The following is a 288,358-nucleotide window of genomic DNA, read 5'->3' as shown; positions in this document are numbered from 1 at the left end:
CACTGCTAACCACCCACACGCGCAAGCCTTGAACGCCAACATCGCTAAACTGCTGGCCCAGGAGATGTTGGCGTTCCGGCTTGTTGAAACTCCCGCCTTCCTGGACCTGATGGCAACTGCGGCACCTCGCTATGCCGTCCCTAGCCGTCACTACTTCTCCCGGTGTGCCGTCCCCGCCTTGCACCAGCACGTGTCACTCAACATCAGGCGGGCCCTTAGTTCCGCGCTTTGCACAAAGGTCCACTTGACCACCGACGCGTGGACAAGTGCATGCGGACAGGGACGCTACATTTCACTGACGGCACACTGGGTGAATGTAGTTGAGGCTGGGACTGCTTCCCAAACTGGCCCGGTGTACCTCGTCTCCCCGCCTAACATTCCTGGCAGGGACACGAGAAGAACACCCCCCTCCTCCTCCTCCTCTACCGCCTCCTCCTCCGCCACCGCCTCCTCCTCCGCCACCGCCTCCTCCTCCGCTGTTAGATTGACCCCAGCTACGAGTTGGAAACGTTGCAGCACTGGCGTTGGTAGACGTCAGCAGGCTGTGCTGAAGCTGATCAGCTTGGGGGACAGACAGCACACTGCCTCCGAGGTGAGGGATGCCCTCCTCGATGAGACGGCAATATGGTTTGAGCCGCTGCACCTGGGCCCAGGCATGGTCGTTTGTGATAACGGCCGGAACCTGGTAGCAGCTCTGGAGCTTGCCGGACTCCAACATGTTCCATGCCTGGCCCACGTCTTCAACCTAGTGGTGCAACGTTTCCTAAAGAGCTACCCCAATGTTCCAGAGCTACTGGTGAAAGTGCGGCGCATGTGCGCCCACTTTTGCAAGTCGACAGTAGCCGCTGCTAGCTTAAAATCTCTCCAGCAACGCCTGCATGTGCCACAACACCGGCTTTTGTGCGACGTCCCCACACGCTGGAACTCAACGTTTCAGATGTTGAATAGAGTGGTTGAGCAGCAGAGACCTTTGATGGAATACCAGCTACAAAACCCTAGGGTGCCACAAAGTCAGCTGCCTCAGTTTCACATCCATGAGTGGCCATGGATGAGAGACCTTTGTGACATCCTACGGGTCTTTGAGGAGTCCACAAGGAGGGTGAGCTCTGAGGATGCGATGGTGAGCCTTACAATCCCGCTCTTGTGTGTTCTGAGAGAATCCCTGATTGACATCAGGGATAACTCAGATCACACAGAGGAGTTAGGGATAGCATCCGATCCGTCACAGCTGGAGAGTAGGTCCACACATCTGTCCGCTTCACTGCGTTTAATGGAGGAGGAGGAGGAGGAGGAGGAGGAAGAAGAGTTGTCCGATGATGTGATGGTGATACAGGAGGCTTCCGGGCAACTTCGAATCGTCCCATTGTTGCAGCGCGGATGGGTAGACATGGAGGATGAGGAGGAAATGGAGATTGAACTTTCCGGTGGGGCCAGAGGAGTCATGCCAACTAACACTGTGGCAGACATGGCTGAGTTCATGTTGGGGTGCTTTACAACCGACAAGCGTATTGTCAAAATCATGGAGGACAACCAGTACTGGATCTTTGCTATCCTTGACCCCCGGTATAAAAACAACATCTCGTCTTTTATTCCGGTAGAGGGGAGGGCCAATCGCATCAATGCTTGCCACAGGCAATTGGTGCAGAATATGATGGAGATGTTTCCAGCATGTGACGTTGGCGGCAGGGAGGGCAGTTCCTCCAGTAGGCAACCAAGTTCTCACCGGTCCACACAAACGAGGGGCACACTGTCTAAGGTCTGGGACACCTTGATGGCACCCCCTCGCCAAAGTGCCGCCACGGAGGGTCCTAGTGTCACCAGGCGTGAGAAGTATAGGCGCATGTTGCGGGAATACCTTTCCGACCACAGCCCTGTCCTCTCCGACCCCTCTGCGCCCTACACGTATTGGGTGTCGAAGTTGGACCTGTGGCTTGAACTTGCCCTATATGCCTTGGAGGTGCTGTCCTGTCCTGCCGCCAGCGTCCTATCTGAGAGGGTGTTCAGTGCAGCCGGTGGCATCATCACTGACAAGCGCACCCGTCTGTCAGCTGAGAGTGCCGACCGGCTCACTTTGATAAAAATGAACCACCACTGGGTAGAGCCGTCATTTTTGTGCCCACCTGTGTAAAGCACCCCAACATGAAACTCCATGTCTGTACTCAACCTCTCCAATTCCTCCGCATCCTCATACTCATCCACCATAAGCGTTGCACAATTCTGCTAATACTAGGCTCCCTCCACCCTGATTTCCACCAACTCTGCTGGTTAGAGGCTCCCTCCACCATGAATTTGCCCAAACTGGGCTGTTTAGAGGCTCCCTCCACCATGAATTGGTCCAAACTGGGCTGGTTAGAGGCTCCCTCCACCATGAATTTCCCAAAACTTGGCTGTTTAGAGGCTCCCTCCACCATTAATTGGTCCAAACTGGGCTGGTTAGAGGCTCCCTCCACCATGAATTGGTCCAAACTTGGCTGTTTAGAGGCTCCCTCCACCATTAATTGGTCCAAACTGGGCTGGTTAGAGGCTCCCTCCACCATGAATTTGCCCAAACTGGGCTGTTTAGAGGCTCCCTCCACCATGAATTGGTCCAAACTGGGGTTTTTAGAGGCTCCCTCCACCATGAATTGGTCCAAACTTGGCTGTTTAGAGGCTCCCTCCACCATTAATTGGTCCAAACTGGGCTGGTTAGAGGCTCCCTCCACCATGAATTTGCCCACACTGGGCTGGTTAGAGGCTCCCTCCACCATGAATTTCCCAAAACTTGGCTGTTTAGAGGCTCCCTCCACCATTAATTGGTCCAAACTGGGCTGGTTAGAGGCTCCCTCCACCATGAATTGGTCCAAACTTGGCTGTTTAGAGGCTCCCTCCACCATTAATTGGTCCAAACTGGGCTGGTTAGAGGCTCCCTCCACCATGAATTTGCCCAAACTGGGCTGTTTAGAGGCTCCCTCCACCATGAATTGGTCCAAACTGGGTTTTTTAGAGGTTCCCTCCACCATGAATTTGCCCACACTGGGCTGGTTAGAGGCTCCCTCCACCATGAATTGGTCCAAACTGGGCTGGTTAGAGGCTCCCTCCACTATGAATGTGCCCAAACTGGGCTGTTTAGAGGCTCCCTCCACCATGAATTTGCCCAAACTGGGCTGGTTAGAGGCTCCCTCCACCATGAATTGGTCCAAACTGGGGTTTTTAGAGGCTCCCTCCACCATGAATTGGTCCAAACTTGGCTGTTTAGAGGCTCCCTCCACCATTAATTGGTCCAAACTGGGCTGGTTAGAGGCTCCCTCCACCATGAATTGGTCCAAACTTGGCTGTTTAGAGGCTCCCTCCACCATTAATTGGTCCAAACTGGGCTGGTTAGAGGCTCCCTCCACCATGAATTTGCCCAAACTGGGCTGTTTAGAGGCTCCCTCCACCATGAATTGGTCCAAACTGGGTTTTTTAGAGGCTCCCTCCACCATGAATTTGCCCAAACTGGGCTGGTTAGAGGCTCCCTCCACCATGAATTGGTCCAAACTGGGGTTTTTAGAGGCTCCCTCCACCATGAATTGGTCCAAACTTGGCTGTTTAGAGGCTCCCTCCACCATTAATTGGTCCAAACTGGGCTGGTTAGAGGCTCCCTCCACCATGAATTTGCCCACACTGGGCTGGTTAGAGGCTCCCTCCACCATGAATTTCCCAAAACTTGGCTGTTTAGAGGCTCCCTCCACCATTAATTGATCCAAACTGGGCTGGTTAGAGGCTCCCTCCACCATGAATTGGTCCAAACTTGGCTGTTTAGAGGCTCCCTCCACCATTAATTGGTCCAAACTGGGCTGTTTAGAGGCTCCCTCCACCATGAATTTGCCCAAACTGGGCTGTTTAGAGGCTCCCTCCACCATGAATTGGTCCAAACTGGGTTTTTTAGAGGCTCCCTCCACCATGAATTTGCCCACACTGGGCTGGTTAGAGGCTCCCTCCACCATGAATTGGTCCAAACTGGGTTTTTTAGAGGCTCCCTCCACCATGAATTTGCCCACACTGGGCTGGTTAGAGGCTCCCTCCACCATGAATTTCCCAAAACTTGGCTGTTTAGAGGCTCCCTCCACCATTAATTGGTCCAAACTGGGCTGGTTAGAGGCTCCCTCCACCATGAATTGGTCCAAACTTGGCTGTTTAGAGGCTCCCTCCACCATTAATTGGTCCAAACTGGGCTGGTTAGAGGCTCCCTCCACCATGAATTTGCCCAAACTGGGCTGTTTAGAGGCTCCCTCCACCATGAATTGGTCCAAACTGGGTTTTTTAGAGGCTCCCTCCACCATGAATTGGTCCAAACTGGGCTGTTTAGAGGCTCCCTCCACCATGAATTTGCCCAAACTGGGCTGGTTAGAGGCTCCCTCCACCATGAATTGGTCCAAACTGGGCTGGTTAGAGGCTCCCTCCACCATGAATTTGCCCAAACTGGGCTGTTTAGAGGCTCCCTCCACCATGAATTGGTCCAAACTGGGTTTTTTAGAGGCTCCCTCCACCATGAATTGGTCCAAACTGGGCTGTTTAGAGGCTCCCTCCACCATGAATTTGCCCAAACTGGGCTGGTTAGAGGCTCCCTCCACCATTAATTGGTCCAAACTGGGCTGGTTAGAGGCTCCCTCCACCATGAATTTGCCCAAACTGGGCTGTTTAGAGGCTCCCTCCACCATGAATTGGTCCAAACTGGGGTTTTTAGAGGCTCCCTCCACCATGAATTGGTCCAAACTTGGCTGTTTAGAGGCTCCCTCCACCATTAATTGGTCCAAACTTGGCTGGTTAGAGGCTCCCTCCACCATGAATTTGCCCACACTGGGCTGGTTAGAGGCTCCCTCCACCATGAATTTCCCAAAACTTGGCTGTTTAGAGGCTCCCTCCACCATTAATTGGTCCAAACTGGGCTGGTTAGAGGCTCCCTCCACCATGAATTGGTCCAAACTTGGCTGTTTAGAGGCTCCCTCCACCATTAATTGGTCCAAACTGGGCTGGTTAGAGGCTCCCTCCACCATGAATTTGCCCAAACTGGGCTGTTTAGAGGCTCCCTCCACCATGAATTGGTCCAAACTGGGTTTTTTAGAGGCTCCCTCCACCATGAATTTGCCCACACTGGGCTGGTTAGAGGCTCCCTCCACCATGAATTGGTCCAAACTGGGGTTTTTAGAGGCTCCCTCCACCATGAATTGGTCCAAACTTGGCTGTTTAGAGGCTCCCTCCACCATTAATTGGTCCAAACTGGGCTGGTTAGAGGCTCCCTCCACCATGAATTTGCCCACACTGGGCTGGTTAGAGGCTCCCTCCACCATGAATTTCCCAAAACTTGGCTGTTTAGAGGCTCCCTCCACCATTAATTGGTCCAAACTGGGCTGGTTAGAGGCTCCCTCCACCATGAATTGGTCCAAACTTGGCTGTTTAGAGGCTCCCTCCACCATTAATTGGTCCAAACTGGGCTGGTTAGAGGCTCCCTCCACCATGAATTTGCCCAAACTGGGCTGTTTAGAGGCTCCCTCCACCATGAATTGGTCCAAACTGGGTTTTTTAGAGGCTCCCTCCACCATGAATTTGCCCAAACTGGGCTGGTTAGAGGCTCCCTCCACCATGAATTGGTCCAAACTGGGGTTTTTAGAGGCTCCCTCCACCATGAATTGGTCCAAACTTGGCTGTTTAGAGGCTCCCTCCACCATTAATTGGTCCAAACTGGGCTGGTTAGAGGCTCCCTCCACCATGAATTTGCCCACACTGGGCTGGTTAGAGGCTCCCTCCACCATGAATTTCCCAAAACTTGGCTGTTTAGAGGCTCCCTCCACCATTAATTGGTCCAAACTGGGCTGGTTAGAGGCTCCCTCCACCATGAATTGGTCCAAACTTGGCTGTTTAGAGGCTCCCTCCACCATTAATTGGTCCAAACTGGGCTGGTTAGAGGCTCCCTCCACCATGAATTTGCCCAAACTGGGCTGTTTAGAGGCTCCCTCCACCATGAATTGGTCCAAACTGGGTTTTTTAGAGGCTCCCTCCACCATGAATTTGCCCACACTGGGCTGGTTAGAGGCTCCCTCCACCATGAATTGGTCCAAACTGGGTTTTTTAGAGGCTCCCTCCACCATGAATTGGTCCAAACTGGGTTTTTTAGAGGCTCCCTCCACCATGAATTTGCCCACACTGGGCTGGTTAGAGGCTCCCTCCACCATGAATTGGTCCAAACTGGGTTTTTTAGAGGCTCCCTCCACCATGAATTTGCCCACACTGGGCTGGTTAGAGGCTCCCTCCACCATGAATTTCCCAAAACTTGGCTGTTTAGAGGCTCCCTCCACCATTAATTGGTCCAAACTGGGCTGGTTAGAGGCTCCCTCCACCATGAATTGGTCCAAACTTGGCTGTTTAGAGGCTCCCTCCACCATTAATTGGTCCAAACTGGGCTGGTTAGAGGCTCCCTCCACCATGAATTTGCCCAAACTGGGCTGTTTAGAGGCTCCCTCCACCATGAATTGGTCCAAACTGGGTTTTTTAGAGGCTCCCTCCACCATGAATTGGTCCAAACTGGGCTGTTTAGAGGCTCCCTCCACCATGAATTTGCCCAAACTGGGCTGGTTAGAGGCTCCCTCCACCATGAATTGGTCCAAACTGGGCTGGTTAGAGGCTCCCTCCACCATGAATTTGCCCAAACTGGGCTGTTTAGAGGCTCCCTCCACCATGAATTGGTCCAAACTGGGTTTTTTAGAGGCTCCCTCCACCATGAATTGGTCCAAACTGGGCTGTTTAGAGGCTCCCTCCACCATGAATTTGCCCAAACTGGGCTGGTTAGAGGCTCCCTCCACCATTAATTGGTCCAAACTGGGCTGGTTAGAGGCTCCCTCCACCATGAATTTGCCCAAACTGGGCTGTTTAGAGGCTCCCTCCACCATGAATTGGTCCAAACTGGGGTTTTTAGAGGCTCCCTCCACCATGAATTGGTCCAAACTTGGCTGTTTAGAGGCTCCCTCCACCATTAATTGGTCCAAACTGGGCTGGTTAGAGGCTCCCTCCACCATGAATTTGCCCACACTGGGCTGGTTAGAGGCTCCCTCCACCATGAATTTCCCAAAACTTGGCTGTTTAGAGGCTCCCTCCACCATTAATTGGTCCAAACTGGGCTGGTTAGAGGCTCCCTCCACCATGAATTGGTCCAAACTTGGCTGTTTAGAGGCTCCCTCCACCATTAATTGGTCCAAACTGGGCTGGTTAGAGGCTCCCTCCACCATGAATTTGCCCAAACTGGGCTGTTTAGAGGCTCCCTCCACCATGAATTGGTCCAAACTGGGTTTTTTAGAGGCTCCCTCCACCATGAATTTGCCCACACTGGGCTGGTTAGAGGCTCCCTCCACCATGAATTGGTCCAAACTGGGGTTTTTAGAGGCTCCCTCCACCATGAATTGGTCCAAACTTGGCTGTTTAGAGGCTCCCTCCACCATTAATTGGTCCAAACTGGGCTGGTTAGAGGCTCCCTCCACCATGAATTGGTCCAAACTGGGGTTTTTAGAGGCTCCCTCCACCATGAATTGGTCCAAACTTGGCTGTTTAGAGGCTCCCTCCACCATTAATTGGTCCAAACTGGGCTGGTTAGAGGCTCCCTCCACCATGAATTTGCCCACACTGGGCTGGTTAGAGGCTCCCTCCACCATGAATTTCCCAAAACTTGGCTGTTTAGAGGCTCCCTCCACCATTAATTGGTCCAAACTGGGCTGGTTAGAGGCTCCCTCCACCATGAATTGGTCCAAACTTGGCTGTTTAGAGGCTCCCTCCACCATTAATTGGTCCAAACTGGGCTGGTTAGAGGCTCCCTCCACCATGAATTTGCCCAAACTGGGCTGTTTAGAGGCTCCCTCCACCATGAATTGGTCCAAACTTGGCTGTTTAGAGGCTCCCTCCACCATTAATTGGTCCAAACTGGGCTGGTTAGAGGCTCCCTCCACCATGAATTTGCCCAAACTGGGCTGTTTAGAGGCTCCCTCCACCATGAATTGGTCCAAACTGGGTTTTTTAGAGGCTCCCTCCACCATGAATTTGCCCAAACTGGGCTGGTTAGAGGCTCCCTCCACCATGAATTTGCCCAAACTGGGGTGTTTAGAGGCTCCCTCCACCATGAATTTGCCCAAACTCTGCTGGTTAGAGGCTCAATCCACCCTGATTTTCAAAACAAATGTTGGTGCCAACCTCAACTTACTACAAGGGCCAAATTCACTGCTGGTGACAAGCTCTCCTCACTGCAAGTGCCAAATACACATGTTTCAAGGTGTTTTCCTACTGTCAGAGAGGTGGTATTGAGTGTGTAAAGTGTGTAGTTGTTAGGCAGTGATGTTGGGGTAATAGAGGGTCTTTGGTGTGTTAGATGCCCCCAGACATGCTTCCCCTGCTGTCCCAGTGTCATTCCAGAGGTGTTGGCATCATTTCCTGGGGTGTCATAGTGGACTTGGTGACCCTCCAGACACGGATTTGGGTTTCCCCCTTAACGAGTATCTGTTCCCCATAGACTATAATGGGGTTCGAAACCCGTTCGAACACACGAACATTGAGCGGCTGTTCGAATCGAATTTCGAACCTCGAACATTTTAGTGTTCGCTCATCTCTAATTATTATCCCTATACTATGACATCACTGGGTAAACCCAGGGATAACTCATAGCCAGACTACTGCCGCTATTAGAGACCACGGTCCTGTTATGATGCAACCTAGACATTGGGTTCCACCATAGTGGGGCCAATAGGGGCGCGCTTTTGCCATGACTCTTTCAGTTTTTGACCACTGCCCTATCAATGTAATTATTATCTCTGAATTGTGAGTGTGTCCCACTATAGGGATAAATCACTGTATATATATATATATATATATATATATATATACTGTTGCTGCCATATATATATATATATATATATATATATATATATCCTATTACGGTAATATTATAAATGTGAAAGTTTGTGTGTTTGGATGTTCGGATGTTTGTTCCTGTTTGTTCCTCAATCACAGCCAAACATCCGACATATTGCTCAGGAAGGAAGAATAGAATACTTTAAATGTGGGTCACTCACCCCAAATCGCCACCGCGACCCTCCAAAGTTCTCTCCTGCTCTGCTGTAGGAGCTGGCATTACGCCAGCCCAGGTCTTTCCACACACCTCCTATTGGTGCATGGCAGGGTGTGGGCAGGCTATGGAGCCAGCGCTGCAGCACCATACGTTGCCGGCAAAGTGTGGGCGGGCTGATTGACCGGGAAGACCGTAGTCAACATGGCGGCAGCCCACATGCTCCAGCCGCCGCTGCCATCCCAGGCTGCCTACACTGCCTTGCTGGTTTGGGGGAGGTGCTGGTGGTAGGGGTTAGAGAGGGGGGGAGGGTCGGGTTTCACACCAGAGGGCAGAAGGCAAGTAGGGGGGGGGGGCCAGATTGAACATGTGGAAAGGGGGGAGAGGGTAACCTAGGTCATGGGTGGGTGGTGCTGGGGGGAAGAGGTAGATGAAGGAGGTGACTGTAACTCTAAAGGGGGAAAGGGGGCCGGGGACGCGGGTGGGGGGGTAAGGGGAGAGCCAGAGGTGCAGCAGCGGGGCCGTGGGGTCCTGGCCCACGACGCTGTGGGAGGTGACCACGCTGGCCGCAAGGAAAGGGCCATGGGGGGCCACGGGCCGCGCTGCAGGTGGATCGCGCAAGGGTGAGGGTACAGCGGACGAAGTCGCGGGCTATAGCTAGCATATATATATATATATATATATATATATATATATATATATATATATATATATATATATATATTTCTAGTTATATTTAAGTGTATGACATACAATACATAATTGAAATATTTTTTGGAGTAGTTGTAGCTTAGATAGTATATAAGATAAGTATATATACAAAAAAAGACGAAACATGATGAAAAATAAATCAAATAACCAAAAAATAAATAAAAAGATAATAAAACAAATGAAAAATTTATAAAAATTTTTTTAGCAATAATTAAGATAAAATAAAACTATAAAATAATAAAGGAAAGAAAATGAAGGCACAAAATAATAATAAAAAAAATTAAATAAGTAAAAATAAAAAATGAAAAGTAATAAAATATAATGAAAAACAAAAATGACAAAAAAAGACGAAACATGATGGAAAAAAACAAAAAAAAAAACAAAAAATAAATAAAAAGATAATAAAACAAATGAAAAATTTATAAAAATTTTTTAAGCAATAATTAAGATAAAACTATAAAATAATAAAGGAAAGAAAATGAAGGAACAAAATAATAATAAAAAAAATTAACTAAAAGTAAGAATAAAAAATGAAAATTAAAAAATATAATGAAAAACAAAAATTTCAAAAATAGTGTTGTGTAAAATGTAATAAATGCGGTACCATACGTCGCAGGATTAGACACACGACTGAGATTGCAGTACAACATGTCGCAGTATTGGACACGTGGCTGAACACGCGGTACCACAGGTCCCAGTATTGGACATGTGGCTGAGCTTGCGGTACAACACATTGCAGTATTGGACACGTGGCTGAACACACAGTACCACAGGTCACAGTATTGGACACGTGGCTGAGCATGCGGTACCACGCGGTGCAGGATTGGACACGCGGCTGAGTACATGGTACAACACACTGCAGGATTGAACACGCGGCTGAGCACGAGGTACGACATGTCGCAGGATTGGACACGTGGCTGAGCACGCGGTACCACATGTCGCAGGATTGGACACTTGGCTGAGCATGTGGTACCACACGTCACAGAATTAGACACGCGGCTGAGCATGCGGTAGTATTGGAAGCGCAGCTGAGCATGCAAAACCAAACGTCGCAGGATTGGAAATGCAGCTGAGCACACGGTACCACACGTTGCAGGATTGGACACACAGCTGAGCACGTTGTACCACACGTCACAGGATTGGACACGCGGATGACTACGCAGGATTGGACATTCAGTACCACATGTCGCAGGATTGGAAACGCGGCTGAGCACATGGTACCACACATCACAGAAATGGACACGCAGCTGAGCACACGGTACCACACGTCGCAGGATTGGATACGCGGCTGAGCATGCGGTACCACACATCACAGGATTGGAAACACAGCTGAGCACGCAGAACCACATGTCGCAGGATTGGACACGCGGCTGAGTACGCGGTACCACAGGTCTCAGGTTTGGACACGCGGCTGAGCACACGGTACCACTCATCGCAGGATTGGACAAGCGGCTGAGCACGCGATACCACATGTTGCAGGATTGGACACACTGCTGAGCATGCGGTACCGCAGGTCGCAGGATTGGATATGGAGCTGAGCATGCGATACAACACGTTGCAGGATGAGACATGCGGTACCACATTTCGCAGGATTGGAAACGTGGCTGAGCACGCGGTACCGCACGTCGCAGGATTGGTCACGCGGCTGAGCACACAGTATTGGAAACGCGGGTACCACACGTCGCAGGATGGGACACGTGGCTGAGCACACGGTACCACATGTCACAGAATCCTGGCTTGAGAAAGGCTCCAGGCATTGGAGCTGAAATGTCGCATACGCAGTACGTTATTGAACTGTTTTTGCAGTGTTGCCTATTTCTCTTTATTGATATATATATATATATATATATATATATATATATACAGTCCTATGAAAAAGTTTGGGCACCCCTATTAATCTTAATCATTTTTTGTTCTAAATATTTTGGTGTTTGCAACAGCCATTTCAGTTTGATATATCTAATAACTGATGGACACAGTAATATTTCAGGATTGAAATGAGGTTTATTGTACTAACAGAAAATGTGCAATATGCATTAAACCAAATTTGACCGGTGCAAAAGTATGGGCACCCTTATCATTTTATTGATTTGAATTCCCCTAACTACTTTTTACTGACTTACTGAAGCACAGAAGTGGTTTTGTAACCTCAGTGAGCTTTGAACTTCATAGCCAGATGTATCCAATCATAAGAAAAGGTATTTAAGGTGGCCAATTGCAAGTTGATCTCCTATTTGAATCTCCTCTGAAGAGTGGCATCATGGGCTACTCAAAACAACTCTCAAATGATCTGAAAACAAAGATTGTTCAACATAGTTGTTCAGGGGAAGGATACAAAAAGTTGTCTCAGAGATTTAACCTGTCAGTTTCCACTGTGAGGAACATAGTAAGGAAATGGAAGACCACAGGGACAGTTCTTGTTAAGCCCAGAAGTGGCAGGCCAAGAAAAATATCAGAAAGGCAGAGAAGAAGAATGGTGAGAACAGTCAAGGACAATCCACAGACCACCTCCAAAGAGCTGCAGCATCATCTTGCTGCAGATGGTGTCACTGTGCATCGGTCAACTATACAGCGCACTTTGCACAAATAGAAGCTGTATGGGAGAGTGATGAGAAAGAAGCCGTTTCTGCACGTACGCCACAAATAGAGTTGCCTGAGGTATGAAAAAGCACATTTGGACAAGGCAGCTTCATTTTGGAAACAAAAATTGAGTTGTTTGGTTATAAAAAAAAGGCGTTATGCATGGCGTCCAAAAAGAAACAGCATTCCAAGAAAAACACATGCTACCCACTGTAAAATTTGGTGGAGGTTCCATCATGCTTTGGGGCTGTGTGGCCAATGCCGGCATCGGGAATCTTGTTAAAGTTGAGGGTCGCATGGATTTCACTCAGTATCAGCAGATTCTTGAGAATAATGTTCAAGAATCAGTGACGAAGTTGAAGTTACGCCGGGGATGGATATTTCAGCAAGACAATGATCCAAAACACCGCTCCAAATCCTCAGGCATTCATGCAGAGGAACAATTACAATGTTCTGGAATGGCCATCCCAGTCCCCAGACCTGAATATCATTGAACATCTGTGGGATGATTTGAAGCGGGCTGTCCATGCTCGGCGACCATCTAACTTAACTGAACTTGAATTGTTTGTCCAAAATACCTTTATCCAGGATCCAGGAACTGATTAAAAGCTACAGGAAGCGACTAGAGGCTGTTATCTTTGCAAAAGGAGGATGTACTAAATATTAATGTCACTTTTCTGTTGAGGTGCCCATACTTTTGCACCGGTCAAATTTTGGTTTAATGCATATTGCGCATTTTCTGTTAGTACAATAAACCTCATTTCAATCCTGAAATATTACTGTGTCCATCAGTTATTAGATATATCAAACTGAAATGGCTGTTGCAAATACCAAAATATTTAGAACTAAAAATGATTAAGATTAATAGGGGTGCCCAAACTTTTTCATAGGACTGTATATATATATATATATGTGTGTGTGTGTGTGTGTGTGTGTGTGTACAAGAAGTGTCAATGATGCAATAAGAATTTCTATATACAGTATATGTTTATAGAGCCCATCAACCACTTAGTGGCCTTATTACGATGGGTCCCTAGACTAACACTTTATATATAAGACAGGAGATAAACTTTTTATATTCTCACTGTTACAGTGCAGTCTATAAGAACTTGATCTCTGAGGGGTCTTGTCTACAGGGGAAATGCAGCATTTAAAAAAAAATAAAACTAAAGTCTTAGAGTAGGGACCCATCTGAATGAGGTCACCGTGACGTGGCAGATGGGCTCGCACAATTTATCAAACTGTGCACTAAGAACCTCACATTTATAACTGTAGTCAGTGACACATGAAAGTGTAGTTGAAGATTTTCACGAGAAGTAGATACTCACTTGTCAGAACTCTGAATGGCTAAAAACTATTCTAGGTGCATCTGTCCTCATCTAATTTACCTCGTCTTTTAATCTTACACATTTAATTTACTTGTTAGATTGACTCAAAGGGGCATTCCAGCAAGAAATATTTCTTAACTACCCACTGAGTAGAGGGCAAATATTAAATTGGTCCGGTCCAAGTCCAGAGGCTGGTACTGGTATTTCATGTCAACGAGCCATATTAAGTGCTGGTAATTTTTATAAAATGTGGCTTCAATTTATTACAATACATCTTGCTGCTGTTACATAGGATAGGTTGTAAAAGAAGTGTTACTGCAGCTTCTTGTAGTATAAAAGTTTCGGGATTGCAAATAGCAATTTCATTGTTTATCATAGGGGTCACTATTGGGGCATCATAATGTGTCGGTGACACTATGAGGGCATTATAGTGTGTGGGAGACACTAAGGGGGCATTATCAAGAAAGAAGGGACTATAAGTATGTGGGAGTACAAAGGGACTGAGGAGGAATGGGCAAGGTCATAGGGGGCATGGCAGGGGCGGATCCAGGGCCGGGCGAGCCGGGCAACCGCCCGGGGCCCCGCGCTTAGCGGGGCCCCGCGGCGCGGCCGGGACCTAACAAAATGGTCCCGGTCGGCATGTCCCGACTCCAACTGAGCTCAGCTTTAAAGCAGGAGCTGAGCTCACAGCTCCTGCTTTAAACGCCTATGTATTTCAGCTCATCGGCGGTAGGACGCCGATGAGCTGAATGCATAGGCGTTTAAAGCCGGAGCTGTCACAGCTCAGCTCCTGCTTTAACGCTGAGCTCCGGCATTTGTAGCCGCGATGTGATGACGTCATCACATCGCGGCTACAATATGTGTATGAGGGAGAGAGCTGCGAGGGAACGAGGAATGGTGAGTGTGTGTGTGAGAGAGAACGTGAGAACGGCATGACACTGGGGCAGATGGAGGGGGAGAACGGCATGACACTGGGGCAGATGGAGGGGGAGAACGGCATGACACTGGGGCAGATGGAGGGGGAGAACGGCATGACACTGGGGCAGATGGAGGGGGAGAACGGCATGACACTGGGGCAGATGAAGGGGGAGAACGGCATGACACTGGGGCAGATGAAGGGGGAGAACGGCATGACACTGGGGCAGATGAAGGGGGAAGAACAGCATGACACTAGGGCAGATGAAGGGGGGAGAATGGCATGGCACTGGGGCAGATTAAGGGGGGAAGAACAGCATGACACTGGGGCAGATGGAGGGGGGAGAATGGCATGACACTGGGGCAGATAAAGGGGGGAAGAACAGCATGACACTGGGGCAGATGGAGGGGGGAGAATGGCATGACACTGGGGCAGATGGAGGGGGGAGAATGGCATGACACTGGGGCAGATGGAGGGGGGAGAATGGCATGACACTGGGGCAGATGGAGGGGGGAGAATGGCATGGCACTGGGGCAGATGAAGGGGGGAAGAACGGCATGACACTGGGGCAGATGGAGGGGGGAGAATGGCATGACACTGGGGCAGATGGAGAGGGGAGAATGGCATGACACTGGGGCAGATGGAGGGGGGAGAATGGCATGACACTGGGGCAGATAGAGGGGGAGAGAACGGCATGACACTGGGGCAGATGGAGGGGGGAGAATGGCATGACACTGGGGCAGATGAAGGGGGGAAGAACAGAATGACACTAGGGCAGATGGAGAGGGGAGAATGGCATGACACTGGGGCAGATGGAGGGGGGAGAATGGCATGACACTGGGGCAGATGGAGGGGGGAGAATGGAATGACACTGGGGCAGATGGAGGGGGGAGAATGGCATGACACTGGGGCAGGTAGAGGGGGAGAGAACAGCATGACACTGGGGCAGATGGAGGGGGGAGAACGGCATGACACTAGGGCAGATGGAGGGGGGAGAACAGCATGACACTGGGGTAGATGGAGGGGGGAGAACGGCATGACACTGGGGCAGATGGAGGGGGGGAGAACAGCATGACACTGGGGCAGATGGAGGGGGGGAGAACAGCATGACACTGGGGCAGATGAAGGGGGGAGAACAGCATGACACTGGGGCAGATGGAGGGGGAGAACGGCATGACACTAGGGCAGATGAAGGGGGGGAATGGCATGACATTGGGGCAGATGAAGGGGGGAGAACGGCATGACACTGGGGCAGATGAAGAGGGGAGAACGGCATGACACTGGGGCAGAGACGGGGAGGAAATGAAACTGTGGACAGATAAAGGGGGAGAATGGCATGAAACTGGGGACAGAGATAGAGGGGGGACATGAAACTAGGGGTAGATGAAGGGTGTATATGAAAATGGGGGGAGATATAATATACGGGTGACTGTAGGAGGATTATACTGTGTGGAATCACATGAAAATTGAATGAGAATGGGTGGAGTCAACATAAAAGTGGGCGCGCCGCACGTTTTGTTCCCTCTTTCTAGTCTTCAACAGTTGGGAAGTACAGGTTAGAAGTGCGAGACCCCCAGTAAGTAGGGCCCCGCCAAAGTCAATTGCCCAGGGCCCCGCAAACCCTGGATCCGCCACTGGGGCATGGGCAGGATTTAAGGCATGGCTTAACCCTTTCGCTGCCAGGCACGTACACTGTACGTGCTCCCAAGGTGGCACTTCAGTAGCGGAGGACGTACTTAGTACGTCCTCCCTACTAATGCCGATATCTCTGGACTGCATCAACATATCTTGATGCTTTAAAATGCATTTTAAAGAAGAGACTCTCATCTTTAAAATGATACCAGGGACTTGATGATTTTACTTACAGTCTTGGAGCCATTCACTGTTGAAAACACTATTTGGCATTAAGATCCAACTGCAGATCTCAATTCCCGACAGCGTTTCAACAGTGAATTTCTCCAAAACTGTACATCCAATCATCGAGTTCTTGATATTATTTTAAAGATGAGATTCTCCTCTTTAAAATGCAATTGAAAGCATCAAGATATGTTGATGCAGTCCAAAGATATAGAGCTCCAAAATGTCCACCCCCCCCCTCCTGTCTAAGCAAGCAATTTGCGATCTCTAACAAGATAGGGAGAGGGACACGGAGCAGCCCAGCAGAGAGAAAGAGACACAGAAACGATCTCTCTCTCTGCATAACTTGTATGTGACAGCAGGAGGGGGGTGGCAGGGACTCTATTGTTCCTATTAACCCTTCTCCTGCCAATCAGAGCGTATACTATACATTTGTCTCTGATTGTCACATACAGTTATAATGTAATTCCCCCCTGAGCTTTTCTAGTGGGGTATTCTTATGTTATACCTCATGAACATAACCAGGAAGTTTATTGGCGCTGTGACCCAGACGTTTACCATTGTCCAGGTCGCAAGCCAAAAAAAAAAAAGTCGCACCAAACACACAACATATACCTAAAGTCGCAAATAAAGTTTACATTTCACCCAATCCCTGTCCTGTCTATACCTGAGCTTTCCACAGTAAAATACGTCTCTAGTGATATACGTTATACACTAAAATAATAGTAATAACGATTATCACTAGAGATGAACGTATAGATTGCTAAAATTATTATAGGGGGATGGAAAATAACATTTTTATGTAAAGTCCTATTTAATTTGCATGCACAAAATGGGATGGCGCATTTCTGCGATTTTGGCAATTCTTTAACACCCGCCCCCGTAAATATATACATGTGTGGTATGTATGAACTCTTCACATATTGCAGTTTTATGGACAGTACATTATGTTTGCAGAAAGGGATTTCTTGAGCCACACTTTAGTGGCAAATTTGAATTTTTGCGCAATTTTTGCTAGCAATCTCTGTTTGCGGCAAAGTTGAATGAAGGTGGTTGTATACATAAACTATTAAATTGTGTTTTTATATACGGTATGCTGTGTACTCTGAAAAAAGTTAGATTTTGGTATCACAGTCACAGTTTGGTAGGTGCAGTATAGCTTTTTAACATATTAGTGAACAACAGCAAAATCCTGCTTGTCTTCTGTATTCGTGTTTTTGGGAGTCCGAGCTCTTGTTGTAGTTGATGTTTGCGGTACATATAGTATATATACATATTGCCGTCCTCTGCTTCCCTGAAGTCTGCTGCGCGGCTCATCACAGAATCCCTCGCTGCCCTTCAGCCCTCTGCTGCCCACCGAATGTGCTCCCAAACAGGTCCCTTGCCTTTGGACCCAGCGATGCCTGCTACTGAGCTCCTTGCAGCGGCAACCCAGGATTCCAAGATGGCGCCAGCGGCAGAACCTTTCCCTTCTGCTCTTCCAGCGCTGCAGGAACACAGTGCTAGCACCTCCAAGTTACCTCTTAGCCTCCTGCCAGTTCAAATAGCCTCTCCTGCCCTCCAGTGCTGTGGACATTACATTAGCTGCCTCTCGCTCTCTCCTCCTCCCGGGTACAGCACCTGCAATAAGGGGCTCCTTCTCCTGTACATTCATGGAGACCTGATGTAGACATTGGGGCTAACCCTTACATGTCTCCCTATGCTGCTATGTCTCCTCAATCTCCACCTTCAGTCTCCCAGCTTCAGCATTTGCAAACGAATGCACTTTCGCCCTTCTTCCCCCCGCCACAATGGCTGTAATTTCTCACCCAATCCTTAGTAGCTGAGGTCACTGCGGCCTGTCGTAAAGATATTCATACAGAGATTCGGGCTGACATTTCGGCGCTGCGGCGGGATCTTCATCACATTGCATCCGGGTGGAGACACTGGAGGACGACCATGACCAGACCTGTGCTTATATGTCCCACCTTCAGGACTCAGTCCTGTCTCAGTTTCATCTGCCACTTGACTTACAGTGCCATGTGCAAGACTTGAACAATAGAGGTAGGATGAATAACATACGTATTAAGGTGACAAAGGGACTTCCTGAGGCTACGCATGAGGAAGACTTGCCCGCTACTCTGGAGGCGATCTTTATCTCCATTCTTCAAGAGCCCCCCACCCATAAGATTAAGCTTGACTGTGCACACAGAGCTCTGTGACCTAAGGGCTCTGGGTCCACTCCGTGGGACGTCATTTGCTGTGTCCACGACTTTACTTTGAAAAATGCAATCTTGTCCAAGGCCAGAGCTGTGAAGGACATTGACTTCAATAGAGTGAAGATACAACTCTACCAAAACCTGTCTTGGATAACCCTGCAGAAATGGCGACACCTCTGTCCTCTCCTTCGATTGTGGCAGGAACTTCAGATTCCATATCAATGGGGCTTCCACTTTGCCTTGATTGCTAGGCTCAATGGCTGTACGGCTACCTTGTGCTCCCACTTAGATCTCCAGCAGTTTTTTTTCAGTTATGGACATTTCTCCCCCTTTGGATATGCCTGTGGACCATATGGCTCTCCCACATATGGTCCACTATTACTGGGCATCCCACTTAAGGTGTATCCCATTTTCAACCTGCTTTTACCAAGTGGATGGAAATGAAGAACCTGTGGCTTGCTCCTATGTATCCTCTACTGTGGGTCGACCTCCCCTTCCCCCCTTTTTTAGGCACCATGCATTTCACCTGAGCAGTTTGGACCACGTGGAGCAAGCGTTAAGAACCTCACATTTATAACTGTAGTCAGTGACACATGAAAGTGTAGTTGAAGATTTTCACAAGAAGTAGAAACTCACTTGTCAGAACTCTGAATGGCTAAAAACTATTCTAGGTGCATCTGTCCTCATCTAATTTACCTCGTCTTTTAATCTTCCACATTTAATTTACTTGTTAGATTGACTCCCCTTGCTTTTCAGTGCTCCTCAATGGTCTCCTTCTCGTTTAATCCTCTCCTCCCCGAGGGATTAACAACCATTATGGTCTGCAAGTGGCCGATGGCAGGATTGTTTCAGATAGCTCTGCGGAATTTCTGTAAAAAGTGCTGTGGGGAAAAAACGCAATGCGTTATCATCACATTTTTTCCCACAGTGCTTTTCATGCTACATGGGACCTTAGCCTAACAGTTTTTGGAGTATATGTCTGCTGAAAAAAGCTGGCACTGAAATGCCATATCTCTGGAAAAATTGCAATTTTCATTATTCAGCAGTTTTATTTCGGTGCTATTTCATTTCATTATTCAGCACATTCATTTCTGGAAACTAAACTAATACAACACTCAAGGGTTAAAAATGCTTTGTACACCGCTTGATAAATCCCTTTAGATGTCTAATTTCAAAATTGGGTGACGTGTCTGAGGATTCCACTTTAACGTCAAATCAAGGGCTCTTCAATTTTCACATCAATTTTTGGGAAGCACCCTTGAGCTCAAAATGATAATAGCATCTCTGGAGAAATTAATTGAATGGTGTAGTTTCCAAAATGTCATATTTTGGGGTGGAATTATTTATTTTATGTCAGGGCATAGTATTTGGAAAGCTGACATTTCACAGTGCCACAAGTTGGGTATGACATATCAGTAGGGGCTTAACTTGAGGTGGTGTAGATGGTGCAGTCGCACCAGTCCCAGGAACCTTAGAGGGACATAAGCACTGGCATCAGTATTGAGATTGTAGCTTCCATCTGGCACATAAGTCAAGGAGACCCACAGATTACCCTGACCATAATATGGTTGATTAAAATCCTTATTCCCCGTAATTATCACTATCAAGAATTTGATCTAGGGATGAGATAGGGGGCCCTGGACAAAAGATTGCATTGGTGCCCACAAGACTTTATTTACTCCATTGCATATTGGGCACGGAAAAGGGGAAAATTTAAATTTTCATTTTGCAGCATCTATTGCACATTTATTTCTGGAAACTATTTCTTGAGTCAAAATGCTATTAAACCCCTTGATAAATCCTTGATAGATTTTGTGAGGGGTGTAGTTTCCAAAATGGAGTCACTTTTTGAGGGTTTCTATTGTACTGGTACTGTAGGGGCTCTGCAAATGCGATATGGCACCTGAAAAATATTCCAGCAAAATTTACCCTCTAGAAGCCAAATAGCACAGTTTCTATTCTAAGCCCTTCTTTGTACACATACAGCACATATGGTGTATTGCCATGTTCATGAGATATTGTTAAACAAACTTTAGGGTGCTTTTTCTCCTTCCCACCATTGACAATTTTCGATATTTGACTCTCTCCCCCCCCCCCCCCCCTCCAAATCCCATAACATTTTTCTTTTTCTTTTCTCAGAGCTATATGAGGGCTTAGTGTTTGTGGGACACATTGTTCTTCATGATGCTACCATTAATTACAATATACTGGGAAACTGTAAAAAAAAATCAGAATGGATTGAATTTGAAGAAAAAGTGCATATGTGCGACGTTCTTACGGGCTTTGTTTTTTATGGCATTCAATCTGCAACCAAAATGGCATGTTACCTGTTTTCTATGTTTCGTTATGATTCCAAAGAGAGCAAATTTATATGATTTTATATATATATATATATTCTAACCCCTTAACGAAAATCTAAAACTTTGCAAAAAATTTTTTTTCTAAAAGTCTCCATATTCTGAGCTAAGCTAATGCCATATCTGCATGGTCTTTTCTGTATAATACTGCAATAGTTCCATAGTAGTACAGCAGATTTCGGGAAAGAGTTAAAGGGGTGGTCCAGGAAATGAAGCAACCTGTCGGAGAAGTTGTAAAACTAAAAACAAAATATGCTTGCCCGCCTTAGTGCGCCATTGCCTGCCACTGTTTCTGCACAGTCTTTTATCGGTGACACATTGCGGTAAGTCCTAAGCCTCACTTGACCACTTATAACAATTAGTGGTCTAGTGGTTATATAGAGGGATCAGTGATGTCACTCACGTACATCATTGGTTTCTTACCAATTTCTTCTGAGGCCAGTAGCTAACACAGAGCTGTGAATACAATTCTCAGAGGCAGTGGCGTAACTAGGAATGGCGGGGCCCCGTGGCGAACTTTTGACATGGGGCCCCCCCTCCCCAAACCGATGCCGAAGACCTCGACTGACCCCCTCCTCCGCACTCTATTATGTCCCTTAGTAAGCCCTGCACACAGTATTATCCCCAATAGTGTCCCCTGCACACACAGTATTAACCCCTATAGTGTCCAATGCACACAGTATTAACCCCTATAGTGTCCAATGCACACAGTATTATCCCCCATAGTGTCCCCTGCGCACACAGTATTTACCCCTAGTGTCCCCTGCACACACAGTATTATTAACCCCTATAGTGTCCAATGCACACACAGTATTAACCCCTATAGTGTCCCCTGCACACACAGTATTATTAACCCCTATAGTGTCCAATGCACACACAGTATTAACCCCTATAGTGTCCAATGCACACACAGTATTAACCCCTATAGTGTCCAATGCACACAGTATTATTAACCCCTATAGTGTCCAATGCACACAGTATTATTAACCCCTATAGTGTCCAATGTACACACAGTATTAACCCCTATAGTGCCTCTGCACACACAGTATTATCCCCCATAGTGTCCCCATATGTCCCACTGTGGACACCTATAAACATTTATTATACTCTGGGGTCTGAAAAGACCCCAGAGTATAATAATCGGAGACCCGGGGGATTAAAACCATTAAAAGAACAGAGACAGTTGCTTACCTGTTCCTGTCGGCTGTCCTGTCCGCTCTTGTCCAGCTTTAATGACGTCAGACGTCACATGACCCTGGAAGCTGGCCTGGGTCATGTGACGTCAGACACGAATGACGGAGGCCTGGCAGGATCACGGAGAGGTAAGTAACACTGTTTTTTATGTTACCTTACCCCTCCCGGTGCGCCGATCATTATACTCGGGGGTCTGCAAAGACCCCCGAGTATAATGATAGCCTCTGTGGGCCCCGCAGTGTCACTTGCCGATCCCGGCCCAGCCAGGATCGGCAAGTGAATGGGGCCCGTAGCAGACTTTTAAAAAAAACAAAAAAAAACGCAGCGGTAGCGGCTGTCACCGGGCCCCCTAATGGCCCGGGCACTGTGGCAGCTGCTACTGCTGCTACCACGGTAGTTACGCCCCTGCTCAGAGGGTTCCTTCTCTCCAAGTGCATTCCAAGTTACATTTGGAAATGTTGAACTTCAGTTTACACAATTGTTTGAATCATTCATCCTGTAGAGCTAGATCTTTTTCCATGATACAAAGCTCTGAATTTTGTGCTGTAATAGAGTCTAGAAATGGGCTGCTAAAGCAAGCGGCTAGAGATGCCTGGGCAGCAATCTTTACCATTACCTGGAAAAAGTTGTCCTGATGATCTAGGCCAGTTGGGGAAGAAAAGGAAAGCAAGTACTGTATTCTCTTGTATAGAATTCAGCGCACTGACAGCTTTCCCGATCTGTGCCCCGGGTAAAGCGCTATCGGTCCCGGTACCGTAGCTCTTTACAGTCAGAAGGGCGTTCCTAACAGTCAGGTACGTCCTTTTTCAAAGCAGCACCTATTGCGCTGTACAGTGTGAGCGGGGAGGAACGCCCCCTCCCCTCCTGATAATACTCGTTTATGGACGAACACTGTGAGCAGAGGGAGGGGGCGTTCCTCCCCGCTCACACTTTACAGCACGATAGGCTCTGCTGTGGAGAAGGACGTTCCTGACAGACTGTCTTGAACGCCCTTCTGACTGTAAAGAGCTACAGTACCGGGACTGATAGCTCTTCACCGCACTGTCGGCTTTACAGCAGTATATAGAACTGCCTGTGCCCAAATCTATGAAAGGTCCTCTTTAAAAGTACTAGCATACACTTGTCCCAGACTAAAATAATGAGTGTACGCTTGTCTCCGACTGTATGATCATATGCTTATTAGAGATGAGCGAACAGTGTTCTATCGAACACATGTTCGATCGGATATCAGGGTGTTCGCCATGTTCGAATCGAATCGAACACCACGTGGTAAAGTGCGCCAAAATTCGATTCCCCTCCCACCTTCCCTGGCGCCTTTTTTGCACCAATAACAGCGCAGGGGAGGTGGGACAGGAACTACGACACCGGGGGCATTGAAAAAAATTGGAAAAAGTCATTGGCTGCCGAAATCAGGTGACCTCCATTTTAGACGAATAGTGGATTTCAAATCCGGGTCATATGAGAATGTGAACTTTGTGACTATGAGACAGGGATAGCTGTACAGGCAGGGATAGCTAGGGATAACCTTTATTTAGGGGGGAATGTTATTAAAAATAACTTTTTGGGGCTCTATCGGGTGTGTAATTGTGATTTTTGTGAGATAAACTTTTTCCCATAGGGATGCATTGGCCAGCGCTGATTGGCCGAATTCCGTACTCTGGCCAATCAGTGCTGGCCAATGCATTCTATTAGCTTGATGAAGCAGAGTGTGCACAAGGGTTCAAGCGCACCCTCGGCTCTGATGTAGCAGAGCCGAGGCTGCACAAGGGTTCAAGCGCACCCTCGGCTCTGATGTAGGAGAGCCGAGGGTGCACTTGAACCCTTGTGCACCCTCAGCTCTGCTACATCAGAGCCGAGGGTGCGCTTGAACCCTTGTGCGCACTCTGCTTCATCAAGCTAATAGAATGCATTGGCCAGCGCTGATTGGCCAATGTATTCTATTAGCCTGATGAAGTAGAGCTGAATGTGTGTGCTAAGCACACACATTCAGCTCTACTTCATCGGGCTAATAGAATGCATTGGCCAGCGCTGATTGGCCAGAGTACGGAACTCGACCAATCAGCGCTGGCTCTGCTGGAGGAGGCGGAGTCTAAGATCGCTCCACACCAGTCTCCATTCAGGTCCGACCTTAGACTCCGCCTCCTCCGGCAGAGCCAGCGCTGATTGGCCGAAGGCTGGCCAATGCATTCCTATGCGAATGCAGACTTAGCAGTGCTGAGTCAGTTTTGCTCAACTACACATCTGATGCACACTCGGCACTGCTACATCAGATGTAGCAATCTGATGTAGCAGAGCCGAGGGTGCACTAGAACCCCTGTGCAAACTCAGTTCACGCTAATAGAATGCATTGGCCAGCGCTGATTGGCCAATGCATTCTATTAGCCCGATGAAGTAGAGCTGAATGTGTGTGCTAAGCACACACATTCAGCACTGCTTCATCACGCCAATACAATGCATTAGCCAGTGCTGATTGGCCAGAGTACGGAATTCGGCCAATCAGCGCTGGCTCTGCTGGAGGAGGCGGAGTCTAAGGTCGGACCTGAATGGAGACTGGTGTGGAGCGATCTTAGACCCCGCCTCCTCCAGCAGAGCCAGCGCTGATTGGTCGAGTTCCGTACTCTGGCCAATCAGCGCTGGCCAATGCATTCTATTAGCCCGATGAAGTAGAGCTGAATGTGTGTGCTTAGCACACACATTCAGCTCTACTTCATCAGGCTAATAGAATACATTGGCCAATCAGCGCTGGCCAATGCATTCTATTAGCTTGATGAAGCAGAGTGTGCACAAGGGTTCAAGCGCACCCTCAGCTCTGATGTAGCAGAGCCGAGGCTGCACAAGGGTTCAAGTGCACCCTCGGCTCTCCTACATCAGAGCCGAGGGTGCGCTTGAACCCTTGTGCAGCCTCGGCTCTGCTACATCAGAGCCGAGGGTGCGCTTGAACCCTTGTGCACACTCTGCTTCATCAAGCTAATAGAATGCATTGGCCAGCACTGATTGGCCAGAGTACGGAATTCGGCCAATCAGCGCTGGCCAATGCATTCTATTAGCCCGATGAAGTAGAGCTGAATGTGTGTGCTAAGCACACACATTCAGCACTGCTTCATCACGCCAATACAATGCATTAGCCAGTGCTGATTGGCCAGAGTACGGAATTCGGCCAATCAGCGCTGGCTCTGCTGGAGGAGGCGGAGTCTAAGATCGCTCCACACCAGTCTCCATTCAGGTCCGACCTTAGACTCCGCCTCCTCCAGCAGAGCCAGCGCTGATTGGCCGAATTCCGTACTCTGGCCAATCAGCACTGGCTAATGCATTGTATTGGCTTGATGAAGCAGTGCTGAATGTGTGTGCTTAGCACACACATTCAGCTCTACTTCATCGGGCTAATAGAATGCATTGGCCAGCGCTGATTGGCCGAATTCCGTACTCTGGCCAATCAGCACTGGCTAATGCATTGTATTGGCTTGATGAAGCAGTGCTGAATGTGTGTGCTTAGCACACACATTCAGCTCTACTTCATCGGGCTAATAGAATGCATTGGCCAATCAGCGCTGGCCAATGCATTCTATTAGCGTGAACTGAGTTTGCACAGGGGTTCTAGTGCACCCTCGGCTCTGCTACATCAGATTGCTACATCTGATGTAGCAGTGCCGAGTGTGCATCAGATGTGTAGTTGAGCAAAACTGACTCAGCACTGCTAAGTCTGCATTCGCATAGGAATGCATTGGCCAGCCTTCGGCCAATCAGCGCTGGCTCTGCCGGAGGAGGCGGAGTCTAAGGTCGGACCTGAATGGAGACTGGTGTGGAGCGATCTTAGACTCCGCCTCCTCCAGCAGAGCCAGCGCTGATTGGCCGAATTCCGTACTCTGGCCAATCAGCACTGGCTAATGCATTGTATTGGCTTGATGAAGCAGTGCTGAATGTGTGTGCTTAGCACACACATTCAGCTCTACTTCATCGGGCTAATAGAATGCATTGGCCAGCGCTGATTGGCCGAATTCCGTACTCTGGCCAATCAGCACTGGCTAATGCATTGTATTGGCTTGATGAAGCAGTGCTGAATGTGTGTGCTTAGCACACACATTCAGCTCTACTTCATCGGGCTAATAGAATGCATTGGCCAATCAGCGCTGGCCAATGCATTCTATTAGCGTGAACTGAGTTTGCACAGGGGTTCTAGTGCACCCTCGGCTCTGCTACATCAGATTGCTACATCTGATGTAGCAGTGCCGAGTGTGCATCAGATGTGTAGTTGAGCAAAACTGACTCAGCACTGCTAAGTCTGCATTCGCATAGGAATGCATTGGCCAGCCTTCGGCCAATCAGCGCTGGCTCTGCCGGAGGAGGCGGAGTCTAAGGTCGGACCTGAATGGAGACTGGTGTGGAGCTATCTTAGACTCCGCCTCCTCCAGCAGAGCCAGCGCTGATTGGTCGAGTTCCGTACTCTGGCCAATCAGCACTGGCCAATGCATTTCTATGGGGAAAAGTTAGCTTGCGAAAATCGCAAACTGACAGGGATTTCCATGAAATAAAGTGACTTTTATGCCCCCAGACATGCTTCCCCTGCTGTCCCAGTGTCATTCCAGGGTGTTGGTATCATTTCCTGGGGTGTCATAGTGGACTTGGTGACCCTCCAGACACGAATTTGGGTTTCCCCCTTAACGAGTTTATGTTCCCCATAGACTATAATGGGGTTCGAAACCCATTCGAACACTCGAACAGTGAGCGGCTGTTCGAATCGAATTTCGAACCTCGAACATTTTAGTGTTTGCTCATCTCTAATGCTTATATGTTCTAGCCTTTCCTATATTATGGCTCACTGTTTGCACATTCAAGAGGGTGATGCTAATTTGGCATTTATTTATATTTATATATTTTATTTAAATTTTATGAAATTTACTCTTTCCTCTTAGATATGTATGGCATATCATATAATACTTTTTATCTGGAACCTGTCAGAGCTATCTAGGGAACTAAACCACCCACAGGTCCTTATGTATTGGTGGTTTAGTGTCCCTATGCTAATGCTGTCCTTGACCGTGATAATAAAAAAATGTATACTTATTCAGCTCCTGCACTCCTTGTCCCTGCCTACCTCTTCCTCATTAGCAATGAAAGTGAACCGTTGGCACATGCACAGTGAAGTGCTGAAGCCATGGCGGACTTCCCCATCTTGAGTGAAGAAACTGCCAAGTAGCCGTGACAAGTTCCTTCAAGTGAAACAACTACAGGTAAAAAAAAGTAATATGAAAGGGATTTTAGACATCCATATAAAACAGAAATTTGCAAGTCCTATGTTCTCTATACTCTCTCCAAACAAATCTCAAGACATAAATCAAATAACTGTAAAGTGTTCTGTATTTGAAGAATGTATGATTCTTTTGATGTCCTACTACTGCAATCTGTTATGCAGTTTCTTTCTTGCTGTCAGATTAATCAATACTTTCTGATTCCTATATCAATTTATCTTTTATGTACTAAGCAAGAAAATCGCTCCCTGTGTGTTTTTCTCACTGCTGTATATTTAGAGATACATTTCTGTAATACATTTGCAATAACTAACAATGGTACTTTATGACTGAATAGCCTGATTGACTGAAGATGTTGACTTGTCCCTATTATATTTATAGAGACCTGAAGATGATGTATTGATTTCTCTTTTGTAAGCATCAGGAGATTTTACTACTAGATATACTGTTAAAATGATATCTTTCACTTGTAGCATGAAGTACAAAAGATCATCAACTGTATCAAAAATAATTTGTAATACAAAGGACATGCAATTTAACTAGCCCATGAGAATTCACTGTATTATGTGTATAGTCATTGTATTATGATGGCTGCATATAACCTTGTGTGCTAGATTGTAAAGTGGAGAAACTATTAAAAGCTGTGGCAGAACAAAAATATATTCAGCAACCTGTGACTTATGAATGTTTTTATTGTATATTACTTTGCTGTCAAATGTCATTGGAAACTGAATAATTGGCAATTTGTCTCGGGCAAAATAAAACGACCACCTCCACATGTATTGTACAGTAAAGATACCAAAGACATGCATGTCTGTGAGTCACTGTGATGTTCTTGTATAACCTGACAGCCTCTCAGCCGATAGTGGATACCAAATAGTGCTGATGTCATATACAGTTTATAAGATGCTGTGGGGGATGGCACACCAGACATTTCAGTGATGGAAGAAGTAGAGGATGGATGTGTTACTGATCACTGCATGATCAAAAGCAATTGCTGCATTTTCTTCAGCAATACTCAAGACTAAGTACAGCAAAGCTTGTAATACAGCTAGAGCATTTTAGTAGTAGGAGAAGTATAACAAAGTTTAGTCAGATTTAATCAATTATAGGCAGATTAGTGATAGAGATCGTAGATAGGAGTGATGAAGAATATCTGTGCTGTGTGAGTCAGACTGTTCCAGTAATACAGAAGACTGTTTAGACTTTCATTACCAATAATCATATTTTGTTTGCTGTAAGTCTGTTTTACACTAGAGTAGTTTGATCGGTGACTGTCCACAGAGTGTTTTACATCATTTTAACTGACAAAGTCAGTCCTGTTAGTGAAAAGTCATTTCTTAAGAGTTTTTTTGAGCCAAGTTTAATTATTTTTTTTATTAAATACGTACAAACTGCTCTTCTAACAGCAAAATACTGATTCCATCTGTGTTAATATAAAAAAAAAATCTTCTTTTCGTAGGTTTTTTTTTTGGCTCACCCAATAAAAAGTCTTGCAGGATGCGCTATTCTGAAAAAATCTCTGTTTTTGGTATTGTTTTGGGTTTTTTTTTGCTCACCAGTAAACAGTGTGACACAGCTAATCTGATAAATCTCTGTTTATTAAAGTGTAACTAAACTTTCAGACAACTTTTGATTTTCTGCCAGTATTTGTGTCATTAATAATACATTTTGTAATATACTTTATTAACAAATTTTGTGAAATCCTATATTTTTTCACTCTGCCCCTTCTATATTGAGACCTGTTTCTGCCTCTCATGGAATGTTACTGTGTATGGAGTACAGTACAATCTTGGAGTATGGGATTGTGTAAAATGTAGAGAAACTGAGGGTAGTGGAGAGTTATATCTTGGACATTATAAAATGTACAAATTTGCTTTTAGTGTCATATGAAAGAGGAGTGTATAATTAAGCAGTGTACAGTAAAATAACCGGAAAAATAAGGACGGGGACAGGCAGAAAAAAAAGGGACTAGGAAAAACTTGTGCATGTACTAACAGTAGCAACACTACGTCTAGTTTTGGTGGCACCAACAGCAGCCACAGGATTGTTGTACTTCCTGAGAAACATCGTCTCCATGCCGTACTGCCACTCATGTTTCCACAGCTACCACTGCCACCACCCTGCCAGACTTGTCCTGCATCCTGGTCCATCAAATTAATCCTTACTGTACTGCCTGAAACTTATGTTACCACAGCTACCAGTACTACCACCCCTCATGTCCTGCAGCCTTGTCCATCACTATACCAGACTGCTTCTGCCACAGTGTTGGCAACAAAATAAACCAAAACCATTTTGATTTCACATCTGTTCCCATGAAGCTTTTTGTTTTGGAACGCCACTTCTTCATCACTTTTTGATTATGTACACAGCCACAAATTTTTGTCCTAAATAAGATGCCCATAGCACTAACAAGTCATCAAAATGGGATAATTTTTCAAATAAAACCATTGCTTTTTGCAATATAACCTCCACGTGTGTCTAAAAAACATGGGCAAATACTAAAGATAATTTTTGGAGTGTCTTAAATGTTAAATGCAAAAAAGCGAGTAGTGCAGTATATGGTTAAAATAGGAGTCTATATCCTCTTCTTACCATCCATTTTTCCATAGACATACAGGTCACTTTTTTTTATATATATAACTATGGCTGTGTTTTCCTTACCCTAGGTTCAGAATAGTGCTGGATTTTTTGTTGTTGAGGTCTCTCCAAGGAGCAGAATAACGGATAGGTGGAAGACTACAACATCGGTCACATATGGAATCTGACAGCTATAATGGGATCAATTAGGTATCTGTTCTTTAAAAGTAAAATCGTTGGACCAAAAAGTCGGATGTTTTCATCAAATGATTTTGGACACTCACTATGATGGAGTCTTCAAACGTCTCCAATGCAGATGCGAGCATAGCCTTCAAGAGCTAGAAATTGAATAAATTGGTTCCTAGGAGCCTTGGCAATGTTATACATTATGTTTTAAGCCAATTTAAGTTGTTTGTACCAAACTTTTGTGACCTGAAACAAATCTTGTACCAGAGCAAATCAAAACAAAAGTAATCTTGAGAAGGTATCCCAACACTACTTCAGAAATACAGCACATAGATGTTATTTTCCTTTTGACCACAAGATGGCAAGGTGACAGATTTTGTACAGGAAAATGTATGTTGTTTGAACCCATCCAGAAGTAATGCAAAAAGAAAACCAGTAAACTAAGAACATATATATATACACTCACCGGCCACTTTATTAGGTACACCATGCTAGTAACAGGTTGGACCCCCTTTTGCCTTCAGAACTGCCTCAATTCTTCGTGGCATAGATACAACAAGGTGCTGGAAGCATTCCTCAGAGATTTTGGTCCATATTGACATGATGACATCACACAGTTGCCGCAGATTTGTCGGCTGCACATCCATGATGCGAATCTCCCGTTCCACCACATCCCAAAGATGCTCTATTGGATTGAGATCTGGTGACTGTGGAGGCCATTGGAGTACAGTGAACTCATTGTCATGTTCAAGAAACCAGTCTGAGATGATTCCAGCTTTATGACATGGCATTGCATTATCCTGCTGAAAGTAGCCATCAGATGTTGGGTACATTGTGGTCATAAAGGGATGGACATGGTCAGCAACAATACTCAGGTAGGCTTTGGCGTTGCAACGATGCTCAATTGGTACCAAGGGGCCCAAAGAGTGCCAAGAAAATATTCCCCACACCATGACACCACCACCACCAGCCTGAACCGTTGATACAAGGCAGGATGGATCCATGCTTTCATGTTGTTGACGCCAAATTCTGACCCTACCATCCGAATGTCGCAGCAGAAATCGAGACTCATCAGACCAGGCAACGTTTTTCCAATCTTCAATTGTCCAATTTCGATGAGCTTGTGCAAATTGTAGCCTCAGTTTCCTGTTCTTAGCTGAAAGGAGTGGCACCCGGTGTGGTCTTCTGCTGCTGTAGCCCATCTGCCTCAAAGTTCAACGTACTGTGCGTTCAGAGATGCTCTTCTGGCTACCTTGGTTGTAACGGGTGGCTATTTGAGTCACTGTTGCCTTTCTATCAGCTCGAACCAGTCTGGCCATTCTCCTCTGACCTCTGGCATCAACAATGCATTTCCGCCCACAGAACTGCCGCTCACTGGATGTTTTTTCTTTTTCGGACCATTCTCTGTAAACCCTAGAGATGGTTGTGCGTGAAAATCCCAGTAGATCAGCAGTTTCTGAAATACTCAGACCAGCCCTTCTGGCACCAACAACCATGCCACGTTCAAAGGCACTCAAATCACCTTTCTTCCCCATACTGATGCTCGGTTTGAACTGCAGGAGATTGTCTTGACCATGTCTACATGCCTAAATGCACTGAGTTGCCGCCATGTGATTGGCTGATTAGAAATTAAGTGTTAACGAGCAGTTGGACAGGTGTACCTAATAAAGTGGCCGGTGAGTGTATATATATATATATATATATATATATATATATATATATATATATATGTATACACTCACCGGCCACTTTATTAGGTACACCATGCTAGTAACGGGTTGGACCCCCTTTTGCCTTCAGAACTGCCTCAATTCTTCGTGGCATAGATTCAACAAGGTGCTGGAAGCATTCCTCAGAGATTTTGGTCCATATTGACATGATGGCATCACACAGTTGCCGCAGATTTGTCGGCTGCACATCCATGATGTGAATCTCCCGTTCCACCACATCCCAAAGATGCTCTATTGGATTGAGATCTGGTGACTGTGGAGGCCATTGGAGTACAGTGAACTCATTGTCATGTTCAAGAAACCAGTCTGAGATGATTCCAGCTTTATGACATGGCGACATTATCCTGCTGAAAGTAGCCATCAGATGTTGGGTACATTGTGGTCAAAAAGGGATGGACATGGTCAGCAACAATACTCAGGTAGGCTTTGGTGTTGCAACGATGCTCAATTGGTACCAAGGGGCCCAAAGAGTGCCAAGAAAATATTCCCCACACCATGACACCACCACCACCAGCCTGAACCGTTGATACAAGGCAGGATGGATCCATGCTTTCATGTTGTTGACGCCAAATTCTGACCCTACCATCCGAATGTCGCAGCAGAAATCGAGTCTCATCAGACCAGGCAACGTTTTTCCAATCTTCAATTGTCCAATTTCGATGAGCTTGTGCAAATTGTAGCCTCAGTTTCCTGTTCTTAGCTGAAAGGAGTGGCACCCGGTGTGGTCTTCTGCTGCTGTAGCCCATCTGCCTCAAAGTTCGACGTACTGTGCGTTCAGAGATGCTCTTCTGGCTACCTTGGTTGTAACGGGTGGCTATTTGAGTCACTGTTGCCTTTCTATCAGCTCGAACCAGTCTGGCCATTCTCCTCTGACCTCTGGCATCAACAACGCATTTCCGCCCACAGAACTGCCGCTCACTGGATGTTTTATCTTTTTCGGACCATTCTCTGTAAACCCTAGAGATGGTTGTGCGTGAAAATCCCAGTAGATCAGCAGTTTCTGAAATACTCAGACCAGCCCTTCTGGCACCAACAACCATGCCACGTTCAAAGGCACTCAAATCACCTTTCTTCCCCATACTGATGCTCGGTTTGAACTGCAGGAGATTGTCTTGACCATGTCTACATGCCTAAATGCACTGAGTTGCCGCCATGTGATTGGCTGATTAGAAATTAAGTGTTAACGAGCAGTTGGACAGGTGTACCTAATAAAGTGGCCGGTGAGTGTGTATATATATATATATATATATATATATATATATATATATATATATATATATATAGTAGTTTGCAAAAGTTTTAGGCAGGTGTGAAGAAATACAAAGTAGGAAAGCTTTCAAAGATGGAAGTGTTAATAGTTTATTTAACAGACAAAATAAAAATTGAATGAACAAAAAGAGGAATCTAAAACATATATACTTGATGTGAATAGCCAATGCCTTTGAACAACATCAGTTTGTTGACTGTAGGTACTTTTGCACATAGTTATTGAAGGAAAGCAGCAGGAAGGTCTCTCAAATCCCTATTTCTTTATGAATTCCCAGACAGACATGATGATGTTGAGATCGGGGATCGTTGATGGCCATATCATCAGCTCCAGAACTCCTTGTGTTTACACCACAGATAGTACTTAAAAGGGTAGTATAGCTGAAATGAGACATTATAGAGTAATAAGTCAATTCACACAATTTGACTGAATCACAAGAGTTTACAATCCATGAGGAGGAAGGGTGATGCAACAGGTAGCAGGCATAGGAGGTAGCATTACTTATATAGTGGGTCCAGCCATTTTTGTGGTAAAGGTTATTTTAATTATCAATAAAGTTTTATAGGCCTTCACTAGCTGATGGTGCCTGGACATACAGTAGAAGATTACAGTCTGATACAATATCATATCCTTTGGAATAACATGGCAACGTAAATAGTGGAGGGTAACTTTTAGGGATTCTAATTGCAGAAGGATTTACATTAGGAATTGTGATAGGCCTGTCTGAAAAGATGTGGGTTTAGGATGTGCTTGAAGCTGGTGAAATTAGGAGTTAATCTTATTGTTTGGGACAGAGCATTCCATAGAAGTGGTGCAAATTGTGAGAAGTCTTGGATATGCAAGTGGGATATTTTGTTAATAGAGGATCTTAGTCCTGGGTCTTTTATTTTTTTTTTTTTTAAATGTAGATTGTGAACCCCACATAGGGCTCACAATGTACATTTTTCCCTATCAGTATGTCTTTTTTGGAATATGGGATGGAAATCCATGCAAACACAGGGAGAACATACAAACTCCTTGCAGATGATTTTTTGCCCTTGGTGGGATTTGAACACCTGGACCCAGCGCTGCAAGGCTGCAGTGCTAACCACTGAGCCACTGTGTGGCCCCTAGTCCTGGGTCATTGAGTAATCTGAGAGCACAGTTTAGGCAATAGACAGAGATGAGGTAGGAAATGTAGGAAGGTGCAGCATTATGGAGAGCCTTGTGGATGAGGGTGATAAGTTTATATTGTATTTTGTATTGAATAGGCAGCCAATGTAGTGACTGGTACAGACCAGAGCCATCAGTGTAGCATTTATATTGATAGATGAGCCTGGCCGCTGCATTCAGAACAGTAAGGGGAAGACCAATTAGTAAGGAGTTACAGCAGTCAAGTCGAGAGTGAATCATGGTGACAATAAGGGTTTTTAATGTTACTGTGGTAAGGAATGGGCAGATTCTGGAGATATTTTTGAGATGGAGATGACATGAATGTGCGAGTGATTGGATATGGGGGGGTGAGTGAAGGAAAGGTCTGGGTCAAATATAACCACGAGGAAACAGCATATTGCTTCAAATTTATGGCAAAATCTAAGACTGAAATGGAGATATCAGGGTTAGGTGTGTTAGATGGTGAAAACAGCAGTCATTCAGTCTTTGAAAGATTCAGTTTTAGATAAAGCGAAGACATGATATTTGAGACAGCAGAGATACAGCATAAAGATGGTACCGGAAGCCAAATTTGCTGATGGTTTGTCCAATAGCAACTGTGTAGAGAGAGAAGAGCAGGGGCCTAACCCTGAGTAACCCCAACAACAAGGGGAAGAGACAGAGCCTGCCAATAATACACTGAAAGTATGGTCTAAGAAACATGACGAAAACCAAGAGAGTACAGTGTCTGCAAGTTGGTGGTCAATAGGATAGTCACCATTAGATTTAGTGTCAAGAGATTATTGGAGACTTTTTTAAGGGCCGTTTCAGTAGAATGCAGAATGCGAAAACCAGATTGTAAGGGGTCAAAAAGGGAGTTTATCAAAAAGATAGTGGATTAAACGCGAATAGACCAAGTGTTCCAAGATTTTGGAGATAAAGGGAACAGAGACGGGTCGATAGCAGCACAAGATGGGTCGAGGGAGGATTTCTTCAGTGTTGAGATTATGACATGTTTGAAAGAGGATGTAAAAATTCCAGAAGACAGAGAGAGGTTAAATATTTTAGTAAGGTAAGTCGTGACAGCAGGCAACAGAGACTGGAGAAGGTGTGAGTGGAAAAGGGTCACTACTACAGGTTGTAGGGTGAGAAGAAGAGAGGATCTGGGAGATTTATTTTTCTGTAACTGGTTCAAAACTTGAGAATGAACAGGATGAAGTGCCATGGAAATAAGGGGCCAGGTCCTGCACAGAGTCCTGTGAATAGTGCCTGCCTACACATTGGGAGTACCGTATATACTCGAGTATAAGCCAAATTTTTCAGCCCAGTTTTTGGGCCGAAAAAGCCCCCCTCAGCTAATACTCGAGTCAGCAAAAAAAAAAATAAAAAAATCAATGTATAGAATCTCCCATAAAATAGTGCAAAGAAAAGGTTTAAAAAAAATAAAAAAACAAAAGTTCTAAATCCCTCCTTTCCCTAGAATACATACAAAAGTAGAAAATGACTGTGATACACATTAGGTATCCCTGTGTCTGAAAGTGCCCGGTCTACTGAACATAGGGTATCTGCAGGAGCACTGCAGATCCCCTATATTCAGCCAGGCTGAATTCCAAGTAGGGGAAGAAAAAACAGTCCTCAAGCTCAGGGAAGGGGCAGACAGACAACCAAAACACCCCCTCCCCTTCCCCAGCACCTACTGCACCCAAAAACTCTGACCATTTTAATTTTCCAGTAGCTGCTGCATTCCCCCCCCCCCCCCCCGCCCCAGGCTTATACTCGAGTCAATAAGTTTTCCAAGTTTTTTGTGGTAAAATTAGGGGCCTCGGCTTATATTCGGGTCGGCTTATATTCGAGTATATACGGTAAGTAAAGTGTGAAATGTGTCAAAGAGTCTTTTAGGGCTACTGGAGAGAGAAGAGATGAGAGAGGTGAAATAGGTGAAAGGTGAAATAGGCTTGATCGACAAGGTGAAGGTCGCAACTATAGGTTTTGAGCATAAACCTATGCCTCCTGTTTCTTTTAAGTGGAGGGAGCAGTTGATTCATCCAGTGCACTTTTATTGGTTTCATTATAGTGATTGGTGGCCAGTAAACTGCTGTTTGGGCACATAGCAGGGCTCAGAAGGGAAGTTAACTTTTAGAGTATAGAGTTAGAGGGACTTTTTGGACGCCATGTTTTTGCAGAACCCTGGAGGTGTCAGTAAATTGGAATTACCCATGAACTGACCCCCATTTTGTAGGGACAATGTTAGGGTCTTTGGAAATGTGACAAGGTGTCCAAAAACCAACAATCTAAATCTGCGCTCCAGAAGCACACAGTGCAATAATCGAGGGTTAAAAGTGCTTGCTACACTGTTTGATAAATCCCTTGCAGGGTATATTTTTCAAAATGGGGTATTTGTGGATTCCACTTTACTGGCAATTCAGTGTCTTTGCAAAAGTGGCATGACGTCCAAAAATCTAAATAGTGCTCCTTCCCTTTTTGCGCCTGGCTATTATTAACGTTATGTTGGATGCAACAGTGTCATACATGTGGGCATCAACTCCTTTTTGGTCACACAGGATGGTGCAGATGTGAAATCTGGAAAATCCCATGAAAACATCCTATCTATACTGCTAGTTTATGTGGATTTAAGACTTTCCCTAAATACATTGCTTTATCAAAACTGCTTTGTTTGGCCGCAATCTTACTTTATTCACTTCATTGTTGACACTGCGTTTCTCTGGCCACTGGGCTCATCTGCTCATTTCCCAAGTGACATAGCTGCCTGCTCTCAGGGGGGGAGTGAGGGGCTGACAAGCAACAGAGCTCCTCGGATAGGGGAGGGGGGAGGGGAGAGCTCCGGGATTACTATGCTGTCTATCTTCATCTTTTCCACTTGTCAGCCGGTTTAATTGAATTTGGCTGATAAGGGCTGAGATAAGGAGTTCGTTACCTCTGTATGTAATGCAAGCTAACTCAAGTCCAGCTCTGCTACATCAGTTTCCACATCAGCTTTATACTGTAGTAATGAATTTAAAACCAATCCCTCATTACTACTGCAAACATAGCAGATAGCAAAGCAAGTGAAACCCCACCCACCAATGTGCCGAGAAATCCAGGAAGTGAAGAGAGCACAGAGCCTGCAGGCTGCAGAACAAGAGTTATGGGAATACCCCTTTAATGCACACTTACTACTTAGCATACTCTTTAATGCTTTTTTATTTGCTTTCCAGGCCTGAACCATCTTTTCACACTGCCATCGCTGTCCACCCAGGGTTTCTGTCCTAAACCCTGAAGAAACTGGACAGGCGACGGCTTGCTGGCGGTCTGATTTACAACCCATTCATTTGGGCGTCTGATCGCTAATACAATGCATTACAATGCTAATGCATTGCAAAATATCGGCTCTTCTATTGCAGGCTACGTAGCGTAGCCTGCAATAGAAAAAATAAAATTACAGGCTGGGGAGCCTTCACAAGGCTCCCGGCTGTCATAGCGTCACGCCAGCCCAGGAGCTTACTCCAGGTGCCGGTGATCACAGGGAAAATGGCAGCGCCCACGCGCCATCAAGAAAATGGCGCCTCAGTCAGCTTTGGGTTAATGCGTGTGATCGGTGAGAGCAGGGAGGCTGATGAGTCATCATCAGCAGCAGCTGCCTCCCTGCTCTCACCTCCACCTGTGTACACATATCACACAGTGCTCAGTGAACTTCCGGTGCTCTGTGCTGGCTAATTAGTATATCAATAAAATCGGGCTAATTCAAAAACAGTTGAGAGGATTAACAAATTAAAGGTATGTGTGGAATAGCCTTTCTAATGGCTATGCAAATATACGCTTAGTTAAAAATGAGTTTTCCAAATGATAGAATCCCTTTAAGTAATTTAGGTCCATTGTTTATAGTAATATATCAATATATCTATAAAGTTTTTTAACAAAAGTGTTTTACAGCTTTAATATTTTAATATAAAAAGGCCATTCAAAGCCTAGCAGGTAGAGAATAACAGGGGTAATATAACAAGTTAATAACATACTCAGCATCATAGATCATAACAGGAGTCTTTCAGTGCTTCCCGCCTCAACTGTTTTTTGACTTTCTATTTTCGCTTTTGACTCGCAGCCTTCCAAGCGAGTTAAATTATTTATTTTTCCTCTAATAGTCATATGAGCACTTAATTTTTGCAGGACAAACTGACAAATTGTTATTGTACTGGGAAGTTGGCAAAAAACTCAGAATGAGATGGAATTTGACAAAAACTGCATTTGTGTGACTTTTTTTTAATTTTTTATACAGGTTTTGCTTTGCAGCCAAAATCACGTGATCTATATTTTGTGGGTTGTTACAATTATGGCAATACCAAATTTAGACTGAGGCCCCATGTTGAGGAAACACAGCATTTTTTGTTGTAGATGGTGCTGCGGTTTTAGAGCCAAAGCCAAAAATGGTTACTAAAGGAATCGGAAATATATTGTAAGTACTTCTCTCTTCTGCACAATCCACTCCTGGTTTTGGCTACAAAAATCAGACAACTTTTTTTCAGAATTTTCTTTATATTTCCATATATGGGGATGCATAAGGTATCTTTTTGCGGGGCCAGATGTAGTTCTTATTTCTACCATTTTGGGGAATGTTTATTGTTTTGATTGCTTTTTATCAAAAAAGAGCGAAAAAAATTGGCAATTTGGCTGTTTTGATATTTTTGAAGTTTTTATGAAGTTTGCAGACTGAGCGTATTGGACACAGGAATATTTAATGTGTAAGGGTAAGTTCACACGGGGTTTTTTGGTCAGGATTTTGAGGCCGTGTCCGCCTCAAAATCCTGACCAAAAAGATTTCAATGGGAGCCGGTCAGTTCTTCTTTCCTGGATCCATTTGTTCCGGCTCCCGGAAAAATAAGCGAGATGCTCATTCTTTCAGGTGGATTTGCCTCACAACATCCGCCTGAAGACACTCCCTCCCAACTAGGCCCTTTCATTTGGGCCTAATCTGGAGCAGAGTGCGCGACTGGATGACGGTGCACTGTACCGGCATTCAGTCACAGCTACCTGTTTTTTGGTCTGGAACCTGAGGCAACCAAAAAAAACCCCGTGTGAACTTAACCTTAAATGGCCAGTATATATATAGACAGTATATATATATATATATATATATATATATATATATATATAGATATCACCGGAACCGTACCGAAATATACAATACAGGTACAATACAGGTGATATGTCATTTTGGCCGCAGACAGAATGCCGTAAAAATGAAGCTGGTACAAAAGTCGCACAAATTCACTTTTTCTCCAATTCTACCCAATTCTGAATTTTTTTCCAGCTTCCTAGTACATTGTACAGAATAATTAATGGTACCATTATGAAGAACAATTTGTCCCGCAAACATTAAACCCTCGTATGGCTCTGTGAATGGAAACATAAAGAAGTTATGGGGTTTGGGAGGCAGGGACTCAAAAACAAAATTGAAAATGTCACCAGTGTGAAGGGGTTAAAAAATTCTGATATTGATGAAATGGCATACACTGTCACCACATCCTTATTACCAATTGAGAGCTCGTGGAATGATCTTCACTGAAAAGGCAGGGAATAATGCCATGTATGCCAAATACACTGCTATGAAGAGCTTTCAAAAACTACCATCTACAATGCCAACAGTAACATGTCATTTGCACTAGCATATCATAGAGACATGTCATATTCAAGTTGTTGGGACACCCACCTGTCGCTGTAATGCAATGGCAGAAGTGTTAGGGTGCATTCACACTGAGTAAACGCTAGCTTATTTTGTAGAGTAAAATTACACTTGTAAATTTTGCTATCCCATTGACTTCAATGACATTTTACAGGCGTATTTTTACAGGCGTATTTTTTACAGGCGTATTTTTTACAGGCGTATTTTTACACTTGTAAAAAAATATCATTGAAGTCAATGGGATAGCAAAATTTACAAGTGTAATTTTACTCTACAAAATAAGCTAGCGTTTACTCAGTGTGAATGCACCCTTAATCTCTGTGCTTTGTTGACTGACTAGCTAAAGACGGGTTCATAGACCTTCATTTTTGTACATGAACTGCAGAGCATATGAAATTTAGCCAACCTGATAGGTATATGTCACTTTGCCAGATGGCAAAGAAATGAGATGAAGCAATAGAGGGTAAGTGCCTAGAAGGAAAAGAGCCGAGCGGAGCAAATGATGATATGAATTGTTTATTTATTAGCATTACAATACAAATAATTCATTTTTAAATTGATGTAATGCATAGTCATTGCACGCTGCTAAATGTACATTATATAATGCATGCTTTCCAGTACTGCGTACAACTGCTGAAATGCTGACACTCATTGGCCTGCTTAGAAATCCATTATGCTCTGTGCTTATGCTCCCACTTTTGTGCAATGTTTAGGAAACAAGTCTTTCTGTGCCATATGTCTCATGAAACAAAACCTCCAGGTCACTGTCATTTTGGGGTCATTTCATTTGTTAGACCAAATTAATAGACCAGAGAGAATTTGGAACCAAGGAATTTGCCTGATGAGTAGAAATCCTTACAAACATGATTGCTTCTGGTAGGCAATGACGTGGTGTGCTACTTGGATATAGTCCAATAATTCATTATTAGATCCTAAATACACTGGATGAAATCTGCTAAGATCTCGTATGTTGTACATAGAGCCAATTTCATGAAATACTCTAAGCAAAGCAGTCATGTCGGGTCAGTGGCGTAACTAAGAATTGGGTGGCCCCGTGGCGAACTTTTGACATGGCTCCCACCCACCTGACCAAGGCACTCCAGCAGGTAACGGCTTATTTAAAAAACAAGAAACAAAACAAAAAAAACAAACTCTGCAGCAGTAGCAGCTGCCGCCGGGCCCCCTAACGTCCCAGGCCTTGTGGCAGCTTCCTTCCTTACACATTGTAAAGGTTTGTGAGGCCTATAGTTTGTTACTGATAAAACACGTTATTGCTTTGTACAACATGTAGTCATAGACATGATAAATATGTCCCCATGCTAGTAAATATTTCATGCTTCACCTTCTATGTTATTTCCCTTCTACACAGGCAGGGGCTCACCTGGAAATAAGATGACCTGAGGTGATGGCCTCAAGTGGTGCTCATGGAATAAACTGGGGGGCAGCATTTTTTTTTTTTAAATCGGCAGCTACATATTGGGTTATTACTCACCTTTCCACACTCCTGTCCTGGCTGCCCTCTGCTCCCGCCTCTAAACTACATTTACGTCATAACACTGAAGAACGTCAGGATGCGACATACAGCATCCCAGGGTTTGTCAGTGTCGGTTACAGTGCACCCTGGAGGCTGTAGCAGAGGGTGGCCGGGACAGGAGCACGGACAAAATTATTAAGCAAAAATTATTGTTCGCTACTCTATGTGGGTGTGTGGGCAAAGAGGTGTCCTAAACTTTTTGGTGGTAGGGTGTGTGTAAAAACTGCCACTGACAATGGATTTAAAAAAAAAAAAAAAAAAAACCTCATATACTGTGTGTGTGTGTGTGTGTGTGTGTGTGAGGTATAAAAGGGGTGGGGGCCACTAATAGGGGATTTTATGCTGTGTGTGTGGGGGTAAAAAAAAGGGTCATATACTGTGTAGGGGCCATAAAAAGGGGTCAAATACTGTGTGAAAGGGCAAAAATGGGGCATATATTGTGGGGGTGGTATAAGAAAGGAGTCATATACTGGAGGGGGCATAAAAAGTAGGGTCATATAGCATGTGAGTGGTAGCAAAAAAAGGGTCATCTACCACTTGGGGGGCTTATAAAAGGGGGTAGGTAGATATTAGAGATGAGCGAACACTAAAATGTTCGAGGTTCGAAATTCGATTCGAACAGCCGCTCAATGTTCGTGTGTTCGAATAGGTTTCGAACCCCATTATAGTCTATGGGGAACAGATACTCGTTAAGGGGGAAACCCAAATCTGTGTCTGGAGGGTCACCAAGTCCACTATGACACCCCAGGAAATGATGCCAACACCTCTGGAATGACACTGGGACAGCAGGGGAAGCATGTCTGGGGGCATCTAACACACCAAAGACCCTCTATTACCCCAACATCACTGCCTAACAACTACACACTTTACACACTCAATACCACATCTCTGACAGTAGGAAAACACCTTGAAACATGTGTATTTGGCACTTGCAGTGAGGAGAGCTTGTCACCAGCAGTGAATTTGGCCCTTGTAGTAAGTTGAGGTTGGCACCAACATTTGTTTTGAAAATCAGGGTGGATTGAGCCTCTAACCAGCAGAGTTTGGGCAAATTCATGGTGGAGGGAGCCTCTAAACACCCCAGTTTGGGCAAATTCATGGTGGAGGGAGCCTCTAAAAACCCCAGTTTGGACCAATTCATGGTGGAGGGAGCCTCTAACCAGCCCAGTTTGGGCAAATTCATGGTGGAGGGAGCCTCTAACCAGCCCAGTTTGGGCAAATTCATGGTGGAGGGAGCCTCTAAAAAACCCAGTTTGGACCAATTCATGGTGGAGGGAGCCTCTAACCAGCCCAGTTTGGGCAAATTCATGGTGGAGGGAGCCTCTAAAAAACCCAGTTTGGACCAATTCATGGTGGAGGGAGCCTCTAACCAGCCCAGTTTGGGCAAATTCATGGTGGAGGGAGCCTCTAAACAGCCCAGTTTGGGCAAATTCATGGTGGAGGGAGCCTCTAACCAGCCCAGTTTGGACCAATTAATGGTGGAGGGAGCCTCTAACCAGCCCAGTTTGGACCAATTAATGGTGGAGGGAGCCTCTAACCAGCCCAGTTTGGACCAATTAATGGTGGAGGGAACCTCTAACCAGCCCAGTTTGGACCAATTAATGGTGGAGGGAGCCTCTAACTACCCCAGTTTGGACCAATTCATGGTGGAGGGAGCCTCTAAACAGCCAAGTTTGGACCAATTCATGGTGGAGGGAGCCTCTAAAAACCCCAGTTTGGACCAATTCATGGTGGAGGGAGCCTCTAACCAGCCCAGTTTGGGCAAATTCATGGTGGAGGGAGCCTCTAAACAGCCCAGTTTGGGCAAATTCATGGTGGAGGGAGCCTCTAACCAGCCCAGTTTGGACCAATTAATGGTGGAGGGAGCCGCTAAACAGCCCAGTTTGGACCAATTCATGGTGGAGGGAGCCTCTAAAAACCCCAGTTTGGACCAATTCATGGTGGAGGGAGCCTCTAAAAAACCCAGTTTGGACCAATTCATGGTGGAGGGAGCCTCTAACCAGCCCAGTTTGGTCCAATTAATGGTGGAGGGAGCCTCTAAACAGCCAAGTTTGGACCAATTCATGGTGGAGGGAGCCTCTAAAAACCCCAGTTTGGACCAATTCATGGTGGAGGGAGCCTCTAACCAGCCCAGTTTGGGCAAATTCATGGTGGAGGGAGCCTCTAAACAGCCCAGTTTGGGCAAATTCATGGTGGAGGGAGCCTCTAAACAGCCCAGTTTGGGCAAATTCATGGTGGAGGGAGCCTCTAAAAACCCCAGTTTGGACCAATTCATGGTGGAGGGAGCCTCTAAAAACCCCAGTTTGGACCAATTCATGGTGGAGGGAGCCTTTAAAAAACCCAGTTTGGACCAATTCATGGTGGAGGGAGCCTCTAAACAGCCCAGTTTGGGCAAATTCATGGTGGAGGGAGCCTCTAAAAACCCCAGTTTGGACCAATTCATGGTGGAGGGAGCCTCTAAAAACCCCAGTTTGGACCAATTCATGGTGGAGGGAGCCTCTAAAAACCCCAGTTTGGACCAATTCATGGTGGAGGGAGCCTCTAAAAAACCCAGTTTGGACCAATTCATGGTGGAGGGAGCCTCTAACCAGCCCAGTTTGGACCAATTCATGGTGGAGGGAGCCTCTAAAAACCCCAGTTTGGACCAATTCATGGTGGAGGGAGCCTCTAAACAGCCCAGTTTGGACCAATTCATGGTGGAGGGAGCCTCTAAAAACCCCAATTTGGACCAATTCATGGTGGAGGGAGCCTCTAACCAGCCCAGTTTGGACCAATTCATGGTGGAGGGAGCCTCTAACCAGCCCAGTTTGGGCAAATTCATGGTGGAGGGAGCCTCTAAAAACCCCAATTTGGACCAATTCATGGTGGAGGGAGCCTCTAAACAGCCCAGTTTTGGCAAATTCATGGTGGAGGGAGCCTCTAAAAACCCCAGTTTGGACCAATTCATGGTGGAGGGAGCCTCTAACCAGCCCAGTTTGGGCAAATTCATGGTGGAGGGAGCCTCTAACCAGCAGAGTTGTGGGAAAGCAGGGTGGAGGGAGCCTCTAACCAGCAGAGTTGGTGGAAATCAGGGTGGAGGGAGCCTCTAACCAGCAGAGTTGGGGGAAATCATGTTGGAGGGAGCCTAGTATTAGCAGAATTGTGCAACGCTTATGGTGGATGAGTATGAGGATGCGGAGGAATTGGAGAGGTTGAGTACAGACATGGAGTTTCATGTTGGGGTGCTTTACACAGGTGGGCACAAAAATGAAGGCTCTATCCAGTGGTGGTTCATTTTTATCAAAGTGAGCCGGTCGGCACTCTCAGCTGACAGACGGGTGCGCTTGTCAGTGATGATGCCACCGGCTGCACTGAACACCCTCTCAGATAGGACGCTGGCGGCAGGACAGGACAGCACCTCCAAGGCATATAGGGCAAGTTCAAGCCACAGGTCCAACTTCGACACCCAATACGTGTAGGGCGCAGAGGGGTCGGAGAGGACAGGGCTGTGGTCGGAAAGGTATTCCCGCAACATGCGCCTATACTTCTCACGCCTGGTGACACTAGGACCCTCCGTGGCGGCACTTTGGCGAGGGGGTTCCATCAAGGTGTCCCAGACCTTAGACAGTGTGCCCCTCGTTTGTGTGGACCGGTGAGAACTTGGTTGCCTACTGGAGGAACTGCCCTCCCTGCCGCCAACGTCACATGCTGGAAACATCTCCATCATATTCTGCACCAATTGCCTGTGGCAAGCATTGATGCGATTGGCCCTCCCCTCTACCGGAATAAAAGACGAGATGTTGTTTTTATACCGGGGGTCAAGGATAGCAAAGATCCAGTACTGGTTGTCCTCCATGATTTTGACAATACGCTTGTCGGTTGTAAAGCACCCCAACATGAACTCAGCCATGTCTGCCACAGTGTTAGTTGGCATGACTCCTCTGGCCCCACCGGAAAGTTCAATCTCCATTTCCTCCTCATCCTCCATGTCTACCCATCCGCGCTGCAACAATGGGACGATTCGAAGTTGCCCGGAAGCCTCCTGTATCACCATCACATCATCGGACAACTCTTCTTCCTCCTCCTCCTCCTCCTCCATTAAACGCAGTGAAGCGGACAGATGTGTGGACCTACTCTCCAGCTGTGACGGATCGGATGCTATCCCTAACTCCTCTGTGTGATCTGAGTTATCCCTGATGTCAATCAGGGATTCTCTCAGAACACACAAGAGCGGGATTGTAAGGCTCACCATCGCATCCTCAGAGCTCACCCTCCTTGTGGACTCCTCAAAGACCCGTAGGATGTCACAAAGGTCTCTCATCCATGGCCACTCATGGATGTGAAACTGAGGCAGCTGACTTTGTGGCACCCTAGGGTTTTGTAGCTGGTATTCCATCAAAGGTCTCTGCTGCTCAACCACTCTATTCAACATCTGAAACGTTGAGTTCCAGCGTGTGGGGACGTCGCACAAAAGCCGGTGTTGTGGCACATGCAGGCGTTGCTGGAGAGATTTTAAGCTAGCAGCGGCTACTGTCGACTTGCGAAAGTGGGCGCACATGCGCCGCACTTTCACCAGTAGCTCTGGAACATTGGGGTAGCTCTTTAGGAAACGTTGCACCACTAGGTTGAAGACGTGGGCCAGGCATGGAACATGTTGGAGTCCGGCAAGCTCCAGAGCTGCTACCAGGTTCCGGCCGTTATCACAAACGACCATGCCTGGGCCCAGGTGCAGCGGCTCAAACCATATTGCCGTCTCATCGAGGAGGGCATCCCTCACCTCGGAGGCAGTGTGCTGTCTGTCCCCCAAGCTGATCAGCTTCAGCACAGCCTGCTGACGTCTACCAACGCCAGTGCTGCAACGTTTCCAACTCGTAGCTGGGGTCAATCTAACAGCGGAGGAGGAGGCGGTGGCGGAGGAGGAGGCGGTGGCGGAGGAGGAGGCGGTAGAGGAGGAGGAGGAGGGGGGTGTTCTTCTCGTGTCCCTGCCAGGAATGTTAGGCGGGGAGACGAGGTACACCGGGCCAGTTTGGGAAGCAGTCCCAGCCTCAACTACATTCACCCAGTGTGCCGTCAGTGAAATGTAGCGTCCCTGTCCGCATGCACTTGTCCACGCGTCGGTGGTCAAGTGGACCTTTGTGCAAAGCGCGGAACTAAGGGCCCGCCTGATGTTGAGTGACACGTGCTGGTGCAAGGCGGGGACGGCACACCGGGAGAAGTAGTGACGGCTAGGGACGGCATAGCGAGGTGCCGCAGTTGCCATCAGGTCCAGGAAGGCGGGAGTTTCAACAAGCCGGAACGCCAACATCTCCTGGGCCAGCAGTTTAGCGATGTTGGCGTTCAAGGCTTGCGCGTGTGGGTGGTTAGCAGTGTATTTCTGCCGCCGCTCCAATGTCTGAGAGATGGTGGGTTGTTGTAAAGAAACGCCTGATGGTGCCTTTGATGGTGCAGGAGAAGGAGATAAGACAGGACCAGGGGAGGATGAGGTAGAAGTCAACAAAGTGGCGGAGGCAGATGAAGTGGTGTCCTGGCTCGTCCTCTGGAGTGCATCGCCAGCACAGTCAGCAGTGGCAGTGGCAGAGGCAGAGGCAGTGGCAGAGGCAGTGGCAGTGGCGTGAACGGCAGGCGGCCTTTGTCCTGCCGTTGCTGCCTGCCACTGATTCCAGTGCTTGGATTCCAAATGACGGCGCATTGAAGTGGTGGACAGGTTGCTCTTCTCAGAGCCCCTAATCAATTTCGAGAGGCAAATTGTGCAGACAACACTATATCTGTCCTCGGCGCATTCCTTGAAAAAACTCCACACCTTCGAGAAACGTGCCCTCGAGGTGGGAGTTTTTCGGGGCTGGGTACGAACTGGAACATCTTGGGAGATTCCGGGTGTGGCCTGGCTTCGCCTAAGCTGCTGACCTCTGCCTCTGCCTCTAGCTACCCTTTTTGGTGCTGCACCTGCCTCAACATCCACACTACTTTCCCCGCTTGACATCCCCCCTGTCCAGGTCGGGTCAGTGTCCTCATCATCCACCACTTCCTCTTCCAACTCCTGTCTCATCTCCTCCTCCCGCACAATGCGCCGGTCAACTGGATGCCCTGACGGCAACTGCGTCACATCATCGTCGATGAGGGTGGGTTGCTGGTCATCCACCACCAAATCGAACGGAGATGGAGGAGACTCTAGTGTTTGAGCATCTGGACACAGATGCTCCTCTGTTAGGTTCGTGGAATCGTGACATGGAGAGGCAGGTTGAGGGACAATGAAAGGAGCGGAGAACAGCTCTGGGGAGCAGGGACAGTTTGGGTTATTGTTCTGTAAAGCTTCGGAATTTTGGGAGGAAGGAAGACAAGACTGTTGGGTAATAGGAGGAGAGGAGGCAGAGTCTGACTGGCTGCTGGACAATGTGCTGTAAGCATTCTCTGACAGCCATTGCAAGACCTGTTCCTGGTTCTCGGGCCTACTAAGGTTTGTACCCTGCAGTTTAGTTAATGTGGCAAGCAACCCTGGCACTGTGGAGTGGCGCAATGCTTGCTGCCCCACAGGAGTAGGCACGGGACGCCCTGTGGCTTCACTGCTACCTTGCTCCCCAGAACCATTCCCCCGACCTCGCCCACGGCCTCGTCCACGTCCCTTTCCGGGAGCCTTGCGCATTTTGAATTCCTAGTTAGAAATTGGCACTGTATACCAGTAGTAAAAATTGTGGGTGCACGTAACCCCAATATATTCTTTGAATTACCAGTCAGAAACTGGCACTATATGGCAGTAGCAAGAAATGAGGGTATTTGTATTCCCAATATATTCTTTGAATTCCCAGTCAGACACTGGCACTATATGGCAGTAGCAAGAAATGAGGGTATTTGTATTCCCAATATATTCTTTGAATTCCCAGTCAGACAATGGCACTGTATACCAGTAGTAAAAATTGTGGGTGCACGTAACCCCAATATATTCTTTGAATTCCCAGTCAGACACTGGCACTATATGGCAGTAGCAAGAAATGAGGGTATTTGTATTCCCAATATATTCTTTGAATTCCCAGTCAGACAATGGCACTGTATACCAGTAGTAAAAATTGTGGGTGCACGTAACCCCAATATATTCTTTGAATTACCAGTCAGAAACTGGCACTATATGGCAGTAGCAAGAAATGAGGGTATTTGTATTCCCAATATATTCTTTGAATTCCCAGTCAGACAATGGCACTGTATACCAGTAGTAAAAATTGTGGGTGCACGTAACCCCAATATATTCTTTGAATTACCAGTCAGAAACTGGCACTATATGGCAGTAGCAAGAAATGAGGGTATTTGTATTCCCAATATATTCTTTGAATTCCCAGTCAGACAATGGCACTGTATACCAGTAGTAAAAATTGTGGGTGCACGTAACCCCAATATATTCTTTGAATTCCCAGTCAGACACTGGCACTATATGGCAGTAGCAAGAAATGAGGGTATTTGTATTCCCAATATATTCTTTGAATTCCCAGTCAGACAATGGCACTGTATACCAGTAGTAAAAATTGTGGGTGCACGTAACCACAATATATTCTTTGAATTACCAGTCAGAAACTGGCACTATATGGCAGTAGCAAGAAATGAGGGTATTTATAACCCCAATATATTCTTTGAATTCCCAGTCAGACAATGGCACTGTATACCAGTAGTAAAAATTGTGGGTGCACGTAACCCCAATATATTCTTTGAATTCCCAGTCAGACACTGGCACTATATGGCAGTAGCAAGAAATGAGGGTATTTGTATTCCCAATATATTCTTTGAATTCCCAGTCAGACAATGGCACTGTATACCAGTAGTAAAAATTGTGGGTGCACGTAACCCCAATATATTCTTTGAATTCCCAGTCAGACACTGGCACTATATGGCAGTAGCAAGAAATGAGGGTATTTGTATTCCCAATATATTCTTTGAATTCCCAGTCAGACAATGGCACTGTATACCAGTAGTAAAAATTGTGGGTGCACGTAACCCCAATATATTCTTTGAATTACCAGTCAGAAACTGGCACTATATGGCAGTAGCAAGAAATGAGGGTATTTGTATTCCCAATATATTCTTTGAATTCCCAGTCAGACAATGGCACTGTATACCAGTAGTAAAAATTGTGGGTGCACGTAACCCCAATATATTCTTTGAATTACCAGTCAGAAACTGGCACTATATGGCAGTAGCAAGAAATGAGGGTATTTGTATTCCCAATATATTCTTTGAATTCCCAGTCAGACAATGGCACTGTATACCAGTAGTAAAAATTGTGGGTGCACGTAACCCCAATATATTCTTTGAATTCCCAGTCAGACACTGGCACTATATGGCAGTAGCAAGAAATGAGGGTATTTGTATTCCCAATATATTCTTTGAATTCCCAGTCAGACAATGGCACTGTATACCAGTAGTAAAAATTGTGGGTGCACGTAACCACAATATATTCTTTGAATTACCAGTCAGAAACTGGCACTATATGGCAGTAGCAAGAAATGAGGGTATTTATAACCCCAATATATTCTTTGAATTCCCAGTCAGACAATGGCACTGTATACCAGTAGTAAAAATTGTGGGTGCACGTAACCCCAATATATTCTTTGAATTCCCAGTCAGACACTGGCACTATATGGCAGTAGCAAGAAATGAGGGTATTTGTATTCCCAATATATTCTTTGAATTCCCAGTCAGACAATGGCACTGTATACCAGTAGTAAAAATTGTGGGTGCACGTAACCCCAATATATTCTTTGAATTACCAGTCAGAAACTGGCACTATATGGCAGTAGCAAGAAATGAGGGTATTTGTATTCCCAATATATTCTTTGAATTCCCAGTCAGACAATGGCACTGTATACCAGTAGTAAAAATTGTGGGTGCACGTAACCCCAATATATTCTTTGAATTCCCAGTCAGACACTGGCACTATATGGCAGTAGCAAGAAATGAGGGTATTTGTATTCCCAATATATTCTTTGAATTCCCAGTCAGACAATGGCACTGTATACCAGTAGTAAAAATTGTGGGTGCATGTAACCACAATATATTCTTTGAATTACCAGTCAGAAACTGGCACTATATGGCAGTAGCAAGAAATGAGGGTATTTATAACCCCAATATATTCTTTGAATTCCCAGTCAGACAATGGCACTGTATACCAGTAGTAAAAATTGTGGGTGCACGTAACCCCAATATATTCTTTGAATTCCCAGTCAGACACTGGCACTATATGGCAGTAGCAAGAAATGAGGGTATTTGTATTCCCAATATATTCTTTGAATTCCCAGTCAGACAATGGCACTGTATACCAGTAGTAAAAATTGTGGGTGCACGTAACCCCAATATATTCTTTGAATTCCCAGTCAGACACTGGCACTATATGGCAGTAGCAAGAAATGAGGGTATTTGTATTCCCAATATATTCTTTGAATTCCCAGTCAGACAATGGCACTGTATACCAGTAGTAAAAATTGTGGGTGCACGTAACCCCAATATATTCTTTGAATTACCAGTCAGAAACTGGCACTATATGGCAGTAGCAAGAAATGAGGGTATTTGTATTCCCAATATATTCTTTGAATTCCCAGTCAGACAATGGCACTGTATACCAGTAGTAAAAATTGTGGGTGCACGTAACCCCAATATATTCTTTGAATTACCAGTCAGAAACTGGCACTATATGGCAGTAGCAAGAAATGAGGGTATTTGTATTCCCAATATATTCTTTGAATTCCCAGTCAGACAATGGCGCTGTATACCAGTAGTAAAAATTGTGGGTGCACGTAACCCCAATATATTCTTTGAATTCCCAGTCAGACACTGGCACTATATGGCAGTAGCAAGAAATGAGGGTATTTGTATTCCCAATATATTCTTTGAATTCCCAGTCAGACAATGGCACTGTATACCAGTAGTAAAAATTGTGGGTGCACGTAACCACAATATATTCTTTGAATTACCAGTCAGAAACTGGCACTATATGGCAGTAGCAAGAAATGAGGGTATTTATAACCCCAATATATTCTTTGAATTCCCAGTCAGACAATGGCACTGTATACCAGTAGTAAAAATTGTGGGTGCACGTAACCCCAATATATTCTTTGAATTCCCAGTCAGACACTGGCACTATATGGCAGTAGCAAGAAATGAGGGTATTTGTATTCCCAATATATTCTTTGAATTCCCAGTCAGACAATGGCACTGTATACCAGTAGTAAAAATTGTGGGTGCACGTAACCCCAATATATTCTTTGAATTACCAGTCAGAAACTGGCACTATATGGCAGTAGCAAGAAATGAGGGTATTTGTATTCCCAATATATTCTTTGAATTCCCAGTCAGACAATGGCACTGTATACCAGTAGTAAAAATTGTGGGTGCACGTAACCACAATATATTCTTTGAATTACCAGTCAGAAACTGGCACTATATGGCAGTAGCAAGAAATGAGGGTATTTGTATTCCCAATATATTCTTTGAATTCCCAGTCAGACAATGGCACTGTATACCAGTAGTAAAAATTGTGGGTGCACGTAACCCCAATATATTCTTTGAATTACCAGTCAGAAACTGGCACTATATGGCAGTAGCAAGAAATGAGGGTATTTGTATTCCCAATATATTCTTTGAATTCCCAGTCAGACAATGGCACTGTATACCAGTAGTAAAAATTGTGGGTGCACGTAACCCCAATATATTCTTTGAATTCCCAGTCAGACACTGGCACTATATGGCAGTAGCAAGAAATGAGGGTATTTATAACCCCAATATATTCTTTGAATTCCCAGTCAGACAATGGCACTGTATACCAGTAGTAAAAATTGTGGGTGCACGTAACCCCAATATATTCTTTGAATTCCCAGTCAGACACTGGCACTATATGGCAGTAGCAAGAAATGAGGGTATTTGTATTCCCAATATATTCTTTGAATTCCCAGTCAGACAATGGCACTGTATACCAGTAGTAAAAATTGTGGGTGCACGTAACCCCAATATATTCTTTGAATTACCAGTCAGAAACTGGCACTATATGGCAGTAGCAAGAAATGAGGGTATTTGTATTCCCAATATATTCTTTGAATTCCCAGTCAGACAATGGCACTGTATACCAGTAGTAAAAATTGTGGGTGCACGTAACCCCAATATATTCTTTGAATTCCCAGTCAGACACTGGCACTATATGGCAGTAGCAAGAAATGAGGGTATTTGTATTCCCAATATATTCTTTGAATTCCCAGTCAGACAATGGCACTGTATACCAGTAGTAAAAATTGTGGGTGCACGTAACCCCAATATATTCTTTGAATTACCAGTCAGACACTGGCACTATATGGCAGTAGCAAGAAATGAGGGTATTTATAACCCCAATATATTCTTTGAATTCCCAGTCAGACAATGGCACTGTATACCAGTAGTAAAAATTGTGGGTGCACGTAACCCCAATATATTCTTTGAATTACCAGTCAGAAACTGGCACTATATGGCAGTAGCAAGAAATGAGGGTATTTGTATTCCCAATATATTCTTTGAATTCCCAGTCAGACAATGGCACTGTATACCAGTAGTAAAAATTGTGGGTGCACGTAACCCCAATATATTCTTTGAATTCCCAGTCAGACACTGGCACTATATGGCAGTAGCAAGAAATGAGGGTATTTGTATTCCCAATATATTCTTTGAATTCCCAGTCAGACAATGGCACTGTATACCAGTAGTAAAAATTGTGGGTGCACGTAACCCCAATATATTCTTTGAATTACCAGTCAGAAACTGGCACTATATGGCAGTAGCAAGAAATGAGGGTATTTGTATTCCCAATATATTCTTTGAATTCCCAGTCAGACAATGGCACTGTATACCAGTAGTAAAAATTGTGGGTGCACGTAACCCCAATATATTCTTTGAATTCCCAGTCAGACACTGGCACTATATGGCAGTAGCAAGAAATGAGGGTATTTGTATTCCCAATATATTCTTTGAATTCCCAGTCAGACAATGGCACTGTATACCAGTAGTAAAAATTGTGGGTGCACGTAACCACAATATATTCTTTGAATTACCAGTCAGAAACTGGCACTATATGGCAGTAGCAAGAAATGAGGGTATTTGTATTCCCAATATATTCTTTGAATTCCCAGTCAGACAATGGCACTGTATACCAGTAGTAAAAATTGTGGGTGTATATAGCCCCAATTCTATTGCTAGGGGACTTGCAGGGTATTTCTGGGGTGAAGGTGGGGGGGCACACCGTTGGAACGGGTATCGGGGTATATATCGGGTATACGGGAATACACTGACAGTGTATTCCATTCAGGATCCTGGGAAAGCTGGGTTGCGGCGATTGAGCCCGTCAGTGCCACGTTACACTGACAAGCTTCTCCCTGGAATTTAGCTCTTACAAGAGCTGTTGTGGTTGTCTTCTCCTTCCTATCCTAGCCTGTCCCTGCCTACCCAGAATCTAAGCCCTAGCTAGCTGGACGGAAACCTCCGTCCTCGGTGAATTGCAAGCTCAGAATGACGCGAACCTGGGCGGCGCTGTTCTTTTAAATTAGAGGTCACATGTTTTCGGCAGCCAATGGGTTTTGCCTACTTTTCTCAACGTCACCGGTGTCGTAGTTCCTGTCCCACCTACCCTGCGCTGTTATTGGAGCAAAAAAGGCGCCAGGGAAGGTGGGAGGGGAATCGAGTAATGGCGCACTTTACCACGCGGTGTTCGATTCGATTCGAACATGCCGAACAGCCTAATATCCGATCGAACATGAGTTCGATAGAACACTGTTCGCTCATCTCTAGTAGATATCCCTAAGAGGACTCCATACATGGTATTCACTTCATCATAATTGCTTTTAGCCATGTGTTGGGATCTTATATACAGATAATTGTAACCTATTACTATATGTTATCTCAGCTGTTCCTGATAGATGTGGCTCATTTTGGGAACTAACCAATTCCTACATTTTTCTTCTCCTGATTTTTAGTCTCATTTTATTTGGGCCATTTAATAATATAAAACTTGAGTTTTTATTTTTGCTTCACCACCACCTTTTCTACTCCTTTTCTTTGATTCCTGATTGGTTTATAACCATGCTATGAAACCCTCAGTCAGCCGATCAAAATGCAGTAAAGAAAGGTCATCGGGTGGTGTTTTATTAATAGAGGATAACCTTTGGGGACCCTGTGGTTCTTTTGTCACTATCATAACTTCTGAATAGAGCAACAGCACGCATGAACCACCACTGCTCCATTCAATCTTTTCGCCAAGGTAATAGAGTTTGAGGAATGGGCTCATAAATGATTGCGGCACAATATCTATGACAGGAGCGATAACTTAACATCTTACCATGTTATGTATACAGCAGTTAGTAATTCCTTCCTTAATCCTGAACTCAATCTGCTCATGTAGGTGTTGGGAACAGATTGCTGAGTGGCAAAGCTAGGGAGCTCATGAGCGAGCAGATGTCACAGAAAATGGATTTCTGAAGTGAATCAGGGGTCGAAGTGCAATTTTAGCCCAGAGCCAGAAATGATGTTAATGCTTCAGTCTACATATGATGATATTGCTTTGTGATTCATTTTAAACATACTGTATACTGTAACTCTACTCTGTACAAACATCTGCAAAATATCCACGTTTTTGAATTTGCATATGTGTATTAGTATTCTTGATAATGTTCTTTCTAAGCACAATTGTGCATATACTTTTCAGCTAGATGACACATTATTATAATATTATTGTTTTATACACTTTGTTACACTTTTGCATGTTTATATTTTACTGTTCATTGTTGCCTGCCACTCACCGTATTTTTGGTGTGTTGGTTCTCCCAGTATTTTTGATATTTATATGAACTACAATTTTGGTGTTTTTTTTATATTTGATTATTAATAAATACAATATTTTTATGGTGATCCTGTCTTTTGACAATTTTTCCTTAATTTCCAAAACCAGCATGGTTTTGGAAATTGCAGCATGTCAATTATATATACGGAAACACCGGCGGCTTTCCCAAAGATATAATCGTAACAGAAAGTTATAATCGTAACAGAAAGCTTCTGCAATTTTTGTGCAGTCAAGGTTTAATTTGACCTTTGCAAAGTTTTCAAGTAAAAGATTAGAAACAAAGTTTTAGGAAAGTAAATATGTGAAAATAGTGGTAAAAGCTAAAATAAAGGCGGTAAAGCATCACGATAACTTATCTTATTTAACATTAATATTGCACCTTTATATAATATTATTTGGCACCTATATACAGGTATATCTTGTAGCTCACAAAAGGAAAACTCCTCTAATTCTTCTATTAAGGCATTATTATTATTATTATTATTATTATATCATGCTATGGGAGAAAATCAATGCTGATGTCCATATAGAAGTAGTGTAACATATTGTGGGGAAACAATAGGGTGGAATTGGAGGAATAACTGTGTTTGCGTGACTTTATTATAGGATTTGTTATGTATAATTCCAGTGTTACCAAATCTATACAGTTGTTTTTTTTTTAAAAACATTTTAACCCCTTTAAAAAATCCAAAACAAGTCACCATAATTTCCAATACACCCATAACTTCCATATTTCTATGTATAAAGTTTCTTTTTTTTTTTTTTTTTTGCAGGGCCTGAAGTACTTTTTAGATATACCATTTTGGGGAATGTCTGGGAATGTCTAGATAATATGTACCTTAGTTAGGGTACACTGTATTTTGACAGTGATACAGTATACTGTAACTCAACATTTTCTCCTTGTCAGACTTGATGCCTATTAAAGGTTCTTACAGTATCTTACGGGCTTTTTTTGCCTTGGGAATTGTATATTGACTATGTACATATATTTCTATGCCTAAGCATTTAAATGCTATACACTAATGTAAAGCTCCTCATAATTCCTGTCATGTTTTGCTTTCAAGATCACTTGGACAATACAATTAGCTACAGTAACATATCTGAAATAAGTGATAGGACAGCAGAAGTCTGAATAGGATCCATGATTTAGGTCATCTGACTTTAATAACTATATACTTATGGCAAAATTGGAAAGTCACTGGACCTAGAGACGGAGGAATACTATTGCAGCATCTCAGCTTAGACAGGTTATTATTTTATTGTTTGTGCCACTATTTAAAAATGTTGTAAATATTTCCTATTGGTTTTTTATATGTATGTTCCACTGTATGCAGCTTCCCTGCATGTTAATGTCTCCTGCATATCAGGAGTATACCATTATTGCTGGACACCTTGTCTCATATCCTGTCTCATATTCTGGGCATCCCTCATAGCAAGTCATAAGCCACCACCGTGGAACTCCATTACTACAACTTCCATCGGAAAGCTGCAGGTGTTATCAGTTACCTCAGTAAAGTTCATCTTGGTTCAACTGCACCACTGCCGCCTGAGTCATTCCTACACTTACATCAGGGCCCTTTCGAACACCACCACCTTGTATTTTATATATACGTACTACAGGGGATTAGAGAGGTATTGTGTGGAGTAGTGTTGTTCATGCTCTTACACCAGACCCATATATTATACAATACATTTACTATACTATATAACTATATAATTATAGGGAACATAGTACTGTCAGTGTATAATACAGGGGTTTGATGTGGCAGCATGCACAGTACTACTTCATATACAGTACCTCCCTAATCCTCTATAGTATGTCTAAACTCATAGATTTTAAGCTCTTCTCATAGATTGTAAGCTCTTGCGAGCAGGGTCCTCAGTCCCATTGTGTGAAATGACGTTCTTTGTTATGTATCTGTCTGTATTTGAACCCTACAAATTGTACAGCGCTGCAGAATATGTTGGCCGTCATATACCGACCGCCAGGACCTACCGCTGCCTTCATCGACCACTTCACTACCTGGCTCACACACTTCCTATCCACAGACACCCCCACCATCATCATGGGGGATTTCAACATCCCCATTAACACAAACCACCCTTCCGCCTCCAGTCTCCTGTCCCTCACCACCCCCTTTGGTCTCTCCCTTTGGTCCTCTTCTGCCACCCACACAAAGGGAGGCACACTAGACCTCATATTCACCCACCTCTGCTCCATATGCAGTCTCTCTAACTCTCTGTCCACACTCTCTGACCATAACCTGCTGACATTCTCTGCCCTCTCTTCTCCATCAGACCCCCCACTCTCTAAACCACCACACCCCTGCAGGAACCTCAACCGCCTTGACACCTGCACCCTCTCAGACTCTCTCCTACCACTCGCTGACATATCCTCAATCCAGGACACAGAAGCCGCTGCTGCCTTCTATAATACTACCATTACCTCAGCCCTTGACTCTGTGGCCCCCTACACAAACTCCAGAGCCCGACCAACCAATAGACAACCCTGGCACACCGACCTGACTAAAAAACTGAGACGTGCCTCGCGGGTTGCAGAGCGCCTCTGGAAGGAAAGCCACTCCCAGGAGGATTTCCTCAGGTACAAAGAGGCATTTCTCGCATTTAAGAATGCACTCACCACCGCCAAGCAGGTCTACTTTACCACACTCATATCCGTACTCTCTCGCAACCCCAAACAACTATTCTCCACCTTCAACTCCCTCCTCCATCCTCCCGCCCCCCCTCTGACATCACTTATCTCAACTGACGACTTTGCCTCTTACTTTAAAACTAAAATTGACACCATCAGAGACAGCCTCACGCTACTCCCCCGACAACCCCTCTACCCAACTACTCGCTTCTCCCCATCCCTGACCTGTTTCTCCTCCATCACTGATGAAAAACTCTCCTCCCTAATCTCCAAATCCCACCTCACCTCCTGCGTGCTCGACCCGATTCAGTCACATCTCATCCCCAAGCTCACTGAAGTTATTACTCCAGCCCTAATCCATCTCTTCAATCTATCCCTAACCAGTGGATCCTTCCCCTCTGCCTTCAAACACGCCACTGTCACTCCTATACTTAAGAAACCCTCCCTCGACCCATCCTCTCCTGCCAACTATCGTCCCATCTCACTTCTCCCATACGCCTCAAAACTTCTTGAGCAACACGTCCACTCAGAACTCTCCTCCTATCTCTCGTCCAACCTGCTCTTTGACAGACTACAGTCAGGCTTCAGACCCCGGCATTCCACTGAAACCACCCTAACAGAAGTCACCAATGACCTGCTAACCGCCAAAGCCAAGCACCATTACTCTGTCCTCCTCCTTCTTGACCTCTCCTCTGCCTTTGACACAGTTGACCACTCCCTCCTGTTAGAAATTCTCTCATCCCTTGGTATTTCAGACTTGGCTCTTTCTTGGATCTCCTCATACCTCACCGACCGCACATTCAGCGTCTCCCACTCGCACACCACCTCCTCACCTCGCCCTCTCTCTGTAGGTGTCCCCCAAGGCTCCGTCCTAGGTCCCCTCCTGTTCTCCATCTACACCCTTGGCCTGGGCCAACTCATAGAATCTCATGGTTTCCAGTACCATTGCTATGCCGACGACACCCAAATATACATCTGTGGACCTGACATTACCTCCTTGCTGGCCAGAGTTCCAGATTGCTTAGCCGTAGCCTCCTTCCTCTTCTCCCGCTTTCTCAAACCCAACATGGAAAAAACAGAGTTTATCATCTTCAGCCCTTCCTGTATGGCCCCTCCACCCGACCCATCTATCAAAGTTAATGGAACCGCTCTTACCCCTGTCCCACAGGCCCGATGCCTTGGGGTAACCCTGGACTCTGACTTATCCTTCAAGCCACATATTCAAACCCTCAACACCTCCTGTTGCCTCCAGCTCAAGAACATCCACCGAATCCGCTCCTTCCTCACCCCGGAAACTACCAAGATGCTCGTCCAGGCCCTCATAATCTCCCGCCTAGACTACTGCAACACCCTTCTGCATGGACTCCCAGCTAACACCCTCGCCCCCCTCCAGTCCACGTTAAACTGCGCTGCTTGCTTAATCCACCTCACCCCCCCCCGATCCTCATCAGCTGCTCCCCTCTGCCAGTCCCTCCACTGGTTACCCATAGCCCAGCGAATCGAGTTCAAGCTACTAACGCTAACATACAAAGCCATCCACAACCTGTCCCCCCCATATATCTCTGACCTAATCTCCCGCTACCTGCCCACACGTAACCTCAGATCCTCCAATGACCTCCTACTCCGCTCTGCCCACATCCGCTCCTCACACAACCGTCTCCAAGATTTCTCCCGTGCATCCCCCATACTCTGGAACGCCTTACCAAGACACATAAGACTGATCCCCACAATCACAGGCTTCAAAAAGGCCCTGAAGACTCACCTATTCAGGAAGGCCTACAACCTCCAATAACACTGTCACCTCACTGCCATCTGTACAGTCTCCCCCCTCTCCTTCTGTCTCTACCCCCCTTCCCTCATAGATTGTAAGCCCTCGCGGGCAGGGCCCTCTACCCCACTGTGCCAGCCGATCACTGTCAGTATTATATCTACCTGTATATTTTGTGTACTGTATGTATCCCCCAAATGTAAAGCACCATGGAATTAATGGTGCTATATAAATAAATAATAATAATAATAATAATATATAAATAAAATTTCTTCTTCTTATTATTATTATTATTAAGGTCTAGGTGTAAAATGCTTAATACTACTGCTTGTATAGTACTACTCTTAGGATGCATTCACACTACGTATACGCTGAGCTGATTCTGAACGTAAAGCACATTCAGAATCAGCACGTACAAAGCAGATCCCATTCATTTCAATGAGAGCTGGCATACGAGCGCTCCCCATTGAAATGAATGGGCTGCTTTTTTCCCTATTGGTTTAAATGTGATATGCGCGTATCACATTGAAACCAATAGGGAAAAAAGCAGCCCATTCATTTCAATGGGGAGCGCTCGTATGCCGGCTCTCATTGAAATGAATGGGATCTGCTTTGTACGCGCTGATTCTGAACGTGCTTTACGTTCAGAATCAGCTCAGCGTATACTTAGGTTGTGGCGGTCGCTGTGCAGCGCTGCGCCCAGGAGAGTAGGAACCCACTATAAAGAGATCGCCGTGAAGTGGCTAGTGGGCTTATGCACATTGATCAATATGTATACTAAGAACCTCATGTTCGGTATTGTAAAATTTGCTGAGAAGTGCTAGATCAATGTATAAGGTTGGGATGTGCGGGCCATGTTTTTCTCTTTTTCTACATATATATTTATAAGAGTCGTGAAGCCATGTCAATTACCGGGATATAAAGTAGCCTATGGTTCAATCGAAGTTCCAAACTATCTATGTGCCAAATTTCATTCAAATCCGTTCAGCAGTTTCTGCGTGATTGAGGAACAAACACACAAACACACTGTATATATAAGGGGGCCACACGGTGGCTCAGTGGTTAGCACTGCAGCCTTGCAGCGCTGGAGTCCTGGTGTTCAAATCCCGCCATGGGCAAAAAACCATCTGCAAGGAGTTTGTATGTTCTCCCCGTGTTTGCATGGATTTCCATCCCATATTCCAAAAAAAAAAGACATACTGATAGGGAAAAAATGTACATTGTGAGCTCTATGTGGGGCTCACAATCTACATTAAAAAAAGAAAAAAACAAAACAAAAAAAAACAAACACACTGTATATATATATATATATATATATATATATATATATATATTGTAAGCCGATGGCTGGTCAAGTAATGGAGGGGGTGTACATCTCACCCAGACTACTAAGGTGGGTGAGATGAGAAAACTCCAGAAGGAATGTTTGTTCTCAGCAGGCAATTTTCATCTGCTGAGGATTTTGATAAATGCTCAGTATTGGGCTGGATTTTTAGGAATGGCAGGTAGGTTGGTAGTTGGACCTGTCATTCCACCCCCCTCCAGTCCACACTTTGGGGATGTTCCGGCAGCGACTCAGCTGCAGACAGTCTCCTCTTCAAGGAGGCTTAAGAAGTCAGCTCTAGCAGCAGACTTTGGACAGAGCTTGGCTGGAGAGCCAAAGAAAGAGGTCATATTTTTGGAGCTGTGTCCTCAGTGATTCAACTGGCTTTTGATTTTTGCTATTCTAGTTGAGGTAACCTATTCTATGTTTAGTTAGAGCCTAGCCGGGCAGGTATTTATTTTTGTATTGTTTTCTTTGTTTCTGCACTATATTTTTGAGTGAAAATAAAAATCTACCTATGTTTTGGACTAAAGAAACTAGACTTGTGTGTCTACACCACCCCACCTAGCAACCCCAGACCCTGACTCTCTCTCTCTCTCTATATATATATATATATATATACACATATATACTTGCTGTTGGCTACAGCATCCAAGATTTCCTCTTCTCTCGTCCTGCTTTTGCACGACTTCGGGCGTAGTTCAAGATGTAAGCGCCATCTTGTTAAGCTGATATCTAGTTATGTGTCACAAAGGTCAGAAGACAATTACAACATCAAACACTTGTCAAGGAAAACAGATACTTGGTTAATAACAATATCAGACCACTGCAGATCTACCAAGACTCGGCCATCCCTCTAAACCAGTCTTTCTCAAAGTGGGCGATAACGCCCCCTTGTGGGCGCTGGAGGCCTATAGGGGGGCAGTAAAGGGCACAGAGAAGATTGGGGGGCGTTGAAGCGGTTTAGGGGGGCGATGGCTAATTTAAAGGGGTGGTATCATAACAATGATTCTATCTATACTGCTTGTTAATGTGGATTTAAGACTTTTCCTAAATACACTGCTTCAGCAAAACTGCTTTATTTGTCCACTATCTTACTTTATTCACTTCATTATGGACACTAGCACCTGGCCCCCTGCTCATTGCTGAGGGAGCCACATGACGTAGCTCCCTGCTGTGTGGGGGGAGAGAGGGGGGGGGGCTGAGTGTACGGAGCCAGCCTGTGTCTGCACCACACATACACATCACATACACATCACCTAGTCCCTGCTGTGAGATAGAGGGGGGGGTGTGTGGAATAAGTGCTGCTTTCTTATATAAAGCAGTCTAAATCCTACTGGGCTAAAGGACCTGGTCTCTCTGTTCACTAGGATAAAGCTTTATTATATAGAGCAGGCTGCTAGTGGGCAGAGGAGCCAGGTCCTTTAGGAAACTCCGTACAAGGTAAATCCAAGTCTACAGCACCTTTTGATGACATCACAGGCCCTTCAGTCATCCCATAGGATCACGCTATGTGGTGGGCGGAGCTACACGCTAAATTGGGGGCAGGGCTAATTGACGCGAGCAAACAGGAAGAAAGAAGATTTTTAGGCAGCTTAGAAGGCAGATCAAGCTTCATGAGGCTACCCCTTTAAAATTGTTTATTTGCTTTTAACACAAACTTTACCGCTCCTTTACACTTAACGCGCGTTTCCTCGTGTAACGCCATCTAGGGGACTAGACAGTAACTATTTCCTGTCCAAAAGTTGTCAAACTGTACCATAGATGGCGGTAAGCTCCAATGCGAAGCGAGAAGTTTCTAGTCCATTCTCGAAAGTACTAGGCCCGCCCGCTGCCTCATATAAAAGCGCACGCGCCATCATGTCACAGCCAGTCATGTCATTCGACGATATTACGAAAACAAGTGAATTTAGCCGCTAAAAAGATTGGGGGGGCGCTAGAAAATAATTAATTCTCGAAGTGGGCGGTAGACAAAATAAGTTTGAGAACCTCTGCTCTAAACTTTCATCTCAAACAAGGAGAAGACTGATCAGAGATGCAGCAAATAGGCCCATGATCACTCTGGATGAACTGCAGAGATCTACAGCTGAGGTGGGAGAGTCTGTCCATAGGACAACAATCAGTCATACACTGCACAAATCTGGCCTTTATGGAAGAGTGGCAAGAAGAATGGAAGATTATGTAGATAATCTGTTTTCCCATAGTCCAAACAGCAGTGCAACAACTGGGGTATTCCTGCCCCTGCGAGCAATTAGGACAGGTGGAACTTTTACTTAATCAAAGTGGAACCTCCCCTATAAGAGGCCAACTGACCCCCTCCCCCCCGCGTAATTATAAAGTATAATATTCCGAAAATATCTTCAGAACAGGAAGGGAGGGAAGCTTGCGCTGCTGTTTGGACTATGGGAAAACAGATTATCTACATAATCTTCCATTCCCCATACGTCAAACAGTAGCGCAACAACTGGGGAGGTAGCAAGTAAATCCCCCCTAGGGTGGGACTTCCTGGCAGACTGATGAAAGGACTGAGTGGCCAAAAGCCACTGCCTCTGCCGCGAACCGCTCCAATCTGTAATGTCTTACGAATGTCAAGTGCGAACTCCATGTTGCCGCTGAGCAGATTTGATCCAAAGAGACGGACTGTCTTTCCGCACAGGAGGTGGCCACCGCACGGGTGGAATGTGCCCGGACGAAGTCCAGAGGTGGCAGTCCCTGATTCTGTAAGGCCTGAAAAATGGCCCCCTTGATCCAACGTGAAAGGGTACCCTTGGATACTTTCTCCCCTCTATTCCTACCTGCCGCATTCACAAACAGGTTCTCGGCCCTCCTGAACGCGCTAGTCCGTTCCAGGTAGATACTTAGACATCTCCTTAGGTCCAGGGTATGCCACCTTTCCTCCTCCCGGCTCCCTGGGGAAGGAAAGAAGGTGGACAGTGAGATAACGTGGTTTATATTCTGCCCAGAAGGCACCTTGGGTAGGAACCCCGGCAGGTACCTCAACTGGACCCTGTCTGGGAAAAATAATAAGTAAGGCTCTGTAGCAGCCAAAGCCTGCAGCTCCCCAGCTCGTTTTGCTGAGGTAACCGCCAACAAAAATGCCACCTTATAAGACACCCATTTCAAATCTGTCTCCTGCAGCGGCTCAAAGGGGGGCTCACAAAGTCCCTGCAGTACCGTACCCAGATCCCATTGAGGGACCGGGCTGTGAACCGAGGGGCGGAGCCTAGAGGCTCCTTTCAAGAACTGACTCACCAGGGGATTCTGGGACAACCTGATCCCCAAGACCGCAGACAAAGCTGCCATGTGTACTCTTAGTGTCGCCGGAGCAAGCCCCTTGTCCAGGCCATTCTGCATAAACTCCAACACCGACTCAATCTCCGAACCGGATCGCCGGTTCTCCTCGCACCATTGTTGGTAGATTCTACCAATCCTTACATAAGCTCTGTTAGTTGACAGTGCCCTAGAACAAGCTAAGGTCGCTCGAACAGCTTGGGATAGTCCTCCGTGTCCATATAAGGTGCGGTCAACCTCCAGGCTGTCAGGTTGAACGTCTCCAGGTCCTGGCATAGCCGATTGTTCTGGGTTACCAGGTTGTGAAGAAGCGGAAGTCTCCAATAGTTCCCTCGACTCATCTGCATGAGGTGGGTAAACCATGCCCTCTTTGGCCAGAATGGTATGATCGCGATGACCGATTCCTGGTCTTGTTTGATCTTGGCCAATACCTTCGAAACCATGGGAAGTGGAGGGAAGATGTATGCCAGCCTGAACCTCCAAGGTATTGATAGGGCATCCACTGCCAAGGGGTTGTCCTCCTGGTAGAGGGAACAAAACCTCTCCACCTTGGCATTGTACTGGGTGGCCATCAGGTCCACCTCGGGGAGACCCCACATCTGGGTAAGTTGATGGAAAACTCCCTGGTTCAGCGACCATTCGCCCGCCACAGTCAGGCCTCTGCTTAGCTGATCCGCCAACGTGTTTAGATGTCCTCTTATGTGCACCGCCGTGAGATGACTTACGTTGTCTTCCGCCCAGGCGAAGATCTGGCCTACTAACCTGAGCAGAGATGGGGACCTCGTCCCTCCTTGTTTGTTCAGATACAGGACCGCCGTGACATTGTCTGTCCTGACCCTGACTGCCTTGCCGCGGAGCGTTCGGGCGAAATAACGTAGTGCCTTGAGGATTGCGCATAGTTCGCGCCAATTTGATGACTGGGACTTCTCCTCCGGCCCCCATGTTCCGCTTGTTAGGGTCTCCCCCAGATGCGCTCCCCATCCATAGAGGGAGGCATCTGTCGTCAACAGGGTCCAGACAGGCTGGACCGTGGACTTCCCGTTCTTCAGATGGGACCACCACCGTAGTGACCGATGGGTTTCGACAGACAACTGGATGAGTCTTTGCAGCCCTGTCTGGCTGCGGTTCCATAACCTGAGAGTCTCGCACTGTAATGGCCGCATGTGCCATAGTGCCCATGGTACTGCATCTGCAGCTGCCGCCATCAATCCCAGGACCTTCATGGATGTTCTCACCTGAACTCTCCGCGTCACCGTTAAATGATGTACTGCCCGGTGAATTTTCTCCTCCCGCCCGGGAGGTAGGGAAACTCGCATTTTGAGGGAATCCAGGATGAATCCTAGGAATTGGATCCGAGTGGACGGAATAACCACGGATTTTTGCCAATTTATGAGCCAACCCAGTTCGCCTAGAAAGGCGATGGTGGTGTTTAGGTGGGCAGTGAGGACCTCTGCTGACTGGGCTTTCAACAGCCAGTCGTCCAGGTAGGGTACTATGAAGATACCCTGAAGCCGAAGAGCCGCAACGACCGGAGCCACAACCTTTGTAAAGGTGTGGGGGGCCGATGAAATCCCAAACGGCAGGGCTGCGAACTGCAAATGGCGCAGCGTACCGTTCAACACAACCGCAATTCTCAAAAACCTCCTGTGCGGTGGAAATATTCTGACGTGTAGATATGCATCTCTCAGATCTAACGTGACGAACATGTCTCCGTGCTGCAGGAACGGCAATACTGACCTGATAGTTTCCATTCGGAAATGAGTCTTGACAATGTAACGATTGAGACCTCTTAGATCCACAACCATTCTCCAGCCCCCTGAGCTTTTTGGTACCAAAAAAACTGGAGAATACACGCCGGTTGACTGCTCTACCTGAGGCACCGGTTCTAGGGCGCCCTTGTCCAGGTACTCCTGGACGGCCCTCTCTAGGAGGATTTGCTTGAGATCCAATAAAACACGGGTTCTGACAAATTTGTCGGGGGGTTTCGAAATAAACTTTATTCTGAATCCTGCAGCTACCAGCTGCAGAACCCACGGATCCTGAATACAGCGAACCCAAGCTGGAAGAAAAAGAGACAAACGCCCTCCTACCGGAATTGGGGAAATGGGAACGGGCGGTAGAGGAGGGGAGGATTGAATGTCAGAAACTTGGCTTCTTCTTCTCTGCCTCACGGGTGAGACGCCGACCAAAGCCTCTGCCCCGGGCCCCGGGGCGCCTTTGATATGTTCCCCTAGAGGGGAAGGGTCTAAATCCTCGGCCCCGAAATGAAGGGCCTGCTCTACCCAGAGCTCCTTGGGGAAGATTCTTCCCCTTGCTGTCGGCTAACCCCTCCATAATGGCATCCAGCTCCTTACCGAAGAGCTTACCAGGCTCGAAGGGGAGAGCGCAAAGGTTGTACTTCGATGTATTGTCAGCCCTCCAGGGCTTCAACCAAAGGGGCCGTCTAGCCGCTGTGGCTAATGCCATAGCCCTCGCCTCGATCTTCACTTGGTATGACGCCGCTTCCGCCAGGTAGTCCACCGCCAATGAAGTGGATGACAGGAACGCCAGCAATTCGTCCTGGTGCTGATGGCACCACCGTTCGTTTCGAAAGTTTTGAAACGGCCATATCGACCCTCGGGGGCGGACCCCAGCGATCAAACTGGTCCTCCTCCACCGGAAAGAGGGTCCGAAACTTCTTGGAGAGTTGAAACGACCTCTCCGGGCGCTTCCACTCCGCCTCCATGTTTCTCACCACTGCCGGCTCCACCTTGAAGGACCTCTGTCCCTTCTGGTCCGGGTCCCCGTCACGCTCTGGACGCACCATTTTCATCAGCCTTGGCATTTTCTCCAAGGGAAAAGACGGACCCGTATCCACCGACTCTTCATCTGAAGAGACTTCATCCACAATCTGAAATTCCTCATTCAGAGGAAACGGACAGGAAGTGGACTCCAGACGAGGTCTCTTCGTGAGATGGGCGATAGAGTCCTTCATTTCACGCATAGACTCCTCCACAAAACCTTTCACCCAGGAGATGACCTCGTGAACCTGGGTTTCTTCCGCCCGTGGAGCCCTACATTGACGACATCGTGAATTTTCATATCCGTCAGGTAACGGAATATTGCAATCCTTGCATGGTGCGTGTCTGCGTACCGCTGCGGATTTCCTGCGTCTTCCCTCGTCGGAACTTGACGACGAGGATGAAGAAGCCATCTAAAAAAGAGACCAAATTCATAAAGATATCTCCCCCCATACCTGACAGGGATCCCAGGTCACTTCCCTAAACCAAGAAAAAAATACCTTACAATCCAGTCCAGAAAGTTCAAATGCTGAGTTGAAGACTCTCTGTACACCACCAAGCTGAGCAAGCTTCAGAGCCTGAACCAGTCCCTGCAACACCTGAGCAGCGACTGACAGGCAGAAGCTGCCATACTAATATACCTCCCAAAGGGGGAGGGCACAATAAACCCCGCCCCTCCCGAGGGGGGTGGGGGGCGGGGGGTGTAAAGGTGAGGGACCCAGGGGCTTCATACTGTCCCCCCCCCGAGGGGGAGCTCCGTGCCCCGTCACAGTGTCCCCATACTCCCCCCGGCTCAGTTTCTAAGAGCCGGGAGAGCAGAGAAAGCCGCCGGACAGGCGCGAGCTACTGCGCATGCCCGGCGGCACGGGAGTGCATAACACAGCCGGGCCCAGCGCGCACGCGCGCGAACCCGTCCTGCGCATGCGCCGAACTCCGAAGCTCCGTACAGGAGCCCGGGAAAGCCGGCGCCGAACGCCGAAGTGCGCGGGTCCCTGCCCGCGCCTCCAACGCTCCAGGTAGGCTGCAGTCGAGCTCTCCCCCCCCTCAATCTTGGGGAGGGGGGCGCCCAACCCACAGCAAAATATAAAAGGGAAAAAAAGGGAAAGTGGGAGAGAGGAACTCTGCCCCCCCTCCCAACCTTCCCCTGCCACCTGTCCTGCCCAGCAGGACAGAAAAAAACGCGGGGGGGGAGGGTATCAGTTGGCCTCTTATAGGGGAGGTTCCACTTTGATTAAGTAAAAGTTCCACCTGTCCTAATTGCTCGCAGGGGCAGGAATACCCCAGTTGTTGCGCTGCTGTTTGACGTATGGGGAAAGCCAGTTCTCAAAGATATCCATAAAAAGTCTTGTTTAAAGTTTGCCACAAGCCACCTGGGAGACACCAAACATGTGGAAGAGGGTGCTCTGGTCAGATGAAACCAAAATCAAAATTTTGGCCACAATGCAAAACAATATGTTTGGCGTAAAAGAAACACAGCTCATCACCCTGAACACACCATCCCCACTGTCAAACCTGGTGGTGGCAGCAAGCAGAGAAATCAGTGGGAACAGTTGCAGCTTTCTGTCCTACTTGGAGCAGCTTTAAAAAAGCTAAGTATAAAGCGAGTGTGTGAGCATGTGAGTGTGGTTTGTTCCTAAGTGTGGTTTGGTCTAAGTGTGATTTAAGATTAAGTGACTTTAGATTCAGGGACTTTAGCAGGAAAACCCTTTTACTCTTTATTTGAATTTGTGTGTTTTGCTGTAATATTCCCCATCAGGTAAGATGAACTCCATACTTACCAATGCTGTCCGGTGTGCATCTTGCAACATGTATGATCTGCTTGAGCAGCCGCTTGAGGGGGCATAATGTTGTGAAAGATGCAAGCACATTGCACATTTGGAAGCCTAGATCATGGATCTAAATGGGCAAATTGAAACACTGAGAACCATTGATAACTTGGAAAGGAGTTTGTTGCTCACAGAACAGCAGCTCATTGGGGCAAGTGCAGAGGGGGATGGTAGCATGGAGGTGCAGGAACTTGAGGCAGCTAGCTGGGTGACAGAAAGCAGCGGGGTAGAGGGAAGAGTGCCAGAGAAGTTAGTCCTGAACTGGCACACCCCAACAAGTTTGCTAAATTGGCAGATGAGGGGGATGTTAGTACAGGGGTAACACTGCTGCAGCATGACACTTCCTCTGAAAGCCAGGAGAATGTCTGCTCCAGTAAGAAAGGGGATAGGAGTGCAGAGAAGACTAGACAGGTGCTGGTAGTGGAAGATTCAATTATTAGGGGAACAGATAGGGCAATCTGTCACAAAGACCGGGATCGTTGTACGGTGTGTTGCCTTCCTGGCGCTTGAGTTGGACACAGTTGGAAAAAGCACAAGTTTTAAATGCCTTCTTCTCTACAGTGTTTACACAAGAAAATCCATTGACCAGCAACATGATTAGGGGTAATGTTAACTCTCAATTAAATGTCACCTGCTTAACCCAAGAAGAAGTGCGGCGCCGCCTGCAAAACACTAAAATAGAGAAATTGCTTGGTCCAGATGGAATACACACCTGAGTTCTGAGGGAATTAAGCATGGTCATAGATAGACCCTTGTATCTAATATTTAAGGATTCAATAGCAAATGTGGTGCCAATTTTGAAAAAGGGGTGTAAAAGTGAACCTGGAAACTATAGGCCAGTAAGTTTAACTTCTGTGGTGGGAAATATATTTGAGGGCTTTCTAATGCTATCATGGAGTATCTCAATGTAAATAACCTCATAAAACCCAATCAGCATGGGTTTATGAGGAATCGGTCCTGTCAGACTAATCTGATCAGCTTCTATGAGGAGGTAAGTTTAGGACTGGACATGGGTAATGCAGTAGACGTGGTGTATCTGGACATGGGTAATGCAGTAGACGTGGTGTATCTGGACATGGGTAATGCAGTAGACGTGGTGTACCTGGACTTTTCAAAGGCTTTTAATACTGTTCCACATAAACGGTTGGTAAGCAAAATGAGAATGTTGGGACTGGGGGAAAACATATGCATTAGGGTTAGCAACTGGCTCACTGATAGGAAACAGAGGGTACTTGTTAATGGTAAATATACAGACTGGGTCACAGTCACCAGTGGAGTGCCACAGGGGTCAGTATTAGGTCCTCTCTTGTTTAATATCTTTATTAACGACCTGGTAGAGGGTTTACAAAGCAGGGTGTCCATATTTGCAGATGATACTAAATTTTGTAAGGTAATCAATAATGAGGAGGATAGTAGAATATTACAGGGGGATCTAGGGAAACTGGAAGCATGGGCAGAGACTTGGCAAATGAAGTTTAATGTTGACAAATGTAAAGTAATGCACTTTGGGCGACGTAATAAAATGTATGACTATGTACTTAATAGTAAATTACTGGGTAAGACTGGCAATGAAAAAGACTTAGGGATTTTGGTGGACAGCAAGCTTACCTTTAATGACCAGTGTCGGGCAGCTGCTGCCAAGGCAAATAAAATTATGGGATGCATCAAAAGATGTATAGATTCTCATGACAAGGACATAGTTATGCCTCTATACAAATCACTGGTACAGCCACACTTAGAATATTGTGCACAATTTTGGGCCCCGATATACAAGAAAGACATACAGTGTTGGCCAAAAGTATTGGCACCTCTGCAATTCTGTCAGATAATACTCATTTTCTTCCAGAAAATGATTGCAATCACAAATTCTTTGGTATTATTATTTTCATTTAATTTGTCTACAATGGAAAACCACAAAAAGAATTGTCAAAATGCCAAATTGGATATAATTCCACAGCAAACATAAAAAAGGGGGTGGACAAAAGTATTGGCACTGTTTGAAAAATCATGCGATGCTTCTCTAATTTGTGTAATTAACAGCACCTGTTACTTACCTGAGGCACCTAACAGGTGGTGGCAATAACTAAATCACGCTTGCAGCCAGTTGAAATGGATTAAAGTTGACTCAACCTCTGTCCTGTGTCCTTGTGTGTACCACATTGAGCATGGAGAAAAGAAAGAAGAGCAAAGAACTGTCTGAGGACTTGAGAAGCAAAATTGTGAGGAAGCATGAGCAATCTCAAGGCTACAAGTTCATCTCCAAAGACCTGAATGTTCCTGTGTCTACTGTGCGCATTGTGATCAAGAAGTTTAACGCCCATGGCACTATGGCTAACCTTCCTAGATGTGGACAGAAAAGAAAAATTGACAAGAAATTTCAACGCAAGATTGTGCGGATGGTGGATAAAGAACCTCGACTAACATCCAAACAAGTTCAAGCTGCCCTGCAGTCTGAGGGTACAACAGTGTCAACCCGTACTATCCGTCGGCGTCTGAATGAAAAGGGACTGTATGATAAGATACCCAGGAAGACCCCACTTCTTACCCAGAGACATAAAAAAGCCAGGCTGGAGTTTGCCAAAACTTACCCGAGAAAGCCAAATACGTTTTGGAAGAATGTTTTCTGGTCAGATGAGACAAAAGTAGAGCTTTTTGGGAAAAGGCATCAACATAGAGTTTACAGGGGAAAAAAAGAGGCCTTCAAAGAAAAGAACACGGTCCCTACAGTCAAACATGGCGGAGGTTCCCTGATGATTTGGGGTTGCTTTGCTGCCTCTGGCACTGGATTGCTTGACTGTGTGCATGGCATTATGAAGTCTGAAGACTACCAACAAATTTTGCAGCATAATGTAGGGCCCAGTGTGAGAAAGCTGGGTCTCCCTCAGAGGTCATGGGTCTTCCAGCAGGACAATGACCCAAAACACACTTCAAAAAGCACTAGAAAATGGTTTGAGAGAAAGCACTGGAGACTTCTAAAGTGGACAGCAATGAGTCCAGACCTGAATCCCATAGAACACCTGTGGAGAGATCTCTTGATGGCAGTTTGGAGAAGGCACCCTTCAAATCTCAGGGACCTGGAGCAGTTTGCCAAAGAAGAATGGTCTAAAATTCCAGCAGAGCATTGTAAGAAACTCATTGATGGTTACCGGAAGCGGTTGTTCGCAGTTATTTTGTCTAAAGGTTGTGTTACCAAGTATTAGGCTGAGGGTGCCAATACTTTTGTCTGGTCCATTTTTGGATTTTTGTGTAAAATGATCAATGATTTGACTCTTTTTTTCATTCTTTTTTTGTGTTTTTTCATTGTAAGCAAAATAAACCAAAATTATTAGGGTAATGGGTGGACTGGAGTACAACGATAGATTACCAAACTTGGGGTTATTCAGTTTAGAGAAAAGACATCTACAGGGAGATCTAATAACAATGTACAAATACATGAAGGGTGTAACATCTCTGCCTGTTCGGGTCTCTGCGCGTGTGCAGTTTGATAATTTGCTTAGAGTTTTTAATTGCACTGTGTCAACACGGCTCTAGTTTTGTAATTGAATTTGCACCACACCCATCTTCTGCCCTTGTTGCCTCTGTCCATTAAGTGGTTAATTTTTGCCTTGCCCTGTGATTGACAGCCTGCCTTCCTATCAGGTTCTCCCTATTTAGTCTTGGCTCACATTCACACCGGTGCTTGCTATTGCCTTGTGCGTACTTGCTTTTTTTTGTCGCTGTTATTACTTGTATTCTATTCCTTGACCTCTGGCTTTGCCTATTGACTATTCTTTGGACTCTGATTTGGCACTGCATTGCTCATCTGTTACCGAACCCTGGCTAGCTGACCTCCCTTTGTTGTTATTTGTCTTGTCTGCGTTTTGTTTATCACATATTTAGGAAGGGATCGTCTTCGAGTTGCTGCTTATTATGTAGGATAGGGCCTGGCAATAGGAAGGGACAGTGGGGGGCTTCAGCTTAGGGCTCAGTGTCTCTTGTGCCCCATCCCAGGGTTTCCAGCAGCTACTGGGGAATTGCTATCCTAGAAATTCTATAACAAAGGGACAATACAAAGAACTTTCTAAGGATATTTTTACTCCTAGGCCAGTGACAGTAACAAGAGGACATCCTCTACGTCTGGAGGAGAGAAATTTTCACCAGAAACATAGAAGGGGATTCTTCACAGTAAGAACAGCAAGGCTCTGGAACTCTCTGCCCCAGGAAGTGGTGATGGTGGATTCATTAAACAAGTTCAAAGAGGGCCTGGATGCCTTTCTTGAAGAGAAAAATATAACAGGTTATGGACTCTAGATTTTAAGGACATGTTGATCCAGGGTTTTTATATTGACTGCCAGATTTGGAGTCGGGAAGGAATTTTTTCCCCTGAAATGGGAAAATTGGCATGAGCCTCATGAGGATTTTTGCCTTCCCCTGGATCAACACTGTAAGGATTGTAGGGTTATAGGTTGGACTTGATGGACTAATGTCTTTATCCAACCTCATCTACTATGTAACTATGTACTATGTAACTGTGGTTTGGGCCTGCTTTTCTTCAGCAGGGACAGGGAAGATGGTTAAAAGTGATGGGAAGATGGATGGAGCCAAATACAGGACCATTCTGGAAGAAAACCTGTTGGAGTCTACAAAAGACCTGACACTGGGACGCAGCTTTATCTTCCAGCAAGACAATGATCCAAAACATAAAGCAAAATCTACAATGAAATGGTTCACAAATAAATGTATCCAGGTGTTAGAATGGCCAAGTCAAAGTCCAGACCTGAATCCAATCGAGAATCTGTGGAAAGAGCTGAAAACTGCTGTTCACAAACGCTCTCCATCCAACCTCACCGAGTTCAAGCTGTTTTGCAAAGAAGAATGGGCAAGAATTTCAGTCTCTCGATGTGCAAAACTGATAGAGACATACCTCAAGCGACTTGCAGCTGTAATTGCAGCAAAAGGTGGCACTACAAAATATTAATGCAAGGGGGCCGAATAATTTTGCACGCTCAATTTTTCAGTTTTTTCCCTGTTAAAAAAGTTTAAAATATCCAATAAATTTTGTTGCACTTCACAATTGTGTCCCACTTATTGTTGATTCTTCCCCCCAAAAAATTAAAATTTTATTACCTTTATGTTTGAAGCCTGAAATGTGGCAAAAGGTTGAAAAGTTCAAGAGGGTCGAATACTTTTGCAAGGCACTGTATGTGTTATGTAACATAGTACTATCAGTATATAATACAAAGGTTTGATGTATCAGCATGCACAGTATTACTTCATACACAGTAACTCAAATCCTCTGTAGTATGTGTAAATTACAAGATTTTGGTTTAGAATTCTCAGTACTACTTCTTGCACAGTACCCCAGTTTCTCAAAATTAGAGATGCAATGTACTGTGCATGAAGTATTAATCGGCATATTCCACTAAGACCTTGCAGTTTTCATATACATACTACAAGGGATTGCAGAGGTACTGTGCATGAAGTAGTACTGTGCATGTTACTAAAGAACTACAGAATACAGCAACCTCTGGCTCTGAAGAGCAGTCAGCAGCTGCTACTGTGTGCCTACCCTGTGCTGCTGACTACCTACTACCAGAATGCTGAGTTACTCACTGTATAGACTTTTGCGATGCAAAAAGATAAGAACATCCTTAGCAGGAGACACATAAGCGGTAGTGTCCAACTATCTCGTAGCTATCTGGCAGTGCAGAGCTCCACACAGAAGGTCCTATCAATAGGCTGATCCAGGACCTTGTGCGCGCTGGTATGTAGCATGGGCCGAACTAGCAAGAGACGGCTGACAGGGGAGCCTGTTGCGATAGGGCACAATGCAGATGCACCATTCACCCTATGGTTAAAGTGCCCTGGGATAGGAGGGATATCCTCTGCCCCCACAAAAATGGCAAAAGCCACCAGAAAAGAGTCATCTTTGCAGAAAAAAGTAATGGCTAAGTATCACATTGAAATGGAGATTTAACCAGCCAGTAAATTGGTTAGTATTATGGTGTGCATTATATAACTTTCATGTAGACGTCGACATCCTTACAATTAGGGTGCACTGACTACTTCATCCTTGACTTCTAAAAAATCGGCACATGAAAGAAAAAAGTGTCGAAAAGAGCCACATGGCTTGAACAATATTTAGATTCCTCTGTAGGACCTGGTATATGACTATATTTTACTCATGATACCTTGCCCTCACTTATGTAATCTAGAATTTTTTTGTGAATATTAGAGAGTGTATCCTGCACCAGGGAGACAATGACTGTTGTAGCCTGTCTATGTGATATGGGAGCATTGCTCTGTACTGATGGCTATGACTACCATGAACACTTACCTCTATACAAATACATCGTGCTTATTAAACTTTGATGAAACTTCCAGGGCTGATTTAAGTATTTTACAGCACAATCTACCCTGACCTGACATTGCAGAATCTGTCTTAATAGCTGTTGGTTGTGAGTGAAAGGGAAGAAAAGAATGGATAAGTGTTGGACTTGGTAATGGTCTTTATGTATCAGCTTTACAGAAGAGACACTTCATACTCCTTAGCAAAAATGATTTTCATCATTAACATTATATTGGATATTTCTATAGTCTTTAAAGTTAAAGGGATTCTATCATTAGAATCCCTTTTTTAACTAAGAACACTTCAGAATAGCCTTAAGAAAGACTATTCTTCTCTTACCTTTCTTTTTCTGATCTGCGCCGCCGTTCCTGAGAAATTTCTTATTTATTTCATATGTAAATGAGTTTTCAGACAGCACAGAGGGCGTTCCCCTGCACTCAAACAGCACAGGGGGTGTCCCCTGTGCTGTCAGAAAACTCTCCAGCGACAACTCCATCTTTTTCTGCCGGCTGCCTCTTTGCCGCGTCACCGGACACATCTTCATCCAAAAGCGCCAACTACGCATGTCCGTCAGCCATTTTCCTGTGGCCTCTTAGACGAGCACCCATTCAGCCACAGGAAAATGGCTGACGGACATGTGCAGTTGGCATTTTCGGATGAAGATGTGACGTGGCGAAGAGGAAGCTGTAGAAGAAGATGGAGGCATCGCTGGAGAGTATGTCAGTACAATACTGTGGCAGCTCGGTATAAGAAAAAAAAACAACTCCTATTGAAACAAAGAGCTTGTGTAGAATAACAGCTTTACTTACTTTGGTTCATGATTTTCAAATATTTAAATTGCTAAAATTCTGTATGCTGGTCACTTATGGGTTAATAATACTGTTTTAAATTTTAAACAGTACACAGCAAGACTTGATGCACCAAATTTAGAATATTAACTCATCTTTCATGATAACTTTTGTGCATCTTTACACTTTTGTCTAATCATGTTTCAGGCCCCCATACAGTGAGGGCCCACATTACAGGCCCCATACAGTAAAGTTCTTACTTAGGACTGTAACAGGGGCCCTTGCTGTATGAGTGTCTGTAACATGGGCACTTACTTTAAGGTGGCCTGTAATAGGGACAGTATATTGTAGGGGGTCCAATAAAAGAATCAATATATTGTATGAAGGACAATAAAGGGGCAATACACTGTGTGAATGTAACTGTAAAAGGGAGTTTTACTGTGTGGGGGCCAGTAAAGGGAGCATTATACGCTGTAAGGGCCAGTGACAGGGGTGTTATACCGTGTTGGAAGCAGGGCTGCCCCAGTCAAATGCTTGCAATGGGGTCCCGTCTTTCATAGTTATTTAATTGTTGTACATTCCCTTTAATCAAGTAAAGGTTTGCAAAACCGTTCTATTTTTCAGTACAAGACAGGAAATTAGACATTATAGAAATACTTAGGCATAAATGCAATTAATTCAAGGTTTTCAGTTGAAACTCAATACTATGTATAACTGAGAAGCAATTATCTTGCTACCAATAAATGTAAGTCATAAAATAAAATATCGGTCTAGACTTTTTTTTTTTTTTTAAATGTAGATTGTGAGCCCCACATAGAGCTCACAATGTATATTTTTTTTCCCTATCAGTATGTCTTTTGAAATATGGGATGGAAATCCATGCAAACACGGGGAGAACATACAAACTCCTTGCAGATGGTTTTCTGCCCTTGGCAGGATTTGAACAACAGGACTCCAGCGCTGCAAGGCTGCAGTACTAACCACTGAGCCACCGTGTGGCCCCGGTCTGGACTTTGTTTCTGTGACATGATATGCAGGCACATACTCATGTGTCAAAGTGCAATTACATTTATAGACTAATATATCTAGCAACATAATTATTCTTTGCTTGATACATGCAATATAACAGTAAACCTTTAAAGGGGATCCTGAGTTGTACCATGTCTTGCAAAAGTATTCATACCCCTTGAACTTTGTCACTTTACAACCACAAATTTAAATGAGATTTTAAGTGATAGACTAACACAAAGTAACAGATAATTGTGAAGTGGAATGAAAATGAAACATGGTTTTCCAAATCTGAATCAAATAAAATCTGAAAAGTGTGCAAAAGTATTCAGCCCCGTGTACTCTGATACCCCGAAATAAAATCCAGTGCATTCAATTGTCTTCAGAAGTCACTTTATTAGTTAATTGTCCAGCTGTGTTTAATTTAGTCTCAGTATAAATACACCTGTTCAGTGAAGGCCTCAGTGGTTTGTTAGAGAACACTAGTGAACAAACAGCATCATGAAGACCAAGGAATTCACCAGACAGGTCAGAGATGAAGTTGTAGAGAAGTTTAAAGCAGGGTTAGGTTATAAAAACATATTCCAAGCTTTGATCATCCCAAGGAGCACTGTTCAATCCATCATTCAAAAATGGAAGAAGTATTCTACAACTGCAAACCTATCAAGACATGGTTGTCCACTTAAACTGAAAGACTGAAAAGGAGCGCACTGATCAGAGAAGCAGCCAAGATGAGCACACCATCCCTACTGTGAAAAATGATGGTGGCAGCATCATGCCGTGGTGATGCTTTTCTTCACCAGAGACAGGGAAGTTGGACAGAGTTTATGGGAAGATGGATAAGATAAGATTATCCTTTAATAGTCCCACCATGGGGAAATTTAGTGTGTTACAGCAGCATAGATAATACAGTAAAATTACAAGAAAAAAATACATACAAAGCTCAGAATAGCAGATAGAAAAGATACTAGGAGTCATAACGACTAAAAAGAAAAACTTCAGGATCATGAATGGTGTTCATTGTACAGTCTGAACGCGGTTGGGAGGAAGGACCTTTGATAGCGCTCTGTCAGGATCCAGGTGTATTGCTTTGCCCATTTTGTTTTTATCTGCCCTGTTCCAAGATGAAGAAGACAGCTTCTTTCGGCACACCCAGTTCCTGCTTGGACTTTGCTTAAAAAGCCTCACCTGCTGCTGCTTAGTGCCTCAGTATCAGCACTGGTTTCTGGACTTTGGCTGCTGAATCTACCTCTTCTGGCTTTGGGACCTTGACTGCGGAACCCCTCTCCCTCCTGGCTCCTGGACTCTGGCAGTGGAACTCTCTCTCCTGGCTTTTGGACTCTGGCAGTTGAACTCTCCCTCTCTTGGCCCCTGGAATCCATGACATCGCTACAACACCTGCATGGACTTGGATAAGTTGTCTGCACTCTGTTCCTATATACCATTTGAGCATTGTCTGAACTCTGTTCTTGCATATCGTGTGAGCCTGTGTCTAAACTCTGTACCTGCACAAGATAAAGAACATTATTGACTGTATATTGTTGTGCTAGTCTGCTTGCGGGCCGGTGGATCAAGGTATCCCTAGATTAAGGAGTATCATTACAAGATACTGAGGCCATTATGGATACCGCTGCCGTGCAGGCGTTTGACATCCGCATTAAAAAGCTCAATGGACAGGTGCAGACAACCAGCGATAGTGTGCACGCACTGGGATTAAAGATTGAATCAGTGGATAATCGGTCCACTAGTGATCTGCAAGCAGTCAGTCAGATGCTACAGGAGGTGAGCACATCCCAGCAAGGACTACAAGCAGCTCTGCAAATCTCCCAGCAGGAATTGCACACCTTTCGGCTTGAGATAAATGAGGCTGTGCTTGCTTTGGCAGACCGCTGCACCCAACTCGAGACTGCAGGGTCGACTCCACTCTCCCAGAGTACACCAAGGCTGCCGCCTTTTCGTTTTGGAGGTGAACGGGATAAGTTCCGGGGATTCGTCAATCAATGTCGTCTGTTTTTTCGGGCCCACGCCGCCCATTACTTCACGGATACAACGAAAATAAATTGTGTGCTTATGCTGCTTACCCATAAGGCACTGGCCTGGGCAAATCCTTTAATAGAGACTGATGATCCCTGCTTACATAACTTTGACAGTTTCATCGCAGCTATGGCCCAACTGTTCGATGACCCAAACCGGTCCTTTACCGCAGAAAACGCCCTGTTGGCACTACGACAGGGTAAACGCTCAGTCGCAGAGTATGTTACGGAGTTCCGGCAATGGGCGGTTGATACTGCCTGGTCTGAAGAGGGTCTGCTCCCCTTGTTTCGCCGAGGTTTGTCCAGCCCTATTAAAGATGAACTGGCCCGAATTGAACCTCCTACGGATCTCTCCGCTTTCATTAACCTCTGCATCCGTATGGATGTCCATCTCTCGGAACGCAAGCTAGAGAGATGGACTTCATTAAACCGAGTTAATAACCCCTTACCTTTTTCTTCCAGCCGGGGGTCCCAAAATCAGGCGATGCAGGAACCGATAGCAGAACCCATGCAAGTGGATTCGCTCCGCAAGAGAGAAAATGCAGAACGACGCGAGCAGAGACTTCGGGAAGGAACTTGCCTGTATTGCGGAGCTAAAAACCATTTTTTGATGAATTGCCCCAGGAGACCCCCCAGGACTATCGCAGCATTAGCTGAGGATGAGGAGCCCAATTCAGACATGGAGTCTTATACATCAGAACTTGCTCCTTCGCTGAATATGGTTGTCCAATCCCTAACATCAGTCGCTCCACACATAGAACTCAAGGATAAGAATTCACACTTCTTCCTGCCCATTAAGATCTGGAAGGGGACTCAGTGGCTCCAGTGTCTGGCCATGGTGGATTCGGGAGCGGGGGGTAACTTCATGGACGGTGCGTTTGCAGAGCGTCACGACATCACTGTCAGGAAGAAAGATTCCCCCATAATTATGGAAACCGTTGATGGCTCTCCGTTGACATCGGGTCCCGTGGATCATGAAACTGAGACCCTGAAGATCCGCATCGAACCTCAGCATGAAGAAGTCATCACATTCATGATCATTTCATCCCCGCACTTCCCACTCATCCTTGGCCTACTTTGGCTTCAAGCACAGAACCCAACCATCAATTGGGAGACTAAAGACATTGTTTTCCCAAAAAGGGCCGCTGCTTCTTGCCATTCCCTGAAAGATTTCCCTCCTGCACATAAGCAGGAGCCTGGACCCTCCTCTGCTTCGGGTGTCGGGTTGTCGGAAACTGGGCTTCCTGTGGTATATAAAGAATTTGCAGATGTGTGCGACAAGAAGAATGCGCATGTACTTCCCCCTCATCGTCCATATGATTGTCCGATAGAATTATTATCTGGGGCCCCGATACCATTTGGACATATTTACCCCCTGGCCGGTCCGGAACTCAAAGCACTAAAAGAATACATAGATGAAAACCGAGCCAAAGGATTCATTCGTCCCTCTTCCTCCCCAGCCGGAGCCCCGATATTTTTTGTAAAGAAGAAGGACGGTTCTCGGAGGCCCTGCATTGACTATCGAGAGCTCAACAAAGTGACGGTGAGAAATCGTTACCCATTACCGTTGATCCCCGAGCTATTGGAAAGAGTTCGACAGGCGTCCATTTTTACTAAGCTGGATCTACGAGGGGCTTACAACCTGGTTCGGATACGGCGAGGGGATGAGTGGAAGACGGCTTTTCGCTCCAGGTATGGTCATTTTGAATACCTTGTCATGCCTTTCGGACTCACCAATGCCCCTGCCACTTTCCAGCATCTAATCAATGATATATTTCGAGACTACCTGGACAGGTTTGTGGTAATCTACTTGGACGACATCCTGATCTACTCGAACAATATGCAAGAACACCAGGATCAGGTGAAAGCAGTATTACAGCGTCTAAGAGAAAATCACCTATACATCAAACTGGAGAAGTGTGAGTTCCATAAATCCAAAATACAATTCTTGGGTTATGTCATTTCTCCCCAGGGACTGAGCATGGACACCAGCAAGGTGAAAGCTGTCCAGGAATGGCCGACCCCAAAAAACAGCAAGGAGGTACAACGATTCATAGGTTTTGCAAACTTCTACCGGCGCTTCATAAAGAATTTTTCTGCAATTGTGTCGCCTATTACCTCACTGACAAAAAAGACTGCAGTTTTTCACTGGTCCCCACAAGCCCAGAGCGCATTCGATCAACTGAAGCAGGAATTTACTACCGCTCCACTCCTGGTACACCCTGACCCCGAATCTGCTTTTATTGTGGAAGCAGATGCCTCAGACTGTGCTATAGGGGCTGTTCTTTCGCAGCGAAGCGGGATAAGGGGGTTGCTCCACCCCTGTGCCTTCTTCTCCTGAAAGATGTCTACCGCAGAGAGGAACTATGATATAGGCAATAAGGAGTTATTAGCTATTGTTTCTGCTTTTAAGGAATGGAGACATCATCTTCAGGGGGCAGTGCAGCAAATTGTTGTTCTTACAGATCATCAAAACCTGGAATTCTTCCGGTCCGCGAAAAATATGACTACCCGACAAGCCCGATGGACTTTATTTCTCAATCAATTCAATTTTATCATTTCTTACCGACCAGGTTCCTGCAATGGCAAGGCAGACGCTCTTTCCCGAATGTATTCCTCCAAACCAAGTTCTGCCCCTTCGCCAGAGCCTATTCTTCCTAATTCTTGTTTTTTAGGTGTCATACACAACAAGGACCTGATTGCCGATATTAAGGATGCGTATGAATCGGATGCCTTTCTGTCTTCACCCCCGGAGGACGTCTCCTTGACTTTCCATGGTGTGTGGGTTCGCGACGGTCGCCTCTACGTCCCGGAAGCTGCAAGGCTTAAGGTACTCAAGCTAATCCATGATTCTAAACTCGCAGGTCACAGGGGGATCCAGAAGTCTCAAGAGTTCCTGTCTCGTTTCTACTGGTGGCCCGGTTTTCAAAAGGATGTCAAGAACTATGTTCGCTCCTGTGAAGTCTGTGCCAGGTGTAAGGTACCTAGGGCCTTGCCCACCGGTCTCCTGCAGCCCCTGCCTGTTCCATCTCGGCCTTGGGGCTCAATCTCCATGGACTTCATTGTAGACTTGCCGCCCTCTCAGGGGCAAACCACAGTTCTGGTTGTGGTAGACCGTTTAACTAAAGCAGCCCATTTCATCCCGTGCGCAGGTCTCCCATCGGCTACCACCACCGCCACTTTGATCATACGGGAAGTCTTCCGGCTACACGGTGTTCCTGACGAGATCATCTCAGATCGGGGGGTGCAGTTTACCTCCCGATTCTGGAGAGCGTTCTGTGCTGCAGTAGGCATCACAGTTCGGTTGTCCTCCGCTTATCATCCCCAGACAAATGGCCAGACGGAACAGACAAATCAGACCTTGGAACAATATTTACGGTGCTACATCAGTCATCAGCAGGACGATTGGGTTGAGCTGCTTCCCCTGGCTGAGTTCTGCTTTAACAACTCTCAGAGCGTGACCACTAAACTTTCTCCATTTTATGCCAACCTAGGCTACCATCCGCAGATCCAACCGCAGCTCCCTGTGGACACTTCGGTTCCTGCCGTTGCGGAGAGAATAATAGCCTTGCAAGGTATCCTGGTAACTTTAAAGGAGACCCTGGCCACGGCCCAGACCCGCTATAAGAAGGCGGCTGATCGGTTCCGGAAGCCGGCTCCCATTTACAAGCTCGGAGATTCGGTATGGCTCTCTACTAAGAACTTAAGATTGAAGCTGCCTTCGCCCAAGTTGGGCCAGAAATACATCGGTCCTTTCAAGGTTTGCGGTATTGTAAGCTCCGTGGCCTGCAAACTTCAACTTCCCAAGACCCTTAGGATACACCCGGTATTCCATGTCTCTTTGCTGAAACCCACTGTTCCTAATTCCTTTTTAGGTCGGTCTTCCCCACCCCCCGATCCCATCATGGTTGATGGCCAGGAACATTATGTGGTGGAGGACATCTTGGATTCCCGATTCTATCGAAAGCACCTACAGTACCTGGTCAAGTGGAAGGGGTACCCTGCTGAAGACAACTCTTGGGAGCCGGTGAGTAACCTTTGCGCTCCACAGCTGGTCCAACGTTTCCACCTAAAGCACCCCAGCAAACCGGCTCCAGGGATCGTCCAGAGGCCACTCCTAGGGAGGGAGTAGTGTCAGGATCCAGGTGTATTGCTTTGCCCATTTTGTTTTTATCTGCCCTGTTCCAAGATGGAGAAGACAGCTTCTTTCGGCACACCCAGTTCCTGCTTGGACTTTGCTTAAAAAGCCTCACCTGCTGCTGCTTAGTGCCTCAGTATCAGCACTGGTTTCTGGACTTTGGCTGCTGAATCTACCTCTTCTGGCTTTGGGACCTTGACTGCGGAACCCCTCTCCCTCCTGGCTCCTGGACTCTGGCAGTGGAACTCTCTCTCCTGGCTTTTGGACTCTGGCAGTTGAACTCTCCCTCTCTTGGCCCCTGGAATCCATGACATCGCTACAACACCTGCATGGACTTGGATAAGTTGTCTGCACTCTGTTCCTATATACCATTTGAGCATTGTCTGAACTCTGTTCTTGCATATCATGTGAGCCTGTGTCTAAACTCTGTACCTGCACAAGATAAAGAACATTATTGACTGTATATTGTTGTGCTAGTCTGCTTGCGGGCCGGTGGCTCAAGGTATCCCTAGATTAAGGAGTATCATTACAGGCTCCTTCTCACACTTGGGGTGAAGTAGTTGGCCACTGACAGTACTGCCAAGTGCTGTCAAGGTCTCATACATAGGATGGGAGTTGTTCTTCAGCATGGAGCTCACCATGGACTGTATCCTTCTGTCATCCACCACCTGTACTGTGTCCAGTGGGCTCCCCAGGACAGGTGGTTCTTCTGATCAGTCTGTCAAGTATATTTCTGTCTCTGGCTGGTATGCTACTTCCCCAGCAGGCCACTCTGAAGAAGATGGCAGATGCTACTACAGAGTTGAAAAAGGCCCTAAAAAGTGCCCCCTGGACTCCAAAGGCCCTCAGTCTCCTGAACATTTTAGAGCCTGCTGTGACCCTTTCTGTGCAGCGCATCCATGTAATCAGCCCAGTTCAGCTTATTATTTCGTGGTCTTTTGGCAAGTCTATATATCAGCATGTGTAGCAAACACGCTGTGCAAACATTCTAGAACTCCTAAATATCTGATGAAGGGGTGGTACTTGTGAGGTACCGGAGAACCCCGAAACGCTTCATCTTAAATAAATCTTTTTTATTTTGATACATCAGTGTACCAGAACTTATTTTTACTGAAGGGAGTGCGCTATTGGTGTTTCTTGGGGGTATATCCCTCAATCACTGTCCTGTTATTATTGAGGAGCACACCCAGGTACTTATAGGTCTTGACTATCTCAATGCCTGTCCCCTGGATGTCCACCAGATTTGGAGTACGTCTTTGCTTACTAAAGCCCACCAATCTCCTTGGTCTTCCCAGCATTAATCCTGAGGTGGTTCCACTGGCACAGTGCAACCCTGGGAGAAAACCTGTTGGAGGCCGCAAAATATTTGAAACTGGTAAGGAGATTCACCTTTCAGCAAGACAATGACCCTAAACACACATCCAGTGCTACAGCATAATGGTTTATATTAAGGGATATTCATGTGTTAGAATGGCCCAGTTAAAGTACAGACATAAATCCCATTGAGCATTTGTGGCAAAACATGAAAATTGTTGTTCAGACACTCTCCATCCAGCCTGGCTGAGCTTGAGCTATTTTGCAAGGGGAATGTGCAAAAATCTTAGTCTATAGATGCGCAAAGGTGGTAGAGACATACCCCAGAAGACTTGCAGCGAAAGAGGTCTCTACAAAGTACTGATATAGGAAGGCTGAATACTTCTGCATGTCACACTTTTCAGATTTTTATTTCATTAAAATTTTGTAAACCATGTATCATTTTCCTTCCACTTCACAATTATATGCTACTTTATGTTGGTCAATCTCTTAAAGGGGTTCTATCATTGTCAAAATGTGTTTTGAGATACTGATATGTCTGAATAGCCTTTAAAAAGGCTATTCAGGTGCTGCCACTAGTTTTTCAAAAGACCCCCCCCCCCCCATTTTTCTTAAATATTGGTAAAACCAATATGCTAATGATGCTCACAGTGCACCCTGGGCCTTCCCCAGGGCCAGCGAGCACCCCCTGCGTCATACTTCTTTCACGCCCCCTCTGTGGCTTGTGCTGCGTTATGCCCTCCTCCTCGTTTGCTGTAACCACATCCATCCTCCATCCAGTCTCGCTCCTATGCTTTCAAATCCGGGGCATGCGCAGTAACACTCCATTCTGAGCGCTACTGCGCATGCCCGAGCGCCATTTTCTTGTGGCTCACTATAGAACAGCATACTGAGCAGTCTGTCCTACATAGCAAAGAGACCATACTTAAATATAATCAGTAAATACCTTATTGGATTGATGAGTGCCATAGTTGTTTCTCTACACGCTGAGTCATATTCCGAATTTTTATTTTTCAATGAGAAGAAACACTTGAAAAAAAACAAAAAAAGGTATAGTACTCATAGTATCCTTCGTTTTTCCCCTATTTAGGATATACTCTTTATTTATGGGAACAACTCCCCCTTCTATCCAATAGCAGAGTCAGGCTGAGAGGGAATTTAGTAATATGTAAAGTGTTGGTCAAAAGTATTGGCCCCCCCTGCAATTCTGTCAGATAATACTCAGTTTCTTCCAGTAAATGATTGCAAGCACAAACTCTTTGGTATTAATATCTTCATTTATTTTGCTTGCAATGAAAAAACACAAAAGAGAATGAAAAAAAGTCAAATCATTTTACATTTTACACAAAACTCCAAAAATGGGCTGGACAAAAGTATTGGCCCCCTCAGCCTAATACTTGGTAGCACAACCTTTAGACAAAATAACTGCGAACAACCACTTCCGGTAACCAGCAATGAGTTTCTTACAATGCTCTGCTGGAATTTTAGACCATTCTTCTTTGGCAAACTGCTCCAGGTCCCTGAGATGTGAAGGGGGCCTTCTCCAAACTGCCATTTTGAGATCTCTCCACAGGTGTTCTATGGGATTCAGCTCTGGACTCACTGCTGGCCACTTTAGAAGTCTCCAGTGCTTTCTCTCAAACCATTTTCTAGTGGTTTTTGAAGTGTGTTTTGGGTCATTGTCTTGCTGGAAGACCCATGACCTCTGAGGGAGACCCAGCTTTCTCACACTGGGCCCTACATTATGCTGCAAAATTTGTTGGTAGTCTTCAGACTTCATAATGCCATACACACGGTCAAGCAGTCCAGTGCCAAAGGCAGCAAAGCAACCCCAAAACATCAGGGAACCTCCGCCATGTTTGATTGTAGGGACCGTGTTATTTTCTTTGAAAGCCTTTTTTTTCCCCTGTAAACTCTACAGTATGTTGATGCCTTTTCCCAAAAAGCTCTACTTTTGTCTCATCTGACCAGAGAACATTCTTCCAAAACGTTTTTGGCTTTCTCAGGTAAGTTTTGGCAAACTCCAGCCTGGCTTTTTTATGTCTCTGAGTAAGAAGTGGAGTCTTCCTGGGTATTCTACCATACAGTCCCTTTTCATTCAGACGCCGACGGATAGTACGGGTTGACACTGTTGTACCCTCGGACTGCAGGGCAGCTTGAATTTGTTTGGATGTTAGTTGAGGTTCTTCATCCACCATCCGCACAATCTTGAGTTGAAATCTCTCGTCAATTTTTCTTTTCCGTCCACATCTAGGGAGGTTAGCCACAGTGCCATGGGCTTTAAACTTCTTGATCACACTGCGCACGGTAGACACAGGAACATTCAGGTCTTTGGAGATGGACTTGTAGCCTTGAGATTGCTCATGCTTCCTCACAATTTTGCTTCTCAAGTCATCAGACAGTTCTTTGGTCTTCTTTCTTTTCTCCATGCTCAATGTGGTTCACACAAGGACACAGGACAGAAGTTGAGTCAACTTTAATCCATTTCAACTGGCTGCAAGTGTGATTTAGTTATTGCCACCACCTGTTAGGTGCCTCAGGTAAGTAACAGGTGCTGTTAATTACACAAATTAGAGAAGCATCACATGATTTTTCAAACAGTGCCAATACTTTTGTCCACCCCCTTTTTTATGTTTGCTGTGGAATTATATCCAATTTGACTTTTTGACAATTCTTTTTGTGGTTTTCCATTGAAGACAAATTAAATGAAGATAATAACAAAGAATTTGTGATTGCCATCATTTTCTGGAAGAAAATGAGTATTATCTGACAGAATTGCAGGGGTGCCAATACTTTTGGCCAACACTGTACATTTAGAAGTCCTACAATGTCATAAGTAAAATACAAAACACCAATGATCTCAAGTTTGTTTTTCATTTCTGACAATATATTTTTATTGAGTGTTCGAGTACAGAAGCCTTCCTGCTAGAATTGACTTTTGCTTCTATAATTGACAATGATGGCTCCAGAAATGTAACTGCCTGGCTCAATAAAGAAAACATTACCTGTTTGTCTAACCTTGCCTGTACATAGCTTCTTTGTAATTTGCTGCATGTGAGCTGTATTCAGAAGTGTAATGGTGGTTACATCATTGTGTCTTTTTTATTGTAAGCATTGGGTAATTTTTGGGTTGCATGTATTAATCCATAAACGATATCTCAAATAAAACAAAAAGTTGAATGGGTATAGTGCTAAAGCAAATTCATACACAGTCATCCATATACCACATCAATACAAAAAGAGTCATGAAAAACAAAATAAACCGCTGAAAGCAAAATTGTTTGTATAAAGAATAACGGAAGTAATGAAAACTGTAAGTGTCTCTTAGTCCTAGCATTGACAGTCTAGATTTAAAACATATACAGTGGGTACGTAAAATATTTAGACCCCTTTAAATTTTTCTCTTTGTTTCATTGCAGCCACCTGCTAAAAGTGAAAAAGTTCATTTTATTTCTCATTAATGTACACTGAGCACCCCGTCTTGACAGAAAAAAACAGAAATGTGAATATTTTTGCAAATTTATTAAAAAAGAAAAACTGAAATATCACATGGTCATATTCAAACCCTTTGCTGTGACACTCATATTTAACTCACATACTTCCCATCTCCTTCTGATTCTCCTTGAGATGGTTCTGCTCTTTCATTGGAGTCCAACTGAGTTTAATTAAACTGATTGGACCTGATTAGGAAAGGCACACACCTATCTATATAAGACCTCACAGCTGCAGGGACCCAGCTTCCGGCTATGTACTCTATTGTTTTAGCCTCCGCTAGTTTCCCAGCTCTCTGGCTCGGTATGCTTCGGGGTCCTGGTTTTTGCTTTTGAAAGTATCCTAGCCGGCAGATACCTTGTCCCGTTGGAGTCACATGGGATTTACTCATTTTTCACATGGGAGCTTTTCGTCTGTTCTCTTGGAGTATGCCAGATTGTATAATGTTTGAGAGGGAGTCCTGAGGGTGCTTAGCTAAGTTATCCAAGGTTCTCCTTCACTCTTACTGGCCTTCTCCCTGCTTCACCCCTAGGACCTCCCTCGTCGTTCCTCTTGTAAATCTTCCCTCCGCCATATGTTCAACGTTGTCAGGTCCTCTGTCCCAGCGCTGTTGCATTCTTCTAACCCCCCCCCCCCCCATTTCTCAATTTTTTTAGATTTGTGGAGTGGAGGATGTCGGAGTCGTGGAGGATGCCGACGGTTCCTTATGGGAGCGTCCCCCCCTTACGCGTCCCCCCTCCCTTCCCCTTTTTTTTTCTGTTTTTTTTTTTTCTTTCTCCTCCTTCTTTCTCTCTCTTCCCCTCCTTCTTTCCTTTTGCTCTGCTTCCCCTCCCTTTCTTGCTATGAGTTTCATATTTTGGTCTTTGTTTGTCCCTGATTTGTTCTGTCTCGCCCGTATGGACGAATTTCACTTGTCCACTGTTTGCTTATTTGTAATTGCATGTTTATAAATAAAGAATTTCTTAAAAAAAAAAAAAAAAAAAAAGACCTCACAGCTCACAGTGCATGTCAGAGAAATGAGAATCATGAGGTCAAAGGAACTGCCCATGGAGCTCAGAGACAGAATTGTGGCACCCCCTGTATGTGGGTGGAGCAGCTCGCAGTGAAGGGACGCTCCGTCTACATTTACAAGTACACGAACGTCGGGGACTGGCTGCTGTGCCAGCAAAATAGGTCTCCCCAATCTTGGCACGTGTTTGGGGAACTTTCCCCGCGGCACACTGGTTGAAAATCACTGGTTTAATACACCGCTAGAAAGCCAACAGTGCGCTGAATTCAGCTTTCAAGTTATGTGCCCCTGGTGAAGAGCTATCATTGCCGGTACCGTAGCTCTTCACTGTCAGAAGGGCATTTCTAACAGTCAGTCAGGAACGCCCTTCCTTACAGCAGCGTCAGGTGGCAGGTAAGATCCTGAAAGGTCCCTATATCTCCCTAGGTTACAATTTACGTAACACCTTAGCTGTGTGATGGCTTCTTCTGTTAACCTCTTCTTGTCCTATCAGGGAGGAGCCTTCAAGCACAGGTTGGACCTGGGCCTCATTAAAAGCCTATAAAAGGTTGGCAAGTTTTCACTTCTGAGCAGTTCCTGGAGAGAGAGAGGAAGAGCTGGATTCTATCCTAACTGCAAACTGGTGAAAGTCCAATCTAAACTGTTGCCTTTATTATGCTCTGTGTTGACTGTGTGGCTGAAACAAACCACAAGTACAGTTAGGGTATTCGCTGTATAGTTAGTAGCTCAGACGAGCAGGATTTCTGTTATTGTTTTGCCTGAAGTTAAAGCTTATTTTGTTTTGCCATTTTTGTCAGTCCTGTTTCTGACTGTTTGGGTCCGCTACTGCTACCACTGAGCCTATCCTCCCACACTACCGTATATGTACCGTAAATATATTTCTTATCTACATTTGGTATTGCTTTGATATAACAACCTTTCCCTCCTGCCTCCCTGCTTTGACCCAGTAAGTGGAATGAATTATAAGTCTGTCTTACAAAATGAAGCTGATACATAACCTTATTTAATTCCATCCATATTTATATACAGCTATAGGTGGGAAATATTAGACTCCTAGTCATTAAAATACATGTAACTAGATGTGGAAAGGACAGTACATTTGGGAAGGTGTGTCTGCCCTCAGCTCCTACAGACAGGACATGCTCAGAGGGATGTCAGCTGGGTGGAGTTACCGGGACGTTCCCTTTCAAGCATCTTTGCTCAGCAGCTGCGAGAGCTCAGTAGAAAACAGCAGTCACTTGTACTGTATCTGTATACCTTCTATTACTTAGGGGGACCTGGAGACCTCTGTGGCTACTGCTCTCCTACATATCGGTGTCTCCTGTATGTGGACACAAGGCAGTCAGTGGTAACACTGCTCAGAGTAGAGCATGCTCTGCATCGTGTACTGGGGAGCTCTCCAGCAAGGTAACATGCTAATTCTTCTTTATTACATATTTACTGTACATAAGTATATGAGATCTAAAGCGTCACTATATGTACTTCATCTACAGGCATAGAAATTGTCATTTGGTACAACTTATCACAATATCAAAATGTAGAATATGCAGACTGTAGGGAAACCTTCTGCAAGAAGACTGTTATTACAATGCTGGAGGAATACAGAACCAAAGAGTTAAATGACAAATTCAGTTCTGCTACATCTGCTCTTGAGGTTTTCTCTGTTGTGTCATGTTTCAAGGCTTCGTAGGTTTAGTGCTGAGCCCTTTCCCAGCTTCAGTGCTAATTGAAGTCAGTAGTTTGACAATGGCTGATGATGAAATCATGCATGTATATAGAGTGCTCATCCACATAGGACTGTCTAGTGGAATTAATGTAAGGCTGGCCTCCCACTGTGATGTGCAAGCATAGTCTCATAATAAGCTAAACAACGAAAAGTCTAATTATTACTAAATATACTATATTAATAGAGCCAAACGTCTGGTGTGCAGATGTCCTCTTATTCCATGGTTGATCCATTAACCCTTTTAGTTATAGGGAAGCGGACCATCATACGTCTCGTGGGAATCCTACAGTAAACATCATATTCTTCTTAATCACTTTATTACAGTTTAGGAAATGTAATAGGTAGTTGAACACAGTTTATCCTAGATCTTGTGATTCTTCCTCCTGTAGTGCCATATATATGTGTTTAGTTCCTTAGAATGCATACTAGCTTTTTGTGGCAATTCATAAAGATGTATGTTCCCTTATGCTGGAGGGCGAATGAATAAAATGTAGCAGGAAGAGATGGACAAAAATTATTAGAATAAAATCACATAACTTTAGATCTACTGTTAACCTGACTTGAGGAACAATTTGCATAAAGAGGCCCTCAACAAGGCTGTATACATTGTGTTATATGTGTAAATTAATAATGTCAGTATTTTTATTGATGCGTATGACAGGAAAAAGCTAAGGTGGTTGATACATGGCATATATCTCATACACCATGTAAATACATTGTGCATGTTGGTACAGTATTGTGACATTCTGCAAGTTTAATAGAAACTACACACTTTATATAGTATATATATTGTCTTGCACATAAGTGGAGTTGACAGTAAGTTGAAATTTTTGTATGCCATGTATTGCAATGCCAGGCTTTATACTTATCTACTCTGTAAGCAATATTTACTTATCATATATTATTAGACAAAGTTATGGGCAGAATAATACCAGCATTACAATGAACAACATGAGACAGATACAAGACCACTCTGACATGGTGATAGGTAACATTTATTAATGCAGTTACGTCAGTCTGTACTGCAAAGAATGGGATCGGAACTAAATCCTATATGTGATGGCCCAAAGACAAAGAATTACAGCCTAGCAGTGAATAGCCGACACCATATACCGTGCCCATAGGTGTTTGTTAGGGCACATGTTAGCTGAGGAATTCTGACTAGCCCACCAGTGTGCCAATATTAAGAAATTTCCTTCAAGGTATCTGACTAATTCCGTGGTTTCTGTAACTCATATTCAGTTCAGTGATGAGTGATCTCTACTTGTTCTTCAAGACTACAAAATAAACCATTCTTGAGACCAATGGAGTTCTAGTATTTTGACCTTACTGTTATATGGTGTAATACCGACCAGTTATGTGAAGCTGGATGAAGAAGGAAAAGGCACTTTAAATGAATCATTGTACATATTGTAATACAAAGGCAGCGTGTAGTTTATTAGCATAGAAGTGCAGGTCTCTACTATAGCCATATGAATACTGCAGTAGATCTGCTGAAGGGGTAAGGCTCACAGTTTATACAAGTAAAGAACAAGTCACAATAAGATGCCCCAATTATTATCTTTCTTGGATAGAACTTGTAAAGTTTCTGACTCTCCAGTAGTTTAGAAGAGGTGGCGACGTGTCAGATATCTGTGCTATTACGTATTAACACCTCTGAGCTGTCATCGGACACTTGTGTGTTTTATCTGTTAACCATTTCATAGCAGAGCACAATAACGTATCTGTCAATAACACATAATTCTATATACGTAACTTTATATATCAGAATGGTGAATGGCTTCTTATTAGTGACATGCACAAAATGTGTTTGCCACATATTTTTTCTAGAGCACAGTATTTGTTTAATGGTAGGAGGGTACAACCCAGTATACAAATATCCTGTGGTTGACCTTGTATTTACTGTAGTGTAGGTTCATGTCTAAACTTCATTGTGTCATCATTACAATCAAACAGTTGACACTAGTTACAATGGTTTTGTTAAGCAGAGGAGTATTTCACAGCCCGAAATAAGAACATTTTCACCTCTAGGAAAACCGCAATGGAAAATGGCTATGTATCAAACTAGTGGTTGCATAATATATGCCTTACTATAACCATTAATTGTACATGTGAGAATGCAATGGTACCAGCATATAATCTATATTAAATATTGAGTAACTTTGCAATTGCGTAGTCTTTTACATTATATTTTACTGTAGGTATTAGGCAGTAATGCTACAGATTATATTGCTGTGACTGCAAGGTAAACCTGGTAATGCTCACGCCCCTATCTAAAGTACATATCTTAGTAAAATCCTCATTGGTTTATAAGTGGCTGAATTTTCAGGAACGTCTTTTACTGATCACAAAAAATAGAACATTATATTACAATAATTCTAATAATTTATAAATTGTTAATATAAAATCATACATATACTAAGAATCCTAATAATAAGTAAGTTTGTTGCAATTTCGGCTAGTGATATTTTGGCATTTCCTACATATGCAGACATGAATTATGAAACAGGAGTAAAGCTTTTCACTTGTCATTAAAAGGAATATAGATAACACATGTTTAATAAGTGATATGATCATTAACCCCTTACCGCCGAAGACTTTCTTACGGGCTTTGTTTTCACGGAGTTTACTCTGCAGCCAAAATGATATGTCACCTGTAGTCTATGGCTTTGGTATTCCAAGGACACCAAATTTACATAGTATTCTTTTACATTTTAACCCCTTAAAAAATCCAAAACTTAATTTGTACTTTTTCGTTATACAATTTTGGGGATAGTCTCATGTTTTTATCCCTTTTTGTTAAAAATTTTGTTGAAAGTGAAACCGACCCAGTCCCATTGGCTATTTTTCTTTTACTTTGGAGGCCACAGCATAGTGGGTATTGTAGATATAGGATACAAAAAATGCCATGAAAAAGTTCCACAGAACATAATGCTTCCTCCACCAGACTGTGTTCTTCCAACAATGATTGCATGGTGTTTGTTGATATTCCTCGCTGATCTGTTGTGTTAGACACATGTCTGATAGTCTACTGGTTCATTTACTGGTTTTCAGAATGGGAGGCTTTTTTTCAGCCCTGAAATTTCACACCAAATTCTTCACCATTTTCCTCTGTATGAATGGACCCTTATATGGTGATCTGCTCCAGTGTAGAATGATGGTCAGTCCTTGCACAGCTTCATAGCCAACTTTCCCCTCTCAAATCAATGTGGTGAGCATCATGGGGTGGAAGTGATGATATGGCTCCCATTTCCTTGATCTCTACATCATTGAGTCTGTCTGAGATTACATGAAGTGACAAAAGCAAGCTTATAGCCACAGAAGATGTATGGCTAGTTTTCCAAGATGTTTGAAACAATCTTCAAAAACTGTGTACAAGTGTATCTAGAAGAACGCATGCTGTTTTGAAGGCAAAAGAGGGTCACACATCCAAATATTTCTTTTTTGTTCATTCACTTAGTTTTGTTAATTGACAAAAGTAAAAGTAAACATTACTATTTTTAGAAGCATTTGTACTCCTTCTAATATTTTTTTGCGCATTGCTGTATATGTTTTAATTGACAAACGTTGCATAAGACCATGAAATTGTAGTACATGTGACTGTAAAATAAGAATATAAGCAACTTTGTAATATATGTTATCAGACAAACTGCCTTCACTTGTCATACTTCATTTCCCCTCCAATACTTCCTAAACTGTACAGCAAATGTTCTGTCTAATTAGAGAGAAGGCCTCTCACCGCAGCTTGATATAGGCAGAGTCTCTCAAAGTCAATGGGGGAAATCTCAGTATTCAATGGGGCAAGAGAATAAAGACAATGGAAGACCTGTGCAGTTCAAAATGCCTTTGAGAGGGTAGATTTATATTCTTGGCATCCAGATGTCACGCCTTTAATATGAGGGGGAGAGCCAATCATCAGGAGTTCTATGGCAAGCGCTAACAGGGCAGGTGACAAAGGACAGCCTTGCCATATGTGGCAGCGGATGTAGATATGAGTCGGGGAATCTGTAGGGAGTTTTATTTTTCTCCCAAATTTATTTTTATTGAAATTTTTAGTATAGACAAGAAATTTACAGCAACAACTTGAACTTATAGAACTAATCTGTAGGGAGTTTTAGAAATGTTATAGGGTCACAGTAGAGGGTATGTATGGCTCTTTGAAAGTGACTGTTCAAGCCCATAAATTTTAAACCATGAGCAAAGTAGCCTTTGAGAGGCTGTCACGTTCGTGTCTAAGTCCAGACCCAGATTCCGGACTGCAGATTGCACCGCTAAGGAAACAGGGGAAGGAGACTATCTCTGACACTACGGTGGCTAGCTAGGCCCTGCCTATGGGTGGTGGTCAGCTGCCCCCAAGCTAGCCTTGGCCCCGACAACTCCTGGCTCTCTAGCACGAAGACCTAGCCGACAGATAGGGCAAGAGCTACAAGAGAGATAGGGACTGGGGATTCTAAGGTGGTCACCCCTGCAGAAACCAAGGTGCAGCTGCAGACAAGCAAACAGGATGGGAAGTGCTGGACAACAGACACGCAGCACAACACAATACAAAACAAGAGAATGAGGAGAGGGACAGTGGAGAGGTGAGGAAAGGGACAGTGGAGAGGTGAGGAAAGGGTTAACACAGGACTGGGGCAAAATAAACTGGAACCCACCTCAAACAACCAGAAAGTGCCAAGCAAACAGAAGTGAAAGACAGGGCAGAGTAGAATTGTGGAGGGACAAAACCAAACTCACACACAAACAACACTCAAACTCCTTCCTAGACCGTTGCAGCACAAGCAAAACACTCCTCCTCCCAGGGCCACAAATTTTAGGTTGGGACCACAAAAACCAGCAATTAGTGGAGCCAGCCCTCTTCCTTATAAAGGCCCCAGAATCCTCCCATAGGTTGATGGCAATAATTAACACCTGTGGTTCGATTCCTGAAACCTCAAGTATGCTCAGAGGACTGACACCAAATACCAAAACCGATGGTCCAGTGGCAAAGAAACCACCAGCAGAACACAGGAGCCCGGATCAAATCCCCAACTGAAACACACACCAACATATACAGTACAAATAATAAGGTCATGACGCTATCAAAGGCCTTCTCAATATCTAAGGCCAACAATGAGAGGGGTTTAGGAGTGGTGCACTTTAAAAGAAGTTTGTCACTCAAACCCAGCATATCAACCTAGCACTGCTGATAGATAGATAGATTAGGATCATCTGAATCAAACTGTGTTTAACCCTTGTGAATTAGCGCCTCCATTGTCAATATATTGCTGCTTTTGTCAATATGCGTATGAGATCTTTGGAGCAACGATGGCATTACGGGATACCTTTTTGGAGCTGTGGTACTGGGCAAGGAATCAGTATGCATATTGACAAAAAACAGCCTTATCTCGGCAACGCACACACCGATTCACGAGATCAAAAAACTGTTTGGTTCTGGTGACCCTTATCTATCTATCTATCTATCTATGGTTTGATATGCTGGTTTCTGGTGGCTGATCTCCTTTAAAGAATCACTGTCATTTCTTTACACTTTGGTTCTGTTGAGATGGAATTTGGGGCTTTTATTGGTTTTAGTGTTTGAAGAAAACATTTTACATAGAATATATGTGTCATTGAATAAATAAGTAGATGAAATTCACATATAATAATGTTTATGTAGAAGACAAATTTTAAGGTTTAGAACACCAATTGGGCTTCTGATGCTAGAAGCAAGATGTCTTGTATCCTTTAATTTTTGCAAAGTGCTTGTGAACGGTGAGCTCTGGCTCCCTGGCAACAGTCAGTGTGGTTTCAGCTGTTACCAGGAGAGGAGGAATTCTGGTGACATCACCTTTATGCCAGCAAGGCTTCGTTTTTGTTTTGCTCTTTTTGTTGGTCAGTGGCTGTGCTGACTCTTTGCTTCGATGTTGGCTGTCGTATAATTTGTACTAACAACACATATTAAACAGTTACTTTATGTTGTAAGTTGAGCTCAATAATGTTAGAATTTATCACTAAACTGGTAAATATAGATTTCAGCTATCCTGTCATATTTTTTATAGCTCCTTTTAGCAGTTTGCATTAAAAAAATCAAAGCTGTTATTTTTTCACCTTCATCACACATAAATTCTCAAATTCTTCATGAATAGTTATCTCACATGTATTAGATTCAGTCTCTTTGAAATACCAGTCCGTTTCAATTATACTTATAGGGGAATTGTTGGTGTTTCCTTAGGTATATTATTATATTATATACTGTATATGTATTGACATGCTTTCCAAAAATGTGATGGTTTTGGAAATTGTGGATGGGATTCACTTTATATTTCCCATTCCTTTTGTAGCCACTCCAGGCTTTGGCTCAAAAAAACTGCAGCAAAAAATACTGCATTTCTGAAAGTTTTGGCTATGGTGGTAAAAATGCTGCACTTTACAGTACTTGCATAGTGGATGGGATTCTGGGTAATCCTAGCCACACATTGCAGAACAAAAACTGTGTTTTCAAAAAAGGAAGTGTTTTTGAAAATCACAGCATGTCCATTATACCTGGCATTGGCATTTTCCATGTAGATATAATAGGGGCAGAAAGTCTGCACAGAAAAACTCTCTGGACTTTCTGTGAAAAGACTTTGGAAAAAAACGTGATTATGTCATTAAGGCCAAGAACACTTGTAGCAGGCCACTGTTAAAAAAAAAATGTGTGGGAAAAGCCATGGTGGAAACGCATCACTATTATTTCCCACATCGATTTTCCCAGAAAGACCGAAGTGAACTCCTCTGTGGACTTTCTGCTTCCATTATACCTATAATGAAACTGACGGCATTGTCGTAGGTATAATTGACATGCTGCAATTTACAAAAACACAATGGTTTTGGAGATTGCAGTTTTTCCGCAGTGCGTATTTTTCTGCAATGTGTGGATGGGATTCGCTAGACTATACAACGCTGCTGTCAAACCTTGACGCCACGTGAGGCCCCGGCCTTAATCTCATTTTTACATTGTGTAAAAACAGGCTTAGGGAGCCTTCACACGGAGTTTACGCTCCGCTCATTCTGAACGTAAACTCGTTCAGAATGAACAGCGTTATAACAGATCCCATTGACTTCAATAGATGCCGGCATACGGGCACTACCCATTGAAATCAATGGGAGGATTTTTTACCTATTGCTTTCAATGTGATACGCGCGTATCACATTGAAAGCAATAGGTAAAAAGCCTCCCATTGATTTCAATGGGGAGCGTGCATATGCCGGCACCCATTCAAGTTAATGGGATCATGGGATCTGTTTTTTACGCCGCTCACTCTGAACAAGTTTTACGTTCCGAATGGGCGAGCGTAAACTCCGTGTGAAGGCTCCCTTAAAACAGCTGATGAAAAATGCAGTAAAAAAAAAACACAGCTGAATTTCTACAGTGTAAAATGGTAAAATGCATTTAAAAACGCAGGTACAAAGGTGTGTTTTTGCATTTTGTTATCTGCTACATCTTTGCTACAATTTTGCAGTTTTAGCTGTGCTTCCACAATATGTCACCTTTGGTTTTAATTGTTTTCCAATACCTACAGCATGAGAATCTCATGCCACTGTCCCATCCAATTCATGAGCCATGAGCAGTGGACATCAATTATATATATATTTTTAAAATCTTGGGTGGCAGTTTAATAATGAAAGTAAGGCCAGTGCCCCATGGGCCATAAACACCGCGCTTTGCCCGTGGTGGAAATGCCGCTGGAAAAATCACGGCATTTTACAGTCAAGGCACAGTGGATGGGATTCTAGCGAATCCCATGCTCACTTTGTGGTAAAAACCGCAGTGCAGACATGCCGCGATTTCCAAGCCTGGCGCGATATTGGAAATCTCAGCATGTCATTTATACCTACGGAAACACCGGTGGTTTCCCCATAGGTATAGTTGAAACAAAAAGTCTGCAGAGGAAACCTAGAGTGCTGTGGGAAAAGCTGCGATGCGTTGCTACCGTGGTTTTTGCAACAGTGTCTTTTTGTTGCCTCGTGGGGTTTAACCTAAATGACCTCAAACAAAATCTTGAGCTTGTAAAATTTCACTAGTTCCTATTATCTCACATCATATCTTGAGCATAATCTATAGCTGAGCACATCAAATAAAATATTATATAGCCCTAGTTTTTTGTTCCTGTAATTGATTGAGAGTTTTTTTCACTGTTTTTTTTCGCTGGTAGAAAATAGAAGAATGCTCTTAAGCAAAAGTTTTCTTCTTTGTTTAGCATTGTGCAATCTCATACTCTTTGGATATGACTTTATTTTTAATGGAATGCTCTAGAAATTCCTTTAAAAGTTACATTACATCTGGTGTCCTCCAAGTATGTTCTATCAAAGTAAGCAAGGACAAACACTCGGCGTGCCTGGCAAATAATGTGATTAATAGCCAAAAGAACAAATTGTCAGATTGTATCAGTAAAATGGATTTAGCTTTTAGTATTAAAATAATATGAAATTGAGGTCATTGTTGGACGAAGATGTAAGCAATACAACTACATCTATCTTCATAAATGAGTGCTATGTGCTGTGCTTTGAAACCTCCAAAGCACCAAAATCTTGTCTGACTGTGAGATGGCGATAGAAACCCTAATTTCTGCAAATATAAAGAATATGTATAATGCAGAATAACAATGTTAACGCCAACTGAAAGCGTCCGTCTTCATTTACATGAGAATATATAACCCCATAGGGAATAATATTTAATAATCACAAGTAATAATCTTAAAGTGAATTTGTTACATGAAAAATGCAGTGCAGTCGCCAGCCAGCATATTGTGTCTGCCTTCAATAGACCTCCATGTTATAAAAAAAAAATAATAAAAAAAAATTGTTGCTGTCGGTCTGGAATCCCGGATGGAGAAAAAGTCCGGCAAGTCCGACTTTTTTCTCTGCTTGTAAGGGTCAGTGCACACTGAGTTTTATGGCGCTGATTTTGACTCTGAATCTGCCTCAAAATCAGCCTCCAAAAAAAGCCTCCCAATAGAATCCAGCCTTACTTCGAGCTTCTCTTATATGTTTTTCAAACCTTGTCTCTTATACCTGATAATTTCTGTTGTTCATCCCACCAATTCCGCTTGTAAAATTACATTTCCCAGGAACACCAAGTGTCTAAAATATGGTAAACTATTAACATGCATGACCAATATTTATTTTTAATGTTTATTTGTTGTTGTAATGGATTTGTGTTGATGCACACTAAGCTGTAGCCATGATGCAGTCATGTAACACTTGCTGAATGCAGGAGAGAGCAAGAAAGCATTAACACATTGGGTTTCCTCTGCCACATTCTGGCCCACCATACTAAAGATGGGGAACCTGCTAATGTACGGTTTCTCTGCACATGGAGTGACCAAGATTACATAGCAATAAAGGGTGAACATACTGTAGTGTGCATGGTCATCCACCAAGCAAAGAATTATTGGTGGACGTGTTCAGTAAAAACTAAAGATAAATGGGCAGTTAGGGTGATATTGTTACAGGGTTTGGTGATTAACAATAATAATAATATTAATAATGCATTTTATTTATATCGTGAACGTGAGTGTGAACAGAGGAGGGTTCGTTATACGGCTTCTAGTTATGTACAGAGGGGTTTACATTAGGAATTGTGCTAGGCCTGTCTGAAAAGATGTGTCTTTAGTTTGCGCTTAAAGTTGTAGAAATTGGGGGTTAATCTGATTGTCCGGGGTAGAGCATTCCAGAGAAGTGGTGCAGCTTGGGAGAAGTCTTGTATACGAGCATGGGAGGTTCTGATAATAGAGGATGTAAGTGTTAGGTCATTGAATGAGCAGAGAGCACGGGTTGGGCGGTAGACAGAGATGAGGGAAGAATTGTATGGAGGTGCGGCATTATGGAGAGCCTTGTGGATGAGAGTGATAACTTTATATTTTATTCTATAATGAATAGGCAGCCAATGTAGTGACTGACACAAACTTGAGGCATCGCTGTAGCATCTAGATTGATAGATGAGCCTGGCCGCTGCATTCAGAATAGATTAAACCACATTTGGCCAGCAGGCCAAACTACCACATACACGACAGAATAGTTATAAAAATATATAAATTTTATTTAGAAAAGTACATAAATAATAATAATAGATTGGAGGTAAACAATGCATCAGCTATGGATGCAATGACATACAACTAGGCTTTCATAAGGAAATATGCTTTGCATTTATAGTCAATACAATATTCAGTGAAAAGAGTTCCTCACCACATAAGAATGGGCATCATTAGCTATATACAGATGGATGAAGATCCAAATCATTAGCACTTCTTACTAGAGGGCCAATACATTTATATTTGATATTGTAGACAAAAGAAAACATATGAGCAACATTGAGCTTTTACCTGTAAGTATGTCATGCATCAGAACGCGCGTAAGTATGTCATGCATCAGGGGCGCGTTCTGATGCATGACATACTTACAGGTAAAAGCTCAATGTTGCTCATATGTTTTCTTTTGTCTACAATATCAAATATAAATGTATTGGCCCTCTAGTAAGAAGTGCTAATGATTTGGATCTTCATCCATCTGTATATAGCTAATGATGCCCATTCTTATGTGGTGAGGAACTCTTTTCACTGAATATTGTATTGACTATAAATGCAAAGCATATTTCCTTATGAAAGCCTAGTTGTATGTCATTGCATCCATAGCTGATGCATTGTTTACCTCCAATCTATTATTATTATTTATGTACTTTTCTAAATAAAATTTATATATTTTTATAACTATTCTGTCGTGTATGTGGTAGTTTGGCCTGCTGGCCAAATGTGGTTTATTCAATAGTACTACCCAGCATTGCCCTATATTTTTTGTGCTACGTATTCAGAATAGATTGTAGAGGGGAGAGTTTAGTGAGAGAAAGATTGTGTCTGTTAATATTGATTATTTAAATTATAGAAGACATTGAGGCCCGGTTCAAATCTGTGCATGGGTTTCCGTTCGGGAAGTCCACTTGAGGACCTTCCGAATAAAAACCTAATCAGCATAAATAAGGCGGTTAACTAAGGAAACCCTCAGACCCCATAGCCTATAATGGGGTTTGTGTGGTTTCTGACGCACGAAAAATACGGAGAGAAAAGTGTGGTTTGCAGGACTTTTCTCTTGCATTTTTCAATCGGAGAGGGGAACAGAATGGCCTGAACACAGATATGAACCGGGCCTGAGACACCAAAGTGATCTCTAGAATACTCCTTGACGGTATTACCTTAGCACAGGCCCTAGAAACTGCTCTACTTCTTTGCCATAATTTGAATACCAGCTCTGACACTTAAAAGAGTTTTCAGGGATTACAATATTGATGACATATTGTTATGTTAGAAGCAGGATCTGGCTGATAACAGAAAGCAGTAAAACTTACTGCTTAAATCTAATAAAGTGCTGCGATATGAGCCCGGACTGCCAAATGCCTTCACCAGTGCCAGCTGCAAAGTCAGATGGACTTTAGAATCCAAGTTATCACTACCCAAAACCGAACAAGAATTAAATGCTCCACTAACTAAAACCAGAATCTACAATTAACTTACAGGGCAGATCTGAAACAGGAGAATAAATGTCCAGACAAATGGTCAGTACCAGAAAGTAGAATTAGAAGACAAAATGTATATCCAATCTAAATCCAAAGTTCATTCCTGAGGGGTCATGTCAGAGGCCGCATCAAGAGACAAATAACTAGAAACAAGCCAAGATTTTGAATAAAGATGTCCAATATACAAACGATCAGGGTTCAGAGCCAAACTAGAGTACTAAATTAGCAGGCACTTGATTTTTTAAGGGTTTTTCTATGCCTCCTCATCTGCTAATTGGACTAGTCCAGGGAACTTCTGATGCTGCAGTCGCATGATAACCTTAAAGGAATAGCAGCTGAATTGAGATTCCTGACATGTATCCTCAGGATAGACCATCAATATTAGCTCGGTAAAGTTCGACACCTGAGTTGTTTTTTTTAAAAATGTCTGTTAGAGCTACTGATGGAGTAATAAATGCACCCATATACTTTTTAGCGTACTTTGAGTGATTTCTGGGTGTCTCTGGGGACTGCTGGTATTCTCTGCTTATGTTTATCTGCTGCTGCTTCCTGCAATGTAATTTTCTCACAAATCCTCTCACCTTACTCCCCCTCTTTCCTTTTTCCCCACTCCTTCCTCTCTCCTCCCCTCCCATACACTCCCTCCCTGTCTCTCTAGTTATCCCACCCTTCCCTACCTACTCAGCCCAACCCCTGACCCATATTATATACTTACCCTTCCACACTTCCTCCGGTATGATGTCCCCTCCTTTTGTACTGCTCCTTCTCAACAGCAATGATCAATCTCTTCTATATGTGGAAGTGCAATAGAGGTGAATTACTGGTGGTGGCGCACACAGTGTAAAAGAGCGCGCACAGACAGCATCATTACAGAAGGAGGAGCCTAAATTAAGTGAATGAGGGGGGAGTAGTAGTGCCGATCTGTTTCCGGAAATGGGGAAATGGATTGTCACTGGACAATCAGAAAATGTCCCTGTGGTGGACACATGACTGCCCCAGGGATATGAGTAAATATAATTTTTTTTTTTATGATTGATGTTATTTAGAAAGTAGGAGGGTGTTTAGAGTAGTGTAGAGATTTCAAGTTATTCCAGACAACCCCTTTAATTACTGCTGTGGATAATCCTGTATCCTTCAATCTTGACCTTGGCTGAAAGATGTAATTTTCTCAGATCCGGACAAAAAAAACTTCTCTGAATTAACAGGTCTGGATATTGAGGAAGAGGCCAATGCTCGTTTGAACTTTGAAACTATAGAGGAAGCCAGGTCCTCTGGGCCAGAAAGGTGATTATAGCATCACTAATGGACCTTCCAACAAGATCTTTTAAAGGTATTTCTGAATGATCTGGAAAGACATAGAAAAACTTGTGTCTTGATCTCATGGAGAACGCATCCACTGCATACAGGTGATCGTGAGGATTCAGGGAATGAAACCATTATTGTATTTGGTTGCCTTCAAATCTATTCGTGGCATTCCACACCTATCTGTTAGGAGATGAAAGTAATTGCGATTTAGCTCCAATTCCGATGGCCTGAGTGTTGTCTGACTCAGAAGATCCGCTCTGGTATTCAGAGATCCTCTTATATGCAGAGCTTTTAAATCCAGCAGGGCAGATTCTGCCAGTTGAGAAATCTTTCTGTACTCTGTCATCAGTACCCTGCTTAATGTTCCACACTTCTTGTTGAAATAGTAGGCCACAAACTAGGTTGTCTGTCTGAATTTGCCCTGACTTAGTCTGAAAAATAGGAGCACCATTCTGACCGCTTCCATCTCTCAAAAATACGCACCATACTCCTTGTGCACAGGAGGTTAGTAAATGGGTACTCCAGCCTCTCATGGAAGCAGCTGTAAATAAGAATATTGACTTCTTGAAATGAAGACTTTTTCTTTTTTCCAAGTTCTGCGAATTGAGCCCAAGTCTGTTCTTGTTGTCTGATCAATACTTATTTTTCTACGCATCCTCCTCAAATCTCTGTTCCAATGGCAGAGCATATAACTAGATAAGTTTCTGGAAGTAAGTTGGATTTCTCCCAGTTTATCTGGAATCCAAATTTCCTTAGTAGGGTGGTAAATACTTGAAGGTGATTCTGCAAAAGAGGTGATGATAGAGGGACTATTAGCCCATCGTCAAGATATGGAAAAACTTGAATGGCCTGCAAACATAGGGCTGCTACTGCTACTACTGCCACTTTGGTGAAGACTCTTGGAGAAGAAGTCAGTCCAAAAGGGAAAGCCTTGAATTGGTAGTGTCTGACTGGTCCTAGATACTCTACTGCTATTCTTAAGAATTGTCTTGAATCTGGATGGATCAGTTTGTGCAAATCAGCATCTTTTAGATCCAAATATGCTAGAACTTGGCTTCTTTGTAAGGCTGCTGTGGCTGTCCTTATTTTTTCCATCCTGAAGTGAATCTTCTTCACATACCGATTGAAGGATCTGAGATCTATGATCACCCTCCAAGATCCTCCTGCTTTTGGCACTGGAAAGATTCTCAAGTAAGTCTTGCAATCTTCTTCTTCCTTTGGAACTTCTTCTATAGCTCCTTTTGCCAGAAACTTCTGTATAAGGGTAAAACGTGAGGATTCTGTCAATTAGTTAGAAGAAAATAATCTCTTGGTCTGCGATGGATCTCTATGACACAGCCCTTCTCTATGAGGTCCAGGACCCACTTACCTGAATTGATCCTTTACTAGGCTGGGAAGAATTTCTGCAAAGATCCTCTATCTTGATGACTCCTGTTTGCCCACCTACCCAAGCAGGAATCTTCTTGCTTCTTCTTAGTAGTTCTGAAGTAGTAGTTCTGAACCTCTGATAGGGTCTGTCAGAGACTTAAAGGGGCTCTGTCAGCAAAATTATGCTGATAGAGCCCCACGTATGCGTGAAAGGCCATTCAGTCATTGCTAATGTTATATTAAACTACCCCCCCCCCCCCCCGTTTTAAAATAATACCCTAAAAAAGAATATGATAATCATAACTTATTGTGCACACTGGGCGGGCATGCACGGTCCGACATCATCTTTAGCCACGCCTACATCTTCTTTCTTCTTGCAGCAATGTCCTCGGGTCCCATCTTCCTCGTCTTCTTCTTCCGGCGTCATTGCTTGTAATCCGGTGCCGGCGCAGTAGCAGGGGAACAGTAGCAGGGGAACTGAGCATATTGATCATGCTCAGTTCCTCTGCTACTGTTCCCCTGCTACTCCTCGGGTCCCGTCTTCCTCATCTTCTTCTTCGGGCGTCATTGCTTGTAATCCCGTGCCGGCTACTGTTCCCCTGCTACTGCGCTGGCGCGAGATTACAAGCAATGATGCCGGAAGAAGAAGACAAGGAAAAGGGACCTGAGGACATCGCTGCAAGAAGAATGAAGATGTAGGCGTGGCTAAAGATGACGTCGGACTGTGCATGCCCGCCCAGCGTGCACGATAAGGTATGATTATCGTATTCTTTTTTAGGGTATTATTTTAAAATGGGGGGTAGTTTAATATAACATTAGCAATGCCTGAATGGCCTTTATAAAGGCTATTCACGCATATGTGGGGCTCTATCAGCATAATTTTGCTGATAAAGCCCCTTTAAAACTCCTGTTAGCTTGAGGAAAAAAGAGATTTTGCCTTCTTATGGGCTTCTAAAAACTGATCTAGCTTATCACCAAAAAGTCTTCCAGGTTCAAAAGGAATTGAGAACAAATTATACTTAGAAGTTGCTTCTTCCGCCCAGAGCTTCATCCAGATGTCCTGTCAAGCTGTGTTGGTGACCGCTAAATGTTTTGCAGGAATTCTTAAGGTATCTAAGGAAAGTCTGCAGCCAGTTTAAGACTAAGGCTCCATGTTGCGGAAAAGCTGCTTTTTTTGTTGCAGATTTTGCTGTTTTTTTGAGTCAAAACTAGGAGTGAATTGAGAAGAAGGGAGCACTATAAGTACTTTATATATATTTCCCATTCCTTTTATATCCATTCTTGGCTTTGACTCAAAAAACCACAGTAAAATCTGCAACAAAAAAAGCTGTTTTTCAGCAACGTGGGCGTTAGCCTAAGGGAGCTTTCACACGGAGTTTATGCTCCGCTCATTCTTAACGGAAACTCGTTCAGAGTGAGCGGCATAAAAAACAGATCCCATTGACTTAAATGGGTGCCGGCATACGAGCGTATCACATTGAAGGCAATAGGTAAAAAAGCCTCCCATTGATTTCAATGGGTAGCGCACATATGCCAGCACCCATTCAAGTCAATGGGATCTGTTTTTTACGCCGCTCACTCTGAACGAGTTTACGTTCAGAATGAGTGGAGCGTAACCTCCGTGTGAAGGTTCCCTAAGAGAGTAAAGTTGCTCGAACAATTCTGGGAATTCCGTCTTAGATATCCCTTCCCAGCTGGTTTAACCACAAGCTTAAAAGCTCTTGAGACAGGAACTGCTTCCATATCAGCTTTAAATAAAGCTGTTAGGGATATATAAGATTTTTTTCAAGAAATTATCAGCTTTGAGATCCATCCAGTCTTTAAGATGATATGTATTGTTTGCTGTAAAAAAATAATTTTCCAGATAGGTGTGCCACTGCCATTTATACACTGACTGGCTCTTCCCAGGGCTCACACTCCCCAGGGTCTAATTTATACACAGTTTTAAATCTGGAATCAAGCTCATATTTTCTGGCTATAAACTTCCATCCCTTCTCCATAATAGATTTCATTATTGGATGCCATGGAAGGACTGCAGCCTTTTTCTTAAGGAAATGAAACAACTCTCCCAGTCCCAAGATCCCAATATATTTTGCCCTTTTTCCATATTTTAACATTTTTTAATTAACTTATCTGCATTTTCTTTTTTAAATAAATAATTACCCTTAGATATAGTCATGGCTAAGTTGGACTCAGATATCTGAAGCTCCTCATCACACGAATCAGAGGATTTAAACAAATGTATATCTCATAAGACATAAGAGATCTCATCCAGGAGAAAAAATCTTTAGCTTCCCTGTCAGTCATCTGTTAATAGACCAGCACCATGAGTCCAGATACTACAAATGCAGCAACCCAGTGGAGGGGAACGGAGAGTGTGGAATAAGACGACACGGGCTGTGCCACCTGCTAAGCCTGATACGCTATTCACACACTCCGAACCCTCCACCTGGCTGTGCAGACAAGGTCCTACAGAACTACCTGTTGGATGTGGTAGAGTCCTTGTTTTTCTCCCCCGGGGAACCTTGTTGAGCCATGTGGATGTTGTTCAGTAGATGCCCTGATGGTGATGCAGGCAACGACTCAGGAGTCCAGAGTTGCAGGGTAAACCAAAGAACTTTTATTGAACAATGCCAACAGATGCTCCAGCAGTTTTGCAAGATGGATACAGCATACAGATCAATATGAAAGGTCCACGACTTAAGAGTTTAGCCAAGGCAATATAGACACCGTAGTACTTGACGTACTTTTCTCCTCTCCTCCTCTCGTACCACTCCCTAGATTACCTAGGGGATGAAGCAGGGCTAAGAGTCCTGTTATGGAAACCGGGTTCCTGGAAGGCAGGCCCGTATTCAATACTCCTGTCGGGTACCTTTAAGACAAGACAAACAGGACAACCCTGGGGTACATGTAACAAACACAAAACATATAGCAGCTCCCTGTAGGATTCTGCACAAATATTAGAAGAGTAATCTTCTGGAAGGTACTGGAGACATATAATGCATCGCTCCATTTTAGTTTTTTATTTAGGTTTAGAAGATGAATGTAGACTAGCAGGAGAGGCTTGACTTTGAGTACATATTATACTGTACATACGTCAGACACATGATCATCGGGTAACAACTACTGACATTGGACACAGGCTCTAGATAGCCCCTCAGGGACAAATACCTTAAAACTCTGAGGGTCCAGCTTGCCAGGCACAGCACATCGGTCTTCGTGACAGTTTTTTAAATAGGTAAGCCCGCCATTGAAGCCATGCCCCTTGTGACTTACACCTAACTGCACAATCTAGAATTCCCCTGCTTGTGTCTTGTACAAGTTCCAACACAGAGGATTCATCTATGCCATCTTGCGTGTCAACACTGTGCATAAGATGACACTATGCCGCTGGAGTCTGGGACAAATGGTTGCTATAGCCTCATGCAGCCTCCAGGCTCTTTAACCAGCTAGCTGAGAGCCTCTGAGACTTAGCCTGGGCAGATATGTAAAAAAAAAATAACATAACCTGTAAAAGTTTGTAGTGTTCTCCCATGTGTATTGTTGTGGCGCGTGTAGTTGCGCTTCACGCATGTGCGAGTGACGTCACTAATCGTGTCACTGTACATGCCCAGTTCTCTTTTACTCATAAGGTTATAGGTTTCCTGTATATGTCAGGAATTCCAATTTGTGCATGTGCAAGTGACATCACCGCTACGTCACAGTATTGTGTTTCTCATTGAGACTGAATTCCCTATTTGTAAAGGGAATACTGGTTTGCACATGCACCTATCATGTGTGCTGTACAGCCTAGTGGCATTTGTTTGGCGATCTTTGGTACTATTTTTTATCAGATGAAACCCTGGCATCACAACAGATTGACTGGCAAATACGTTGAGAAGTTGTGTCCTATGGGGCAACTTATCTGCCAGTGTAAAAAGATCCTTTGTTCTATTTTTATGTACAGTAAATTATTTAAATGGTAATTTATTGCACAGCAAAATCACCAAAATGTACCGTACTCTGATACGCCTAAACCCTTCAGTGCCTTGTTGAGCTTTCATTGACTACTAAGTGATGCAGGTAGAAATGCTTTTTTGGAGCAAATTAAAAATAGATGTTTCCTTGCTGTCGACAACACACAGAAGTGCTAAGGCTGCACTGTTGATCCTGTAAAATGTCTCATCTGCTTTTGTCCTAGCAATTAGCACACAGCGAAAACCACAGTGAACTGCTTGCATTTCACTGACAATGTGAACTGGTTCTAATAGTTTCCAAGCATAATTAGCAGTTCAGCCTGAGGTCCAAGGTTGTAATTAGGCAATAGAAATGTGGTTAGAATTTGCTGCACGCTGCAATATTTATTACATTGGATGGATTTATTACCGGTAATCATTTTACAAATCATAACAAATAATTACAATATTATGAGTATGAATAATCATACCAACGCTAAAAAGTACTATGTGTTTGTGCTTGTATAATGTTCACATTCTCTGCTTGACTAGACCTACAAGCTTTTGGAAAAACAATTTTGGGACCTTTAGGCTGAAGCCTTTGGATGCCTTTGTCTTGGACATACAAGAGCAGCTTGTATAGGGACCAGGTCATTAGGTGGCCCAGCGACAGCCACTACCGCTGTGTTTTTTTTTAATATGTTGTTACCGGCCGGAGTAACTTCAGCCGGTAATGGGCCCTATTTACTTACTGATCCTGTTTCCTGCCCATGGCTGCCTGCACTTCTCCTCCTTCTGTGGAGGTTGCTGTGAGCAGGAGCCAGGACCGGTAAGTGAGGCTGCGGGCCCCACAAACACTATTATTATACTCGGGGGTCTTTTTCAGGGAGTATAAAAAAACCTCTCCTGGCTCCAGGTAGGCTCAGGCCTACTTATGTGACATCCCTGACATCACATGCCCTTATGCAATGCAGGCCTGAGTCCAGTGACGTCCCATACGTCATTAAAGATGGCTGACATCAGCAGGGATCACACCAGAGCCAGGGAAAGGTAAGTAACAGTGTTTTTTATGTTTAAATCCTCCCCTGGGGTCTGAAAAAACTATTTTGGGGCATAATACTGTGTGCAAGGGCCACTAGGGGAAATAATACTGTGTGCAGGGGCCACTATGGGGCATAATAGTGCGTGCAGGAATGCGGGAGGGGGGTAAGTCAGTTGGGGTCTTCGAGTTGGTCGGGAGGGGGGCCTCACTGGCCCCCACCATTCCTAGTTACGCCACTATGATGAAAGTGTCATGAATAAAACAAAGTCATAGGTGAACTCATTCCAGCCACCTAGTCTTTGTATTGCCCTTACCCAAAGAGTTCTCCCATCAGCCCAGGAAGTGATTTGTGTACGAGGGCACACAAGGTCTTAATGTGAACAGAGGCAATATTTCACCAACATGCCATATAAAATACTCTATGTGATCAAAAGTATCCGGACACCTGGCTGAAAATGACTTACAAGTTTGTGGCGTCCTCGATCGGTAATGCTGGAATTCAACATGGTGTTGGCCTACCCTTAGCCTTGATGACAGCTTCCACTCTCGCAGACATACGTTCAGTCAGGTGCTGGAAGGTTTCTTGGGGAATGGCAGCCCATTCTTCATGGAGTGCTGCACTGAGGAGAGGTATCGATGTAGGTCGGTGAGGCCTGGCACGAAGTCGGCGTTCCAAAACATCCCAAAGGTGTTCTATAGGATTCAAGTCAGGACTCTGTGCAGGCCAGTCCATTACAGAGATGTTATTGTCGTGTAACCACTCCGCCACAGGCCGTGCAGTATGTACAGGTGCTCGATCGTGTTGAAAGATGCAATCGCCATCCCCGAATTGCTCTTCAACAGTGGGAAGCAAGAAGGTGTTTAAAACATCAATGTAGGCCTGTACTGTGATAGTGCCACACAAAACAACAAGGGGTGCAAGCCTCCTCCATGAAAAACACGACCACACCATAACATCGGATCGCCACATTGTGTACCGTGATTCGTCACTTCAGACAACGTTTTTCCACTGTTCAATCGTCCGATGTTTACGCTCCTTACAACAAGCGAGGCGTTGTTTGGCATTGACCTGTGTGATGTGTGGCACCCAATCACCTGACCACGTTCGAAGTCCGTGAGTTCCGCAGGGCGCCCCATTCTGCTCTCTCACGATGTCTAATGTCTACTGAGGTCGCTGATATGGAGTACCTGGCAGTAGGTGGCAGCAAAATGCACCTAATATGAAAAACTTATGTTTTTGGGGGTGTCTGGATACTTTTGATCACATAGTATATAACTTTTACTAAATCATGCTAAAATAATACAAACATGGATCCATAATAAAAAAAATCAACAGAAAAGCTTATGCGTTTCGGGCAATCCTACCGATCCCTTACTCATAGCTGTGAGGAGGGTCCCCTATAACTAGGGTTGAACCGATCTTGACTTTTCAGGATCGATTTTAAAATCCGACGGCGTGCAGGGGGTTAAGGCTGTGTGTCGGCTGCTTCCATTCATTCCTATGGAACTGCAGCGGAGCCTTCACACTCAATATACAGCGTATACTCAGTGTGAAGGCTAAGCAAAGCATTGTGGGAAAAATCACCGATCTCGATCCCACATAAAAAGATCGTGTTCAGAATTCCGATGGCGATCGTGAAATTTTCTCGATCGCCGATCGGAATCCGATCTTTTCCGAACACGATCACTCAACCCTAGCCATAACACATCCCTAAATGTGACATAAAGGTGCACAACAATAAACTCACCATGGGCTCTAAAATAATAACCTCTGATATCCAAGATTGATTTAGCAACTACTAAACCATGATGATGGGGGAATAGAAGAATATAAAGTTATAACATCAATAAAAGCCAATAAACAGCCCTTACCTACATATATCCCTTTCAACCTCTTAAGGAGGTCGATTGTATCCCTCGTATATGAAGAGAGAGAACATACAAATGGAATGAGCATCTGATCAATGTTGAGACTTATGTTATGACACAAGGAGCCTATTCCTTATACAGTGAGTCTCCCTTTTAAGAGGGAGAACTCCTTAGGAATTATAGGTAGGCTGCAAAAGTAGCTTTTTTCTCAGGTGCATAAGTAACAGATATTGGAATTCCTCTTTACTGATGAGTTGATCTTTCAGTAGAAAGAATAGACTTCATTTAATTGAATATCTACTCAATATTTCCCAACAAGAGGAATAATTTATTATGGTTTTACTCATAGATGGAGACTTGTAACTCTGTTAGAGTACACCCAGTTAGATAAATTATTTGGGATACTCCTTGACATGTAATTTACCATGCTGTCTTTCTGTACTGTCAAGCATGTCTTCTACTTTATCTTCACTAAAACAGATCTCATTCTCTAGTAGTCATGTGGCATCTACGGAGAGATATATTCCTCATAGCCCACGACTTAGGGGGCGTTCACACTGCCGTCGGTGTCCGACAGGTAGTATCCGCTCCTAATGTCCGCTCAAAATCTGGCACGGACATTAGGAGCGGACACCTGTCATTTATTTAAATGGGCATCGGGTGCGTTCTTTTGCACTCCGTGCCCTTCCTTCCCTGTCCGCAAGTGAAGATGTCCGACTTCTCAAGCGGACAGAAAAACCTGATATACCCAACATTTCCCGTAGGGTATGAATATCGGTTATTTTAAGGTAGCTCACAGATTTCAAGAAAAGGAAGTCTAGCCTCTTCATAAGGAGGGACCACCAGGGCCAAGTATCCACCTGTGGCACAGTAGCAAAAGTATTTAGTACTGTTGCCTTGCAGTGTTGGGGTCTTGGCTTCAAATCCAAAGTTCTCCCTGTGTTTTCGTGGGTTTCCTCTAGGTACTCTGGTTTCCTCCCACATACAAAAAAAAAAAATCACTGATAGGTAAATCAGCTTCCTTTAAAACAACTGACACTTGTGGATGTTAAGGATTGTCACATAATCGGCAGCCATTGACGCCACAACTCTACCTGTGCTTTAATCCCTTGTGTGAGAAAATTACAAATGTTTGTCTAAGATGTAGAACTCTATGGGGAAGCTTTTTTACCGCACGGACTCTGCCGCCGATCCCGTGCGGGAAAGCGCCATAATACGTGCGGTATCCATGCCATTTTTTTCCGTGTGAATGGCCCCTAAGAGTATTGGAAATCTGAGCTGAGCCCAAATCCCAGACAAGCTAAGGTGAACCCTCAAAGCAATTTTCCCTTAATTTGAAAATAAATAGAACAGTGATTTATAGAAAAATAAGGCTAAAGTCAAATAACAGATATACTTGGGAATTGTAAAATCACCTCTACAAGGTACCGGGATTAGGTTTCTAATGGATTTACTGGTGATAGACTCCCTGTAATATTTTTGCTTGCTACAATATTGGCTAACCCTATATCCATGTTCAGCATTTTCCAGCAGAAAGTAGATTCATTCATTCTTTGACCTAATATTGAAAATACATACCACAGTTATTCAACATGAACAGAAGTCTGGAAAGACATGACTATGTCCACTGAATAAGTGCTTGCTGTGCGCCAATGTAGAAAGCAGTCTAAAACCACTTATTTTTTTCTCTCGGACTCTCATGGGACATGATTGTAGTAATAGAAATGCTTTTTCCTCCCTATGCCCTGCACCTTCCATTGACATTAAGTGTAATGGAAAGAAGCAATGTACTGCTGTTTCCTAATTGTCTGACTGTATAGCATTCATCAATATGTGTACAGCCATAAATGTAACATTGCATTTCTTGCTTGAAAGAAGTCATGCATTTGGTTTTAGAAGAAGGTACAGCCAGTACAACCAGCAACAATATCTGGTTGCATTGTTGGTAGTCAACGCTTTATATTATAGTAACTTAAAATGCCAACAAAGGGACAGATTAACTGTCTACAAGCAAAGCGCTCCTTGCTGCTCATAGCAGCCAATCTCCGCACATCTTCAATTTTTTGAGAGCATGATAAGAAATGAAGACTGTGCTGCCATTGGTTGGTATGGGCAATAAAGACAGCTTTCTCTTATAAAGTTTCATAAATCTCCCCAGTGATTCCATATTGATTAGAGTAAGGTGCTTGTATACAATAGGCACACCTATGTACATGGTCATATTTTCGTATCTATGACCTTGTATAAGAATGAGCTAGACTATTATCACACAAGCCTGCACGATTACCTCTGTAAAAGCCATACCCAGTGCCCCTAAGTGTGCCATGACAGTGCCAATGTAGAAACTGTACATTACTAAATGATATGGTAAAAAATATAAGAGAGGTAAAAGTGTACCTGTCAATTTATTTGATCTTTAGGATAAGCTGCTTGTGTTTGTACATGAGGAGTAACACTATTTATTGTCTGTATGACCTATATTCTGAGGTTTTAGCAGATTCCCCCTCTGCATGCTATATCTGGAGATTGTAGTTCATTCTGAGCTTGTGGGTGAAGACTTACTGCCATATACAGTACACTGTAAATATAGAATCTAGGAAAACTTCCGGTTCATGCGTATAGAGAGAACTACTGACATGTAATGCTGCGATGGCTGTGATGTTTAGCTCCGGTATCAGCCCAAGCCTGTCTCTTTTCTGTTAACTCTTGCACTTCCTGATCATTCCTCCCCCTTTCTATAGACTTGTTGTAGGGAACTACCAGGTTTCTCCCTCCAGTAAACCCAGTGTAAGTGGTTACTGACCCAAAGGCTAGAGAGATGCACAGCACCAGAGGGTCAGAAAAGAGAGTGGTTGAGTCTGGAACGAAGGTCAAGAGCAGGTACAGTATCAGAAGCAGAGTCAGAAATCAAGTCAAAGTCACAAAAGAAGATCAATCAGAAACAAGAAACCCTTGCAGAAACTAAAAAAGCAAGAACCCATGCATAGCTCCCAACTGTCCCACATTTAGCGGGACAGTCACGATTTTAAGCTCCAGTCCTGCAGTCCCGCACAGCATACCGCATATCCTGCTATGTCCCTGAAGTGTTTTACTTATTAACAATCTTTGCCCCATTTACCATCTGCTCTTATAACAGATAAAAGCCCAGTTACAGAGAGGGTGGTGATCAGGGGAAAGCTTCACTACTGTACAAGGACCTGTGCGACATCACACGGTCACATGACTAGGTGGGCATGTCAGTGTAGTGCAGTAAAGAGATGGAGAGATGTGTAGTCTAAGGTACTGAAGGGGGGGGGGGATGTGACATGCAGGGTGGAGAGTGTGTGTGTGTGTGTGTGTTGTACTCTGTGTTTGGTGTACTGTGCAGAAGGGGAACATTATACTGGGGGCAGAGATGGAGGGGAGCACATGAAACTGGGGGCAGACATGAAGGGGAGCATGAAACTGGGGGCAGATGGAGGGGGGACATGAAACTGGGGGAAGAGATGAGGGGGGACATGAAACTGAGGGCAGATGGAAGGGCAGATGAAACTAGGGGCAGATGAAAAGGGATATGAAACTGTGTGAAAAATGGAGGGGGGCGATTAAACTGGGGGCAGAGATGGAGGGGGGACATGAAACTGGGGGTAGATGAAGGGGGGCGCTTAAACTGGGGGGTATTAATGGGGGACTGGGGGAAACTGGAGGGGGGCATTAAACCGTGGGAGTAGCTGAAGGGGGACCTGTCTGCCTCTAGTTGCCCCCAGTTTAATATCACCCTCCAGATACCCCTACGGTTTGATGTCTGCTTCTAGCTGCCCAAGTTTTATGTCCCCCTCTAGTTGCCCTCAGTTTAATGTCCCACTTCAGCTGTGATTAATTTACTGCCTCCCTCCAACTACCCCCACTGTTTAATGTCCCCCTCCAGCTGCTCCAGTTTCATGTCCCCTCTAGTTTCCCCCAGTTTAAACTGGAGAACCAGGAGAGGGACTTAATACTGTGGGGCAGTTGGAAGGGAACATTATAATGTGGGGACATATAATGTGTGGGTGACTGTAGGAGGATTATACTGTGTGGGGGCACATGAAAAATGAATGAGAATGGGTGGAGTAAACACAAAATTGGGCGGAGCTAAACTTGCTGAGGCGCTATGCGCACCGCACATTTTGTCCCTCTTTATGTTCTTCAAAAGTTGTGAGCTATGCCAATGTTGCTCAGATGCTGAACAGAGGACTGAGCAGGTATAAGAACATCAGAGTATTCTGGGATTGGCTGGGAGGTACACAGATGTACCTGTTAACCCTCAAGTTGCAGAGAGGGAGGGGCACCTGCGCTATCAGCTAAAGCACCAGCAGAAGAATATACACAGCAGCATGGAAATTCAGGAACCACACAGTGTGAACCAGTGGTATGTCAGTGTCTAAATATGCTGGGGAAGATGGTATGATAAGATAATCCTTTAATAGTCCCACCATGGGGAAATTCAGTGTGTTACAGCAGCATGGATAATACAATAATAATACAAAACACAAATACAAAAGCTCTATGGCAGAGACCTTGCAGAGACAGTAGATACAGATGAAAAGATAACAGTAAAAAATAGTAGAAGGGATAAAAGGAAAAGGCAAAGCAGAGAAAGCTCGAGGTGAGTTGGAGCTACAGTAACAGGCTGTCACTCCAGCGGTGCCATCTTGGGAAAAAAAAAAAAAGCTGGTGATTACAAAACGTCAGCATTACACTTGTATGGACATGAGTCAGGTGACCTGTAGTATGTCTCCAGTGATTTTCACAGTGAAAGGTATTTTAGCAGAAGGAGGAGGCAAAGAAACAGCCTCATGAAAGCATAAAGAGGCATTTCTCTCTGATAAGAGATATTATAAAGTACCTGTACTGTATTGTATCTGTACTATTGAAGTCTTACTTGTACTGCCTTGCCTGGTCTATTCATTTATGCAGATTTTGTTGAATGAAATGACAGTGTTTATGTCATCGGTTGTTTTTTTATTTGATTTTATTCACATTAAATGACCTATCTGCAGCCATATGTATACATTGTATGCTTTGCTACATAATACATAATGGAATAGATGGAGGCAGGGGCTTGATGGTAACATATAAACCACCAATAATCAATATTCTTGTAACTAATATCCTTTGAAGAAAGAATCCTCAGGAGATGTTTCTTCTGTATTATTCAGCATTAAGATTAAAGCTCTGACTGTAGCAAAGGATCAGAAAACAAGCTGATTCAAGCACAAAGGACCTTTCCAGAGGAGAGAGGATGTATTTACTGTGGATGACTGTGTTGACATTTACTAGATGAGAAAAGTTTTAAAAATTATATATTATAGGAAATGTGTATGCATATTGAAGTATAAGTTTTGGGGCTATTGAGAAAAAAAAATGAAACCTTTCTGGGCCTACATTTTGTTAAAATCGTTATTGGTGCATATTATAAGGATACTGAAGTTTGTATATAGTATGTATGTATAGTTAATTTCTTCACAAATAACCCTGGAGCTATCCTGTGATACTGTTACTCGGATGTAGCAAATAAAAAGCCTTCTGCAACTATAGTTCTGCATATACAAATATGTCAGTATATCATCAGAATTGACGTCAGAATCTGGCTCAAAAAACTGCCTCCCATTGAATTCAATGGGTTCCTTTTTCCGTGAGCGGTTTGTTCCCGCTCGCAGTAAAAAGGAGCGATATGCCCTTTCTTCAGGCGGATTCCACAGCTGATTCACCCACGGACGTCCGTGGCGCAAAACTCCCTGATGACTAGGCCATTCATTTGGGCCTAATCCAGAGCGGAATGCTGCGACTGGATGCTGGTGCACTGCACTGGCATCCAGTTGTGGCTATTAGTTTTTTGGACTGGATTCTGAGGCGGCCTCCGCCTCAAAGTCTGGTCCAAAAAGCCCCCGTGTGAACCCAGCTTTTGTCTCCCAAACAGTCAGGCTCTTCAGCCCCTTTCCTGGCTAACTGACAGCTTGGAAAGGGGACAAAGCACAAAAATGGTTTTCTCGGTGGCAAGGAGATGCCTGGGGGGCATCATACTCTTAATTAGCCTAAAGAATAAAAGATTATTAAAGATTTTGAATTGAGCTTCAAGATGCTCTTCTGGTTGCCTCATGAGAAAGGCTAGAAATCCACCCACATAAACCAATCTTTTCGCTTGCAAATATACTGGGATCAACCATTGGTCAACAGATTCCATGGTTTAATTTTAGCATTTGACTAATCTACCCACAGATATTATGTTTCTATGGTCAGTCTTAGGCAAAAAATTAAAATATCCTTTATAACTGCATCATAAGTATAATGCTCTTATCAAGAATAGTTGTCTTCTAAACCTAAATGGTTGTCCAGGAAGCACTTACTTCTTGAATTCCTGCTTTGGCACTTAGCATCCATTGCTCCCTATCAATGTCTATTGCTGGACTGCAGCTGTGACATCAGTGCAATGGCACATGTCCTGTACAGCCACTCATGGGTTTTACAGGGTTGCATACCTCCCAACCGTCCCGATTTCCGCGGGACATTCACGATTTTGGTGACGTGTCCCGCGGTCCCGGTTGGAGGGAGATATGTCCTGATATCAACTAAGATCTGCGTCCAGAGGACGCAGACCTGAGTTGAACACATACGCGCCTAAAGCAAGGAGCTATCACAGCTCAGCTCCTTGCTTCATCACTGTACTCCCGTCTACTGGCTGTGTAGGCGCAATGTGATGACGTCACATCGCGCCTACAACTGTATGTGAGAGAGAGAGGCGCGTAGAGAGCAGCGAGGGAGCGAGGAGAAGGTACACTGGGGTGGAACGTGAAACTGGGGGCAGATGAAGGAGAGGACGGCATGATACTGGGGGTTGAGTGGGGGTACATGAATCTGGGGGCAGAGATGGGGGGACATGAATCTGGGGGCAGAGATGGGGGGAAATGAAACTGGGGCAGAGATGTGACTGAAGAATCAGCTGAACGTACGTACAAATTTATAGAGCCTTAAATAATATGTAAGCTTACAGCAAATATATGCTGAGAAACCAGACAGATGCATTTCATTGTCACTAATCATTCTAAAAGGGGGGCACTCTACAAGAAAGGAGGAACAGTGGGATTAGAATTTAGCAGTTTCCTGTACATTGACATCAAGTTGTACAGTTAGTATTAAAAATGTTTTTTTTTGGCTGCGTGCAAAAGCAGATATACATGCCAAAACCTTGTAACAGAGTGTCAGACAGGCATTACTTCCACAGTGTTCTGCAGTCATCAGTATGACATCTATCTTGTAAGCCTTTACAAATCACCCGCTGGAGTATTTTTAAAAAATGCACTAAAAAACATTAATGTAAAGAATGAGCATGTGAAATTTTGGAAGTTAGAATTTTTCAGTTGCTTGAACTCTGAATACTAATGGAAAATATCATAACCCATACAGCATTATAAAGTAAGAGTGAAAAATGAAGTTGGAGTGAGGAGTGACCTCATAGAACAAGACTGAGCTATGTAGTTGATAAAGTGAAGGAATACATTGCACTTTACGCCACTTCTGGCAGCTTAACAGTTATTCCATCAGGAGGGTGAGAAGTTACAGCTTGTGACAGGAGCACTGGAGAATGAACACCATGGTCACTAGCCATATCAATGCTTTAGTCTGCAGCCAAGTTCTGAGTTTAATGTGCTCGTAGCTAGCTAAGACACCTAGCACAATCTAGCTAGCACATGCCATGCACTTATACAATCATTTCATCGTCAGTCATTTAGTCTTCGCTGTGTACTTCTTTACTACTTCTATACTACTTTTTTTAAAAAAATTTTGCTCATATAGTATATGATCATACTATATAGATCAAGTGGAAAAGGGTTATCTATATGGATGACCACTCTTTGTATTGATTGTCCCTAGAATAAAGGTTCATGCACACAGCAGAACCTTGTGTATGAAGCCTATACAGTCTCCATATAGACGCCATACACGGCTATACATGACTCAAAGTATAAGGAATCAGTGTCCTCTAGAAGCTTCTAAAGAATACAGATATATGCATGGAGAATTCATTTGTGAGAAATTCAACAGAAAAAACACTATGTGCCTTTGCGTGAAATTAGAGGCATAAAGATTTATAGTATAATAGAAGGCTAAACCAGCTTTAAGGCAAACCTACTACAAAACAGTGACACAATAGGTTCCCTTCAAGTCTAGGTCCTGCTACTGGAGTGGCCTCAATCTCCTATACTGAATAGGAAAGGATCATCTCAGTTATTATAGGACTTTTGTACCTATAACATGCTCCAAGACATAAGTTCATTGATTGAGTCTACTGGCTACTATCTATATTCCCCTGTTATTCTGCAATTCAGTGACACCACTTTCTTTGTTGCTGCCGCACAATATACTGGAAGCCACTATAGCCACGTTCAGTGCTGGGGTCACCTGTTCTTTCATTGATTAATTTCAGCTACATCTCCTTACTGGCCACACAGTAATATAATAGGCACCAGCAAGCAATTGTCGGCATGGGGATGGTGGCAATATGGTGCTCATCCAAGACTGTAATTGATCTTTTCATAAGAACAGCACAGTACTTCTTCATCTGACAGACAATCTGATCATTAAAGAGGATCTTTCATGTCCTCAGGCACATGCAGTTTTACAGTCCTATGAAAAAGTTTGGGCACCCCTATTAATCTTAATCATTTTTAGTTCTAAATATTTTGGTGTTTGCAACAGCCATTTCAGTTTGATATATCTAATAACTGATGGACACAGTAATATTTCAGGATTGAAATGAGGTTTATTGTACTAACAGAAAATGCACAATATGCATTAAACCAAAATTTGACCGGTGCAAAAGTATGGGCACCCTTATCATTTTATTGATTTGAATACTCCTAACTACTTTTTACTGACTTACTGAAGCACAAAATTGGTTTTGTAACCTCAGTGAGCTTTGAACTTCATAGCCAGGTGTATCCAATCATGAGAAAAGGTATTTAAGGTGGCCAATTGCAAGTTGTTCTACTATTTGAATCTCCTCTGAAGAGTGGCATCATGGGCTACTCAAAACAACTCTTAAATGATCTGAAAACAAAGATTGTTCAACATAGTTGTTCAGCGGAAGGATACAAAAAGCTGTCTCAGAGATTTAACCTGTCAGTTTCCACTGTGAGGAACATAGTAAGGAAATGGAAGACCACAGGGACAGTTCTTGTTAAGCCCAGAAGTGGCAGGCCAAGAAAAATATCAGAAAGGCAGAGAAGAAGAATGGTGAGAACAGTCAAGGACAATCCACAGACCACCTCCAAAGAGCTGCAGCATCATCTTGCTGCAGATGGTGTCACTGTGCATCGGTCAACAATACAGCGCACTTTGCACAAATAGAAGCTGTATGGGAGAGTGATGAGAAAGAAGCCGTTTCTGCACGTACGCCACAAATAGAGTTGCCTGAGGTATGAAAAAGCACATTTGGACAAGGCAGCTTCATTTTGGAAACAAAAATTGAGTTGTTTGGTTATAAAAAAAAAGGCGTTATGCATGGCGTCCAAAAAGAAACAGCATTCCAAGAAAAACACATGCTACCCACTGTAAAATTTGGTGGAGGTTCCATCATGCTTTGGGGCTGTGTGGCCAATGCCGGCATCGGGAATCTTGTTAAAATTGAGGGTCGCATGGATTCCACTCAGTATCAGCAGATTCTTGAGAATAATGTTCAAGAATCAGTGACGAAGTTGAAGTTACGCCGGGGATGGATATTTCAGCAAGACAATGATCCAAAACACCGCTCCAAATCCTCAGGCATTTATGCAGAGGAACAATTACAATGTTCTGGAATGGCCATCCCAGTCCCCAGACCTGAATATCATTGAACATCTGTGGGATGATTTGAAGCGGGCTGTCCATGCTCGGCGACCATCTAACTTAACTGAACTTGAATTGTTTGTCCAAAATACCTTTATCCAGGATCCAGGAACTGATTAAAAGCTACAGGAAGCGACTAGAGGTTGTTATCTTTGCAAAAGGAGGATGTACTAAATATTAATGTCACTTTTCTGTTGAGGTGCCCATACTTTTGCACCGGTCAAATTTTGGTTTAATGCATATTGCGCATTTTCTGTTAGTACAATAAACCTCATTTCAATCCTGAAATATTACTGTGTCCATCAGTTATTAGATATATCAAACTGAAATGGCTGTTGCAAATACCAAAATATTTAGAACTAAAAATGATTAAGATTAATAGGGGTGCCCAAACTTTTTCATAGGACTGTATATATCGCTAGAAAGCTGACAGTGCGCTGAATTCAGCATATTGTTGGTTTTCCCACTATCTGCCCCGGGGCTGGAGATATTGGTGCTGTTAGCTGTGCGGAACACCCCCTGACTGTACTCATCCATAGACTAGTACTAGGGGATGTTCCTCACAGCTTAGCGTCATCGCTAAGCCCTCTACAAGGCTATGGACAAGTACTGCCAGGAGGGGCGTTCCTCACAGCCCAGCTAGACTGTCAGAAATGCCCTTCTGATGGTGGGAAGAGATGGGTAACAGCACCGATATCTCCAGCCCCAGGGCTCATAACAAGAAAACCAACAGTGCGCTGAATTCAGAGCACTGTCGGCTTTCTAGTAGTATATAAAACTGCATATGCCTGAGGACACAAAGGTATAAGTATTTCAGCTGTTTGGGAGCTGATCATGTATTATACAGTGGATACCCAACAGCAATAACCCTTCTGATTCCTTGGTTAAAGCTTAAAGCAGCACATAGATATCACCAGTTTTGCGTGGATCGCCATCCCTTGGAACACGATGCAGGATTGGCGATCTGTTACCATGATTGCCAAGAACCTAGTGAAAGTGCACTATATAGACCTCTGCAGTATAGACATGGGGGATCTTTTATCTCTCTTTGTAATATATACAATGCAAGTGGGACTACATTAGTCACTGGTATGGACCCTCTCTATAGATACTGATGAACAGGGTAGATTGCAGTGATACATTGTTTCTTTGTAGATATTGAGGAAAATCACTATTGGCTACAGAGACTAACCTATTTGTTATCCTCTGCATCTTTTTTATGACATGAGTACCATATTTTTCGGACTATAAGATGCATCAGGCCATAAGACGCACTAAGGTTTTAGAGGAGGAAAATAGGGAAAAAATTTTTTGAAGCAAAAACATTTGTAAAAATTTGTACAATATTTAATAACATATTAATATAATATTACCCCCCCCTGCACTGGTGTCTGCTTATCTGCACAGCTGCAGCTCCCAGATCTTCTTGGTTCGGTCCAGTCCTCTGTCCTTCACATGTCTTCAAAGCGCCCTGCGCCCCCCCCCCCCCCCCGCCTCCCTAGACTAGTATTGTGCGGCTGGAGAGTGTGGGCGGGGAGACGTGAGTGCATCACTCACATCTCCCCTCCCAGTACTCGCCCACACTCTCCTAAGCCCTGCCTTCTCTATAACACTGGTCTAGGGAGGCGGGGGTGGGGCGCAGGGCGCTCTGAAGCCACATGAAGGACAGAGGACTGGACCAGCAGAGGGCAGCGGCAGCATTTCTGAGCAGGTAAGTTGAGCGAAGTTCACGAGTAGATAGATATTACTGTACATTGACTTGTCTAGTAGATAGTCAATGTACAGTAGTATCTATCTACTTGTGAACTTGCCTCGTCGTCCTCACAGATGTCAGGAAGGGGCATGATAAATAAGTACAGGCGCCGCAGGCTTTCTTCTAACTTGCCTGCGCCGCCTGTACCCTCTATCTGTAGCCATTCTCTGCTTCGCACAGACGGGATAGGGACGGGACACAGACGCACAATATTTCCACCGCTGCATTCGGACTATAAGGCACACCCCCATTTTCCTGCCATATTTGGAGGAAAAAAAGTGCGTCTTATAGTCCGAAAAATACGGTATTTTACAAATCTTTATCTTTCAATAGTAGTTAATAAAGGTTATATATTATTATTATTATTATTATTGTGGTTGATATCATTATTGTTATTATTAGTAGTATTTTTTTTTTCTTTTACTCCTTATTTTTTGTGAGAACCATATGACAGCAGTCTTAGGACTTATAAATATGCTGGACTCATAGCTTGGAGTCCGCTCAAGCTTTGTATAACAATTAGAATTACCATTGATATTGCTAATTATTAATCTCTTTTTTAATTACAAATGAACTAATAAAAGCTCTTTCCTTCCTTTCCCTCCATCTATTCTATCATTCTTGTATCTTTTCAGCATTATGTGGCTTTCCTTGCTTAAGAGTATTTTATCATATTACTGTAGGTTATAGAGGAACTTCAGTCACGTGGCAGTAATTTAAGTCACATATTGATTCTTTTACAAGAAGGGACAAGTAAGGTAGTATTGGAGCAGGGCCAGGTTATTTATAAATGTGGATAGCCCCGTTTCTCAGGCTCTGGCCAATCTTTCTCATATTTCCATCAATATTTTAAAAATACCAACTGTAAATTGCTATATACACAGTACTGGAAAGCCTACAGCACAGTGTGAAAACATGGCAATAGAAGAGACATAGTGCAGTGCACTGAAGGAACAAAATAAATCATATTCTGCAGACTCATCTTTGGCAAAACTATGGAAATCATGATAGTGAAATAAAGATTATCATTATACAAGCTGGAAAAACAGTTATCATATAAATTATATTTAGGTAGGCAGTACTTGTCAAATTAACATCCACAGGAATGTCTGGACCCAAGGTTTTCAGTAAACCATTAAGGCCGGGTTCATACAGGAGTTTTTTGGACCGGATTTTGATGCGGTGGCTGCCTCAGAATCCGGTCCAAAAAATGGCTAGCTGAGACTGTATGCCAGGGCAGTGCATACAGTGCACCGGCATCCAGTCGCGGCATTTCGCTCCGGATTAGGTCCAAACAAATGGGTCTAATTGGGAGGGAGTGTCGCGAGGTGGACGTCCACAGCTGAATCAGCTGCTGGAATCCACCTGAAGAAAGGGCAGCTTGCTTCTTTTTTCCGCAATTGGGAACAAACCGCTGACGGAAAAAGGAAATGACTGAATGAACCGGATTCTGATGCTGATTGCGCATCAAAGTTTGGCCCAAAAAATCCTGTGTGAACCCAGCATAACTAATGCATCACACTGGCCCATAGTTCATCCTAGTGTAATTTATTCAGAATGTAATACATATCCACACATACCTGGTGTCAGGGTCTGGAGTTGCTATTTGGGGTGGCATAGACACACAAGTCCAGTTTCTTTAGTCCAAAACAAAGGTAGAGTTTATTTTCACTCAAAAAAGTAGTGCAGCAACAAAGGAAACAATACAAAAATAAATACCTGCCCGGCTAGGCTCTAACTAAACATAGAATAGGTTACCTCACCTACAATAACAGTAATGAAAAGCCAGTAGAATCATTCAGGACACAACTCCAAAAATATGAACTCTGTTTGATCTCCAGCCAAGCTCTGCCAAAGTGTTGCTGCTGGAGCTGGCTTCTTAAGCCTCCTTGATGAGGAGACTCTCTGCAGCTGAGTTGCTGCCGGAACATCCCCAAAGTGTGGACTGGAGGGGAGTGGAATGACAGGTCCCACTACCAATCCTACCTGTCATTCCTAAAAATCCAGCCCAGTATTGAGCATTTACCAAAATGCTCAACAGACGAAAGTTGTCTGCTGAGAACAAACATTCCTGGAGTTTTCTCATCTCACCCACCTGAGTAGTCTGGGTGAGATGTACACCCCCTGCATTACCTGAAAAGCCATTGGCTTACATTGGTCATTGTATTGCTCCATAGCTCAGTTCTGATCTTAACCTTCCCACTGTACTGTAGGCACTTCTGGTGGCAGACAGGTGTTCAAAATGCGCACTTTGAATAGTCTGCAGCAATGCCCCCCTGCCCCAGCATACAGCAAACTACAACTGTCTATCCTGATACCTGTATGTCATAGCCAGCATTGCTAGAGTTTTATGGACTTATATACAAACGACCTACCCTTACATAGTTATAGTGGTGGTACATGGTTTTGCAGCTCAGTCCTATTCGATTGAGTACAAACAGGACATATGGCCGATGAACATGATGTCACATGGCCTGTGAATAGGAAGAGACATTCACCAGCTAATTGTGGCATTTTGGCTTTCTACCTTAGGCCAATCTGCTATTAATGAGCTATCCTAAGGATATAGTATTTCAGTTCTGGAGAACTTGGTACCTACTAGAGATGAGCGAACAGTGTTCTATCGAACACATGTTCGATCGGATATCAGGGTGTTCGCTATGTTCGAATCGAACACCGCGTGGTAAAGTGCGCCAAAATTCGATTCCCCTCCCACCTTCCCTGGCGCCTTTTTTGCACCAATAACAGCGCAGGGGAGGTGGGACAGGAACTACGACACCGGGGGCATTGAAAAAAATTGGAAAAAGTCATTGGCTGCCGAAATCAGGTGACCTCCATTTTAGACGAATAGTGGATTTCAAATCCGGGTCATATGAGAATGTGAACTTTGTGACTATGAGACAGGGATAGCTGTACAGGCAGGGATAGCTAGGGATAACCTTTATTTAGGGGGGAATGTTATTAAAAATAACTTTTTGGGGCTCTATCGGGTGTGTAATTGTGATTTTTGTGAGAAACTTTTTCCCATAGGGATGCATTGGCCAGCGCTGATTGGCCGAATTCCGTACTCTGGCCAATCAGTGCTGGCCAATGCATTCTATTAGCTTGATGAAGCAGAGTGTGCACAAGGGTTCAAGCGCACCCTCGGCTCTGATGTAGCAGAGCCGAGGCTGCACAAGGGTTCAAGCGCACCCTCGGCTCTGATGTAGGAGAGCCGAGGGTGCACTTGAACCCTTGTGCACCCTCAGCTCTGCTACATCAGAGCCGAGGGTGCGCTTGAACCCTTGTGCACACTCTGCTTCATCAAGCTAATAGAATGCATTGGCCAGCGCTGATTGGCCAGAGTACGGAACTCGACCAATCAGCGCTGGCTCTGCTGGAGGAGGCGGAGTCTAAGATCGCTCCACACCAGTCTCCATTCAGGTCCGACCTTAGACTCCACCTCCTCCAGCAGAGCCAGCGCTGATTGGCCGAATTCCGTACTCTGGCCAATCAGCACTGGCTAATGCATTGTATTGGCGTGATGAAGCAGTGCTGAATGTGTGTGCTTAGCACACACATTCAGCTCTACTTCATCGGGCTAATAGAATGCATTGGCCAGCGCTGATTGGCCGAATTCCGTACTCTGGCCAATCAGCACTGGCTAATGCATTGTATTGGCGTGATGAAGCAGTGCTGAATGTGTGTGCTTAGCACACACATTCAGCTCTACTTCATCGGGCTAATAGAATGCATTGGCCAATCAGCGCTGGCCAATGCATTCTATTAGCGTGAACTGAGTTTGCACAGGGGTTCTAGTGCACCCTCGGCTCTGCTACATCAGATTGCTACATCTGATGTAGCAGTGCCGAGTGTGCATCAGATGTGTAGTTGAGCAAAACTGACTCAGCACTGCTAAGTCTCTGCATTCGCATAGGAATGCATTGGCCAGCCTTCGGCCAATCAGCGCTGGCTCTGCCGGAGGAGGCGGAGTCTAAGGTCGGACCTGAATGGAGACTGGTGTGGAGCGATCTTAGACTCCGCCTCCTCCAGCAGAGCCAGCGCTGATTGGTCGAGTTCCGTACTCTGGCCAATCAGCACTGGCCAATGCATTTCTATGGGGAAAAGTTAGCTTGCGAAAATCGCAAACTGACAGGGATTTCCATGAAATAAAGTGACTTTTATGCCCCCAGACATGCTTCCCCTGCTGTCCCAGTGTCATTCCAGGGTGTTGGTATCATTTCCTGGGGTGTCATAGTGGACTTGGTGACCCTCCAGACACGAATTTGGGTTTCCCCCTTAACGAGTTTATGTTCCCCATAGACTATAATGGGGTTCGAAACCCATTCGAACACTCGAACAGTGAGCGGCTGTTCGAATCGAATTTCGAACCTCGAACATTTTAGTGTTCGCTCATCTCTAGTACCTACCTATTTCAGCAGTTTGTCGTACCATAGCTCTCCTGTCTAAGCTGTTAAGAGTCTTAGGATAAGTTTACGCAGTAGAATTTAGAGAGGAATGTGAGGTTGTCTTCTGCCTCAAAATGATATTCCAAAAATTGGTCTGGTGGAACCAACGGTGGAAAGCAGAAGCTGAGCCTTGGCGTTCTGTCACCGGTTTTGATATGTGATTAAACTCATATAGAACGAAGCTGCTCAGTTGCAAGCCTCACGCTTCATGGGATCTACTCAGGCTGTGATCTAGCGCTATATGTTCATATAACCAGTGCTTGGTTCTTGTCGGAGAAAACTGTATTTTGGTCTATGGTTGTTTCATATACTTTCTCAGTGCCTTGAGCAAAGTTGTATAGCTGAACACCACGGAGAGCCATAGATTGAGACCTGAAGATTGAGGGAGTATTTACAGATATGTCCAGTCAGGGCTCGTTCACATCTGCGCCTTGGTCTCCGTTTTACAGGTTTCCGTTTGCTGCCCGAAACTGGACAGGAGATGGAAACCTGCAGTCATTTTTCAATCCCATTCATTTGAATGGGTTTGGAAAGTCTCCGGCCGTGAGCACCGGTGAGTGTTTTGTGCTCTCCGCAGCGAAACCATTTTTCTTTAACCAGACACAAAGTCAGACATGCAGGACTTTGTGTCCTGTTTAAAAAAAAAAAAAAAAAAACAGTTTCACCGCAGAAAGCACAAAACGCTCACAGGCGCTCACGGCCGGACATGGCCTGCCAGGTTTCTGTCTCCTGTCGGCAGAAAACGGAAACCTGGAAATGGACATCGGTGCTGGTGTGAACCCAGTGTCAGCAGGAGTGCTGGTTGTTTGTTTTGCATATGTGTATAAAAACATCATTGTATATGAATTACAAAATGTTGCAAAGATCACAATATGGCGACAAATAAATTGTAGTTTTTTCCAACGCCTTAATTTTTTTTTAAAAAGTCGCTTTTGGAAGGTGGAACAAACAGCAAAAATGGAAAATAAGTAGGTTAAAAAAATTGTGTATCCGTATATTGATTATTTCACTTTCATCATAAATTGCAGAACAAAAGTACATGTAAGTTCTGCTGAAATTTAATATTACCTTTTTCTCAAATGCTGAAATAACTTTATGTTTACTTATGAAGTGTAATATACAGGAGCAAGATGAATGACAGTACATTATAACATGCATTTTTAATGATTCTTCACCCATTTGAATTACCACAGTGCATTAGCTACTGCTCAAGTAGCAAAACAGTGTTTCTAAATGGCTTCAATAGCCTGCTGGCTTCTCTGATTTCGATATCTGTAGTGCTATGTTGTCGATGCTCTGGCTGAGCCTTTAGAGAAGGCTAGATTTTCATGATGAACTTATTGGGGCAGACTTATTAAGAATGATGTATTGTACACTGTTCAAATGAAAAAGGACCTGGACTGGCACTGGGAACAAGCTATTTAGGTAGAGGCTCCGACCTCTTCATAAATCAGCTGGACATCACTGAGCCAGATTGGAAATCTACTTATTGCCATGTAACACTTGCAAGAAAGTCTTCCTGGTGTCATGTCTTATCTGGATTTGTTTTATTAAAGTTGAGGTTCCTTGCCCCAGTCTGCCTGCCCCTCATCTCACTCTGCCCGCATTTGAACAATGGGGAACTTGGGTTGTGGTGCATGTTTGGTGGAAGAAAGAGTGGCTCAGTAGTCAGCACTGTTGTCTTGCAGTGCTGGGGTCCTGAGTTATAATCTACATGGCGTTTGTGTGTTCTTCCTGTCTTGGCATAAACTTCCTCCCACACTCCAAAGACATAGTTATAGGGAATTTGGATTGTGAGACCTATTTGGGACATGAAATGTAAAGATTGAGAGTCCTCAGTAGTTGATACCTTTTTTAGTGGCTAACAAAAATGATGATGCAAGCTTTCGAGACTACTAGGTCTCTTCCTCAGGCATGATATGACACAATATCTGAAGGCAAGCACATTTATACAGGAATAGAGTGCTGGTGCACAATTGATGGAAAGCAGTACAAGCAAATAAACAGATAAGGGAGCGTTCACACTACCGTGATTGTCCGACAGGTAGTGTCCGCTGCTAGTGTCCGTTCAAAATCTTGCACGGACATTATCAGCGGACACTGGCTGTGTCCGTGACATTTTTCATTCATTTAAATGGCAATCGGGTGCGTTGTTTTGCACTCCGTGCCTGTCCTTAACTGTCTGTTCGTAAAGATGTCCGACTTTTCAAGCGGACAGCAAAACCCGACATGTAGGTTTTTTCTGTCCGCTTGAAAAGTCGGACATCTTTACGAACGGACACTTAAGGACAGGCACGGAGTGCAAAAGAACGCACCCGATTGCCATTTAAATGAATGAAAAATGTCACGGACACAGCTAGTGTCCGCTGCTAATGTCCGTGCAAGATTTTGAACGGACACTAGCAGCGGACACTACCTATCGGACCTATCAGTTGACAAGAAGGCTCTCTGAGTTTATGGTCCCTTTGATTAGTGATATGGTGTCTGGTTGTTGTAAAAGGACATATAACCATGTTACAGTTTTAACCCCCCTTGGAGTGTGTCAAAGCTTGTCAAGAGTTTATATTCCCATACCCTTCTGTCTTTTTTGCTTTTGAAATTTCCTCTTAAAACCAATGTTTTGGTTAAATCTGTCACATGGTTTTATGTCCTTTTACAGGAAACAGCGCAGGAAAAATTGCGGCATTATACAGTAACTGCAAAGTGGATGGGATTCATGCGAATCCCATGACCACTTTGCGTTTCAAACCGCAGTGTGGACACGCTGCGATTTCCAAAACAGGCCCGTTTTTGGAAATCGCAGTATGCCAATTATATCTACGGAAATGCCGGCTGCTTTCTCATAGATTTAATGGTAACAGAAAGTCAGCAGAGGAAAACTCTGAACTTTCTGTTCAAAACGCAGCGGGAAGAACCGCGATGTGTTCCCGCTGCAATTTTTTCCCACAGCGCTTCAGATCATCCTGTGAGGCTTTAACTTAAGGCCACTTTCACATGGTGAGCATTTAGTCATTATTTTGCATCAATATTTGTAAGGTAAAACCAGCAGTGGGTCTGAAACCAAGAAGTACAAAAATTTCCATTGCACTTTTACTAATAATAGATTCCACTTCTATTTTTGACTTAAAAATACTGATGCAAAATCCTGACCAAATACTGACCTGCGTGAAAGTCACCTGAGCGTTATTATGATTATTATATATATTTTTTGACCATGTTTATACAATGTTTGAGTATAAACCTGTATTTGACCCAAAAAGAGATTATTTGTTGGGGGAGTTTTATGAAAAATGATGCAAAACAAAAGTAGAGAAGCAATAAATTAGGTTGATACCGGAATCAGTTTGATTGATATTCGCTTCATGTCTGCTGTTCTCAACCTTATTTTACCGTATTCTGTAAGACATTGAGGCGAAGGCCGCACATACTGGGCCATAGCAAAAAAAAAAAAAAAAAAAAACTAAGGTGGCAATGCAGCACTGTTTTTCCCGCATCGCTTTTCACAGAAAGTCTGCAGATCTTTCTTTTGCAGATTTTCTGCTTCCATTATACCTATAGGGAAACCACTAGGTCAACAAGGTCGACGCTATCTGGGAATGGCCTCGACCTCTGAGGACTAAACAAGTTAAGTCATTCCTGGGCATAGTTGGGTATTACATGTGGTTTATACCTAACTTTGCCACGGTATCTGCTCCCCTGACGGACCTTCTAAAGGGTAAGAAGTCCGTTATGGTGCAGTGGAAAGACCAGGCCGAAAGTGCCTTTCAGGCGCTAAAGGTGGCCCTTTGTGGATCTCCTGTCCTCATTACGCCCAACTTTAGGAGGGAGTTTGTGGTCCAGACGGATGCATCAGATGTAGGGCTGGGAGCTGTCCTGTCTCAGGAGGTGAATGGAGAAGAACATCCGGTCACCTACCTGAGCAGGAAACTCACGGCAGCAGAAAAGAACTACAGCATAGTGGAGAAAAAGTGTCTGGCCATAAAATGGGCATTAGAGTCCCTGAGGTACTACTTGCTAGGGAGGCAGTTCCGCCTAGTGACCGACCACTCACCTCTCTCTTGGATGAGCAGGACCAAGGACAAGAATGCCAGGGTGACTAGGTGGTTCTTGTCACTTCAGAATTTTAAGTTCACTGTGGAGCACAGAGTCAGGAAACTGCAAGGCAATGCGGATGCCTTGTCCCGAACTTATTGTTTGGTGGCTGGAGTTTGCCCCGAGGGGTCAGAACTGAGGGGGGGGGGGGGTGTTGTATGTGAGAGAGTGAAGGGTGTGGTCTGGGAAGACGGGTACATTCTAGCCAGGCACCTAAAGGGTGTATGGTACGGATTCACACCAGGGAGGTCAGCTGACTAATCAGGCCCTAATAACAGTCTGAGTGTGAAGACTAGCAGGGTGGCACCACACTGACAGAGTTGAACTGTCCAGACCAGACCTCCAAAGCAGGTACTGTGGTGCCACCTGTTGTTATTGCCAAGGTGGGAGACTGGTAGCCAGTCTCCTGTATAGTCAGGGAAAAGTTTCCTTACGTTTAAGTTAGTTTTCTCAGCCTAGAAAGGTTTTGTTTTGTTTATCCTGTGGCTTTGCAAAAGCAGTGTATGTGCTACAAGTGAATAAAGCCTGAACTTGTGTGCAATCCAGTGTCTGTGTCCCTGTTTCCTGCACTGCTACAAACATCTACCTGAGCGATTCACCACAATAGGTACATTTGCCATGCTACAACTTCCAAAACCGCAACGGCTTTGAAAATTGGGATGGGGTGCCGGCCTTATATTGCCTTTTTTCCTGATCACTGCAAGGCATAATAATTCACAAACTCAAAAAAATAAATGGGTAAAAACTCACATGAACATTGTATATGCATTTTCATGCGAAAAAATAGGAGCATTATGCAGACAATCACAACAAAACAAAAGTGGAAAAAGCCTGAATACATTGTACCTATGCATAACAAAGGCTAATAATAGTGTTCGGCCTTTTCATGTTACATCGATCTCCACTTTCATTGGCTATTTGTGAGATGTACTAAGCCCAGGTACAATATTCATGGCCATTAATGGCTCATGTGTATTATAATTTCACAGGATACTTCAGTGCATTACAAATGAGATTTTAATTGCATGTCATGAAAATCAGAAGTGGAACAGTAATACAGGGCCAACCATTGTTCCGGATTTCTTCCTTTGATAAGATTATGCGAAATATTCTATGTAATTAAGTGGAAAGCAGGAGAGCATTAGCGTACCCATCGCCTCCTCCTCCTTCCTTCCATCTAGTGCTCACACTGAACCTTTTTATCTGTGGTTGAAATGACCATGCATTGGATCTGGCTTTGTGAATACAGTAGATAACAGCGAACAGATCATCACAAGACTTTATTTTGGTGGTAAAAAAATTAAAAAGGCGAACTTTATTTTGTTTTGCGTAGCCAAGCATTTGAAAAGAGGCCATCTGTAGTGATCCAGATAAGTGGTTGATGCAATATAGAGTATTTAAATAGATTATAATCCTATTAGAGAGATTTGAAGATGTTGTACCATATGTTCCCCTGGGATTGTATTTCTCATACCAATGTGTCACTTGAAAAAGTGGAGTAAGTCAATATAAGAAGATTCACATTCCACCATAACATATAAATACTATAATATATTGTAACTGACTGTGATCGTAATATATTAAACAGTTAAAAAGTCTGTTACATGGTGCATTGTTATTATTGTCTTTCTCACGCACCCAGCAACAAAATACAAATGACACTTCTGTTCCTTTTGGCCTCAAGGAAGATACATTTTTGTGTAGGACAAAAGATAATTCTTTTGTAACTTATATAGAAATGTATACATTTTAGAGTTTGGTAAATAATGTCAACCAGTCTTGGTTCAAGGGCCTTGTACAGAATTAAATAAAACTGGGCTGTTTGTTTTTTGTTTGTTTTTTTAAACCATGCCACATCTGTGCATGGAGGTTTGTGGCACTGCAGCAGCCTAGATCTACTGAAAGGAATGGTTTGAGTTGCAACTCCAAACACTACCCATGAACAAGAATGGCATTGTTTCTGGAAGTGACTTATTTTTCTAAACTTGTTGAACCCCCTTTGAGGCTAATGGCTAAAGGCTTCAATGGGTTCCTTTTAAGCCCTTATATTTTCTATATTGTTCAGCGGTGTCTGTATTGACTGTGGCATCTGAGGGGTTAAATGGCTGCAATTGTTGTCTCAGCCATTAGAGCAGGCACTATCACTGCTAAATACGGTACAGTGGCTGGCAAGAATAAAACTACAATTTTCAGCAGGTCCTGTGGATCTAGTATTGCTGGGGGATGTAGTTTTCAGAGGGTAAGGGAAAAGTAAGGGCCTGTTCAGATGGCAGAAAATGAAGAGGAATTGAGGCAGACTTCATTTTCTGGCCTGTCATCTCCCTGTTGCAAAAAGCGGAAGCAGCGCTTCACCTGCTGATTAGTCTTTTCCTGGCCCCTACATAGTATGAAGCCCCCTTTCCTGGCCCCTGCATAGTATAAAGCCCCCTTTCCTGACTCCCACACGGCATAACAACCCTCTTTAACACCTTAACTCAAAAATCACATACGGATGCTGTTGGCACCCACCGCTAACAGCAGCAATTGATTCCGACAACGATTGTGGCTGTTAACGCTTTAGATGCTGTGCGAAACATGACTGCAGCATCTAAAATGCACAGGCACCATGGGCACAGCCATTTTTAATGATCGCCACCCTCCAGACCATCATCAGAATTGTTAACATTACCGACAGCCTCACATTCTCAGAAAAGCTGATCTACTCAGAAAAGCTGGAGTAACTCCAGCCGGTAACGGCCTATTAAGAAAAGAGAAACGCAGTGGTAGCAGCTGTTGCCGGGCCAAATGGCGCAAATGTTAATGTGTTAAGAATATACCATTTTTGTACCATACTGTCATTACACAAACATAAAACTTTATGAGCCATCACCAGTCGTTTAACATGTAGATGGTGCTTGGACATATAAAGTTAGCCTGAAATGGCATCATGTCCTGTGGGGTAATGTGGGAGCGGGAACAAAGAAGGGTTAATTTTAGGGATTCTAATTATGGTACGGAAGGGTTTACGTTAGGAATTGTGATAGACCTGTCTGAAAAGATGTGTCTTTAGTTTGTGCTTGAAGCTGTAGAAATTGGGAGTTAATCTGATTGTCCGGGGTAGAGCATTCCAGAGAAGTGGTGCAGGAGAAGTCTTGTATACGAGCGTGGGAGGTTCTGATAATAGAGGATGTAAGTGTTAGGTCATTGAGTGAGCGGAGAGCACGGGTTGGGTGGTAGACAGAGATGAGGGAAGAAATGTAGGGAGGTGCGGCATTATGGAGAGCCTTGTGGATGAGAGTGATAACTTTATATTGTATTCTGTAATGAATAGGCAGCCAATGTAGCAACTGGCAGAGACTGGAGGCATCGCTGAGATCTAGAAAACCTTGAGGAATTGATACAGAAAGTATATTGGAAAATTGTATAACTTTTCATATACAAACAGTAACATTTATTTGCTGAAACTAGACAACCCCTTTAATTTTTTTTTAAATGTAGATTGTGAGCCCCATATACTTTTAATATACTTTTTTTTTTCCTGACAGTATGTCTTTGTAGAATGGGAGGAAATCCACACAAACACGGGGAGAATGTACAAACTCCTTGCAGATGTTTCTGGTGGGTTTTAAACCAGGACTCCAGCGCTGCAAGGCTGCAGTGCTAACCACTGAGCCACCATGTTGCCCCACAAATTTGACTGATATGCCAGAGGCCACAATGAACATCTGGTACAAAAAGAAAATCCCTCAGAAGTCAATAAGAAGTGTAAACCCAGCAGAGGTGGGACAGAATGTTATGCTGAAACTGCTGTTTTGGCAAAATGGGAATACTGGTATAAGTGCATTGAGACAATTAATTGCCCTCGACTAATACTTAGGTGTTCCAAATGGAAATCTCTAATCCAGGCGGCAATGCTGGTACAATTCAGGGGCATTACCAGACTTTGGTACCACGCCTGCGATTTAGCTTTGTTGTGATAAGCATTCTGCACCTGTGTCTATATCTTTTTACATTGTTCTGTTCTTTTAAGGTAAAAGCAAGATAAATCCTGAAACATAAGGCAAGAGCAGGATGACGAAAGTCCTGAAAAATACAAAGCTCTGGGCAGTGGTGTGTATCATCTCGTGGCTGATCTGATTAACATTTATTAATACCGATTAACTGCTAGTTTTATTTTATATCTTTGTTGTGCCTGAGGTTCCTTCCGGATACCTTGTCACTAATTCTTTACAGATGGATTCTTTTATAGGATTTCAGTCTATGTCTTGAGATAAAAAAAACAGATGCAAATTATTGAACCACCTTATAACAATCCAAAGCCTGGCACTTTTGATTCTTTAGAATAAGATGAACTCCAATGATAAAAAAAAAAAAAAAAAAAAAAAAGGTGACAGTGCAAAAGTCTACTTATACATGTGGGAGATTTATTAATGCTGGTACAGGCTCGGACTGGCCCACAGATGAACAGGTAAATTCCTGGTAGGCCCATGATCCAGGTGGACCGCCAGCTCACCCTGACATGTCATATTATACTTCTTTACTTTATACAGATCTTCATATAGCATTTCAATAATATACTGGGTAGATTGCTTAAGAAGCTACCGTTTATTGTTCTATACTGTAGACCAGGGGTGCTCACACTTTCTCAGCATGTGAGCTACATTATAAACTGGCAAGGCAAAAGATCTACTACCCACTTCTTGTGGGCGGGGCCAGCGCGGGCATGTGGGCGGGGCGGGCCTCTGGGTGGGGCAGGGCGTGTCTGTGGGTGGGGCCTGGCATGTGGGCAGGGTCGGATGGAACGTGAGAGCAGGAGACAGCGGCGTTCTGTGGCTGCCCAGGGATCCCTGGTGTCTGCTTCTTCACAGCGCTGGCTGAGAGTTATCTCTGGACACTGGCAGGCTGGGGCTGCGGCAGCCCCACCTGCCAGTGTCCGGAGATGACTCTCAGCCTGCGCTGTGAAGAAGCAGCCCCCCGGCTCCCTCCATCCCTAAGAGCGGCCAGCGTGTCATCCTCCGGAGCTGCTGCTGCCTGGCCTGCAAGTGTCCCGAGTGCTTGTTCACAGCGCAGGCTGAGAGTCGACTCTCAGCCTGCACTGTGAACAAGCAACACTGGGGATCCCTGGCTGCATCCCACGATCGACCCATACGTCCTTTGCAATCGACCGGTAGATCGCAGTCGACGTATTGGGCACCCCTGCTGTAGACACACTGGATGGCTGATATGTCATCTAGGTGCAGAGTCAGGCCGTCCAGTATTCTTCATCCCTGGGCCCAATCTTCTTAATGACAATGTAGGGTCCCCAATTACCAATAATCATGTAGCATCTTTCTGTTGCCTGAGGTCTACTGCTGTTTGTCATATATACTTCATTTTCCACTGCCATATATTCACCTGCAGTCTAACCGCGACGGGCTGTTGCCATCTCTGCCTCCCATTCGAATACACCGCCAAATCTGAGGTAAATTCCATCATGTGAACATACCCTAAGAGGGCTCTAGGTCAAGGTTAGAGCCAGATGGAATACTAAGAAGACCCCAGTATAGAGGAAAGGACTAGGCCGTAAGCTACTACTGAAAAATAAATTTATGTTGGTGACATTTTAGGAATTTGTGAATTAGTATCCGGTGCTCTGGTCCATAGTGTTCCCGTGTTAATATTGTAAGTGCTGGTGGCAGATGCGCAAGAATTTTGGCACAACAGTTTTTTGGCATGATTTATAGTAAATCTGTTGGGACACAGATCAAACTGGGCAAAGAAGCACATTGTTGGCGCAAATGTTAATGTGTTAAGAATATACCATTTTTGTACCATATATATGGTAACTTATACATTTCCCCTCATTATATCTAAATTTTTCAACCTTGAGTCACACAGGATTCATTGAATTATCTGTATCATTTTTCTGCACTTAGTAATTAATGAAATTGTATATTGGTATACCACAAAAGTAAAAAAAAAATGGTATGGATTGGCATATTAGTCTACCCTGTGCCATATAATTGTATATACCTTGTAGTATGTCTATTTTTACATTAGGACCCTATGGGCAACATATCCAACTATACTTTGTGGGCTGTATCACAGGTTTCTATTTTACGTATTTGATGAGAGGATCTCTCTGTGCATACATCTGTTCAGATGTCCACTGTTCCATCCACGTGCAGTCTCTTTCTCATAGCCCATTGCTGAAATGACATTCTGAAATGGCATCTGTGTCAACTATGGGTTGGGCCAAAATAGGCTTCCTTCCTTTCTTTTTTACTTACATGAAAAAATAGATGACATACGGGAAAATCTAGTGGACAAATAGACAGCAAAAGATTTATGGAAAAGTAGCATTTTATAACTGTATATTTCATAGATAGTTGCAGAGCCAATATTATCACCTTGACATAACATACTGTACTATGTTAAGGTGCCTTAAGCAGTTATTTGTAGGATAGGTAATCAATGTATGATTTCTGGAGGCATCACTACTAGGTCCCCAATAAGCAGTAGAAAGGGGCCCCAAGATTATTAAAATAACAGATGGCTCGGAGCAAGCACAAAGCAGTGACATCATTATGCTTGTAATAGCAAGTCATAAACAGCATAGACAGGAGAAGATCTTCAAACTGCTCTGTTTATTGTGGGAACAGGGCTGGATGAGTATTACTTTATTATTTTTGGGGCAGTATTTTTATATCAAAAGGGTGCTTTATACTACATTGTCTACCAATATGTATTTGGACACCCATGCAAATGAAGATATCTGCGGTCATGATGTACGTAACGCCTTCCGCCATTAAATAGGAAATTGGCTTTAGTCACAAACAAGATGACACGAAGTGCAGAGTTGTCCGATTTCGAGAAAGGGGTAATGGAAATGGTCAGGGACATTGCAAGCAAACTGAATTACCCAAAATCGACACTGACCTATGTGATTACAAAGGCGAAGGTGAACGTTGATTGTTGGAATGTGCCCCGAGTTGGCAGACCAACTCGGGGCACAAATCAAGGAGTATTGTGTCAATCAATACCATCCATAAGGAAGCATCTGCTGAGCTCTACCAACTATTGGATATGAATAATTGTTGTTTTTCTATTCTACCACCGGTGTCCAAATACTTATTGGTAGACAGTGTATGAGGGAATGGGCATTATACTGTGTAAGAGGGACTAAAGGTCATAAAACTGTGTAGCGGAAACAAAGGGGGCATTATAGTATGTCTGGGATACTAAGGGAGCATGGCCATAACGCTAAAGAAATGTCTTGAAGGCTGCCAACCACCCTCTAAACTGTGTGTTTTTATGAATGTTCAAAAAAGTTGAAGAATTCTGGTTTTGAATGAGAGAACTCCAGTATATCATTATGTAGATGTGCTAAAGGCACATTAATTTGTGAGGGGGCACTAAGGGACCATTATATTGTACTGTATATCTGTATTACTCTGTGGGGGGCACTACAGGCAAAATATGCAGTGTGGGAGACATTAAGAGAACATCATATTATGTGGAGCCACTAAGTAGACATTATTCTGTGTGGGAAACCATAAGGGGGTCTTTGAGGGAGCAATGAAGGCAATATGAAAATATGTGGGGGCACTAACTGGGCACCATTACTGTGTATTACATAAAGAAGATTGGATAAAGAGGACTGGATGGGGTTAGAAGACTAGCTTAATGTTTCACATACAAGTGATGTGTATCCACTGTAAGTGAACAGCATTAACTGAAAACAGATCTACTCACCTTTTTGATAGCTGAAGGCAACATCAAACCGTAATAATTAACCCCAAATCCCCGAGGATTTTCAAAAGCTTTTACCAGAAGAATGACAAGAGTGAATTGGCTTAATCGCTTACTGTCAGATCTGGTGTGCTAGAAAATATATTGTTAATGACTGTAAATAAGTAATCTTTATGTGAAACATCCTTATTTTGTATTGATTTCCAGTTTACTTCAACACATATCTCAAGGGTTATCAAAAAGGATTACTGTGCAGGCATTAACATATCAGAAGTCGGAACAGTTATGCAATGTAAACTAAGTAGTTAAAGGGGCTCTATCATTGGAAAAAGTCATTTTTAAATAATCACAGTCTTAGGCTATTCCACACCTACCTTTAGTATATAAATTGCCTCAGTGTTTTTTTAAACGGCAGTTTTTATTTATATGCTAATTAGACTCTTGGTGCACCATCGTGCACTCCTCTTTGCTATTGTTTCCTATGGGTGTATACAGAACAGGCTGATGATGATGATGATGACTTCCTGTTTGCACATGCACATAGGAGATAATAGCAGAGACGAGTGCTGCTGGGAACTTCCTGTGCTGGCTGGAAGCTAATTTGTATATGAATAAAAACGGACTTATTCAGAAACCACTGAGGCAATCTACATACAAAAGGTAAATATACCAAAAGTATAGCACGTCTATTGGAGGAATAGGTATAACCCATCATAATTCAATCCTACCTCCCTCCCTAAGTCCTTCAAACCTAGCATGTCTTAAACCACAAACATAGATATACAAACACAAAACTGGAACAGGCCAGATGGTTATCGACACTCAACATATCCAACTACAAGTTCAAATATAAAAAATATATACCTTTATTAACACAATGTTAAAAATTATAAACATCAATATAGAGAAATACACATATACTGGACAGATGCAAAACACCGTATAAAACAGTACACATAGATGAATCTTAGTGAAATAGTATTGCACATTATATATATATATATATATATATATATATATATATATATATATATATATGATAAGATAAGATATTCCTTTAATAGTCCCACAATGGGGAAATTTCAGTGATACAGTTTCATAGATGGTACAGTAGTATATAACAAGAGAGAAAACACATACAAGCTCATGGCAGATAGAGAAATCCTAGGAATCATGGCAACTAAAAAAAGAAAGAAACACAGACACACGGCAGGATCATTTAGTTCTCTGTGCGGAGTGATGTTAATAATAATAATAATACAGCCGACTTGGTTGGAGGACACGAGGAGGAGGGGGGTCACAGCATGTGGATATAACAAGCAGAATTTTTTGCAGAGGTGGGGGACATATGCAGCTATCATGATAACATGTGGTAGTTCTTGGTAGGTGGTGAGATCTCCTGCTCACAGCTGATAGTTCGGTATCTTGTATCAGCACTATTGTCCTTTTAACCACAAAAGAAAATGCCCCAAATGTCCATCACAAGCCCTCCTCCTCCTCCTCCTCCTCCTTCCTCCTTACCACTGTGTTCTACTTCCCCAAAGAAGTCTGAAGCCATCTAGGTAGACAGGGTGCTGCTCTCTTGCCAAGCTTCCATAACTCCTGGGGTAGGTGGGTGATGGTAGGTTTCCAGGCTGTAACAGTGTCCCACGTGTCCACAGTAATAGAAAGAAATACCAGTCAGCTGTAGCATCTTCACACATCAGCAATAGACGCCAGAAATCATCTCCTTGAAGAAGAAGTCCACACTTCCATGTAGGTTTTCCTCCATGCCGCATGGTGAGCCATGCTGTCCTGGGGGGATGGTAACAGGCACATGTGGAAACCAGCTGAACCAGGTCTTGAGTCCATGCTTTACAATGGAAACAAAAGGAACAAAAAACTCCACAGGGTCATCCATTCGATTTATAGTTGCTAAATTCATAGTGCTAGATTGCTTGGTTACCGGATTCTTGAAGATATAGAGGAAAAGAGTGAGAAAAGAAAGATATATATATATAGTAAGATGAACTACACCTGATGCAACCTCCACAAACAATTTATTAAATAATCACACTACCCGAATGCAGCTAAACTACTCTCCTAGTATTGACTAAGCATGTATATAGTCATAATATCCTGATTGCAGAAAGAACACTCTCCTTAATTCCACATAAAGTCAGAAAATGACCAATAATATGTATTTCTGAAGCAGGAACAGGGATAAACCCATGTTTACAACATATTGTCATCAGGGAGGCAGAGCCGCAGGTATAATGCACACATAATGTAAAATACAATAAGGATAGGTCTACATCAAGAGGAAATATGCCATCTTACCCATATAGAATCACTGTGATGTAAAGCAAGAACACCTAGTGTCTGTTTGTCAGCCCGACGTACGTTTCGGCACGCTAAGCCTTCTTCCGGGGGTGGAGTTTATGTGGGACATAGAGGGTTTAAATATCCTAGAAATAATTAACCCAACCAATCAAAGACTCCTGATCTCAACACATGGTGTATACAAGGATGCACACCTGTGCACCATTCAAAATGGTACGAGTAGTGCCGATAAGGAAAGAGACGTATGAGTGGTATAGGTAGTCATCGCTATCCCAGCCAATTTGTGGTACCGGACAAATGCATTGAGCATGTACCAGGGAGATGTTGAAGACTCAGGTTCAAATGATGAAAAAAGTGCAAAAAGAAATGTGAACTAGACAAAGAGGTAAATTACAAACTAGTGATTTGTATGTATACATGTGAAGAAATTTTACACAAAAGCTGCATATATAAAGTGTCAACAATTGACAATTGTGAATATGGACAACAAAGTGAATGAAAAGTGAAAGTGTCATAGTGAATATATTAAATCATCATTGGACTGTGATAAATAAAAAAAGGGGGGGGGATCCCGAACAAGTGAAAATATCAAAACAACCCTATAAAATATGTATTAAGTTATAAATAAATATAGAAGCTCAATATAAATATATATCCCAAAAACCCCAATGTATGCAAAAAACTATCATACAATAAAATAATGTTTGCAAATGAAAACACAAATAGTCCGTTCATCTACAAATCTCAGTATATGGAACCGCTGGTGTCACTGATTCCATTTTCACGTCGTCAGCATTAGCATGTCAATATGGTACGAGTAGTGCCGATAAGAAAAGAGACGTACGAATGGTATAGGTAGTCATGTGACACTGACTGCGGCGCATGCCCACTGTTCAATGCTTGGGACAGCCACGCAAGTGAAAGACCGAAAGCGAGGCGTGGTAGGAAAACCAAGCCTTGCTTTCATCCCCACCACGTGACTGCAACCAGCCAGCAGGAGTATGCGCACTCATATGCACATTCTACCAGCGCGGACCAAATGTAGGAATATAAGGATGCCTCATCACATCACTATCCTAGCCAATTTGTGGTACCGGACAAATGCATTGAGCATGTACCAGGGAAATGTTAAAGACTCAGGTTCAAATGATGAAAAAAGTGCAAAAAGAAATGTGAACTAGACAAAGAGGTAAATTGCAAACTAGTGATTTGTATATATAAATGTGAAGAAATTTTACACAAAAGCTGCATATATAAAGTGTCAACAATTGACAATTGTGAATATAAACAACAAGGTGAATGAAAAGTGACATAGTGTCATAGTGAATATATTAAATCATCATTGGACTGTGATAAATAAAAAAGGGGGGACCCCAAACAAGTGAAAATATCAAAACAAACCTATAAAATATTTATTAAGTTATAAATAAATATAAAAACTCAATATAAATATATATCCCAAAAACCCCAATGTATGCAAAAAAATATCATCCAATAAAATAATGTTTTCAAATGAAAACACAAATAGTCCGTTCATCCACAAATCTCAGTATATGGAACCGCTGGTGTCACTGATTCCATTTTCACATCGTCAGCATCAGCTGTATACACCATGTGTTGAGATCAGGAGTCTTTGATTGGTTGGGTTAATTATTTCTAGGATATTTAAACCCTCTATGTCCCACATAAACTCCACCCCCGGAAGAAGGCTTAGCGTGCCGAAACGTACGTCGGGCTGACAAACAGACACTAGGTATTCTTGCTTTACATCACAGTGATTCTATATGGGTAAGATGGCATATTTCCTCTTGATGTAGACCTATCCTTATTGTATTTTACATTATGTGTGCATTATACCTGCGGCTCTGCCTCCCTGATGACAATATGTTGTAAACATGGGTTTATCCCTGTTCCTGCTTCGGAAATACATATTATTGGTCATTTTCTGACTTTATGTGGAATTAAGGAGAGTGTTCTTTCTGCAATCAGGATATTATGACTATATACATGCTTAGTCAATACTAGGAGAGTAGTTTAGCTGCATTCGGGTAGTGTGATTATTTAATAAATTGTTTGTGGAGGTTGCATCAGGTGTAGTTCATCTTACTATATATATATATATATGTGCAATACTATTTCACTAAGATTCATCTATGTGTACTGTTTTATACGGTGTTTTGCATCTGTCCAGTATATGTGTATTTCTCTATATTGATGTTTATAAATATAATTTTTAACATTGTGTTAATAAAGGTATATATTTTTTATATTTGAACTTGTAGTTGGATATGTTGAGTGTCGATAACCATCTGGCCTGTTCCAGTTTTGTGTTTGTATACAAAAGGTAAGTGTGAAGTAGCATTTCTAAAGCCTATGCAAGGATGTGATTAGTTAAAAATGACTTTTCCAATGATAGAGCGCCTTTAATATATCCACCACAAATACAGATTTATCAAACTGTCCATAAGAAAATCTGTCATTGTTTCCTATAGCAACAGCTATTATTTCTTTTAGTGCTCTTGAAAGATAAGCATTCTTATTATTACATATATGTATTATTACATATTACATGCTTGCTATTATAGCTGCACAAAAACATTTGTATTTATGCAAATGCGTTCACATCTATGTTATTAGAATGAGAGAGCTGCTCAGCAACTTCATTGACAACTTTTCCTCTTCCAGTATTGGTGAGTATGGGCTATTCTAGTCATACATGCATATATACAAAGTGGACTACAACCCCAACATATCATGTAATACTATATACAGGAAACTAGCTTTGTCTCTGCTTTATTGACTTGTGGTTTATGCATTTTTTCCCCTTTGTTTTCAGCTACTTTGTTGCCACATAATGTGCTATTCCTTATTGTGTGTACTTTGCGTGTTGTGGAGGGTTGTTTGAATAAATAATAATGCTAATGTATATAATGTGTCGTATGATGTAATAGATGCACATTACATTATACAGTGTTGGCCAAAAGTATTGGCACCCCTGCAATTCTGTCAGATAATACTCAGTTTCTTCCAGAAAATGATTGCAAGCACAAACTCTTTGGTATTAATATCTTCATTTATTTTGCTTGCAATGAAAAAACACAAAAGAGAATGAAAAAAAAAAAGTCAAATCATTGATCATTTTACACAAAACTCCAAAAATGGGCCGGACAAAAGTATTGGCACCCTCAGCCTAATACTTGGTAGCACAACCTTTAGACAAAATAACTGCGAACAACCACTTCCGGTAACCATCAATAAGTTTCTTACAATACTCTGCTGGAATTTTAGACCATTCTTCTTTGGCAAACTGCTCTAGGTCCCTGAGATTTGAAGGGTGCCTTCTCCAAACTGCCATTTTGAGATCTCTCCACAGGTGTTCTATGGGATTCAGGTCTGGACTCATTACTGGCCACTTTAGAAGTCTCCAGTGCTTTCTCTCAAACCATTTTCTAGTGCTTTTTGAGGTGTGTTTTGGGTCATTGTCCTGCTGGAAGACCCATGACCTCTGAGGGAGACCCAGCTTTCTCACACTGGGCCCTACATTATGCTGCAAAATTTGTTGGTAGTCTTCAGACTTCATAATGCCATGCACACGGTCAAGCAGTCCAGTACCAGAGGCAACAAAGGAACCCCAAAACATCAGGGAACCTCCGCCATGTTTGACTGTAGGGACCGTGTTCTTTTCTTTGAAGGCCTCTTTTTTTTCCCTGTAAACTTTATGTTGATGCCTTTTCCCAAAAAGCTCTACTTTTCTCTCATCTGACCAGAGAACATTCTTCCAAAACCTTTTTGGCTTTCTCAGGTAAGTTTTGGCAAACTCCAGCCTGGCTTTTTTATGTCTCTGAGTAAAAAGTGGGGTCTTCCTGGGTATCCTACCATACAGTCCCTTTTCATTCAGACGCCGACGGATAGTACGGGTTGACACTGTTGTACCCTCGGACTGCAGGGCAGCTTGAACTTCTTTGGATGTTAGTCGAGGTTCTTTATCCACCATCCGCACAATCTTGCGATGAAATCTCTCGTCAATTTTTCTTTTCCGTCCACATCTAGGGAGGTTAGCCACAGTGCCATGGGCTTTAAACTTCTTGATCACACTGCGCACGGTAGACACAGGAACATTCAGGTCTTTGGAGATGGACTTGTAGCCTTGAGATTGCTCATGCTTCCTCACAATTTTGCTTCTCAAGTCCTCAGGCAGTTCTTTGGTCTTCTTTCTTTTCTCCATGCTCAATGTGGTACACACAAGGAAACAGGACAGAGGTTGAGTCAACTTTAATCCATTTCAACTGGCTACAAGTGTGATTTAGTTATTGCCACCACCTGTTAGGTGCCTCAGGTAAGTAACAGGTGCTGTTAATTACACAAATTAGAGAAGCATCACATGATTTTTCAAACAGTGCCAATACTTTTGTCCACCCCCTTTTTTATGTTTGGTGTGGAATTATATCCAGGTAAATTCTTGAATTAAGATAAGCTAACAGTCTAGATAAGATACTTGAGGTGGGAATACCCCTTAAGTGCATATATTTCACCAACTTTAGTTTGCAAATAATTATCTTCATTGTATGGCCAACTTAAAAGTATGTTCACATGACGGAACTTTGAGCTGATTCTGAGGTGAAATTGATATTGCTGTAAATTCCACAGCTCATTAACCATGAAACCAATGGCGTGATACAGAAGTTTGCTTCAAATCCTCTTCATTTTCTAATTAGGTATCTTTAAATATATAAATACGATCAATTAATGTTTAATTTTTATAGTTTTGTGGTTCCCAACAAATGCTTGGTGTAATAGCAGATAAATATATTATCAGTATATTTAGCTGCTGAGCTTTCCCTTATGCAAAGCACTGTGAAGCAGCTAATATATTACAAAGATTCTTATACTTAAATGCTCTAGTCATTTATGAGAAGTATTATATAACTGGAGTCACACTTTAAGTAGGACCTTTTTGCATTGGACAGGCTACGCCATTTTATTTTTTTCATAATGAGAATTTTTGGTATTCTGTTGGGAATGGAATCTTGCCTCCATATACACATTAAACAATAGATGGGACCAGTTAGAAGCCACCAGAGATAAGGATTGTGAGACCTATCGCTATTAATTTCTGCGTGGACAGCACGGTACCAACTAGAAAGGTGAGGTGTTTCTCCAATAACAAACCATGGATCAACTCTGAGATTAAAACTCTTCTCAAGGAAAAAAAAGAGAATTTTTTTTTTTTTTTTTTTTTAAGGTCTGGGGACAAAAATGGCCTGGGGGCGATTCAGAAACAGCTAAGACAATTGATCAGAGAAGGGAAAGCCAACTACAGGCGGAAGATGGAACTACAGATGGGGGAGGGTAGAATCTCTGAGGTGTGGGACAGCCTTAAGGCAATTTCAGGACACAAGGAAAAGACAGGGCATCGAACAGTAGGGGACAGGAAGTGGCTTAACAAGCTTAATCTATTCTTCAATAGATTCGACTCCAAGCAAATGCTCCCTCCACCAGCATGTCAGCCAACCCCCCTCCCCTCACACACCAAGACCTAACCCCCACTGAACTGCGGTCAACTGCAATCTGACTATCTGATCCTGCAGGAGTCTCAAGTGGGTAAGGAAATCAAGAAGATTAGAGAAAACAAAGCGGGAGGACCTGATAGGATAAGTGCAAGAGTTCTTAAAATGTGCAGTGACCAGCTGTGTGGAATTATTACGCACATGTACAATATGAGTCTAAAGCTGGGAGTGGTACCTCAACTGTGGAAAACATCTTGCGTGGTACCAGTCCCAAAGAAACCCAACCCGATGGGCTACAATGACTACCGACCAGTAGCACTGACATTTCACCTGATGAAGGTCCTAGAGAGACTGGTCCTGACACACCTACGCCCCCTAGTGAGCTCCGCTCTGGACCCCCTCCAGTTTGCCTATCGGCCGGGCATTGGGGTAGATGATGCCATCATCCACCTTCTTCACAGAGCTCTCTTTCACCTGGAGAAACCCGGGAACACTGTGAGAATAATGTTCTTTGATTTCTCCAGTGCGTTCAACACCATTCAGCCAGGGCTACTGAGGGAGAAGCTGAACCTTGGTAGTGTGGACAACCACCTGTCCAACTGGATACTAGACTACCTGACAAACCGCCCTCAGTATGTGAGAGCCCAAGACGGTGTGTCTGACACTGTGATCTGTAGTACGGGGGCACCACAAGGTACAGTTCTTGCCCCATTCCTCTTCACACTGTACACTTCTGACTTTAGGCACAACTCATCCAGCTGTTACTTACAGAAGTACTCCGATGACTCTGCTATAGTCGGCCTTATCACTGATGGCGACGATAGGGAATACAGAGACTTAAACCGGGATTTTGTTGAATGGTGCCAGCAGAACCAGCTCAGGATTAATGCTGGGAAGACCAAGGAGATGGTGGTGGACTTTAGTAAACGGAGAGGTGCTCCGACCCTGGTGGAGATCTAAGGAACATGTATTGAGATAGTCAGGACCTATAAGTATCTGGGCGTGCTCCTCAATAATAAACTAGACTGGGCTGATCACCTGGAGGCGCTGCACAGAAAGGGCCACAGCAGACTCTACCTGCTCAGGAGGCTGAGGGCCTTCGGAGTCCAGGGGCCACTTCTTAGGGCCTTCTTCAACTCTGTGGTTGGTTCAGCCATCTTTTTCGGTGTTGCCTGCTGGGGGAGCAGTATATCAACCAGGGACAGAAATAGACTTGACAGGCTGATCAGGAGGGCCAGCTCCGTCCTGGGGAGCCCCTTGGACCCAGTACAGGTGGTGGGTGACAGAAGGATACTGTCTGTGGTGACCTCCATGCGGGAGAACAAATCCCACCCCATGTATGGGACCCTGATGGGACTTGGCAGCACTGTAAGCGACCGTCTGCTTCACCCCAAGTGTGAGAAGGAGCGCTATCGCAGGTCCTTCCTTCCAACCGCGACCAGGCTGTATAATCTACATCAGACCAAACGAAGATCACTCCGCACACAGAACTAATGATCATGACCATGAGGTCTTCCTCTTTCTCTTCCATTTTTCCTTTACTGCTATGGACTCCTAGTATTTCTTCTCTTCTCAGCTTATGTGTGTCTACGTCTGTAATATATTGCTCTGTATTATCCTGTACCTGTATTACTATGCTGCTGTAACATGCTGAAATTTCCCCAATGTGGGACTATTAAAGGATTATCTTATCTTATTAAGAAAATGAGTCATTTTATTGTTTTAGCTTTTGGTCAGAGAATGACCTTATAACCGGTGGCTTCTTAACAATTAGGTAGATTAATATAATGAAATGCATATAGATAATAGTTTGGTTTGTATAATTACCTTCCTCACCAGTAAGACGTCCTACACTCTATCCAAGGACAATAAGCTGGAAAAAAACCATTGGTTGAAAGAATCAAAGAACAAACCGTTCTTAATATTACTTATAGTGACAATTCTTCTCAAGCCACAACCCATAAAGATCTCCACAAGATGACATCTGCACACATTGCCAGATCCTGTTCCTAAGTTAGTATTAAATTATTCATGTGCATTACACACAAGTGCTGCTATTTCTGTCTGTTGAAATTAAAATATGAATTTTGCCTTGGAGTGAAAAGCTGTTGAGTTTCTCTGTTTTGGCTTTATTATTTTGACAATTCGCAGATCATATTTTAATAAAGAAATCTGCAATATGTGAGTTACCTTTTTAGTTGCTGCTATTTCTGTAAGCAGAATAACTAAACATATTTATTTTACAGTTTTAATATATCAATATATTTTCTTATAATTTTTAATCAATTGTCTTATTGTATGCCTCAATAAACCAGTAAGGTCTACTTATAGCTTGGCTTGGGAGCATGGCTTGGCTTGACTATGGTGTCAAATAGACACTAGCAAGCTCATCTCTGCTTCCAACCTCTTTCTGGGTGGGACTTAAAGAATACCAAAACTTTAAACCAATTAGATTTTTTTTTTTAGCATTATTGTCTTTAATAAATATTATAATAAACTTTATGAACCTCCTTTCTGAGAAGTTCTGTGCTAAAATCTCCTTTTAGGCTGGGGCCCCAAATTGCAAAAATGCTACGTATCACATTACCTGCAAAATGGATGGGATTCTGGCTAATCCCATCCACACATTGCAGTAAAAAAATCTGCAGCAGAAAAGCTCATTGTCAATCATACCTACAGAAGCAATGGTGTTTTCCCTATAGATATCATAGGTACAGAAAGTCCACTGGAGAAAACTCTGTGATGTGTTTTCGCCACACTCTTTTCGTCAGCATTTTTTTGGCCGTAAGTAGGGCATTAGCCTTAGTCTGTTTCTCTATTTTCAGCTGGAATCTACAAGATTCTTGTATGTTCTCCCTGTGTTTGCATGGGTTTCTTCCTGGTACTCTGGGGTCCTCTCCAAAACATAGACATACTTGTAGTAAATTTAGATTGTGAGCCCTATTTGGGACAGTCGGGACAATATCTTTAAAGCGCTCTGGTATATTATGATGCTATATAAGTTGCCAGAAATGTTATATCTGTTGATGCTACTATAAGGTTGCCGTGTCAACATAAGAAAGTTTTCTGTTAGGATTGGTTGTTGCTGCTTTAAGGTTGTCATGACAACTTAGGGAAGCTTCCTGATCAGGCCTTTATAAACCACTCCCTCATCAACCAGCTTTGTTGGCTAATTAGTTTGGAACGTCCTGCTTGGCTCCTGACATTGATTTGACTGCTCTAATACTGAATATTTGGCTGTGTTCTTGGATTCCTCTCTGTCTTGCGATTTTGTTCTGGCATTCCGGATCTGTTTCTATTGGCTTCATTTTCTGGATTTGTCTTTGTCGCATGATTTGGTTCCTTGTTGCCCTCTTCAGCTACTGACCCATGATTAATGACCTTTCTGTTATCTCTGTCCCTGTGAATAGTGTGTCCTCACATGCTGCGGCGCAGAATTCATGTTCAATTTTCATTCTTTGCTTTGGGTTCTTCTTGTGTTGTCTGAACACTAACCTATTCTCTCACCTTGGTAATTGATTTACCACCACACCCATCTCCTTCACCTTGGTTTCCCTCTGCCCCTCTAATAGTTAATCTTAGCCTTACCTGTTACAGCCTATCTTCCTATCAGGTCTTGGGCAGGTTCTTCCTTCCTATTTATTGTTTGCTCACGTTCACATTGGTGCTTGCTATTGCCTTCTGCGTGCTGGCGTTTCTCTTGCTGTTTGTTACTGGTATTCTTATTCTTGACCTCTGGCTTTCCCTCTGACTATTCTCTTCGATTTTGATTCTGTAATATGTTGCTCAACTGTTACCGGACCCTTGGCTAGTTGACCTCCTTTTGTTGTTGTTTGTCTTGTCTGTGTTCTGTGTTTTCATGTATATAGGAAGGGCCTGTTGACCAGTTGTCACCTATTACTTAGGATAGGACTGGCAAGCTGGATGAGACAGCAGGGGGCACTGTCTCTTGTGCGCTTCCCCCCAGGGTTCACCAGCAGCTACTTGGGAATTGCTCTCCTTGCAATTCCCTTACAGTGGATTTATTTGTGGTACACTTTCTGTTCTGGTGACAATTCCGATCTTCAGATTCAATAAAAGTCCATCTCTTCTTGCGAGGAGCTCTGATGAAGGCGCCTGAGGCCGGTCTTAGCTCACAGTAGTGTATTACCTTTAAGTAGCATTTTCTACTGCTTGCAGATGTCAGCCCATTTCTGCTGCTGCTTTCCTGAAGCCTTTTACATTTCTTAACTTGCATCTGAATCCTACTATTTTACTTGTTATTTTTTTCTTTAGAGTATAATGAGCGAATGTCCAGAGAAGGTGAAAAAAATAAAAAGCAGTCTTCCATCTCCTAGGCTCTTTGCTGTGTTCGGTACTTCTCACTGATGTAACAGACATAGCTTACATCCATGTCATTATACGTAGTAATGCCAACCATGACCCATGACACCTGTAACATCAATGCAGAGGCTTGAAGACAGCAGGGAGTCAGCCAGAGCCCAGGAAAGGAGACTAAGACTGTTTTTTAGTTTTTCACCTCCCCTGGGCTGAAGAGACCCCAAATTATGTTAATAGCAGTTTTGGTTTGGGCGTGTTTGGTTCAAACCAAACAACCAGGAATTATGTTTGACCAACAAATACAAAGTAACACAGCACTACTTACTGATCCCTGCTCCTGCCACAGCTGCATCCTCTTCCCCTTTAGCCCTCCAGAGGAATTGTGCATTCCATATCCTGTCCCTGTCATTGGCATCCTGATGCTGTTCAGTGTCAGCGATATGATACGACATACATGGAGCCCCTTGGAGGACATAAAGAGAAGCGGAGGCAGCCATGGCAGAAGCAGGGTAAATAAATAGGGCCTTTTACCTCCAGGCAGATAACAGTCTATTTAATCCCTTAACGACCGTCCCATAGTAAAATTAAGTTGGCACTGACAGGTCTTTCCTGACTGCCCTATAGTAAAATTAGAAGGATTCCCTGTCAGTGCTGACGTAATTGAAGCGGGTCTTAGCTTTATCTGACATCTACACTATGTGATCAAAAGTAACCTGGCTGAAAATGACTTACAAATTCGTGGCGCCCTCCATCGGTAATGCTGGAATTCAATATGGTGTTGGCCTACCCTTAGCCTTGATAACAGCTTCCACTCTCGCAGGCATACGTTCAATCAGGTGCTGGAAGGCTTCTTGGGGAATGGAAGCCCATTCTTCACGGAGTGCTGCATTGAGGAGAGGTATCTATGTAAGTCGGTGATGCCTGGCACGAAGTCGGCGTTCCAAAACATCCCAAAGGTGTTCTATAGGATTCAAGTCAGGACTCTGTGCAGGCCAGTCCATTACAGAGATGTTATTGTCGTGTAACCACTCCGCCACAGATTGTGCAGTATGAACAGGTGCTCGATCGTTTTGAAAGATGCAATCGCCATCCCCGAATTGCTCTTCAACAGTGGGAAGCAAGAAGGTGTTTAAAACATCAATGTAGGCCTGTGCTATGATAGTGCCACGCAAAACAACAAGGGGTGCAAACCCCCTCCATGAAAAACACGACCACACCATAACAGCACCGCCTCCGAATTTTACTGTTGGCACTACACACGCGGGCAGATGATGTTCACCGGGCATTCGCCATACCCACACCCTGCCATCGGATCGTCACATTGTGTATCGTGATTCGTCACTCCACACAACGTTTTTCCACTGTTCAATCGTCCAATATTTACGCTCCTTACAACAAGCGAGGCGTCGTTTGGCTTTGACCTGCGTGAAGTGTGGCACCCAATCATCTTACCAAGTTCGAAGTCCATGAGTTCCGCGGAGTGCCCCATTCTGCTCTCTCACGATGTCTAATGTCTCCTGAGGTCACTGATATGGAGTACCTGGCAGCACAATGCACCTAATATGAAAAACATATGTTTTGGGGATGTCTGGATATTTTTGATCACATAGTGTAAGTGTATGTAATGTACATGGTGAACGTCTGAAAAAAAAAATGGAAAAAAAAAACGCCAGAAAGTGATTTTTCGCCATCTCACCTTACAAAATATGCTATAAAAAGTGATCAAAAAGTCATATGCACTCCACAACAGTACCAATAAAAAGCACAGGTTCTTCAGCAAAAAATAATCCCTCAACCAACACTGTCAAACAAAAAATAAAAATGTTACACCTCTCAGAATATGGTGATGCAAAAAACATTGGTTTATGTCCCCAAAAGTGTTTTTATTAAGTGTTTTTATTCTACAGAATTAGTATCACATAAAAAATATAAATGAGGTATCGCCGTAACTGTACCAACCCGCAGAATAAAGGTCACATGTTGCTTATACTGTACACTGCATGGTGAAAAATTAAAAAGGTAAAAACGCAATGCCAGAATTGATTTTTTTTTTTTTTAAATCCAGCAAAAAAAGGTTAATAAAATGTATTCAATAAGATGTAGACACCCAAAAATTGTGTCATTACAAAATGCATCGCATCCCGCAAACAACAAGTCCTTATATGGCCACTTCACCAGAAAAATAAAGAAAATATAGCATCTAGCAATGTGAAGACAAAAACCCAAAAAATCGCCAAATTATTAGAATACAACTGGCTGCGGCAGGAAGGGAATGTATAAGCTGTGCTAGCGAATATCAGCGGACACCCCATATTTAGAGCTTATGAGGGAAAAGACACCAGAAGTGACCCCCAAAGTGACCCCCAGAGTGACTCCCCCGAGTGACTCCCCCAATCATAGGAGCTGCTGGGACATAATAGGGAATTTGGTGTTTGCAATGTTCTCCGCACAGCTTACATATTCCCTCTTCGCCATCCGCTGTGCAGTCACGTCTGGGATACTAATACTCACTAACCCCCCTGATAAATTCTTTGAGGGGAGCAGTTTTCAAAATGGGGTTACTCCTTTGGGGAATCCACTTTTCCGGTACCTTACAGGCTCTACAAACATGACATGGCATTCAGATACCAAACTTCTGAATCTGTAGTCTAAAAGCCGCGCTCCTTCCCTTCTGCGCCCTGCTATGCGCCCAAACTGCAGTTTATGCCTCATGTATGACACTGGTGTAGCCATTGTAATGTTATATATAGGTATAAACTGATATTAGCATATAGCCGGACACAGAAGGGAAGAAGGGTTATTTGTTTTTTGGAGCACACACTTAGACGGTTTGGTTTATGGATGCCATGACACTTTTGCAGAGCTGAAACGCCAGTAAAGTGGAATTCCTTGATATGTGACCTTATTTTGGAAACTACACCCCTGAAGGATTTATCCAGGGGTAAAGAGAGCATTTTTAACCCTCAAGTGTTGCTATAACTTATTATCCATGAATGAATACGAAGCTGATTGTGAAAGGTGAAAATGACAATTGTTCCAGGAATCCATCATTTCAGTGCGTAATATGTTGTGCCCGACTTGTATCAGAGATGAACGCTCTATAAGCTGTTGTGCCCGGGATACCCGCTTAACAGTTTTTGCAGTGTACAGTACAGACCAAAAGTTTGAACACACCTTCTCATTCAAAGAGTTTTCTGTATTTCCATGACTATGAAAATTGTAGATTCGCACTGAAGGCATCAAAACTATGAATTAACACGTGGAATTATATACTTAACAAAAAAGTGTGAAACAACTGAAAATATGTCTTATATTGTAGGTTCTTCAAGTAGCCACCTTTTGCTTTGATTACTGCTTTGCACACTCTTGGCATTCTCTTGATGAGCTTCAAGAGGTAGTCACCGGAAATGGCTTTCACTTCACAGGTGTGCCCTGTCAGGTTTAATAAGTGGGATTTCTTGCCTTATAAATGGGGTTGGGACCATCAGCTGTGTTGTGCAGAAGTCAGGTGGAAAAAAGAAAAAAGAAAAAAGCAGCTATGTAAAGAAAAACGAGTGGCCATCATTACTTTAAGAAATGAAGGTCAGTCATTTGGGCACAACATATCAGGCACTGAAATGGCGAATCTCTGGAAAGATTTAATTTTTAATTTCTCATTATCAGCTGCTCATTCATTTCTGGAAACTAAATAAATGCAACACTTAAGGGTTAAAAATGCTCGCTACGCCACTTGATAAATCCTATCAGTGGGGTAGTATCCAAAATGGGGTGACATGTCTGCGGATTCCCCTTTATTGGCAATTCAGGGGCTTTTCAAAAGTGGCATGATGTCCAAAAACCAAACTCTGCTCCAAAAACCAAAATAGCGCTTCTACCCTTCTGTTTCTGTTTGTGCCCAAATAGCCGATTCTACCCACATATGGCATTAAGTACGTTATCTGGAGTACACCAGTGTCATACATGTGGGCATATACCGCCATTTCGGCACACAGCAGGGCGTAGATGTGAAGGAGCGATATGTGCTTTTGGAGTGCGGATTTAGATTGTTGGTTTTTGGACTCCATGTCACATTTGCAGAGACCCTAAAATTGCTCCTACAAAATGGAGTCACTTCTTGGGGAATTCCAGTTTACTGTTACCCCCAGGGCTCTGCAAAAACAACATGGCGCCTAGAAAGTCCCTCTAAATCTGCACCCCCAAAGCTAAAAAGCGCAGTGCTCCTTCCCTTCTGAGCCCTGCTGTGTGCCCAAGCAGCAGTGTACACCTACATATATAATTTTTTTTCCCCTCGGATGGCCCCTTAATAGTTTTAGGAGTGGAGGTCTCTGACAATACAAAGTGGGTGCAACATACTGGGCACTGAAATGGCATATTTCTTTAAAAATTTCAATTTTCATTTTGTACATTAATTTTTGGGAAGCATTTTTAGGCTCAAAATGATAATACCCCTTGATTCATTCCTTGATGGGTGTAGTTTTTAAAATGGGGTCACTTTTGAGGGGTTTTCATTATATTGACACTTTAGGGGCTCTGCAAATGCGACATGGCACCTGAAAACTATTCCAGCAAAATCTGCCCTCCAAAACCCAAATAGAGCTCTTTCCATTCTGAGCCCCGCCATGTTCCTATACAGCAGATTATGATCACATATGGGGTATTGCCGTGTTCATGAGCCATTGTTTAACAAACTGTGGGGGGCTTTTTCTCTTTTAACCCCTTGTGAAAATGAAAACTTTGGGGATAAAGGGACATTTTAGTAATTTTTAACCTACACATCCCAAGGTTAGTAAAATCTGTGAAACGGCTATAGGGTCAAAATGCTCACTATACCCCTCAATGAATACCTTAAGGGGTCTAGTTTATAAAATGGTGTCATTTGTGGGGGGTTTCAATTGCTTTGGTAACTGAAATCTTGTTTGAATGTGTAATGGGCCTAAAATATCTGCATGCAAAATTTGTGTTTTGAAATCCATTTGGCCCTCCCTACCTCTTGGGCCCTCCTGTATGTGCGTACATAGGACTAAGGCCACAAAGTGAACATTTTTTTTAACACACGAGAAATGGGGTGATATATTTTTGGGAGTGTTTCTTCTTTTTGATATGGTGTGTGCAAAAAAACAGCCTTTAAAATGACACATATTTGAAGAAAATATTTAATTATTATTTAACATTTAATTATTAACAATTTATTAACATTTAATTATTTTCGTAATTTGTAATAATTCTTGCAAAACAATATTTGTTTTGTCAAAATGCTCACTATACCCCTCAAAGAATAACTGAAGGGATCTAGTTTTCCAAATTGGGTCATTTAATTGGAGGTTCTATCATTATGCCACCTATTCCTGTCTGCAAACATAGCTTGGTACAGGAAAAAATCACATACTCAAAATTTTCAAATTTGCTTATAAACTTGTAAATTGTCTAAATTACTCAAATATGCTAAAATTATTTCAAATATGCTTGAAACACAAAAGGAACATTTGGAAATATATAACTACTAACTTTTTTTTGCCCTGTATTATTGTTTATATGTGAGATCGCAGCTGTCAGGATTTGAACCTGTGACCTGCTGTTTTACCCGGTGTCTCCGTGCTATCAGGCTTGTGGAATAATGGCCTGTTGGACGTCTGTGTGGAGCCTACTGCTGAGGCTCATCAGCTGCTGCTAAGAATTGGAACCCGCCCTGTATTAACCTTGATTGGACTGGCTATATATAGGTGACTCTGACACTTCCTGTTTGTGTTGGTATTGTGTTCAGTTTATTCCGGATACAGCCTGAACACCCAGGAGACCTCCTTGCTGGAGATCTTCTTCAGTTCTTTGGAACTTCACCTGCAAGCTCACCGTAGCTTGACTACAGCCCTTGAAAGACTACAGACTTCTACCTGGTCTTTACTCAGCTGATCTTGGACTACTACCTCAGCCCCTGTGGGCCATCCACCTGCTGTCTCCAGCCTCCTCTGTGTTTCCCGACGACTGGACTCCTGATCCCGTACCACCAGTAGCGTGACAGCAGCTGAAAATGGAAAAAATTGAAACATTTTCAGCATTTGCGAGTTTTTTAATAAATTTACGCAAGTTATATCAGTCTAATTTTACCTTCTCAGTAAAGTACAACATGTCGCAAAAAAAAAATATATCAGAATCGCTTGGATGTGATATACTATTACAGAATTATTCACTGATAAAGTCACACATGGCAAATCTCTCAAATTTGGCTTGGTCATTAAGGTCCAAAACAGGATGGTCACTAAAGGGTTAAACAAAAAACCCAGCAGGGTCATGTCCTCATATCAGACACTATCGCTACTGTAGTAGTTCCGCCACTGTCCCTTGCAGATAATGGATTATTTCACCATTATTTAGAGACTCTTTAGACTTTGCATTGTCCCCTGCATGTCATGCCACTTGGCAGACTTCATTGTGTAGAATAGAAGAATATGTCTCTCATACATCTTCCCTTACAGAAATATCCAAAAAATTGGAAGTTTCCCTTCTCTGAGGGAGAGACCAGAATAATCAAAGACTTCCTATTAGGAAAAAGCCCTTGGCTTGACAGATTCAACAATACATTTTATAAGTTGTTTGTAGATGAGCTGATGCCTTTTATGATGAAAACATTTAAGAGCAGGGAATTTTGTCTAGAATTTCATTGTACTGTGTTTCCTAAGACAGAAAAAGGTATTGTTCCATCTTTCTCATCTACTCAAAATATAATGTACATCGCTGTTCAATTATCTTTCCTATACAGCTTGAACTACTTGGTATCGCTATCTAAACTGACCACTGACCTTGGAAGTTGGGGCATGGATGCAATTTTCTGATTTAGACATAAAATTGTTATTAAAGGGGTTTTCTCGAGTTTTTTTATGACCTATCCTTAGGTCACTTATAGTCAATGCAAGTGTATTTTTAATAATTTGTTAAAAGCAAAATGTTTTATAGTAGGCAAAATGTTTCTGATTAGCATTCTTCCAATTCCTGCAGTTCAAAATGTATTCTTCTTTCGATGCACCTTTCTTACCATAGGTACAGTGACCATCCATCCATCTGCTTCAAAGCTCCATATGCAGTAGCATTCACTGAACTGTTGTTTTAGACAGTTGTCTTGTATCCCTCGGTTCATTTTCACAGTGAGCTCCTCCTCTGTACCATGCCATCGTAGCCAACGTTCACCTCTTATAACAATGGCACACGGTGCTGTGAAGTTTCCATATGAGTTCTTTCCAATGGTGCCATTTGTTTGCTCACAATACTTTTTCACCACAACAACTTTTAGAAAGGCTCCTTATACTCAACACTGAGTGAAGTATTTAGACCACCTGAAGTACTTAGACCACCTATCGCACAACGTACCTACCAATACAGACCACAAAATGTCACTTCTTTCATGGGCCAATGTTGAAAGTAGGATGTGGTTATATTATTGTGACTTAATTGTGTATATAAAAATTAATTTCTATCATCTGTTGTCTGTACTTTATGCCCAACGATATGATTGGACCAATTTGCACCAAATTTGGCTCATAGATAAATCATGCACTTCCAGTTTTTAGATGGTTTTTAGATGTCTAGCATTGACATATTCAGCGTTGACATATTCAGAAAAACAAATATGGCAACCCTGGCTTCCACAACATCAGATGACTCATATTAGACAATAAAAACGAGTAGGTCCTTCATTTTTAGCCTCACTGGCATTCACACAGTTTTACACCAAGTTTCCATAGCAGCCCAGCGATGTAGTCACAAAAGCAATTATATCAACACTGGCTTCTACATCAAAGTCCTTTGTTTATATCACATGACCTGTATTAGCCAATAAAAGCTCACAGGGCCTTTATTTGTAGCCTCACTGACATACACAGTTTTAAACAACACTGCCACTGTTTTACATAGGGTTTCCATAACCCCCCAGTTCACAGATCCTTCATTCTTAGCTTCCCTGAAAACACACATTCTTAGACGAGGTTTCCATAACAACCCAGCCAAAATTATTTAACTGTTTAATAGTTTAATCTCTAACGCATAATTAAATAAAAAAAAATTTACAATAAAACATGAACTTTGTAGCAAAAGCTTTAATATATTGGATATGCTGACTTCATTAGTGGAAAATTACGTTTTATCCACACACATAGAGAAATAAAATAGACCCATGTGAAGCCAGGTAATCTTGCTAGTACAGAATATAAATGGCGGCAGGCCTTTATTAAAGAGGACCTTTCATCAGATTGGGCACAGGCAGTTTTATATACTGCTGGAAAGATGACAGTGCGCTGAATTCAGCGCACTGTCGGCTTTCCCGATCTGTGCCCTGGGTAAAGCGCTATCGGTCCCGGTACCGTAGCTCTTTACAGTCAGAAGGGCGTTTCTGACAGTTAGCCAAGGACGCCCTCCTGCCCAGCAGAGCCTATTGCGCTGTACTGTGGGGAGGAACGCCCTCTCCCTCTGCTCACAGTGCTCGTCCATAGACGAGTATTATCAGGAGCGGGAGGGGGGAGTTCCTCCCCGCTCACACTGTACAGCGCCATAGGCGTTGCTGGGCAGAAGGGCGTCCCTAGCTAAGTGTCAGAAACGCCCTTCTGACTGTAAAGAGCTACGGTACCGGGACCAATAGCGCTTTACACCGGGCACAGATCAGGAAAGCCGACAGTGCCCTGAATTCAGCGCACTGTCAGCTTTCCAGCAGTATATAAAACTGCATGTGCCCAAACTGATGAAAGGTCCTCTTTAAGCAATATACACCACACTAAATTGATTGTTGCAAGTGTGGTTAAGATACATAGAAAAGAAAGGCTTGAAATTGCTAACAAGTTGTAATTGTTTGAATGCTGAGAACTTGCCATGGCATAATATCTTTATAGACAAACTCATACATAACATACAGTAGGCATTACCTTTATGTTTTACCATATACCATATACCATATACGTATACATTTTATTTTTTTACCTGTTTTTAGTCTTGTAGATATTCTAAATTTTATTTGCAATAAATGATTATGGAGGGCAGCCATCATTTCAGTGCTTCTGTTAATAGCAATTAGACATATGCTTTACAGCTTACAGTAGTCACCCAGACCATAGAAACCTTTAGCCTGGAGATGTCCATTCATTTCTATGGGATGAGATTTCTGGAAATGCTCTTTGAATTCTGCAGAAATCATTGTGCAGGAAGGCGGCTCTGTATGTTATCAATGTATAGGTGATACAATTAATTGTAATTCTTTATTTGATGATAAATTTGATAAACACTATAATGTGATCTCTACAGAACAGTAAGTGTTGTTCTATTAAGAGCCTCTATGGCTACAGTGAAATGCATGATTTTTTTTTTCTTTAATATAGAAACTGAAATTAAAATTTTAAAAACATGTTTACCATAATTTAACATTTTATGGTGACACGTTCCTTTTAATAGGCAGTCTCAAAAGATAGTCATAGGGGCCTTACTAAACTTTTGGAAGGTTATTATTAAACTGTCAGGGAATGCAATGTTGTGGCTCACAATGGATTTTAAACTGTTCCGGACCACCCATAGACTATATATGTCAGGGCTGTCCCTATCTTGTCCTGCAAGGACTTGCAGTTTTCACCAGCTGTATAAAATTGTACAGCTGCTGAAACGGGGAGCCAGCTGTAACTAGAGCCGGAGCTGTTTGTGGAGGAAATCAGTGTGTTATGACTTGGGAGGGAAAGAAAGAAAAGAAAAGAAAGACCCCACCTGGCAAGGGTCCCTAGTAGCCATAATTAACCCCCCCCCCCCCCATGTAACTTACCTGAACCATGATCAGGAGCTGCTGTGTCGAATGGCTCCTCAGCTGCCGTCTTCTTCACTACCCTGCGCACTGATGTAGTTCCAGCAGTGTCCAGTCTTGACATCCGCAATTACGGATGCACACTGAACATGTGTTGTGTGTATCCACAAAAATGCATGCGCCCATAGACTTGTATTGGACCTGCCGTGCCGTGCTGTAAAAGCACGGCCATTACGGACATGCGGTATACTGTCCACACCACGGTTGCGGCGCGCCACAGCACTGTCAAAATCTACGGTCGTGTAAGAGGCCTCATAGACAACTATGGTACCGTAAATAGTCCGCAATTTTAAACCCGCAATTGCGGACCATTTGCGGTGGAAAACTGCGGTCGTGTAAGACCAGCCTAAGTTTGCTGTGTGTTTGTTTTAACATGATTGTTTCTAGTAAAAGTATTATAAAATACAGCTTCTTCTCTATTCTCTTATACAAATTATTCTGATAGAGTGAGAAATATATTGTTTCTGTTTTATTAATTGTATTATTTGATCTTTGTATTATAGTTTAAGCTGAATTACAGTGAATACACTTTAAGATAACGGTTTATGCAAAACATCTTTGACAGTGATTCATAGACAGATTTAACCCCTTAAGGACCAGGCCATTTTTTGGTTTCGCATTTTCGTTTTTCCCTCCTCACATTTCAAGAGCCATAACTTTTTCATTTTTCAGTTCACAGAGTCACATGATGGCTTATTGTTTGCGGGACAAATTGTACTTTGTAATGGCATCATTCAATATGCTGTGCAATGTACTGGGAAGCTGGAAAAAAATTCAGAATGAGGTGCAATTGGAGAAAAAATGCATTTGCGCCATTTTCTTATGGGTTTAATTTTTACAGCGTTCACTGTTTGGTACAAATGACATGTTACCTGTGTTCTACGTGTCAGTACGAACGCGGTGATACCAAATTTATATAGTATTTGAAATGTTTTGATACTTTTAAAAAAATGATAAACTTTGCAAAATAGAAAAAAAATTTTGTGTCATCATGTTCTAACACCTGTAACTTTTTCATATTTCCATGTATGGAGCTGGTTGTGGTGTCTTTTTATGCGGGACAAGATGACGTTTCTATTGATACCATTTGGGGAAAGATCTGATGGTTTGATCACTTTTTATTCAATTTTTTATAGGAGGCAAAGTGTTGAAAAAAACGCTTTTTGGCTGTTTTTATTTTTTTTGCCGCTACGCCGTTCGCAGTACGGGATAAATGTTTTAATATTCTAATAGTTCGGGCATTTTGGAGCGCGGAATGTTCTTTAATTACTTTTATAGCTAATCTAGGGAAAGGGGGGTGATTTGAACTTTTATATTTTTTTTATTTTTTTAATACTTTTAAAAACTTTTTTTTTTCTTCTGTTACATTTATGATCAGACCCCTTAGGTACCTCTGGCATCGTCTAATAGATCTCGGGCAGAGACAAGCCTGGAAGCCTTCAATAGGCTTCCGGCTGTCATAGCAACCGATCACCGCCCTCATGTGACGTTCAGGAGGGCGGCGATCGGGGAAACATGGCGGCGCCCATGCCGCCTGCGCTGTTTACACGCTGCGGTCGCGTTTGACCGCAGTGTGTAAAGGGTTAACAGCAGCGATCGGCTCGGGCACCGACCGCTGCTGTTATTGGCAGGTCCTGGCTGTATTATACAGCCGGCATCTGCCGTGTATGGAGCGAGCTCAGCGTGTGAGCTCGCTCCATACATCCCCATGCGACCCATGACGTACAGTTACGTCAAGGGTCGCTAAGGGGTTAATTTCAACAATCTCAGGATGACGTTTTTTTTCGAGAGTGTATCAGTACACAAGATAGCCAAATTGCTTTTAACAATCTTCATCAGCAATTTAATCTCCAGTAGAGACTTAGAAGGGTTAATACCATTCAAACTAAAACCTCATGATGAAGGGGCATAATGAAGGAGCATCTGCTTCTGGAATCCAAGTATTATGGGAGTTTTCCATCTTCAGTATAGAAAGACACCTGTCCATATTCAATAACATGTAGCAACAATCCTTTGCTTAGATTAAAAAAGAAATAGAGGATCAAGTGCATGTAAGGTTATAGTTGGCTGCATTTAAAGGATATCATGTAAACTTGATGTAAATCTTTAGAAGAAAATATGTTTGTTCTTTTTTATTTAAAGGAAACCTGCCACCATGAAAATGCTGTATAAACTTTCCACAGCATGTTATATAGCTGGAAGAGGTGATACTAATGCATATTAATAAATTAGTATATAATCACAAAGTTATTTTTTTTTAGTAATTCAATAGTGAAAGTGAAACCCATATATTATATTGAGTCATTACAGAGTGAACTTTTCCAAGTGTTTCTTTCTTTTAATGTTGATGATTATGGCTTAAAGCCAAGGAAAATCCAAAAAGTCATTATCTCAGAAAATGAGAATATTATATAAGACCAACTGTAAAAAAATTATTTAACACAGAAATGTTGGCCAAATGAAAAGTCTGTCCTGTAAATGCCCTCAATACTTGGTGGGGGCTCCTTTTGCATGAATGATCAATGTGGCATGGAGAGATCAGTCTGTGGCACTGCAGAGGTGTTATGGAAGCCCAAGTTGTATGATAGCAGCCTTCAGCTTGTCTGCATTGTTGGGTCTGGGGTCTCTCATCTTCCTCTTGACACTACTCCATAGATTCTCTATGGGGTTAAGGTCAGGTGAGTTTGCTGGCCAATCAAGCCCAGTGATACTGGGGTTATTAAACCAGGTACTGGTACTTTTGGCAGGTGCCAAGTCCTGTTGGAAAATGAAAATTCCATCTCCAAAAACCTTGTCGGAGGGGGGAAGCATGAAGTGCTCTGGAATTTCCTGGTAGACGGCTGCAATGAATTTGGTCTTGATAAAGCACATTCGACCTTCACCAGCAGATGACATGGCTCCCCAAACCATCACAGATTGTGGAAACTTCACACTAGACCTCCAGCAGCTTGGATTGTGTACAGCCTCTCCACTCTTCCTCCAGAATCTGGGACCTTGATTTCCAAATTAAATGCAACATTTAATTTAATCTGAAAACACCTTTGACCACTGAGCAACAATCCAGTTCTTTCTCTCCTTGTCCCAAGTAAGACGCTTCTTGTGTTGTCTTTTGGTCATGAGTGGCTTGACACATGGAATGCGACACTTGTAGCCCATGTCCTGGATACGTCTGTGTGTGGTGGCTATTGAAGCCCTGACTCCAGCAGTAATCCACTCCTTGTGAATCTCCTCCAAATTGTTAAATGTCCTTTTCTTAACAATCCTATCAATTCTGCGTTTATACCAATTGATTTTGCAACTTTTTCTACCACACTTTTTCCTTCCACTCAACTTTCCATTAATATGCTTTGATACATCACTCTGTGAACTGCCAGCTTCTTTAGCAATGACCTTTTGTGGCTTACCCTCCTTTTGGAGTGTGTTAGTGACTGCCATCTGGACATCTGTCAAGTCAGCAGTCTTCCCCATGATTGTGTCGCCTATTGAACCAGGCTAAGGGACCTTTTTATATGCTTAGGAAGCCTTTGCAGCTGTTTTGGGTTAATTATTCAAATTTTCTTAGATAATGAATTTTGGGGTTTCCTTGGCTGTAAGCCATAATCATCAACATTAACTGAAAGAAACACTTGAAAAAATTCACTTTGCAATGACTCAATATAATATGTGGGTTTCACTTTTTCAATTGAATTACTAAAAACCAAAAGATAACTTTTTGATGATATTGTACTTTATCGAGATGCACTTGTATATAGTTTGAGGGAGAAGACTGAATATAACTTGTCATTTATATCTCTTATTTTCTATAAGGAATAAGCAAATAAGACCTCATTGGTGAAAAAGAGGAACTTGCTCCTTGCGCCACCTTTTGGAAGGTAGATTCCTATGGATTAATGCATGTGCCTCGAATCAGTCTAATACAAGATACAGTCCTATGAAAAAGTTTGGGCACCCCTATTAATCTTAATCATTTTTAGTTCTAAATATTTTGGTGTTTATAACAGCCATTTCAGTTTGATATATCTAATAACTGATGGACACAGTAATATTTCAGGATTGAAATGAGGTTTATTGTACTAACAGAAAATGTGCAATATGCATTAAACCAAAATTTGACCGGTGCAAAAGTATGGGCACCTCAACAGAAAAGTGACATTAATATTTAGTAGATCCTCCTTTTGCAAAGATAACAGCCTCTAGCCGCTTCCTGTAGCTTTTAATCAGTTCCTGGATCCTGGATAAAGGTATTTTGGACAAACAATTCAAGTTCAGTTAAGTTAGATGGTCGCCGAGCATGGACAGCCCGCTTCAAATCATCCCACAGATGTTCAATGATATTCAGGTCTGGGGACTGGGATGGCCATTCCAGAACATTGTCATTGTTCCTCTGCATGAATGCCTGAGGATTTGGAGCGGTGTTTTGGATCATTGTCTTGCTGAAATATCCATCCCCAGCGTAACTTCAACTTCGTCACTGATTCTTGAACATTATTCTCAAGAATCTGCTGATACTGAGTGGAATCCATGCGACTCTCAACTTTAACAAGATTCCCGATGCCGGCATTGGCCACACAGCCCCAAAGCATGATGGAACCTCCACCAAATTTTACAGTGGGTAGCATGTGTTTTTCTTGAAATGCTGTTTCTTTTTGGACGCCATGCATAACGCCTTTTTTTATAACCAAACAACTCAATTTTTGTTTCCAAAATGAAGCTGCCTTGTCCAAATGTGCTTTTTCATACCTCAGGCAACTCTATTTGTGGCGTACGTGCAGAAACGGCTTCTTTCTCATCACTCTCCCATACAGCTTCTATTTGTGCAAAGTGCGCTGTATAGTTGACCGATGCACAGTGACACCATCTGCAGCAAGATGATGCTGCAGCTCTTTGGAGGTGGTCTGTGGATTGTCCTTGACTGTTCTCACCATTCTTCTTCTCTGCCTTTCTGATATTTTTCTTGGCCTGCCACTTCTGGGCTTAACAAGAACTGTCCCTGTGGTCTTCCATTTCCTTACTATGTTCCTCACAGTGGAAACTGACAGGTTAAATCTCTGAGACAACTTTTTGTATCCTTCCCCTGAACAACTATGTTGAACAATCTTTGTTTTCAGATCATTTGAGAGTTGTTTTGAGTAGCCCATGATGCCACTCTTCAGAGGAGATTCAAATAGGAGATCAACTTGCAATTGGCCACCTTAAATACCTTTTCTTATGATTGGATACATCTGGCTATGAAGTTCAAAGCTCACTGAGGTTACAAAACCAATTTTGTGCTTCAGTAAGTCAGTAAAAAGTAGTTAGGGGAATTCAAATCAATAAAATGATAAGGGTGCCCATACTTTTGCACCGGTCAAATTTTGGTTTAATGCATATTGCACATTTTCTGTTAGTACAATAAACCTCATTTCAATCCTGAAATATTACTGTGTCCATCAGTTATTAGATATATCAAACTGAAATGGCTGTTGCAAACACCAAAATATTTAGAACAAAAAATGATTAAGATTAATAGGGGTGCCCAAACTTTTTCATAGGACTGTATATCCGGCTTACTGTATATCAATGCTGTCAAGGATTCATACACCCTATTCATGTGTGCCTGCGTATGACCATAAAAGGGGGACTCCACTTCCACATTCCCTTTAAACTCACCTAACACACAGGAGTGAAACAGCCTTCTACAATTGCACATCCACACCAATATCTGCCACAAACCCGACACATGAAGGCAGTCAACACACCAATACTGTATATTTAAGAAAAATGTACTCTCTTTTGGAATTGCGGGGACATTTAGAGCCAAAGACAATATTATTGAATTTTAGATTAAATATGCACAAAACAAAAAAGATGTAATTAAAAAGACAAATATGCAAACAATATAAAATATAAAAGGAATAAAAAGGAACAGACCTTTTTGTAAGCCTGGCTGGAAGCACAGAAGGAAATAGATGGGTAGATGTACAAGTGATTTATCTCAGCTTCATCAGAGATGGGAGAACCTCTCATGATTCATTTAGTTTCAAGTACATGTTAAGTAAGATTTGTTTTGGGTCGAACAAGTTCAGTACAAACCATAACTTAAATTCAGGCTAATACGAATCTATCTATCCAATTTCTTGCTCTCTAAGGGTTCATTCAGACGAAGTAAACGCGCGCTCATTTTGGCAAAATACACGTGTAAAGAATACACGTGTAAAAATAAGACTCCCATTGACTTCAATTAAATTTTTTTACACGTGTATTCTTTACACGTGTATTTTGCCAAAATGAGTGCGCGTTTACTCCGTGTGAATGGACCCTTAGGCAAACACAGTAGTTATGTCAAAGTAAAAGTGCCATGTATGACTATGGAAAAATGGATGGTAAGCAGTGGATACAAACTCAGAGTTTAACCATACACTGTGCTATCACTTGTTTTTATACATTTTAACATCAATGACCATGCCTGTGGTTTTTAGACACAGATGGCGATTATATTGCAATGAACAATGGTTTTATAGAAAAATTAGCCAGTTTTTATGACTTGTAAGTGCTACAGACTTGTTGTTGTTATTTTTGAGACAAATTTTTAGCTGTGAGCCTAGTCATAAACTAGCACCTGACCTGGTTGCATTTTTGGACTGTTGCCACTGCCGCTCAAAATATTAACCCAATAGGCCATGAAAGTCATGTATTGCGTACAACTTTCCTCAGACTGACATATCCATTGAAAGGCCCACATATTCAACACATGGTAATATAAAGCAGGGACAGCATTCCTAAAGAAATAATGGTGGCTAGGTATCCTCCATCAGGGTTGAACGCATGCCATCAGTTGGTGAAACGCAGTGAAATTCACTAACTGGTACATCAGTGACTGCATCTCCAGCAGCTTGACCTGGTGCAAATTAGCTTGTAGAACCGCTGGATGACTGGGCACATATTGCTGTTTCCCGGACACACACCCCTTACAGATGACTGATGTTGATGTGGGAGAGAAGGAGGAGGAATAGGAGAAACAGTTGGTGATGATCATGTTAATGATGACCATGTGTTAGGTATAGATATGGCCTGCCTACAAGGAAGATCACGAGGAGAAGGAGGAGGATGGTCTTGCTCACTTTCCCTGCCAGAGCCACTGCCAAGTTCATTTTGCCAAATAAGATTGTGATGTCTTCATTTGAGTATGTAGAGAAGTAGTTCTTACTTTTCTTCCTACACGGCCAGAGCTAAGTGTGTACTTGCAGTCACTGATTGCAGGTATTAGGGCTCGGTATCTCTGCTGTATAGTAGCTCTTGAGTGGCCACCATATTTAAAAATGCGACATCTGCCGTAAAAGTATGACAATGTCGGGAAGTGTTTAAATGTAATAAAACATTAAGCAAAACTAAATAATATTCAGTGTGGTTATACTGACCTACAAATTATAGTTGGTAAAGATGTATGCTGCACTTTGGATAGAGGTAAGGTGCTTTGGTGAGGTCCATGCCCGAATTTGAAAAAAAAAAAAAAAATCAGCACACCTCTTGAATACTTAAACAGTGAATTAGCTTAGTTGAAGTGATCCATACTATGGAGGTAATAGTCATGTTTTGGCCTGTTGGGCCTTTCTCAGACTGTGTACAATATAATCAAACAACATATTATTAACCCCTTCCCGACATGCGCCGTAATAGTACGGCGCGTGTCGGGTCTGTAACTATGGCGACCGCCCGGGAGCCGGGCGGCCGTCATAGCCGCCGGGTGTCTACTGCTTTAAGCTGCTGTCAAAGGCGCCGGAGGCGCCATCTTCCCGGCGGCGTGTGGGCGCCGCCATTTTGGCAGGGATCACCGGCTCCTGGAGCATGCTCCAGGGCCGACCCCCCGTTGCCATGAAAGCCGGGAGCCTTGTTAAGGGCTCCCAGCCAGTCTGCAAATTCTCTCTTTTGCAGGCTGGTGTATACAGCCTGCAAAAGAGATGATGATTTTTTGCAATGCATTGCAATGCATTAGCATTGTAATGCATTGCATTAGTGATCAGACCCCCTGGGGTTCAGCACCCCTAGGGGGTCTAATAAATGCAAAAAAAAAATAAAAAAAAAAAGTAAAAAAAAAATATAAAAAAATATAAAAAGTATTAAAAGTTCAAATCACCCCCCTTTCCCTAGAACAAATATAAAAGTAGTTAAAAACTGTGAAACATATACATTTTAGGTATCCCCGCGTCCGAAATCGCCCGCTCTACAAATCTATAAAAATATTTTTCCTGTTCGGTAAACGCCGTAGCAGGAAAAATAGTCAAAAATGCCAAACCGCCGTTTTTTCACTGTTTTAATTCTGATAAAAATTTGAATAAAAAGTGATCAAAGCAATAACATTTCCCGAAAATGGTAGAACTACAAAGTACACCCGACCCCGCAAAAAAAGACGCCCTATGCATCCTCGTACACCTATGTATAAAAAAGTTACGGCCGTCGGAATATGGCGACTTTTAGAAAAAAAAAATTTTAACACCGTTTTGGAATTTTTTTTAGGGGTCAAAATGTAAATAAAACCATATAAATTTGGTATCCCTGGAACCATACCGAAACACAGAATACAGGGGACATGTCATTTTGGCTGCACAGTGAACGCCGTAAAACCAAAGCCCGTAAGAAAGTCGCAGAAATGCATTTTTTCTTCAAATCCACCCCATTCTGAATTTTTTTCCTGCTTCCCAGTACATTATATAGAATAATTAATGGTGGCATCATGAAGAAAAAATTGTCCCGCAAAAATTAAGACCTCATATGACTCTGGGAGCGGAGAAATAAAAAAGTTATGGGGTTTAGAAGGAGGGGAGTCAAAAACGAAAAACGAAAATCAAAAAATGCCATCGGCGGGAAGGGGTTAATGCATGATTACAATGTCAGCAATATGACGTGGATTGTAGGTAATCTCAAATGCATTTTTTTTAGGATGTGGCTATTTATAGGTACCGTACCTATAAACAACTGGCTACTTATAGGTACCGTACCTATGAACTATTGGCTATTTTTAGGTCGTACCTATGAACTATTGGCTATTTTTAGGTGTCGTCCGTACCTTTAAACTACTGGCTATCTACAGGTAGTACCGTGCCTATAAACTTAAATGAACGGCAGATGTATCATATTTATCCCAGTAAATTTTCACTTTATTAAGACATTTATGTTACAATGAATATGGCTAGTCTTCCTCGCATTGCGGACATCCATCCACTCTATAACAATCTTCATGTAGTGTGGAGCAACAAGAACACCAAGTTGTCAATTTTTTAGACTTTTTCCCCACTTCCTCGCATTGCGGACATCCATCCACTCTATAACAATCTTAACAACTATAACAACTAGCTATTTTTAGGTACCGTCCATACCTTTAAACTACTGGCTATCTATAGGTAGTACCATGCCTATAAACTTAAGACATTTATGTTACAATGAATATGGCTAGTCTTCCTTGCATTGCGGACATCCATCCACTCTATAACAATCTTCATGTAGTGTGGAACTACAAGAAAACCAAGTTGTCAATTTTTTAGACTTTTTCCCCAAATCAAAGTGGCAAATCAGACATTTCTCCATTTCCTTGCACACACACAGCTCTGCACTACTGCCAACAATCTCTCCAGCTACTCCTCCTGTCACACACACAGCTTTTCTCTACTGCACTACTTCCAACCATCCCTCCAGCTACTCCTCCTGTCACACACACAGCTCTGCGCTACTGCCAACCATCCCTCCAGCTACTCCTCCTGTCACACACACAGCTCTGCGCTACTGCCAACCATCCCTCCAGCTACTCCTCCTGTCACACACACAGCTCTGCGCTACAGCCAACCATCCCTCCAGCTACTCCTCCTGTCACACACACAGCTCTGCTCTACTGCCAACCATCCCTCCAGCTACTCCTCCTGTCACACACACAGCTCTGCGCTACTGCCAACCATCCCTCCAGCTACTCCTCCTGTCACACACACAGCTCTGCTCTACTGCCAACCATCCCTCCAGCTACTCCTCCTGTCACACACACAGCTCTGCGCTACTGCCAACCATCCATCCAGCTACTCCTCCTGTCACACACACAGCTCTGCTCTACTGCCAACCATCCCTCCAGCTACTCCTCCTGTCACACACACAGCTCTGCACTACTGCCAACCATCCCTCCAGCTACTCCTCCTGTCACACACACAGCTCTGCTCTACTGCCAACCATCCCTCCAGCTACTCCTCCTGTCACACACACAGCTCTGCGCTACTGCCAACCATCCCTCCAGCTACTCCTCCTGTCACACACACAGCTCTGCTCTACTGCCAACCATCCCTCCAGCTACTCCTCCTGTCACACACACAGCTCTGCGCTACTGCCAACCATCCATCCAGCTACTCCTCCTGTCACACACACAGCTCTGCGCTGTCACACACACAGCTCTGCGCTACTGACAACCATCCCTCCAGCTACTCCTCCTACACTGGCCAATCAACGCTGGTCAATGCATTCCTATGGGAAAAAGTCAGCTCGCGCATATCGCAAGCTGACAGAGATCCCAACAAGATAGAGCCCCAAAGAGCTAGGTGAGTGACATTCCCCCCTAAATAAAGGTAATCCCTAGTTAACCCTGCCTGTAGATCTATCCCTGTCTCACAGTCACATAGTTCACAGTCTCAAATTAACCGAATGTTAAATCCACCATTCGTCTAAATTGGAGGTCACCTGATTTCGGCAGCCAATGTACTGCCTCCATTGTCGCAGTTCCTGTCCCACCTCCCCTGAGCTGTTATTGGTGCAAAAAACGCGCCAGGGAAGGTGGGAGGGGATACAAATTTTTACTGTGTTTGCGGCCTTGTATTCGATTGTAATCGAATACCTCGAACGGCCTGATATTCGATCGAATCTGTATTCGACCGAACGGTGGTCACTCATCTTTAGTAACTATAAATAGCCAGTTGTTTATAGGTACAGTACCTATAAATAGCCACATCCTTTTTTTTAATATAAAATATATACACACACTATTGACTCCACTTTCCTGTTGGCTACCTGCACAAGGTTATAATGTACTGGGTGTAATAATAAAAACTGTGGGATGGTGGCTGTGGCCTACCAGGCAACAGAAGGTAGTCTGTGTGCCGATGCTCTTCATGCAGGATCCCCTGCTGGTAAAGGTTCAGCATGTGGGAGTTTTATCTCACTATAAGCGCTGTTCTGATTTGTGCTCGACTACATAGTCTGCCCACTTCCGCTTCAGTAAGATGTGGAAATGTGACACAAATGTTGCTTGAATAACACTTGGTAATCTTTCTTTATCTGAAGAGTGTGTCGTTTTTTGACATTTTTGTCAAAATAGGAACCTTTTACACCCAGCTTTGGTGGCTTGCACAGCCCCACGCTACAATCACTGCTTCACGCTCCAAGCAGGGGATTTTGTCTTAGGGAGATAGATGTGAGCTGTGATATTCAGTGGCATTTGAAAGTTTGTGAACCCTTCAGAATTGTCTATACCTCTGCATATATGGTGGGTTTCTTCTTATGAACTGCTTTCTTCAGTTCCTTTCACAACATTTGTATTGGATTAAGGTCAGGGCTTGGCCATTTCAAAACTTTAACTTTACTCTTTTTTAACCATTCTTTTGCTGGACGACTTCTATGTTTAGGGTCAATATCTCGCTACATGACCCACATGCTCTTAAGATTCGATTTATGGATATTTTCCTTTAGTAATTGCTGGTATAACACAGAAGCTATTGTTCTATCAGTGATGGCAAACCATCCTAGCTGAGATACAACAAAAACAGGCCCATACTATGATATTACCACCACCATGTTATTCAGATGGTATGAGGTTTTTATGTTAGATTGCAGTGTTTTCCTTTCTCCAAATACAGTATAACTTTCCTCACCAAAAAGTTTTGTTTTGGCCTTTTATGTCCTCAATCCATTGTTCCAATAGCCTTCTGGCTTGTACAGTTGGTCTTCAGCAAACTTCAGATGGGCAGCATGGTCCTTTTTGAAGATCAGAGGCCTTCTCCTCAGACTTCCATATATTGCTATTCTTTAGCAACATCCGGACCACCTGTTGATCTTATATGTCTGAATAGTCCACTCTTAACATTGCAAGGACAGAAGGAAAATTATTTTTTTTTTAGTAGAAAAAAAACAAGAAAAATTTTAAAAATAGACATGCTTGCTCTCCTTTTTGTTCACAATTTCTCAGATATTAAAATACATAAATAGCATGAAAAATAAAACCCTCTTTATCACCGAATAAATATAATAAATAAAAATTATTTAAATAAAAATGGTAAAAAAAAAAGGGTTGACCTCCTTAACTCTTGGAAGAGCTGGCAAATCTCCCAGGCCCAGTGGAATGACCCTGCACCCGTCGGACTAGCAATCATTTTATATGTGACATGGGCACTTTATGTTCTGGTCACACCTGAAACAAATGTGTGACTAGCACACTTTATATCCTCATCACAAGAAAGGGGGTGCGGCGATGTCCAGATAGTATGAGATATACTGTAAGCAAGATGAGGGAATAATCCAGCACACCCCCTCACACTCCTACAGCAATACATAACAATAGATAACATAGTACCTACTTCCTTTAGCTGCCTATGGGTAAGTTAAGTTCACACAGGGATTTTTGCACCAGATTTTGACGCAGATACCTCTTCAGAATCCGGTCCAAAAAATGGCTAGCCGCGACTGGATGACAGTGCAATGCACCAGCATTCAGTTGCAGCATTCCACTCTGGATTAGACCCAAATGAATGGGCCTAATCAGGAGGGGGGTGCCGCGCTGTGGAGGCCATGGCGGATTCAGCCGCAGAATCCGCGGCAAGAATGGTCATGTCTAGAGATGAGCGAGTACTATTCGAAACGGCTGTTTCAAATCACACGCTCCCATAAGAATGAATGGACGCAGCGTCCAGCCGCTTAACCCTATGCGCGCCAGCCACTCCCATTCATTCCTACGAGAGTGTGCTATTTGAAACTGCCGTTTTGAATAGTACTCGCTCATCTCTAGTCAAGTCGCTTCTTTTTTTCCGTTACTAGGTAGCAGAAAAAAGAAGCGAGCGGCTGCCATTGAAGTCAATGGGAGCTGGTTTTGACAACGGATTTTGAGGCAGATTCTGTGTTCAAATCTGCTGCCAAAAAACTCTATGTGAACTTACCCTAAAGATTTCTACTAGAATTATTATTATTATTATTATTATTATTATTGTTTATTTATATAGCACCATTAATTCCATGGTGTTTTACATTTGGGGATTACATACAGTACACAAAATATACAGGCAGATATAAAACTAAGAGTGACCAACTGGCACGGTGGGGTAGAGGGCCCTGCCCGCGAGGGCTTACAATCTGTGAGGAGAAGGGGGGTAGAGACAGAAGGAGAGGGTGAGACTGTACAGATGGCAGTGCGGTGATAGTGTTATTGGAGGTTGTAGGCCTTCCTGAATAGGTGAGTCTTCAGGGCCTTCTTGAAGCCTGTGATTGTGGGGGTCAGTCTTATGTGTCTTGGTAAGGAGTTCCAGAGTATGGAGGATGCACGGGAGAGATCTTGGAGAAGGTTGTGTGAGGAACAGATGAGAGCAGAGCAGAGTAGGAGGTCATTGGAGGATCTGAGGTTATGTGTGGGCAGGTAGCAGGAGATTAGGTCAGAGATATATGGAGGGGACAGGTTGTGGATCGCTTTGTATGTTAATGTTAGTAGCTTGAACTCAATTCGCTGGGCTATGGGTAGCCAGTGGAGGGACTGGCAGAGGGGAGCAGCCGATGAAGATCGGGGGGAGAGGTGAATTAAGCGAGCAGCGCAGTTTAAGGTGGACTGGAGGGGGGCGAGGGTGTTAGCTGGGAGTCCATGGAGAAGGGTGTTGCAATAATCTAGGCGGGAGATTATGAGGGCCTGGATGAGCATCTTAGTCTTTCAGGGGTGAGGAAGGAGCAGATTCGGTGGATGTTCTTGAGTTGAAGGTGGCAGGAAGTATTGAGGGTTTAAACGTGTGACTTGAAGGATAGGTTGGGGTCCAGTGTTACTCCAAGGCATCGGGCCTGTGGGACAGGGGTAAGTGTGGTTTCGTTGACTTTGATAGATGGGTCAGGTGGAGGGGCCATACAGGGTGGGGCGAAGATGATGGACTCCATTTTCTCCATATTGAGTTTGAGAAAGCGGGAGGGAAGGAGGCTACAGCCATTAAACAATCTGGAATTCTGGCCAGCAGAGAGGTAATGTCAGGTCCAGAGATGTATATTTGGGTGTCATCAGCATAGCAATGGTACTGGAAACCATGAGATTCTATGAGTTGGCCCAGGCCAAGGGTGTAGATGGAGAACAGGAGGGGTCCTAGGACAGTGTGCGAGTGGGAGACGCTGAATGTGCGGTCGGTGAGGTATGAGGAGATCCAGGAATGGGCCAGGTCTGAGATACCAAGGGATGAGAGAATTTCTAACAGGAGGGAGTGGTCAACTGTGTCAAAGGCAGAGGAGAGGTCAAGGAGGAGGAGGACAGAGTAATGGCACTTGGCCTTGGTGGTTAGCAGGTCATTACTGACTTTTGTTAGGGGAGTTTCAATGGAGTGACAGGGTCTGAAGCCTGACTGTAGTCTGTCAAAGAGCAGGTTGGATGAGAGATAGGAGGAGAGCTCTGAGTGGACGTGCTGCTCAAGCAGTTTTGAGGCTATGGGAGAAGTGAGATGGGACGATAGTTGGCAGGAGAGGACGGGTCGAGGGACGGTTTCTTAAGTATAGGTGTGACTGTGGCGTGTTTGAAGGCTGAGGGGAAGGATCCATTGGCTAGGGATAGATTGAAGAGATGGGTTAGGGCTGGAGTAATGACTTCAGTGAGTTTGGGGATGAGATGTGACTGGATCGGATCAAATGCGCAGGAGGTGAGGTGGGATTTAGAGATTAGGGAAGAGAGTTTTTTTGTCAGTGATGGAGGAGAAACAGGTCAGGGATGAGGAGCAGCAAGTGGTTGGGTAGAGGGGTTGTCGGGGGAGTAGGGTGAGACTGTCTCTGATGGTGTCGATTTTAGTTTTGAAGTAAGGGGCAAAGTTGTCAGCTGGGATAAGTGATTGTATTGGTGTGGTTGCTACTGGAGTAGTTGGGGTAAAGTAGAAGTAATCACCCAGGTGGTGGAGAACATGTTGCTCGAGCAATGACATAGGATCCTAGCATCTAGTCATCCCTTCATCATACTATATGAGGAATGATTGATATGTCCCAAGATTATTTTCATTGTAATTTTTGGGTGTTTTTTTCTCAAATAATTTCAGTGTAGTAACAAAAATGCCTGTAGCAAAGAATCACTTATGATGATTCGGCCTTGTCGTGTATGGAATAGAAGCAGTTGTCTTTATCACATAATGTACTCTGTAGTGTTTATACCAATACATTTTACTAATAAATGCCCCATCAGCTCATGAGTTCATATCAATTTAATAACAGGGTTATGGATTTGTTTTTCCACACAAAAACGAGACAGACAGCCTTCAGTCTAGTCAAAGCAAAACATATAACATCTGCAAAACATATGTATCATTATCTTCAACATTAATTATAGTCCTGCTCCCAAACCACTATTATTGACATGGAAGAACACCATATAATGCTGAGAAAGATGTAATGAAGTACAATGTAGTGTTTAATGCAAAAACTCAGCCTTGAGCATTAAATTATTTGCAGGCTGTGACATTTAGACAATAATGTGTAGTGACAATTGTTACGACATCTCTTACTGCTGATATTTATTAAAGCCCAAATATAAAACAATAAATTAAAGCTCATGGTTTCTGCTAAAGCTCTTTTTGCATAAATAGCAATTTTACTAATTAAAGGGGTTTCCTACAAACCTAACTATATTTATATGTGGAGACAAATAAAAATTATTTTTTTGCAAATATAAGTAATTAAAAATGTAGCAATTTTAAGCTGAGTACATACACTGCAGAAAGAAATGCTGCATTTTACAGTCCCAGCAAACTGACTGAGATTTTATTTAATCTCATCCCCACATTCACTTTGTGTAAAACAATGCTGAGGAACACATAGTTAGAATCTTAACATATTGGGTTTGTATAATACATGTTAATACATATCAATACTAAAATCTAATCAATAAAAATTAAAGCTAGAAATAGTACTAATAGCCACTGGACTGGATTAGTAGGAGAGTATTGAAATATGAGTGACATTAAAAGCTGTATCATTGACTGTTAGTATCCTGGTTACTCTAGTAGTTTAGAAGCTTTAGTAACTGCTTACCTCTGAAAAATCAGTTCAACTAATTGCAGTTGATAAAGGCTTAGACAGTGTCTCTTATCTCTCTATGTTAACAGAAAGATAATTTTAAGTTAACTGCAAGTCTATTGTCAGTCCTCAGAGCATGTATAATATATTTTTCTCTCCAAACTTGTGTAATAAAATATATACTTACTGTGCATATTGTTTGATCTACATTATTATATTTTTTATAGTAATCAAAATAAAAAAATCTCTCATGGTAAAGCCACAGTCTATGTTTACTGAAGTTCTTCATAGTGTCCTGCCCATCAAACAGTCAAAGCCTGCCCAGCAGCTTGTTAGGGGAGTACAGGAAGCAAGAAGAAGAGACAGCAGGCAAACTGAAAAACCCAAGATTTTAAAACCTCTTTAGCTCTCTAACTGTTAAATATTGGAACTTAAAGTACAGACTATAGGTCCTTAGTCCTGTTAATAAACATGTTCATAATACTCCAGCTTACTCATTCATTTATTTAAACCCTCTTTAGGTAAATGGAGGACTCAGAATCTCATCCCTTCCAGACACGCAAAGGACGTAGAATAGAGCAGATGGTAGTAAGATGGCTACGTCGGTCACGAGACAGTTCATCTCGGTAAGTTTAGTTCAATTGATGTGCTCTGCATTTTGGTATAAGATATTCCTACCACCACAGATGTATGGCATTTCTTTATATGTTTTTTTTCAGCAACCAGCATGTACAGTTTGTAAAGGGGATGTCTTACTGATTATATGTTTTAATTTTATAACAAGGGGTCAGAATGACTTAAAAGCAAAAGAAAGTCATAGCTCACTCATTTCCTGATGTTCCTATTCTGGTGCTCAACAGTCTCCACTTCCTGGTAGCTCTGGACATGGAAATCTGACCACACAGTGGTTGGCTGAGAAGTCACATTGCCACACCAAGAAAAGGCAGGATCTAGAGCAGGAGACCTGAGGACTTGGAACATGGGTGGAGGGTGGATTGGTGAGGTGGGAACACCTTTTTCATTTTTTTTTTAAGCCATTGTAACCATTTTTATAAAAAAAATATTACTGGCCAAATAACCTCTCTAGGTCTATGAATCAATGGTCAGTTAATAAAATCAGAGTCTTTTAAAACTTATTAAACTGAGCTTGTTCAGAATTTACTAAGCTTTGCAAAAGGGTAACATTCAAATGACATATTCAGTTCAAATGAACTTCCATATGTACATGTGAAAAAATTACATCTGAGCCTGTGATCACCAAAATCCCTTTGACACAGCTCAAAGATGTCTGTTAGTAGAAGACTTACACAATAGCAAAAAGTTAATCAAATCAATGCAGTTGGCTCAGAAGGTTATGGTAGATTGTCAGTAACAGAAATCTTTAAGCAGTGCCTAAGACAATGAATACAGTACTTGGCTATCTTCATCAATCCCACAGACTTGGAATGGAATGGCAGTGTATGATCTAATCCGGGGTAGGGAACCTTCGGCACTCCAGCTGTTGTAAAACTACAACTCCCAGCATGAATACTTCTCTGCTGTTCTTGGAAGTCCCATGAAAGTGAATGGAGCATGTTGGGAGTTGTAATTTCATAGCAGTTGGAGTGCCGAAGATTGCTGACCCCTGTTCTATTCAAACTCCTCGTGACTGCACAACTGAGAAGCTTAGGACTCTATTCTAATGATCATGAGAATCCAGTGGTGAGGTCCCCAACAACAGACATTTGTCACTTATCCTGTTGAGATGTGATAATTAATTATAAGTTTGTGAGAATACCCCTTTAACAACTTAAACCTCTACAACATAACTCGGAATTGACAGGGCGATCGCTTAGTGCTTAGATAAGTTTTTAATCAAATATTTTGGGAGGCCAAAAAGAAAAATAATAGCGATTCATACATTCCAATTTTTTTCCTGCTGCGGAATTCACCATATGGGATAAATAATTTTATATTTAAATAGTCCTGGAATTTGGTGATGCAGGGATGCCTAACATGTTCATTTTGTGGATTTATTTTTATATTTATCTAGGGAAAGGGGTTTTTTACAGTCTTTATTTTTTCATAGCAAAAATATTTGTAAAATTTTTTTAAATATAAGTTTTACAACTTTTTAAAGCCCCCTTCCCAAGGACTTAAATCTATGATCATTATATCATTATACCATAAACTGCAATACTGGTGTAAAATTACTATACTGTTATTAAAGTGGATGTTTCATGTCCTCTGACATCAGTGGTATTATATTCCACTAGAAAGTTGACAGTACACTGAATTCAGCTCACTGGTAGCTTTGCTGGTATGCACCCTGGTGTCAGAGATATTGGTAACATTAGTTTTGGCACCCATATCCTTCCACTGTCAGAAGCGCGGGCCTTATAGCCTAGCATTCTCTTCTATAGTCTTGTTGTGTCAGGGGAGCCTTTCCTCACAGCAGAGTGATGCGGTGCCAAAACTAACAGCATCCATATCTTTTGCACTGGGGTGCATACCGGCAAAGATACTATAACCCTCTAGTGGAATATAATACCGTTGATGTCAGAGAACTTGGAAGGTTTTCTTTAAGATCTACCACAGGCAAGGTTCATTAGCAATATTAATAAGGCAGGGCTTGAAGCTTTCAGAAGCCTTCTCTCTGCCATAACAACCAAATGGCTTCTACCATCTTGCCGCACAGGAGCTGTTGGAGCACTACGAGAATTGGGAAAGTGAAACTGACCCCTTAGTTGCCGCATCTGAGTGGTTAAGTGCCCATGATCAGAGTCTCTGATTGCCGTTATTGCTGCCTAGCCCTACTGTATGGTGCCTGATAGGTATTTAAACAAGGAGCCTGAGTGGGCACCATATTTAAATACCTGTTCACAGTAATGTTATTAAGGAATATGTCAAGAAGGGGCTCCAGAAGGAATGATCTTTTGCTATGCTAGCATGAGAAGGAAGGCTGGGGAGTCTCCTCCAGGAAACAGGAAGGGGGACTGTTGAGAAAGGGAGAGAGTCAGTGAGCTAGAGAAGGAGAAGTGAGGCAACATGGAACATATAAGAAAGAAACTTAAGGAAGTTAGGGATGTAAACAAATGCAGAGGATGTCAGGATCTCACCGAGAACCTGATAAATCACTGAAAACACTGCTAAAAGGTATTTGGTTGCACTTATTAACCCATTAATAGCACTAACATACCTTATTTTGAAAAAAATTCATAATCATATTTTATACACCATGGAACATAGAACACATCAGCAGTTAAAAATTAGAAATTCCTCCATTTTATTTGAAACATTAATTTATTAAAGGGGCTCTATCAGCAAAATCATGCTGATAGAGCCCCACATATGCGTGAATAGCCTTTAAAAAGGCTATTCAGGCACCATAAAAGTTATATTAAACTACCCCCCCTCCGTTTTAAAATAAAACCCTAAAACAGAATGTGATAAACTTACCGAACGTGCACGGTGGGTGGGCATTCAGGGTCCGCCGTCTTCTTCATCCACGCCTCCTCTTCCTGCGATGTCCTCGGGTCCCGTCTTCCTCCGGCGCGCGCGAACTGACATTGCTTAAAAAAAATGGCCTGGGTGCATGTGCAGTAGCATGCTGCTTCTACTATGGCTACTGCGCATGCTCCCAGGCCATTTTTTTTAAGCAATGTCAGTTTGTGAACGCCGGAGGAAGACGGGACCCGAGGACATCGCAGGAAGAGGAGGCGTGGATGAAGAAGACGGCGGACCCTGAATGCCCGCCCACCGTGCACGTTCAGTAAGTTTATCACATTCTGTTTTAGGGTTTTATTTTAAAACTGGGGTGTAGCTTAACCCCTTCCCGCCGATGGCATTTTTTGAATTTCGTTTTTCATTTTTGACTCCCCTCCTTCTAAACCCCATAACTTTTTTATTTCTCCGCTCCCAGAGCCATATGAGGTCTTAATTTTTGCGGGACAAATTTTTCTTCATGATGCCACCATTAATTATTCTATATAATGTACTGGGAAGCAGGAAAAAAATTCAGAATGGGGTGGATTTGAAGAAAAAATGCATTTCTGCGACTTTCTTACGGGCTTTGGTTTTACGGAGTTCACTGTGCAGCCAAAATGACATGTCCCCTATATTCTGTGTTTCGGTACGGTTCCAGGGATACCAAATTTATATGGTTTTATTTACATTTTGACCCCTAAAAAAAATTCCAAGACTGTGTTAAAAAATTTTTTTTCTAAAAGTTGCCATATTCCGACGGCCGTAACTTTTTTATACCTAAGTGTACGGGGATGCATAGGGCGTCTTTTTTTGCGGGGTCGGGTGTACTTTTTAGTTCTACCATTTTCGGGAAATGTTATTGCTTTGATCACTTTTTATTCAAATTCTTATCAGAATCAAAACAGTGAAAAAACGGCGGTTTGGCACTTTCGACTATTTTTCCCGCTACGGCGTTTACCGAACAGGAAAAATATTTTTATAGATTTGTAGAGCGGGCGATTTGGGACGTGGGGATAGCTAACATGTATATGTTTCACAGTTTTTAACTTTTTTTATATGTGTTCTAGGGAAAGGGGGGTGATTTGAACTTTTAATACTTTTTATATTTTTTTATATTTTTTTTTACTTTTTTTTAAAATTTTTTTTTGCATTTATTAGACCCCATAGGGGTATTGAACCCCAGGGGGTCTGATCAATAATGCAATGCATTACAATGCTAATGCATTGCAATGCATTGCAAAAAATCATCCTTTCTTTTGCAGGCTGCATAGACCAGCCTGCAAAAGAGAGGATTTGCAGACAAGCCTGGGAGCCTAATACAGGCTCCCGGCTGTCATGGCAACGGGACGTCAGCCCTGGAGCATGGTCCAGGAGCCGGCGATCCCGGGCAAGATGGCGGCGCCCATGCGCCACCGAGAAAATGGCGCCTCCGGCGCCTTTGACAGCGGAGCCGGAGGGGTTAATGCCTCCGATCAGTCCGGGGACCGATCGGAGGCATGAGAGCCGGTTGTCTACTGCTTAAAGCAGTAGACACCCGGCAGCTATGGCGGCCACCCGGCTCCCAGGCGGTCGCCATAGTTACAGACCCGACATGCGCCGTACTATTACGGCGCATGTCGGGAAGGGGTTAATATAACTTTTGCGATGTCTGAATAGCCTTTTTAAAGGCTATTCACGCATACGTGGGGCTCTATCAGCATGATTTTGCTGATAGAGCCCCTTTAATGGCCATAACACAGCTCAAAAATGTAGGGACAGGGTCAGGTCTACCATTGTGTAGCATCCCCTAGTCTTTTTCCAACAGTCTGCAAATATCTGCATTGCAATTCTGGATTACACTACAAACTGATGGACAATAATTTCTGAAATCATTTGATATGTCCGCACCCGTTCAAAATTCTGCGCCATGCTCTAACCGCATTGTACATCACAGGAGGTGTGTCTGGCTATGATTCCATGCTCAAGGTTGTTCTTCTATTCTCTGAACACTATTTTATCCCCTCACCTCTGTAATTGATTTTCCACCACACCTATCTCCTTCACCTTAGTTTCCCTCTGCTCCTCTAATGGGTAAGGCTAAGGCCTTACCTGTGTGATTTACAGCCTATCTACCAATCAAGCCTGGGGCGGGTTCTGAACTTTCTATACTCAGGTCATCAGCTCACTCGTGTTTGCTGGCTATTGTGACTCTGTCCATGCTAAGCGATTCTCTTGCTATTGTATTGTATTTACTGACTTCTGACCTTTGGCTTTCCTTGTTATTACTCTTTTGGATTTTGATTTGGTATTGTTTGTCTCTCTGGGTTGATGTTAGGGAATAGCCAGATGATAATTCCCCAGAAGCTGCTGGTGAACCCTGGAGGGAGGGGCACAAGGGACAGTGAGCCCTAAACTGAAGCCCCCCGCTTTCCCTTCCTATTGCCAGACCCTATCCTAGGTGATAGGCGACAACCACGAGGACAATCCCTCCCTGAATACGTGAAACACAAAACGCAGACAAGACGTACAACAACAAAGGGAGGTCAGGTAGCCAGGGTTCGGTAACAAGAGAGCGATGCAGTGCCAAATCGGAGTCAAGAGAATAGTCAGTAGGAAAGCCAGAGGTCAAGGATAAGCATACAAGTAAATAACAGCAAGCGATACCAGAAAGCAAGGGCAATAACCGGCACCAGTGTGACTGTGAGCCAAGACTAAATAGGGAAGGAAGAACCCGCCCAGAACCTGACAGGAAGAAAAGCTGTCAATCACAGGCAAGACAGATTAACCACTTAATGAACAGAGGCAACCTTGGCAGAAGACGGGTGTGGTGCAAATCCAATTAAGGACTAGAGCCGTGTTCACACAGTGCAACTAAAAACCTTAAGCAGATTGTCAAACTGCCCACGCCTCCGGCGCCGCAGCATGCGAGCAGAGGGTGGCGCAGAGGCCCGAACAGGCAGAGATGTTACAGTACCCCCCCTTTTATGAGGGGCCACCGGACCCTCACCAGACAAACCAGTTCTAGAGGGATTCTGAGTTTTCCCTGCCTTGTATTTTGGTTCTGCTTGAACCACAGATGCTTGAGAACCAGGCAAACATTTTTTATTCACCTGGCGCTTCTGATACCACCAGGTTTTAATACCAGAGGAGCGTTCCCAACTTTTAGTAGCTGAGACCTTCTCCTCACTGACACAATCAACAGAATGTAAAGCAATACAGTGGGATGAGCACTGACCTCCCCACTTTATCAACTCCTTTTTACCCCAATCCAAAATAGGGTTATGGAGCTTCAGCCAGGGGAACCCCAAAATAACATCAGCAGAGAGATTCTCCATAACAAAAAGGCTTATGACCTCTGAATGTGAAGAACCCACTTGCAAAGAGATCAAGGGGGTTTTAAAACTGACTTTACCCCTGGCCAGTGGAGTAGAATCCGCTCCAGCAACAGACATAGTTGTGTCAAGTGGCAAAAGCTCAGCTACCAGGCCTGTCAATCCCTCCAACTTTGCTGCAAGGCACTGGATAGGATCCATGCTTATCTGTAGGGAAGCAATGGATGTAGGTTTTAGGCCGGTTATTCTGTTAAGGAATAGCCAGATGATAATTCCCCAGAAGCTGCTGGTGAACCCTGGAGGGAGGGGCACAAGGGACAGTGAGCCCTAAACTGAAGCCCCCCGCTTTCCCTTCCTATTGCCAGACCCTATCCTAGGTGATAGGCGACAACCACGAGGACAATCCCTCCCTGAATACGTGAAACACAAAACGCAGACAAGACGTACAACAACAAAGGGAGGTCAGGTAGCCAGGGTTCGGTAACAAGAGAGCGATGCAGTGCCAAATCGGAGTCAAGAGAATAGTCAGTAGGAAAGCCAGAGGTCAAGGATAAGCATACAAGTAAATAACAGCAAGCGATACCAGAAAGCAAGGGCAATAACCGGCACCAGTGTGACTGTGAGCCAAGACTAAATAGGGAAGGAAGAACCCGCCCAGAACCTGACAGGAAGAAAAGCTGTCAATCACAGGCAAGACAGATTAACCACTTAATGAACAGAGGCAACCTTGGCAGAAGACGGGTGTGGTGCAAATCCAATTAAGGACTAGAGCCGTGTTCACACAGTGCAACTAAAAACCTTAAGCAGATTGTCAAACTGCCCACGCCTCCGGCGCCGCAGCATGCGAGCAGAGGCCCGAACAGGCAGAGATGTTACAGTTGATCTCGGCTTGCTGACTCTGCTTCTGTGTTGTTTTGTCTTGTCCTGTTCTGTGTAACAATTATCCAGAGAAGGGACTTTCACCCAGCTGTCCGATTACCGCCTAGGTGTTATGGTTCTGTGTATATAAATAAAATAATTTTTAAACAACAGAACCTCTGGGGCTGCAAAGGCACTGCAGCGAGGTCCACAGGCCCTATGGGCGGCTGTATGTCTGTATGCAACAGTAGGGCGGAACAGCACAGTGTGAACTGGGAGTAACACACGTTCACCAGTTAATCTCACTGAGTGAATGACAGTGCAGCTCCCAATGTAAACAGGCAAAAACAAACAAAAGACAGCTGCCCAGGGTTAACACTCACCCCAGGTCAGCGACAAACATAATCCCCTGCAGTAGCTAGGGGTGCTCCTGCACACAGCTAGGAGTGGGCAAACACCTAGGTCCTTGCAGTAGCTAGGAGAGCTCCTGCACACAGCTAGGAACTTCCAAAGATTTTAGACAGGGCAAGCACGGCTATCTGGGAAACCAAACCTGCTGCAGCTCCACAGGCAGGAACAATGTCTATTGCTCCAGGCCTTGGTGTAGAGCTGTCAGTACATTCAGGATTTACAGGTCTAACTAATAGCACCCTATACTGCAACCTGCCTGAACAATAGAGACTCTCCCTGGGACTACTGTCATCAGGACTAGAAATTTCAGATAAAGTGTGAGCGCCGGGCGGGCGTCGACTCACTCTTTTTAAATGGAAGTCCCCGCCCAATAGGGGCGGTGGCCATGACCTCACCGCTCATGCTCAGTCGGGGAGAACTGGCACTTAGGCTGTGAGCGGCTCCAAAAGGTCCGAGCATGTTCAGTTGGGGAGAAATGGCACTTAGACTCCAGTCGCCTCACTGCATGAGGCCGAGGGCAAGAGTCGGATTGACCTGCAGGTGGCGCTGTGCGCCATGATGGAACCCTGCGAGACCCGATCCTAACACTAGGGTAGTTGAGGCAAGTAGACAGGGACAGTGCCTGGGTCAAGTTTAAAACTCACTTCTCTGATTACTTATTAAAAGTTGTTTATAACTGAAGGTAGACTAGTGAGTCTCATCCTTTTCAAGCTAAGTGCAACCTAGTGAGAAAAAATCCTAACCAAGTACTGCCAAACTAGCGATCTCTTAAATAAGGCCTTGTTTGGAGCCTATGTTAATTATATAAAGGTCCCCTCAGTGCCCCTACATGTAGTATAATGGTCCAGTTAGTTCCACTACATGTAGTATAATGCCCCTTGTCAATGACATCACACTCCGCAGAATGTACACATCAGTGCCTTCATACTCAGTATAACAGCCCCGTCAGTACCCCCATATATTATGGGCCTCACACTTCAGTACTCCATATGTAATATAATGGCCTCGACAGTGTCCCCACATGTAATATAATGGCCTCCACATGTAAAATGATGACCCCCACAATGCCCCCTCATACAGTATAAGAAATGACCCTCAAATACAAAAGTCCCCATAGTCATTGAAGGGGCAAATGGTAAGCTGCATTCATTACTTACTACCTGGGCAGATTAAAGGTACCATGGGCCTGAAGCTGTTAAGAAAGCGTCCCACAATCCATGCCTGTAACAGATGAATGTACCATAGCAGCTTCCAGACAGTATAACATACCATATTGTCCCTCTACACAGCATAATGTTCCATATTGTCCCTACACATGGTATAATGTCCCAAAGCTGCCCTCCATGCATTATAATGTCCTATAGTAGCCCCCAACAGTATAATGTCCAATAGTGCTCCTAAACAGTATAATAGTGGACCATAGTGGTCCTCCATACATTATAATGTACCATAGTGGCCCTCCATACAGTATAATATCTCATAGTGGCCCTCCACACACTGTAACGTTACATAATGGCCCCCATAAAGTATAATGACCCATAGTGGCCCCTACATACAGTATAATGTTCCATAGTGGCTGTCTATACCAGGGGTCCTCAAACTGCGGCCCGCGGGCCACATGCGGCCCACCAAGCACTTCTGTCTGGCCCTGCCAACAACGCCGGCAGGCGTGCATTTATAATGAAGCTCCTGGGGAGCTCGGGCCAGGCCATGGAGCACACTTCACTTTACCTATTGGAGGGCACCGCTCCCGATGTCTGTGCGACCTGCTCTGCCTCCGGCCCACTGTTTAAAAAGTTTGAGGACCCCTGGTCTACACAGTATAATGTCACAAGTGACCCCCTACATTAATAAAATTAATCCAACATAAATAGGAAACCTGCATCTTCTTGTGTTCAGATGAATCTGAAATTTTGCGGTTTTGTCACCCACAAACTACAATACTACACTTTGGGGTCTCTTAGACTAAGATTAGTGAAGGCCCAAGGTAGATGAAATAAACATAACAAACATTGTTACTCACCTTCTCTGAGCTCCAGCCCTGCTCCCCGTTCTCTTCCGCCCTCTAGAGATGACATATGCCCTCATAGCACCATTATTCTATGACGAGGCCCAATCACAGGCCTTGGTGGTCACATAGATCATGTGGCGTAATGACACTATGATGCCTGGAATCAATGACACTATGCTTCTTTACGCCACATGACTTCAATTGGACCTCAGCGAACCCTGACATCATCTTTCGAGGCACAAAGAGCACGAGGAGCCCAAAGGAGTAACACTGTTTGTTATGTTTATTCACCTCCCATGGACCTCCGCTAATCATACTCTGAGGCTCTGAAGAGACCTCATAGTATAATAATGTTTGTTGGTTGGGAACCCCACAAACTACCATTAGGGTCAGGGGGCTCTCGCCACGACACATACCCTTGGGAGTAGATGGACATAACCACAGCACCTTGAGAACCACTGCTTTAGACTCTGCTACACCTACTAAGACATCTTTTTTTATTCTACTGTGTCTAGTCAGAAAATATCACTGTAGAATAAGTCAATACATCAATCAATAGATGTCACCAGTACTCCTCCCCATAGATTTCTATGTTGGATCCAGATAAGGGTTCAATTAGATATGAGTGGCATGAAGGGAAAGAGGAGGAAACAGCCTGATAAGTGGAGAATGACCATGTTCATCAAAGTATTTTAATTATTATTATTTTCTTTTATACAGATAGTGAGCCCCAGATAGGGATCACAATGTACAATTTATTTTTTTCCCTATCAGTATGTCTTTGTAGAATGGGAGGAAATCCACACAAACACGGGGAGAACATACAAAGATGGTTAAATTGTGTAACAGATAAGATGGCTAATGTCTATTCAAAACTGAGCTGCTCTATTGTTATTAATGTAATCATATCATTTTGTTCTTATCTTGTTTTGTAAAGGGGAAGATCCTCAACTGGGGACAACCCATGCATTGGTCCAAATCAATATGCATGTTCATTAAAGATCACATTAGATATAAGAAAAGACCCACACCTTGGCAGCTATGGCTTTGACATATCTCCCAACCTCCCTCTTATGGTCACAGCTGTTACTGCAGGTAGGTGGACATTAACCAGAAAGCATACAGCGGAGTATGTGAATCAATACTTTCATGGCATACGAAGAAGAACCTTATGATATTTCACTTTTCATTCTGCTTTTGTTTTGTCTGTATTTATATTTACTTAGGTTTATCAATAAGGAGGTCATATATGAATCATAAATAAGAGCAGCATCCAAAGTTTGGTCATTTTTTTACATATAGTGATATTGCCACTTTTTTTGTTTTGATTCTTTTGTGGGTTATTCTTGCTTCTGTGAACGCAATTTCTGTTGTCACATTTGCAAAAAGTTGTTACATCAGAAGTCAAATACAAATATCTTGTAAATAAAACAAACATCATTATTAAAAACTTTATTTCTCAAACTCAACTTAATTAATATATGGCCAAATATAGGCGGGGGGTTGGGGGGTTGGGGTTGTCTATGACTGGAGAAACTTAGGTAGCTTGGAAGAAAATACATAATATTTATAGTGTTTGTTATAGAAGGTCTTGGAGGAACCTGTATTTTGATATATCTACATTTGCTAGCTTTGTGGAATTTTTTTGCTGTAGCAGCATATGTGAGTAAACCTCAGACAGTTTGGTTAGTTGAAGTGTGTGCTATAGCTAAATCTAAATTGAAGGAGAACCCCGAGGCCTTCATAAAGAAGGATATAGAGTTTGGACAGAGCATTTAAAATAACATTAACTGGACATCAGTCATTCTACTGTTTGGGATTTCATCTACAAGTGGTGAAGATTTAACACATTGCATCAAATTTAGCCTAAGAACAGAATATAATATTCTGCAGCTATTTATATCAATGTACATGAGTATAACATTAGAAGGAAGCTGCATTATACAGAGGAGTGCTTGAAAAAATGTATACCATCTGTCAAAAGATCGAAAGAATTATTTAAAAAATGGAATGCATTGTTTATTCTTGAATGGCCAAGACAATGCTTAGGTGTAAAGGCCATTGATGTGCTGTAGGGGGCTTAAAATTTGTGTCTTTTTGTGTGCTTGTTATTCAGTCTAGAAACAGCACTTCAAAGAGCCAAACATATACCGTATATTATGTAGGCTCTGTTGACAAGATCCAGGTGTCCTATATGACAACGCACATCTCTATAATTATTTAGCTCACAAAATAGCCTAATATAAATAGGGGAAAATATGTCTCTGTAACTGGCCAGGTGTGACATTTATTTCTGACCCAGAACTGAATACACAGACCCCTCTATAGTAATTACCTTTCAGCGGCTATTATGCATCACTCCAAGGGTAGACTATATAGTTCACCCACCTGTCTAAACTCTCTGTCTCTATTGAATGATGTCAGAATTGAGAAATAGGCAAATATGACAGCTAATGCAAGCCTTAAAGTTAGAGCCACCCTTAGTTTTGCTGATCAGTACAGAGAAGGGCGCAGATCACATCACTCCTCTGCTGCCAGTATATCAGATGCCTAAAGAATCTATTACCTCAATGTGTTTCTATAATTTAATATCATCAGGAGATAGTTGAAGAATGAATAGTACAGCAAAAAAAATGTAGAAATGTATAATGCAGTAAAGACTACACTTCCACCAGAGTCCTGAGAATGGACTCCGGTACTTCTGAGTGCTGGCGCGGCTGACGCTATGGCTCAGTGTTATACAGGGCCGTTGGGACTGCACACATGAAACAGGTCTTGCCCCACTCTCAGCTGATGTGAGGGGCGACGCTTTGTAATGACGACACTGCTGGGCGGGAGAGTCATCGAGGAACTATTTTCCACCCCGATGCAAGCCTACAGTAGGACATGGGCCAAATTATCTAGCCTAACATGGCAGTGGAGTGAGAAGCTAATTGGGCTATGTGAACATAACAGGAGCTGAATATTGAGCACCCGCAGAAACATAGATGTAGCAAAAATATATAGGATAATATCCCCAGTAGAAAACACATACACAGGTGCATCTCAATAAATTAGAATATCATCAAAAAGTTATTTTTTTTCATAATTCAATTGAAAAAGTGAAACACTTATATTATATTGAGTCATTACCAACAGAATGAACTTTTTCAAGTGTTAATTTATGTTAATGTTAATGATTGGTTATGGTTTACCGGGATTTTGTGGATTGGTGCCAGCGGAACCAGCTCAGGATTAATGCTGGGAAGACCAAGGAAATGGTGGTGGATTTTCACCAGAGGAGATAATCAAATCAAATCAAATAAAATCAAATAGGCTTTATTGGCACGTCCGAATGGATATTTGGCATTGCCAAAGCTAGTAAAGTGTGTGTGTGGGGGGGGGGGGGGGGAGTTGGAGTCAAGGGGGAGAGTATGGGGGGGTGGGGTGGATATACTCCAAAACCAGTGGTCATCCGGGGATCAAGCATTGAGATAGCCAAGACCTATAAGTACCTGGGTGTGCTCCTCAATAATAAGCTGGATTGGGCTGATCACCTGGTTGTGCTGTACAGAAAGGGTCACAGCAGGCTCTACCTACTCAGGAGGCTGAGGGCCTTTGGAGTCCAGGAGGCACTTCTTAGGGCCTTTGTCAACTCTGCAGTGGCATCAGCCATCTTCTTTGGAGTTGCTTCGGGCCGCTGAGAGTCAAGCGGCGGTCCTGCTAGCGGTCAGACCACCTACTGCTTATCTTTCTTGCACTAATCGTTGTAGATAGGATCCGATGTTCAGGACCCAGTAGAGAGACCCCTGATGAATCACTTTTAGTGAAGAAACGCGTAGGGTCAGACAAAGCAGTTATAGATGTAGCACCCACACGCAGATAATCTGAACAGTGACCAAGCCTGTGGTACCTTTCCTCCTCTGTTGGTGTGGCGTTAGGCCATCCTTGGAGGGGTGGAGGAGCATCCCATTGAGCTTTTGCAATATTTTTGGTCATGTTCATATTTCAATCTGTGAGGTCTATTGGTGCACATCGTATATTGGATTAGGGAGGTAGAGAAAGTGTTTGTGTAGGGCATACTGGACATAGCGCTACTATCTCTCCTCCTTATTCATTAACTAGTCGTTGCACAGCGGGCAATGGTGTAGGACATGTTTTTAATACTTGTTTACATGTTTTAAGATTATCTAATAAAAGTAAAGTTTTATACATTATATTCCTTTGGTGGATAAGTCAATCCCCTTTCAGTGACACTTGATAATAGGAATCAGTTTATCTAAGTTACAGTGACTCTGAGTCGTTTGATTGTAGTGATTGCCTCAAAAGATTGTGCAACAAAATATTAAGTTAACGGAACTGTCATTTCTGTCCAGGCCTGTTTCATTAGTGTGATTTTTCAATAACTAATGTTGAAGCATGGCTGAAAAGTAATGTCTGAATTTTGTTTGTTCATTTTCATAGAATTTTTATTTATTATTACTTTTGTCAGAATCAAGTTATTTCTGTGACCATTGTGGGTTTTTCTTTCATTAAACGAAAGGTGCCAACAATTTTGCCCACGTGTGTATGGCCATCGGATCCGATCATGATATCCAGGCCAAGAAAAGTAATTTTAGAGGGATGGATACTAGCCTTCAACCTCAGGTTCATGTCATTTGTGTTTAAGACATTGACAAATTGGTCTGTGATAACCAGCCAACAAATGAGAACGTTGTCTATATATCTCAACCATAATAGGATAGACAAAGCGATTCCTCTTTTTCCTCCACGAACATCAGATGCTCCATCCACCAATCAAATATAAATTTGAGTAAGTGGGTGCAGCGGGGCTCCTCATCACAGCGCCCCGCTGCTGGTGGAAGAAGTGTCCATCAAATCAAAATAAATTATACTTCAAAATAAAGTGCAAAAGATTGAAAGTGAATTAATTATGGGCCTGAAACTGAGTGCCTGATTTATTAAAAAAATAGTGTCCTGTATTACAGCCATACATAGAAGGGATTAAACTGTACAGTGATTCGACATCTAAGCTAGCCAGAAATGTATGCGGTGGTAGTTGAATGTCCTCAAGGTGTCTGTGGCCATCCATCACATCATAGACATAGGAAGGTAGAGTAAGCATGAAGGGACGTAGGATGAGATCTACGTATTTGCTTTCCCCTTGGATCAAACTGCCTATGCTGGACACGATGGGATGTCCTTTGAGGGGGTCCACCCTTTTATGAATTTTAGGGAGGCAGTAGATGGTCGCTATAGTTGAAAAGGATGATTTCATATATATATTTTGTATCTTTTTCTGCCATGCCATTAGAAGGAGCTTGTTCTAAAATCTGTATTAGCTTTTGAGAGTACTCCTCTGTTGGGTCAGAAGGTAGAACTGTATAGTTTTCTGCATCAGTTAGAATATCCTGACACATGGACGTAATACGCAGGTCTATCCATCACAATGTTTCCTCGTTTGTTGGATGCTTTTCTGACCATTAATTGCTCCTTTTTAAGATCAAGGAGGGCCTTTATTTGGTTAGGGTGGAGATTCTTACTGCCTACACCCCTCTTGGAGAACATCAATGTGGATAGTTTGTCAGTTACCAGTTTTTCAAAGATGTCAATGAGGCTTGGATCACATACAGGAGGGGATGAGGAGCATTTAAGGCATAGATCTGTAAAAGATGTGGCGACTGTATTTACTAGAGATGAGTGAACGGCGTTCGATTGAATTGATATTCGATCAAATATCAGGCTGCTCGAGATATTCGATTCCAATCGAATGCCACGCAGCAAATGCACTAAAAATTCGTATCCCCTCCCACCTTCCCTGGCACTATTTTTGCACCAATAACTGTGCTGGAGAGGTGGGACATGACAACGTAGGCATCGAAAAAAAATCGGAAAAAGTAATTGGCTGTTTAAATCAGGTGACCTCCAATTTATACGAATAGTTTCAGATCCGGTTCATATGAGACTGTGAACTATGTGACTGTGAGACAGGGATAGAGGTACTGGCAGGGTTAGCTAGGGATTACCTTTATTTACATGGGAATGTCACTCACACAGCTCTTTGGGGCTCATCGGGATCCCTGTCAGCTTGCATCATACGGGAGCTGACTTTTTCCCATAGGAATGCATTGACCAGCATTGATTGGCCGAATGCCATACAATGTATAGCATTCGGCCAATCAACGCTGGTTCTGTCGGAGGAGGCGGAGCCTAAGATCGGTCCACAGCAGTCTCCATTGTGGTGCAATCTCAGATGTAGCAGAGTTGACAGAGCTCTGCTACACCTAAGATGCAGCAGAGCTGGCCATGCGCTGAGCTCTGCTACACCTGAGATGCAGCAGAGCTGGCCATGCGCTGAACCCTGCTACATCTGAGATGCAGCAGGGTTCAACGCACGGCCAGCTCTGCTGCATCACGTGTAATAAATCCAAAAACAGTAAAGTGAGTCTCTAATTATTCACCAATTCTTAATCCAATCCAAATTGAATAATTGTATTAATTAAAATATAACTTTTATTACATGCCCATAAAACCGTATATATTATGTATAAAAAATCTATAAAACATGAAAGGCTTCAAACAGGTTGCAAGAACCAAACAATATGAGACACAGCGGCCTCCTGAAAATGAAACCAAATAACTCACCAAATGTAGAGGTAACATTTGTCAAATCCAAAGTATATGGTTCAATAGAGCAGGGACAGTAGGAAATTATAGTGAGGTAGAGGATAGTTATGTCTTAACTAAAAATCTCAATGTGATGTTATATATGGTAATAAACTCTCACTAGTCCAAATCTCTCACTAGTACAAATGATAATCTCTTAACAGTCCAAGTTTTATATTATGAAAAATATTTTTTTAATAGATCTACCTCCATTTGAAACCAATTTGGTGCAGAACTGGGGCAGAAAGATATACTCTTTGATAAAACTGACATTTGTAACATGTATAATTCTTTTGAGGATATACAGTCATGGCCGTAAGTGTTGACACTAGAGATGAGCTTAGCCAAATTTTCTGATACGATTCAATCTGAATTAAGTTGCATCAAATCATGTTAAAAAAAAACTGCTATTTCCTGGCTGTAGAGAGCCTGTATAGTGGTGCAGAACACTGTGCCTTGCAGTAACATGCATATGGGAGTCTGCTGTGGTTTTTAGTGATGTCCCACTAATGGACCTGAACCAGCGATGCACTGAAGACTGCAATACACATGTATTGCAGTCTATAGAAGAAGTCAGCCTATGCAGGCTGACTTCCTCACATCTGGGCAAGGGGACATGTAGCATGGTGGAACTCTTTGGATGCCGCAGTCATGTTCAGCATTCAAGATCTTAAAACCCCCGATCAGAGCTAAACTCCAACCAGGGGTTATGGAGCAGGGTGTGAGCTGTCATTTACACCTTGTCTCGATGCCGTTGGTGGTTGTGAAGGTGATAAAGGGCTGTGACATTACAGGGCTGGCTGTTGATTGCCTGCATGCATGCATGCATGCATGGCATTGTGGGTGATCCTCTGTTCCCATAGTTCCTTGCACTATGTCCTAACATGTGCAGCAGCCATTTTAGAAAAAAAAAGCAATTTGTTACCACAAAACGTGAGGAAATATGGATTGGATGCAAATAAAATAGTTCCTGAAATTTGGATTGAATTCCACTTTGTCAGCTTAAATTCGCTCATCTCTCATTGGCATCCTTGAATTTTTTCAAGAAACTGAAGTATTTCTCTCAGAAAATTATTGTAATTACATGTTTTGTTATATACATGTTTATTTCCGTTATGTGTATTGAAACAACATGAAAAAAAGACAAAAATTATGTACTGTAATTTCACACAAAACTTAAAAAATGAGCCTGGCAAAATTACTGGCACCCTCATCTTAATATTTGGTTGCACAACCTTTGGAAAAACTAACTGAAAGCAGTCGCTTCCTATAGCCATGAACAAGCTTCTTACACCTTTCAAATGGAATTTTGGACCACTCTTCTTTTGCAAACTGCTCCAGATCTCTCATATTTGAAGGATGCCCTCTACCAACAGCAATTTTAGGATCTCTCCACAGGAGTTCAATGGGATTTAGATCCGGACTCTTTGCTGGCCACTTCAGAACTCTCCAGCATTTGTTTCCAAACATTTCATGGTTTTTGAAGTATGTTTGGGGTCAGGACCCATGACCTTGGATGCAAACCCAACTTTCTTATACTTTTGGCCCTACATTGCAACCTAAAATCCTTTGGTACTCTTCATATTTCATGATACCTTGCACACAGTCAAGACACCCAGTGCCAGAAGCAGCTAAATAACCCCAAAACATCTTTGACCCTCCACCATATTTGACTGTTGGCACTGTGTTCTTTTCTTTGTAGGCCTCATTCCGTTTTCGGTAAACAGTAGAATGATGTACTTTACCAAAAAGCTCTTTTTTGTTCACATGACGTTTTCTCAGAAGGATTTTGACTTTCTCACGTACATTTTGTCAAACTGCAGTCTAGCTTTTTTATGTCTCTGTGTCAGTAGTAGGATCCTCTTGCCATAGCATTTCATTTCATTCAAATGTCGATGGATTGTTCATACTGACACTGATGCACCCTGAGCAGGACAGCTTGAATTTCTTTGGAACTATTGGGGCTGTTTATCCACCATCCAGACTATCCTGTGTTGAAACCTTTCAGCAATTTTTCTCTTCCATCCTTGTCCAGAATTAGCTACAGTGCCAAAGGTGTAAACTTCTTAATTATGTTGCACAGCACGTACACAAGAACATCAAGATCTCTTAAGATGGACTTGTAAACTTGAGATTGTAGATATTTTTCCACAATCTTGGTTCTCAAGTATTCAGAGAGTTCACTTCTTCTCTTAATGTTCTCCTTACTTAGTGTGGCAGATACAGACACACAATGCAAAGACTGAGTCAACTTCCCTCTTTTTTTTATCTGAGTTCAGGTGGGATTTTTATATTGCCCACACCTGTTACTTGCCACAGGTGAGTTTGAATGAGCATCACATACTTGAAACAAAGTTATTTAGCCACAATTTTGAAAAAGTGGCCATGATTTTGTCCGAACCATTTTTTAGAGTTTTTTTTGTTAAATTATGTACAATTTTCCTTTTTTTCTCTGTTTTTATGTGTTGTTTCAATACACTCAAAGGAATTAGACAACATGTGTATACTAAAACATGTGTAACTTCAATAATTTTCATGGAGAAATACCTCATTTTCTGGGTTTCTGTAAATTTCAGGGCCATGACTGCATTTACCGCTAATTACTGGTCAAAACTCCCTTGTGTTTGCCTGTGCATCGAGACATAGTTCTGTTCCTGAGGCCTTTGTTCTTTGATCCATTTCCAATGTTGCTTTCCACCTCTCCATCTGCGTTGTCCTGATTCTGTACAGTGCCAATATGATGTAAAAAAGATGGTTATTGGGTGGAATCCTATTCAGATTCATTTGATTTTTGGGGGGAACGTTTCCTCTTTTTTTATTTTATTTATAAATTCTTTATTTATGAACAATTTACAAATAAGCAAAACACAGGGCAGAACAATAACGAGGGAGGCCCAGAACCAACGGGCCCACAAACAAAGCCAAACACAGGGACACGGCAAAACAAGACAAAGGGAGAAAGGTGTCGGAAGGGTGGATGGGGGTAGAGGAAGAGAGAGAAAGAGGAGGGGGGACAAAGGAGTGACCCCGAACTCTGAGAGACGGGAAGGAGGAGCGACCAACCGCGAGCCAGGGGGCCAACAACAAATAGGAATCCGCGTACGTTCAATGAGGTCAAGACCAAGAGAATTAGCAAACCCGGGGAATCAGGCAGAGAGAAAAGGACGTGAAAATGAGAGCCAGAACCTCCCTGGGGTTGAGCTCCAAATTGCAACTATTGCGCACATCAGGATGTCTGAAAGGGCCAAGGGCCGGGGCTCCAGAAGAAGAAGAGAAGGGGACGAGGGAGGAAAAACAAAGGACAAAGTACAAAAGCAGGGAGAAAGAAGACAGGAAGGACAAACAAGCGAGACCGCTCCAGGCTAGTCCAGAACGGACAACGAAAAGAACAGTGGGGAAAAGCCCACTAATGCAGGTCTCGAGGACGCACCGCAGTACGTTCTCAGAGAGCCGCCAAGCCTAACTAAATAGGGGAGAGGCCACAAATCATGACACACAACCCGCACCCCAAGCAGCAACATGAAACAGCAACGGAGAACCAGGGAAATAGACAGGAGAGGGAGGAGAGGGGGCAGCAAACACCACTGAAAGCCGCAGCCGGTCGGGACCAACCACAGCCACCAGCAGGGCAGAGAACTTAAGGCAATAGTCGAAGGCACATACAATAGGTCAGGTATCAACAGAGTAAACAAAGTTCGCACAGGAAGGCTGACACCAGAGGAACCTACGACAGAAACCACGGGGAATCAGCAGGCCAGACCAACCGACGTGGCAAGGAAAAAGAGGAAGGACAATCTGCGACAACAAGGTCCATCAACAGGGCAAATAGGTAAAAGAGAAAATTGCAAACAAGGAAGAGACAGAGAAAATAAGTACAATAGGCACAAAATGATTCAACTCAGCATTAAGGTCTCAGGCAGGAGACCACAAAGGAACAGGATAAGCCCTCAGGCTGACGAAAGAGGTGTCCCTCTGGAACGTAACTTTCGGCGCGAACAATCAGTAGCTGCAGCAACGGAGAGAGGGTAGTCCAGCCAGTCAGGAAGATGCAAATCAGGCAAGTCCAAAAATTGGGCCAGAGCAGCGGCCTGGTCAGGGGAATGAAGAGCAAACACAGTTCCATTACGGTTAACCTGAAGATGGAAAGGATGACCCCATCTGTAGGTAGCTCCAACGTCCAGAATCAACTGCAAGACAGGCTTGAGAAGGCATCGCATTGCCAAGGTGCGACGGGAGACATCAGGAAGAAGACGTATCGGGGACTCCTGGAAGGAGACAGGAACGTGATGCCAGGCAGCTCGCAAAATGTCCTCCTTCTCTCTATAAAAGTGGACCCGACAGAGAACATCTCGAGGCTCTGAAGCAGACGACTTACGTACTCCCAAAACACGATGGATCCGGTCAATTGTAATCCCAGAGTCAGGCGGACGGCCCAGGACAGTGTTGAAAACCGTAGTGGCAACCTCTCGGAGCTGGGTAGAATCAATAGAGTCCGGAACACCCCTCAACTTGATGTTGTTCCTGCGTCCTCTGTTCTCCAGATCATCCACTTGTAACGGAACATGGCGGTTAAACTGACGATGAGAGGCCAAGGATTTCTCCACGGCAGACAAGCGGTGATCTAAATCATCCGTCACCTGCTGCTGAGCGGCAACCTGCGTCAACAGAGAGTGGATCTCAGCTTTGAATTCTGCCGCAATCTGTTCCTGTCGCTCCTCAACCCTACGGACCAGGGCCTCCAAGTCTTTTTTAGTAGGCAAAGCGTGGAGGAGTTGCCATATGTCAGACAGCTTAGGACCCTTAGAACGGTGCAACTGCGAAGGTATGTCCTGCTACGAAGAATCAGAAGAGTCCAATGAGGGTGAGTGTAGCAGGACTGCAGGAGTCGAGGAGTAAACCAGGTTCACATTGGAGGATGCAAGAAGGGAAGTCGCAGGGGAAGACGGTGCCAGATCAGGGCCCCTAGGAGGGCAATGCAGCGGCACGACCCTGTCCCCCAGGGGAGCAGGTGACACAGCCTCAGGGGACACAGAGAGGGGGCCAGAGGTGAGGGGCAGTCCAGGAGGGGAGTCTCTTAGCCTCAACACAGGGAGTTCTGCAGGAGATGGGAGGCTGAATGAGGGAGACTGACCAGCAGGAACAGGGGACACATGCTGGGGCTCAGAGGAAGGAGGGGGCAAGCCCAGGGAGCCAGACAGGGAACCATGTCCAGAGGAGGAGAAGAGCAGACCCTGTGAGTGCACTGTCGCGGTCTGTGGAGGTGTCAGAGCCGAAGGGGGAGGGGAGAGAGCCGACTCACCGCTCCAGCCGCCATCTTGCGAAGCCAGGGGAAGCACCGCTGGCAACAGTCCAGGCTGAGTAGCCCTCAATCCCTCAAAATCCTGAAAGAGCGGCGCCGGCTGCAGAGCAGGGGAAGCGGAGGAAGCTGCGCTGGAGGAAGACCGCGATGCCAACAGCTGCGAGTTCAGCTCCGCTGTGATGCGCGCCGGCGCCATCTTGGACCCGATGGAGCGTGCTGCAGAGGAGGGAGCCGCTGCCATCAGGAACCGGGCCAGCGGCGGCTCAACCCTGGTAGAAGAGTGCGCCTTGCGACCCCGGCGCTTCACCATCTCCGTTGGTGGGTGACAGGTAGGAGAAATCCCAGTGGGAGACCTTAAAGCTGCTCAGGGGCCTAGGAGCTGCGGAGATATGCTGCTTTACACCACCATGTTCAGGCCACCGGGAACGTTTCCTCTTATGTGTGTACTCCCGTACTGTTTGTACTGTAATCGAGGAAGAACATTTCTTCCAATTATAAACCCGACCAAGACAATAACTGTCATGATCCCAGTTCCTCTTGCCATCTTTGGTTTCTTCCAGATTCTTTCTAAAAAATTTTAGATGACTATTCACATGTTCAAAATACAAATTGGATTCCTTCTGGTTCACAATCTCCTTAATTATAGGGGGGCCACACAGTGGCTCAGTGGTTAGCACTGCAGCCTTGCAGCGCTGGAGTCCTGGTGTTCAAATCCCACCAAGGGCAAAAACCCATCTGCAAGGAGTTTGTATGTTCTCCCTGTGTTTGCATGGATTTCCATCCCGTGTTCCAAAGACATACTGATAGGGAAAAATGTACATTGTGAGCTCTATGTGGGGCTCACAATCTACAAAAAAAAACAACAAAAAACACAATCTCCTTAATTATAAATTCAAGTAACTGTAAACGTAACTGTATTAGAAGACTTCTTTTTGCAAGTGCTCACTGTTCAATAGTAATGAGCTCATTGGATAGTTATTGTAAATTTGTATAAATCTTGTGCAAGAAAGGTGGCATGTATCTCAGATCTCATTCCTCCAGGGATTTTTTTAGTCTTATAATAGTCGCCCAATGTGATTAAGTGTAATTGATAGGTAACCAACATTTTGGATTCAGCTTCATGCTTGGGTTTGAGGTCCATCAATGATGGAGTGCTGAGAAATGCAGAATCTGCAGTCGGTGTAATATCCTCTCCTCATCCCATTTGGTTTAGTGAAAACTAGGCAAAGAATCGCTAGTTTTGTCTCCATAATGGAGAAAAAAATATATAGCATATATTATCTAAAAAAATTTAAACTATACTGTACAAAGTGCCAAAAATGTAAAAAGAAAGTCCAAAGCAGCACAGCACAACAATATAGAAAACAGTCACTTTCAATACAGGGTATCTGTCATGGTTGTGTCAATGCCCGAGCAACTGAGCTACTGAATGCTTCCTGCACCACTATGGAAATGGGGTAGGAAAGCTGTCCCTGGCGCTACAACGGCTGACAAGGCCCTGCCTGAGGGTGTTGGTCAGCTGGACGCAAGCTAAGCTTGGCCCCAACATCTACTAGCTTTCTAAACGTGAAGACAGGTGGGGTGAGAGCTGAAATAGGCTAGGGGCTGGGATACTAGAGGCGGTCACCCCTAACAAAAGAATAGGTGTTGCTGCAAACAGTAACAACTAGGATGGGATGTGCTGAAGAACTAACAGGCGCAGCACAACCACTAAACACACAACAGAAATTGAGGAGAGGAAGAGTGGAGTAGTGAGGAAAGGGTAACACAGGACAGGGGCAAAATAAACCTGAAGCCCTAAACAAAACCTCACAAATACCAAAACAGTGACTGCCAACTAGAAATGCAGGACAAGGGTTGAGTTGAAAATGTTGAGGGAAAACAGACGCTCACACAAGACAAAAACTCACACCATTTCCAATTCAGTTCCTGAGACCGTGCAACTCCCATAAAACACTCCTATCAAACTCAGCCAAGAATCTTAACTGGTAACCATGAAAACCGTCGAGGACTGAAGCCAGCAGTCAGCTTTTTACAGACCTCGTAAAGACTTGATAGGTTGATGACAATGTCAAACACCTGAAGCTCGCATCCACCGAGACACCAGGACAGCTATAGTATACACTGAGGCAGGTACCCAACCACCAACTAGACAGCTCAGTGGCAAAGAGAAAGACCAGCGAATCACAGAACACTGGCTCAAATCCCCAGACAAACACCACCAGAAAATAATAACAACAATATTATAAAACAACTCAGGTCCTGACAGTATCCCAGTGAACCCAGGGAGACCCAGTGAATCCAACTCACCATCCGCCGTGTTATTACAGCAATGTCTTCTCTTTAATTTACAACAGAAATCTCGAACTAATGCCCACGATCAGAGTGGATTCTGATCGCGGGTATTACCATCTATAGGTCCTCCCAAAGATATTAAACCTGCCCCTGGGCCCCATGGTACCTTGTTAGTTGCAGGCCAGCTCCAGCGCAGTGAGATCGCAGGACCCGACCTATTTCTGTGACAGCCGGGACCCTTATGAAGGCTCTCAGGTCTGTTATAGTAATATTACTATTATGTAATTATTACTATTATGTAATGAATAGAATCTCTGTAGAATCTCTGACAACTGCATTGCTGTCTATGGGACTTGCAATCAAATGCAGGTTTAAGCCCTCTATGGGGTCTAATAAAATAGTAAAAAAAAAAAGTTTCAAAAAATATTTAAAGGGATCCTATCACTCAGACACTATTTTTTATAGCTACCACATCAGAATAGCTTTAACAAAGGCTATTTGTCTCCTACCTTTCTCCTACGCAGTCCTACACTCCTACAGTCCTACACTCCTACACAGTCTGCTCTGCCTGAGGCCTAGAAGTTACAAGCCAACACTGGAAGAAGAGGCTGAAGATGACACTGCTGAAGAAGATGGAGGCGGCGCTGTAGAGAGCTCTCTCGCAGCCTTGGGGACGCCCCCAGTGCTGTCTGAGTGCTGGGGCCCGCCCCCAGTGCTGCGAGAGCTTATTTGCATACCGACAAGAACCGGGATTGTAGGCGAATGGCGGTGTGGAGAAGACGATGAAAGGTAGGAGCCGAATAGCCTTTCTTAAGGCTATTCTGACATGGTAGCTAGAAAAAATTGTGTCTGAGTGATAGGATCTCTTTAAAAAAAATTTAATGTTAAAAGTTCTAAATCACCCCCTTTCCCTAGAATACAAATAAAAGTAGAAAACTACTGTGAAACATATACACATTAGATATCCCTGTGTTTGAGAATGCCCGGTCTACAAACTTATAAAAAGATTTTTCCTGTACGGTAAACATTGTAGCAGGAAAGAAAATCAAAAGTGCGGAACTGCCTTTTTTTTTTTTGCTGTTTCACCTCTGATTTGAATAAAAAGTGATCTAAGCAATAGACATTCCCCAAAATGGTAGAACTAAAAAGTACATCTGGCCCCACAAAAAAAAGACGCTCCATGCATCCTCGTACAGATACAAGGCCATTTGTCAATGTGGCCCTGCAGCTGTTGCAAAACTACAACTCCCATATATTAAATATTTTACCACATTTTTTGCTTCAAAATTTTTTTCCCTATTTTCCGCCTCTAAATCCTAAGTGCGTCTTATAGTCTGGTGCATCTTATAGTCTTAAAAATACGGTATATATAAATAAAATGTTGCTGTGGTCGCTCATTTGTGCTTGAGAGAGGTTCCAGTTGGGACCGAAACGTTGGTTTGGAATAAAGATGCTAGCCATTGGAATCTGTGAAGTGCTGACATTTTTATATAATAGATAGATAGATAGATAGATAGATAGATAGATAGATAGATAGATAGGTGCAAATTTTTTATTTATTTATTTATTTTTATTATCATATTCACACTTAGTGTTTTTGATATGTTTATCACATGCCTCTGAGATCTACTGATAACTTATTTATACCTATTATATCTTCTTAGTATTAATTTATATACATGTTATATGTATCCCTCCCTTATATAATGCAGTTTATTTCCAGTAATACTTAGCGCTGTGCTGTTTTCTAATGCACATGAGCACAGTTACATTGTATTTGATCTGGATAAGGGCACATACTGCCAGTACATTCCTTATCCTTCTTTCTATTGAGCATGCTCCTGCACTTTGTATTGAATGGAGTTTCCAACCACTTCCAATACCTCTTCCCTATACATGTGGTTTTGCATAGTAAGGGTGCATGCACACTACGTAACGCCGGGCGTGTATGAGAGCCGTACACGCCGGCATTACAGCAGACTGCCGAACACTTCCCATTCACTTCAATGGGAGCGCTCGTAACAGCGGCGTTTACGAGCGCTCCCATTGAAGTGAATGGGAAGTGTTCGGCAGCCCTGCTGTAACGCCGGCGTGTACGGCTCTCATACATGCCCGGCGTTACGTAGTGTGCATGCACCCTAAGGGTACCTTCACACGGAGTAACGCTCCGCGCATATTGCTACAAAATACACGTGTAAAATGTAGTAAGCCATTGAGTTCAATGGCTTTTTTTTTTGTTCGTATAATGCGCGTAATTTTGTGCGCGGAACGTTGCTATGGAATAAATCCTCACCTTTTATTTATTTATTTTTGGAGTGCTGTTCATTTGCTGCAATAGATAGATAGATGCACATGTGTGTCTGCAGTTGTTTCAGTTGATGAGTATTGTGAAGTCAGTGATATGTTGCAGTAGGGGGCTTATGTTACGTATGATGATGCTGTACTAATTCTTGCGTATGGTTCTTTCATACATATGTCATTCATTTTTTTGAGGCGGTCCAGGTGAAGGGAAACTTTTACCGGGTGATCAAATTTCTGCAATCAACAATGAAAATGTGGAAAACATCAATGTTCAGAAGGCAGCAGACATGGTCAGGTAATGCATCTTGTATGCTGTCACTACAACTAAGTGTAGAGGAGCAGGCTTTTAGCAGAGTACATTAGGTGTGTTGGATTATGCATGACACAAGAGCAACACCGCAGCTAAAATGTGCTGATTCCGTCTGGTAAGCTATTTGGGTATGCGGACATTATCCTGCAGTGTCATACTGACATCAGACTTTTAAAAAATATAAGTTAAAGAAACATTGTGCAAATCTTCTGTACAATGTGTTTAATATGCAATAGCTATAATTACATCATTTATGCGAAAATTAGAATTAGTTGAAATAAAAAAAAATAAAAATAAATAAATATATATATATATATATATATATATATATATATATATATATACACACACACATTTTTAAGAGTATATTGTACAAGTATTGTCATAACCTTCTGGGTAAAAACAACTGGTGACACAATGTGATAGGTTGATGAGATAGGGCCATGATGCATAATGTACATCATGTTATCTAAAGAGAAACTCAGCTCTGATTCATCTGCATATACAAAGACAATAAAGAGTTGAAATTGCTATTAAACTAGGAGATAATAGGTGTACCTGAAGGCCCATGTATAAACATAAATCGACACATTAGAATATGAATGCAAATTGGATGAGACTTAGCAAAACCACTGCACATACAGAGACCGAGATCTGCCATCAAATGAAGGCCCAAACTTAACAGTAGCTGAACATGTCCAGTATTTGCCAGATTTTTGATAATAAGATGCATCTGACTTTCAGACACACCTCAGGTTTAGACAAGAATAATTAGTAAAAATTATTTAATATTAATTCAAACTTCCCTGGTGTTGAAATGGAGTAAAGGGATCAATGTCACTATCTAGTGAGGGGATACTAAGGAATATTATACAGTGGGGGGTGAGCACTGACATGGCACTATACTGTATGGGAGCACTAACTTGGCAGTATACTGTGTGGGGAACACTAAGATGGTATACTGTGTGCGGGGCACTAACATGGCATCATACTGTGTGTGGGGCACTAAAAGGATATAGTTAAAGGGGCCCTATTAGCAAAATTATGCTATATGAGCCCCACATATGCATGAATAGCCTTTATAATGGCTATTCAGGCACTGCTAATGTTATTTTAACACCCCCCCCCCCCCCCGTTTTAACATAAAACCATAAAAACATATATGTAAAACACATCTATCGTGCACGCTGAGCAGTGATGCACGGTCCGACGTCAACTTCTGGTATGCCTAGCTCTTCTTTCTTCTTCTTTCAGCGACACCCTCCAGTCCTGGCTCTTACCCGGCTTCATCGTCCTCTTCTTCCGGTGGGATTGGTTCAAAACCGGCGCGTGCACAGTACTGTACTGTGCAGGCTCCAGCACCATTTTTTCACAATGGCAGTTCTCAATGGGATACTGAGCATGCTCAGTTCCCCTTAGTACTACGCGAGCGTACTGCCATTGAGAAAAATGGCGCCGGACCCTGCGCAGTGCTACTGCGCAAGCACTGGATTTGAATCAATTCCGCCGGAAGAAGAGGACGATGAAGCTGGGGAAGAGCCAGGACCGGAGGGCGTCGACGAAAGAAGAAAGAAAGAAGAGGTAGGCATGCCAGAAGATGACGTTGGACCTTGCATCACCGCCCAGTGTGCACGATAGGTATGATTTACATATATGTTTTTATGTTTTTATTTTATAACGGGTAGGGGTTTAAAATAAGATTAGCAGTGCCTGAATAGCCTTTTTAAAGGCTATTCACGCATATGTGGGGCTCAGACAGCATAATTTTGCTGATAGAGCCCCTTTAATGACTTCCACATGTTATAATGAACAATTGATACCTGTTCACAGTATGCTTCACAGTACACCCTCACTGTATAATTCTTCATTAGTGCCCCCACAAAGAATGGACATTAACAGTGGTTGGTGGAAACATTCCTCTCCCAATTGCTACCTTGAAAAACCCTGATACAATACAATAGCAGCAGCAGGGATTGTGTGAATTAAAGACAAAATGAGGCTAGCGGAGGGTCATATCAACCAGGTATATCTCAGGCACTATAACACTTAGAAATACGATTCTGGTATATTAAAACAGATTCTCATCTTTCATATGAGACTAAGATTGCAGTTCTTTATTTCTAGTTTCTGTATTATTTCTAGAGATATCATTAGTTGAATAAACAGTTGGGATTGGGATATTTATATGCAGTTGCTATCAATCCCAACTGGTGTTATGTTTTGGAAACGTCCCAACTGAGTATTTCCAACGTAGCGATCAATACACGATTATACATAGGGAATAAGGTAATGGATCAGAGTACCAGAAAGAGGTTCCATCAAACTATCAGATACTTATTTTTGTCAGAGTTCCAAACACCCATTCACCACAGAAGCGAGTGTGACCCTGAATGTGACCATAAAAGGGGAATCAGCTTCCACACTCACCTATCACACTCGGCTACAAAGGAGTGAAGTGCACATCCATATAAATAGCTGTCTCCACCTGACACTTCTGGTAGATGACATATATATATTCACATTGGCACACACATGATTATAAGGCTGAGGCTATATTCACATGTTCAAGGTGCAAAATGGCCATGCAAAAAAATGTATTTTTCATGGCCATCTTGCACCAGTAGGGCACCTATTTTCACAGATCTTCCATACATTTGAGTGTAAGGAGGGGGCCATGAAAACTGACAAAATTAGGACATGACCTGTATTTTAACATTGCATTACAACGGACCTTCAAAATTTCAATCATGTGAATAATTCCTGACTTACAGACTAGCTGGATGACTTTATTGCTCACCTGGACTCTGAGGTGTGAATTCCAGCCAGACTTCCTAAGGCTGCATTCACACAACAGTATTAATTTCAATGTCAGTGTATGCTATTCACATGAACGTAGATATAGGTCATGTCCTATTTCACGGATCCTACACTCAAATGTAGGGGTATCTGTGAAAATGGCTGCCCCTTGGGTGCAAGATGGCTGTTGTTAATGACAGCTTTGCACCTCGTTCATATGAATGTAGCCTAACACATTGACCAGAACACTTAGCTATGGCAATAAATAGATACATAAATAAACCTAACTAGACACATAACTCATCACAATCTATGTCCCATTATGCCTGTCGGGAGCCTATGTTGGTCTGCTAAAAATCTGACAGATCCTCCCAGACTATTTGTAAACCAGTAAGAAACTATTTTTTATTAACCAGATATAACGAACAGATAGATAGAAAATGTGTCTCACCATGTGAAAAATATCATACCAAGGTGAAGGAAGGTTATACAAATGTCCATATTAATATTGTGGCACCCGTACAAAATAGTATGTTACATGAAAACAACCTGTAATATATAAATCCGATACATTCCTCACATTAGTGCCAGCTGGAAAATATATCCATATTAGATGCCGCTCACTGGGATGATGCCATGGCCTATGATGGTTTGATAATATCATTTTAAGAGAGTACATGAGTAAGTCATGCATTCAGTGGCTACATGAATACAGTACAAATAGGAGACATGTAACCGTTTTAGAAGTGATTTTATGAATAATTGTATATTTATATCATCTTCCTATGTACAATATACAAATATGTGTGTTTATGTTCCAGGGATTCGGGGGACACTGTTACTATAACAGTACTTCGAGGTACTTCGGTAAATATAACATTGTTGTGTATTGATAGATCAGACCCTTTCTTTATTGCTGGTAGGATTATAGAGGAAAAAGTTTTAAAGTGTAACCATCTTTTCAGTTTTATTTCCTATAAATCAATATTACAGTTGAGGTGTGTAACAAGTAATCATGGGGCCCAAAGAAAAATCTGCAATGGGGCCCCACAAGTACTATAATAAGGAACAAGTTCAGAACTAGAAAAGTTTATTTATTTATGACTACTTTGCACACAGGGATAATGCAGATTGATTTTACAGTAGAGATAATGTGTAAAGTCACAATACTGAAAAAGTGTTATCAGCACAGAAATAATGCACACAGTGATGTCACACTAGAAGGGTTCTTAGGTAGCTCATATATGTAATCATACTTTTCGGTGCAGCATTGCCCGCAGATGTTGCGGAAATGCAGGGGTTTTTTGTTGCAAATTTTGCTGCAGTTTTTAAGCTAAAGCCAGAAATTTTGATCAGAATTTGATCAGAAGTTATAAGTATAAGAGATCCATTTATATTTCTCATTCCTTTTGTAGTCATTCTTGGCTTTGGCTCAAAAAACAGGTGGTGGGGGTTTTAAAAAAAACATAATTTCTGGCATTGTTTATAAACATTTTACATTTTTTGCTGTTTACCATGTAGCATAAAAAAAATGTTAACTTTATTCTATGGGTGTAACGTCTCTGCCTGTTCGGGTCTCTGCGCCACCCTCTGCTCGCATGCAGCGGTGCAACAGGTGTGTGCAGTTTGGTTCCTTGCTTAAAGTTTTTGGTTTCACTGTGTGAACACGGCTCTAGTTCTGTAATTGAATTTCCACCACACCCGTCTTCTGCTCTTGTTTGCCTCTGTTCATGAAGTGGTTAATTCTGGTCTTGCTGTGTGATTGACTGCCTGTCCACCTATGAACTCTAGGGCGGGTTCTTCCTCCCTATTTATGCTTGGCTCACATTCACACTGGTGTTTGCTATTGCCTCGTGCTTGCTGTCTTTCTCTTGCTGTTTATTTACTTGTATTCTTAATCCTGACCTTGGCTTTCCATATTGACTATTCTTTTGGACTTCAATTTGGCACTGCATTGCTCGACTGTTACCAAACCCTGGCTAGCTGACCTCCCTTTGTTGTTGTTTGTCTTGTCTGCGTTTTCTGTTTCACGTATATAGGAAAGGATCATCTCCAAGTTGCCGCCTATTGAGTAGGATAGGACTAGGCAAGCAGGAAGGGACAGTGGGGGGTTCCAGCTTAGGGCTCACTGTTGTGGCCCTTCCTCCAGGGTTTCCAGCAGCTACTGGGGAATTGCTCCTATTGCAATTGCCTAACAATGGGTCGATACGATTATGGTGATTCCCAATTTTTATAGTTTTTTATGAGCTACTAATTTTCCAGAATATAAACCCATTTGAGGAATAAAATTAACTGTTTTTACATCACCATCTTCTGTAATGCATAACATTTTAAATAATGTTTTTATTTTATTGTACGGGTTGTTACAGACAGGCGATTCCTAATATGATTTGTGGTTATTTTAAGTTTTAAAATTATATTATATGTGAAAATAGTATTTTTTATTTTTTTTTGGGGGGGGGGGTATTTATTCTTTATTTTTTTTTAATCTCAATAAAGTTTTGTTTTTAATATTTTTATGTTGTTTTTTGTCCCACTAGGGAACATGAATCAGTGATCTTCTGATCGCTGGTTCTGTAATATAAACTGTAATACACATGTTGGCCATGGGAGGGACCTCACTCAGTGTCAGTTCACACTAGCTTATGTGTTCCGTCGGAAGGAGTCTGCATGAGGATCCCCCGGACGGAATACAAGTGCAACTGCAAGCGCTGTGCAGTTAAAGCGCACAGACCCCATAGACTATAATGGGGTCCGTGTGCTTACCGCGCTCTGCCCGCACAAATCATTTGTGCGGGCAGTGCGTGGCAAGCACACGGACCCCGTTCTATTCTATGGGGTCCGTGCGCTTTAACTGTACAGCGCTTGCAGTTGTGCTTGTATTCTGTCCAGGGGGGGGTCCTCATGCGGACTCCTTCCGGATGGAACACATAAGCTAGTGTGAACCGGGCATCACTTAGATATCACCATCATGACTGAGCACAGTAGCTAAGGGATTAATACCTGCGATTGGAGCTCAGCTCTAATTGCAGGTATTATAGGCAGGTGTCAGTTATATCATATAGGGTGTTACAGGTGAGTGTCAATTGTATTTTATAACTGACACCCGTTGATGTAATTGTATTGTGTCTGTTGTATAGCTCTGTAACTGTAGTCTTTTGCTTAGGTACTTTAGGATTTATCTGTTACAGGTTCAGGGCTTGTTAAATGATCCATTTATACTAGTACAGTTCTTAAAATGTACATTTCCTTGGTTGCAGTGCAGGTGCCAATATTTAAAGAGTCATTCCATGATCTTAAAGCCTGACTGTTCATTAAAGACTTTGCCAATTGAGTTAGTAGATTGTAAATGATACAGAAACACTGTCAATGAAAAGCATTATGATCTATCAGTTTCATTGCGGCCATCCATAGTACTGTAAAAGATTGTATCTAATGAACGGAACATCATCATCATTTATACTTACCAATTTACTTTGGCTGTCAAAAAAATGCCTGAACATTAGAAAGTTTATATAGTTTTTGTCATATTAAGATGGAAACATGGATGTCAATATGCCTGAGTTCTTGGTTCCTTTAGAGATAAGGGATTCTACAGGTGTTCAGTATAGAATCTTATGATCTCCCAGTCAAAATAAACAGGCATGGTCAGCTATCTATGGACAGTTTTATTATTCTCACTCATCAGTGACAAGTAGAACAAACTGGTTCTGCTGCGTTATTGCCAAATACATACATACATAATATTGAAAAAAAATATTAATAATATAAGGAAAGGTTTATTCCAGAAATTACAGGTAATTCCTTATAATCAGGATAGAAGTTGGAATCCTAAATGGCAGTCAAACACCCATCAAACATGAGAACAGGGGTCCGTACTGTACGTTCCATGGGACTGCCAAAAAGTCAAAAGACAAAAGTCAAAGACTCCAGCAGTTCCATAGAATAGAATGGAGCCGCAGCGCTCAGGATCCCAGTTCTCATGAGTGGTGGAGGATCCAAGAGTAAGTCACTAATGATCAGACAGTTATTCCATATCCCGTATCCTTTAGTCTCATGTCGCCTACATATGAATTGTCTATGCAAGTAAAATATTAACACATTTTGTTACTTATGTGCAGAGTCCAAAGTCATCCTTTCTTACAGCGGAGAAAAGGGCCAGATTAAAAAGCAATCCAGTAAAAGTAAGGTTTGCTGAAGAAGTGATTGTAAATGGCCACACTCAGGTTAGTAGTTTCTCATCTAAAGGTTTACAAGTAGGGTTGAGCCGATCTTGACTTTTCAGGATCGATTTTAAAATCCGATTTCCGATCATTTTTCATTCGAACCCGATCTCGATCCCAATTCCGATCCCAATGCAAGTCAATGGGATTTTTTTTATTAATCGGAGATCGGATTTTAAAAGCAATCCTATTCACTATACAGCATGGAATCTAACAATTGTTAGAATCCACGCTGTGTAGTGAATCACTAAAGTAGCCAGAGGATTTTTTTTTAATCCTCTGGCTACTTAGTCCCCCCTGGTGTCCACTTACCTCCAGAGATGGCTGGTCCGGTGCCTTCCTCCTTCGCCTCGCTGCTGCTCCACGCTGCTTTTCTCCCTTCTCTGCCCCCTCCCTTCCAGGTTAGGAGAGTGTGGGCGGGTACTGGGAGGGGAGACGTCACGTTTCCCCGCCCTGTACCCGCCCACACTCTCCTAAGCCACAAGCCCCGCCTACCTAGCGCTTTAAACACTAACCTAGGAGGCGGGGCAGCGAGGCAAGAAGAAGGAGGGCACCGGAGCAGCCATCTCTAGAGGTAAGTAGCTGCTAGAGATGTTTAGTTTAGCCTCCCATTTGAATGAATGGAGGCAGCCAGAGCGCAGGGGATTAAGGCTGTGTGTCGGCTGCTTCCATTCATTCCTATGGAACTGCAGCGGAGCCTTCACACTGAGTATACGGCGTATACTCAGTGTGAAGGCTAAGCAAAGCATTGTGGGAAAAATCACCGATCTCGATCCCACATAAAAAGATCGTGTTCGGAATTCCGATGGCGATCGTGAATTTTCTCGATCGCCGATCGGAATCCGATCTTTTCCGAACACAATCGCTCAACCCTATTTACAAGTTCATAAATTTGCTGCTTCCTCAGCTATGTTCACACTGGCAGATCAGAACAACGGATTGAAAAGCTGAAAGAATGAAGGATGCCTGCGTGCAGGACTTTATCTTCTGGTATTTTTTTTAACATTGCATTCATTTATTAGGCTAAGGCCCCATGTAGTGAAATGCAGCAAAGAACGCTACAGAAAAAAACATGGCGGAAACACATCATCAGAGTTTCTGTAGGTATAATTGTTATGCTACGATTTTCAAAAAAACTGAAGCCAGAATTCCATCCACTTTGCAGGTACCGTAAAACACAAATGGCCAAAATGCTGCATTTTTGCAATGTGGGCCTAAAGGATATAAATGGAATTTGCAACATCTGGATCTTTCATCCTGTCAGCTTTTCAGTCTATTGTTTTGATCCTAGAACAGGTCATAATAACAGACCAAACAATATACCGTATTTTTCGGACTATAAGACTATAAAAATTTTGGGGGAAAAGAAGGGTGCGTCTTATAGTCTGAAGGTGGCGCCTGGCATCCGCTGTACTAGAGAGGCGGATGCCGGGGAGGGATAGACGCCGGGGCCTGAGACATCGCTACGATCCTCTGCCCTGCGCAGAGGATCGTAGCGATGTCTCAGGCCCCGGCGTCTATCCCTCCCCGGCATCCGCCTCTCTAGTACAGCGGATGCCGGGTCAGTATCAGCGGCCCCTTCTCCCCCGAACCTGTGCCTCCCCCGTACCTTTGAAGTTGCAGGCCGGCTCCTGCGCGGCGATATCGCAGGAGCCGACCTGTCCGGGTGACAGCCGGGAGCCTAATGAGGCTCCCAGGCCTGTCACTGCTATATATTAGTATTGCGGCTGGTCTCTATGACCAGCCGCCGTAATACTAATATACAGAATGTCCCATAGACGGCAATACAGTTGTATTGCCGTCTATGGGACTTGCGATCAAGTGACCGCAGGTTCAAGCCCCCGGGGGGGAATAAAATAGTAAAAAAAAAAAAAAAAAAACTTTAAAAATATGAAATAAATAAAAGTTCTAAATCACCTCCTGTTTTTTTTTCAATACAAGGTGATCTAAGCAATAGATATCCACCAAAATGGTATAACTAAAAAGTACAGCTGGCCCCGCAAAAAAAAACGCCCTATACATCCCCGTACAGCTGCAGGGTCACCTGTCAATGTGGCCTTGCAGCTGTTGCAAAACTACAACTCCCATATATTAAATATTTTACCAGTTTTTGCTTAAAAATTTTTTTCCCCTATTTTCCTCCTCTAAAACCTAGGTGCGTCTTATAGTCCGAAAAATACGGTAGTATGATCAGGGTATATGTGCACTGCAAATTGCAGTAGTTTCTGAATGGGGTTTGCAGAAATCCATGCATGTGCTATTTCTCATTTTTTCTATTTCTTCATTTTATGGAACTAGTAAATAAACTCACTACATAAAATCTATATAAATGTAAGTTAGCATACGGTAAATACTAGTAGTAGCTGTGTTGGTTACTCTGGATTTTATTTGGGATGTGCCATATCACTAACACTCTACTAAACGTATGACTTAAATAGAATTCATCTTTCTGTTCTAAATATGTTGTGCTCAATGATCTTTTATTGAAATGGAACCTGTCACTAGGTTGTATGCCACCAAGGCCAACACTGGAAAATTAATATTTTAGCTTGCGCAATCTAAGCAGTTAGACAGAGGGGGCTCCATCTGCCATTCAGTTGGCCCCCATACTACAGTGGTAAATTAATGTACAGTCACATGTACAAGTTACCATGTGGAACTAAAAAACGTTGTTTGAAAAACTATTTTTCATTTTTTTAAAAAAAATCTACAATTTTATATACAATACATAAACAAAAGAGAAGATTTTACAAAATAGGAAAAATTTACAAACTATACAAAGTTAGTATCTCTATATTTATATCAATCCATACTATGTTATGACATGAATTATCCCACACAGTTTTATCTTACACAATATTTTATAGCCCTCAGTACAAGGAGACACAAGGGCCAAAAGATTCTTTTTTCAAGTTTTTACAACTCAACATTAAGGCTAAGGCTCCAGGTGGCGTCCTGCAGCAAAAAAGAGCTGCGGGAAAAAACACGGTGGCAACACTTTAGACAGAAATTTCACTTAGGTTACCTCTGTGGAATTTCTGTTTCAATTATACCTATAGGAAAATCGCCTTTGTTTCCGGAGGTATAATTGATATGCTGTTATTTCCAAAAACCGTGCCGGTTTTAGAAATCGTGGCGTGTCCTCAACACGGTTTTTACCTCAAAGTGGGCATGAGATTCACTAGATTCCCATCCATTTTGGTCTGACTGTAAAACGCCGCAATTTCTTCTGTGGCGTTTCTGCCATAGGAAATTAAAGGGTTTACTGCATGTGGGGCCCTGGCCTTAAAGCACGGTTTTTACCGCAAAGTGGGCATGGGATTCACTGGATTCCCATCTATTTCGCTCTGACTGTATAACGCCACAATCTCTTTTGCGGCGTTTCTGCCATAAGTAAATTGCAGCGTTTACTCCATGTGGGGCCCCAGCCTCCCCAGCAAAGTGTAAAAATGCTGGCGGAGCATTTTTTTCCATTCCCCTCACAAAGAGTTAATATAATATAATCGATAAGTTGTAAGTACCCTAAACTGGCGAAAAAAAACCTGAACCATCATACAGATGTGTATGGAAAGTGTAAAAATTGTGGATTATGTTTATGCAAGAAGAAAGAAAACACTACATTTTAACGGTTAAAACTGTCTGTGGTGCTAAGTGGTTAAAATGGTTGTAATACGATAGTCTGCAGCACTTTACATATCGGTGAAGACATGAATAGATCGATATCAGACATTACTGTATAACATAATATTTAACATATCAAACAATAGGAGTAAGGGCCCTGCTTGCAAGAGCTTACAATCTATTAACTAATCATAGCAAATCACTAAATGGCATCAAATAACAGATCCAGTCAATGGAGGGCAGTTTGACTGACATCCCTAAGATATCTTCTAACAATCTCATCAACTGTAGCCTCTTAAAGATGACTGCACAAAAGACCCTAAAATGAAAAAAATATAGGGTTTTATCTCTGTGTAAAAAGACAGTTTATTCCCTCTTATTCAGATAATAAGCCAGTACTAAGGTGCATATAAGCTGGATGTGGTTCATATGTCCCTCTGGGTACTCCGGTTTCCTTCTGGGCTCCAAATACATACTGAGAATTTCATTGATCGTTGCATGAAATTGGCCCTAATGTGTTCTGAGATAGAGAAATTAGATTGTGAACACCACCGGGGACATAGAAGGATGTATATAATGACAACTTTGTACAGCACTGCTGAATATGTGTCACTATGTAAGCCGCAGGCAACAAATAAAAATGGCTATTATTATCTAGAGATAATATTGTCACAAAAATCCAAAAATCCATTCTATGCACATCTTTACATAAATATCATTAACTAAGGTAATACGAGTTTAGCTGTCTTTCATTGAACTTGAAATCCGTCCGTAGAATTGACTTTTTATTCCACATTGACCTGTACTGTGTAATATTGGCTATCTATATGTATGATATGTATTATCTAAACCCACATATCTTTAGGAAATAATATGGACATTTGCTCTCATCCATTTGCAGCCCATTTTCTGTTATGTAATTTACAGTAAAGCTAATTTCCTGCTATTACATTCTGTAAATCGACATAATCTGTTTCTATGACATACCACATAGCTTCTCAGAGGAATTATATTGTATGTAACATTCTGCTCTTTTTTTTTAGGGGAATTCACTTCTGTTTATGCCTAATGTCCTTAAAGTCTACTTGGAAAATGGTCAAACAAAAGCATTTAAGTTTGAGAAGAAAACGACTGTTAAGGTATCCATGGATTGATATATTATATGAAACTGTATATTATGTATTTACAATTATTTGAGCAGATATATCAAGACTGACATTACTAAAGCCAGTCTTCATAGCCAACTAGCCAGTGGAGGGTAAACCTTTTATATGATGAGGCATGCACTTCCTGGAGGGAAATGTTCTTCAGCTTGCAGTTGGCGTACATTTCACGCATCATTTACACCAGATTTCTGACATAAATGATTATTAATTTAGGGAAACAGCCTGGCACCCTACTTGCCGTCACCATGCCCCATTATCATGAAAATAGTGAAGGTGCTACAGAGTTAAAAATTGTGACTTTTTATGCGAACAATGCATAATAATTTCAAACTTTAATGCTCTGCACCGTACAGTACTATTACGTCGCACTCTGGATCCCCCTGGATACCATGATCAATAGCAATCAAGGTATCCAGAGGTTCCAAGGGCAAGAGTGCCCCCTGCTGGAACCCCCCCCAGACCTCCCACTTTCACCCCTCAGACCTCCCACAGCTTCAATAGGAACTACTATGCAATATGCTGCAATCCTATGTATTGCAGTGCATTGCACAGGGAATTTGAGGTCCCAGCTTCAAGTCCCCTTGTGGGGCATGTAAAAAGTGGAAAAAAAAACACATAAAAATAAAACAAATAATAAAAAGTAAAAATAATATATGTTTATATTTAAAACACATATAATATAAACAAAATAAATACAAAAACATGTTAGATATCTCAAGTGCATATAAGTCCCCACTATCCAAAAATAGTGTTATTTATTCTGTACAGTGAACACAATAAATAAATTCAGTAAAAAAGTTATAGGTTTCAGAATACAGTGAACCAAGTAAAATGAACTCCATAAAAACAAAATAAAAAAATTATGATAGGATTGTGTGTTATTTCACAGGGACCCCCAAAAGATGTACATAAAAGCTAATCAAAACATCATATGTACCCCAAAATGGTGGCAAATGAAAGTAAAACTCGTCACACAAAGAATAAGCCCTCACAGGGGAGGGAAAATATGAAAAAAAAGTCACCGATCATTAATGCAAAAACTACAAAGCGTCATTAAGGGGTTAATTGCTGCTGGTTTTCTTGAGTGTGGTTAAACTGTAATATAACGTATAGTACATGAACAGGTTGGCACTCTGAAAAAAAAAAAAGTTTGTCAGACAGTGTTGCTTCTTAAGCCACAACCCTTTCAGCTAAGCTACACTCTTTCTGCTAAATCGCATCCCCCAATTGGATGAAGTGCAAACATTGTCTAAAGAAATTAATAACTCTGGCACTAGTTTTGTATGCCATTTTTTTACAAAAATATTTTCACAATTCTGGCACATTTTTATTATTAAGTGTTTATAGTGGGCCGTAAACACTGGCATCTGTAGACCTGTAGCCAAGTAATTACAGTACGCATCCTGAGGAGAGATGGAAGGGATTGATAAGGGGTTGGGGGTAAACATGGGAGATGAAGCTGTGGAATCTTATTGCTGAAGCTTTACACAGTAATTGCTTAAAATATTCAATCATTTCAGGACATTCTAATGACCCTTAAGGAGAAACTTTCGATCAATGTAATTGAGCACTTTGCACTAGCTCTTGAAGAGCAATATAACATCTCAAAGCTTTACCTACTTCATGAAGATGAACTGATAGAACAGGTGAGTTTGGTAAATTTATAGCAGAATCTGGATTAATATAATCTGTAATCTGTTTCTTTCGAAATGCTGTAAATAGATTTCTATGTATGACATACTTTGTTATATTTGTCACTAGATCACTCTGTGTTAAACATGGGTTTTGTACCGTTTTGTACCGTGTTCTTTACTTGCTGAGCTGTAGTTGTGTTTTAATGATTATAAGTGTTGTTGTCTAGCACAATACATTTTAGAGGAGATTTTCTAGGACCCAATAGAATTCTCTAGGTAATACAGGTGTAACATTCTCGTGAGACTGCACATCATGGTTATTGCAGAACGTTACACAAAATCTCAGCAATATGTAGCAGTTTTGCAGTAGTTATATGAAAATTGGTACAAAACTGCAATATGACCACTGTGTGAATACACTAAGATAATTTTGTAGTTACTAGTGGAAATATCACTAGTTGAAGACGCAATTGGGAATGATTTTTATACAGAGCATGAACTGCTGCATATAAATCTCAGTCGCACATACTGTGCTTTTAACTATTGATATATCTGATTTTTATAACTTGAACTGCAATCTTGGTATCACATTAAAGCTCAGAATCTTATATAAACAGTGGTTCACATATCACATCAAAGCTAAAAATCTCAGCATTGATATGATATCAGAATGACTATTATAGATTATATAAAATTGAAGATGCAGCCCCACCTCTTATCAACTGTTACATCTGTGCATACTCTACACAGTTTGTGTACTGATTTTCCCTGGCACTGCTCAGTTAGAGCAATGACTTATGGAGAGCAGAGTCTGTTTTCTACTAAAAGGAAGTAACATAGGTTACATAAAGTACATAACAAAAATCAGTGTAGGACTGAAGGGCCTAGGGCCCAGCAGAGGAACTTGCTTTGGTAACACACCCAACTGCTTTTTGCTAATAAGATAAAACAATTCTTTAATCGTCGCACCATGGGGAAATTCAGTGTGTTACAGCAGCATGGATAATACAGTAATATATTTTAAGAAAAAACGCATACAAGCTCATAGCAGATAGAAAAAAAGATTCTAGAAGCCATAGCAACTAAAAAGAAAAAGAAAGACTCAGAATCATTTAGTTCTCTGTGCGGAGTGATCTCCGCTTAACCTGAAAGTGATTATGCAGCCTGACTGCAGTTGGGAGGAAGGATCTCCGATAACGCTCCTTCAAACACTTAGGGTGAAGCAGTCAGTCACTGACAGTACTGTCCAGTGCTGTCATGGTCTCATAAATGGGATGAGAGTTGTTCCCCAGCATGGAGCTCATCACGGACAGTATCCTTCTGTCACCCACCACCTGTACTGGGTTCAGGGGTCTCCCCAGGACAGAGCTAGCCCTTCTAACCAGCCTGTCAAGTCTATTTCTATCTAATAGCCTACACCACACAGTATAATATGCTGCCCAGAGCCCACCCTTACCACAATATAATGTTTCACAGTAGACACTCACAGTTTAATATGCCCCCCAGTAGGCATACACAGTATAATAGGCTCCCCACAGTGGTCCCACACAGAATAATGCTCCACAGTATAATATGCTACCCACAGTGGCTCCCCACTATAATGCTCCAGTGTCTCCACAAAGTATAATATGCTCCCCAGCAGCCCCACACAGTATAATAGATGCCCCCCCCCCAAAGTATAATGCTCTACAGCATCCCCACACAGTATAATATACTCCCCAGCAGCCTCTCAATTTAATAGACTCCCCACAGTATCCTCCCAGTATAATGCTCCATAGTGATACCACACAATATGATATGATCCCCAGATGCTTCCCCCCAGTATAATGCTCAACAGTGGCCTCACATAGTATAATTTGCTCCCAGGCAAACCCCTCGAAATTCGTTTTGACGAATATTCATGAGAATCGACCGGTTTCATTTCAGTGTTACTACCGGTATTAAACTCTGGGGTAACTTACCCGGCAGGGTTCTATTGGCCTGTGGAGGATTATCTGGACCTCTGCTGGGCCAGTCCGATGCTGACAAAAATGTTCGCCAAACAACCCACACAAAGGAAACAAAATCTGTTTACCCTTTAAATGTTGCACCGTGCTGCTTCTCTATACAGTTGTGGCCAAATGTTTTGAGACTGACACAAATTTTGGTTTTCACAAAGTTTGCTGCTTCAGGGTTTTTAGATCGTACAAACAAGTTTGCTTCAGATGTGGGGGCAAGTTTGTAGTGGGATACACTCGGATGACACTCTGTTATGCATTCACATCTATGGCATGGTCCTTCTCTATAATCATCCATGTCATTGGAAGAGAACGGACCAGAAGCTCCCATAGATGCAAATGCACTCAGATGATACTCTGATGTCACTCTGAGTGTCATCCTAGTGCGTCCGTTGCAAACTTGGCCCCTGTGCACACACTAGGCGTGTGCACAGGGCCTGCGTCAGTATTTCTATGGTATACTGTACAATTATACACATTTGATACATATTTGCACTTTTATTGACAAATGCATCAATTTTATACTAAGACATTATTTGCAATGTTAACCCTTATTGTTCAACACTTCTGCAATTTGCTCTGGTATGGTGGGTGTCAGCTTCTGGGCCAAATCCTGCTGATGGCCATTCCTGTATTATCAGAGTTTTGAGTTTCTCACAATTTCTGAGTTTTTGTTTGTCTACCCGCTTTTTGAGGATGGTCTACGGGCTCTCAATGGGATTGAGATCTGGAGAGTTTCCTGGCTGTGGACTCAAAATTAGAGTTGAGCGAGTACTGTTCGGATCAGCCGATCCGTACAGCACGCACGCATTGAAATCAATGCACGCAGCTGGCACGAGGGGGGTTAAGCGGCCGGCTGCCGTCAAACCGGAAGCACTAGGTGCATCCATTCATTTCAATGCGCGCGTGCTGTTCGGATCGGCTGATCCGAACAGTACTCGCTCATCTCTACTCAAAATTTCAATGTTTTGTGAAATTCCTTATAAAAAGTAGTTTTAAAAATATAATACAGGGGGAAAAAGGAAATGAAAAAATGGGAAAGGGGGAGAGGTAGAGAGATGTAATGGGAGGATCTCGTGAGATTTCCTTTTTGTGATATTTTTGATGTTGTTTCGTAAATAAGAGATTTGGGGATGGCCTTCCTGAGAAAGCTTGCTTTTCTATGGGGTGTACTGTTCTAGGCTTTATCTGCGGAATGAACATGCAACCAAAGCCACTGGAGATGAGTCACGAAATGACCGGGCTTATTGGCAGTTTGAGGCCCTGAAATGCAGATACATACCAATATGCTGGTGATTTAGCAGCGCCAACTCTGGTGGCAAAGTTTTACTTTTAATATACAAAATCAAGAAATGAAATCTTTAGATTAGAGATGAGCGAACAGTGTTCTATCGAACTCATGTTCGATCGGATATTAGGCTGTTCGGCATGTTCGAATCGAATCGAACACCGCGTGGTAAAGTGCGCCATTACTCGATTCCCCTCCCACCTTCCCTGGCGCCTTTTTTGCTCCAATAACAGCGCAGGGTAGGTGGGACAGGAACTACGACACCGGTGACGTTGAGAAAAGTAGGCAAAACCCATTGGCTGCCGAAAACATGTGACCTCTAATTTAAAAGAACAGCGCCGCCCAGGTTCGCGTCATTCTGAGCTTGCAATTCACCGAGGACGGAGGTTTCCGTCCAGCTAGCTAGGGCTTAGATTCTGGGTAGGCAGGGACAGGCTAGGATAGGAAGGAGAAGACAACCACAACAGCTCTTGTAAGAGCTAAATTCCAGGGAGAAGCTTGTCAGTGTAACGTGGCACTGACGGGCTCAATCGCCGCAACCCAGCTTTCCCAGGATCCTGAATGGAATACACTGTCAGTGTATTCCCGTATACCCGATATATACCCCCGATACCCGTTCCAACGGTGTGCCCCCCCACCTTCACCCCAGAAATACCCTGCAAGTCCCCTAGCAATAGAATTGGGGCTATATACACCCACTATTTTTGCTACTGCCATATAGTGCCATTGTCTCACTGGGAATTCAAAGAATATATTGGGCTTACATATAACTTCAATTCCAGGGAGAAGCTTGTCAGTGTAACGTGGCACTGACGGGCTCAATCGCCGCAACCCAGCTTTCCCAGGATCCTGAATGGAACACACTGACAGTGTATTCCCGTATACCCCATATATACACCCCAAATCACCGTTCCAACGGTGTGCCCCCCCACCTTCACCTCAGAAATACCCTGCAAGTCCCCTAGCAATAGAATTGGGGCTATATACACCCACAATTTTTGCTACTGGTATATAGTGCCATTGTCTGACTGGGAATTCAAAGAATATATTGGGGTTACGTGCACCCACAATTTTTACTACTGGTATACAGTGCCAGTTTCTGACTGGGAATTCAAAGAATATATTGGGGTTACAAATACCCTCATTTCTTGCTACTGCCATATAGTGCCAGTTTCTGACTGGTAATTCAAAGAATATATTGGGGTTACGTGCACCCACAATTTTTACTACTGGTATACAGTGCCAGTTTCTGACTGGGAATTCAAAGAATATATTGGGGTTACAAATACCCTCATTTCTTGCTACTGCCATATAGTGCCAGTTTCTGACTGGTAATTCAAAGAATATATTGGGGTTACGTGCACCCACAATTTTTACTACTGGTATACAGTGCCATTGTCTGACTGGGAATTCAAAGAATATATTGGGGTTATAAATACCCTCATTTCTTGCTACTGCCATATAGTGCCAGTTTCTGACTGGGAATTCAAAGAATATATTGGGGTTACGTGCACCCACAATTTTTACTACTGGTATACAGTGCCATTGTCTGACTGGGAATTCAAAGAATATATTGGGGTTATAAATACCCTCATTTCTTGCTACTGGTATATAGTGCCATTGTCTGACTGGGAATTCAAAGAATATATTGGGGTTACGTGCACCCACAATTTTTACTACTGGTATACAGTGCCAGTTTCTGACTGGGAATTCAAAGAATATATTGGGGTTACAAATACCCTCATTTCTTGCTACTGCCATATAGTGCCAGTTTCTGACTGGGAATTCAAAGAATATATTGGGGTTACGTGCACCCACAATTTTTACTACTGGTATACAGTGCCATTGTCTGACTGGGAATTCAAAGAATATATTGGGGTTATAAATACCCTCATTTCTTGCTACTGCCATATAGTGCCAGTTTCTGACTGGGAATTCAAAGAATATATTGGGGTTACGTGCACCCACAATTTTTACTACTGGTATACAGTGCCATTGTCTGACTGGGAATTCAAAGAATATATTGGGGTTACAAATACCCTCATTTCTTGCTACTGCCATATAGTGCCAGTTTCTGACTGGTAATTCAAAGAATATATTGGGGTTACGTGCACCCACAATTTTTACTACTGGTATACAGTGCCATTGTCTGACTGGGAATTCAAAGAATATATTGGGGTTATAAATACCCTCATTTCTTGCTACTGCCATATAGTGCCAGTTTCTGACTGGGAATTCAAAGAATATATTGGGGTTACGTGCACCCACAATTTTTGCTACTGGTATACAGTGCCATTGTCTGACTGGGAATTCAAAGAATATATTGGGGTTATAAATACCCTCATTTCTTGCTACTGGTATATAGTGCCATTGTCTGACTGGGAATTCAAAGAATATATTGGGGTTACGTGCACCCACAATTTTTACTACTGGTATACAGTGCCAGTTTCTGACTGGGAATTCAAAGAATATATTGGGGTTACAAATACCCTCATTTCTTGCTACTGCCATATAGTGCCAGTTTCTGACTGGTAATTCAAAGAATATATTGGGGTTACGTGCACCCACAATTTTTACTACTGGTATACAGTGCCAGTTTCTGACTGGGAATTCAAAGAATATATTGGGGTTACAAATACCCTCATTTCTTGCTACTGCCATATAGTGCCAGTTTCTGACTGGTAATTCAAAGAATATATTGGGGTTACGTGCACCCACAATTTTTACTACTGGTATACAGTGCCAGTTTCTGACTGGGAATTCAAAGAATATATTGGGGTTACAAATACCCTCATTTCTTGCTACTGCCATATAGTGCCAGTTTCTGACTCGTAATTCAAAGAATATATTGGGGTTACGTGCACCCACAATTTTTACTACTGGTATACAGTGCCATTGTCTGACTGGGAATTCAAAGAATATATTGGGGTTATAAATACCCTCATTTCTTGCTACTGGTATATAGTGCCATTGTCTGACTGGGAATTCAAAGAATATATTGGGGTTACGTGCACCCACAATTTTTACTACTGGTATACAGTGCCATTGTCTGACTGGGAATTCAAAGAATATATTGGGGTTACGTGCACCCACAATTTTTACTACTGGTATATAGTGCCATTGTCTGACTGGGAATTCAAAGAATATATTGGGGTTACGTGCACCCACAATTTTTGCTACTGGTATATAGTGCCAATTTCTAACTGGGAATTCAAAATGCGCAAGGCTCCCGGAAAGGGACGTGGACGAGGCCGTGGGCGAGGTCGGGGGAATGGTTCTGGGGAGCAAGGTAGCAGTGAAGCCACAGGGCGTCCCGTGCCTACTCCTGTGGGGCAGCAAGCATTGCGCCACTCCACAGTGCCAGGGTTGCTTGCCACATTAACTAAACTGCAGGGTACAAACCTTAGTAGGCCCGAGAACCAGGAACAGGTCTTGCAATGGCTGTCAGAGAACGCTTACAGCACATTGTCCAGCAGCCAGTCAGACTCTGCCTCCTCTCCTCCTATTACCCAACAGTCTTGTCCTCCTTCCTCCCAAAATTCCCAAGCTTCACAGAACAATAACCCCAACTGTCCCTGCTCCCCAGAGCTGTTCTCCGCTCCTTTCATTGTCCCTCAACCTGCCTCTCCACGTCACGATTCCACGAACCTAACAGAGGAGCATCTGTGTCCAGATGCTCAAACACTAGAGTCTCCTCCATCTCCGTTCGATTTGGTGGTGGATGACCAGCAACCCACCCTCATCGACGATGATGTGACGCAGTTGCCGTCAGGGCATCCAGTTGACCGGCGCATTGTGCGGGAGGAGGAGATGAGACAGGAGTTGGAAGAGGAAGTGGTGGATGATGAGGACACTGACCCGACCTGGACAGGGGGGATGTCAAGCGGGGAAAGTAGTGTGGATGTTGAGGCAAGTGCAGCACCAAAAAGGGTAGCTAGAGGCAGAGGCAGAGGTCAGCAGCTTAGGCGAAGCCAGGCCACACCCGGAATCTCCCAAGATGTTCCAGTTTGTACCCAGCCCCGAAAAACTCCCACCTCGAGGGCACGTTTCTCGAAGGTGTGGAGTTTTTTCAAGGAATGCGCCGAGGACAGATATAGTGTTGTCTGCACAATTTGCCTCTCGAAATTGATTAGGGGCTCTGAGAAGAGCAACCTGTCCACCACTTCAATGCGCCGTCATTTGGAATCCAAGCACTGGAATCAGTGGCAGGCAGCAACGGCAGGACAAAGGCCGCCTGCCGTTCACGCCACTGCCACTGCCTCTGCCACTGCCACTGCTGACTGTGCTGGCGATGCACTCCAGAGGACGAGCCAGGACACCACTTCATCTGCCTCCGCCACTTTGTTGACTTCTCCCTCATCCTCCCCTGTTCCTGTCTTATCTCCTTCTCCTGCACCATCAAAGGCACCATCAGGCGCTTCTTTACAACAACCCACCATCTCTCAGACATTGGAGCGGCGGCAGAAATACACTGCTAACCACCCACACGCGCAAGCCTTGAACGCCAACATCGCTAAACTGCTGGCCCAGGAGATGTTGGCGTTCCGGCTTGTTGAAACTCCCGCCTTCCTGGACCTGATGGCAACTGCGGCACCTCGCTATGCCGTCCCTAGCCGTCACTACTTCTCCCGGTGTGCCGTCCCCGCCTTGCACCAGCACGTGTCACTCAACATCAGGCGGGCCCTTAGTTCCGCGCTTTGCACAAAGGTCCACTTGACCACCGACGCGTGGACAAGTGCATGCGGACAGGGACGCTACATTTCACTGACGGCACTCTGGGTGAATGTAGTTGAGGCTGGGACTGCTTCCCAAACTGGCCCGGTGTACCTCGTCTCCCCGCCTAACATTCCTGGCAGGGACACGAGAAGAACACCCCCCTCCTCCTCCTCCTCTACCGCCTCCTCCTCCGCCACCGCCTCCTCCTCCGCTGTTAGATTGACCCCAGCTACGAGTTGGAAACGTTGCAGCACTGGCGTTGGTAGACGTCAGCAGGCTGTGCTGAAGCTGATCAGCTTGGGGGACAGACAGCACACTGCCTCCGAGGTGAGGGATGCCCTCCTCGATGAGACGGCAATATGGTTTGAGCCGCTGCACCTGGGCCCAGGCATGGTCGTTTGTGATAACGGCCGGAACCTGGTAGCAGCTCTGGAGCTTGCCGGACTCCAACATGTTCCATGCCTGGCCCACGTCTTCAACCTAGTGGTGCAACGTTTCCTAAAGAGCTACCCCAATGTTCCAGAGCTACTGGTGAAAGTGCGGCGCATGTGCGCCCACTTTCGCAAGTCGACAGTAGCCGCTGCTAGCTTAAAATCTCTCCAGCAACGCCTGCATGTGCCACAACACCGGCTTTTGTGCGACGTCCCCACACGCTGGAACTCAACGTTTCAGATGTTGAATAGAGTGGTTGAGCAGCAGAGACCTTTGATGGAATACCAGCTACAAAACCCTAGGGTGCCACAAAGTCAGCTGCCTCAGTTTCTCATCCATGAGTGGCCATGGATGAGAGACCTTTGTGACATCCTACGGGTGTTTGAGGAGTCCACAAGGAGGGTGAGCTCTGAGGATGCGATGGTGAGCCTTACAATCCCGCTCTTGTGTGTTCTGAGAGAATCCCTGATTGACATCAGGGATAACTCAGATCACACAGAGGAGTTAGGGATAGCATCCGATCCGTCACAGCTGGAGAGTAGGTCCACACATCTGTCCGCTTCACTGCGTTTAATGGAGGAGGAGGAGGAGGAGGAGGAGGAGGAAGAAGAGTTGTCCGATGATGTGATGGTGATACAGGAGGCTTCCGGGCAACTTCGAATCGTCCCATTGTTGCAGCGCGGATGGGTAGACATGGAGGATGAGGAGGAAATGGAGATTGAACTTTCCGGTGGGGCCAGAGGAGTCATGCCAACTAACACTGTGGCAGACATGGCTGAGTTCATGTTGGGGTGCTTTACAACCGACAAGCGTATTGTCAAAATCATGGAGGACAACCAGTACTGGATCTTTGCTATCCTTGACCCCCGGTATAAAAACAACATCTCGTCTTTTATTCCGGTAGAGGGGAGGGCCAATCGCATCAATGCTTGCCACAGGCAATTGGTGCAGAATATGATGGAGATGTTTCCAGCATGTGACGTTGGCGGCAGGGAGGGCAGTTCCTCCAGTAGGCAACCAAGTTCTCACCGGTCCACACAAACGAGGGGCACACTGTCTAAGGTCTGGGACACCTTGATGGCACCCCCTCGCCAAAGTGCCGCCACGGAGGGTCCTAGTGTCACCAGGCGTGAGAAATATAGGCGCATGTTGCGGGAATACCTTTCCGACCACAGCCCTGTCCTCTCCGACCCCTCTGCGCCCTACACGTATTGGGTGTCGAAGTTGGACCTGTGGCTTGAACTTGCCCTATATGCCTTGGAGGTGCTGTCCTGTCCTGCCGCCAGCGTCCTATCTGAGAGGGTGTTCAGTGCAGCCGGTGGCATCATCACTGACAAGCGCACCCGTCTGTCAGCTGAGAGTGCCGACCGGCTCACTTTGATAAAAATGAACCACCACTGGATAGAGCCTTCATTTTTGGGCCCACCTGTGTAAAGCACCCCAACATGAAACTCCATGTCTGTACTCAACCTCTCCAATTCCTCCGCATCCTCATACTCATCCACCATAAGCGTTGCACAATTCTGCTAATACTAGGCTCCCTCCACCCTGATTTCCCCCAACTCTGCTGGTTAGAGGCTCCCTCCACCCTGCTTTCCCACAACTCTGCTGGTTAGAGGCTCCCTCCACCCTGATTTCCACCAACTCTGCTGGTTAGAGGCTCCCTCCACCATGAATTGGTCCAAACTGGGCTGTTTAGCGGCTCCCTCCACCATGAATTGGTCCAAACTGGGGTTTTTAGAGGCTCCCTCCACCATGAATTGGTCCAAACTGGGCTGTTTAGAGGCTCCCTCCACCATGAATTGGTCCAAACTGGGGTTTTTAGAGGCTCCCTCCACCATGAATTGGTCCAAACTGGGCTGGTTAGAGGCTCCCTCCACCATGAATTTGCCCAAACTGGCCTGTTTAGAGGCTCCCTCCACCATGAATTTGCCCAAACTGGCCTGTTTAGAGGCTCCCTCCACCATGAATTGGTCCAAACTGGGGTTTTTAGAGGCTCTCTCCACCATGAATTGGTCCAAACTGGGCTGTTTAGAGGCTCCCTCCATCATGAATTGGTCCAAACTGGGGTTTTTAGAGGCTCCCTCCACCATGAATTGGTCCAAACTGGGGTTTTTAGAGGCTCCCTCCACCATGAATTGGTCCAAACTGGGGTTTTTAGAGGCTCCCTCCACCATTGAATTGGTCCAAACTGGGGGTTTTTAGAGGCTCCCTCCACCATGAATTTGCCCAAACTGGGCTGTTTAGAGGCTCCCTCCACCATGAATTGGTCCAAACTGGGGTTTTTAGAGGCTCCCTCCACCATGAATTGGTCCAAACTGGGGTTTTTAGAGGCTCCCTCCACCATGAATTGGTCCAAACTGGGCTGTTTAGAGGCTCCCTCCACCATGAATTGGTCCAAACTGGGGTTTTTAGAGGCTCCCTCCACCATGAATTGGTCCAAACTGGGCTGTTTAGAGGCTCCCTCCACCATGAATTGGTCCAAACTGGGGTTTTTAGAGGCTCCCTCCACCATGAATTGGTCCAAACTGGGGTTTTTAGAGGCTCCCTCCACCATGAATTTGCCCAAACTGGGCTGTTTAGAGGCTCCCTCCACCATGAATTGGTCCAAACTGGGGTTTTTAGAGGCTCCCTCCACCATGAATTGGTCCAAACTGGGGGGTTTTAGAGGCTCCCTCCACCATGAATTTGCCCAAACTGGGCTGTTTAGAGGCTCCCTCCACCATGAATTTGCCCAAACTGGGCTGTTTAGAGGCTCCCTCCACCATGAATTGGTCCAAACTGGGGTTTTTAGAGGCTCCCTCCACCATGAATTGGTCCAAACTGGGGGTTTTTAGAGGCTCCCTCCACCATGAATTTGCCCAAACTGGGCTGTTTAGAGGCTCCCTCCACCATGAATTGGTCCAAACTGGGGTTTTTAGAGGCTCCCTCCACCATGAATTGGTCCAAACTGGGGGTTTTTAGAGGCTCCCTCCACCATGAATTTGCCCAAACTGGGCTGTTTAGAGGCTCCCTCCACCATGAATTGGTCCAAACTGGGGTTTTTAGAGGCTCCCTCCACCATGAATTGGTCCAAACTGGGGTTTTTAGAGGCTCCCTCCACCATGAATTGGTCCAAACTGGGGTTTTTAGAGGCTCCCTCCACCATGAATTTGCCCAAACTGAGCTGTTTAGAGGCTCCCTCCACCATGAATTGGTCCAAACTGGGGTTTTTAGAGGCTCCCTCCACCATGAATTGGTCCAAACTGGGGGTTTTTAGAGGCTCCCTCCACCATGAATTTGCCCAAACTGGGCTGTTTAGAGGCTCCCTCCACCATGAATTGGTCCAAACTGGGGTTTTTAGAGGCTCCCTCCACCATGAATTGGTCCAAACTGGGGTTTTTAGAGGCTCCCTCCACCATGAATTGGTCCAAACTGGGGTTTTTAGAGGCTCCCTCCACCATGAATTTGCCCAAACTCTGCTGGTTAGAGGCTCAATCCACCCTGATTTTCAAAACAAATGTTGGTGCCAACCTCAACTTACTACAAGGGCCAAATTCACTGCTGGTGACAAGCTCTCCTCACTGCAAGTGCCAAATACACATGTTTCAAGGTGTTTTCCTACTGTCAGAGAGGTGGTATTGAGTGTGTAAAGTGTGTAGTTGTTAGGCTGTGATGTTGGGGTAATAGAGGGTCTTTGGTGTGTTAGATGCCCCCAGACATGCTTCCCCTGCTGTCCCAGTGTCATTCCAGAGGTGTTGGCATCATTTCCTGGGTTGTCTTAGTGGACTTGGTGACCCTCCAGACACGGATTTGGGTTTCCCCCTTAACGAGTATCTGTTCCCCATAGACTATAATGGGGTTCGAAACCCGTTCGAACACGCGAACATTGAGCGGCTGTTCGAATCGAATTTCGAACCTCGAACATTTTAGTGTTCGCTCATCTCTACTTTAGATTATTATAAGGATTTTTTCAGAAATAACATTTATCACCTATTCACAGTACAGGTCATAAAAATCTAATCCCTGGGGACCCTACTACTATCACTCCTATCCCTAGCCACTGCTGTAGAGTACCCAACTGCTACTGTTAGCCCCCCATTCACACTCACTGGAGTGACAGGGCACATATTGCACTCTATTCAAGATCCTCTTCACTTCAAAAACAAACTGCAGTTGTGTCCTGTGAGAGAATTGGGACTTTCAAATCCCATTTTAGCAATCCAGCATACAGGACCCCCAACAATTAGACGTGTCACCTATCCACAGGAATCCCATCCACTTGTGGAAAACCTCTCTAATATAATGACATGTATGCTTTGTAGGTGGTGCAGAAGAAAGAATCTCATGACTATAGATGTCTCTTCAGAGTTTGCTTTGTACCGAAAGATCCTCTAGACCTTCTGCAGGAGGATACAGTTGCCTTTGAGTATCTCTACTTACAGGTGAGTATTTGCTATTTTGAACCATATTACTATAAAGGGTATGTTCATATCTTATTTATATTCATGGTATATAAAGTACACACTTCAAACCTATCTATAGGCCCCAGTTCACATGCTGGAACCCAAAGAGTGTACACTTGACCTTTGCTGTGCATTTACTGTATAGGAAAGTGCAGTAGACTGTAGAAATACTGCAATATTTAGGATATTCCGCAAAGCACAACCTACACAGTCTGTTTTTGACTCCTCTGCCAAGAAATCCTGCATTTACTTACTCTCCCCTTTATTTTTAATCTAACATTCTTTTTTTTTGGAGAAGTTGTAGACATTTTGCTTCCATATATATTTGTCATGACTGTAGGCAACATGTCCATAAAGTGGACTTTATATCTAGTGACAAGGAAAATAACCCTTCACTGAGCTGAATATACTGTATATGAATTCTACCTGAATATTCATGCAGTGACCTACTTGTTTTATACCTTGGAGTCCTGGGTTTGAATCCAGCCAAAGATAACATGTACAAAGAGTTTGTATGTTCTTCCCGTGTTTGTATGGGATTCCTCCAGGTACTCCAGTTTCCTGCCACACTCCTAAGACATACTGATAGGGAATTGAGATTGTGAGTCCTATAAAGTGTTGACAATATCTCTGTACAAGTGCTGAAGAATATGATGGCGCTACATAAGTAAGCAAAATAAATAATAAATACAAAAATAAAAACTAGCCTATGCTATACATGCACTACATCACTCCTTCATCTATGAATATGTAATATTTACTTTTCTCCCAATTACCTGTCCTGTTATTGTTCGACCACCATAGAGCTGCAGTGATGTACTTCAGGAGAGATTTGCAGTGGAGATGAAGTGCAGTGTTGCATTACGCTTGGCTGCTTTGCACATTCAGGAACGTATTCATTCTTGTGGGCAACCACAGAAGATAACATTCAAATATATTGAGTAAGTAAGACAGATTTGAATTGTCAGTCAATCCTTTTCATACATAAGCTTATCTAGTCAAAACGCCCATAACTATAAACTAGTACTTACACATATGAGGTCATCACTATTGTATACATATGTATGACTATAATGTACCTTTCAGTTGTAAATGGACATAGAGCTGTGGGGAAGGAGTGTGTAATAAATGGACAGGGATGGGTTTGGGGGGGAGTGTGATAAATGAACAGTAAGCTGTATGTGTGTGTGGGAAGGGATGTAATGCAAGAACACTGAGATGTAGGACTGATGGGTTATAATAGAGTATGGTGATCCTTATGATGGATGGATCGTAATGCAGGAATACTGAGCCTGAATATGTGTGTGTGGGTTTAGGATATTTTCTTGGGTAAGTTAAAGTGTTACAGAATTATTACTATATAAGATAAGGTCACGTATCAGTTTTGAAAAAAAAATTGTAAAGGGTTGTGCTACTGATTCTGGTACAGTTGGAATTTTTTCTTTAGCTCCAACTAGTCCCATGAAATAGGTGTAGTTAGTTTTGGTGTCTCATATGCTATTTACTGTCATGTGGGTGGTGTTAGACTGGAGCAGGCAAGGGTGTGATTCTGAGCTCTTAAACTGTCCTCCTCTGGATGGAGCTTTGAATCACACCCATCTGCCAGCCTGATACTGACACTGACAACCTGAGTGTACAGAGGCTAAATATACGAGGTACCAAAACTAACAGCATTGATTGTATGGCAATGGTGGGAGCTAGAGAAAAAATTCCAACTGCACTGGAATCAGTGGGGTGGCTAAGAGATGGATTTTATGGAGGTTGCAAAAGGTTCTCTATAAATAATCCATTGATTATTTATTTCACAAGCAAAATTTGTATATTTTTAATGTTCAGATATATGTTTTTTTTTCACTAGAAAAGACTGGGGAATAGATAACTTTTTATCTCCAACCTTGCTTCGGAACATGAGAGGGAAGGATATAAAGAAAGCAATCAGCTTTCATATGAAGAGGAACCAATGTATTCTTGAACCAAGACAAAAGGTGAGCAGGAATGTTTGTCTTGTGTTATACCTGGGTATATATTATATTTAAGTGGTGTAGCTTGAGGCTCATGAGCAGCAGGACACAATCTTTACCAGTTGCCACCACCAACCCTCATATGTGCAATGACTTTACATCAGGTAGGATCCATATGAAGGCTATGGTTTTGGGTTTTTTTATTTCCATGTAATAGTTCTCACTATATCTCAGTACAATTCCTTCATAGTTCTGATGCCATTTTATGTGGCATATGGATATTTGGTTCTTCTCAATTTCTGTAATCCCTTATAGCTACACTACTTTTTAGAATGCCATGGTTCTGATCTACAAGGCAAACACACCAAGGTTGACTTACCTTGCAGCATAAGACAGCACTCTAACCATTCTCAATTTTATTCTGTCTTAGCAGCCGATATCTGCAGCTCAGATTCGATTACAATATTTAAAGATTCTTGGAGACTTGAAGACCTATGGAGGAAAGATATTCAATGCCACACTAATGGTATGTATGAATATACATACTGTGAGAGAGTGAAGGGTGTTGTCTGGGAAGACAAGTATATTCCAGCCAGGCAGCTAAAGGGCATAACACTAATGAAGATTAAAAACACCAAGGCACAGTGAGGAGAATAAACACAACCATATGAAAGACATGTAGTATCACAGCCACCATTCAGAGGTCATCCCTCGAAAATTAATGATATTACAACTAGAGATGAGCGAACAGTAAAATGTTCGAGGTTCGATATTCGTTTCGAGTAGCCCCTCAATATTCGACTACTCGAATCGAATATCGAACCCTATTATAGTCTATGGGGGGAAAATGCTCGTTTCAGGGGTAGGCAACGTTCGATCAAATTATACTTACCAAGTCCACGAGTGAGGGTCGGGCTGGATCCTCTGAGAAGTCTTCTCTGTGCAGCGTCCCCGCGGCATCTTCCAGCTCTGAATTCACTCTGCCAGGCATCGGGCCTGGGCAGAGCCGACTGCACATGCCCGCACTACAAGCGGACATGCGCAGTCGGCTCTGCCCAGGCCCAAGAGGGGGCAAGAGTTCCCAGAGTCCATATCCATCTGGACTCCATTTGGGCCAGACGTTTTTTAAGATCACCACCTCTCACACTGGGTTGAATGCAGTGTATACCCCGTACCTGAAAAAGTGAAGGGTCACTGTTGTGATGGGTGGCGAAATGTCTGGCTACTGGTTTTGATCTATCAAACACCAGATCGGAGCTGGTAGTCCCCAGGATGTCCCTGACATGTTCTCTGACTCTTAACTTCAATTCCCTTGAAGTGAGGCCCACATAGATCTTGCTGCAGGGACATGTCACATAATACACAACATATTTCGTGTTGCAATTAATCCGATTTTTTATCAAAAATGTTTTGTCCCCCTTTGCATTTGAGAAATTGGTGGCCTTCATTATGTTTGTACATGCCACGCAATGGCCACAAGGAGAGCAACCGGGTTTAGGCATACCTGCTCCAAAGATGTTGGGTCGTTTTACTTCATAATGGCGATGGACTAAGATGTCCTTTAGATTTTTTGCTCTTCTTGAGACAATACTGGGAGAAAATGGAATGTATTTCATAAGGACTGGGTCCCCCTGTAGAATTGGCCAATTATGGCAAACATTCTGGACATTTCATCCCACTGGGAATAATACTGGGTAATGAAACGGGTTTGAACACGTTGAATGTCTTTCCTGTGTGGAGTCGATTTTGCTCTTTTCTACCTTTTGTAATGTGGACTTTTTTCCACTAAATACAGGTATGTTCAGTTCTTACAGCTCACCTTTACGTTCATGCGTTTGCGAGTAATTCACATTTTTAAAGTTGTACTCCCGAGTGGGACACCCTCTATTAGCCATTGTTTCTTTGTCTGGGTTAAATACATGATATTGCCATTTCTAAACCATGTGATACATGTAACACCCACCTGTTGGTTTTTAGTTGCATTGCACTTCCTTTTAACAACAATTTAAATATGTAAAACGTTAAAAAATCTCAAAAAAGTAAGTGATAATATATAATGCTAATACTAGGTACTACTGAGTCTTCTATGTGACAATATTCATAAACTGTGTGATGTGTATGAGTCTTGGCAGAGACTTTTTTGAGAGAATCTGTTACGGAAACAAATATCCAAAAGCATTGTGGGTTTTTTTTTTTTTTGCACCATTGAAATAACATATGTGTTCAGCTGAGCCAAATGTCCAAGATAATGAGAGAATCAGGGGTTTATAACAGTTGGCCTACAGTTATCTTGTATCTGTGGCCATATCAACTCACATGATGTCATAAATTTAAGAGAGATCACAGACATACTGTAGGTAAGAATATCTGTATGTTGAAAATGCTGCTGTCCATATCCTTTATCATATGTGACTATTGTACTTGGTTGTTACTGTACTTAGTTATTTTTCAATAGTTGACCCTATTCTTGCTTCAGCTACAGGACAGAGAATCATATGTCACTCTTCTTGTTGGAGCCAAATATGGTATAAGCCAGATTATTAACAACAAACTGAACATCATGATAACCCTGGCAGAATTCTCCAACATCAGCAAAATAGAGCTTACTGCAGAGTCAGAAAAAGTAAGCATGGTGAAGGTTTACCTGCAGGATGTCAAGGTAAGTACATTTAAAGGTTTCCCATCGTAGTCACTTATGGGAAATCCACCGAATAATTTTCCAAGGAAGCCATTAAAAGCTGAAGCCTTAAAGCGTAACTAAACTTTTGGACAACTTTTGATTTTCTGGCAGTATTTTTGTCATTAATACTGTTTGTAATATACTTTATTAACAGATTTTAGATCCTTTCTGATATCCTGCATTATTTCACTCTTTCCCTTGCTTCTGTAGTGAGATCTGTTCCTGCCTCTCACTGAATGATACTGTGAATGGAGTACAGGTGTGGATTATGGGACTGTGTAAAATGTAGAGAAAATGAGAATAGGAGAGGGTCACTTCAGATCCTCTTCTTTCATATGACGCTAAGGCTGCAGTGCTATCTTCATTGTTTCCAGAGAGGTCACTGGTTGAAAACACAGTCGGGATTGGGATATTTATAAGCAGCTGCATAATACATATGAAATAAATACTCCAATCCTGACTCTGTTTTCAACCAGTGATATCTCTGGAAATAATATAGATAGCACTGCAGCCTTGGTATCATATGACACCAAAAGTAAGTTTGGACGTTTTATAACCCTTCAGACATGACTGTTTGAAATTACGCCTATCCTCATTTTCTCTACATCTTAAAAAGCCCCTACTCCAAACACAGTAACGTTCAGTGAGAAGCGGAAATAGTTCTCAATAGAAAAGCAAGGGAAAGAGTGAAAAAAATACAGTATTATTAAATATTATTATATACAATATTATATAAAATATTATTATATTAAAAAAAATACAGTAATACAGTATAAAAATAAAGTATTTTACAAAATGTTTTAATAACTTTAATACTGTCTGAAAAACAAAAATTGTCCAAAAGTTTACTTACGTGTTAAAGGTGACTTAAAGGGGTATTCCCATGTAGATAATCATATCTATATTTGTAGAAAGTTAAAAATTAAACATTTTTGCAAATATAAGTAGTTAAAAATTATGCAGAGTTTTAAAGATTTTCTCTAATCATCTTCATGGTGACAGTCTGCTATCTTGATTGGTTGCCAATGGATAAGACCACAAATGCAGAAACTTTCTATGGTCTGGGACTTGTCAGGAACCCAGCCATGGTTACATTATTGTAGCTGAGTTATCAGGCAGAGACACTACATGTATCAGAAGATATCCTGGCCACAATAAGACCTTAGAAAGATCCTGCATTCATGGTCGTATCCACTGGCAACCGATCAAGACAACAACTTGTGACCACAAGATATTTAGAGAAAATCTTTAAAACCCGGCAAAATGTTTAATTGCTTATATTTGCAAAAATGTTTAAATTTTAATGATGTACAAATATAAAAATAGTTATGTACATGGGAATACCCCTTTAAGGAGAGTCTGTCAGCTCTAAAATGCCTCCAAACCAATAATAATTTTATGCAGGAGCCTTTAATAGATGTTGAAACATACCTTCATGATAGCAAACTGAATAAGCAATTGCAGTGATAATCATCTTTATATGAATATGCAAACCAGCCTAAAGTGCATTGGGAGCAGGCCTGATTTCCCAAATTTGCCTAAAGTTAGCCACAATTGCGCTAACTTTCCTCTAAAATTGGTGTCCAAAGTCACCCCTTTAGCTGTGATGGAGGTTTTCAGTCTCTGCCTGTGTCATAGCTGGTAAATCAGACCCCGCCTCAAATCATTAGAGACTTATTTTCATATCAGTCACTCCCATTACTCCTGACATTTCTGTTTTAGTAAATACTTGTATTATCTATGAAATGACAATTCTGGAGCATAATTTTTAGACCTGTGCCATTCCTCTGTTATTCCTACTAGGAATTTCTGAATACATTGACCACCTGGGTGTTACCATTCTGTTTGTCAGTGGGGTGTGATGCTATAAAGTCTAGCTCTGTCAGTACTGATCAGAGAGTGCGACAGTATATAGGAGCACAACATCAGCTGGTAGCAAGCAGAGGAACGGTGCAATGTAGAGTTACAAGATGCTCCAGAATTGTTTATGAAGAATACAAGTATTTAGTAGATTACATATGTAAGACATTCTGGTAAGTCATCTTTTAGGTTCCTTTAGCTATGCCCTTGAGTGCCATCTGCCAGTCTCCAATTGATTCTGGACTACCCTGCTTTGTTTTAATAATATATATCATAATTTCTTTTTTCTCTATTATGCGTTGTTTGCATTGTTGTAGTATTTATTTATAGACACTGTTTTTCATTTATATAGCCTTTGTCCCTTTTGCTGGAATCAAATAGTGCAAAGGATATTGCATGTCTCATTTTTGGTTACTGCAAGCTATTTGTGAACAGCACAACATCAATCTTTGAGTGGCCCGGTAATCATTTATACCACAGGATATCTACAGAGGAAGGTAAGAGAGACTAGTAAACACTCAAGCCTTTGACAATCATCCATGTAAATGTCTTAAAATTATTCTCATTAGCAGAAATTGTACAAACCTAAAGTCCTCATAAGGAGTCTTTGTGAAAGGAGTGCCAGTGCACCTGCATGCTTGACGAGAGCTCCATTCACTTCTATTGGACTGCTTTAACTATAATCTCCAGCAGAGCACTTAGCTCCATAGCAATGAGGGAGCACCAGTCCAGGGCCGCCATCAGGAATTTTGGGGCCCCATACAGTCTAAGTGTCTGCCCCCCCCCCCCACACACACACACCATTTTAAAACTACTTTATTTTGCGACATTGCCCCCTGTACCTATAAATAATGTCCCCTGGCGCCTGCAGCAGTCATTGTGCCCAGTGAGCAGCGCCGAGCTCCAGCTCCTCGCACGGGTGCAGTACTACCCGCTCGCCGGCTTCAATACGGGTAGTACTGCGCCTGTGCGAGGAGCTGGAGCTCGGCGCTGCTCACTGGGCACAATGACTGCTGCGGGCGCCAGGGGGCTGGCACACGGTGGCGGGCCAAAACCGGGCCCCAGGGCCGGTTTTAGACAAAGTGGGGCCCTGGGAAAAACTAAAAGCGAGGCCCCCATATCCTGACATACCAACACCATCATATTCAGTCATTTCAGTAGTCAGGGCTGCACTTCCAGCGGCATTGATATAGTCTCAAAAGATCAGGAATACAAAAAAAATTGTAAAGATATATATAGTTGTGAAACTGCTATATATGTACCGCTATACTGGGAAGAATTATTACCACTATACAGACAATTACCAAACAATACACATCATGTATAGACCAACAACACCTCTATACAGGGACCAGATAGTACACGACCTCCACACTGTGACAACCTCCACTACATTGCATAGTGAATCAAAGACAATAGCCAAGCACTACACAGACTTCTAACCTAATAAACATCACATCAACTAAAGGGTTTTCTTGCCCCAAATTGATTCTTTTATACTGATAACCTATCTACAGGACAACTCATCGGCATGTCAGTATATAATCTATCTACAGAACGGCTCATCAGAATGTCAGTATATAATCTGACAGGGTTCGACACCCGAACCCCACACAGATCAGCTGTACTAGCAGCTTCCTGGTGCCAGATGCTGCTTGTGGATAGGATGCCTCAACGCTACTATTCAAGTAATAGGAGCGGCGCTGAAAAACCCAGAAACACCACTTTACAGAGGATGGCGCTGCTGTGCCACTCCTATTACTTGAATAGTAGCAGTGCTGCATCCTGTCCACTATAAGCTGTCAGCACATGGAGGCCGCTAGAACAGACAGACCCGACAGATCACATACTGAGGTCCTGTCCTGTGGATAGATCATCAGTATCAAAAATCAGTTTGCGGCTAGAAAACTCCTTTTAAAATAGTAAATTAATAAAACCCATTTTGCCCATATGCAATAGAAATCACCACCTTTAGTATCACCTTATGAGTTATTATAGCTCCCCCTTATAAATAATAGTCCCCGATTATGAATAATAGTTCCCCCTTAGAAATAATAGTTTGTCTTTATAAATAATACCCCCTCCTCTATCAGGAATAGCTTCCCATTATAAGTAATAGATCCTTCTTACAAATAGCCCCCCTTATAAATAATAATTTCATCAGCTTCATTAATAATAATAATCCCTCCATATGAACTATAATTCCCCAGCTGACCTTATTATTAATAGTTCCTCCTTATAAATAGCCCCTCATATATATATATATATATATATATATATATATATATATATATATATATATAATAGTTCCCATAACCTTATTAAGGGGGCATTCACATGGAGTAACACGGCACTGAATCTGGCACGATGACTCGCGTTAGAATCAGCGCTGCAAAACAGAATCCCATTGAGTTCAATGGATTCTATTTAACGCATGTAACACATTGAAGGCAATGGGTTAAAAGGCCTCCCATTAATCTCAATGTGTTACGCGCGTTAAAACGGAACCCATTGGACTCAAAGGGATTCTGTTTTGCAGCGCTGATTCTTACACGAGTTATCGTGCCAGATTCAGTGCTGCGTAACTCCGTGTGAATGCCCCCTAATAATAGTCCCTTCTTTTATATATAGCTCCCTTATTAATATTCCCCACCCACCTTATTATTATTAGTTCCCTGTAATAAATAATAGTTCCACCAGCCTTACTAATATAAGACCCTCCTTATTAATAATAATATTAATAAGGCTTGGGGAACTATTAGTAATGAGGGGGGCTAATAGTTCCCCCAGCTAGTAAGTAATATATCCTCCTAATTATTAATAATAGTTCCTCTGTCTTCATATATATATATATATATATATATATATATATATATATATATATATAACTCCCTCCCACTCCCAGATTTATTATGAATAGTTTCTTTTTATACAATCTCCCCCCTAGACTTATTAATAGTAGTTTTTCCATATATATACATATATATATATATATATATATATATATATATATATATATATATATACCGTATTTTTCGGACTATAAGACGCACTTTTTTTCCCCAAAATTTTGGGGGAAAAGAAGGGTGCGTCTTATAGTCTGAATGTGCCTGGCCTGGCACCCGCCGTAATAGAGAGGCGGATGCCGGGGAGGGATAGACGCCGGGGCCTGAGACATCGCTGCCCTGTCCTGCATGAAGCCAGCAGCGGGAGGAGTGATGCTATTCCGCTCCTCCGTGCCCCCGCCGCTGGCTTCAGGCAGGGCAGAGGAGCGATGTCTCAGGCCCCGGCGTCTATCCCTCCCCGGCATCCGCCTCTCTAGTACAGCGGATGCCGGGTCTGCAGTCTGTCAGCGGCCTCTTCTCCCCCGGGGCCGGTCCCCACCGGCCCCGTACCTGTAGAGTTGCAGGCCGGCTCCTGCGCGGCGATATCGCAGGAGCCGACCTGTTCGGGTGACAGCCGGGAGCCTAATGAGGCTCCCAGGCCTGTCACTGCTGTATTAGTATTGCGGCTGGTCTCTATGACCAGCCGTAATACTAATAGAGAGAATGTCCCATAGACGGCAATACACTTGTATTGCCGTCTATGCGACTTGCGATCAAGTGACCGCAGGTTCAAGCCCCCGGGGGGGAATAAAATAGTAAAAAAAAAAAAAAAAAAACCTTTAAAAATATATAATAAAAATATGAAAAATAAAAGTTCTAAATCACCTCCTGTCCCTAGAATATATATATAAAAGTAGAAAATCATATGTCATAAACCACCGGGTTTTTTTTTCAATACAAGGTGATCTAAGCAATAGATATTCCCCAAAATGGTATAACTAAAAAGTACTTCTGGCCCCGCAAAAAAACCCACTCTATACATCCCCGTACAGCTGCAGGGTCACCTGTCAATGTGGCCTTGCAGCTGTTGCAAAACTACAACTCCCATATATTAAATATTTTACCATTTTTTGCTTCAAATTTTTTTTCCCCTATTTTCCTCCTCTAAAACCTAGGTGCGTCTTATAGTCCAGTGCGTCTTATAGTCCGAAAAATACGGTGTATATATATATATATATATATATATATATATATATATATATATATATATATATACATACATTCCTATGAAAAAGTTTGGGCACCCCTATTAATCTTAATCATTTTTAGTTCTAAATATTTTGGTGTTTGCAACAGCCATTTCAGTTTGATATATCTAATAACTGATGGACACAGTAATATTTCAGGATTGAAATGAGGTTTATTGTACTAACAGAAAATGCGCAATATGCATTAAACCAAAATTTGACCGGTGCAAAGGTATGGGCACCCTTATCATTTTATTGATTTGAATACTCTTAACTACTTTTTACTGACTTACTGAAGCACAAAATTGGTTTTGTAACCTCAGTGAGCTTTGAACTTCATAGCCAGGTGTATCCAATCATGAGAAAAGGTATTTAAGGTGGCCAATTGCAAGTTGTTCTACTATTTGAATCTCCTCTGAAGAGTGGCATCATGGGCTACTCAAAACAACTCTCAAATGATCTGAAAACAAAGATTGTTCAACATAGTTGTTCAGGGGAAGGATACAAAACGCTGTCTCAGAGATTTAACCTGTCAGTTTCCACTGTGAGGAACATAGTAAGGAAATGGAAGACCACAGGGACAGTTCTTGTTAAGCCCAGAAGTGGCAGGCCAAGAAAAATATCAGAAAGGCAGAGAAGAAGAATGGTGAGAACAGTCAAGGACAATCCACAGACCACCTCCAAAGAGCTGCAGCATCATCTTGCTGCAGATGGTGTCACTGTGCATCAGTCAACTATACAGCGCACTTTGCACAAATAGAAGCTGTATGGGAGAGTGATGAGAAAGAAGCCGTTTCTGCACGTACGCCACAAATAGAGTTGCCTGAGGTATGAAAAAGCACATTTGGACAAGGCAGCTTCATTTTGGAAACAAAAATTGAGTTGTTTGGTTATAAAAAAAAGGCGTTATGCATGGCGTCCAAAAAGAAACAGCATTCCAAGAAAAACACATGCTACCCACTGTAAAATTTGGTGGAGGTTCCATCATGCTTTGGGGCTGTGTGGCCAATGCCGGCATCGGGAATCTTGTTAAAGTTGAGGGTCGCATGGATTCCACTCAGTATCAGCAGATTCTTGAGAATAATGTTCAAGAATCAGTGACGAAGTTGAAGTTACGCCGGGGATGGATATTTCAGCAAGACAATGATCCAAAACACCGCTCCAAATCCTCAGGCATTCATGCAGAGGAACAATTACAATGTTCTGGAATGGCCATCCCAGTCCCCAGACCTGAATATCATTGAACATCTGTGGGATGATTTGAAGCGGGCTGTCCATGCTCGGCGACCATCTAACTTAACTGAACTTGAATTGTTTGTCCAAAATACCTTTATCCAGGATCCAGGAACTGATTAAAAGCTACAGGAAGCAACTAGAGGCTGTTATCTTTGCAAAAGGAGGATGTACTAAATATTAATGTCACTTTTCTGTTGAAGTGCCCATACTTTTGCACCGGTCAAATTTTGGTTTAATGCATATTGCGCATTTTCTGTTAGTACAATAAACCTCATTTCAATCCTGAAATATTACTGTGTCCATCAGTTATTAGATATATCAAACTGAAATGGCTGTTGCAAATACCAAAATATTTAGAACTAAAAATGATTAAGATTAATAGGGGTGCCCAAACTTTTTCATAGGACTGTATATATATATATATATATATATATATATATATATGAGCTAGTCTATGGGGACTATTATATAAGGGGGTATGTATATCCTATCTCCCCATCATTATATAATAGCTCCCCTAGGGATATTATTAACAATAAACCCTCCTTATAAATAGCCCCCCCTCCCCTTATGTTACCCTGAAATTATTAAAACTAATCCCTGTTAGTAAATATCTGACCCCCTTATCAGTAATACAGTCATTTCATTTCTAAAAAAAAATAATGAAAGTTTCCCTCACCTTCCCAGGCTCCTGCTGTGTCCTGGGGCTGAAGTCTCTCTTCCTCGGCAAAGGACCTGTGATGACGTCACTAACCACGCCCCCTCACAGGTCTTTTGCCGTTATCTATGCAGTGACACCTATGTAGAGCAGGGACTACAACGTCCTGTTCTATCACAGACATCAATGGCCACGCTTGAAACTAGGGCTCCCCAGGTCCGGACTCACTGGGCACAATGACTGCTGCGGGCGCCAGGGCCCGGCACACGGTGGCGGGCCAAAACCGGGCCCCCCTCATTTTTCAATTTGGCCGGGCCCCTGACGCCAGTAGCAGTAATACTGCCCTATCGGCGGCCCTGCACCAGTCATGCAATCAAACTGGTCCTCCATTCACATGGGGGCCTTAGGAGGACTTTTGGTCCCCATCCTCCTCCTGTGACCCCAGTGATTGGACATAAGTGTTTGTAAGGGACAACCCCTTTAAGGATATTGCCAATATTGGTTCTTCAGGACAGGGGTGCTCCTAAGGAGCAGTTTCTCGTACCTGAAAACACATCTTTAAGCCAGTGGTGTCACTAGTACAAGTATCTGGGGCACATATCCTGGACTTTTCCCCTGGTTCCCCTGGATTACTGTGAGCGTACCACTTTTAACTATATCTCTGTCCTCAGAATGGGAATACAATTGAAACCTATGATAGATTCCTTGCCCTAACACTCTGTCTTGTAGGTCACAGGCCACCTGTGGCCTATAAGAACACCAGGATCACACACAATTACTAAGTGGAACTTAATAACTACAGTACTTTCATCCATTATAAGTGGTACTCAGTGGCTTTCTATACCCTAAGTCTAAAATTATTTAGAACATATCACATATATGTTCCTTTTTATTAATTTTATTGAAGATAAAGCTTTAAAAATATCTTAATGCCTAAACTATTAACCATCAAAATAGCTAGTGACACTGATGCTAAATCTGTATTTTTTATGTAACATTATGACCATAAAACTTAACCTAATCATGAACATTGCCTTTACTTCAAGGGTATGAATCTAGAACTTGCAGTGATTCCGAAGAACTGGATTCTTCAGAATTGGATTCTTCACAAGACCTCTCTTCAGATCTGCACTTTCTTAAGTCCAGAGACATAAAACCATTGCAGGAAGAGAATGTGGAGGAAGATAAAGAAGATGGATGTATAATTAAGCAAAATGAAGAAAGGAAAGATATAAAATTAAAAGATCACTGTGATGGTACCATCAATGATACAGACAGCATTTCTGAAAACTCAGATTCTGCTAATACAGAAAGTCAAGGTTATAAAATCAGCTGGTCCAGTGATTCAATTGATGCTCTGGAAGAAGATGACCTAGAGACATGTTCCTCAAGTAAGCCAGAGTTTTTTCAGTTTTATACTCCAATTTTGAAAGATGTCTCCACGGAAGACCAATGTGTCTTTACTGATAACCCTGAACAGAAATGCAAAGGAAATGGTTGCCATGAACCAGATCCATTGTTATGCTTCTTGCAGCAGATCAACAGCAAGGATGATTCAGCTACAGATTTGAAGGAGTCATCTAGATCTCCTAAGGAGACAGGCAGCAGAGAGGACAATGATCTGCAAGGCTTCTTCGGCTGTCAGTTTATAGAAAATAATGTAATGGAGTACTACAGTTTGTGCTCAAATGTGTCCCCTGCCAGCAGTGTGGATAGGAACATTCCTAGCAGTCCAGAGAGCAACTGTGTAAAGGATGAAATAACAGAAGCTAAAGTGCAGCGTAAAGCTTATAGCCATGGAAGGAATGAAGAAGTGGAAACACTTATTCTTGATCCACCACCAGGTTTTGGTGACAGTAGTTCTGAAGAGGAATTTTTTGATGCTACAGACCGTTTCACACCTGCATTAAGTTCTCCTGGTAAATCAAATTTCTTAACTCACATATTGTTACTATATTCAATCCTTCACTTGTTCTCTAAGATGTATTGCATATGTGAAGGATGGAGGTGCTTGCATCACTTTATGACAGCTTGTCTTATTCTTTTTCTAGTCTCTTCAATATATTGAACATATAATGATATTCTCACCAACTAAAAGGGGCTCTATCACTTGGAAAAGTCATTTTTAACTAATCACATCTTTGCATAGTCTTTAGAAAGGCTATTCCACACCTACCTTTAGTATGTAGATTGCCTCATGAATAAGTCCGTTTTTATTCATATGATAATGAGCTTCCAGCCAGCACAGGAAGTTCCCAGCAGCACTCGTCTCTTCTATTATCTCCTATGTGTGTGTGCAAACAGGAAGCAGAATCATCATCATCATCAGCCGCAGCCAGTGCATAGGATACAATAGCAAAGGGGGTGCACAATGTAACATGCACCAGTCTAATTAGCATATGAATAAAAATGGACTTATTCAGAAACCACTGAGGCAATCTACATACTAAAGGTAGGTGTGGAATAGCCTTTATAAAGCCTATGCATGTATGTGATTAGTTAAAAATGACTTTTCCCAGTGATAGAGCCCCAGATGTCCTAGAACTGGCAATTGGTTGCTGATTTTTTTTAAAGTATTATCTTGTAGAAAGATAGAAAAATAAAGGGTCATGTTAGAACCCCTCCTGAGCAATTGACCATTATTGCAACTCTCAATTGAATCAGTTCTCCATCTGCAAGTACTTGTAGATTTTTCGTTTTAGCCAAATCTGCACATCTATTTTTGAACTTTCAGAGTAATTTGTATGATGTTTGAATATTTCATGGTTATGAATAATACCACTTTCTTGGTTTACGAGGATCTTTGAATTTTAATGTGAATATTCTATCTCTTTTTAGGTTCAAAATCAGACAACAAATTCTCTTATGCAGACAGACGAGCACTGCATGGCTCACGTCCTGAATTGGAGGAATATTCTACAGAAAAAAGTAAAATGCTGAAGTATAATAGAAAGCCAACAAAAATGTTACGGAAAAGAAGATCTTTCCTGCAAACAGACTATACCACTCAAGTCACTTTTCCTTTATTATCCTCAGACTCTTTAGAGACTATGGATCATGTATGTTGTTTTGAAAAAGAGCCTCACCTACCAGTAGAATCCCATTCACCTACAGTTTCCTCCTTTAAAGACATTGAGGGGGAACCTGCTCTTTTAGAAACCAAATCACTTGTGCAACACAAATCTGAAGTGAAGTCTAAAAGCAAAGCACATTCACCCAGTCTCATGGAGATGGAGCCTGACACCATGGAGACCAAATCAGTGACTGACTCAGTATTGTCCTCTATATCTGCTATTCGTTTCAGGAGTGACTTTGGTTCTAATGACAGTCATTCTTCTTGTACTAATACAGAAGAATGCAGTGGCCGAGTTAGTCCATCAGAAATATCACTACAAATGTTCAGAAATAGCACAAATGAAGATACGCTTTTCCGCCCACAATCAACTGATAGCAGTAAAAAATACAAAATAAATAGCTTAAGAGAGGCACCAAAAGCAGAGGTCTCAGAAGGAAATGGTAAGGCCATATTCAAAAACATATTTCAAAATGATAATGAAAATAAGTTTATCGAAGAAGATATTGGTTCCATATTCACCATTGCTCCCACTGACAGAATGCTACCATATATTAGTCAGTCAGACAACACTAACCCATCAGGTCACAACATTCTAAGGGTAGACTCTCCCACATCTGAAGAATCAACCAGTAAAGAAAGTTCTCCGAAAAACTGTAAATCTCGGAAACTGTTTGATTTCTCTGGCGCTGCCGATTTACTTTTAGATTTTAAGGGGCTAGCTGATCTGTTTACTAATTTCCCTATCAATTCCTTGAAAGATGTAAACTCTACAATTCCCACCGTTCCTCCCTCTGAAGAGGAAATGCATCTTTTGACAAATCAAGAACAAGAGCAGTTGACATTTGATGAGTCACCAAGTGGAGCTAAGAAAGAAATTGGGGCACCATGCTTGAGTCCCTCTGATACAACACTGGACAGGCTTAAGTTGGGTTGTGATGAAAATGAAGACTCTGATGTAGGCGCACTCACACCAAGGTTAACCGAGTCTACTAACAAAGCTTTTAAAGGTTATGAAGCATTAACTGTTGAAAATACATCTCCAAATTGTGACTCAGTTAGGAAAAAACATAAAATATCCAAAGTAGGAAATTGTAGCTGTCATTTGTCATACACAACCTGTTTCCAGCCCGTAGACAATGACGTAGAAGATGAAATTATTGATTTTACTACAAGTACTTCTCCATTACCTACAATAATACCACCCTCATCTGTGAGCCCATTATTTGTTGAAAATAATCCAAATTATAAAGATCGTTCCGGAAACTATATACCCTGCCTAGAGCATTTTGAGGCTCTTGATCTTCTAAGGAGAAGAGTGCAGGATTCTCCAACTGGTTTTGGCAAATTGCAAGACAGTGTATTGGACCTCCAAAAGATTTTAGAAGAATACAAAGACAAGCATAAAATACACCCTAAAGACAAATGTGCTGCTATGTTTTCAGAACAAAAGTCCTGCCTTTGTAGTTTGTCTCGCAAGATGATGTCTTCATCACAGAAAGTGCTGAGGTCAGACCAGTTATCCGAGGAGATTTATCAAGGTGTAGAAGAAACATTTTTTGGTTTGCTGCAAATGATTGATGCATGTCTGCAATTTTCTAGTTGTGCAGGTTGCAACAAACGGCAAATGGAACTGCAAACTAATTTATGTGATCTCATATGTACCTACCATCAGTTTGTCCAAGCGGCCAAGAAGGCTTCAGAGAGTGAAGATCGTGATTTGCATTCCAAGCTGCTGTCCCGACAGTGCACTGCACTCACTGCTGCTATATTTTGCCTGACACAGCAGTTCAGATCATTGGTTTCCCTCTGAAAAAAAAAAAGCTAAAAGGGGAAATAAGCACATTGGCCTCATAATAACGAGACTATCCCACCAAAGGTTTGCACACTTTTGCTACAGGAAACAAATGTGTAGAAAAGTTTGGATCATGTGTAATGACAAATCTGAAGTAATGTACAGAAACTAGTAGAATATAAACAGTGATATTGCCCTTGGCAGCCAAAAAGTTACATATTGTTTAATAACTAGCACTTTCACAATATTTTATTGGGTGGAATTGCTGTTTTAGGCCTCATGCACATACATCCAGGGATAATACCATCATAATATGTCATCCAGTGGCATAACTACTGGGGTAACAGGGGTAGCGGCTGCCACAGGGCCCTGGATATTGGTGGGCCCAGCAACAGCCGCTACCGCTGTTTTTTTGTTTTTTAATAGGCAGTTACCGGCTGGAGTTACCCCAGCCGGTAACGGGCCCTATTTACTTACTGATCCTGGCAGAGACCAGGATTGGCAAGTGATGCCACGGGCCCCACAAACACTATTATTATACTTGGGGGGACCCCCGAGTATAATGATTGGAGGCCCGGGAGAGGTAAGGGAACATAAAAAACACTGTTACTTACCTCTTCGCGCTCCTGGCAGGCTTTAGCCTACTACTGTGAGGTCCCTGACATCACATGACCGGGGCCTGCGTCTCGGGTCTTGTGACGTCAGAATGTCAAGGAAGATGGCCAACACCACCGAGGACTGCAGCGGAGCCGTGGATAGGTATGTGACAGTGATTTTTTTTGTTTGTATCTCCCCCTTTGAAAAGACCCCAGAGTATAATAATTGTTTATGGGTGTCCACAGTGGGTATAATACTGTGTGCAGGGGCCACTATGGGACATAATACTGTGCACAGGGGCCACTATGAGGCATAATACTGTGTGCAGGGGCCACTATGGTGCATAATACTGTGTGCAGGGGCCACTATGGGGCATAATAGAGTGTGCAGGAATGCGGGGGCAGGGGTTCGGTCGTTGGGGTCTTCGGGGGGGGGGGGGGGGGCATGTCAAAAGTTCACCATGGGGCCCCACCATTCCTAGTTACGCTACTGATGTCATCCAAATCCATATATACAGTTTTAGATTATAGAGGAATATAGATGTATTGATTCCTATTAGTGCCATATAATGACTGTGTTCAATTCTAAGGCAATGATCCCTTCTGTTGTACATGTCATCTCACATTGGCAGTGTTATATACCGCTAGAAAGCTGACAGTTTGCTGAATTCAGAACAGTGTCAACTTTGCAGGTATGTGCCCTCGTTGCAGAGATATCGGTGCCATTAGTTTCAGTACCAATATCACTGCACTGTTAGAGGGGCTGGCCTCACAGCTCAGTGTATGGTACACTTCCACAGCCTTGTACTGTCACTGAAGTCATTCCTCACTGTCAAGTGATGACGCTGAGCTGTGAGGCCGGCGCCTCTTACAGTACAGTGATATTGGTGCAGAAACTAACAGCACCGCTATCTCTGCAAAGAGGGATAGTACCGGCAAAGTTGAATTCAGCACACTGTCAGCTATTTAGCATTATATAACACCATGACTATGAATACAGGGGCCTCAAACTCAGCTGGGTAAATGGGCCACATGGAAAAAAGCTGAAGTTGACAGGCTACATTCTTTTCAAATTCCATACAATACTAATAATATCTTAAGATTTAAACTTGTTGGAAATTTGCAAGCTCCCATAGAAATAGTGCCCCTTAGAACCATAGTGACTCTGTTCTTATATACTTCTGCTACCCTCATAGACATACATAGTGTCCCCATAGACATACATAGTGACTCTGCTCTTATACACAGTCTGAGGCCCGCCATTCATAACATACTGTTCCTCCCCTAATGATTTAAGAAAAATTCTCCTCTCAAATACCTACCACCAGTGGTCCAGCAGCATGGGAAAGATGCCTCAACCTCAACACAATGTGCTTCAGTGTTATATCATTAAAGGGGTTGGCCACTTTCAGACCATTATTTAGAGTTCTGTTCTGTTACCTCTAGTGGATGAAATTCTGACCATGGTCATGTGATGAACACACATGTGCACAGCACGTTATAGTCACAGCACAGTAATCAGACATCTGCATGGTAACAAGTCATGCTTAGCACATGACCATCCAATGTCAATCACATGACCATGGTCAGAATATTATCCACTCTAAATAACAGAATGATTGACAGCAAGCAAAGATCTAGAAAATCGTGAGGAATTCATACAAAAAATATATTGGAAAATTGTATATGTTTTATCTTTTTATTAAAAAAAAAACAATAACATTTGATTTTCAATATTGGTCGGAAAGTGGCGTGACAGCATACTTCTCCTTCAACCTGTTGTCTGCTTTCCCAAATATGTCTTGGGAGCTCCATTTCCCTGTGGGTCTCAGATGACAGCTTGAAATCAGTGCACGTTTGAGACCCCTGAGCTGGTGAGGAGTTATAGTATCATGGTTGTGTATATGTTGTACTATTTTCTGTACATGATACCCAGAATGTGTTGATTATTTTCCTTTTCTAATGCGCATTTCTGAAATGAGTTTGACTTGATGAGACCAAATGAATGTTTCACAGTATTATAAAACTGTCACAAAACTGTTAGCATTCATAACACTATTATACAAGTAATGGAGCACAATATCAGTATTGCCTTAAAAAGCGTATGTAAATTGTACAAAATGTTTGTTTTCCTTCAGATCACTGTATAGTCGTTGATCATTTGACCTTATATGCTATTATTCAGGATAATATTATCCATTATGTAGAATGTTTACACATACTTCACTCTGTAACTTTGTTAATGTATGTATGTTATTGTTTATATGTACAGAATGCACCAAAGAACTATGAAATGATATATAGTATAGTATATAAAATATCTATATTTTACTGTGAACAAATAATGTTATTTTCTTTGTGTTATTTTTTTATTTACTATTAAGAAGTATAATATATGCTTAATGTATTTTTTCTTAAAATTATGTTACATACGGTTGCCCTCTAATATATAAAATGATATTATAGTACATTTAATTAGACTCCAAGAGATGGCTAATATGTATTTTTTAATAATGTAGGTATATTATATTTGACTTTTATTAAGACAAAACATTAACAAGTAATCTGTGTTATGTTATGTTATTGACGGAGGCTGCCTCAGATTCTGGACCAAAAAAACGGTAGCTGGGACTGGATGCCGCTGCAGTGCCCTGGCATCCAGTAGCGGCACTCCGCTCCGGATTAGGCCCAAATGAATGGGCCTAGTCGGGAGGGAGTGTGTTCAAGTGGACGTCCGCGGCTGAACTGGCTGCAGCATTCGCCTTAAGAATGAGCATGTCGCTTCTTCTTTCCGGAAGGCGGAACAGACCGCTCAAGGAAAAAAGAAATAACCGGCTCCCTTTGATATCAATAGCAGCCGGTCATTTCTTTTCCACCTCAAAATCCTGACCAAAAAACCCTGTCTGAACTCAGCCTAAGGGTAAGACCACAAAAAAAAACAACGGAGGCGCTTGCACACATCATAGTAGATGAGTTTAAAAAATGTTTTGAACAATGGCAGACGAGATTTGACAAGTGTATTGCCGCTAAAGGAGAGTACTTTGAAGGAGATTGAAGGAATTTTGTACAAAAAAATAAATATACGCTTCAAAAACAACTTTTCTGGAAACTTTTGGGGACCCCCTCGTATTTAAATTATCTTCCCTTTGGAAGCAGAGAAGAATTCTCCCTTTTTGCCTTTATATAAGGATCTAAAAGCATTCCCTTCCAGTACTTATTCCTCTGCTTGATGCTAATTATACACTTGACGCTGTGTAAGCACATACATGTAATCTGCCATGCTTGCAAGAGTATGCACATGCCCAAGGGTTTGCCATGGTTGGTGTTCTTGACCAGCGCAGTTGTTTTCATCATCATCCTCTAGGAAGAAATAAAGGTCAGCCCCATCTCCTGGCTGTGTCTGTGACATATCAAGGGCCTCCTCTACAGCCAAGGGAGAATGTTCCATGTTTTTCAGTCTTGGTGTCCCAGTTCCTCCATCATAATGACCCTGACCCAGATCCTCATCCTCCTCCATCAACACAGGGTGATGACATTGACTAAGAGGTCAAAATTGTTCCTCCTCTATTGTCCCTAGTTGCATGAGTGTGTTTACTGCACAATATACAATATAGGGATCACATCGCTGATGCTGAAGTCATCCCTGCTGACAAATTTAGTGGCTTCTTCAAAGAGCTTGAAAAGCCAGCATACGTTCCTTAATGAGCCTCCAATAGCATATTATGAAGCAACACATTGTCACTGTGGTCTGCTCCAGCATGTTTAAGGTGGAGTTCCACCGAGTTGGAATGTAGCTGATAAAGCTGTGCAAAGTCAGACCATTTTGACGCTGCAAATGGAGCAGGGTGTTTTTGCAACATAAGAACAGCAGAAATGCAGAAAGACTTTGCTGGCCATCAGGAGCACCTCTTTATACAATATACATGTTAATAAAGTTGCAAATCACCAAATTAAGGACATGCACCATTCAGGGACAATGTGTTAATTGTCCAAACTACAACGCAGCAACAATATTGGTGCTATTGTTGGAGCTTGCAAGAAGCCATCCAGTGGAATTTATGCTGCAGGATACAGCAAAGCAGTTCCTTTGCTGTGAGACTCCTGTGATCTAGGCTTATTAATTGGCAGCCCTGGTGAAGAAGAATGGTAGAAAGTACTCCAGAGTGGAAGATCCAGAAAAGGTGAGTGGGCCTTGCATGTTGTTCACACCAGACATGCACAATCAGGTGGAATTAGTACCTGGTCTTCTTGAGTTTCCTGACTGTGACCACTGCCACTCAAGAAAATGACCCGGTGGTCCATGAAAGCCATGCATTGTCCTTGTCCATAATTGCTGCTCCATATATCAAGCAATGTACAAAAAATTCATACATGAGACATTGCCGTGTGTAATTACTGCTGCCAGACTTATTTACCACCACCACCACCAGTGCCACCACCCCGTGAGTTTCCCTAAGTCTGTCCAGATCCAAGTAGATCGAAACAGCTGTCCTCGATTGAGAGACTATACCTGGTAATAATCCCAGCGTCATTGCAAAACAAAGGCCTCTTGGAAGGTCGGGCATGATGCTAAAGGGAGCAGCCATTATTGGGTTATTTCACTGGAATCCTGTCATAAGACAGGCTTGCACATTCCAGTGAGCGCCCTCTATTGGTTTGCAATACTGAGGCAGCAAACTGTCTTCCTAATTACATCATGGAAGGCAGATTTGCATATTCTTCCCATACACACCAGAGTAGTCAATGACTCAGGTTTTCTTGTTTCATTATATGGTGCATTGTCATGCATAAGGGCCCCTTAACATGGAGGATACGCTGGCTGATTTTGAACGTGTAAACGTTCCGAATCAGCAGCGTTTAAAACAGGTCCCATTGCTTTCTATGGGAGCTGGCATACGCGCGCTCCCCATAGAAATGAATGGGAAAAAGCAGCCCATTCATTTCTATGGGGAGCGCACATATGCCGGCTCCCATAGAAAGCAATGGGACCTGTTTTAAACGCTGCTGATTTGGAACGTTTACACGTTAGGGGCCCTAAAGGTGATCTTGCTATGGAAGGTTTATGCACAGTTCCCACAATCTGCAAAACCTCATTCTGCCTGTAATGTGCTACATGCTGTGGTGAGCCAGATGCAGTTGTTACACCCCCATGCCCTCCTCCTTGTGTCTGGACATTTCAACCATGTCTCTCTACCAACCACTCTATTCAGTTTCACACAATATACATGTATACATGTAACCTGACACACAAGAGACAACAAAACACTGGACTTGCTCTTTGTCAATGAAACGGAGACATACAGCTCATTAGCCCTACCGCCCCTAGGTAGACCATATCACAACCTGGTGCATCTGTAACTGGTATACAAGCCACTCGTATGTAGAGAACCAGCTGTTACTCGTACAGTGAGGATCTAGTCAGAAGAGTGTGTGGGGGCTCTGAGATATTGTTTTGATACAACTGCATGGGAAGTGTTGCAAGTTTCTCATCTGAATGACATTGAGGGGCTTAAACACTGCATAAAGGACTACATTAATTTCTGTGTAGACAACACGGTACCAACAAATGTGGTTTCTCTAATAAAAAGCCATGGACTAACTCTGAAATAAAAGCTCTTCTCAAGTGTGTAGGGAAATCAGGAAGATAAAAGTGGATAAGGCTGAAGGACCCCATGGGATAAGCGTGAAAATCCTTAACATGTGCGGAGACCAGCTATGTGGAGTTATTACACATATGTACAATATGAGCCAAAAGCTGGGAGTGGTACCACAACTGTGGAAAACATCTTGTGTTGTACCAGTTCCAAAGACACCTCATCCGACGTACCTCAATGGCTATAGACCTGTAGCACTGATATCCCACTTGATGAAGGTCCTAGAGAGTCTGTTCGTGACACAGCTCCGACCTCTGGTGAGCTCTGCCATGGACCTCCTCCAGTTTGCCTATGGCCCAGGCATTGGGGTGGATGATGCCATCATCAACCTTTTTCACAGAGCTCTTTCTCACCTGGAGAAATCAGAGAACACTGTGAGAATAATGTTCTTTGATTTCTCCAGTGCTTTTAACACCATTCAGCCAGGGCTACTGAGAGACAAGCCGGACATTGTTGGAGTGGACCATCACCTGTCCAACCGGATCCTAGAATACCTAACAAACCAACATCAGTATTTGTGAGCCTGGGACTGTGTGTCTGACACTGTGATGTGTAGTACGGGGGCACCACAAGGTACAGTTCTTGCCATTTTCCTCTTCACACTGTACACTGCTGACTTTAGGCACAACTCATCCAGCTGTTACTTGCAAAAGTACTCCGATGACTCTGCAATAGTAGGCCTCATCACAGACAGAGACGATAGGGACTACAGAGACTTAAACTGGGATTTTGTGGAATGGTGCCAGCAGAACCACCTCAGGATTAATGCTGGGATGACCAAGGAGATTGTGTTGGACTTTAGTAAACGGAGATATGCTCCAAACTCAGTGGACATCCAGGGGATAGGCATTAAGATGGTCAAGATGTATCAGTACCTGGGTGTGCTCCTCGATAATAAGCTGGACTCAGGTGATCACCTGGATGCACTGTATAGAAAGGGTCACAGCAGACTCTACTTGCTCAGGAGGCTGAAGGCCTTTTGAGTCCAGAGGGGCACTTCATAGGGCCTTTTTTCAACTGTGTGGTAGTATCGGCCATATTCTTTGGAGCGGCCTATTGGGGGATTAGCATTCCAGCCAGGGATAGAAATAGACTTGAAAGGCTGATTAGAAGGGCCAGCTGTGTCCTGAGGAGTGACAGAAGGATACTGTGGTGATACTGTGGTGAGCTCCATGCTGGAGAACAACTCCCATCCCATGTATGAGACCGTAATAGTACTGGGCAGTACTGTCAGTGACCGACTGCTTCACCTCAAGTGTGAGAAGGAGCGCTATCGATGGTCATTCCTCAAAACTGCGGTCAGGCTGTATAATCAACATCAGGCTAAGAGAAGATCACTCCGCATAGAGAACTAACTAATCCTAAGTCTTTCTTTTTCTTCTTAGTTGCTATTACACCTAATATCTTTTTTCTATCTGCTATTAGCTTGTATGTGTTCTTTCTTGAAATATATTACTGTATTATCTATGCTGCTGTGACACACTGAATTTCCACATAGTGGGACTATTAAAGGATTATCTTATCTTATCTTAGTTGCAGACATCTAGAGGATTCTACAACTTGAGGTTTGTGGGTTTCCAGAGGCACCAGCAGCTTCAAAAAATTGCTTTGCTGCTTTGTAATGGTATTTTAGCAGCTGCTCTCTTAGTTCAATTATTTTGTCTCTCAAAAACCTTCCTCATTATGCCTTTATCTGCACAAACCCATCTGTGCTCCGAATCAGCCACAAATCTCCTCACAGTACAGTGATCACGCTTAATTTTTGTGACATATCTAACGTTTTCATAACTTGAGTAAGGCATTTCACTATTTCACACTTTTCGACAGCAGAGTGATTCATTTACTTATGAATATACTTGTAACCTGTGGCAAGGGGTTGTCGAGGATAATCATTTTTTTGCAAGGGGACCAAGCAAGGTGAAAAAAAGCATACTCACCTGTCTCCTAACATGGTCCACTCTTGCTGCTACTGGAATTTTCTTCAGGCAGAAGCCCGCACAGCACGTGACCGCTGAGGCCAATCACCCTAAGGAAAAAATACCTGTGATGTCACTTGTCCTTTCCATAAGCCACTAAGGTTATTTTAGATCGTCCGAAAAAAAATCACCATTTGTTCACTGAACAATTTCTGGGTCAAAATGTATCACCCTTATCCACAAGGCTCTTCATAATGCTGCACATTCCTATATTTCCTCCCTCATCTCTGCTTATGACCCAACCTGTAATCTCAGTTTGGTCCATATATCCATGCACCATCTGCACATAAAAGGGAACTGGCTGGTGATGGCTCATACAGCTTTATTTATGTGTAATTAAAATAACGTATCTCACAAAAACATCTGGATCACTGTATAAGCTACCTTCTATGTTGCCCCTTCTACCTCTGGTGTCAACCGCGGTACTTCATAGGTTGTAAGCTCTTGCAAGTAGGGCCCTCAATCCCCATTGTGTAAATTGATTTATTATCCTGTAATGATAATTTTGTCTATACTTTGATGCTATGATTTGTGAAGTGCTGTGAAATATGTTGGCAATATATAAATAAAATATTATTATTATTATCTCTAATAAACATATAATAGCTAGAGGTTCAGCACAGAGGCGGCGAACACGTCTAAGTGGCTCCCAAATCAGGTATACCAATATTATCACTATATGGTGACCATATAATGGTAGATATCGGCTCTGCACAGGGCTCTACAGATCATTTAGGTAAATAAAGTACAGAAATACTGTTGACGCTAGGTTCACACCTGCGTTCTACTCTCCGTTCTGTGCTTTCCGTCTTCTGCATGCCAGAAGACGGAAAGCACAGACCGGCTCCGGCCGTGAGCGGCGGTGAGCGTTTTATGCTCATGTCCGTACTGCATGTCCAACTCTGTGTCCAGATTAAAAAACCCGGTTTCGCGGCGGAGAGCGCAAAACGCTCACTGCCGCTCACGGCCGGACAGCTTTCTCACACATTCAGTTGATGTCTCTCATTAATCATTCACATTTATTGTCTCTTCCCTTTGGACCGCCATGACCACTTCTACCAGCTGTGACTTGTCTCTGTAAAGTTGGCAACACAGATATCTTTGGATATTTACTTTTCCAGGCAAGATTGTTCACACCTACATAAAATCTCCATCCTGCTGCTACCCCCAATAATATAAATATATGATATAAAATCTCCTTGGAATGAATGTGTGCCCGTGTGCCTTTTTAATTTAATAATGTTCCTATATACCCCCTTTATTTAATAGTGCTGCTCAATGAATAACTCCCCCAAATTATTAATACCCCATGAACCTCTTTAAATGCCCCGGAGTGCCACCTAAGATTAATATCACCCAATTCCCCTATCAGTAATTATACCCCCTTATGTCTCCTTGTATAAATTACGCCTTCTTACTTAAATATTACACCCTAATGCCTCCTATTAATACTAATATTATTTTCTTGCACCACAGTCACAAATGAACTAACAAGATCAACAATCTGTACAGCAGTGAGTGGGAAAACTGCAAACCCTGATAAGACAGTGTTGCAAACATTAATTTTAACTCTTTGGTAATAGTACAGCAGATGTACAGCGGATGTTGGGTATTTAAATATGGCAGCCGTTCAGGATCTCAAAAGAGACTGCGCATGTCCGTCGGCCATTTTCCTGCAGGCCGAACGGGAGAGGCCACAGGAAAATGGGTGACAGACATGCGCAGTTGGTGCAGTCAGCCATTTTCCACACCTTTTACTCAGCCTTGTTCCACACCAAGAGTCTGAAAGTAGTGGCACTACTTGGGGACTGCCACAAACGTGAAGATCACAAAAAATGCAGGATAATGTACTCCCTTTTCTTTGTGGTCCAGTAAGTTATGAAGGAAGATGATATTTTAAAATGGATTTTATTGTACAAATGCGTCCCCAGAAAATGCAAGTCTGGTTTATGACCCCAATCATCAAATGCTTTGAAGGGGCCATAAAGCTGCTGTTATAGATGTCTTAATTACATTATTTACTTTATTAAATATCTTCTCCCAAAAATATTTCAGTCTGGTACAATACCACATACCATGTATGTCTTCTCCTTTCCAGATTTGGGACATTTTGATTCACATCCCTGTATATCATTTTCTGATGGTTTCTATGGCCTGGTTTATTACCATCCAATACAGCTCCTACAATTTTACAAGAACATCGGAGCAGCTTTACAAAAAACGTCTAAAAGAAGCACTGTCTTTGTTTCACAGTACAGCGCAGCCTTCAGTTCTTAGAGTGCTCTTAAAAATGAAAGTTGAGCTGCAATAACTTGCCATGGGCAACAAAGACTGTTTTTGAGTTAGACAGTATTGCAAATCTGCCCCAAATGTTAAACTGTACTCCAAGTATATCGTATGGAGGCTTTCTATGGAACATTATACTGTGTGCGGGGTCTACTGTGGGACATGGTACTGGGGAGGGGGGATGTGAGATCCAGGGTGGACTGTGTGTGAGGGGGAGAAATGAGGGGTGCAGGGTGTACTGTGTCTGAGGGGGAGATGTGGGGTTCAGGGTGTGCTGCGTTGGGATGTGGGGTGCAAGGTTGACTGTGGGGGAGAGATGTGGGGTACAGGGTGTACTGTTGGGGGAGAGGTGTTGGGTGTATGGGTGTACTGAGGGGGGGATGAAATGTGGGGTGCATGGGTGTACTGTGAAAGGAGAGATGTGTGATGCAGGGTGTACCCAAAAGAAATAGGTGGGAATGGGTGGAGTCAATTTAGAAGTGGGTGGAGCTATATTTGCCACATTTTGTCCCTCTTTCTGTCCTTTAAAAGTTGGGAGGTATGATAATACTGTGTGGAGGGGCCACTATAGCACATAATACTGAGTGGAGGGGCTGATATTGAACATTATACTATGTAGTGGGTTTGCTATATGACATTATACTGTGTTAAGGGGCCACTATGTGACAATATATTGTGTGCAGGAACTGCTATGGGACATTATAGTGTGAGGAGTGGCAGCAATGGGACATTATACTGTTTGGAAGGGCTGCTGTGGAACATTATACTGTGTGGAGGGGCTGCTATAGCACATTATAGTGTGTGTAGAGACCACGATACAACATTATACTGCATGGAGGGGCCACTATGGGAAATTATACTGTGTGGAGGGGCCGCTACGGGTTATTATGCTGTCTGAATACCAGTAGTGTATGTAAATGGGGTGTTATACTGTGTGGGGGCTAAGAAAGGGGACACTATGCTGCTTAGGGGGTAGGGGGCCCAAGTCAAAAGTTTGCTATGGGGCCCATTCTTTGCTAGTAAATGCCCTACAATGTCATATGCCTGCAAAAGAATCTAATAGTGTTGGAGTATTAAGGACTCTCCACTGTTAACAGTTGTGGCTACGACATATCATTCAGCATGTTATTGTGGAGAGCTCTCATTGTTGCGAGGTAAGGACCTCATGGTGATGTATTACACATACAGGACTTCCATCAGAAATTTCAGGGCTCCCTAAAGTCAAATCATCTGCCCCCCCCCCTACTCCCCATATACAATAAGCCTATTGCATACCATTGTATATAGTGGCATACATCTTACATACCCTGTGAATACACCCTAACTGGAGGGAGGGGACCGGAGGAAAACCCAAGATGATAGGAATGCAGAGGGAATCACAGACAAAGTAGGAGGGAAAGGAAGCAATAGTATGGGCGAGATAGAAGATTGCATGGGCTCTGTGGAAGAAAGGACAGCACAGGGACCTTGTTAAGAGGAAGGCAGGGTGGGCAAAAAGTAGCCTGGCTTGGACCCTATAAGGAAAGTGTAGGGAGGTAAATAGAACAGGCAGCAGCTTCAGGAGCACTCCCATTCCTGAACTACCACCAGACCACAATCTACCACTAGTAAGATACAGGTGTTACAATCTATACAGTGGGCAGTCTATGGGACTGGGCAGAGCCTAAGAGAGGGCAAGACATAAAGACTGAGATGTGTGTATAGAAGTGGCACAAGCTCCAAGTAGTATCAGTATCAGTATTTTGGGCTGCCGGTGCTGGGTTGGTCACAGCTCTATTGGAAAGGTGCTTGAGATATATACATACACCACATAATTTGGATTTGAGGCAGGGGCTATTACATTAGAGCTGAGACCGGGTACCTGATTGCGGCCATTGCAGCACATACATTACATCAATTTACCTCCAGGGCTATGATTATATAATGTGATGTCGATTAATAGCACAGTATGAGCACAGTACATGACATGTATACCCAAGAGCATTAACAGTCTGAGTGTTTTTTAGGGGCATCACATGATGTATTTATACCTTAGTTATAGGTATATAATTCAAACCCCAAATGTATTTTTTATAGTGATGACCTATCCTCAGTATAGAATATCAGTATAAGATGTGGGGGCCGTACCCCCACACAAATAAGCTGTTCCGGCAGCTAGTGCCTGAAACTGCTGTAGTGGATGGGTGCGAGTACAGTCTTCTGCTATTCAGTTAAAGGAGCAGAGTAGCTGCCCTGTATAGCAGTGGCATAGAGAATCTGCAGGTCCTCTCATATTATTTACATCGGCGCACACACTCACCATCCAGCCCCTGAAAACTACTGAAACAGCTGATTTGCGCAGGGTTTGTGTGTCAGACTCCATAGATCACATAATTCTGACCAGTCCTCTAGACATGTCATCTGTATGAAACATGCATTAGGGACAGAAAACCCCTTTAAGAATCTACACCTTAATATATGGCTCATACAGGATGATCACTATATTAATTAAATCCAGCAGCTATTTTACTAATAGTTTCGGCAATGGAAGACCCTCTAGAAGTGATCATGTTTAAAACTACAATGGAAAATTGATCTCTTTACACAGAAATACTTTATGTATGTACAATAGGAAAGTAGGAGTGCCGGACTGGGTTGTCTAGGGCCCACCAGTGGAATTTTTTCTAGGGGCCACCATCAGGATCATTGTAGACCAGCGTACCGAGACAGGGCAGCTAAAGGTAATAACTAGAGATGAGCGAACAGAGCAATATTCAATATTCGATTCGAATAGCCCCTCAATATTCGACTATTCGAACGAATATTGAATCCCATTATAGTCTAAAAAAATGTTTGTTTCAGGGGAAACCACTATTTGACTAAGGAGGGTCACCAAGTCCACTATGACACCTCAGCAAATAATGACAAGACCTCTGGAATGCAACTGGGACAGCAGGGGAAGCATGCCTGGGGGCATCTAAGATGCCCAAGTCCCAGTTTTACCCCACTATCACAGGCTATCAACTAGACATTTTCCACACTCAAAAAAACCTCTATGAAAGTGGAAAAACACCTGGAAACCTTCTTTCCTCCCCAATTGTATGGACAGAAACCCAAATTTTAAGCTAAAGAAACATTAGCATGCACTCATCACAATCCCTGACTTGAAAGCTGCGTTAAGCAGGGTACCACACTGAACAGGACCGAGCACCAGAAACAGGTGTTACAATGGCTAGCGGATAATGCTTACAGCTCCTTATCCACCAGCCAGTCAGCCACTACCTCAAGTCCTCTTCCTTGCCAAGAGTCTGGTCCTCCTTCCTCCCAACATGCCCAGCACAGTCATCCCACAGTCCCCCCCTTTAACTGTCCCTCACTCTGTACAACCACTTCACCAATCCCAGGAACTACCAGATGAGTTTGTGTGTCCTGATGCCCAAACACTGGAGTATCCGCCATCTCCGGGTGATTTAGTTGTTGTGGACCAGCAACCCATGCTCAGTGACGCCAGTGCTGGCGCTGCAGTCCAGACCACCAGCCAAGTCACCTCCACATCTGCCTCTGACACTTTGAGGAGTTCACCCTCATACTCCCCTTTTCCTGCCACTGCTCCTTTTGCCTGTACCATCATGCGCCTCTTCCCAGCAACTCCCCATCTCCCAGGCCTTTCATCGCCAGCAGAAGTACAGTGCAACCCACCCACATGCCCAAGCCTTCAACGGCCTCATCTTAAAACTGCTGGCCCAGGAGATGTTGCTGTCCTGGTTTGTGGAGACTCAGGCCTTCTGAGACCTGTTACCAACTGCGGCACCTCGCTATGCCATCCCTATTTCTCCCGGTGTGCCGTCCACGCCTTGCACCAGCACGTGTCCTGTAACATCAGGTGGGCCTTAAGTTCCGCGCTTTGCACAAAGTTCCACTTGACCACCGAGGCGTGGACAATTGCATGCGGCCAGGAACGCTACATCTCAATCACAGCACAATGGATGAATGTAGTTGAGGCTGGGACCGGGTCGCAAACTGTGGGGGCCTGCCTTGTCTCCCCGCCCAATATTTCTGGCAGGAGTTCTGAAACACCATCCTCCTCCTTCTCCTCTTCCTCCTCCTCCTTCTCTGCTGCCATTAAATCGACCCCAGCTACGAGCTGGAAACGCTGCAACACTGGCGTGGGGAGACGTCGTGCAGAAGCTCATCAACTTGGGGAAAAGATAGCACACTGCCTCTGAGATGAGGGATGCCATCCTGGATGAGACGGCAATGTGGTTTTCGCCACTGCACCTGGGCCCAGGCATGTCTTCTTGTGTAATGGCCGGAACCTGGTAGCGGCTCTGGAGCTTGCCAGCCTCCAACACGGTTCATGGCTGGCCCATGTTTTCAACTTAGTGGTGCAACGGTCTTTAAAAACGTACCCCAATGTTCTCGAGCTAGTGGTGAAAGTGCGGTGCTTGTGCGCCCACTTTGGCAAGTCTACAGTAGCTGCTGCTAGCCTCAATACACTCCAGCAACGCCTACATCTGCCTGAAGCACCGGCTGTTGTGCGAGGTCACCACACGCTGAAACCCTATATAACCTATGTTGTGCAGGGTGTGTGAGCAGCAGAGACCTTTGATGGAGTTCCAAATCCAAAACCCAAGGGTTCATCAAAGTCAGCTCCCTCAGTTTCTCAACCATGAGTGCCCATGGATGGCAGACTTATGTGAAATCCTATCCCATCCTTTCCATTGGACACTTTACAAACTCACTAGAACCTCTATGAAAGTGGATAAATAATTGGAAACCTTCTTTCCTCTACATTAATATGGACAGAAACATAACTTTAAACCGAAAGAAACATTAGCATGCGCTCCTTACAATTCCTGATTCGACAGCTGCATTAAGCAGGGTGCAGGGTACAATGCAGACCAGGCCCGAGCACTAGGAACAGGTGTTACAATGGCTAGCGGATAATGCTTACAGCTGCTTTTCCACCAGCCAGGCAGCCACTACCTCCAGTCGTGTTCATACCCAAGAGTCTGCCCCTTCTTCCTCCCAACATGCCCAATCTTCCCAGCAGAGTCATCCCACTCTTGCCACCTCTCAGGATCTCTTTTCGGGTCCTTTTACTGTCTCTCCCTCTGTTGAACCACCTCCCGAATCCCAGGAGCTACCAGACGACTTTGTGTGTCCTGATGCCCAAAAACTGGAGCATCTGACATTTCCTGCCAATTTTGTGGTTGTGGACCCACAACCAGCGTTTCTCGGCCTCAGTGATGATGACGAGACACAGTAGCCATCAGGGCAAGCTGTGGTTATGTTTGGTTTGCAGTAAGAGGAGAGGAGTTGGTTTTGCAGTAATTGGAAGAGGAGTTGGTGGACAACGAGGCCACCGATCCGACATGGACAGGGGTGATGTCTAGCGTGGAAAGCAGTGTAGATGTGGAGGCAAGCTAAGCAGGAAAAAAGGTGGCTATAGGCAGAGGCATGGACAGGTGTGATGTCTAGGGGGGAAAGCAGTGTAGATGTGGAGGCAAGCGCAGCAGCAAAAAAGTTGGCTAAAGGCAGAGGCATGTCCATACGCACAGGACAGTCACTCATTCCTGTATACTGTCATACAGTCTATAGGACCTAATATATGCTCAGTATATCTAGCCTCTGTGTATACAAAAGAAAACATTTGAATACATCACAAAATGCTTAAAGCTAGTGCTAAGGGACGTGGATGAGGACGTGCCCCGGGGCGTGGAAATGCAGCTGGGGAGAAAGGTTGCGGTCAAGCTACAGCTAGAGGTAGAGGCATGTCCAGAGGCACAGGACAGCTGCTTCACAGAAGCCAGGCCAGAGCCAGCAAGGCCCAAGATTTTCCCTGTTCTAGCCACTCGCCCAAAACTCGCCCATGTTGGCCACCTCCCTTGATGTTGTGTAGATTTTGCAGCGTATGCATGGAGGACAAACTGAGTGCGTTTTGTACACTGTGCCACTCAAAACCAAATAGGGGCTCTGAGAAAAGCAACCTGAGCACCTCAGCCATGCGCCGTTATTTGTAAGGCAAGCACTGGGCTCAGTGAGAGAGAGCAAACGCAGGACAATCGTCAGCCGGCTTTGCCAACACTGCCTCTTCCACTGTTTCCAGAGCTGGTGCTGCAGTCCAGACCACCAGCCTGGAGACCTCCACATCTGCCTCTGACACTTTGGGGAGTTCACCCTCATCTGCCCCTTTTCCTGCCTCTGCTCCCTTTGCCTGCACCATCATGCGCCTCTTCCCAGCAACTCTCCATCTCCCAGTCGTTTCATTGCAGGCAGAAGTACACCCACTCACAACCCACTCACATGCCCAAGCCTTCAACGGTCTCATCTCAAAACTGCCGGCCCTAGAGATGTTGGCGTTTATGCTAGTGGAGACTCAGGCCTTCCGTGACCTGATGGCAGCTGCGGCAGCTCGCTATGCTGCCCCTAACCATCACTTCTCTTGGTATGCCGTCCCCGACTTGTGACATCACGTATACACCAAGGAAAGCTGGATTGAGCATATACAGTGGGGCAAAAAAGTATTTAGTCAGTCACCAATAGTGCAAGTTCCACCACTTAAAATGATGAGAGGCGTCTGTAATTTACATCATAGGTAGACCTCAACTATGAGAGACAAAATCAGAAAACAAATCCAGAAAATCACATTGTCTGATTTTGTAAGAATTTATTAGCAAATTATGGTGGAAAATAAGTATTTGGTCAGTAACAAAATTTCATCTCAATACTTTTTCTATATCCTTTGTTGGCAATGACAGAGGTCAAACGTTTTCTGTAAGTCTTCACAAGGTTGGCACACACTGTTTTTGGTATGTTGGCCCATTCCTCCATGCAGATCTCCTCTAGAGCAGTGATGTTTTGGGGTTGTCGCTTGGCAACATGGACTTTCAACTCCCTCCAAAGGTTTTCTATAGGGTTAAGATCTGGAGACTGGCTAGGCCACTCCAGGACCTTGAAATGCTTCTTACAAAGCCACTCCTTCGTTGTCCTGGCGGTGTGCTTTGGATCATTGTCATGTTGAAAGATCCAGCCACGTTTCATCTTCAATGCCCTTGCTGATGGAAGGAGGTTTGCACTCAAAATCTCACGATACATGGCCCCATTCATTCTTTCATGTACCCGGATCAGTCGTCCTGGCCCCTTTGAAGAGAAACAGCCCCAAAGCATGATGTTTCCACCCCATGCTTTACAGTAGGTATGGTGTTTGATGGATGCAACTCAGTATTCTTTTTCCTCCAAACACGAAAAGTTGTGTTTCTACCAAACAATTCCAGTTTGGTTTCATCAGACCATAGGACATTCTCCCAATACTCTTCTGGATCATCCAAATGCTCTCTAGCAAACTTCAGACGGGCCCGGACATGTACTGGCTTAAGCAATGGGACACATCTGGCACTGCAGGATCTGAGTCCCTGGCGGCGTAGTGTGTTACTGATGTCAGGCTTTGTAACATTGGTCCCAGCTCTCTGCAGTTCATTCACTAGGTCCCCCCGCATGGTTCTGGGATTTTTGCTCACCGTTCTTGTGATCATTTTGACCCCACTGGCTGAGATTTTGCGTGGAGCCCCAGATCGAGGGAGATTATCAGTGGTCTTGTATGTCTTCTATTTTCTAATTATTGCTCCCACAGTTGATTTCTTCAATCCAAGCTGGTTGCCTATTGCAGATTCAGTCTTCCCAGCCTGGTGCAGGGCTACAATTTTGTTTCTGGTGTCCTTTGACAGCTCTTTGGTCTTCACCATAGTGGAGTTTGGAGTCTGACTGTTTGAGGGTGTGCACAGGTGTCTTTTTATACTGATAAGTTTAAACAGGTGCCATTACTACAGGTAATGAGTGGAGGAAAGAGGAGACTCTTAAAGAAGAAGTTATAGGTCTGTGAGAGCCAGAAATCTTGATTGTTTGTAGGTGACCAAATACTTATTTTCCACCATAATTTGCAAATAAATTCTTACAAAATCAGACAATGTGATTTTCTGGATTTGTTTTCTCATTTTGTCTCTCATAGTTGAGGTCTACCTATGATGTAAATTACAGACGCCTCTCATCTTTTTAAGTGGTGGAACTTGCACTATTGGTGACTGACTAAATACTTTTTTGCCCCACTGTATGGCCGGATGGATTTGCTGTGTATACCACTTAGGTTTTTTTGGGGGTATACACCGAGGAAAGCTGGATTGAACGTATACGGACTCCTCTCCCTGCAGTATAGCTCTGAAAAGAGCTGTTGTTGTTCTTCAGATTTCCTGCCTAGCAGAAGCTAATCCCTCTCTAGCCCTCAGCAGATCTCTGTCCCTATCTCTCCAAGCCGCAAATGAAACGAACATGGCGGCCACTATTCTTATAAATCCAAGGTCACCTGATTTCGGCAGCCAATGGCTTTTTCCTATTTTTTTCCAATGCCTCCGTTGTCGTAGTTCCTGTCCCACCTCCCCTGCACAGTTATTGGTGCAAAAAAAGCGCCAGTGAAGGTGGGAGGGGATAAGAATTTTTACTGCGTTTGCCACGTGGTATTCGATTCTAATCGAATATATCGAATAGCCTGATATTCGATCGAATACCTATTCGATCAAATGCTGTTCGCTCATCTCTAGTAATAACATATCGGGAGCCAAGCTGCTCACCCGTTATACCATGTGCAACAACGCACTACCTAAACCTACTGCTACACCCTGGATGGTAAGTGAACAGAATGGCTCCTAGAATTGTTACCATTACCTGTAGCTGCTCTGTCCTGGAAAAGCTGATTCACAGAGTAGCGACCGATGTGGCGGGCATGAGGTGTACAATAAATAAATAAATAAATAAATAAAAAAGCATACTCATCTGTCCCCGGCAAACTGTTGTCTGCTGCCACTGTCCATTCAGTCTTGTGCATGCGCCTTTTTGCTGGCAGTCCAGCACCTCGTGTGACTGTAAAGACCAATTAGGTACAGGATTTCCAGAAATGAGGCACCGCCATGAGACTGAACAGACACAGGTGGGGGACAATGGGATGCTGGGGACAGGTGAGTATACTTTTTTTTACTTTTTTTTTTTTTTTTACACCTCCCTGGCCGCCACAGTTATCACTTCAGTTTATGGACAACCTTTTTTAAGGGGATGTCTGGGCCAAACTTTTTATGGCCACTTCATTGGTCCTCCCACTGGCCTTTTCACTGGTTTCCCCGTGCTTGTAAGGAGAACAGTGATGGGGGCTGACATTCTGTGGGGGATGGGTCATTAAACTGTGCGATGCATATTAAAAGGGTTGTCCAAGGTTAATCTTTTTTATGGCCTATGCTCAGGATAGGCCATAAATGCCTGATCAGTAGGGGGCTGACACCCGTCCCCATCAGCTGTACGGAGCCACTTCTGGACCCTGTTCTGTACACAACACAGGCCTGGAAGCAGAAAGCTCCATCCGCTGTATAGTCGCCCGCTGCCTTCACTGAAGATCAGCTCCTACTGACTTCAATGAGTGCCAAGATGCAGTGAAGGTGCCGGCTGATATACAGTGGACAGAGCTTTCTGCTTCTGGCCCCGTTTTGTGTACAGGACTGGAGCCAGAAGTGGCTCTTTAAAGCTGATCGGTCCAAGCGGTATCAGCCCCGTACAGATCAGTTATCTCTGGCCTATCTTGAGGATAAACCATAACAAATTATGCCTGGACGACCCCTAATGTGTGACACTTTAAAGAGGTTGTGCAGTATAATTGTTTTTCTTTTTTTATAATTGGTCCAGGGGATGTGAAACCATTCCACCCCCCCCCCCCCCAAAAAAAAAAAAAAAAGACATACTAAACATACTTGTCTATGCCCAGTGCTCCAGTGTCCACCTAGCACAGTCTGGCCCTGCAGCTCTGCTGTCTGCTTGAAATCCTCACAGGCTTTGACATCCCCGGGTACCTTCCATTAGGCTGCTGAATGGTCCCAGGGGGTCATGTGACGTCACAGGTAGTCACATGCAGAGAGAACTTCAGCTAGAAGAAAGGAGAACTGGATGACTGAAACACGTAAACGAAATGCGCGTAAAATGGAACCCATTGAAGTCAACGGGAGTCTTTTTTTCAGCGCTGAGTCTTTACTCAAGTTATTGTGGCAAAATCAGCACCACAAAACTCCGTGTTGAATGCACCCTTATTAATATTCCCCAGGCTATTGTATTGGATTCCCTGTTAGTGAGTGATATAGGCGACCAGCGCGCAGGATGTCGGGAAGTATGCAGATGCATTGGTTAAGGAGCCCACTCAATCACCATCACGTACATGCATGTGGGGATGTGGTAACTAACCACATTCTCCCACGTACATGTATGTGTAAATGCGTAAAGGGCTTAAAGGGTTAACAAACTTACCAAATGCTGTTTTGAATAATTTGAGGGGCACAATCTTGAGAATGGGGTGATTTATGGGCAGTTTCTAATATACAGACCTTTAAAATCTTTCACCAAAGATTTGCCACATTGCTCCTTGTTTTCCAGCACAGAGTATCTGACTTTTTTACCATGACATATTTCATCAATCCTGACTCGCAAGTAAAATTATATTAACTAAATACTGTAGAAAAGAAGACACAAACACTTTAATCGGATATTAAACTGAAAAAAGGGACTTTATTGAAAATTACATTACAATTAATTCATTCAGTGTCCCAAATTTATAATCAGGCCAATTGCTATGAAAAAGACACTGAAAATAGCGTACCCCTGACTCACAAAGAGTCACCCTCCAGCACTCAGGAGAGGAAAACCCCCTGTGGAGGAAACCTCTAGGGAACCATGGCTGGAGGATTGCCCTTCCCTTGGGCTTAGAAGGTTATCGCCAACATGTAACAATGAGACCTCTCCAGGACTCGCACAGCTTGTACCGGATGTGAGGAAGATCTGGCTGCAACATCTGTCACCCCATTGATCGCTAGGGTTAATCTGGGAGTAGGAGTATAAGGCTGATCTGGCTGGCTAGGCGAATATGGCTGATCTGGCTGGCTAGGCGAATATGGCTGATCTGGCTGGCTAGGCGAAAATGGCTGATCTGGCTGGCTAGGCGAATATGGCTGATCTGGCTGGTTAGGTGAACATGACTGATCTGGCTGGCTAGGTGAATATGGCAGATCTGGCTGGCTAGGTGAATATGGCTGATCTGGCTGGCTAGGCGAATATGGCTGATCTGACTGGCTAGGCGAATATGGCTGATCTGGCTGGCTAGGTGATTATGGCTGATCTGACTGGCTAGGCAAATATGGCTGATCTGGCTGGCTAGGCGAATATGGCTGATCTGGCTGGTTAGGTGAACATGGCTGATCTGGCTGGCTAGGTGAATATGGCAGATCTGGCTGGCTACGCGGATATGGCTGATCTGGCTGGCTAGGTGATTATGGCTGATCTGACTGGCTAGGCGAATATGGCTGATCTGGCTGGCTAGGTGATTATGGCTGATCTGACTGGCTAGGCGAATATGGCTGATCTGGCTGGCTAGGTGATTATGGCTGATCTGACTGGCTAGGCGAATATGGCTGATCTGGCTGGCTAGGTGAATATGGCAGATCTGGCTGGCTACGCGGATATGGCTGATCTGGCTGGCTAGGTGATTATGGCTGATCTGACTGGCTAGGCGAATATGGCTGATCTGGCTGGCTAGGCGAATATGGCTGATCTGGCTGGCTAGGCGAATATGGCTGATCTGGCTGGCTAGGTGGATGTCCCCTTTTCCCCTCATAGATTGTGGAGTGATGAAGCTCCAGGTCTTCACACATCGAGTCTGCTGCTGCTGCATATGGCTGTATGCCCTTCTGTTCTGGAACTTTCCCTAATGGGTTCTTTATGTCATGGGCATGTGTTTATGACATCAGCACAATTGCCATAGTTACTGCAGATGGTTACTGCCCATCAGTGTTCCTAAGCATTAACCCTTTAATGACTGGCATTTTGCTTTCCTACTGAATCTTCTAATCTGTACTTACCACTGGGCAGGTCCTCTACAAAAGGAAGCGATTAAGTGTATGTAGAGAACTGAGGTGTAATATACACATTAATGCCATCAAAGTGTAATATAAGTATAGAAATGCATTGTCTGAGAATTAGTATGTAGTATGCCATTATCAGATATGCTGAGAGGGCATAAGTAACACGTGTCTATACTGTCAGGAGAAGCCGGCATGTGAGTCCATTTCGTGCCTCTGATATGGATGGATGATAAGATAAGATAATCCTTTAATAGTCCCACATTGGGGAAATTTCAGCATGTTACAGCAGCATAGTAATACAGGTACAGGATAATACACAGTAATATAATACAGACGTAGACACACATATGCTGAGAAGAGAAGATATACTAGGAGTCCATAGCAGCTAAGGAAAAAAACAGAAGAGAAAGAAGGAAGACTTCATGGTCATCGTCATGTGAGTCCATTTTGTGCATCTGATATGGATGGATGACACCCTAATTTCAATATTACTCCCCAAATTTTGCAGCTTCACTCACAAATCCTTTAACATATATATATATATATATTAATATATATGTATAATATAATATATATATATATATATATATATATATATATATATATATATATATATCCTATTAATATTATAAATGTGAAATGTTTGTGGGTTTGGATGTTCGGATGTTTGGCGGTCAATCACGCAAAACCCGCTCCACCGTTTTGGCTGAAATTTTCTACAAATATAGTTAATACACCCGATTGCGCAATAGGCTACTTTTCAACACAATAACCCACATACGTTTTCCACACGAACCCCACAAAAAACAAACTGACATCAATATCTCTGCAATCTCACACACTTTGGACCATAGCAAGCCCCTAAACTTCACATTACCCCCTACAGCCTAGCCCCTAACCCCACACACTCACATTCACATATACTTTCCTACTTTCACCCTCTCCTTCACCATCCTGCAGGAACCTATCTCTGTCACTCTCCGGACCAGCCATGTTTGCCCACCCCCACCGCTGGGAGGATCCGCGGCACCGCCCACCACACTACTCCACTAGCTTCACAGGAGCATGCGCACACTGCACACATAAACAACGTGTTACTAGCACGCCACCATTTTGTGCCTCCACCTTAGGCCGCAGCACACAAAATCCTGCCTCCAGCCCGCAACAGTACCCAACGCCGCTATCACCTCTCTGCTGTTTCCTCTGCACGATCCATCCACCAGCTCGACACTGGTAAGTTCACGTACGCCCTTACACAATCGTGCATACACTGCGCTACCCCCGTCATGTCTCCGGTTCCTGCCAACTTTGCGTCCTCTGCCGCCTTCTCTTACCTGTCCCGCAGCTCCCGTTTGTCCCTCGCTGCACGGAGGCATCCTCCTGCTCATCTCCGCCACCTACACTGGGCTAGGCTGCCACCGCGAAGGTTCCTATAGCAGCCGCTAGCTCTCCCACACAGCTCAGTGTGTCCAGGCTGCTGCAGGCTATGCTACGTAGCCTGCAATAGCACTGGCACAATTATGCAATACATAGCAATACATTACGATTGCAATGCATTGCATTGTTCAGGACACCCCCTGCTGGTGTACAACGGTATTGTTTTGCAAGCTGCTGGATGCAGCCTGCAAACCTCATAAGCATTAAAATAAAAAAAAAAAAACAATACTGTGAAACACACACATTACCTATCCCCGCCTCCGAAATCCCCCACTCTACTAACTGAACTAAACATTACGCCTGCATACACTCACACTATTAGGCAATGCATTGCAATACATTACTATTGCAATGCATTGCATTATTCAGTGCACCCCCTGCTCCTTCACACCCACTAAACGCCCATGTATTTAAAATACACGTCTACAAATACACGTGTAAGGGTCCATTCACACGGCGTAACGCGGCGCTCATTTGGTGCTTAATTTTACGCCAAGCGCCGCGTTACGGGAGCGTTTGCGCCACGCTATTTACGGTGTGCGTTTACGATCGCGTGTACGCGGCGTTAACGCTGCGTAAACCCGATCGTAAAATTTCACCCGCGACTCGATTTACACACTTCTACAATCACTGCAGACTAAGTAGTGGGAAGCAGCTAGTATATATATATATATATATATATATATATATATATATATATATATATATATGCATATTTACAGTGTTGGACAAAAGTATTGGCACCTCTGCAATTCTGTCAGATAATACTCAGTTTCTTCCAGAAAATGATTGCAAGCACAAACTCTTTGGTATTAATATCTTCATTTATTTTGCTTGTAATGAAAAAACACAAAAGAGAATGAAAAAAAAGTCAAATCATTGATCATTTTACACAAAACTCCAAAAATGGGCAAAAGTATTGGCACCCTCAGCCTAATACTTGGTAGCACAACCTTTAGACACAATAACTGCGAACAACCGCTTCCGGTAACCATCAATGAGTTTCACAATGCTCTGCTGGAATTTTAGACCATTCTTCTTTGGCTCCAGGTCCCTGAGATTCGAAGGGTGCCTTCTCCAAACTGCCATTTTGAGATCTCTCCACAGGTGTTCTATGGGATTCAGGTCTGGACTCATTGCTGGCCACTTTAGAAGTCTCCAGTGCTTTCTCTCAAACCATTTTCTAGTGCTTTTTGAAGTGTTTTGGGTCATTGTCCTGCTGGAAGACCCATGACCTCTGAGGGAGACCCAGCTTTCTCACACTGGGCCCTACATTATGCTGCAAAATTTGTTGGTAGTCTTCAGACTTCATAATGCCATGCACACGGTCAAGCAGTCCAGTGCTAGAGGCAGCAAAGCAACCCCAAAACATCAGGGAACCTCCGCCATGTTTGATTGTAGGGACCGTGTTCTTTTCTTTGAAGGACTCTTTTTTTTTTTTTCCCCTGTAAACTCTACAGTATGTTGATGTTTTTTCCCAAAAACCTCTACTTTTGTCTCATCTGACCAGAGAACATTCTTCCAAAACATATTTGGCTTTCTCAGGTAAGTTTTGGCAAACTCCAGCCTGGCATTATGTGTCTGGGTAAGAAGTGGGGTCTTCCTGGGTATCCTACCATACAGTCCCTTTTCATTCAGACGCCAACGGATAGTACGGGTTGACACTGTTGTACCCTCGGACTGCAGGGCAGCTTGAACTTCTTTGGATGTTAGTCGAGATTCTTTATCCACCATCCGCACAATCTTGCGTTGAAATCTCTCGTCAATTTTTCTTTTCCGTCCACATTTAGGGAGGTTAGCCACAGTGCCATGGGCTTTTTCACATGCTTTTTCAAACAGTGCCAATACTTTTGTCCACCCCCTTTTTTATGTTTGGTGTGGAATTATATCCAATTTGGCTTTTTGACAATTCTTTTTGTGGTTTTCCATTGAAGACAAATTAAATGAAGATAATAATACCAAAGGTTTTGTGATTGCAATCATTTTCTGGAAGAAAATGAGTATTATCTGACAGAATTGCAGGGGTGACAATACTTTTGGCCAACACTGTATGTACTAACTATCTGATGTTATTGATTATGTTTCCAGTATAGTGAGCCCCTCTAGTACTACTGTATGGCATGGCCATGGAGCACTACACATATGTGCAAAATTATAGTGAGGGAGCTGTGATGCAAACATAGTACATGGCTGCCAGCAGGAATTTTGAGCTCCTCCCCCACAGTATAATTCTCCACATGGTATATAATGCTCTACAGTGGCCCCACACAGTATAATGTGCTCCCCAGAGCACCAACACAGTATAATACTCCATAGTGGCCCACACAGTATACTACCCCTTAGTGGCACCAGACAGTACAATATACTTCCCAGCAGCCCTACGCAATATAATATGCTTAACATAGTATAATATGCATCCCACAGTACCGCCCCCCCAGCATAATGTTTCACAGTGGCTGAACACAGCATAATATACTCCGTCGAAGGGTTCCCCCAGTATAATGCTCCACAGTGGTCTCCCCAGTATAATGCTCTTCAGTGGTCCCTCAGAATATAATATGCTCCCGAGAAGCCCCACACAATATAATACACTCCATAGTGGCACCACACAGTAGAACAGGCTCCCCATACTGCCCTTTCCTCCCCAGTACAAAGCTCCACAGTGGCCCATAGTATATGCTCCCTAGAGGGCTCCCTAGTATAATGCTCTCCAGTGTCCCCTCAGTATATTGCTCTACAGTGGTGCCACGCAATATATTATGCTCCCCAGAGCATCCCCCCAGCAAAATGCTCTACAATATTCTCCCCAGAGGGTCTTCTAGGATAAAGCGCCACCGTGGCATCACGCAATATAATACGCTCTGCAGAGGGCCCCCCCCAGAATAATGCTCCACAATGGCCTCCACACAGTATAATATTCTGCCCAAAAAGGTTCCCCCAGAATAATGCTCCACAGTGGCCCTGCAGAATATAATATTCTCTTCAGAGGAGGCCACCTTTATAATTCTCCACAGTGGCCGTACAGACTCCCTCAGTGCTACTATTATATTATACTCGAAAGCCCACGATAGGTAGGGGAAAATAACAAACTGTTATACTCGCCTTGCCTTATCTCTCCTGGCACTGCTCCACTGTCCCCGCCGCAGCTGGCTTCCTCTTTTCTGCGACTGATGTCATGCGTTCTGGACGTCACTGTTGAGGCCTGTGATTGGGCCTCAGTGAAAGCTGAAAGCGTGCCCCACGTAACTGCTGAAGCCAGGCCTCAGTTGATACATCCGAAACGCTAGAAGATGACGCCGGACGCCTAGGACAGGTGAGTAAAAATGTTTGCTATTTTTACTCACCTTGGAAAGGGGCCCTGCAGCACACTAGACTGGGTCCCTTTCTGTTATTTATATGGCCGAGCCTGAGTCCGGGATCTGGAGTCATCAGGCTCTAGATCCCAGGGGCCCCTTTGGGGACAGGGGTCCTGGGCAATTGCCCAGCTTCCCCCACGCTGGCCATATATACATATATTTTTTTTTGTTTCTTTCTTTCAGTATCACCAAAAAATAAGGTGACACTAGAGATGAGCGAACAATAAAATGTTCGAGATTCGATATTCGTTACGAATAGCATCTCAATATTCGACTATCCGAACGAATATCGAACCCCATTATAGTCTATGGGAGAAAATGCTTCACTACAGGGGATCCTACCATTCGACTCAGGAGAATCACCAAGTCCATTAAGACACCCCAGGAAATGATGCCAACACCCTGGAAAGCAACTGGGACAGCAGGGCAAGCATGTCTGGGGGCATCAAGTACCTTTATTATGTTGGGATCCCCTGTCAGCTTGCGATATGCCGGAGCGGACTTTTTCCCATAAGAATGCATTGTCCAGCGTTGATTGGCCAGTCTACGACATTCGGCCAATCAACGCTGGTTCTGCCTGAGGAGGCGGAGTTTAAGAGCCGTCCACAGCAGTTTCCATTCTGGCCCGATTTTAGACTCCGCCTCCTCCAGCAGAACCAGCGTTGATTGGCCGAATGCTGTAAGACTTGGCCAATCAACGCTGGTCAATGCATGTCTATGGCGAAATGAAGCAGAGCCAGCCGTGCGCTCAGCTTGGCTATTCCTCCTGTCACACACATCTCTGGTGTAACATAACGAGATGTGTGTGACAGGAGGAGTAGATGGAGGGTTGGTTGGGTGTAGTGCAGATACACCAGAGATGTAGCAGAGCTGGCCGATGTTAGCAGAGCTGAGTGTGTTAGTCTGCTGCATATCTGCAAGCTCTCCTACATCTACATCTCCTACACACTCAGATCACCTACATCGGACACTACACGCTCAGTTTATCGGTATAGTCGAGCTGAGTTTGTAGTATCGGACACTACACGCTCAGTATATCGGTATAGCCGAGCTGAGTTTGTAGTATCGGACACTACACGCTCAGTTTATTGGTATAGCTGAGCTGAGTTTGTAGTATCGGACACTGCACGCTCAGTTTATCGGTATAGTCGAGCTGAGTTTGTAGTATTGGACACTACTGTTTGTTGATTAAGCAGAGCTGGGATTGTAACGACTATCCTATTCACTACACAGCATGTACCCCACGCTGTGTAGTGATTAACCCCCTCCCCCCCCACCCCCGGTGTCCGCTCACCTGCAGCTCTTTGCTCTTGGTCCACTTCGGTCCATGGTCCCGGTTTCAGAGCGCCCTGCCCCTCTCCTGACTAGTATTATAGAGAAGGCGGGGCTTAGGAGAGTGTGGGCGGGGAGTCTCCCCGCCCAGTACCCCCTCACACTCTCCTAAGGGGGTTAATCACTACACAGCGTGGGGTACATGCTGTGTAGTGAATAGGATAATCTCCCACACTGCACACTCAGCTGGCTATTCCTTAGTAGTACTAACACGCTCAGCTCAGCTATTCCTTTAGTAGTTCCGAGCCATAGGAATGCATTGACCAGCGTTGATTGGCCACTGTACGGGCATTCGGCCAATCAACGCTGATCAATGCATTCCTATGGGAAAAAGTCAGCTCGCATATATCACAAGCTGGCAGGGATCCCGACAAGATAGAGCCCCAAAAAGCTGGGTGAGTGATATTCCCACCTAAATAAAGGTTATCCCTAGCTAACTCTGCCTGTAGATCTGTCCCTGACTCACATTCATATACTTCACTGCTCCAAATTAAACAAATGGTAAATTCACCATTCGTCTAAATTGGAGGTCACATGTTTTCGGCCGCCAATTACTTTTTCCGATTTTTTTTCAATGTCCCTGTTGTCATAGTTCCTGTCCCTGTTATTGGTGCAAAAAATGCGCCAGGGAAGGTGGGAGGGGAATAGAATTTTTTGTGAGTTTGCCACCTGGTGTTCGTTTGGAATCGAATACCTCAAACGGCCTGATATTCGATCGAATATCAATTCAATCGAACACCATTCGCTCATCTCTAGTGATCACTAAATGGTGTACATAAAAATGGCGCAATTGTTAACTCAATCAACTAGTTTCTGGGGTCTAATACAGTATTATGATATGGGATCTGTATATGTGTAACTGTGCCCTTTTATAAAGGCCGCTCTCACTTTTGCAAATCACCCTGTGAAGGGCTGTCTCTGTATTTCTGGGGCTGGGGAGGACAATTATCGCAGCAGCTATATAACTGCAGTTCTCTGGACTTCCACCACTATAACATCTGCCCCATTTTTCTTTGTTTTTTTTTTTTTTTTTCTTAATAATGTTGTCTGCGGACGTCACGCGTCACCCAGCGGCCATTTTATTGAAGCTCACCAGTTACCATTCATATTCGCACACATGGACAAATGAAATAACTCTCTCGTCTGCGCTAGCGGCGAGGCCCGGCCTCTGATTGGTTACACTCATAACGTGCGCTTATAAAGACGAGGTGGTGACTGAAGGTGACATGGAGCGGTCCGTGGTAGACGCATGCGCAAAGCCGGGTGGCAGCGGGTATGTGGATTGGGTGGCTGCTCGTACCGGAAGTAAAGTATTCTTTAGCCCGCCCACAACTGTCACCAGCCGAGGTGGGAATGGAAATACCGTAGAGGATGAATAGTGAACACCGTGTTCTGGGTAAATAAGCCTTGGCATGGCGAGCTGTGAGGGAAGGTGAGAAGCCACCTGAGAATGAAAGTGTGAAGCTAATGTGGAGACTACCAGAGACAGGCACGGGCTACTTGCTTACTCCAGAGCTATTGTGGGCATGAGCTAGTAGTATCTTATGTCTGTACATTCCCATGTGGAGTCCAGGCCTGCAACACAGGAAAGGGATACAGTGTATAAGGCAGGGCGTGCATGCTGGTGCTTGTAGTGCAGTACTTGTGGGCTGGTCACGTGGTAGTTGAGCTTGTCCTTGACCCTCAGCACTTCTGTCACTGGTAGGAATAGCTAAGTCAGGTATACACAGTTCTATTACAGATCTCCTCAGGATAGCACAACTACTTCCCTGAGAGACTTAAGTGTATGTCCTGTGACTGGGTAAAAGGGGCTGTCTGTCCCTCAGGAGGACCTTCATCTAGGACATAGATCTGAAATGAATGAATAGGGAGAATACACGTGACTGAATGGCCTCCAGGTAACCTGGGTGACATGTACTGTCAATGGGGCTCCACTCGCATAGTGGACAAGTGACTACCCTGGTCTGTAATGCTGCCATTCACCACAGCACTGTCTGTGGCAGGCTTGTATAGTCTTCAGGCCTCCTTCTCAGATTATTTAGCATATGTAAAAGATACCATGAAGTCAATGGCCCAGATTTAATATTAATTTGTCAGAATAAACATAGGCAGCTTAAGATGTTCCAGATTTATCACAGTGTCTGATAAATCTGGCATTTCTTTAGACAGGCTAGTCTAAGTTTATACCACCTTTTAAGGGGCTGGCCTTACAGCTCAGCGTCATCACTGGGTGGGAGGAACACCCCCACCCTGACAGTACAAGACCATATAGAGTTCCATAGGGTGGTGGTCCTCACTGAGCTGTAAGGCCAGGCCCTCTGACTGTGCAGAGATATTGGTACCAAAACTAACAGCACTAATATCTGCAACTGGAGCAGATACTGACAGAGCGCTGAATTCTACTTGTAAAACAGTTGACTAGAAGGTGTGGTTGCAGCATAACTCGGTTCATTTACACCATGTGGCAGGATTTGCGGCCAAAGTTCCTGTGTAGCCTAATGTAGTACATGACCGCTGTGTTTTTGATTAAAAAAACCCAATTGAAGGGATTTTTTGTTTTCCCACAGGATAGTTACTCAGTATGTGTGTTTTTTTTTTTTGTGTGTTTTTTTTGTGGGGACCCGATACCTAAACCCTGCACAGATCAGCTGTTCTCGAAGTCTTCAGGTGACAGAAAGTAGTGCAGTGGTTGGGGGCGTGTGGGCACTCTGCTCCTATCCAAGTAATAAGAACGTCGCTGCAGCCTTTGCCACTGTATATTGGTGGTTCCAGTGCTGCAGTTCTGCTCTTGTTAGATGAATAGGAACAGCCTGCATGCACTCCACATCCACTGCAGCAGTTTAGCCACTTGGAGGCTGTCGTAAAAGCTGATGTGCATGGGGTCTTGGTGTCAGACCTCCAATTTGTTTGGGGCCAGAAACCACCTTAAAACTAAGGGGGCGTTCACACTACCGTCGGTGTCCGACATGTAGTGTCCGCTCAAAATCTGTCACGGACATTAGGAGCGGACACTAGCTGTGTCCGTGACACCTGTCATTCACTTGAAAGGGCATCGGGTGCGTTCTTTTGCACTCCGTTCCCGTCCTTCCCTGTCCCCAAGAGAAGATGTCTGACTTCTCAAGCGGATAGAAGAACCCTGCATGCAGCTTTTTCGCTACGTGGGTCCTTAGTCTAAAGGGAGTCTTCCCCTTTGGATAACCCCTTGTTGGAAGGTTCTTTTGACAATAAGATCACAAAATGTTCTCCTATGGAATTCTATTCAATGAACTGTAATTTACAAGGATACTTAAAAGTAAGTGCTCAACTTCACTGCAGCGCCACCACAGGGGCAGTCAAGTGTTACACAGTATCATTCACATCAATAGGTCTGTGTTTCACAGGACAGGTCCTAAAGAGTGACAGACTTTTTGTAGTCATTTTAGCCAAGAGATGAGGAACCTGAACAGGAGGAGTATGGAAATGGACTTAGAACTGGCCAACACTTGTAAAACAGTAATTGTTCACACAGTTCAGTATATAGACTTTAATTTGATATGATAAAATATACCCCTTGCTGGAGTATTAGTTCACACTTCTAAGGGCTAGTTCACATGGGGACATGGAGGAGGATTTTGACAGCGGAATCCATGTCATAATCCTCCTCCATACAATGTTAGTCCATGTAGACTGCTAGCAGAGAAAAAGAAGCAACATGACCTTTCTTCGGGCGTTTTTCGCCTGAAGAAAGCAATAGAAGTGAATGGGAAACGGTTTTTACCGCGCGTTTTTTTTTTTTTGCAAAAAACCCGCATGGTAAAAACCGCAACGCGCTTTTTTGTGGCCCGTTCTCTTAAAGGATGGGAAAACCACCTGCAAGTGGTTTTTACAAAAAAAAACTCCACAAAAAGCGTGTCAAGGTCAAAAAAATGCTTCCTAATTAGGAAGAGTTTTTTTCCGGTGCCAAAATAAGCTACATGTTTGTGTGAACTAAGCCTAAATCTATTTTATATCTGTGAAGAGGATACATTTTCAGCCTAAAGGTAATTGAAAGGCAACATAAACCTTACACTGATGTAAGTAAGAAGAAATCTGTCCCCTCTAGCAGTGTTATTGTTTATACTGTTCTCTGAAACCTATCTAAATGATATTTTCTGGTAGGAAATACTGTTGTGGCAACAGTCCTGGGGAAGGCTGGTTTTAAACAATGCGTATTCCTTATTTAGAGTTGTGTTTTTTTTGTTTTTTTTTTTATATATATATATATATATATATATATATATAATTGTAGTAATGTCCAGCACATGTTACTATAAATCTCAGCTGATAACCAGTAAACGAAAAATCTCTGGTGTACTGGTTATCATACAGAGGACGCGTATAGTAACCTAGGCATTTCTTCAGTTGTATACTGTATACATTTCTTCTTCAAAAATGTCACCTGTATGAGAACAGCCATTAAATTGAAAACCTCTGTCGTACTGGTTGTTGCCATACAGGTGAAATGTATAGTAACGTGCTAGGCGTTACTGCAATTACAAACTGCATGCAATTCATTGCTGTGTAAACCCAGTCTAAAGTGTCACAAATGAGCGTGTGTGTAAAATATACTATATATATATATATATATATATATATATATATATATATATATATATATATATTATATATAATTTTTGCTATGTTCACATAAACAACTTTCATGCCAGTCACATGGAGCAACATCAATGGTACTTTGCGCATATTTTTTTTTTCTTTTTTTCTCAGTCTGTTGTAACACACCCTCAAAAAGTAAAGCATTTCTTATTTTTACCTGTTGCCTGAATAGTCAAATCTAAGGTTCCCATTGATGGAAATGCAGTGGGAAAACGCAGTCAGGTCAAAGTGGGTGGGAATCCCATGCCCACTTAGCAGTAAAAACCACACTTTGGACACACTGTGGTTTTTGGAAATTGCAGCATGTCAATTATACCTAGGTATCATTCAAACAAATTCCGCAGAAGAAACACTTGTCTAAAGTGTTGCAGGACGACAAGAACCATTTTCTCCTCTCCCTGGTGCTTCGGTGTCCTCCCAGCACAGTCTGGTCCTGCTGCTCAGCAGTCATGTGCAGCGCAGGAAAACAATGAAGCTGCAGGACCGGACTGTACTGGGAGGCAAAGGGGACAGGTGAGTGTTTTGTTTAGTGTAAAGGGGCTCTATCAGCAAAATTATGCTGTATGAACCCCCCCACATATGCGTAAATAGCCTTTAAAAAAGCTATTCAGGCACCGCTAATCTTATTTTAAACCACTGTCCCGTTTTAAAATAAAACTATAAAAACATATGTAAATCATACTTGAACGTGCACCCTGGGTGGTGATGCACGATCCGACGTAATCTTCTGGCACGCCTACCTCTTCTTTTGGCAACGTACTCTGGTCCTGGCTCTTCCCGGGCTTCATCTTCATCCTCTTCCAGCGGTTCAAATCCGATTAGTTGAAATCCGGCGCTTGCGCTGTAGCGCTCCCTCCGGAGCTACTGCGCACACTCCGGCGCCATTTTTCTCAATGGCAGTGCCACTGGAGTGTTTGCAGTAGTTTTCAGCCAATCGGATTTGAACCACGGAAGATGAAGCCGGGGAAGAACCAGGACCGGAGAGCGTTGCCGAAAAAAGAGGTAGGCGTGCCAGAAGATGACGTTGGATCACCGCCCAGGGTGCACGTTCAAGTATGATTTACATATGTTTTTATAGTTTTATTTTAAAACGGGCGGCAGGTGTAAAATAAGATTAGCGGTGCCTGAATAGCCTTTTTAAAGGCTATTCACGCATATGTGGGGCTCATACAGCTAAATTTGGCTGATAGAGCCCCTTTAAAGCACCCCTAGCCTAACAACCCCTGTAAACAATAGCTGGGGATATGAAACAATAAGAAAAGCTCTCCTCTTATAAAGTACTTGCAAGTACCAAGACCAAACCTACGACCTGGGTTATGGAAGATGAGGAATTGTGCTCCACCACAGATTGTTCTGCAAAGATGACTTTATTAACTACCTACGCAATGGGTTTCGGGGGATTATCAAGTGTACAAGTAAAGTAGAAATTGTGATTTTTCTTCTTTACATGTACACTTGATAAAGGGGGGGGGGGGAGGGGTGTAATCCCTGATACGCATTGTGTGGTAGTTAATAGTCATGTTTTCAGAACACTCCATGATGGAGCATAATTCCTGGTCTTGGTCCTTGCAAGTGCATCATTTTACACCCCAGGGTGTACAGGAATTTGCTGCTGTGAACCACCCTGAGAGGAACCCAATGATTGAATCGGCTCCATTGCATCTAACGGTGTTGACTGGCTTTTACAAACAAACTAGGTGAGAACCTCTCCTAATTAATCTATATTTGTATCACCTCACGTAGGGTTTTACACTATGGACCGCTTGGTGCTGTTTTTTTGTTTTAAGTTCTTCTTATAAAGTGGCCTCACAAATTTTTATGGAGAAATAGCAAAAAATATTGGGGTTTGCTGCTATGCTTCTAGATTTTAAAATGTGAAAATATCTGTTTGAAGTAAACCCCCCCACCCCTTCCCTTTCAACCAGAGTATCCCTGCCTTCACCCTGCCCTTCCCATCCACTGTAAGCAATCTCATACTGTACGCAACAAGGGGAAGCAAATTGCTCTGATACCAGTGTAGTGGCAGTATTGCAGTTTAACTCCCATTCACTTCAATTGGAACTGAGCTGCACTACTGACTCCCAGCCAATAAACAGGGGCTGGAGCAATTTGCTTTTGGCCCCTTTTTGTGTAGAGTACAGGTGGATACTTCCCTGTACAGCTGAGTAAGGTACAGAGGTTGGTCACTGAACCCTTAAAATGTAGTAGAACTGTAATTTCTTGATTGACAAGAACCTTCTATATGCTGCTGATGTTCTTTAAAGTACATATAGCTTAGTCCTTTTCGTTTCCTAATACTGACATTTTCTTTTTGACAACTAAGATGCATTGTACATTTGATTACCTGCAGGCTAAATTCTGTTGATCTGTGTGAGAGTAAGAGAAATATGTCTTGCGCTTCTAAGACAATTTGAACGTTCTCTGCAGTAGTCAAACCTGACTCTTAGAATAAGGCTCCACGTTCCGTAAAAAAAAGTGTAGCTCTTATGGAAATGCAGCAGAAAAAAATGGTGTTCTTCAGTACTAGCAAAGTGAGTAAGGTTTTGTTTACCGTCAGTCACACATTTCAACGAATAAAGCTGCAGAAAAGCTGTGTTTTCAAAAATGCAGCATGTTAACTTTACCTGAAGCATCACAAGCATGTTCCCTATACGTTTAAAGAGGACTTATCACCTCCAAAATGGACAGCTCTCCACATTAATTAATAGTCGCTGGTCCACTGATTCTGGCACAATTAGAATTTTTCTCTAGACCCCATCATTCCATAGCAATCAATGCTGTTAGTTTTGGTGTCTATTAGGTTATTTAAAGAGGGCCTTTCATGTCCTCAGGCACATGTGGTTTTATATACCGCTAGAAACCGACAGTGCGCTGAATTCAACACTGTGTCGGCTTTCCCGTTATGTCCTCTGGGCTGGAGATATCAGTGCCGTTATCGATCTGTGCCCACTGTCAGACAGGAGTTTCTGACAGTCTAGCTCAGCTGTGAGGAATGCCCCCTCTGACAGTACAGGGCTATGGATGAGTACTGTGAAGGGGGGCCTTCCTCACAGCCCAGCTAGACGCCCTTCTGATAGTGGACAGAGATTGGTACCGTTATAACTGCACCGATATCTCCAGCCCCGTGGTCCTCTTTAAGCTATATACTGTCAGTAGGGCAGTGTCAGACAAGGGGTGTGATTCTGAGCTCTGACTGTAGCTCTGAATCACACCCCCTGCCCTTCTGACAAGACAGAGCTTAAATGGCAAAAGACTAGAGATGAGAGAGTACGATTCGATACTCCCTTTACGAATAGCACGCTCCCATAGGAATGAATGGATGCAGCCAGCACGCAGGGGGTTAAGCAGCCGGATGCCGGCAAAGTCCGCATGCTGCGTCCATTCATTCCTATGGGTGTGTGCTATTTGAAAAGGGAGTTTCGAATAGTACTCTCATCTCTACACAAGACATCAAAAATACCTACGCTTGTTGCTCGGGAACAATGGAAGCTAGAGAAGAAATTCCTACTGTTCTGAAACTGCTGGGTGTGTGGGTTTTTGGGCTGGGCTCATTCTTGATTCTGCCAATTTATCCTAATGATAGGTTCAGTATTGAGCCAATGGGAGTCCTACAACCAGACCCCACACACATCAGCAAAAATACAAGTTGGGTACCGAGCAACTGACGATTGAATCAGAAGAGTAACCCCTTGATTGGGGGAAATGCTACTGTCACGGTTTTTTGAATGTATGACAGAAGCAGCTACCACCACTCTCCTAACCAGACAGTGTGGAAAATACACCAATTGACCACTGCAATACTTCCCCAATAGGATCAGTATGCAGAATATAGTACTGCGCTGAATCCGATTTGCAGTTTAAGAATACGCTTTGAGAGCACACCAAAAAACAATTATACAAGCGATGCTTGATAGTGTTTCAGGGATCACACCCCTTTCTCAAGTGATATGACAAGTAACAACCCGAGGATCCTGCTCCAAAAGACCGGCAGCCTTATGGTTGTGTTCACAAAAGCATACATGAAAGCTCCTCCGTTTGGTTTTGTTTGCACAATAGAAGCTCCTCCCTTATATATTTTTAAGCAAATATATCATGTATAATATTATGAAATATTAACTATTCTGTGGATGCACCCAGCATTGTGGGAAGAGTAGCTTTTATTGGCAAACGGCCAGGTATGACAGCAAGTGATGGCTGGTAACTGCGTTGGCAGATCTCCACACTTAGATTTTGGCAGGCTTTTACTTGTGACAATATACTATATTTGCTTTTCCATTTGCTATCTCTGATTGCCCTCAGCAGCACACTATTATATCTCCATTTGTACCCTTTTTAACTGATAACTGTTAATTTTTAGGTGACGTGACTCTTCCTATGTAACGACATATCAACACTCCTGATATTGTGATGGATTCAGAAGCTCATGGGAAAAGGAAAAGTGACTTGGTTCTCCCAACGGCAACCCAAGACATTATACAACATAAAGTAAATATTGGCGCTGGTAAACATTATTTATGCGGCTACTGTGCTGCATTTACAAACATTGCAATCACCTTCCCCATCCAGAAGGTGCTGTTTCGGCAACAGCTTTATGGATTAAGGATAAGGGATGCTATTAGACAGCTGGAGAAAGATGGCATTCGTAACCTTTACAGGGGAATATTACCTCCTCTGTTACAGAAGACTACAACACTTGCCCTGATGTTTGGCCTTTATGAGGACTTCTCAAGTCTCTTGTTAAGGCATACAAATTCTCCAGAGCTTGTTACACGAAGTGTAGCAGCAATCCTCGCAGGAACAACTGAAGCTCTTCTCACGCCTTTTGAGAGAGTTCAGACTTTGCTTCAAGACTACAAACACCATGATCGATTTACAAATACTTTTCAGGCTTTCAAAGTGCTGCGACCCTATGGTATTAGGGAATATTACCGTGGCCTAGTTCCGATCTTGGTCCGGAATGGACCAAGCAATGCACTTTTCTTTGGCCTTCGCACCCCAATCAAACAGTGTTTGCCTGAAGCTAAAACCTATAGCGCTCATGTTATCAATGACTTTATTTGTGGAGGACTTCTTGGAGCCATGTTGGGTATTGTGTTTTTCCCAATTAATGTGGTAAAGGCCCGTATGCAGTCCCAGATTGGAGGGGAGTTTACCTCATTTGGGAAAGTGTTCATGACAATCTGGACAGAACGTGATGGAAAACTGACCCACCTTTTTCGCGGTGCCCTCCTTAACTATAATCGATCCATCTTGTCCTGGGGCATCATCAATGCAACTTATGAGCTGCTATTAAAATTGTTCTGATATGACAGTGACACAGTCACCTTACATGTTTTCCTCTAGGCAAGGGATCAAATTGTCACAAAACCAAATACAGGGCTGCCTGTGTGCACCACTAATATTGCAATAGAACAAACCTTGTTTGAGCAGGCAGTCATGGTGTCTGGTAAACACAAGTGCCTGTCTGTTCCTTTTATTTATCAGTGACAGCCTTGTTTCTGTGATTACTATTACAATGTACATGCTTGATGTTGTATTTGGACAGCTTTAAACCTACACTAGAAATGTATTGATCTGTTGGTCTCTGGCTGTAGGTCACACAAGCTCAATTTTTTTTAAATGTTGGATTTTCTGTGTAATCTCTACTACAAATTTATGTAAAATGGGTGCCACTTTTATAGCCAATCTACAGTGTAAGCCACACTGCCAATTTCTTCTGAAACTGGCGCTTTTTTTTGTTGTAAAACCATCTTATTGTTGTCTCCTCTTTAGGGTTCAGTATTTAAGTATGTTGCCTGATATTGTGGCTCATCAAATATATGTAGTATATATTGATTACTTACCTGTAGCCTGTGTTCTATACTCACTAGTTCATATAGCTTAAACAATTCCTACCTAATTTTTTTTTTTTTTATAGTTGATCAGTCAAACAATCTGGGAAGTTTCAGGTTTCCAGGTAAAACGAAAAGGGAATATCTGTATAGAAACATCACTTTCTGCTTTACCTCTTTTACAGTCAATATGTTCAATATAATTACTCTTGTCCTGTTTCTGTGTGTGTATTATTCAGGGAGAATGATGACAATGGGCCTACAGTGTACAAAAAACATAATCATTTTGATCCACTATGTTCATTACAATTAATCCATAATTTGTGTCATTTAGAAGGAAAGAAGCTTTTAGAAAAGTTGCACGACTTTGGAAAAACAAACTCCAGATCACAACTCTCTGCAGAACCTTATTGCACATTACACATTTAGCACCTTTGGTCTAATGTCATTTATAGTTAGTTATATTACAAAATTGCTTTCATTAAGAAAATATTTCCATGTGACCATTAAATAGCAGGAAATGAAAATTCTCCATCCTGATGTTTTTTTCAGTAGATGCACTGCTATGTAATAAGACTTTCCTAGCCAGTCAGGGTTAACAACTGAATAAGTGCTACATGTTTCAGTACTTTTTTTTTTTTTTTTTTTTTCTTGTAGATCTATATAAAACTGAATGCAGACTCACCGACTACAAAGTATGTGTTGGTCTGCAAACCAGACTGAGGCCGGGGCCCCACGGACCAGAAATGCCGTGAAAAATCGAGGCGTTGTACAGTGCAGGCAAAGTGGATGGGATTCATGCGAATCCCATCCCCACTTTGTGGAAAAGATCGAAGCGCG

The 288,358-nt window shown here is 43.3% G+C and overlaps 2 protein-coding genes across 6 annotated transcripts; both read left to right on the top strand.

Annotated features, from left to right (window-relative positions):
• Positions 1-90,292: 90,292 nt before the first annotated feature.
• Positions 90,293-248,532, top strand: FRMPD1 (FERM and PDZ domain containing 1). 3 transcript variants are annotated; one of them, XM_075280413.1, is made up of 16 exons: positions 90,293-90,522; positions 178,460-178,564; positions 188,932-189,089; positions 204,727-204,829; positions 208,462-208,507; positions 211,762-211,866; positions 216,528-216,623; positions 218,171-218,296; positions 231,022-231,141; positions 231,967-232,103; positions 233,021-233,147; positions 233,557-233,649; positions 235,600-235,782; positions 238,016-238,160; positions 244,676-245,548; positions 246,468-248,532. In XM_075280413.1, the coding sequence occupies exons 2-16, from the start codon at positions 178,464-178,466 to the stop codon at positions 248,513-248,515; spliced, it is 4,461 nt and encodes a 1,486-aa protein (XP_075136514.1). In that variant the 5' UTR covers positions 90,293-90,522; positions 178,460-178,463; the 3' UTR covers positions 248,516-248,532. The 3 variants fall into 3 exon arrangements, with proteins under 3 accessions (XP_075136514.1, XP_075136513.1, XP_075136515.1); XM_075280412.1 differs by having other exon boundaries at positions 233,554-233,649; XM_075280414.1 differs by lacking the exon at positions 188,932-189,089 and having other exon boundaries at positions 90,505-90,522; positions 233,554-233,649.
• Positions 248,533-278,363: 29,831 nt separating this feature from the next.
• On the top strand, positions 278,364-287,919 carry SLC25A51 (solute carrier family 25 member 51). Of its 3 annotated transcripts, none has more exons than XM_075280379.1 (2): positions 278,364-278,451; positions 286,045-287,919. In XM_075280379.1, the coding sequence occupies exon 2, from the start codon at positions 286,095-286,097 to the stop codon at positions 286,989-286,991; it is 897 nt and encodes a 298-aa protein (XP_075136480.1). In that variant the 5' UTR covers positions 278,364-278,451; positions 286,045-286,094; the 3' UTR covers positions 286,992-287,919. The 3 variants fall into 3 exon arrangements, with proteins under 3 accessions (XP_075136480.1, XP_075136481.1, XP_075136479.1); XM_075280380.1 differs by having other exon boundaries at positions 278,381-278,402; XM_075280378.1 differs by having other exon boundaries at positions 278,381-278,487.
• The last annotated feature ends 439 nt before the right edge of the window (positions 287,920-288,358 follow it).

Source organism: Leptodactylus fuscus, chromosome 1 (genome assembly GCF_031893055.1).
Source record: "Leptodactylus fuscus isolate aLepFus1 chromosome 1, aLepFus1.hap2, whole genome shotgun sequence".
Taxonomy (NCBI): domain Eukaryota; kingdom Metazoa; phylum Chordata; class Amphibia; order Anura; family Leptodactylidae; genus Leptodactylus; species Leptodactylus fuscus.
Note: the sequence above shows the minus strand (reverse complement) of the source record. Positions and strands in the feature narration are given on the sequence as shown.

Excerpts from the sequence above, each read along its gene's own strand:
- SLC25A51 (XM_075280379.1), top strand. The coding sequence starts at position 286,095 with ATGGATTCAGAAGCTCATGGGAAAAGGAAAAGTGACTTGGTTCTCCCA.
- FRMPD1 (XM_075280412.1), top strand. The coding sequence starts at position 178,464 with ATGGAGGACTCAGAATCTCATCCCTTCCAGACACGCAAAGGACGTAGA. Across the intron at positions 216,624-218,170 it reads AGAAGAAAACGACTGTTAAG|GACATTCTAATGACCCTTAA; the intron begins GTATCCATGGAT and ends CAATCATTTCAG. Across the intron at positions 218,297-231,021 it reads AAGATGAACTGATAGAACAG|GTGGTGCAGAAGAAAGAATC; the intron begins GTGAGTTTGGTA and ends TATGCTTTGTAG.